We start from the raw sequence: 288,358 nt of genomic DNA, 5'->3' as shown, positions 1-288,358 counted from the left end.
ATGCTACCCAGAGCAATCTACACTTTCAATGCTATCCCGATCAAAATACCTAGGACATTTTTCAAAGAACTGGAACAAATAGTCCTTAAATTTGTATGGAACCAGAAAAGACCCCGAATCTCCAAGGAACTGTTGAAAAGGAAAAACAAAGCTGGGGGCATCACAATGCCGGATTTCGAGCTGTACTACAAAGCTGTGATCACAAAGACAGCATGGTACTGGCACAAAAACAGACACATAGACCAATGGAACAGAATAGAGAGCCCAGAAATGGACCCTCAGCTCTTTGGGCAACTAATATTTGATAAAGCAGGAAAAAACATCTAGTGGAAAAAAAAGACAGTCTCTTCAATAAGTGGTGCTGGGAAAATTGGACAGCCTCATGCAAAAGAATGAAACTTGATCACTATCTCACACCATACACAAAAATAAACTCCAAATGGATGAAAGACCTCGATGTGAGACAGGAATCCATCAAAATCCTAGAGGAGAACATAGGCAGCAACCTCTACGACATCGGCCAAAGCAACCTTTTTCATGATACATCCCCAAAGGCAAGAGAAACAAAAGATAAAATGAATTTATGGGACTTCATCAAGATTAAAAGTTTCTGCACAGCCAAGGAAACAGAAAAACTAAGAGGCAGCCCACGGAATGGGAGAAGATATTTGCAAATGACACTACAGATAAAGGACTGGTATCCAAGATCTACAAAGAACTTCTCAAACTCAATACACGAGAAACAAATAAACAAATCAAAAAATGGGCAGAAGGTATGAACAGACACTTTTCCAATGAAGACATACAAATGGCTAACAGACACATGAAAAAATGTTCAAAATCATTAGCCATCAAGGAAATTCAAATCAAAACCACACTGAGATACCACCTTACGCCAGTTAGAATGGCAAAAATAGACAAGGCAAGAAACAACAATTGTTGGAGAGGATGTGGAGAAAGGGGATCCCTCCTACATTGTTGGTGGGAATGCAAGTTGGTATAGCCACTCTGGAAAACCGTGTGGAGGTCCCTTAAAAAGTTAAAAATTGAGCTACCCTATGATCCAGCCATTGCACTACTGGGTGTTTACCCCAAAGATACAGACGTAGTGAAGAGAAGGGCCATATGCACCCCAATGTTCATAGCAGCAATGTCCACAATAGCTAAATCGTGGAAGGAGCCGAGATGCCCTTCAACAGATGACTGGATTAAGAAGTTGTGGTCCATATATACAATGGAATATTACTCAGCTATCAGAAAGAACAAGTTCTCAACATTTGCTACAACATGGACGGCACTGGAGGAGATAATGCTAAGTGAAATAAGTCAAGCAGAGAAAGACAACTATCATATGATTTCTCTCATCTATGGAACATAAGAACTAGAATGATCAGTAGGGGAAGAAAGGGATAAAGAAAGGGGGGGTAATCAGAAGGGGGAATGAAACATGAGAGACTATGGACTATGAGAAACAAACTGAGGACTACAGAGGGGAGGGGGGGTGGGGGAATGGGATAGGCCGGTGATGGGTAGTAAGGAGGGCACATATTGCATGGTGCACTGGGTGTTATACACAACTAATGAATCATCGAGCCTTACATCGAAAACCGGGGATGTACTGTATGGTGACTAACATAATATAATAAAAAATCATTATAAAAAAAATAAAAAATAAATAAATACCGTCTGTGGTCTATTTTACAAGCATCATTGTGAAGAGAGAAAGAAAGAAAGAAAGAAAGAAAGAAAGAAAGAAAGAAAGAAAGAAAGAAAGAAAGAAAGAAAGAAAGAAAGAAAAAGAAAGAAAGGAAGGAAGGAAGGAAGGAAGGAAGGAAGGAAGAAAGAAAGAAAAAGAAAGAAAGAAAGAAAGAAAGAAAGAAAAAGAAAGAAAGGAAGGAAGGAAGGAAGGAAGGAAGGAAGGAAGAAAGAAAGAAAAAGAAAGAAAGAAAGAAAGAAAGAAAGAAAGAAAGAAAGAAACCATCTTGCTGGCCAGTTTCTTTCCTCATCTGATTAGATGGTTGTTTTGCCCTTTTTTTGTGTGGGTGACATTGTCAATGTTTAGATGTCATTTTTGGGCGGTAGTAAATCAGTAGAACCCTGAGACCTGGAGACTTTTCTTTTACCTGTCTCCTTTCTTTAATCTTTTTCATTCTTTTTTGGAGATTTATTCCCTTTGTACGTACATCAGAGCAGACCTGTTGCAGATGCCTAGAAATGGGGATCACCAGATGGTCATCTGTATTCTAACATCACAGCAAGTCCAAGGTGAATAGACTCTGACTCACTTATTTCCTGATTTGGGGGTGGTGCTTTTTGAGAACTCTGCATAAAGTCCCTAAGATCAGTACTAGCATGTCCTTGAGTTCTAAGGAGAGGCCTGTTCCCAGATATATTTGCAAACAAAGGCCCCAAACTGGGAAGAACCTCATGCAGCAAACCACAGCTATGTGTAAAATTTGTCAGTAAATACAAAGGTGTGACTCTTTAAGGAAATAAGACTTATATTTGACTTAGTCTCTAATCTCTTATTCTCCATGCCAGAGTGCACAGGTTAGTTTCTCTGTAAACAAAACCAATTTATTAGAGCAGCCAGTTGCAGGGTGTTGTTTTTTCTCATGAATTAGGCAATGGTGGGCTTGAGAATAAGAAAGCATAGTGATTAAGAGTCCTGACACCAGAACGGAACTCCTAGGTGTAGAGTCCTAGCACCACCACTTATTAAGTGACCTTGGGCAAGCTATTTCCCCTTTGTGCCTCAGTTTTCCAGGGGTAAAGCGGAAATGACAATAATAGCACCTATCTCATTGTGGGTGTTATGAAGCCAAATGCGTTAATCTTTTAAAGCACTTAGCACAGTTTCTGACACATGGTAAGCCTTATCTAAATGCCTGTCTTTAAAATTGTTAAATCTTGAGGCACCTGGGTGGCTCAGTCATTAAGCGTCTGCCTTTGGCTCAGGGTGTGATTCCAGAGTTCTGGGATCGAGCCCTGCATTGGGCTCCCTGCTCCGCTGGGAGCCTGCTGCTTCCTCTCCCACTCCCCCTGCTTGTGTTCCCTCTCTCACTGGCTGTCTCTCTCTGTCAAATAAATAAAATCTTTTAAAAATAAATAAATAAATAATAAAATAAAATAAAATTGTTAAATCTTGGGGCGCCTGGGTGGCTCAGTAGGTTAAGTGTCCAACTATTGGTTTCGGTTCAGGTCATGATCTTGGCGGGTGAGATCAAGCCCCATATCTGGCTGCCTGCTCAGCATAGAGTCGGGTTGAGATTTTTTTTCCCCCTCCCTCCCCGACCCCTCTGTTCCTCCCCGCCCCCACTCACATGCATGTTCTCTCTCTCTCAAATAAATAAAATCTTTAAAATTGTTAAATCTTAAAGAAAAAAAAAGAGTGAAAGACTTCCTAGAACCAATAATAATGCCTGTCTTCTAGCCAAACACTTCGAAGATACTCTACAAACCTCACAAGAAGGTGGGTATTACTGTCTCCATTTAACAGGTAAGGAAGTATAAGATTAGGGAATTTAATTAAATTGCCTAAGAGCATATAAGTGAGTAGTGGAGTTGGGAATTATAACACGGTGTGTATAATTCGAAAGCATGTGCCCTTCTGTTGTGTGGCATTGTTTCTTAAAACTTACCCATCCCTGCATTTATTTATATCCACTCTATTTTAGAACTGGTCTTCCGAGTTACTTTGCCCATACTCTCTGTCCTTTCACAAATAGGTAAATTGATATTGTAAGAAGTTAAGCGACTTTCCCAAGATTATGTAACTATTTAATGACTGTTAAATAGCCATCGAATGCCAACAAAGCATTTGCTGATGAGAGTGATGTACATTGCTTATCAGGGTGCCTTTTCACATGGTAAGCAGTCGACCTTAGCTATTTTTTTTTGAAGATTTTATTTATTTATTTGACAGAGACAGCCCGCGAGAGAGGGAACACAAGCAGCGGGAGTGGGAGAGGAAGAAGCAGGCTCCTAGCGGAGAAGCCTGATGTGGGGCTCGATCCCAGAACGCTGGGATCATGCGCCGAGCCGAAGGCAGACGCTTAACGACTGCGCCACCCAGGCGCCCTGACCTTAGCTATTTTTATCATCATTAATCTGCTCATTCATTCCTTTAACAAGCATTTATTAGTCATTTCTTACAAATCAAACACCTCGGAATAAATGAACAAGATAGGATCCCTTTTGAAGCTCACACTAGCTGTCCCATCTGGGAGCCACTAGATATATGTGGCTATTGAGCACTTCAAATGTGGCCAGTCTGGATTGCAATATGCTGCAAGTTAAAAAAAACATGCAGGATTTTGAAGATTTAGCATAAAAAAATAAGATAAAATACCTCACTAATAAATTTTATATTGGTTACATGTTGAAATGATAGTATTTGGGGTATATTGGGTAAAATAAAAATATGAAAATTCTTTTCATCTGTTTGTTTTTACACTTTTTAATGTGGCTAGTAAAAAAGTTAAAATTACATGTGGCTTGTGTTAGGTTTCTATTGAACAGCATTGGTTAAGATGGCAAAAAAGATGAACACAATAAAATATAAATGCTATGAGAAGAGTCAATAGAATATTCTATGGGAGCACAGAGAGCAACTGGCTTGGGGATTTGAGAAAGGCTTTACAGAGGAGGTAACATTTGGCTTGAATTCCAAAGGGTGAGTAAGGATTATTGTTAGATGACTATTTTCCAGGCAGCGTATGAGCATGTAGAATGTCACATAAACATGAAAGAGTAACCAACAAGTTGAAATATGATAAATAGCTTGACTTCTCAAGTGTGGGATAGAGGATAAGAGTGCTTGATGAGAAGTAGTAGGAGATGAAGTTGGAAAATAGGTTAAAGAAAGATTATGAAAAGCCTTGCATGCCATGAATTATTAAAAAAATTTTTAAAGATTTTATTTATTTATTTGTTTATTTATTTATTTATTTGACACAGAGAGAGAAAGAGATAGCAAGAGAGAGAGCACACAAGCAGGGGGAGCAGCCGACAGAGGGAGAGGGAGAAGCAGACTCCCTGAGGAGCCGGGAGCCCGATGCAGGACTCGATCCTAGGACCCTGGGGTCATGACCTGAGCCAAAGGCAGATGCTTAACCAACTGAGCCACCCAGGTGCCCCCACTATTGGAACTTTTAATAAAGACGGCTGATGTTATTTTATTTGAGCTTTAGAAAGATAACTCTAGTGGCCACATGGAAATTGGCCTGAAAGTAGGAAAAAGAGCTGAGATAGGAGCATGGGAAATGAAAACAGATTTTGGTGGTGATAATTTGAGCAATGGTAGTAGGAATTTAGAATAGGACAGGGCCACAAAAGATGGACAGGGCCATCTCAGAACTGATGAGACCTGATAACTCATGTCAGGGAAGCAAAGAAGACAGGGGTCATGAGAGGCACCCAGTTGTGTTTGTTCATGGCTATAGAGTGACATTTCCTTCTGTTCATTCAACAAATACTTAACTGAAACCCTACTTATGTGCTAGATAAGAGGTAGTAGTGCCTAATGGGCTCCTGGTGACAATGTCTGAACTTTATGTGATTATATTTAAAATATTTGCTAGGGATCAGAAAAGAATAAATTATTAAATTCATATATATGTATTGCCCCACTAATGAATTTTATTTCTCTGGAACTGTATCTTATTCTCCGTGACCTTAAAACGGTCAAAAGTCTTGTGCTAAGGTGAGAGTCAGGGTTTCTCATCTAGCCAGTTGGAGCAGGAATCTGGTCCCTGAGGGGAAAGGTCAACTCATAGAGTGACAGGTATGAGGTCTGATAATATAAAGTTTAGGAAAGGATGTGAAGAAACAGGAGCTCTTTCATTAACTGCTTATAAGTTAGTACATTGCATTTTGAAAATAATTGGCAGTTTGTAGTAAAATTGAAAATGTATATTTCATAGAACTCAGCCTTTGGATTTCTGTGTCCCTGAACAGTGCTTTGTAAAGCGAAGCTCAAGCGCCCCAGGCATGTACGGGAGGAAAATATGAGAGCTTCTAATTACACGTATTTTTTAATGTATTTATACAGAAATGAAAAAGAAATTGAGCTTCTACTAAAATTTAGTATTGAAGCTGGTGCCTTTATTTAGTGTGTATATCAGATGTCATATGGGTGCTGACAACTTCCAAATTTAAACATCCAGGCTTATCTTCTCCCCTGAACTTTGTCTACTGAGTATCTTTACTTGGAATATATGATTATAGTGAAAAGATGGAGAGTATGAATTTTGTAAATGACAAAATTCAAGCAAATATTTCTCAGTACTATGGGCACAGCACAAAAATGAGGACCAGAGTGCAAGGGGAAACAGAGTTGAGGCATTGAGACTCTGGCTAGGATCAGCTCCCAGAGAACAGGAGAACAAGGAGGACTTAACTGCTCATCCACAGTATAAAGGGAAGGAAATATCCCACTCTCTACCCAATCCCGGGAAAGAATACACACAGTGAGGCATTTCTAAATCCAGGCTTGTCTGGAGTAGTAAGACAAAAATTCTGTCAATCAAAAATTACCCTTCCCAGGAGGCCTGGGCGGTGCAGTCGGTTAAGCACCGACTCTTGGTTTTAACTGAGGTCATGATCTTGGGGTTGTGGGATCAAGTCCTGAGATGGGCTCCCCACTTAGGGTGGAGTCTGCTTAAGGCTCTCTCTCCCTTCCCTACTGCCCACCCTCCCACCGCACTCTCTCTCTCTCTCAAATAAATAAATAAATCCTTAGGGGCACCTGGGTGGCTTAATCAGTTAAGCATCCGACACTTGATTTTGGCTCAGGTCATGATCTTAGTGTCATGATATCAGGGTTGTGAGATGGAGCCTGCATCGGGCTAGCACTCAGAGCAGGGTCTGCTTGAGATTCTCTCTCCCTCTGCCCTTACCCCTGCTCATTCACTCTTTCTCTCTCTCTCTCTTTCAAATAAATAAAATCTTTTTAAAAAATTACCTTTCCCATTTCTTTAAAATCAAGTGTTTATTGACTAGTAATTACATAAAAAATTATGTGTAATAAAGTTTGGACAACAAAGAGGAAACAAATATCTAGCAACCTTGGTTTTCATTCTGGTTAACATAATAAGGTGCTCTTCATTCTTTTGCTTGACTCACTAATACAAAGTTTTCAGTATAGGGTTTGATGAGCTTTGAGTGGTAAAAACAAGCTCTCCATTATAGTAGTTACCAAAAATTATTGACAACCAGGTTAGAGTTATGTTGGCCAGAAGAACTTGGAAGTTCAAGGCAAAGTTTTGGAAATGATAAAAAGTGAGAGAAGGGAAGAACCTTATGTTTGACATAGACAAATGACATATTTCTGTCTTCATTTCTGAAAGGAGAAGTGGCAGTTCATGTTACACAGAACTTCAAACATAGAATGATAAGGAAAAACACCAGGAAGCACACAGATTAAAGGAAAATCAGTTTTATTAGGAGGGAAAGAATCAAGTTCTTTTCTTTCAACATGGTAAAAACCTGGTAGAGATTAGATTTTAGAGTCATTGTTTAATGGTATTATGCCCTTATATTTGCAGAATACGGGCACAACTTTTACTTAATAAAAACATCCAGGGGCCTAAAGGAATCTCACTTTTATTTTTATTTTTTTTGTATTTTTTAATATTTCTTTCTTTCTTTCTTTCTTTCTTTCTTTTTTTAATAATAATTTTTATTATGTTATGTTAGTCATCGTACAGTACATCCTTAGTTTTTGATGTGGTGTTCCATGATTCATTATTTGCGTATAACACCCAGTGCTCCATGCAATATGTGCCCTTCTTAATACCTATCACTGGCCTATCCCAGTCCCCTGCCCCCCTTCCCCTCTGAAGCCCTCAGTTTGTTTCCCAGAATCCATAGTCTCTCATGGTTCATTCCCCCTTCTGTTTACCCCCCATTCATTCTTCCCTTCCTTCTCCTACCGATCTTCCTGCTATTTCTTATGTTCCATAAATGAGTGAAACCATATGATAATTGTCTTTCTCTGCTTGCCTTATTTCACTTAGCATAACACTTTTAAAACTGGCTCAGATTATTTGAGAAAGTAAAAGGGATGCTAAGGTATCAGAAATCGGTTTTATTGTATAAAGCAAGTGTGATGTTACTGGAGGTACTGCTGGGAAAGCTGGCTGCCAGGAAGCCTAATGGATAAAGGGGTGGAAGTGGGTAGGAGTTGGAGAAGGAAACTACCAGATTGTGGGGTCTGAATTTAAGATTTGCTTGTCCAGAAAGTGTACTTTGGACCTGGAGATGAGCAGGTTCTCAGTGAGAGATTCCTAACTAAATTTTCTGAGGTTGGTGCATTTGGCCTGGATGCTGGCAAATTGATTTATAATTAGGGGATATATCTTTCTAGTGACAGCATGCTCAATTGTCTTCTTCAATGCTTTCCTTTTCCCAGGACCACGGACCCCTCTAGGCTGAATTGGCAATTCAAAGTTGTTGGGTAAGCAGAGAATTCCAGCCAAAGGACCCAGACCTGAAACATATTTTAGCCAGATCAGGACTGGGGAAATATTCCTGACCAACAGAAGAACATTTTTCTTGTGTTAGACACTCTGTCGGATTTTGCTTTTCTGAACCTACTTATACTTTTGGAATAATTTTAGGTATACTAAAAAGTTGCAAGGTTAGTATTGAAGGTTACCTTCATCCAGTTCCCCCTAATGTTAACATCTTACATAATTACAGTACAGTTGTCAAAAACTAAGAAATTAACATTAGTATAATACCATTAACCATGGACTTTATTCAGAATTTACCAGTTTTTCCACTAATGTCATTTTTCCATCTGAGGATCCAATCCAGGATCCCATACTGCATTTAGTCACCATGTTTCATTCATCCTCTCCAATCTTAGATGATTTCTCAGACTCTCTTTGTTCTTCATGACATTGACATTTTTGAGGAATAGGTCAGATACTTTGTAGAATGCCCTTCAGTTTGGGTTTTTCTTATGATTACACTAGTTTTAAGTTTTGGGGGAAATTACCACAAAAGTGAAGTGCCTTTTCCTTACAACATATCAGGAGGTATATGATACCAATGTGATTTATCACTGATGATGTTAACCTTACCCACTTGTTTAAAATGGTACCTGCCAGTTTTCTCCACTTTAAAGTTAATATTTTTCTTTCCCATATTCTTTGCTTTGGAAGCAAGTCACTCAGTCCAGCCCACACCCGGGAAAGGGGAATTGAGGTCTACTTCCTAGAGAGGGAGTATGTGCAAATATTGTTCTGAATTCTTCTATAAGGAAAATTTGTTTCTTTTCTGGCACTTACTACCTACCTATTTATTCAGTTATTTATTTGTATCAGTATGAACTCATGGATATTTATTCTTTGGATTATAATAGAATATTATCATTACTTTGTTGTTCAAGTTGTTCCAACTTTGGCCAATTCTTCCAGTTTTGAGAGCTCTTTTAGGTTACTTCCTGTATCCTTTTATTGGAGAATTTTATTTAGAAACCAAGATTTGGGTGTTGGGTGTGCTCATTGCTACTGAGGTGCTACTGCTTCTAGGCCTACTCAGTGAACAGAGCTAGCAAATAAGTGTGTGTGTGCACATGCACACACTCATATGTGCACATGCATATACACATAGATATTAACCCCTCTAAACACATATTTATATTTGCTTCTGTATCTATCAGAATATATATTAAAATAAACATGAGTTCATATAAACCTCTCCAATTCTAATACAGCACTACAGGTTTCATTCTAGCCTTCTCTCCTTGATTAATTTTAACTTCTTTCTCTGAAGTGAGAAATCTGACTCCCATTGTCTGTAATTTATTTATTCTACCCTATACAAATAAATCAGTTTCAGACATGCTGACCCTTACCAACTAGAGTATAGTGTTTATAACATTCTTTTTCTCTTTAGCCTTAAAGCATCCAGTCCAAACATGGTTTTCCAAAGTTACTTAGGTCATCTTCTGTTTTCCCCATTTCCTTCAGTGAGGTTATGTCATGCATTTGTAATACAATCAGATTCATTTTTTGCTGTCTGCATTCCATCCTGAGATTCTTGTATATCCTGGTTAATTCTGGTTGATTTTTTTTATTGCATGCAAAAAAGTTCACAATTTGTGATGTATAATTTTGTGAGTTTTGACAAATGCATAAATCATAGGTCTACAACTACAGTATCACACAGAAGAGTTCTGTCATCCTAGAAATTCCCTTGTGCTGCCCCTTTGTAGTCTGAACTCCTTTAAAATACGAGTTTCCCCTATTCGTTGATTCATTCACTTAAGGGACACAGCTGTCCTTAGGACCTTCAAGACATTTTGCTACCTTCTCATATGTGCTGAGTTGGTAAGTTTAGGGTTCAGAGGGAAGAATTCTTTCTCTAAGAATTTGGGTTTTTTCTTTAAGATTTTATTTATTTTAGCGAGAGAGAGCAAGAGTGAGTGTAGGGTAGGGAGCAGCAGAGAGAGAGAGAGAGAGAGAATCTCAAGCAGACTCCCTGCTGAGTGCAGAGCCCAACACGGGGCTCAGTCTCATGACCCTGAGATCATGGCCTGAGCCAAAATCGAGAGTCGGATGCTCAACTGATGGAGCCACCCAGGTGCCCCTCTTTCTCTAAGAATTTAAAAGGCTCCTTGCTGCTACTCCTCAGCCTTGTATTAACTAAATAACTCACTCATAAAACTATAATGACCAAAAAACTTGCTTCTGAGAGACTCATTTTGGACTGTTTAATCTCTCTTATAATATATCAGAGTAAGATATGAAAAACCGTGTTAGAAAGCAAAGATATATTTAATCTATTATTTGCAGTTAGTGAAGACTTTGTATTTAGGTAACGAGCAACTCCCAGAGCAGTCTGTAAGCATGCTGATTGTTCAAACATCAGAATCCCACCTTCAAATGTCAAAAATGGTTCACTCAGTTTAGATTCTGTCTATAGGGGCTCCATACCATTATTGGCCAGTATCAGACCCTTTTTAGACTTCTGAGGATATGGTAAAATCTCTGGATCTCTACCCCAGGAAAAAAAATGCATGAACACATATCCACTCAAAATGCTGTATATAATTTGAAAACTTTCATGAACACTCTCCCCCATACTGAAGATGGGGGACCCTCTAGGGGTCCATGGATTCCAGGTTAAGAATCTAGATCTGAACACTAAAGAGGCAAGTTGATGAACACAACAAAGGGTTTGTTGATAATGAATGAGCACATTCTACTAGAGAGTTAAAGGTACATATGTACATTGTGATGGTTAATTTTATGTGTCAGCTTGGCTAGGCTATAGTGCATAGTTGTTTGGTCAAAGCACCAGTCTAGATATTCTGTAAGGGTTTTTTTTTAGATGTGATTAACATTTAATTTAGGGGACTTTGGTTAAACCAGATTACCCTCCATAATGTGAGTGGGCCTCATCCAATCAGTTCAAGGTCTTAAGAGTAAAGAGTGGGAGAGGAAGAAGCAGGCTCATACCAGGTTTTCACTAGGTTTCCTAGTGAAAAAGAATTTCTCCTCAAGACTGTAATATAGGAACACTGCCTGAGTTTCTAGCCTGCTGCCCTATAGAATTCTCAAAATTGCAACTCAACTCTTCCCTGAATTTTCAGTCTGCCAGCTTACCCTACAGATTTCAGACTTGCCAACCCACCTGCACTCCCAATTTTATGAGACAGTTCCTTAAACACACACACACACAACACACAGACATAAAACTCCTATGGGTTCTATTCTCTGGAGAACCCTGACTAATACATACATCAAACTATAACAAATACATGTGAATTTCCATAGACATGTCCAGTTCCCTTCTCACTATGAGAAATGATGAAAACTCTTACTTAGTGTTTAGCTACATATTGCTTGTTTTGATCCAGTTCTGATTCCTCTTGTTTTTGCAATAGCCAGAGCCCATAGATTTTCTTTGCTATGTCTCGTGGTGTTCTTATTCCATGTCAATCTGCACTTGGATGTTCTATTGCTGCTGTAAGAAATAATGACAAAGTTAGTGACATTAATAATAAATAAACACAAATTTATTATTTATAGTTCTGGAGATTGAGTCTAAATTGTGTGTCAGAAGGGCTATGATACTTCTGGAGGCCCCAGGGGAGAATCCATTTCCTTGCCTTTTCTGGTTTTGAGAGGCCACTTGCTTCCATTGGTCTCAACAAAAAGTTTTGAGGGATGGGAGAATGTTTAAGAAAAAACATCTGTGACTGTTTAAGATACTATGCATATTCAGTACTAAGGAACAGAATAAAAATGTTCATGATACTTTACACCTAAAAAAAAACGTAATAAGAGGGATGCCTGGGTGGCTCAGCTGGTTAAGTGTCTGCCTTAGGCTCAGGTCATGATCCCAGGGTCCCAGGATCAAACCCCATATCGGGCTCCTTGCTCAGCGAAGAGCCTGTTTCTTCTTCTCTCTCTGCCTGCTGCTCCCCGTGCTTGTGCTCTCTCTCAGTCAAATGAATGAATAAGATCTTTGAAAAAAAGAAAAAGAAAAGAAAAGAAACAAAATTTAATAAGAATATTAACTTAATAAAGCAAGAGCTTGAATTCCAGATAAAATCACAATAGGAGATGGAAAAGGAGATTGCAGAGTTAAGAAAGCAATTCAAAGGCCAAAATATCACCAGCTTTCATCTAACTAATAAGATTAAATAGCAAGAAACAAAACATACACAACTGAAATGAGATTTCTAATACAAAAGAAAGTGTGATTAATCGCTACAACAATAGAGGAAAAGAAAACAAATGTTAAAGGGGTTAGAGGTTAGTCATTGTAGAGGATATTGTCCACCGTAAAACTAATTTATATTCCTAAAACAGTGAGCCTGAAAATGCAGCAGGAAAAAAAAAAAAAGGATTAAAAGGGCTCATCTTGTTTCTGAAAAAGTGATATGAGTGATTGACCTGAGATGAAACTTGTCAAATTAAGTTGAATTTCAAGGATTAAAGAAAGTTCTTCAGGCATCCACACAGAAAAAGAAAGTCATCTTTAACGGGAAAATTGAATTGTGCTCTGATTCTTTCACAGCAATATTCAATGCCAGAAGATAGAGCACTATCTAGAAAATTGAAATGGAAGACAAGAATACTACACAGGAAAGTTGTTTGCATATAAGGAAGCATATTTATATTCCTAAGCATAAAGGAACTTAGGAAGCACAGTACCCAGGAGTCCTAGAACAAAATTACTTTCAATAAAATCCATATATCCATGAAATTTTAGAAAAGGTAAGATAAAAGGACTGGAGGTAAACAATGAGTACATTTAAATATAGAATTAAATAGCTGTGATTTCAAACACAATCTAAAATGGTATTCACCAAATATTCCAATTCCAAGGTGATGGGATTTTATTTTTTTACTTTATTAATGTTGCTCTGTTGCTTGAGCGCTTTTCAAAGAATGTGCTATATTTCCATTTTCCAAAGACAATAATCATTAGTCTAAAAATAAATTTGTGATATAGCTTAAGTAAATTATTTCTAGAAAATTAAGGTGTAGGTAAACTTCATCTGGGACAAAACTTGTTGGCTTGATTTTTGTCTTTTAAATATTTATTACTTTATCCATTAGAGTCCATCTTTGTATGTAATATCTTATATTATAACCCAGAAAGGTAGAATTATTTAGCACAAAGCAGTCTTTCATTTTCTTGGCCTTAGTTGTATCACTAGGGTTTTTCCAAACTCTTTGAAGAAATAGGAGAGGAAGGAACACTTCCCAACTCATTCTGTGAGGCCAGTATTACCCTAATCCCCCAAAAAAAGACATCATAAGGAAATAAAGAAAACAAAAGAACAGACCAATAGCCCTCATGGATATAGTCACAAAAATCCTCAGTAAAATACTAGCTACATATTTGTGGATTTGCAAGCAAATCCAGTAGCATATAAAGAAGATTATATACCATAATCTTCTTATACCAAGAATGCAAGGTTGGTTTAACATACAAAAATCCATGTAATACACCACATTAATAGGATAAAGTTAAAAAGATATTATCATCTCAATATTTCTGATAACACATTCAACAAACTAATTACTCTTTGACCCATAATTATATGCCATACATACCAAATAGAATTAAAAATATGCTCCTAGTTTGAGAAAGTGAAAACCCCAGGGTTGTTTTCATTGCAGGGAAAGTTTCAGTATACTCTCATAAAAGAGGTCATAAGATTTACTGCTTAGAAATCCTGAAAATAGGAGTGAGTGTGCAATGAGCTGTAGGAAGAACTGTCCTCCGTGCCAGGTCATGAATAAGCAGGAGATAGAAAGCAGGGTAGCATGCACCTATTACTCAGTGTGACTGGGGCAGAGGTCAATAACTTTTCTCACCCTTAATTCTAAGTGGTTATTTGACTTGATTTTTTTCTAAGTGGTTATTTTAAAGGGTGCCCTGGGAACAACAAAATGGGAATTTATGGTGGGAATCCTAAACTCAAGTCCTTATCTAAATGTTCAGACTCAGTGTGAGTAAGGTTATCATACTCTAAAATGTCTAGGTGGCAACTTAGAAAAACAAAAGTTGTTTTTCTCATCGCACCTTCCCATGTGGAAAATATCCCAAGAGAAAGCTGACAGAAAATACCAACATATCTAGCAGAACCAAATACCCCCAGAAGAAGGAAGTTTGGAGTCTTTTGAGAGGTTTTAATAATTTCTGTAGGAGATAGACAAGAAGCAGAACAGTACCGTCTTCCTCAGCAATATACCTGAGCTGTTTCGGTTGCCAGGGAGTGAGAATCACTCAAGTAACAGTTATGGGATACCTGGGGTAATGGTAGTCTCAGGAATAAAAAGACCCGAATCTCAGGCACGTGGGGTCTGTGGGAGCTCCTGAAAGGACAAAAGGCCATGTTGCTGGGCAGTGGACAGTTCTTGTTTTGGCATCCCAATATTCATCTTTTCACCTTCGTGCCCCAACTTCCTTTCCCCCCAATTGCCTCTTCCACCTAATTTGATAGAACAATTATGTGGGGCTTGGCTTGTGATGTAAGCTAGGAGGAAGGAGGGCAGGTGCTTGACGCAGCTAAGCTAGGGCATCGCATATTCCCCTCCATCCTGGAATTTGAATCTCTAGCACAGGGGAAAACAGACTGTTTTCCCTGACCAGACCTTTCCTGCCACTGAGACACTGTTGTCTCCAGAGCAGTCTAGGTTCCCACCACTTCTCAGGCATGACTCTGCCACCTCCTGTCAATTTGATGATATCCTTAATGCCTTTTGAATAAATTCCCTTCAGCCTAAGTTAGAGCCTTTTCTGCAGCTTGCCACAGAAAGATTCACTCATGAATGGCAGAAGCCACAGTAGAGCTGGGTTCCATGGGGCTAGGTGGTCATGCAGAATCCAAAAACAGCTCTAGGATCCTCAGCAATAGAAATTCAAGAATTACCTGTCCAATGTGACATGACTGACTATCTGTGCCTCTGTTTCTCTCTCTACTACCCATTGACCTCCTCACCCTTTCTCTTTCTTCCAGCTTGCATTTTCTGTTTACTCGAACTTTCATTGTTCTCTTCGACATACTCGTGGCCCCCTACAAGGAAAGAAAATCCTTTTATCCACCCTCTTAGGCTCTGTATCTGGACCTAAGAATTAAACTGATATAAGATAGATTAACAGGAGAAAAGTGAAAAGAAATTATTTAGTATTTTTACATGCATTTCCTTTATAGGAAAACTGACGACCTCAAGAAGCAGTTTAGGGCCGAGAGCTTATATACATTTTTAATAACAAACAAAGAATGATGAATTTGTGAAGTGACAAGACAAAGGAGAGTTTAAGCTTTTAGGAGTGGTAAATTGTGAGGAAGTGACTGGGATATACGGGGGAACTAATAGAAGCTAAGGGTTATTTTGGTAGGTTTGTTTGTACAGATCCGTTTTGTCCTTGATCCCCTGTCTCTGATGATGAGACTCCTCTTCCCAGTAGAGTACCTTTCTAATGGGAAATTTTATAATCTGCTTTAGGTAGGAAGGGGGAGGTCGGAAAGCCCTTCCTGAATCTTCCATTTCTCAGGTGCCTTCAGCTCAAAATAATCAATATGCAAAAGTGGCATATTTTGGGTTGGCATGTTCTGATCCCCTCGGAGATCAGAATTCTGAGCATCTGCTCTCATCTTTAACTTGCTGAATCTTCCCATATTCCGCCATTAAACCCCTGTAACTATGAATCTGTTTGCCACAGCTCATTACCTAATAATCCAGAATGCCACATGGAGCCGGGACAAGGGTGAAGCAAGCAAAGTGCCAAGGACATAAAATTTCAAAAGGTACTCAACTCTGTGACATCAGCTACATACTTGCACAACCCTGAGAGGGAACGCCTCCCGAAATGTTGCTCCCTGGTTGCCTTGCTTGCTTCACCCTAGTGCTGGCCCTGGACTGCCTTGGCACAGTGTTTAGAAGCTATGCATTAACCTACCCCCACCTAATGGCAGCCTAATTCTTGCTAGAGTACCCTTGAATAAATTTCTCCTCCCTAAGATTCCATTCCTCGCATTCCACCCCACCCCCGGCTCACGGAAGTGGGTTGCTTTTATATTTCCCAAAGAGTCCTCATTCTATGCCCCAGAATTTATTTTTTTCCAGAGTGATTGAAGGTAGATGCACAAATTCTCTTCATCCCTCACCTTTGAGGCTGTCTTCCCCTTACTTAGGCTCTCACCAGAAGGATCCTCTGAAGATAATGGGCAGTATACTTTCCAAAATATAACAATTCAGTTTTTAATAATATTACATATAGGCTTATGACCAAACATTAGAGTTCATTTTGATAATTGTGGTTTGTCTCTAGTTCTAATGTATTTTTAATTACTTGGACAAACTAGCATCTATTTCTTCCAAACAGTGATGTTTAGGTATAGGCTTTTCTAATTCCAGGTGAGGGAGAAAATGTCTTTAATATTGTTTTCAGGGACAGGGTTCTGCTAAAAAATGTACCAATTTACTTCTCTAAATAAGACACTCAGTTTTTCTTTTTCTTTTTTTTTTTCATTTTTCTTTTATTATATTATGTTAGTCACCATACAGTACATCCCTGGTTTCTGATGTTCGATGATTCATTAGTTGCATATAACACCCAGTGCACCATGCAATACGTGCCCTCCCCACTACCCATCACCAGCCTATCCATTCCATCTCCCTCCCCTCTGAAGCCCTCAGTTTGTTTCTCAGAGTCCATAGTGTCTCATGCTTCATTCCCCCTTCTGATTACCCCCCCCCCTTTCTTTATCCCTTTCTTCCCCTACCGATCATCCTAGTTCTTATGTTCCATAGATGAGAGAAATCATATAATTGTCTTTCTCTGCTTGACTTATTTCACTTAACATTATCTCCTCCAGTGCCGTCCATGTTGCAGCAAATGTTGAGAACTCATTCTTTCTGATAGCTGAGTAATATTCCATTGTATATATGGACCACAGTTTCTTAATCCAGTCATCTGTTGAAGATCATCTCGGATCCTTCCACGGTTTAGCTATTGTGGACAATGCTGCTATGAACATTGGGGTGCATATGGCCCTTCTCTTCACTACATCTGTATCTTTGGGGTAAATACCCAGTAGTGCAATAGGGTAGGTCAATTTTTAACTTTTTAAGGGACCTCCACACTGTTTTCCAGAGTGGCTGTACCAACTTGCATTCCCACCAACAATGTAGGAGGGATCCCCTTTCTCCACATCCTCTCCAGCAATTGTTGTTTCTTGCCTTGTCTATTTTTGCCATTCTAACTGGCATAAGGTGGTATCTCAATGTGGTTTTGATGTGAATTTCCCTGATGGCTAATGATTTTGAACATTTTTTCATGTGTCTGTTAGCCATTTGTATGTCTTTGTGGGAAAAGTGTCTGTTCATATCTTCTGCCCGTTTTTTTATTTGTTTATTTGTTTCTCACGTATTGAGTTTGAGAAGTTCTTTGTAGATCTTGGATACCAGTCTTTTATCTGTAGCATCATTTGCAAATATATTCTCCCATTCCGTGGGCTGCCTCTTAGTTTTTTTGACTGTTTCCTTGGCTGTGCAGAAGCTTTTTATCTTGATGAAGTCCCACAAGTTCATTTTATCTTTTGTTTCTCTTACCTTTGGGGATGTGTCATGAAAATGTTGTTTTGGCCGATGTCGTAGAGGTTGCTGCCTATGTTCTCCTCTAGGATTTTGATGGATTCCTGTCTCACATCTAGCTCTTTCATCCATTTGGAGTTTATCTTTGTGTATGGTGTGAGAGAGTGATCAAGTTTCATCCTTTTGCATGTAGCTGTCCAATTTTCCCAGCACCATTTATTGAAGAGACTGTCTTTTTTTTCCACTAGATGTTTTTTCCTGCTTTATCAAAGATTAGTTGCCCAAAGAGCCGAGGGTCCATTTCTGGGTTCTCTATTCTGTTCCATTGGTCTATGTGTCTGTTTTTGTGCCAGTACCATGCTGTCTTTGTGATCACAGCTTTGTAGTACAGCTCGAAATCCGGCATTGTGATGCCCCCAGCTTTGTTTTTCCTTTTCAACAGTTCCTTGGCGATTCGGGGCCTTTTCTGGTTCCATACAAATTTAAGGACTATTTGTTCCAGTTCTTTGAAAAATGTCCTGGGTATTTTGATCGGGATAGCATTGAAAGTGTAGATTGCTCTGGTAGGCATGGACATTTTAACTATGTTAATTCTTCCGATCCATGAGAATGGAATATTTTTCCATCTTTTTGTGTCTTCCTCAATGTCTTTCAAGAGTGATTTATAGTTTCTAGAATATAGGTCCTTTACGTCTCTGGTTAAGTTAATTCCAAGGTAACCTATGGTTTTTGGTGCTATTGTAAATGGGATGGATTCCCTAATTTCTCTTTCTTCAGTCTCATTATTCGTGTATAGAAATGCAACTGATTTCTGAGCATTGATTTTGTATCCCGCCGCATTACTGAGTTGCTCTATAACTTCTAATAGTTTGGGCGTGGATTCTTTTGGGTTTTCCATACAGAGTATCATGTCATCTGCGAAGAGAGACATTTTGACTTCTTCTTTGCCGATTTGGATACCTTTTATCCCTTTTTGTCGTCTGATTGCTGTTGCAAGGACTTCTAGTACTATGTTGAATAATAGTGGCGAGAGTGGGCATCCTTGTCGTGTTCCTGATCTTAAGGGAAAGTTTTCCAGCTTTTCCCCATTGATAATGATATTTGCTGTAGGCTTTTCATAGATGGTTTTTATGAGATTGAGGAATGTGCCCTCTATCCCTACACTCTGAAGGGTTTTAATCAGGAAAGGATGCTGTATTTTGTCAAATGCTTTTTCTGCATCTATTGAGAGAATCATATGATTTCTGAATTTTTCTTTCTGGATAAAATCTAAGACACCGATCGATTTGCGAATGTTGAACCACCCTTGCATCCCAGGGATGAATCCCACTTGGTCACGATGGATAATCCTTTTAATGTACTGTTGGATTTTATTAGCCAGGATCTGGTTGAGGATTTTGGCTTCCATGTTCATTAGGGAAATCGGTCTGTAATTCTCCTTTTTGATGGGGTCTTTGCCTGGTTTGGGGATCAAGGTAATATTGGCCTCATAGAATGAGTTTGGTAGCTTTCCTCCTGTTTCTATTTTTTGAAATAGCTTTAGGAGAATAGGTATTATTTCTTCTTTGAATGTTTGGTAGAATTCCCCAGGAAAACCATCCAGGCCTGGAGTTTTGTTTTTTGGAAGGTTGTTTATCACTGACTCAATCTCTTCATAATTAATTGGCCTGTTTAAGAAATCAATTTCTTCCTGTTTCAGTGTTGGTAGTTTATAGGTTTCCAGGAAGGCCTCCATCTCTTCTAGATTGCTTAGTTTATTGGCATAAAGCTGTTGATAAAAGTTTCTAATAATCCTTCCAATTTCATTGGTGTTGGTTGTGACCTCTCCTTTTTCATTCCTAATTTTATTAATTTGGGTCCTTTCTCTATTCTTTTGGATAAGTCTTGCCAGTGGTCTGTCAATTTTATTGATTCTCTCAGAGAACCAGCTTCTAGTTCTGTTGATCTGCTCTACTGTACTCCTGGTTTCTAATTCATTGATTTCTGCTCTAATCTTGGTCAACTGCTTCCTCGTGCGTGGATTAGGTCTGTCCCTCTGTTGCTGTTCCAGCTTCTTGAGGTGAGAATATAAAAACTGCATTTTAGATTTTTCTATTCTTTTGAGTGAGGCTTGGATGGCTATGTATTTCCCCCTTAGGACTGCCTTTGCAGTATCCCATAGGTTTTGGACTGTTGTATTTTCATTCTCATTGGTCTCCATAAATTGTTTAATTTGATTTTTGATTTCCTGGTTTATCGAGTCATTCCTGAGCAGGATGGTTCTTAGTCTCCAAGTGTTTGAGTTTCTTCCAAATTTTTCCTTGTGGTTGAGTTCCATTTCAGAGCGTTGTGGTCTGAGAATATGCAGGGGATAATTTCAATCTTTTGGTATCGGCTGAGACCTGTTTTGTGTCCCAGAACATGGTCTATTCTTGAGAATGTTCCATGGGCATTAGAATAGAATGAGTATTCTTTGGTTCTGGGGTGTAGTGTTCTATATATATCTAAGAGGTCCAACTCGTCGAGTATGGCATTCAAAGCCTTTGATTCTTTACTTAGTTTTTGCCAGGGTGTTCTGTCTATTTCTGAGAGTGGAGTGTTGAGGTCCCCTACTATTAATGTATTTTTATTTATATGTCTCTTTATTCTGGTTAAGAGTTGGCTTGTGTATCTTGCTGCTCCCCTGTTGGGGGCATATATATTTATAATTGTCATATCCACTTGTTGAATACTTCCTTTAAGAATAATATAGTGCCCTTCTGCGTCTCTAACTATAGTCTGTAGTTTAAAATCCAGTTTATCTGATATGAGAATTGCTACCCCAGCTTTCTTTTGAGGTCCATTTGCGTGAAAGATGGCACTCCATCCCCTTACTCTCAGTCTGAATGTATCTTTGGGTTCGAAATGAGTCTCTTGTAGACAGCAAATGGATGGGTCATTTCTTTTTATCCAATCTGCAACCCTGTGGTGTTTTAAGCAAGAATTTAAACCATTAATGTTAAGACTGAGTACTGAGAGATATGCTTTTAATGCTGCCATGTTGTCAGTAAAGTCTTTGTTTGTATTGGCTGTGACTTTCTGTTCTGTATCACTCTTGGGGCCTTTTTACTTTTATAGAACCCCCTGTAATACCTCCTGTAGGGCTGGTTTCGTGGTTACAAAGTTGGTTAGTGACTGTCGATTCTGAAATGTCTTTATTTCTCCATCAATTCTGAATGACAGCCTTGCTGGATAAAGGATCCTTGGCTGCATGTTTTTCTCTGAAAGAGCTTTAAAAATGCTCCCCCAACCCTTTCTCTCATTCCAGGTCTGTGTAGACAGGTCTGACGTAATTCTGATGCCTTTGCCTTGGTATGTGAGAAATTTCTTTGCCCTGGCCGCTTTCAATACTGTATCCTTGGATCTAATATTTGCGAAATGCACTATGATGTGACGTGGTGTAGGTTTGTTGTGGTTGAGCTTGGGAGGGGTCCTCTCTGCCTCTTGGACACGGATGTTTGTTTCCCTTGCTAGATTAGGGAAGTTTTCAGCTACAATTTGTTCAAATATCTCTTCTAGACCTCTGTTTTTCTCCACCCCCTCGGGGATGTCGATGATTCTGACATTGGAACGTTTCATCGAGTCAGTAATCTCCCGTAACCTACATTCATGAGCGTGGATTTTTTTAAGTCCAGATTCTATTTTAGTTTTCTCTTCTACTAACCCATCCTCCAATTTGCTGATACATTCTTCTGCCTCATTCCCCTGGCCGTCAGAGCCTCTAGTTTTGACTGCATTTGGCTCATAAAATTTTTAATTTCTTCCAGATTCGCTCTCATTTCCACCCTTAGAGATTCTATATTCTCATTAACATTTTCGTTAATACTTTTTTCAAGTCTACACATCATCTTGGCCATTGTTACTCTGAATTCCATTTCTGATAATTTGGTTATATCCATATCCATTAGTTCTGTGGCAGAGGCCACAGACTCATTGTCTTTTCTTTGCTGGGGGGGATTTCTCCTTCTCGTCATTCTGATGAGGAGAGGTTGTGGGGTTGTCCAGAGCCCAAATTATTGACCGGGACCCAGGCAGTGTGCACTTGTTTTATAGGGATCTTAGGGATGTGGGCTTCTTGATTTTTCAGCCTGCCTTCTGGGGGAGGGGCCTGCCATGCTGATACTCAGGCAACCCTGTTTGGGTAGAGTCTCCGTGTCCCCTGCGAGGGGGGATGGGGGTGGGCACACTGTGAGCCGGTCTTTCCAGGCTTTTGTTCTCTGGTGGCTTTCCCTGGTGGTTTGCTGTGCCTCTTCTGAGAGTCAGAGCAGCAGTAGCCAAATCTCAGCCCCTGTCTCAGAACAGAGGGATCACAGACCGTTCTCCACTGATGTTCTGGCCACTTTAGCTCTGTTTCTTTTGGTACTGCTCAACCCTGCAGCATCCCGGGATGTGCGCCCCACACCCGGCGTCCCAGCCCTCGCTTCCAGGTCCCGCGCATCTCTGTCCTTTGTGTTTCTAACACCGCCAGCTGCCAGCCACCAGCCGCCCCCACGTGCTCCCGGAGCTCCTGGTCTCAGTCTGGTTCCAGTGAGCACACCCGAGCTCCGTTTCAGTCTGGTGGTGAGCGTTCCCCGGCTCACAGTCTCAGTCTGCTCTCTTGTGGGTGCCGGTCCTCGAGTCCGCCCGCTCCCAGTGCAGGTGGCTACCGCTTCCCAGCGCCCGAACGTGGCGGCTCCCTCCCCCTTCCATTTATCTTCTGATATCTGTGCGCAGTTTCACGGCTCCCTGCTTTGTACCTCAATACTCAGCGCTGGAGATGTTCATTTGTAGAGATCCAGATGTATTTTCCTGCATCTCAGGCTGATTCCATGGATGTTCAGACTTCAACTCCACTCAGGGGACCGGCTGAAACAGGGGTCCCCTACTCCTCCGCCATCTTAACTCCAACCGACACTCAGTTTTTCAACATACATCCTCCATAGTATTTTCATTGAATTTCCCAAGAAAAGTCAATAGATATTTGACTTCTATCCATAGAACTAAAAAAATTATACAAAAATAATACTTCCCAGCACATCAGGGAGGGTCTGCTTCCTAAAGCAAGCTGTTTTCCCATCCTGGATGGCAGGAAATTCTTGCAATATACAAAATAAACATTTTCGGGAAAAAAAATTTCCTGCACTTATATTTTTTGTAAGATTCAGTCTTTAGTAAGCAAACCCTTACTTCAGTTAAGGCAAAGCATTTCATGCCATTTCACTGCACAGGACATGGGCCAGACTATGTGTTGGTTATTTGTCATTCAGGGGCCCAACTGGTCTCAATTAGCTGTGGCCATTAGAGGATAGGGGGAGGTGGACACAGGATACAAAACAGGGTTACTCCATCAGCATGACCCATTGATAGGGCTGGGAATATGGCAAATATCTCAAATACTCTTTCTTGGATTCAACATCATCTCAAGTAAGTCACAACCACGATAAGGAGCTTGCTGGAGCAGACACAGAGGATGACACGGTATTCCAAGAGTTGCTGTAGGACTCCACCCTGTCTCTCCATAAACAGTGGTGCAAGCAGCAACTCAAGTTCCTCTTTGGTGTTTCTACTTCTACAGTGTAGCACTGTGTGTTTGCCATAGGCTGCACTGGAGAAGAGTGAGCGTCCGAAGAGCAGAACAGAAGAGGTGAAAGAAAGAGTTCACTAAATAGTGAGGGAGCTGTCAAAGTGTTTGGTCATTTGGTGGAAGTGAGGTGACTGATTTTCTAGCACTAGGAATACAGCCCTTTATTTGATTCTTTGAGTTTCCTTTGTGCAGGAAAAGAAGAAAGTGGGACAAATTGCTGTATGGACACCTCTGGCTTAGAACCACATTCAACAGGACATTATTTTACATTTCATTTTACTTTGCTTTGTTTTGTTTTTAAACTTGAACATATGACAATAGACAAGAGCCAGAGGCTGGATTTTGTAGTCCTTTCCTTTCACCTCTACCTTCAGCAGATTTTTTTTTTTTTTTTTTTTTGGTTTGGGGGCTTGTTTTTTTCTCTTTCCTCTCTCTGAAATAGTGTCTTCCTTATCTGTCTCCAACTGTGCTGTGGGGGAAAATTCTCACTTTTTAAAAAGACCTTTATAAATTTTCTAATTTTACCTTGAGGGTAGGGAGGAGGGGGCTTGTGCCTTATATTGCCAGAGATATTGTGAGGCCTTGTGAAGACTGTAGTTTTACTAAATCTGGGGATCTCCTCTACAACTCACTTCACTTCTTTGTATAGAACTTGGTAAACCTGATACTTCTGCTCAACATGTAAGTTCAAAACCAGATCTCCAAGTCGAATGTTATCAAGTTGTCTATATTCAAGCCCTGGATTCCCATGGGAGCATAGAATGGGAAAACCTACCATTTATTGAGTATATACTCAATATACTCAATTTAGGCAAGTATATGTAATACTTGTCATTCGATCCAAACAACAACTCATTGTTGTAAGTACCATTACTTCTACAGATGAGAAAAAATGAAATTCAGAGAAGTTGAGTAACCTATAGCCTGAGGTCACCTATGGATAGGAGGCAGAGGTAAAATTCAAATTCTGATCCGTTTTGTTCCTAACAATATTTTTCTTTTGCATCACTTCAGATGATGACTAGATAACAGTTATACATTGCTTATACAAAAATTTTTTTGCCTTTATGTTCATACTCTTTTGTTAAAAACTTGAAGAACTCCACTTTCGTGTTAAAGCTCTTTGTAATTCTGTCATTTCACAAATATTTGTCTTTCTTTCCTTAAGAAACGACTTTTTCTTGGATGATACCACTATGCCATTTTTGTACTCATTCAAAATTTGAGTGGCAGATTTAACTCAATATTTCCAGCATTACTATGCCTTTGCTTAGACATCTCACTACAAAAATTTCTGACTGTCTTCCAAGATAACTCATATGGAGTTAGGGCTCCATTGTTGATTCCTCTTTCTCACCATTTATTGAAGTCCACAAAGGCTTAATGCCCTCTTTTCTACCTTCCTTCCCTAGATTATCTCAGCCTCATTAGTTTAAATGGCATCTATATGCTGACGACCCCCCAAATTCTTATCTCTAGCCCTAACCTCTACCCCACTCCCAAGTCAATAACGTTTCCAACCCCTTCTTTGTAACTCCACTTGGAGAATATAATGGTTAATTTCCAATGCTGTCTTTCTTCCCCAAACCTGCTTCTCATACAGTTTTTCTTATTTTAATAAATGGAAACTCCAGGGGTTCCTGGTGTAGTCGGTTAAGCAACCAACTCCTGGTTTTGGCTCAGGTCATGATCTCAGGGTTGTGAAATCAAGCCCTGCATTGGGCTCTGCACTCAGGGTGAAGTCTGCTTAAGACTCTCTCTCTCTCCCAGTCCCTCTGTCCCTCCCCCCTCTAAAATAAATAAATAAAATCATTAAAAAATAAAATAAAATAGATGGAAACTCCATTCTATCAGTTGCTCAGACCAAAATTACTGTAATAGTTCCCTATTGCTGCTTAACAACTTACCACAAACAGTGGCTTAAAGGGGTGCCTGGGTGGCTCTGTCAGTTAAGCATCTGCCTTTGGCTCAGGTCATGATCCCAGCATCCTGGGATCGAGCCCCAGGTCAGGCTCCCCACTCAGCAGGGAGTCTGCTTCCTCCTCTGCCCCTCACCCTGTTTGTGCTCTCTCTCTCTCTAACTCTCTCTCTCAAATAAATAAAATCTTAAAAAAACAATAACAACAACTTAGTGGTTTAAAACAACACTTTAATGGGCAATGCTGTTGGGATCCCTCTCACTCCTGAGAGCTTTTTCTGTATCCTTGCTTAATAAACTTCTGCTGCTTTAATCACACACACACACACACAAAAACCCAAAAAACAAAAACAAACAAACAAAAAACCCAACAATTTATTCTCTTATCCTTCTGGAAGTCAAAGAATTCTAAAATCAAAATATCAGCAAAGCTGTGTTCCTTCTGGAGTTTTCAGGGAAGAATTCTTGCTTTTGTAAGCCTCTGAAAGCTGTGTACATTTCTTGCCTCATGGTCCATTTCTTGTAACACACTAACCTCCTGCTTCCACTGTCATATTTCCTCCTCCTACTTACTCTGATCTCCTGCCTCCTCCTTAGAAGGGTCTTGTGATTATATCAGACCCATCCAGATAATAACAGATAATCTCCCCATTTCAGATCTTTAATCACATTTGCTAAGTTCCTTTTGCCGTATAAGGTAACATTCACTGGTTTTGGGGGGACCATTATTCAACTGACTACAGTCTTTTTCTCACGTTGTTCACAGAAATAAATTTTGATGGATTACAGTCCCATGTGTTAAACACACACACACACACACACACACACACACACACACACACACTATCTTTCAAAGAATAAAAGAAAATTTAGGAGAAGATATTTATAACTTTGGAAGTAGAAAGTCTTTAAATGAGTTTCCAAAATCAGAGTGAATCAGTAAAATAGAAAAGTACGGAGATCCAAAGTTCTGTCCCTCCAACAAAAGCAGTAAGTGAATTAGTAAAAATTATCAATACCAACTTTATCAGAACACCCAAAACTAATTAAAATTTCACAGCAACCACACAAATGCTTGCTCAAGAAAAAATAAAAAATAAAAAAAACAGCCAAATCTTAGTAAGAGAGCTTTGTGGCATTTTAACTTACTTGCTCCCCATCCTCCATCCCCTACTACCTGGTTTAGCAGCACCCTGCGAGACAACAGCTTCCATTCTAGGGATGGGTTTCTAGTACAAGAGGGAGCAGAAGAAATTTTATTCTCAGAGAATTGTGGTGGTTTATTTTGACTTGTCTGATGGTTCCCAAAGGGCTTGCCTTTATTTCACGTAACTCAGATCTCTCCTAAGTTTGAGGCTGTTACCTGGAGGGAAGTGTTTATCAAACATATTGAAAGGCAAATGTATTAACTACTGATACCTGGGGTAAAAGATAACAGTTCTGGAAAGCAATAGAAAAATGAAAAGCCTAGGATGAAAGGATGAGAAATGAGTTGCTTTGGAGAATAAAGCCTTTGAAAAGCTTCCACATATTCCTGAGTCTCTAGAAGGCTGGGTACTTGTCCAGGGCTAGTGTATGCTTGGAAAAGACCTGAGAAGACCCTGACTTTCACCTCTAGCTGCCCTTCAGGTTCTGCTCAAGCAGGGAGGAAGACTAAGGCAGAGTTGTTCACTGAGTGTTGAAGGTGTGTCCCAACATACACGAAGAGAACCTTGGCAGATTGGAAGGTTTTCTGTTATTGTTGTTCCGGGCATTTAAGGAAATCTCTGTCAAATCGTTAGCTGACCACTAAACTAATGGAAAAGAGACTTCAGTGACCCTAAACAACAACAACACGAGTTTACAAAATTAGTTGAGAAAACTCAATAAACAAACAAACAACAACTACAACAAATCCTGGGGAGGGAAGAATACAGTTTCTGGAGTTGCTGCATTGTGATGTTCATGTTAGACGCTACAACATGGATGAACCATGAAGACATTATGCCGAGTACAATAAGCCAATCACAAAAGACAAATATTGCATGATTCCACTTACACAAGATATCTAATCAAATTCATAGAAACAAAGTAGTGTAGTGGCTGCCAGGGGCCAGGGGGAGCAGAAAATGGGGAGTTGGTGTTCAATGAGTATAGAGTTTTAGTCATGCAAGATGAAACAGTTCTAGAGAGCTGTTGTACAACAATGTGCATATAGTTAACAATACTATAATGTACACTTAAAAGTTGTTAAGATGGTAAATTTATGTTATGTGGAATTTTTTTGTTTTTGTTTTTGTTTAAGATTTTATTTATTTATTTGAGAGAGGGAGAGACAGAGACAGAGAGCACGAGTGGGAAGGAGAGGGAAAAGCAGGTTCCCCACTGAGCAGGGAGCCCGACGGGGGCTCAATTCCAGGACCCTGGGATCACAACCTGAGCCGAAGGCAGATGCTTAACTGACTGAGCCACCTAGGGGTCCCTGTTAATGTGTTTTTTACCATACAAAACAAACAAACAAACAAACAAACAACCCAACACCCCCCCCAAAAGGAGAAATCAAGACTTTCCCAGATAAAAACTGAAAGCTTGTTTCTAGTAGACCTCCCCCCATAAGAAATGCTAGCAGGAGTCCTTCAGGCCAAAATAAAAGGACATTAGACAGTAACTCAAATCCATACAAAGAAATCAAGAACACTGGTAAGGGTAACTACATAAATAAATATAAAAGTCCATCTTAATATATTTTTTATTGTAGCTTCTCTTTTTAGTCTATTTGATTTAAAAGGCAACTACATAAAACAGTAATTATAAATCTATGTTAATGGGCCCAAATGTATAAAAATGTAATTTGAGACAACAATGTAAGAGGTGGAGAAGCTATATAGAAAAAAAGTTTTTATACTATTGAAACTAACTTGATATTATCTGAACTATTTTGTTATAAATTAAGATGTTAATTGTAATCTCCAGGGCAACCACTAAGAAAATAACTTTAAAATATATGGTAAAACACTTGAGAAAGGGGAAAATGGTATTCTAGAAAATATCAATATAACACAAGAGAAGGCAGTAATGGAGTAATTGAGGAACAAAAAAGATATAACACATAGATAACAAATAGATAAATCACAAGAGTAAATCCTTCTCTATCAGTTACTACATTAAATATAAATGGATTAAACTCATATTTAAGGCAGAGATTGCAGAATGGATAAAAAACTTAATCTAAACATATGCTGTCTATAAGAGATTCACTTAATTTTTTAACATTTTTTATTTAAATTCAATTAATGAATATATAATGTATTATTGGTTTCAGAGGTACAGGTCTATGATCCATCAGTCTTATTTAATACCCAGTGCTCATTACATCATGTGCCCTCCTTAATGTCCATCACCCAGTTACCCCATCCCTCCACTCTTCTCCCCTCCAGGAACCCTCAGTTTGTTTCCTATGATTAAGAGTCTCTTATGGTCTTTTTCCCTCTCTGGTTTCATCTTGTTTTATTTTTTCCTCTCTTCTCCTATATTCCTCTGCTTTGTTTCTTAATTTCCACATATGAGTGAGATCATATGATAATTGTCTTTCTCTGATTGACTTATTTCACTTAGCATAATACTTTGTAGTTCCATCCATGTCATTGCAAATGGCAAGATTTCATTTTTTGATGGCTGCATAATATTCCATTGTAGATATATATACCACCTCTTCTTTATCCATTCATCTGTTGATGGACATCTGGGCTCTTTCCATAGTTTGGCTACTGTGGACATTGCTGCTATAGCATTGGGGTGCAGGTGTCCCTTTGAATCACTACATTTGTATCTTTGGGATAAATACCCAGTAGTGTAATTGCTGGGTTGTAGGGTAGTTCTATTTTCAACTTCTTGAGAAACCTCCATCCTGTTTTCCAGAGTGGCTGCACCAGCTTGCATTCCCACCAACAGTGTGGGAGGGCTCCCCTTTCTCCAAGTCCTTGCCCACATCTGTCATTTCCCAACTTGTTAATCTTAATGATTCTGACTGGTGGAGGTGGTATTGCATTGTGGTTTTGATTTGTATTTCCCTGATGTCAAGTGATAGGGAGCATTTTTTTATGTGTCTGTTGGCCATTTGTATGTCTTCTTTGGAGAAATGTCTGTTCATGTCTTCTGCCCATTTCTTGATTGGATTATTTGTTCTTTGGGTGTTAAGTTTGATAAGTTCCTTACAGATTTTGGATACTGACCCTTTATCTGATATTTCATTTGCAAATATCTTCTCCCATTCTGTCAGTTGTCTTTCAGTTTTGTCGACTGTTTCCTTTGCTTTGCAAAAGCTTTTTATCTTGATGAAGTCCCAATAGTTCATTTTTGCCTTTGTTTCCCTTGCCTTTGGAGATGTATCTAGCAAGAAGTTGCTGTGGCTGAGGTCGAAGAGGTTGCTTCCTTTGTTCTTCTCTAGGATTTTGATGGATTCCTGTCTCACATTTAGGTCTTTCATCCATTTTGATTCTATTTTTGTGTATGATGTAAGAACGTGATCCAGTTTCATTCTTCTGTATGTGGCTGTCCAATTTTCCCAGCACCATTTGTTGAAGATGTTTTCCATTGCGTATTCTTTCCTGCTTTGTTGAAGATTAGTTGACCATAGAGTTGAGGGTCCATTTTTGGGTTTTCTATTCTGTTCCATTGATCTATGTGTCTGTTTCTATGCCAGTGCCATACTCTCTTGATGATGACAGCTTTGTAATAGAGCTTGAAGGAGTCTTACTTTAGATCCAAATCACAAATAGATTGAGAATGAAAGAATGGAAAAAGATATTTCAATAATCAAAAGAGAAAAAAAAAACAGTAACCAAAAGAGAACTGGAATGGCTATTCTAATATCAGATAAAATAGACTTTAAGACAAAAGTTGTTACATGAGACAGAGAGAGACATCACATGATGATAAAATGGTTAATTTATCAATAGGATACAAGCAATTACAAAACAATTAGAAATGCAACTAACAGAGCCCTAAAATGTATAAAGCAAAAACAGAATTGAAGGGAGAAATAGTTAAACAAAATGGATAGAACAACTAGGCAAAAGATAAACAAGAAATATAAGGCTATGAAACAGCTAGACCAAACAGACATATATTAGAACACTTCAGCCAACAATGTCAGAACACACATTCTTTTCTTTTTTAATTTAAATTCCAGTTAGTTAACATACAATGTAATATTATTTTCAGATATACAATATAGTCATTCTACACTTCCATAAAATTCCCAGTGCTCCTCACAAGAAGTGCATTCCTTAATCCCCTCACTTATTTAACCCATCTCCCACCCACCTCCCCTCTGATAACCATCAGTTTAGAACACACATTATTTTCAAATGTGTATAGAGCATTCTTTAGTGTAGAACACATGTTAGACCACTAAACAAATCTTGATAAAGTTAAAAGTATTGAAATCATACAAACGATCTTCTCTGACAACAATGGAGTGGAATTAGAAATCAATAAAAGGAGAACATCTGGTGAATTCACAAATATGTGGAAATTAAAGAGCACACTCTAAAACAACCAATGGGTCAAAGAAGCAATTACAAGGGAAATTAGAGAATACTTTGAAATGAATTAAAACAAAAACACAACGTGCCAAAACTTATGAGATGCAACAAAAGTATGTTCTGAGGGAAACTTATAGATGTAAAAATTTACATTAAAAAATAGAAGATCTCAAATCAACAACCCAATATTCTGCCTTAAGGAACAGAGGGGGGAAAAAAAAGCAAACTAAACCCAAAGCAACTAGAAGGAAGGAGACAATAAAGATTAGAGCAGAAATAGATAAAATAGAGAATGCAAAGAAATAGAAAAAATAACACCAAAAGCTGGTCCTTTGAGAAGATCAAGAAAACTCATAGTTAGATTCTGACTAAGCAAAAAAGAGAGAAGACTAAAAGTAATAAAATCAATATGAAAATGGGGACATTACTTTCAATCTTACATAAATAAGGCTTATGACAGAATATTATGAACAACTGTATGCCAATAAATTAGATAACCCAGATGAAATGGACAAATTTCTAGAAATAGACAAACTACTAAAACTAACTAAAGTATAAATAGAAAATTTGAATAGATCTATAGCAAAGAAAGAAATTGAATCAGTTATCTGAAAACTTCCAACAAAGAAAAGTCCAGAACCAGATGATTCACTACTGAATAAATTAAATAAATTAAATAAAAATGCTCTATATACCAGTAACAGAAGGAAGCTTCCTCAACCTGTTAAAGGAATCTATGAAAAAAAAAAAAAACCCCACAGCTAGTATACTTAAAGTTTTTCCGTTATAATTAGGACAGAACATGGATATCTGCTTTCGTGGTTCCTGTTCAACATTGCACAAGACATTCTAGGCTGGGCAATTAGGCAAGAAAAAATGAACAAAAATTATCCAAACTGGAAAGGAAGAAGTAAACCTATTTCTATTCACAGATGACATAATTTTATGTACAGAAAACACTGAAGAATCTATTAAAAACTATTAAAGCTAATAAAATGAATTCAATAAAGTTGCATGACACAAGATCACACAGAAAAATCAGTCGTATTTCTAATACTCTAGCAATGAACAATCTGAAAACAAAATTAAGAAAACAATTCTTTTTATAATATTAAAAATGATTAAATACTTAGGAATAAATTTAACTGAGAAAATGCAAGACTCATACACTGTCTATAAATTATAAAACTATAAACTATAAAACACTACTGAAGGAAATGAAAGAAAACCTGAATAAATGGAAAGCATTTTGTTTTCATGGATTGGAAGACTTAATATTAAGATGGCAATATTCCCCAGATTTACAGATTCATTGCCATCCTTACAAAAATTTCAATTGTCTGCTTTGCAGAAATGGACAGGCTGATTCTAAAATTCATATGGAATAGCAAGAGACCCAGAAGAGACAACACAATCTTGAAAAAGAACAAAGTTGGAGGATTTATCATCCTAAACTTCAGGACTTATTACAAAGCCACAGTAATCAAAATAATGTGGAATTGACAAAAGGATAGACATACAGATCAATGGAATAGAGTTGAGGATCCAGAAAGAAACCCTCGCATTTATGGTCAATTGATGTTTAACAAGGGTGCCAACACCATTCAATAGGACAAGAACGGTCTTTTCAACAAATAGTGCTAGGACAACTGGTTATCCGTTTGCAAAAGAATGAAGTTGGGGCACCTGGGTGGCTCAGTTAGTTAGGCGTCTGCCTTCAGCTCAGGTCATGATCCCAGGGTCCTGGGATTGAGCCCCACATGGGGCTCCCTGCTCAACGGCGAGCCTGCTTCTCCCTCTCCCTCTGCCTCTCCCCCTACTTGTGCTCTCTCTCTCTCTCTCTCAAATAAATAAATAAAATCTTTAAAAAAAAAAAGAATGAAGTTGGACCCTTACCTCATATCATATTAAAAAAATTAAAATAAATCAATATCCAAATGTAAGAGCTAAAGATATATAACTATTAGAGGAAAACATAAAAGCAAATTCTATTTCTTGGATTTGGCAATGATTCTTAGATATATCAAAATACAAGCAAAAAATATGTAAGAAATAGAAAAGAAAATAAGTGTTAGACTTCATTAAAATAAAGAACTCTTGTTCACTGAAGGACGCTTCAAGAAATCAAGAAAGTTAAAGACAACCCACAAAATGGGAGAAAATGTTTATAATTCATATATCTGATAATGATCTAGTTCCAGAATAAAACAAACAAAAACAGAAACAAACAAAAAAACCTCTTATAACTCAACAACAACAAAAAAACAAACCATAATTTAAAAATGGCCAAAAGATTTGAATTGATATTTCTGCAAAGAAGATATACAAATGACCAATAAGCATATGAAAAGATATTCAACATTAATCATATAGGAAAATGCAATTCAGAACCACAATGAGAGACCACTTTACATTCGTAAGGGTGGGTATAATTTAAAAATAGGAAAATAACAAGTGTTGATAAGGGCATGGAACAATTTGAACGCTCTATAAGTTTCTGATGGGAATGTAAAATGGTACAAGCTGTTTTGGAAAACAGTTTTGCAGTTCCTTGAAATGGTAAAGACAGACTTAGCATAAGACTCGGCAACTTCTGGTATATACACAGAAGAATTGAAAATAGTTGATAAGGCAAAAACTTGTACAGGAATGTTCATAGCAGCATTATTCAGAATAGCCAAAAAATGAAAACAACCCGAAATGGACATTACTTATGAATGAATAAATAAAATGTGATATGGTCATATAATGAAATATTGTTTGGCAAAAAAAAGAAATGCAGTAATGACATATACTACAACACAGATGACTGGTGAAAACATTATGCTAAATGAAAGAAGCCAGATGCAAAAGGCCACATATTATATAATTCCATTTGTATGTAATGTCCAGCACAGGCAAGTCCATAGAGATATAAAGCTGATTAGTGTTTGCCAGGGGCTTGGTGGGGGGCGGGGGGGGGGGGGAATTGTGGAGTGAATCCCTAATGGGTACAGGGTTCTAGAATTAAAGAGTGGTGATGATTGTACCACATTGTGAGTGTACTAAAATCACTGAATTGTATCCTTTAAAATGGTTAAAATAGTGACTTTTCTGCTATGTGTATTTTACCTTAATTAAAAAAAAATCAGAAGTCACAAATTGACTTCATGAACATGCAAAACTTATTTTCACCGAAAATGATATTAGTGGTGAGAAAAAGACCACCTGTATAGAAAAAGCATAAAGGATATAAACAGACAACTCATAAAAGAAAGAAAAACAGCTATAAAGATATGAGAAGACACTGAACCTCACTAGAAAACAAACAAACAAAAAATGCAAATTTTAATGGTGAGCTAGCTTTTTCACTCAATAGATTTGCAAAATTGAAAGAGTTTGAAAATACCCAGGGTGGCTAAGAGTTGGAAAAAGAGATCATCTCATGCACTGCTAAGAGTAGTTTAAATTGCAATTGTTTTGGAAGGCAATTTGGCAATAAGGTATTACAATTTTAAAACATACCCACCCTGTGACTCAGCAATTCTCCTTCTCCATATTTACCGCAAAGAAATATCAGTACAGGTGCACAAGGAAGCAAGGGTATTTGTTGCAGCATGGTTTGTAAATGCAAAAATAAGAAGCCAGTGAGTGTGGAGAAATAAAAAGTTTGGCAAGACAAAAACGAAAAGTGCTATCAGTGGTTACCTATAGTGGAAGGAGACAGATCTAGATTGTTGAAGGCAATAAAAAAAGGATATTTTTCCATGGAGGGATGATATTAATAATAAAACAAGAAAAAAAGTAGACTCGAAGTCCAAGATTTAAGTAGTGAATATATTTTACCTCTGAATAAATATATTTTGAACTCATCAATGTGACTTGGTTGAAAGAAAGCTTTGATTTTGTATCCTTGTCTTCCTAAGGTTAGGGGAGAATATAAGAGGGCAAGGAAAACCTTTAGATTAATTTCTGATTTTACTTTGCCAAAATGAAAGCCAGGTGAATCTTAGATTATATTTTTTAAATGCCTTGAATCAATTGTTTAGTCATACAAAGAAAAGCTTTTTCAAACATCTAAAGCCTGAGAATTCATCAGTAAGGAACCACATCTGCAAATAATCTCTCAAGAAACACTTGAATTGGGTCATCAAGATCTCTTGATAAGACTGACAGGGATACTGAAAAAGGCCTGTTGTTGCCACATGTATTCATTTTAGTGCATTGGACTGTGGGGGGAGGTGGGGGAAGACAGGTGAAAAAGCAAAAAGAAGTGGCAGAAAAAAGGATGGGGAGGTATTCTAGAACACCAATTGTGACCGAATGTAAAGAGCGGTGAATTGGAGACAATAACCTTGGCTAATTTGGACTCTGCCCACTATCTAGTGTGACCATAGGCAAACCACTTAACTGATTTGTAAAATGAGAGTAAGAATACCTACCTGCTTACCTCACTGGGCTGCTGAGAAAGGCATTGTAAAAGGAAAAGTACTAACAAGATCAAAAGAGTTCAAAAGACTTAGGAAGGAGAGACCAACTCAATAATGTGAAATCCTTGGAGAGAAGAGCTGCCGAAAGACTTGGGACAGACTGGCCAGAGAGATTCATTTTTCCCAAGTACATCTTTATTCTTTATCCTGTGCCTGGTAATACACATCTACTTCAGATTATGCCTCTCTTTCCCTCCCCATCATTTCAGGAAAACTACTCTTAAATCACCAGCTAAATAATTTCCATCATTTCTATATCACGGATTTGTTGACTTAACTAAAATATGTATTACTGTCACCTATCCATTCAACCTATGTGTTTTTGAAAATCATGCATTCAAGTGAGGCAGCATTGGAATAACTAAGATGAGGGTTCTGGGGTCGGATTGCCTTGTCTTAAAGCTGAACTCCACACCTTAACAAATACGTGGGCTTGGAAAAATTACTCTATTTCTCTATGTCTCATTAAAATGGATTATGAAAAATACCTAATACATAGAATTGTTACGCAGTAAAATGAAAAAAAAAAGTAAGTTTCTTAGAATAGTGTCTAGCACATGTTAAGCACTCAATATATGACAGGTTTTTACTATTTTTCAGTCTCTTTATCTTCCTGAGTCATGTGGAACATAAATGAGTCCTTCCTGGATCTAGACTAAGGAAATTCCTCATCCCAATTGGATGAAAACACCATACAGGTTTTCAACTCTCTTAAATAAAAGATAAAACCCAAACTCACCATTCTCCCACCCCAGGAGGTCTGATTTTTCAATTTCTATAAATTCACATATTCCATATTCTTAGACCTCCCTCCACCCCCTGCCCTCACTAAAAGTAAGTTGAACCCTAAACAGAATACCCATTTCATCAGCAAAACTACAATCCCAGCACTGATCACACATTCCCAGGCCGTAACTCTGTATTTCCATAAAAATGATGACCATGACTATGATGATAGCCAACATTTATTAAGCACAAATATGTACAGCATCTACTATGTACTGGGCCCAGTTCTCGTACTTTATGTGTATGATATCATGTGGTCATAAAAACCATCCTATGGGGAAAGTGAGATTAAATAATTTATTCAAGACCACCCTGCTACTAAATGGTAGAGCCTAAACTACTATACCCCAACTCCTTTCCAAAAATCTAAGTTACTTTTGCAATAGTGTGGAGTTCTTTACAAATCAAATAAAAATCAGAAATCACAGAAAATACCAAGTCCTTTAACTAGAGCACTCCATTGCTGATGAGATTATAAATTAGTATAACTACCTTGGAAAACAACCTGACATTATCTACTAAATATAAACCATACTCTATATTAAATATAAATCATACCCTATTGCCAGAAATCCCATGCTATTTTTTTAAAGATTTTATTTATTTATTATAGAGAGAGAACACAAGCAGGAAAGAGGGGTAGAGGGTGAGGGAGAAGCAGACTCACAGCTGAGCAGGGAGCCAGATTCGGGGCTTGATCCCAGGACCCAGGGATCATGACCCGAGCCAAAGGCAGACACTTAACCAACTGACCCACCCACCTATTTCTAGATATGATCCTTAGCACAGTGCTTCTCAAACCTTTTGGTCTCAGGATCCTAGTATTGTCTTAAAAATTGTTAAGGACCCCAAAGAACTTTTGTTGATGAAGGTTGTATCTATTAACATTCCCCATGAAAAACCACTCAGAAAAATCACTTGGGGGTGGGGGTGCCTGGGTTAAGCGTCTGCCTTCGGCTCAGGGCGTGATCCTGGCGTTATGGGATCGAGCCGCACATCAGGCTCTTCCACTGGGAGCCTGCTTCTTCCTCTTCTACTCCCCCTGCTTGTGTTCCCTCTCTCTCTGGCTGTCTCTCTCTCTGCCAAATAAATAAATAAAATCTTTAAAAAAAATCACTTGGACACTTGTCCATATTTCCTATGGACATCTATTAAATGTGTTGAAGATGATAGATACTACTAGAAAGCCCAGGTAGAACTTGTCATAGATTCCATTTCAGGCAGCTGATCATTACCCACGGAGCATGTTTCCCATTTGTGTTTAGTTATATTCAGGGAAAAGTTCACTGAATTCTCAATGTTGGTCATGGAGGACTCTATTGTCCTGGGATTATGGCTGTATTCTTGGGGCCTAAATTCCTATAGGCAGCACAATGTAAAAAACAAAAACAAAAACGTGGTGGTCTTGTTCACTGTAATCTTCTCAAGCTCTGGCATGAAGTAGGTGCTTACAAAATGTTGGTTAACATATGAAAAAATGAATGTTAACATTTCTGCTTAAAGTCAGAGACTCATTCCCTCTGAAACATTATAGATATGAATTTATGCAGGAGCTTATCAGATTCGTAAACAATCCAACTAGGAGAGTTCTGTGCTCTTTAGAAAAATGAAATGTTGTAAGCAACAGTTCTTCCAAGATTGTCAGTCCTGATTGTGGCGATAAAATGACCCAAGGGCCCACTCCCACATATCCCTAAAGTAGCAAACTGACTCAGAGGGGTTCACGTTTTCACAAAGATGGAACTTTAAGGTTCAAAAGCAATATCCAAGTCTGAGAGATCACCAAGAGAAGATGATTTTGCAGACATATTTGGATCCTTCAGTCTATGCCACACCCTAGAAGTTTTCAACAATTCATGATAATTATCTTCTAAGGTGGGGATATAGAATGGATTAGTAGTAATTTAACTGCTAAATGACATCCTGATTTCCTTCCTGCACCTAGCCTCAAAGGAGCAACTGATGCTTGTGTTCCTGGGCTATCTACTGAGAGTCACCCCAGGCCAATTTATATTTTCTTTCTTTTTTTTTTTTTTAAGACTTATTTATTTATTTGAGAGAGGAAGTGGAGAGGCAGGGGAGAAGAAGAGGGAATCTTAAGTGGACTCCACACTGAGCATGGAGCTGAACTCAGGGCTCCATCTCACGACCCTGAGGTTACAACCCTGGAATCATGACCTGAGCCGAAACCAAGAGTCGGAGGCTTAACCAACTGCACCACGAAAGTGCCCCCTGATTGTCTTTAAAAGAAACAAATTTATTGGTTGAGGGTAAGGAGAGGGAAGAGGATATTGGATATGTGAAGAGAGAAGAAAGTGGAAGAAAGATTTCTGGAGGGTGAAGGATGGCGATGACTTAGCATAAATACACAGGATAAAACTGAATGCTGGAAAGTCTTTGTATAACGTATACAATGCTTGAGGCTATCTAAGTTAGTAAAACCAGTCTGGAGTTTGGAAGATAAGAGTAATGAGAAGACAATGGTCTTTTTTTTGTTTTGTTTTTTTTGGACTCAATTTTACTTTGGGAAATTGGCCCAAGGCAGTAATTGAAAAAGAAAGTCATAATGCTTGTCAAATGTTGATGTTAAGTTTTAATAGTGTCATTAATAAAAGTTTTACTCTACATTTCACACAACCTAAGTAACCATTTATGTAGTAGCCTCTGGGGAATCAGTCTGAGGGTCCCATTCCTCAAGCATGAGAGGAGGAGAAATATTGGCTTTCTATCATATACTTGCATTTTTGCAAATCATATGAGCCATTCCTGGCCTGGTTCCTGTGGATCTCTCTAGTCTCATCTACTGGTGCCATCTTGTACTTTATGCCCTGAAAACATTGGATGTCTTGTCGTTTGCTGCATATAAGCATTCGGTTCATTCCTAGAATTGCTGCAGGGACTGTGTGCTTATGTATTCAGGACTGGTGTTGTATTCTTACCAAAAAACAGATCCAAAAGAAAGAGTATGGACTGTCATTTTTGTAGCATCTGAGTTTTACACAATTTTGACTAGTTTTTTTTTTTTCTCTATTCACCCCAAGTCAACCACCTAGGATCAGAACAGTGATGCTTTTCAGGCCCCAGATGTGTCTGTTCCTCATTCTGATAACTAATTTAAGGCACATTGTCAAACAAGAAGGGCAGCTTTTGCAGGAGGCCTACAGTAGTGAAGAGAATGCCAGGGATTTGTGTCTTGAGTACGTGGAACGCCCCAACTTCCTCAGGCAACATAATGCTAACATGAGGCTGCCTGGGTTGGGGTCCCAGCTCTGCCACTCACTTATATAATTTTAAGCAAGTTACTAACCCTGAAATTCTCCTTGTTAGAATGGGCATAATAGTAGTAAACACCTTACAGAACGTAAGATTAAATAAGCTTACCTATACAAAATACTTAGAATGGCTCCTATTTCAGTTATACTCATGGGATTTCAATTTATGGAGGTGAGTAAGTGAAGACGTGGAAAGGCTAATGCCATTGAAAGGTTTTTATTACTTATGTATTCCCCAGAGGAGAAGGCACAACACATCACACAGGGCCACATGGGAAACATCAGTGTTGATTAGGAAGCAGAAAGGAGTGAGGGGGAAGCCTGGCCCAGAGCCTTTATTGTTTTCCATGGGAAAGGCAAGGCAGGGCAAGGGGAACTGCTTAGGATTGGCTGGTTTGAATAATTTGGTGGGCTCTGAGCTATCGGGGTGGCCACTAGTTGTCTGGTACCTGACCCTGGGTGATTTAGGGCAGGGAGAATATTGGCTTGATGTGGGGGGTTAGATAACTAGGAGATGGCTGGAGTATGGACTTGGGATTGGTTGGTTTGTACATGAAAAGCATGTTTTCAGGCAAGCTGCTTGTTTTTTAAATCTAAATTTTTATTGAAGACTCATTGACATACAATATTGTATTAGTTTCAGGTTACAACATAGTTGATATTTACATACATTATGAAATATATACATAGATTTGGTATTTGTGTACAGTACAAAATGGTCACCACCATAAGTAGTCACCATCTGTCACCATACAAAGTTGCTATAGTATTATTGACTACATTCCCTATGTTGTACATTGAATCCCTGTGTCTTATTTGTTCTATAACTGGAAGATTATGCTTCTTAATCCCTTTCACCTATTTTGACCATCCTCCCACGCTTCTCCCCTCCAGTAACCATCAGTCTGTTCTCTATATGAGTCTGTTGCTGTTTTGTTTTTTTGTTCATTTGTTTTGTTTTTTAGATTCCAAATGTAAGTGAAGTCATATGGTATTTGTTTTATCTCTGGGAATTAGCTAGCCCTGGGCGGGGCAGTCTCTCCTCAGCCAGCTAATCCCCACAACATGTCAAAACACCATAAAATATTAAAAATATGGTTAACACACTACACCATGGAAAGTGTTGTTTAAGTGTTAGCTACTCTTTGGCAAGAGACACTCATCCTTGTTGGAAGTCAAAGACAAGGAGAGTTCAGATAACACTCATTGTGAATATTTGAGTTGCTTTGATTCTACAGGTGGCAGAGAAGTTCAGGAAGCTTAAAAAACTTTTGCCCAGAATTTTTTGTTGGTTTGTGTTTCCCCTGGTTCTGGAAAGCTCCACTTCAATTCCAGTTCCTGACGCTATTCTGTTGACTTAGTGAACAATGTCTTGAGTTAAGGATTATACCTCTTTGTGTCTGCTCATCTTTTGGTTTTCATGGAAAACAACTTAAATATGTTCTTGATCACATTCTTGCTTTAACCATGGTACTAAAGCCTTTCTGACATACATCAGCAACCTTTAAGTGAGATAATACTAAGCTAGTACCACCAGCCCAGACTAGCCAAATAAATAAAAGTATACAGGTGTGTGTGAGCAAATTATGTAAGTAGCACAGAGTATCCAGGAGACATGGTAGGGAGTTATAGCAATACAATCTTAAGATAATAGTTATATCAGTCCTTCCTGATAACATCTGAAAATGACTCTCTATCTTGATCAATGGCTCATTTTATCTGGCCCAGGCCTTAGGGCCGAACTTGCTTTCTAGGTGGGTACAGGCCTTGCAGATTAAAGCTCCCACAGATTGCTCTTGACCTCATGAAGAAGTTTCGTAAATAATTGATCAAGTGGTAGAAAGAAGTAGAATGGAGATGAACCGATTGGTTTGAGAATTCTTTCAAAAAATACCCGTGGGACTCTATGGCAACTGATTAGATGTAAGGAATGAAGGGGTAGGGAACTGACCTTGAGTAATGGTTGTCACCACTAAGAAATGAAGTTGAAAGGAAGTTGATTTGGAGAGTAAAGTGAGTCCATATCCAGACTTACTGTATTTTAAATGACATGATACCTAATTAGATATGCTACATAGGTAAGAGGAAGCATGAACCTAGGTGAGAAGAAATGGTTATAAAATCAGTAAGCAAGGACTAGGGTAGCTGAGAGAATGTCTATTGGCTACAGTGAGAAGACAGGAGAGAATATTGAAAAAGAAAGAAACCAGATGTTCAGAAGTGGGAGATCCAGGATGGCATAATACCTAGACAGAATTCAAGAACAAAGTTCACGAAGCAGAGAGAAGGCAACTGTGTCTAGAGGTTACCTGAGAGGAAAACTGATCACCAAATGTGGCAACACAGGAGTCCTTGGCAGGAACAGTATGAGTGGTGAGGTAAGGAAGCCACCTTTCAACAATTGAACACTTTATCCATGTCAGATTAAAGGGACTGGTATAGGTCACAAAGAAGTTTCACAAGGAAGAGATGGGCTGAACCCACAGATATTACTCAGTATAATCTTTCTCCTTTAAAAGTGTTAGATTTGATTTGAGGTGATTCACAGATATTCTCTTTTGGGAAAGAAAGTCTGTCTACTGTGAGAGTTCTTTAACTGAACTTCAAGATTAATGTCAAAGTAGTTGAGAAATATAGTGAAGTTATTTTAGAGAATATCTTTATTGAACAATCTTACTCAGAACTCTGTGTTTAAGCAAAAAAAAAGAGAAGAATCTGTCTGCCGTGTTGCTAACATTTATCCTCTACAACAAAAATATCACATGAGAAGGATAAAAAGAATCTTATGTTGCATTACTCTTGTATGTATATTATTATGCTTCATAGAGATAATATAAAAAATTAATAAGCTTTCACAAAGTTAGAAAGTTCTACTATGATTTTCAGCTGCCACCCTCTGGATGGCAACTTCATGGAACTTTATTGAGCAAACGAACGGTAATAATAAATATGTATATAATTCTCAATAGAGAATTTGTGTTATGAGCATTGGTGAGGTGCATTACAAGTAATCTGCTATTAAGAAAAGTTAAAGTGCCAATATTTAATCACAGCTGACTTCTTTGCAGAAATTGACAAGCTGACCCTAAAATTAATAAAGAAATTCAAGGGACTTAGAATAGCCAAACAATTCAAAACAATCTTGAAAAAGAAGAATAAATTTGGAGGATTCAAACTTCTGATTTTCAAAATTTACTACAAAGCTACATTAATCAAGACAGTGTGGTAGTGGGGCAAGGATAGACATATATATCAGTTGAATAGAAATTGAGACCCAGAAATAAACCCTCTCATTTTTTGGCCAGCTGATTTTCAACAAAGGTGCCGAGACAATTCAATTGGAAAGAATAGTTTTTCAACAAGTAGTGCTGAGACAACTGGATATCCATATGCAAGAGTGAATTTGGACCCTATCTCACATCATATACAAAAATTAACTAGGGGCACCTGAGTGTCTCAGTCCGTTAAGCATCTGACTTTGGTTCAGGTCATGATCTCACGGTCCCGGGATCGAGCCCCGTGTCGGGCTCCCCACTCAGGGGGGAGTCTGCTTGTCCCTCTCTCTGCCCTCTCCCCCGCTCATGCTTTCTCTCTCTCAAATAAATAAAGTCTTTTAAAAAACTTATTTAAAAAAATTAACTAAAAATGAATCAAAGGCTTAAATCAGCACTAAAACTATAAAACTCTTAGAAAAAAAACATAGGTGTAAACCTTGGATTAGGCAATTGTTTGGTATGCAGAAGCAACCAAATAAAATATAAATTAGATTTTCAAGAAATTGAAAATGTGCTTCAAAGGACACCACTGAGAGAGTGGTGGTCACCTAATGGGAGACAATATTTGTAAATCATATGTTGTATAAGAGACTAGAATCCAGAATATATAAAGAACACTTCCAAATCAAACATAAAAGGACCAATAACCCAACTAAAATATGGACAAAGATTCTGAATAGACATTTCTCCATTAGAAGATGAAAATTTCAGCAAAATTCGAGAAGATGGAAAGTGAACAAGTGTTACTAGGTGACATAACAAAGGAACCCACAGCCCAGAATAAGTTCCGAGGGGGCTACTCTGTAGCAAAGAGACAGATCTGCCCGGCAAACCCAGAAATGCTTTGGAGTCTGAATCCTATGACTGAGGGCAGGAATGAAATCTGCTACTAAGAACAGGGAATTTATTTGAGGTTTAAACACATGTGTAAAGGCAGAAGGTCAGGTAATACCCACCCTCGTCCCTGACAACCTGGGATGCAGGGTTTGGGAGAAAGATTCTTTTCTAAAAGGTTAAACATCTTCCATTCACTTTCCTGATACAGTATGTAGCATGTGCTTTTGGTTGCCTACGCCACATGCCCTCAGCCCAGCTTCGGCTATAGTAGCAGCTCCGGTGGACAGTTCCCAGGCACAAGCTCTCCCAGCCTAGGAGAGAGGGAGGTCTGCCACCCCTCCACACCAGTAGTCCAGAAACATTCCTAGAAGCAAGCCACAGTGGAGGATGGGAATCAGCAAGAAAATGCTCTAACCTCTCATTCTCAGAGGGACGGTTCTGAGGCCCATCTCGTATGGCTCTTTAGAGGGTCCTGAGAGGGACTGAACCCTAATTGCCCATGCAGAACTAGCTTAATGACACATCCATTACCAGCAATTACTCTTCACCTGTGTCAATCTCTTCATTCACTCACACCAGCTTTCTGATACTACCTCCTTCCCTGAAGTCCTTATTCCAGACTTTGCTTTGTGAGAAATTTAAACTTAAATAGTTGCTTAGAAGTATGTAAGTACACACACGCATATTCCTACTAAGAAGGAACAGAAGACAATGTCACATATTCAGTTAACCAAATTAACTTTCACACATGTGATATAATGTAAAAATCTTTGCGGACCCTGGTAATAGGACTTGTGTTAGAAGGTTGACTCTGCCTTGAAGTACTAACGTAAGGATTCATCTAGGTTGATTCAAGGAAATGGACTCCTCCAGGCCTTCGTATCACCATAGCAGGCACCAGTAATGTGACTTTTTTGTTGGTTTTCTTTGTCAAATTAAATCTTATCCAAGGTGAGTGATATGTTCAATATCAGTCATTCTTCATGGCTCCCTTCTCTTTCTGTGTGTTTTACCAGGATTCCAGAGCTTATTCAGTTCTAGGATAAATAGCAGAGAAACCTCTGGCCTTCAGTCTGTTGTGATCACTACTGAAGATTTGCTCAAGGCCCAGGTTCATTTAGTCCATGAGTTTTGCCACAAGACCATAACTCATTAGACCACATTAGACAGAAGGTAGATGGTTCAGTTGTAACTACTAAGCCACAAGGGCCCTAGCTGCCCATCACTAAAGCATAGCACCCACTACTTTCCCATTTCTCTCCTTGTCTTCTCTCCCTTCTCTTACCAGGCTTTTCATTTCTCCAATCCTTGAAAAATACCCAGGTTTCCTTTCCTACTACTTCTTTAATAAATGGCTTAACAGCTTATTAAGAAGCTCTAGATATTTTAAGCAATGAGAACCCAACCTTAACATCATAAAAGAATACTTTCTGGGTCTTTAGACCCAGGCTTAGTTTAGCTACCAATCTTTAGAAAAGTAGCAGTCAGTCCCTCAGGGATATGCAGCATTCTGCTTCTAAGCAACAGAAAATAAATAATACTGTTAAGTGTTTATATCCAGTCTTGCCCCATTTAATTCTCAATAATTCATCCTGTTGTACACTTGTCTTCGTCGAAGTGGCAATGCTAATGTTTCCTGGTTAATCCAGAGGCTAATTGGCCCTTCTTAGCAGGAGAAAAACAGTACGAAGGGATAATGACCAAATTATCTGAGGATATTTGCATATGTTGCCCGTAGAAGCTTGGTAAGAGAAGCTTAGTGAGACAATCTAGGGAAATTCTCTCACATATATGATAAATGTTTTGGCAGGATAAAATGGCCCCTATTTAGTAGAATGCTTAAGGAAAGATATCATGAATCTGGGCCACACCCTCAGCTTACATGGTAAATTAAGGACAAGGAAAAGTTGAGCACATCTAGTTTATGGATGATGCTAGGTCGGTTACTCTGGTTAAGTCCCAGCAGAGAGGGTTAAAGTAAAACCACAGATTTATCATGGGACCACACCTCATTAGATGGTCCCCCTTAATAGACAACTGGGACATTGAAGAACTTCTTTACATAAGCTTCAGGAGCATTGCTTTTTTTTTAAGATTTTATTTTTAAGTAATCTCTACACCCAACATGGGGCTCAAACTCACAACCCCAAGATCATGACCTGAGCTGAAATCAAGAGCCAAACGCTTAACAGACTGAGCCACTCAAGCACCTCAGGAAGATCTTTTCTATTTTCTTGACTTCATCCTGCTGAATCGTTTCATGGCTCTCTATTAATGTGTTCTATAATTAACTGTTTTATATTTTTATTTCATAAGTTTCATGTTCATTGTCAAAAAAAAGAGAAATTATAGATGAGAATATGTAAATACCTTTAACAGTTCCTTGGAGTTAACTACCATTGGTTATATATGCTATCTAAGGTTTTTTGTATGCAGACACAGACATTTTTGTTGGGTGGGGAGAAGGTGGGCTCAAATGGCGTGTACTATTTGTGACTTGCTATCCTGAACAACTGGCTAAAAAAACCAAACAAATAAACAAAGATGGCTTACTGTGGTTACAGCAAAGACTCTGCAGCTGTTTGAAATATATCAGAGACCAATTTAGGCTGGATTCCTGAAAAGATCCCAAAGAATTGGGTGGGTCTGGAAATTTGTCAGGTCAGTTCTGAGACTGAAACAGGAGGAAGAGAAGCATCTCTTCTCTCTTTCCACAGTCCCCCTCACCTCCAAGATTTTAAGAGTGTCATAAAATTAAGCTCAGAACACAACTCTAGGGCACCTAGGTGGCTCAATCGGTTAAGTGTCCGCCTTCAGCTCAGGTCATGATTCCAGGGTCCTGAAATTGAGCCCCGCATCGGGCTCCCGGCTCAGCAGAGAGTCTGCTTCTCCTTCTGCCTCTTCCCCTGGCTTGTGCTCTTTCCCTCTCTCACTCACTCACTCTCTCTCACATAAATAAATAAGTAAATCTTAAAAAAAAAATGAACACAACTCTAGAATGACTGTGCCTCCCTCAGAGTCCCAAACTAGAGATTAAGAGAATGACAGAGAACAGAGGAGCCATCAGAAAGGCCAATTCCATTCTTTGGTTTCACCTAGAAAACTTCCGTGTTGAACTATAGCTTCCTTTAGCCTGTTTTGGTTTTGGTGAGTTAAACAGTGTGATTCCAATTTAATTCTTCTTTGCACAGTCCAGGATCGATGTGCTTGAGATTTTCTTTGAGGTGTGGTGGGAAAGCTCCAGAACAACAGTGCAGGGAAACCATATCATGTTCAAGGATTCCCAGGGCTGGCTCTGGATATATTCCACAGAAGGTAGTATAATAGAATAATTAAGGTCAAGCCTCCATTCTGGCTCTGCTGTTTACTAATTATGTGACACAACCAGGACAAGTTACTTATCCTCCCTGTACCCGTGTCATCATTTGAAAAATAACAGTGAAATCAAAGAGGGAGACAAACCATGAGAGACAGACTGTTAACTCTAGGAAACAAACTGAGGGTTGCTGGAAGGGAGATGGGTGGGGGGATGGGGTAATAGGGTGATGGGAATTAAGGAGGGCACATGATATAATGAGCACTCAGTGTTATATGCAACTGATGAATCACTAAACTCTCCCTCTGAAACTAATAATACACTATATTCTTGTTAATTGAATCTAAATTTTAGAAAAGAAAAACAGTGATTATGTCCTACTACCCAAAGCAATCTACACATGTAATGTAATCCCAGCATTACATTTTGTATGGAATCACAAAATTTATATGGAACCATAAAAGATCCCAAATAGCCAAAGCAATATTGAAATAGAAAAGCAATGCTGGAAGCATCACAATTCCAGACTTCAAGTTATGTTACAAAGCTGTAGTCATCAAGACAGTAAGTACTGGCACAAAAACAGACACATAGATCAATGGAACAGAATAGAAAATCCAGAAATGAACCCACGATTATATGGTCAACTAATCTTCAAACAAGGCAGGAAAGAATATCCAATGGAAAAATAGACAGTCTCTTCAACAAATGGTGTTGGGAAAACTGGACAGCAACATGCAAAGAAAGGAACTGAACTACTTTCTTACGCCTACACAAAATGGGTAAAAGACCTAAACATGAGACAGGAAACCATTAAAGTCCTAGAGGAAAGTACAGGCAGTAATTTCTCACACGTCGGCTATAGCAACATTTTTCTAGATATGTCTCCTGAGGCAAGGGAAACAAATGCAAGAATTGAGATTTCATCAAAATAAAAGCCTTCTGCAAAGCGAAGGAAACAATCAACAAAACCGAAAGGCAGACTACGGAATGGGAGAAGATATTTGCAAATGACATACCCGATAAAGGGTTAATACCAAAATATATAAAGAACTACAACTCAACACGCAAAAACAAATAATCCAGTTAAAAAAATGGGCAGAAGACATGAATAGACACTTTTCCAAAGAAGACATACCAATGGCCAACAGACACATGAAAAAATGCTCCACATCACTTGACATCAGGGAAATACAAATCAAAACCACAGATATCACCTCACACCAGTCAGAATTGCTAAGATTAACAGGTTGGGAAACAACAGCTGTTGGCGAGGATGAGGAGAAAAGGGAACCCTCCTACACTGTTGGTAGGAATGCAAACTGGTGCAGCCATGTTGGAAAACAGTATTAAGGTTTCTCAAAAAGTTAAAGATAGAATTACCCTATTCGGCAATTGCACTACTAGGCATTTACCCAAAAAACACAAAAATATTAATCCAAAGGGATACATGCACCCCTATGTTTATAGTGGCATTACTTACAATTGCCAAATTATGGCAACAGCCCAAGTGTCCATTGGCTGATGAATGGGTAAAGAAGATGTGGTGCATAAATATGAATATATTTATATTAGTAATATATTTATTTATAATTAATTATAATATAATTATATTTATTATATATTTATAATATTCTATATTATATAATTTTACAATGGAATATTGCATTGCAATGGAATATTACATTACAAATGGAATATTACACAGCCATCAAAAAGAATGAAATCTTGCCATCTAGAACGATATGGATGGAGCAAGAGAGTATTATGCTAAGCGAAATTAGAGAAAAACAAATAGAGTGAAAAACAAATGATTGCACTCATATGTGTAGTTTAAGAAACAAAACAAACAAGCCTGGAGGAAAAACAAATAGTGAGAAGCAAAACAAGAAACAGACTCTTAACTATAGAGAACAAACTGATGGTCACCAGAGGGGAGGTTGGGTTGGTGGATGGGTTAATAGATGATGGGGATTAAGGAGTATGCTTGTGATGAGCACTGGGGGTTGTAAGGAAGTATTGAATATCTAAATTCTACACCAGAAACTAATTTTACACTGTAGTTAACTAACTGGAATTTAAATAAAAACTTAAAAAAAATAGTGAAGGATTCTAAAGAATGAATAGCTAGTGGTTACGTATAGAGGACAAGGTAGGGATGTGGATTATAAAGAAGTATTAGGGCATATGTGAAATTAAGATTTCTCAATGTATAATTTTTTAAAACCTTTGAACCAAGTGAATGTAGCACTTACTAAAAAAATTACTAAATTGAATTTTTAAATATTTTGCCATCTGATCCAGGTAGCTGCTCCCAATGCTAACCTAGTTTCCTTTTCTCTCCTCATTCAAAAATGTCTAGACTTGTTTCATTGCTGTTTTTATTTTCTTACCTTTCACTCATTGGTCTGGTTTCTGCCCCCATTGTGCAAGCAAATTGCTCTTACCTATTGTCTCCAGTGACCCCCCCATATTGCTAAATCTGATAAACTTTGTTCAGTCTTTCTCTTACGTAACCTCTTGGCGACATTTGACAAACTACCTGACATATGCTTTTCCCTTGAATGTAATGTCTCCACGCAACCTGAGTTTTCCTCCTGTCTCTCTGGATCCCCTTCTCTTTCTTCTCCCCTTCTCCCTCCCCTTCTTTTTCCTCCTTTACCCAAACATTAACTATTGGATTTCCTCAAAACTCTCTTGGAAACCTCTGCTCTATCCCTAAGGGACTTCACTCAGAGCTACAGACTCAGTTGATAATCATGACCTCAGTATTCATATTTCCTGGCAGCTCCCTCTGGCCAAGGGCATTGTCTAGAGGCAGACTCACTTGTTGATCTAACTATTAAACTACTGGCAGCTGTGGAACAGAAGTCTGGAGGGAGCACCATAGTATCCATTGTGGATATATGTATTGTGAATATTTTCTCCCAGTATGTGATTTGTCTTTTCATTTTCTTTTCACTGTCTTAAGGAATGGCTGGTTCAACTTTTTATGAGGTATAATTAATTTCTTTTTTTATATTAAACTCTTTTTTCGATAAAGTTTTTTATTACAGTAAAAAAAACACATAACATGAAATTTACCATCTTAACCGTTTTAAAGTGTATAGCTCAATAGTGCTAAGTAATTCACATTGTTATGAAACAGATCTCCAGAACTTTTTCAAATTGCAAATCTAAAGCCCTATACCCATTAAACAATAACCCCCCATTCCTCTTCCCCAGCCCCTGACAACCTCAATTCTACTTTTTATCTCTGTGATTTTGACTACTGTGTATACCTTATATAAGTGAAATCATACAATATTTGCCTTTGTTGACTGGCTTATCTCATTTAGTATAATGTCCCCAAGGTTCATCCATGTTCTAGCATGTGACAGAATTTCTTTCCTTTTTTCATTGTATGTATATACCACACTTTGTTTATCCATTCGTCCATCAATGGACATTTGAATTGCTTCTATCTCTTTTCTATTGTGAATAGTGTTGCTATGAACATGAATGTAGAACTATCTCTTTGAAACCCTGCTTCCAATTTTTATTTGGATATATACCCAGAGGTGGGATTGCTGGATCATTTGGTAGATCTATTTTACAATTTTTGAGGAACCTCCATATTGTTTTCCATAGTGGTTGAACTATTTTTACAATCTTACCAACTGTGTGTAAGGGTTCAAATTCCTCCATATCCTCTCCAACTCTGGATATTTTCTTTCTTTCTTTCTTTCTTTCTTTCTTTCTTTCTTTCTTTCTTTCTTTCTTTCTTTCTTTCTTTCTTTCTTTCTTTCTTTCTTTCTTTCTTTCTTTCTTTCTTTCTTTCTTCTTTCTTCTTGATTTTATTTATTTATTTGACAGAGAGACAGCCAGCGAGAGAGGAAACACAAGCAGGGGGAGCGGGAGAGGAAGAAGCAGGCTCCCAGCAGAGCAGGGAGCCCGATGCCAGGCTCCATCCCAGGACTCCCGGATCACACCCTGAGCCGAAGGCAGATGCTTAACGACTGCGCCACCCAGGGGCCCCTCTGGTTATTTTCTGTTATTTTTTTTATAGCAGCCATCTTCGCAGATGTGAAGTTACTTAGTGCTTTTTGTGTCTTCTTTAAGAAATATTTACCTGTTCCAAGGTTAAAAATATATTCTTCCAAACTTAAAATTTTGGCTTTTACATTTAAGTCTATGATACATCTCAAATTAATTTTAGTGTATGGCATGAGGTATGGGTCAAGGTTCATTTTTTTCACTTTGGATATCCAATTGTTCTGACACTATTTGTTGAAAAAAACCTTTCCATTCTACTTTCTTGGCACCTTGACAAGTTTCTTTTGACATTGGTTTTAAGAAACATTCCAACTTCAGACATGTCAAGCTGTGGAGAAACAAGTACATCTTAGAGCTGAGAAAATAGGAGTTTCGTTTGGATTCCTGCAGCACCTTGCACAGTATATATGGGTCACACACAGCCAGTGGCATTGGAGCTTTGGATTCAGACAAATCTGGATTCAGACCCAATTCCTATTCAGGCTTGAATAATTTACCTAACGTCTTTTCGCCTCTGTTTCCGTATATATGAGGTGAGGATCCAACCTTGTGATGAGAAATTAAACTATGCAAAATGCCTGGTGTTGCTATTTGCTAAGTGTTCTTTTCCCCTGTATTTTCATTTTTCCGATAAATATTTGTTATCTCCATTGGACTCAGTGGTTTGGAGTATGAAGAAAATTTCGGTCTAAATTCCTTTGTAGTTTTTCAAAAAGACTGATAAATTGATTTCAAGTCTCCTCACCTTTAGCAAGGTGCACCACCTAGTACTAATCTCATTTTTCGCTGATTCCCTTTAGGCAAATTCTTGAGAGAGTGGGTTGGATGTAATTATTTGGAAATTTCATCACGTTAAGGAGAAATTTAGTAATGATATTATGTGATCATCAGAAGTCAGGAATCCTTCCGTTTCAGCTAGACGAAAGCTGAGCCTCTCAACTGTAAGGGCTACACGACTCACCTGAGGATCTTGTTACATTCCAGATTCTGATTCAGGAGGGCTGAAGTGGAGTCTGATATCCCGCATTTCTAGCAGGCTCCAAGGAGATGCCAAAGCTTCTGGTGGAAGGACTACATTTTCAGTAGGTAGGGGCTAGAAGCTTCAATTCTCTAGGGGGGGGAAAGAAATGAAATCCTGAAGTTCATGAATAAATAATGTTTCCCTTGGCTGAGGGTGCTTTGGTTGCAGGGAGAGAGGGAACTGATCGTTGAATTTTTACCATACACCTGCAAGCATTTGTGTAAGGTGAAGTATAGGTAGACTGAGCACAAGTATTTTCTGTTTTGGGAACTCTGGATTTAAAGTCAGACAGTGTCTAACACCCAGTGCTCATCACAACACTCATGAATTATTGAACACTGCATCAAAGCTAATGATGTTCTATGTGTTGGCTAATTGGACATAATAAATAAATAAATAAAATCAGACAACGTAGCTTCATGCCCCGGCTTCCCCCCACTTACGATCCATTGTGCCCTTTGGCAAGTTGCTAAACCTCTCCCAAGCCTCTCACAGGATAGCTCTCAACTGCATTTCAAGTTCAGTGTATTTTGCATGTACAAGATTTTTGATGCTAAGTAAACAGAGATTAAAGACCTATGAACAAATTATACCACTGTAACCAAAAAATATATTTTATGTATATATGTCAGTGGGCTAAAATCTTAATATAGATCACCTCCTTTCAATGTAAAAACAATCGAGCCTTAGAAAAGTTAAACAATTTACCCAAAGATCACACAGTTAGCGGGCAGCTATTACTTGAACCAAGGTGGTCTAATTCCTGCTCCCCCTTTGCTAATCATTATACTACATTGCTGTACAGCTCTGTGGAGCTAACTGAGATTCGTCCAGTTTCAAGGTCTTCAGTCCACATTATGCGGGGTTAAATTACTGAGAGAATATGAACTAGAGTCCAAGCTACCTGAACAGCTCAGTGTGAGGTCAGATTATGAGCCGGGCAAAGAAGTACTATCTTAACCTAGTAATGATAGCCTCATGCCCATGGGCATGACAAATCTCATTTAAACTTCAAACTACAGGCATATAGAGATTATTTTAGATGAAGAAACTGAGGCTCAAAGAGGATAAGTAATTTATCCACAGGAAGGATTCATAGCATTTGGGGCTACAAGGAATAGGGTACTTCACTTACATGGTCTTAAACAATAATGAAATATATTATCCCATTCATTTAGTCTAGAGGTAGGGTAGACTTTAGGGTCAGCATGTCAGCACGGATTGGGTGGGCGAACAATGATGGGGAGAACGAAGGCAAGAGCAATGTAGCTTAAATTAAATCTCCTTACAACTTGCAGCCCCGCTGATAAGTATCTGGGACATTCACAGCATGACATTTCGTAAGGAACTCATGGCTGCCCTAATGTTGATGTTTATTAGAGACTAAAAGGAACTTTTTGACAATAACCAGACCACCAACATCCTGAAACCTCACTTTCAGCATAGAAAAATTCCTTAGAAACTTACCTTATCTTCCATCCCCCTTCCCTCCACAAATTTAAGGTATATAATCAGTCACTCCTCACGATCACAAGTGCAGCTCTGTCTGCCCACAGGTCCTGTCCCTGTGCTATAATAACAACACCTTTTTGCATTGAAAACATCTCAAGAATTCTTTCTCAACCATTCACTCTTGGACCTGAACTTCAGATCACATCATTTCACATGCAACATGGGGCTCTAGTCTTCTCATCTGGACTCCGCGCCTCCGTACAAACTTGGTGAGTACTTCCTCTTCTCTCTCTACTTTCATATCAGGGGCTCTTCAAGGAGTACGGTCTTACTGACTCACGTTCATGTCAACTGCTCAGGCTGCAATCCTCTAGCCCATGGCTACTTTATGGAGAGGAGAAAGCCTGCCTTTTGATGGAAGCTAGTACCCTGGCCAGAATGGTAATAAGACCCAGAAACTTGATGCTTTCTTTTGTTCCTGTTCTTATACAGCGTAGTTGTCTTTTTGGGCGTGGGACAGCCACCTGTCACTAGGATGGCTGCCAATCTTAAGACTCCCATGTGAGGTTTCCTCCTCATTGGTCTAATGTGATCCTCTTCATATCTCTGGTCCAGCCGCTTCTGGCCATGAGACCTTCACCCAGAGCCAGCCGAAACCAGTACCCGATTGAATTAAAACCTAACCAGGGACTGTTTCCTAGGGAAGTCAGCTGTAAGGACTACAGGTGTTGGACTGTCGCTTAGATCATGGTGGATATCTATCTCTACTGTTTTCTGTCAGTGTTTCCTACTAACTACTTAAATTACAAAATTGGGTAATTTCCCCCTTGTAAAACTATTTTTAGTGTTTTCCATGGATTAAAAACAGTGGGTTATTCATGGCATGATACAGCACAGCCTTTTGGTCCATTCCCTAGCACCCATTTGTAGCCTAGGATGCAGTGGGGAAGGCGGCGGATGCTGGCATCCCTCTTACAAGGTGAGGCATTGTTTGTAGAGACTCCTTAAAGGGGCGCCTGTGGTCACTTTGACACCAAGAACCCCTGACATATACTGCATGGGATGCCACCTGGGAGTTAGGGGGGATTTTTGCTACCTTCTCTACTTTTCTAGGAACATGGAATCTTATTCTTCAGTTTCCAAGGATTCTTCCTTGGGATACATTTTTACAATAGTTCATTTTTGCCTTTGTTTCCCTTGCCTTTGGAGATGTATCTAGCAAGAAGTTGCTGCGGCTGAGGTCAAAGAGGTTGCTTCCTGTGTTCTTATCTAGGATTTCAATGGATTCCCGTGTCACATTTAGCTCTTTCATCCATTTTGAGCCTATTTTTGTATATGGTGTAGGGATATGGTCTAGTTCCATTCTTCTGCATGTAGCTGTCCAATTTTCCCAGCACCATTTGTTGAAGAAACTGTCTCTTTTCCATTGGGTATTCTTTTCAGCTTTGTTAAAGATTAGTTGATCCTGGAGTTAACGGTCCATTTCTGAGTTCTCTATTCTGTTCCATTGATTTATGTGTCTGTTTTTGTGCCACTACCATACTGTCTTGATGATTATGGCTTTGTAATAGAGCTTGAAGTCCAGAATTGTGATGCCACCAGCTTTGGTTTTCTTTTTCAGCATTCCTTTGGCTATTTGGGGTTTTTTCTGGTTCCATACAAATTTTAGGATTATTTGTTCCAGCTCTGTGAAAAAAAGCTGATGATATTTTGATAGGGATTGCATTGAATGTGTAGATTGCTTTAGGTAGCATAGACATTTTAACAATATTTGTTCTTCCAATCCATAAGCATGGAAACTTTTTCCATTTCTCTGCGTCTCCCTCAATTTCTTTCACGAGTGTTCTATAGTTTTCTGAGTACAGATCCTTTGCCTCTTTGGTTAGGTTTTCCTAGGTATCTTATGGTTTGGGGTGCAATTGTAAATGGGATCGACTCCTTAATTTCTCTTTCTTCTGTCTCATTGTTGGTATATAGAAATGGAACTGATTACTGTGCATTGATTTTATATCTTGCCACTCTGCTGAATTCCTGTATGAGTTCTGGAAATTTTGAGGTGGAGTTTTTTGGGGTTTTCCACATAAAGTATCATATCATCTACAAAGAGTGAGAGTTTGACTACTTCTTTGCTGATTCAGATTCCTTTTATTTCTTTTTGTTGTCTGATTGCTGAGGCTACACATGCATTTTATAAGTCAGTCAGCACCTTGACATCCACCAAAAACTGACTAAAATGGCTCTAGGTCCTCAAACCCCCACCCAGCACCTACTAGAGGTAGCTAGTGGAGTCGTAATAATAGAGATATGGCCTTAAGGTAGAAAAGGACCAAGAGCTAAATTGCAGGGTAAAATATAGGCTCAAATATCGACTGGCACTATTGTGGATTCCCCACAACACCAGACTAACCAGGCACTAAAGAAAATGCCAGTATCAAACAAAGAACCAGGGAAGACCCCATGCAATGGGTGTGGCCAAATTGGACATTGGAGCAAAGAATGTCCAAACAAATGCTCTCCACCACGGCTGTGTCCTGTCTGTAAGGAAAAAGGACATTGGAAGAGAGACTGTCCTCATCTCCAGAGAGAGAGGAAGACAGGAGCTCACTTCCCCACCTGAGAGCAGGAACCAGAGGATCTGACAGGACCCTGAGGCTGGTCCAGTTCCCTTTGACATCAAGATGTCTGAACTGGTTATCCTGAATGTGGAAGGTAGTTTTTTAAATTCTCTTACTGATACAGGAACCACTTACTTTGTTCTTACTTAGCACTCCAGCCCTACTTGTCTTTCTAACCATAAAAATGTTGGCATAGGAGGGGAAGCTAAATCATGTCCCCAGACAAAGCCTTTAACCTGTAAACATAGAAACCAATTGGTTACTCAAGGTTTTCTAGTCCTTCTATCTTGTCCCGCTCCATTACTTGGACAAGACTTAAGGTATAAACTAGGAAGCAATTTTGGTCTTACTAAAGAAGAGGATGGCTTGTTCTCTTTAACATCTGGAGAATTAAAACCTTACCCTGGTATCCTTTCTAATATCTGGAAATAAATCCACAGGTCTGGGATTGCAATGTCCCAGGCCGGACTCTTAAAGCCCAGCCAGTTAAAGTGACCTTAAAGGACCCAACCACTATTCCTCATAAAAAACAATATCCCTTAAAACCTGAGGCAAAAGCTGGGTTACAACCATTTATTGATAAGTTTCTCAAACATAGTTTTTTAAAGCCTTGTCCATCTCCTTATAACTCTCCCATTTTACCAGTAAAAAAGCCAAATGAGACTATCAGGTGGTATAAGATTTAAGAGCTGTAAATGAGGCATAGTGCCTAGTCATCTCATAGTGCCAAATCCATATACTATTCTCACTCAGGTCCCTGGTGATGCCAACTGGTTTACAGTACTTGATTTAAAAGATGCCTCTTTGCATCCCCTAAGTGAAGGAAACACAGTCACTATTTGCTTTTGAATGAGCCTCACCTTCAAGCTCACAGGTTGCTCAATTAACCTGGACAGTCTTGCTGCAGAGATTTAGAGACCATCCTCACCTGTTCAAGGATGCACTTAGTCAAGACCTCGGTGATATCTCCTTGCCTCAAAGGACTATAATTCAACATGTGGATGATATTTTAATCTGTACTCCCACGAAAGAAACGTCTGATGGTAATTCTATAACTTAACTTCTTGGCAGGCAGAGGCTATGGTGTCTCCCCTACAAAGACATAAATATCTTAACAAAAAGTTCAATATTTGGGGTATGAACTAACACCAGGACACTATACCCTGTCTACTGACAGAAAAAAAGCTCTATTAGATCTTGGACCCCCCACCTACAACTTTTGTAGGTGTGGCAGGTTTTGCCACCTGTGGATTCCTGGATTTGGGGCTCTTAGCCAAACCACTGCATGATTCGATTAAAATCCCTGATGAAGAAACTTTACTCTGGACTAAAGCCCAACAGACAGCCTTTCAAACATTAAAACCTAAGCTTTCATCAGCCCTAGCTTTGGCTTTACCAAATCTAGGAAAACCTTTCACTTTATATGTAGTAGAGAAACAGGGACATGCTTTGGGTGTTCTTACCCAGAAATTAGGAAATGAAACAAGACCGATGGGCTATTTTTCAAAGTCACTTAATAATGTAGCACAGGGGTGGCCAGCTTGTCCTCGAGCAGTGCCTATAATAGCCCTCCTGGTAGAAAAAGCTTGAAAACTTACAATCCTTGACAGTGGTGACTCCACATGAGGTCCAAAGTGTCCCAGAGACCAAAGGCCACCAATGGATGATGGGAGGATGACTTACTAAATACCAGGCTGTGCTTTTAGACAACCTGAAATAATACTTAAAACCTGTCAAACTTTAAACCCAGCTATCCTCATGCTGTGCCTGACCATCGTACTTCTATGTTAGAACACGAATGCTCATGCTGAGAGATTATCGATCTTGTTTATTCTAGCAGACCAGATTTAAAAGATTCCCCTATTGAAAATGCCTATAGCAGTTGGTTCACTGATGGCACTAGCCTCATGGATTAGGGAGAAAGAAAAGCCGGATATGCTATAGTTAGTTTAACTAATACCACTGAGGCAAAAGCCTTCCAATAAATACTTCTGCTCAAAAGGCTGAATTAATAGCACTTACGCACGCTCTTCAATTGGCAAAAGGCCTAAAAATTAATTTGATACTGACTCCAAATATGCTTTTCTGGTGCTACATGCCTATGGGGCAATTTGGAAGGAAAGGGGATTATTACTGACCCCTACGTCCCCGATCAAATATGGGCCTGAAATAATTACTCCTCTTGAGGCTGTACACCTATCTAAGGAGGTAGATATTTCAACTTAGGGGACATCAAAAGGATATGACCTTAGAATATAAATGAAACAATTTGGCAGACCATGCAGCCAAGCAGGCAGTGCAAAATAAACAAATATTAAGTTTTATACCGGGCTTGACTCTAATAAAGTCTATAACTCCAGCCTATTCAGACCAAGAAATTCACATAGCCCAGGAATGAGGACATTCCAAAAATGCACAGGACGGTCTTGTTAATGAGGAGGGAAAAATCTCTGTTCCCAAAAACAACCAATGGAAGGTAATACTGGGTTTACATCAGGAAACTCATTTGGGCAAAGGTACTTTGGAACATTTAATTAAAAATATATTTAACGGAGTTAATTTAACAACTATAATAAAAACAGGTCTGCCTGTCCCGTATTGTTTGTGCACAAGTAAATCCAGAAGGCGCAATCTGCACACCCGCCCCACCCCCCACTTTTAAAACGAGTCCAAAGGCACGGAACTTATCCAGGAGAGGACTGGCAGGTTGATTTCACAAATGCCTTTTTGCAAAAGCTCTAAGTTCCTACTAGTGTTTGTTGATACTTTCACTAGATGGCTGGAGGCCTTTCCCTGTAAGGCTGAAAGAGCCAGGGAAGTAACCAAAGCTTTGTGGCAAGAAACCGTTCCTAGATTTGGCCTTCCACGATTCCTTCTGAGCGACAATCGTCCTTCTTTTCCTGCACAAATAACTCAGAAAATAGCACAAGCTTTAAAAAGTAAAGATTTTCTACATTTCAGCATGGCATCCACAATCCTCTGGAAAAGTAGAAAAAGCTAATCATAGCTTTTTGGCACCTAACTAAACTTAGTTTAGAGACCCAGGAAAATTGGGTTACTCTCTTACCAATAGGACTTTTTTTTTTTTTTAGATTTTATTTATTCATTTAGGAGAGAGAGAGGGAGACAGAGAGAGCACAAGCAGGGGGAGAGGCAGAGGGAGAGGGAGAAGCAGGCTCCCTACTGAGCGGGGAACCCGACGAGCCCCAGCACCTGGAGATCGTGCCCCGAGGCGAAGGCAGACACCCAACCATCTGAGCCACCCCCCACCAATAGGACTTCTCAGACTGAGGACTGCTCCAAAACCACCTCGGGGACTCAGCCCTTTTGAGTTATTATACGGAAAACCGTTTCTTACAGTGGACCTGTTATTGGACGAAGATTATAATACTTTATTAAATTATTCATTCAAGGCAGGTTTAATTCAGAAGTCATTTTATAAATATACTGATCACATGCTCCCAAAACCTGACTTAACTATAACTGAAAGTCCACCCTACGTAAGCCCCAGAGACATGGTTTATTTAAAAGATTGGAAGTCAGGGGTGCCTGGGTGGCTCAGTTGGTTAAGTGTCTGCCTTCAACTCAGGTTATGATCTCAGGGTCCTGGGATCAAGCCCCATGTGGGGCTCTCCGATCAGTGGGGTGTCTGCTTCTCCTTCTCCCTCTGCCCTCCCTACCCCCAGGCGTACTCTCTCTCTCTCTCAAATGGATAAATAAAATCTTTAAAATAAATAAATAAATAAATAAATAAATAAATAAATAAATAAAATAAAAGATTGGAAATCAAATACAGCAGGGGACTTAAATCCAAAATGGAAAGGTCCATATCAGGTCATATAATGTACTCCCACTGCACTAAAGTCAGAGGGGTGCTCTTCTTGGACCCATATATCTAGAATAAAACCTGTACCTCCTTCACAGGAAACCAATGAACAAACTAGCGTGCCTTCTTACTCTTATGAACCTGCAGATCTCAAACTCTTCTTCAGACGGTGAAGGTTGTATATTTTCTCTTTGTTCTCTGTTCACCAATTATAGCAGACAATTCCTTTCTACAATGGGCACAACATTACGGTGAACTTCAAAATCAAACAGCTTGTCAGATATGTGAAATTTTGCCCGTGTCAAATACATCCCAGTTACCCCTGTGGGTTTCCCCTTTACGAGGCACTGATTGGCACTCTCTGTATACTTGTATTTCAGAAATAATATATAACCCTAAAGACACCATGTTTTGTGATGTATCTACCTATGATCAGTAGGACATGGAATTTACCAGGACATAACCAGATTTTTCATACACTCAGACTATTAAAATATTAAATGACTTTGCAAGGCCACAAGCAATGCCCATCAATTAGTGCCTAAATCACAAAACCATAGTTATTGTTACACTAAAGATGGTATATATCAAATTTGAGATACATGTTTATGGCTCACGCCTGCCACCAGACAGCTCAGTCCAAAGGCAGTTTTATGCTGGGAACAAAGAAATCATACATAAAACACCTTTGCAAATAACATCCAGCATTTCAGATGGCTATGATTAGAAACATGTTCTCAAACCATTATACTCTAGGCAACTGAGTGGTTTGCTCCTGGTTGGATAAGGCAACCTGGAATCAGATGGCTAGCGCCAGACAGAACCCACCGGTTATGTGGAACTAACCTATGGCCCTGGCTCCCTCCAGGGTGGTAGGTCGTTGCACCTTATGTTTTGCCTGGATTCATGAGCTCATTGTCAAAAGCTTCGCTACCCCAGCTAATCTTCCTAATTGAAAACAAAGATGGACACGATCTGTTTTTCACTGGTATGACCATTTGGCATCCAGTTTTGTACCCACTGTAGGGTTGGAAAGTGTAATTTGGCATATGGAAGCCCTTAATAAATACACTGTAAAGGCACTCGGTGATTCACAAAACAGCATCTTCTCACTTAATGCTGAGGTCACACAAATGTGCAAAGTGGTTCTACATAATAGAATGGCTTTAGATGTCCCAACACAGCACGGAGAAATACATGTGCCATTATTAACACAGAATGCTGTGTATCTATCCCAGATTATCATAAAAATGTCACAGGACTACTAAATGAATATGATATGTGATATGAATACTCAAATCACAGCTCTACAAAATCCTTCCCACTCTTTCGACAATTGGCTAAATTCCTGGTTCAGGAGAAGACTGTGGTCAACTACTAAGGGTCTCTTTGTTGGACTTCTCATTCTTATGGCCATTTTAGTTCTAACATGTTGCTTTTTTCCATGATTTTCCCACTTGGTGCCGAGACTCTGTCACTGTAATAACTTCGCATCAACAGATGGTCCTTCCCACCCACAGAGATGCTTCTTTGCTGTCCAAGTGCCTCTGCCTTTTGTAGCTCCCCTATGCACCCCCTGACTTACATTTAATCCTTACAGGACCTCCATGAGGTAGTTACTAGTACTATCCTCATTTTACCATTGAAACACTAAGGCAGAGAGAGATCAAGATCTGTAAGTTTCTTGAGTCATACAGCTAGAAGTGACAGAGTCAGGACACAAACTTAGGCAGTCAGTTTTTACCTTCTATGTATACTGTGTAAAGAATTTTTATTGGAGTAGGAAGAATAAACTAGTAAAAACCCAAAGAATGTAAATTATGTGCTCAGTAAATTAATTGTTAAATTGTGAGTTACCAAACTTTTGCTAATACATTACTACAGACCTGGGGCAAAGCTAAAAAATGATCACTAATCAGACACTGCTAAATGATAGATCTCCAGATCCTATTCTGTAACTTAAAGCAAGTTACAGTTCTATCGAGATCCACCCGTCTTTTAACTTGGAAAAGTTAAAAGAATGTGTATGAGGGGCGCCTGGGTGGCTCAGTCAGTTAAGTGTCTGCCTTCGGCTCAGGTCACGATCCCAGGGTCCTGGGATCAAGCCCCACGTGGGGCTCCCTCCTCAGTGGGAAGCCTGCTTCTCCCTCTCCCACTCCCCATGCTTGTGTTCCCTCTCTCGCTCTCTCTCTGTCAAATAAATAAAATCTTAAAAAAAAAAAAAAGAATGTGAATGAGTGCATAGTCAATTATGTTTTAAAAGCAAATGTATAGGAGCAGAAAGGTGAAGTAAAAGTTTAGGTCGTGGTGGAGGGAACAAGCGTGGAGCCTGAAGGTGACTTGCAGGTTCTTGACTAGAAGGATCAGGTGTATTCTGATGCCATCAACCAGGATGGAAAACAGAGGAGTGGCAGATTGTGGGGAAAATAATGAACCTGATTTTAGGCATTGAGCTATGAGGCATGAGAAGGATGTCTAGGTGGGGCTGGCTGGCTGAGTGTTGGAGATACAGGTCTGGGACTTGCCGTATTTCGGCTGGAAGTGCCGGTGTGGGAGTGGTTAGCATATATACTTCGAGTTGCTGGACTCTGGACAAGTTACTCAGCCTCTCTGGGCCTTAGGGTCCTCATGGATGAGGTAAGGGTCATAATAGTTCCCTCGTGGAGCCATTAGGAGGATCGAAGCAGCACTGCATGTGGAGTGCCTGGTCTAGGGGCCTGCACCGTGCATGGGGTGAACAAGTGGCATTGAGAGGTGCACTACTGACAGATGGTGACGCGTCTAGTGGCCAGGGGACTTCGGTATCATCAGAATGAGCACATCGGAACTGGAGCAAGTCGACTTCTGTGCCATTACACTTACTATATTTAGACTAGATTGTATAGATGCAAGTTTTCTCTATAAGTTGCTTCTCTAGAAGTGGACGGAAACTTAGCAGAGAATTAGTGACAGAGAGGAAATAGCATAAATACATTAGGGCTTTAAAGGGATATATTCTTGAGAAAATATTTTATAACAGAAGAAGCTATACTAATAATTTGGCTATACTGTAGAATTTGTTTCTGTAAGAATTTTAAATTACTTTCATTTATATTTTTCAGCTACCATTGGCATCGCGAGCCTTTTAGACACTGTACGGTAGGTTACAGAAGGTTTGGAGGCAGAAGGCCTGGGATTGAATTCTGGACCCATCATCTACTGGCCCCAAGTTCTGTGTTCTCTGTGTAGATAATAGCAGCAATACCACCCACGCAGTACTTCAAACTTGGAGTAACCTTCTGCTTCTCCTTTTGCTTTAACTCCCCACGTCCAACTGGTCACCCAAGTGTGACTCCGGTATCTCTTCATTCTGCCTGTTTGTCGTCATTTTTGTTTGTCCTCATTGTCTGAGCCTTGGTTGACGGTGTCATCATCTCCTGTCTGACTCCTCGCACAGCCCCCAACTACTCCACCTCCTCCACTATAGCTTCCACGTTGGCTCTGGAGTTATCTTCTTAAAACATGGCTGATTCTGCAAGGAGTGGAAGGAAGCACAGAGACGTTAAAAATCCTAACTCTTTAGAATGGCATAGAGACCCTGTACAATGTAGTTGCAACTTTGTTTCCCAGATTCGACCTGGTGACTTCACCTGCTGCTCTCTCGAGTCGGTGGGATTTCCACCATCCTCTCCCCGCCTGGGTCTTCTCTACTCCTGTAGTTTTGCATATAACGTATTTTCCTTCCTGCAAACCTCGTCTGCCTCTATGTAGCAAATTGATACACACTTTTTGAGATTCGACTCATTGCTCTTAGGAAATATTTCCCAATGCTTTCTATCACTTCCTCCTCTGGATTATAATTATTTTACATATTTACAATGAACACGGAGGTTCTTAAACTTATGTCTCCTTATATTCCTGGAACCTGGCCAAGGATATGGTACATAATAGAAGGTTTTCAACTTTAAAGTCCTTTCTAAAAAGTCATTGTGGGCAAATCTCTGCTTTTCTGAGCCTCCGTTTCCTCACCTTTGAAGTTAGAATAAAAATACCCACCTCATAGAGCTCTTAATAAATGAAACCCAAAAATTTGCATACAAGCACTTTGTAAGCCATACATCAATGTAACATTTAACTTTTGATTCTAAAGTGATCTGTTTCTGGGCACCTGGGTGGCTCATTCGGTTCATCGTCTGACTTTTGGTCTCAGCTCAAGTCTTGATGTCAAGGTCATGAGTTCAAGCCCTCCTTGGGCTCCATGCTGGACATGGAGCCTACTTAAAAAAAAGTGATCTGTCTCCAAGTGTCATTCTTTTTGCATCAGTCTGACACCTGGAAAATAACAGACTCTTAATAATGCTTATTGATTTACATCCAATTCGAACACATTCTGCCTTAGCCAGGCTGCTCACTGTGGATGACTGATCACAAAGGATTAGGAGCATCTGAATGAACAAGATGTCAAACCAGGCCTGTTTTTAATTAATTAATTAATTTATTTATTCTATTCTATTCTAAGTCCAGTAGAGTTAACATACAGTGTTTTGTTAGTTTCAGGTGTACAATATAGTGATTCAACACTTCTGTACATCACTGGGTGCTCAACGCAAGTGCACTCCTTAATCTCCATCACCTGTTTCACCCAGTCCTGTTCTTGTTTGAGTTACCCCCGCCAGGCAGTTCTTGTCTCTCCACTTGATGGCAGTATCACTCAAGTGCAGTAACGAGAAACTACAGCAGGGGGCTCCCCTGCATTTTCCAAATGAGGTCTGCAAAAACCTCCTTCATCAATACTTCTGAGTTCTCAACTGAAGTATTTGCTTTATTTTGAAACAAAGCAATAGAGAAATACAAAACAAGTTACAAACCTGGAAATAATACCTTTATTTCTATTGAACTACTGTCTGAGACATTCTTAATTTTCCTTAGTCTGTTAAAAAGCTGACAGGGAATTATTAGTCCCCTTTTACTGACAGGATTTAGAAACTGAGAGACAACTTCTCAGTCAATTGAAGACTCCAATACTATTTATTATCAAAAGGTTTGATCCCAGGTTGAGCTAAATAGAAGACAAACCTGACAATACAAACATTTAATTACTGCATTCCCAAGAAGATCCACCAAATAGTGTGGCGGGGCGGGGGCGGGGGGGGGGGGACCTAAATAAATGAAAGTACATTTGATGCTTTTCTTTCTAAAAAGAAGCTACAAGTTAGAATGCATATGGCCCTAGATAAAGAGTCAATGACTCCTTCCAGCGCTGGATGGATTTCTAACTTCCCCTACTTCCTCATCACTTACCTGTAGAGCTCAACTTTTTCATCTTTAAATGAAGTTTTGGGGTGATGGTCTTTTTTAAAATCAGCTTTAATGAGATATTATTTCCATATACAATTCACCATTTTTTTTAAAGATTTTATTTATTTATTTCACAGAGAGAGACAGCCAGCGAGAGAGGGAACACAAGCAGGGGGAGTGGGAGAGGAAGAAGCAGGCTCATAGCGCAGAAGCCTGATGTGGGGCTCGATCCCAGAACGCTGGGATCACGCCCTGAGCCAAAGGCAGACGCTAACGACTGCGCCACCCAGGCGCCCCCACAATTCACCATTTTTAAGTGTAATTTGATGAATTCTGAAAAACGTATGCTGCCCTGTATCATGATACCGAACACTTTATTTCCATCACCACAAGAGTTCCCTCCTGTCTCTTTGTAGGCAATCACCTTCCCTTATTCCTGGCCCTTGGAAAACACAGATCTGATTTGTATCACTACAGTTTTTGCCTTTTCAAAAATTTTATGTCTGGCTTCTTTCATTTAGCATAATGTTTTTGAAATTCACCAACATGTGTGTATCGGTAATTTATTTATTGCTGAACAGTATGTCATTGCATGAATATATGACAATTTTTTTCCTGTTAGTTGAACATTTGGGTTGTTCCCAGGTTTATTTTTAAAATGTTTAATTAATAAGTACTATTGTCAGCAAGGCCTCTTGCTCAGCCACTGACCCCCACAGTTAAAACCAGAAATAGACAAGACAGCTTAACACATGCTCTAACTAAAACCCGTTGTGCTTATTTCTTATTACATTTTTTTGAGGCATTGATGAAGATGTTTTCAAATGACCAGAACATTCCAACCACTAGAGCAGAAAAGCCCTGATAGTAATGGAATGCTGAGAAGACATCCCACACATCCCCTTCCTTGACCATGATCCTGGGCTGAACACCTCCTGACCTTCACCCACAATCACATGCTCTCTGCCTGCTCTCTTGCACACCCCACCCCCACTTCACCTGATAAAACTCGAAATGTCCGTCTTGTCCACAGAGAGGCTGGTTGTTAAGGTTTGAGCTTGCCACCTCTCCCCCGGCTGTTGGCACCTGAAATAAATGTCTCCCTTTTTCTTTTCCAAACCCTCCTTCCTTGAGTTATTGGCTTCCCTCGTAATGAATTTATCTGAGTTTGTTTGGCAACAGTGTTGGCAAACCCAACCAGGAACTATGCTTTCAATTTGTCCTGCTCCCTTGGGATTTCCTGGGACGGAGCAGTTGGCTACGGCAGTGCCAAGGCTTGCTTACCATTGTTTCCTAAGTTAGTGGTTGTGATAGATGAATCAGTGATACTATGAATACTCATCTACAAGTCTTTGAGTGATCGTAGGTTTTCATTCCTCTTGAGTAAATACTTATAAGTGGGATTGTTGGGTTAGATACTAAGTGCATGTTTAATTCTATAAGGTACCACAAACTTCCCTAAAGGGGTGATCCCATTTCTCGCTCCAACTGGCAAAGTAGAGTCCCAATTGTTTCACTTACTTTACAACACCCAGTACTGTCAGTCTTTCATCTCAGCCATTCTAGGGGATATGCAGGAGTACCCGACAGTGCCTTTATCTGCATTTCCCTAACCAAAATGGTGTCGAGCATCTTTTCTTCTCCTTTCTTGCCCTCCGTATATCTTTTTTTAGTCAAAGAAGATATTTTAAAATCTTTCACCCATTTCTAAAATTGAGCTGTTTTTCTTCTTGTTAATGAGTACTTGTATATTCTGGAGAAATGTCCCTATCGGATACATTTTTTCAAATAGTTTCTCCCAGCCTGTGGCTTGCTTTTGTAATTTCAAAATAGTGTCAATTGAAGAGAAAACCCCTGGTACATATGTAAACACTCAAATACTTCAGATCTCAATTTCATCCCATTTAAAATGAGATCTTTAGGTAAATGTTCTTTTCTTTTTAAAATGGCTTGATTGAAATCTATACCACATAACACAAAATTCACCCTTTTAAAGTATACAATTCAGTGGTTTTTAGTAGATTCAGAGTTGTGCAACTATCACCACTGTGTAATATTTTCCTCACCCCAAAAAGAAACCCTCTGCTCGCCGGCAGTCATTCCCCCCTTTCCCAGCACCTGGGAACCACTAATCTTAAAGTTCTGTCTCAGTGGATTTACCTATTCTGGACATTTCACATAAAAGGAACCATACAATATTTGGTATTTTATGTCTAGCTTCTTTCACTGAGCGTAATGTTTTCAAGGGTCATCATGTTACAGTATCTGTACTTTGTTCTTTTTTTATTACTGAGTAACATTCTGTTGTATGAATATACCACAGATTCTTTATCCATTCATCAGTTGATGAATATGCAGGTTATTTCCGGTTTTTAGTTTTTATGAATAACACTGCTATGAACATTTGCGTACAAGGTTTCGTGTGGACATAGCTTCAATTCCCGTAGATATATACCTAAAAGTGGAATTGCTCGGTCAGATGGTAACTCTATATTTAAAAATGGAGGAAATATAAAATGGTTTTCCAAAGTGGCTGCTTTCCTTTTACCATCAACAAGGTATGAGATTCCAGTTTCTCCACATCCTCGCTAACCTTTATTTTTTTCATTTTTGCATATATTTTATTAAATAATTTTCTGTATTATGTTATGCAGTCTTTTCCCCCCACTAACTTGTATTAACATCTGTATTTTTAAAACAGCTATCCTAATGAGTATTAAGTGGTATCTGTGGTTTTGATTTGCATTTCCCTGAGGACTAACGATGTTGAGCATATTTTCATGTGATTGTTGGCCATTCATATATCTCCTTGGAGAAATGACGAATCCTTTGCCCATTTTAAAATTGGGTTGTTTGGGGGCGCCTGGGTGGTGCAGTCGTTAAGCGTCTGCCTTCGGCTCAGAGCGTGATCCCGGCGTTCTGGGATCGAGCCCCACATCAGGCTCTTCTGCTGGGAGCCTGCTTCTTCCTCTCCCACTCCCCCTGCTTGTGTTCCCTCTCTCACTGGCTGTCTCTCTGTCAAATAAATAAATAAATAAAATCTTTAAAAAATAAAAAAATAAAATTGGGTTGTTTGAGTTTTTTGTTACTGAGTTTTATTTAAGACTTCTTTAAATATTCTGGATAGAACCTCCTTATCGAGTATATAATTTGTAAATACTTTCTTCCATTCTCTAAGTTTCCTTTTCACTTTCTTGACTGTCATTTGGCACAAAAGTTTTTAGTTTTGGTGAAGCCCAGTTTATCTTTTCTTCTTTGGTTGCTTGTGCTTTTGGTGTCATATTTAAGAAATCATTGCCTAATACAAGGCCACAAAGATTTATACCTGTGTTGTTTTCTAAGAACCTTGTGGTTTTAGTTGTTACATTTAAGTCTTTGATCCATTTCGAGTTAAATTTTATACATGGTGTGTGTAGGAATGCAATGGCATTCTTTTGTATGTGGATATCCAATTGTCCCAACATCATTTGTCTAAAACATCACTGTCTCTCTACTGGATTGTCTTGGCACCCTCGTCAAAAATCAACTGACTGTAAACAGTGTGGTACTGGCATAAAGACAGACAATTAGACCAATGGAATAAAGCAGAGAGCCCAGAAATAAACTCTTGCTTGTATGGTCAATGATTTTGATAAGGGTACCAAGACAATTCAGTGGGGGAAAGGGCAGTCTTTTCAACAAATGGTGCTGGATAAACTAGATATTCACATGCAAAAGAATGAATGGCTCCTTAACTAACATCATATACAAAAATTAACTCAAAATAGAAAGAAGACTTAAATGTGAGATCTGAAAGTATAAAAGTCTTAGAGGAAAATATACAACAAACACTGCACAGTACTGGATCTGGCTGTGATTTCCTGGTTATGACACCAAAGGCACAGGCAGCAACATAAAAAATAGACAAAGTAGACTTCATGAAAAATTGTTAATGTTGTGCATCAGAGGACATTATCAACAGAGTGAAAAGGCAACCCACAGTGTGGAAGAAAAATCTGCAAGTCATACATATGATAAGGGATTCATATCCACAAAATATAGAGAGCTCCTAAAATTCAGCAACAACAAAAGACAAACAACCTGATTAAAAATCAGACAAGACTTAAGCATTTCTCGAAGAAGATGTACAAATGATCAATAAGCAGATGAAAAGTTGCACAGTCTCACTAACCATTTAGGAAATACAAATCAAAACTACAATGAGACACCACCTCACATCTATTAGGATGGCTACTATCAAAAAAAAAAACCCATAAAATAGCAAGTGTCAGGACCCAGAGAAATTGAAATGCTTGCATAATGTTATTGGGAATGTAAACTGGTACGGCTCCTATGGAAAAGAGATGGTAGTTCCTCAAAAGATCCAGCATTCCACTTCTGGATATATACCCAAAAGAATTGAAAGCAGGGACTCACACATATTTTTACACCCATGTTCTTAGCAATGTTATTCATAATAATTAAAACATGGAAGCAACCCAAGTGTCCATCAGGGGATGAATGGAATAGCAAAATGGGGTATAAACATACAATGGAATATATTATTCAGCCTTAAAAAGAAAGGAGGTTCTGATATATGCTACAATATGGATAGACCTTGAGGACATGAAGCCAAGTGAAATGAGTCAGTCACAAGACAAATACTGTATGTTTTTACTTATATGAGATAGGTATTTAGAGTAGTCAAAATTATAGAGACAGAGAGTCGACTTGTGTTTGCCATGAACTGAGGAGGGGGAATGGGGAGTTATTGTTTAATGAGTATAGGGTTTCAGTTTTACAAGATTAAAAGTTATGAAAGCGAACGGTGAGGATGGTTATACAACATTATGAATGCATTTAACATCACTGACTGCACACTGAAAAATTATTCAGATGATAAATTTTGTATTTTATCTCAATATAAAAAAAATCAACTGGCCGAATATGTAATGGTTTATTTCTGAACTCTCAATCCGGTTCTATTTATCTTATGTCTAGTCTTATGCCAGTATAGCAGTGCCCTGATTACTATAGCTTTTCAGCAAATTTTAAAATCATGAAGTGTGAGTCCTTAGATAATTACTATAATTAATAAAATAATTACAGCAAATAATTGCTGCAAAGAAAAGGAAAATGTGCCATAATTCAGAATATCAGAAATCACTACTATTGATAGGGATTTTATGAAAAACCTCCTCGAAAAGTTAAAGTGTGTTAAGTCGTGAAGAATAGGGAGAACTAGCTTCATCAAGAGCATTCCAAGCAGAAGTGTAACAGCAAAGTCCCTGGGGCCGGAAAGAGCTGGGTGTACCTTAGAAAACGACAGAAAGCCAGTGTGACTAGCCTGTACCAAGCAGCTACTGGAGAAGTAAGCAGGCAATATAAGCACGGCATTGTAGGTTATCTGAGAACCGATTTATCCAAAGGGCAGTTGGAAGCCATTAAATAATTTTAAACCAAAGATTGTTGTTACCTGATTTACATTTTTAAAAGCTCACTCTTGCTGACGTGTGCAGAGTGGATTGAGCGTATAGATTAGAACCAGGAAGTCCAGGGAGGACCCTACTGCAACTGTCAAAGTGAAAGGAACCTGCCGTAGACTAGGACGGTGCTAGTGGAGATCAACGATACTAGTCCCGTACTAGTGACGGCACGAGTGGATGCCTTAGACTAGGACGGTGCTAGTGGAGATCAACGATACTAGTCCCGTACTAGTGACGGCACGAGTGGATGCCGTAGACTAGGACGGTGCTAGTGGAGATAAACAGAGAAGTAAAAAGATTCTAGGTGTAATTTGGAAGTGAAATTAACAGGTTGACACTCAAATTTCTGGCATTCATAACTCATTGGAGGGCTGACATGGGGAAGAGTGGGAGCCAACTGGAGTATATATAAGTTTCCAAAAAATCATCAAGAATTCTGTATTTTAAAAATCTTATTAAGTTTTTAAATTTTAATTCCAGTATCATTAACATACAGTGTTATATTAGTTTCAGCTGTACAAGAAATTCAGTTTTAGACAGGTTAAGTTGGAAATGCCTAGTTGATGTTCAAAAACCATGTAAGATAAGGTCAAGCTCTTCCAGCAACAAAAGCAGCTGAGGAAGAGGGTTTACCCCCCCCGCCCCCCCCCCCCCCACTCCCGGCCCGGGGATGTCTGACTCCCTGGGTACTGGGGAGGTGTCAGACAAAGGCCATTATTCTGAGGAGCACAGAGAAAATCCAAGAACTAACTGTGCTATTTCAGCTCACCTTAGCAAATATTTATTGCGTATCCATAAGGAATCACCTTGAGGCTACTCTTAGGTATTAGAAAGAGGTGTAAACTTGAAGAGAGAAGGCATGGTTTAAAGTCTGGTGACTTTGGCAAAATTTAAACTGTGATCTTTGTTGGATGATTGTGCAGATAACATGGAATAATTCATGTTAAAGCATCTGGCTATATAAATGGAAGTTCATATTAGACGTTGTGAGAGCAGGCATTATTATGAGCAATCAATATGAAATACTACATACTTATTACTATTTATTGCTTTCTGAAAAAAACCCAACAACTTTGATGAGGGTTCAACATGATCAAAATAAATGTATTTATTCTGCCAGCTTTTGCACCACCCAAGTGAAATAAACGAGGACAAAATAACACCAAGGAGACTGATGTGTGTATACTGAGCTCTCAGGTGGGTGAAGAACACACATCAGAATCAATGGGTCTCAGCAGATCTTTACCCTGATTGCACGTGACCATAACTAACAGCCACAGCTTGATTACATTGGCTGCAATCCCTTTGCTGTTACATCCCAAACATATCAGAGTGTTGTTTGTACACCTTGTACCTTCTTCTAGAGCCCACCTGTCAGCATTAGCCCACAGGCTTGGTAATACGCACCAGTGATGACCTGCCTTCCCTCCATAGGATCTCATAGACTTGCTGCTTCAACAAAGTAAGCATTTTTTTTCATTCCTTTGCTCCACCCATGTAGGACAAATCTTTTCCCAAACACCCCTTACTTCCACATTGCTTTGTTCTTACAAAGGTTCCTTAGGCCTCGAATGTCTCCACTACTCACCTTCCTGCTGATTTACTGTTTGTCTTTATAGGCTCAGATAAATGCAAATTCTCGAAACACTCAATGCAATTTATTGCATCTTTATCTATATTTCCATTTTATGCTATTTATAATTCAATATACTTATTCAACAAATATTTATAGAATGTCTGCTGAATGTCAGGACTTTTTAAAATGCAAATGGAAGAAACCTGATCCAAGTAGCTTAAACAAACTAGCTCACACTGTTTTCATCCTCACCTATACTTCCTATTTTACTCTATTTATAAGTCGATATACTGAGTCAACAAACATTTATAGAATGCTGCTAAATGTCAGGACTCTTTTTAGATGCAACTGACAGAAACTCAAATCCAAATAGCTTAAACGAATCAGCTCACCTAACTAAAAAGTACAAGGAAAAACACAGTAAGATCCAGGCATTCAAACACCATTATTAGTCTTCATCTTTCTTTTACACAGGCTGATTAGGTTGGGTTCCCTAGAAATAGAGTCTGAGATAGGATTCTTGTGAAAGGGAATGGTTTCAGGAAAAGGTACGTGATGGAAGCAGGGGAAGAAAGCTAAGCAAGACCACAGTCTCAGCTGGAGACTAGCTTCAGCCTTTTCCCATGCGGAGATCTGAAGCTTAAATCACACCAGAGTTTATATCCCACCTTGAGGCAAGGCGGTCTGATTTGGCACCCCCTTGCCAGTCAGTCAAGGACTGTGGGATAAGGAAGGACTGTATGAGTCTCCCTGGTGAAGAGGATTTGAGTGAACCTCCAACAGCATCCTTGTGGCAGGCATGGTGGCTGCCAAGACTCATTTGCAGTTTGGCTAACCCCAGAAGAGAGTCTCCCCCTTGAATCTCATACTGAAAAGCTTCAGGGAGAACTCTGATGTGTGCAACTCTTTTGCAGTACAGATGGGGTCAGAGTCAAGTAAACCATATGGAATGGAAGCTTCACAGGAAAGAAGGTTCCTTTATTAAAGAAGAGGGAAGACAATGGGTAGGCAAACACAGGCATCCACTCCAGTAGGTACCAGGCACTGGTAAGGGAGGCAATGGTGAAGAAAAAAATACACACGCCTCTGCTCTCATGGAGCACACGAGCCTTGCTTAGGAGAAGACAGACTAACAAAAAACGGCAATGTGGCGAGACACAGGCTTTGGTAGGGGGAGGATAGATTGCACTCACCCTCCGCGAGGGTCTGTATTTTACGCTACTTTGTATACCCAGTGCCCAGAGGGTACCCTAAGTCTTATTCTAAGTGCTCAAGGAGTGAGCACATGCAGCGTGGGGTGTGGATTCAGGGGTCAGAGGAGGAAGTAGATGCTCTCCGGGAGTTGTCGTTTCAGTTTATGAGCCATGCACGAAGATCACCGACACCTTTATGGCCACATCATGCCGTCAAGTAGAGCGATTCTTATATCTGACTCCTAATGACTTTTGCCTATTCCCAAATTCTGATACTGCTTTCAAAAGGTAAACCTGCTAACCTGAAGTATATTGAATTTTTCTGAGTTTAGTTCAACATATAATTCATTGATCATCAGCTCTGTGTTACTAGTGTGCTAAGTGATGCAAAAGATACAGATATTCATGTATTCAAACTTCAGTGCCAGCAAACTAAGAACACAGAACCGCTGCCTGGTAGGATCAATGTAATGCCCTGGAAGGGATGCAGATTTCACTTTGTGCGTTTTTTGGGTATCTGCCAGGGGAATTGCAGGTTTTTAAGTGTGCTCCTGGTCCTATTCAGTGTCACCGAAGATAAGGGCAAGGGCACACACGCTCAAAGACGGAAGACTTTATTTAAGGACCTCAACACGGGAGCAGCAAATAGTCAGTCATCCTTGATTTTTCTCTCTTTCCCACTCGACCACCTCTGTAGGGGACTGCACCTACAGCTCAAATCTCCACGCCACCACCAGTCCGAGTCCCCCTCGTCTCTCCCGGCAAGAGCTCCTCACTGGCCTCTCAGGTCCTGGCCGCTGCATGCTTCCCATCCATTCACCATACAGCAAGCTGAGTAATCGTTTGAAATTGTAAATTTAATCACATCTTCTGCCCAATCCCCATCCCAGCCCTGTTTAAAATCCTGTCTGGCTCCCTCAAGTGCATAAAATCCAGACTCCTTGCAGTGTCCTAATAAGACCTACATAAATTAACACAGCTTTCCCTCTCTCTCTCCCATTGTTAAACCACACCTGAGCCGAAGGCAGATGCTTAGCCAACTGAGCCACTCAGGCGCCCCGAAGTGTTCATTTGTTTATTGCCCGTCTTTTCCACTAGGCTGAAATTCCAGGAAGGCAAGGTGCACCGTTTTATTTTCCAGTGTTGTACTCGTTATCTAGCTAAGTGCTTGCATATAACAGGTTTTCAATAAACATTTAAGTTAGTTCAGTTTAATTCATCTATTTATTCCTTTACTCAAGAATATTTTGAGCCCTAAGACTTTCTAAAAACTCTGCTGAAAAGAAGTCAGTTATGCATAATTTTCAAGTTTTAAGCAGTTCCTTTTTTTTTGCAAAAGTCGAAGACTTGTTTTGCCCTATTTGCCCTTAAGGAAGACCTTATTTGATTTGAGGGAAAGCACTCGAAGTGTTCGATGTATACATATATCCCAAATATTCATTCTTTTTTGAAAAAAATGGAAATGATATGAAATCAGATGTTTTGGGTGAAGGAGCCCAATTTTCTTTTTGATTACGTAACTTTGATGTGTGGCAGTGCCACTCGGCAGAATTTGTACTTATTTGGGGAAAATTATTCTTTTCTTTGAATGAATTGAAACAGCTTTATTGTTTCTTATTGTGGAAGTAAGAGGTTTTTCCTCCAGGAGATCCGGAAATCCGAAAAAACGTACCAAAATGTGAGGTCCCAAACATTATCTGGAGCTGGAGAAAAGAATAGGAAGGAAGGAACTAGACTGTGCTGGATTGGACTGTGAGTGTCTACAGATAATTTGAAGACTTAACCCAACTGTGCCGATATTGACGTATCTTGATCTAACACGACTGGATTTTTGTGGGCCATGCTGTAGTACACCCCCTTGTGTATAGCAGAAGGGGTTCTTCTGAATTAGGTGGGAATTTCTACACCCACTCTTTCTGCTTCATGGTAGGTGGGACTTCAGCTTCATGGGAGGCAAGATGTTCACGGGCTTCTCTTTCGTGAGAGATAAGATGGCACTGGCCAGAAGGTGGTGGACCAGTAGCTAGGCATGCCACATTTTCAGCAACGGGTATACGTTGTTTTCTCTGTTCTGCTTTCTGTCCATTATCTATGAAAGGAAGGGTTTGTTTCCTTCTCTTATGGCCCACACTGGAAGAGTGATGGCAGCATGTGTTCAAGGGCAGATGATAATCCCAAACTGCAGCATGTGATGGGCGGGAAAATGAATGGCCATGCTTGTGGACAGAAAAGCGACGTTCTGAGACCATTAGCTTAACTAGGTAGCATACTCCACCAGGTTGGATTTGCGGAACATGTAGGCTTCTCTGATGTTAAAACCACCAAGGGAAGGGGGCCTTTTAAGTGAGAACACTTTCTTCAGTCAAGTGGGAAGGGGCCACAAAGTCTTCATCATTTCAATATTAAAGAAATCACTTTGTAGGCCCAATCTGGGGAGATGTAGACCTATTAAGTCTGCGACAGCTACTGTGAACAAAGTGAGAAAAGAACTTGGAGCGAGTTATTTCCCCTCTCAGAGCAGCAGTTCATTCGTTAGTATGTTAGTCTGTTTGGGCTGCAGTAACAAGCTACCATAGACTAGATGGCGCGTAAACAACAGAAATGTATTTCCAAACTGGCTTCTGGCTCATAGATGGCTGTCTTCTATGTCCCCACATGTCAGAAAGGGGTAAGAGATAGCTCTGGAGCTTCTTCTAGAAGCCCTAATCTAATTCATGAGGGCTCCACCTTCACACCTAATTTACCTCCCAGAGGCCCCGCCTCCAAATGCCACCACACTGGGGACTAGGTTTCAATATATGAATTTGGAAGGGATGCAGACATTTAGTCTACAGCAGTACCATGAAGATATTGGTTTAAATAATCTCTAACGATCCTTTCAAATCTGAAACTATGATTCTTTCAGGCTACCTTCCATGAATTGCTTTTGATCTAGCCGTAGTCACAAAATATACATGTAAAACACTCAAGTAATAATATAATTCCTTGCTCTAAGACCCTAAGAGAAAATTTTCTTTCCACCCTCTCCACCCCTACCCCTAGATGCTTTGGGTGTCATATTTAAGAAATCATTGCTAAATCCAATGTCCTGAAGATTTTCCCTATGTTTTCTTCTAAGAATTCTAGAAGTTTTAGCTTTAATGTTTAGATATTTGATCCATTTAGAGTTAATGTTTATATATGGTGTAAGGTAAGGATCTAGCTTCCAGTTTTTTGCATGTGGATGTCCAGTTTTCCCAACACCGTTTGTTGAAAAGGCTATCCTTTCCCCCACTGAATTGTCTTGGCACCCTTGTGAAAAGTCATTTGCCCATGTATGCAAGGATTTATTTCTGTGTTCTCTATTCCATTCCATTGGTCTTCATATCTGTCATTACCCCAGTACCACACAGTGTTGATTACCATACCTCTGTAGTAAGTTTTGAAATCAGAAAGTGTTGTTTTCCAACTGCGTTCTTCTTTTTTTTAAATTATTTTGGCTATCCAAGATCCCTTGAGATTCCATATGAATTTTAGAAGGACTTTTCTTTTTCTGCAAAAAAACATCACTGACCTTTTGGTAGGGACTGCATCGAACCTGTAGATTGCTTTGTGTTGTATTGATATCTTAACAATATTAAGTTTTCCAATCCATGACCATGGGATGTCTTGCTATTTATTGGTGTGTTTAATTTCAGCATTGTTTTGTAGTTATCACCACATAAGTCTTTCACCTTCATGGCTAAGTTTATTCTTATGTATTTTATTCTTTTAATGTTACTGTAAATGAAATTGTTTTCTTGATTTCCTTTTCGGATTGTTCACTGTGAGTGTAAATGAGTGCGACTGTTTTTTGTGTGTTGTGTATCCTTCAGTGTTCATGAATTTATTAGTTCTAACTGTATATGGATGTTTTAGTGTGTGTGTGTGTGTGTAATCTTTAGGATTTTCTACAGACATGATTATGTTGTCTGTCTTAATTATGCTGCTTTTATTTCTGTTGCTTGCCTAATAATGGCTCTGACTAGGACTTCCAGTACTATGTTGAATAGAAGTGATGAAAGTCAACATCCTTATCTTTTTTCTGATCTTAGAGGAAAAGCTTTCAGTCTTTCATCATTGACTACGATGTCAGCTGTGTGTTTTCATATGTGGCTTTTATTATGTTGAGGTGGTTTCCTTTCTATTTTTTTTAAAGATTTTTATTTATTTGAGAGAGAGAGCATGAGCCAGAGGGGCAGAGGAAGAGGGAGAGAGAATCCCAAGCAGACTCCGCAACCAGCGTGGAGCTGGACACAGGGCTTGATCCCATGACCCCAAGACCACCACCTGAGCCAAAACCAAGAGTCGGATGCCCAATGGACTGCACCATCCAGGCCCCCTGAGGTAGTTTCCTTTCAATACTGGTTTGTTGAGTGTTTTTTATCATGAAAGGGCATCGAATTTTGTTACAAGCTTTTTCTGCACCACTTGAGATCATCATGTGTTTTTTTTTCTTTTTATTCTGTAAATGTGGTGGAGTACACTGATTTTTGTATGTTGAACCAACTATGCATTCCAGAAATAAATCCCCCTTGCTGATGGTGCATAATTGAACTCATTTTTAAACTAAATGAAATTGAGAATTTTTATGCCCGTGCTAATTAGCTCTTGGGGAGCTTGGGAAGATCAAAATAAGTTTAGAAATTAGAGGAACTAAATTTCCTCACATATAAATTATGGTATAGTAAACACACTTTAATATACTGTTTCAGTGTGTGTGTGTCTGTGTGTTTCTGTGTGTGTTTGTGGGGTGCGTAGGTGAGTTATAATTATTATAAGATGGGTTATGGGGTCATATTCTTCTGTTCAAATTGTGTCTCTGTCACTATAGTTGGTTAACCCTGGACAAGTCTTAAACTTATTTATGTTTCAAATTTCTCAGTTGAAAAATACAGGTTAAAACAGCCCCACTTTAAGATTGTTGTGAAGATTAAAATAATGTGTATAAAGCCCTTAGAATAGTCCCTGCCATCTAGTAAGTGCTCTGTAGCTATTATTATATCACTGCAATCTAATTAATGAAAGACAGGAGTCTTTTGCTGAATCCAAGATTAAAATCAGAATGTCAGCTAAACTATGTAGTGGCAAGGAAAGCATTCACAGCTGAAAAACTATAGGCAGAGACCTTTCTACTAGAGAGAAGATTGTCCTCTTTTATCATTTATGTGCATAATCTTATTTACACCCGAAAAGAAACCAAGATGCCTATCCTTCAATGCTCCCTCAGGTAAAAAGAAATAATCTGCTAATCTGCAGTGATTGCAAAGAAGTGTAGGAGTCTGACCTTGAAACTTCCTAGCACCAGCAGGAATAAGTTCGGGTACATGTTAAACAACCGCACCTGCCTCTCCTCTCCACTTCAGCGGACCAAGTATTATCGCAAATCCTATTTTTCTGTCTCCCCAACTAAAGCGTATATTCCTCAAAGTCGGGATCCATGACTGACCTTCTCTATAATCTCATACCTTCCAACACAGGACCTTGACCTCAGCAGATATGTTTTGGGTTGAATTTCCTGCTTTCATTCTTTTTTTTCCTTTTTAAGTTTTTGTTTAAATTCCAGTTAGTTAACATGCAGTGTAATACTAGTTTCAGGTGTACAATTTAGTGATTCATCACTTCCGTACAACACTCAGGGCTCATCACAACAAATGCACTCCTTATTCCCCATCACCTATCGAACCCATCCCCCCATCTCCCTGCTTTCATTCTTTTGACCTTGATTCTCTGTAGTATGACGTTGACGGAACAGCCATGGATGTAGGAGACACAGATGTAAATCTGGCTATGTCTCCTCATTAGCTGAGTAAACTTGAACCAGTAATTTCATAAGTCTAAGCTTCACTTAAAGACAGGAACAATATTTACCTTAAAGATACCGTGAGAACCAAATAAGACAATGTATAGTATAAAGTGCTGTGGAAAGTGACAATAGATGATTTTAAAAAATCTTTCACTCTGAATTTTGCTGCATTAAGTCACCTTTCTAATTCTCAATTCAATTTGTAAGTTGTTTTTTTTTTTTCCTGACTGTTACACTCATTTATTAATCTTGCCCATTATGTCTCCTGGAATTTTTTTTTAATTGATGGACTTTATTTTTTAGAAGAGTTTTAGATTTACAGAAAATTTAAGCAGATAGCACAGAGAGCTCCAATATTACCCCCCCCACACACACACACACAAACACACATGGTTCCCCCATTATTAATGTCTTACATTAGTATGGTAACTTGTTATAATTAATGAGCCAACATCAATACATTTTAATTAACTAAAGACCACAGTCTAGTATTATTTTCTTAGTTTTTACCTAATGTCCTTTTTTCTGATCCAGGATCCCATCCAGGACACCACATTACATTTAGTCATCATGTCTCCTTAGGCTATGACAGTTTCCTAGACTTTCCTTGTTTTGACAACTTGACAGTTTTGAGGAGTACTAGTCCGGTATATTGTAGGATGCCCCTCAATTAATTAGAATTTGCCTCATGTTTTTCTCATGATGAAACTGGGGATGTGGGTCTTTGGGAACAAAATCACAGAGGTAAAATGCCATTTTCATCACATAATATCAAGGGTGAATTCTATCAACATGACTTACACTGTTGAGTTGACCTTGATCGCAGGTAGTGAGTGTTCTTCAGGTTTCTTTACTATGAAGCTACTCTTCCCACCCCCCTTTCTGTACTGTATTCTTTGCAAGAAGTGACTCTACACTTAAGGAGTGGGGCGTTATGCTCCCTCTCCCAAACATTTTTTAAAGCAAATACTTGGATGCATGAGTTGATTCTATAAGATAGAGAAGCATGTTATTGACTGCCTTGCCCAGAGCTCCTTTTAAGGAAAGTTGCCTCTGTCCACGCCTCTGCTAAACGGACAGCCAGATCCAGGACAATGACTGGGACAGAGATGACCATCTAACCTTCAGTATTTATTCTGTTCAAACTAAATGATTAAACTATTTTTTAATTCTTTTGGCATTCAGTATTATTTAATTCTCTCACATTTAAAAACCCATTGACTCTATTTAACAAAGAGAATCCTCAGTTAATTTGACGCATTGAAATTATACTTTCTGAAGAAAAGTTTCCCCAAATTCTTGACTTTTTAAATACTCCATTGTCAATATTTCTTAAACAGTAATATAATGCAAATTGAAAAAAGAACAAACAGTGTTATTAAAGTGCTCCGTTGTTAAAGGGGACTTATTGAATATATTAAAGAGTTGACGAGACTTATATCCCTTTAAGTGCCTGTTCTTAAAAGGAACAAGGTTGTTTATGAACAGGAAAAGAAATTCCCACTCAAAGTGGACAATGATTATGGATGGCACTTGTCATGGCTATTTTTCAAATGGATTCCCCCCTTGAGGAATGTGATTGTTTTACATGGATATTCCTAAATATTCATCCAGCGTGGGGACAAGTGAAATCAGTATATGTAGTGATGAGGAAGGGATTCACAATTGATGACAATGTGGGGTTTTTTTTTGGTTTTTGCTGTTGTTGTTGTTGTTGTTTTGGTCAGTGGACAACAATTTTAAAAGTCACTGATCAAGAGATGAAATGTAATCCTGAAGAGTGGAAAAGCAGGTCCTGCCAGGAAAGACAGATGGGATTGTATGCTTCAACAAGTCAAATTGAAGAGCAGTTCTCAGAGTTGTTGAGTTTATTTCAGTACATGTGAAGGATACCAGCTCATATGATAATGTTGAGTATGTTTTCTCATTACTGTATGTTCAATGCAGAAAAGAACAAAATAATTTGGATGTAGAAGCCATGTTATAATGTAATTGGAGCATAAACTGTAACTGCAAGAAACCTTATTTAAGAATTCTCCAAAACAGGAAATAGTAAGAAAAAGTCAATATTCAGGGAAATAAAAAGGTATGTACTTTAGATACTTATAATTTATCTTGGAGAAACACAAATAATTTTTTAGTATAAGCATGTCCCATACACTATTTTTCTTTTATCTCAGTGTACATATGCACAGGTAATTAGAAAAAAATTCAAATATAACAAACTAGATGTCCTGTGGCATTTTTAAATTTTTTTTAATTGTATAAAGAACATTTAACATGAGATCTATCCTTTTAATAAAACTTTAAGTATACAATATGTTATTATTGACTGGGGTCTTGTGTTTTTATTTGCTGAATCTGGTGACCCTAGTAATGCCAAGATCTGAACTCAGGTCTTTTGACTCCACATCTACTGCTCTTTCCACTGTGATCTTCCCTCTCATAGATTTCATAAACTAACCAACCACACGAGTATGTTTGGAATTAAGTTTCATAGTGATTTTTTAAATACTTTATTGGTGCCCTAGACATCTGGAGAATTTCCCTGCAGGCAAAATACAGAATCTCATCTTCATGCCTCTCTTTGCACCCATTAGAGCATTCTCCTGGACAGTTTGTTACTGAAGATTCTCTTCATTGTTGGAAGATGAAGCCATTAGCATTCTAGGTGTAGCCTTTAGAGCAGCTCTGTGATGTTTGAAATGCCCTGTATTCAGCTTAGAAAGGACACAGAAAGCTCCAAACTGGAATTACATCACTTTAACAGGATTCACGAAAACAATGTTATTAGTGTTAATTATGGTTTTAATCAAGACTATGTATGCAGTTGACAAAGTTCATGGATATACACTATTCTATTTGATCCCCACAATAATTCTACAGGGAAAATTTATATTTATTTTTGTGTGGAAATTAAGGTTTTGTGATAAAATAACTTATCCTGGGTTGTGCGACTCATAAGTGCCAGAGCTCGGGTCTTTGCCCTCATCTTCCATACTCAGGTCCTGAGCATTTCCACCGCACGGTGCTGCTCAATGGGTGTGAGAAGAACCTACCTTCTGAGAACACCTGTCAGTTTGTTAACTTGAGTAGGAGTCCACTCTGCAATCACATTCAGCACACTTTGTTACCAATAATGCAAATATATGATTAGTCTTAACCTAAACTAATATTAAACTTAATCTTAATCTAAGGTAAATCAATCTTAAACTAAAAATGATTAGTTTAAATTTTACAATTCCTTGTGAAAATAGCAAATTCAGCATGGATTTTATGAACATCCTAGCTGCCCACTGCCTCAGAATTCTTTGTACTTCAGGGGCTGCAGATCTTGGAGGCAGAGAGCAGATTGGGCCCAGCTGCTCAATACTCTCCATGTTTATTACTGGGGACTCCTGGAGTGAGGGAGACCCTCAGGGCAGGGAACACTTTCCCTTCAGATTTAGTTTCAATATGCATTTTTTAATGCCAATTATATGCAAAACACTTTTGCATATGACAGCTCATATCTGAAAGCTCATAACTCAAAGGAGGGAAGGTAGTATTCTACTTTGAGATGTGGACATTAGGATCTAAAAATTAAGATGCTGTAACTTAAAAAAAAAAAAAAGGCCTAAATGTGAGATCTGAAGCCATAAAACTAAAAAGAAAACATGGGTAGTGACCTTAGCAACATATTTCTGGATCTACCTTCTCAGGCAAGGAAAACAAAAGTAGAAATAAACTATTGGAACTGTACCAAAATAAAAAAACTTTTGCATAGGGAAGGAAACCATCAACAAAACAAAAAGGCAACCTACTGAATGGGAGAAGATATTTGCGAATGATATATCTGATAAGGAGTTAATATCCAAAATATATAAAGAACTTATACAGCTGAACACCAGAAAAACCCCCAAATAATCCAATTAAAAATGGGCAAGGGACCTGAATAGACATTTTTCCAAAGAAGACATCTGGATGCCCAAGAGACACATGAAAAGATGCTCAACATCACTCAACATCATGCAAATCAAAACCACGATGAGATATCACCTCCCTCCAGTCAGAATGGCTAAAATCAAAACACGAATAGTAACAAGTGTTGGTGAGGATATGGAGAAAAGGGAACCCTCTTACACTGTTGGTGGGAGCGTAAATTGGTGCAACCATTGTGGAAAACAGTATGGCAGTTCCTCAAAAAATTAAAAACAGAATTACCACATGATCCTGTAATTCCACTACTGGGTATTTAAAGAAATGAAAACAGTAATTCAAAAAGATATTTGCACCCCTATGTTTACTGCAGCATTATTTACAACAGCCATGATATGGAAACAGCCTAATTGTCCATTGATAGATGAATGGATAAAGAAGATGTGGTGTACACACACACACACACACACACATGCCTACATATACACAATGGAATATTATTTGGCCATAAAAGAGAATGATATTTTGCTGTTTAGCACAAAATTAAGAGGACAGTATACTAATTGGAATAAGTCAGAGACAAATACCATATGATTTCACTTATGTATGGAATCTGAAAAACAGAACAAATGAATAAACAAACATAAATTGACTCATAAATACAGAGAACAAACTGGTTGTTGCCAGAGGAAATGGGTAAAATAGGTGAAATTGGATTAAGAAATACAAACTTCTGGGGCGCCTGGGTAGCACGGTCAGTTAAGCGTCCAGCTCTTGGTTTCAGCTCAGGGTCATGAGATTGAGCCCCGTGTCAGACTCAGTGCTCTGTGTGCAGTCTGCTTGAGATTGTCACCCCCCCTCCCTCTGCCCCTCCCCCCTGCACTCGCACTCTCTCTCTCTCAATAAATAAATCTTTAAGAAAAAATACAAACTTCCAATTCTAAAATGAATAGGTCATGTAGATGAAAAGTAAAGCATAGAGAATATAGTCAATAATATTCTAATAATGGTGTATGGTGGCTGTACTTACTGTGGTGAGCATTGCATAATGAATGGAATCATCAAATCTCTATTTTGGGCACCTGAAACTAATATAACCCTGTATGTCCACTTCAATAATAAAAAAATGTTAAAAAGAACTCAGTAGCTCAATATCCCTAGAGGAGCTTAAAGCAAAAGAGTAAGTCAACTGTTTAGATACCATCTAATCTGTCTGGAATCAGGAGAACTATAGCTGGATTTCCTAGCCCTGGAAGTTTCTTCTTGATACTAAGTCCCCCAAACCATACTAATTCCTATGGCACAAACTGAAGGAAAAGGTATCAGTCTAAAATTAAACCTCCCATAATGCAAGAGGAAACACATGGCCCTTTTATCTTTCCCAAATGTGAGGAATACAGTAGGTGGTCTGATCCTGGCTTCAGAGAACTTGAGAGCGCTAAGAAAGGCTGAGCTTTTCAAACCAAAAAGCTGTGTTCAGCTTTTCTGTCAATATGACATCAGCCTCCTGTGCCCACATAGCCCCTAGCCTTCTTATTTCTTAAATGATGTCCTTTTATCTAATGACTGCAGTCCCAGACCCTGATGGTTCAGATAAACAATGTGCCAAGTCTTGGCAGCTTTATCTCTTCTTGGTGGGAAGGTCAGAAAGTCCTTTAAGAAATCTGAGAGACACAAAGATATTACTAACATGCATGAATTTAGAAAGGAGTACAAGATAAAACTTGTCCTCATACACACGAATGCTTTCCACAGCTCGCACCCAAGGACCTTCTATGGGATCATCGCTCATCTCCCCTCTTCTTCTACTAGCGTAGTCTTCACTGCTGCCATGCCTCTGCGCATGCTGTTTCCTCTGCTCTTTTTCACCTCTGGTGGAAAACTCAATCATCCTGGAGAACATTTCAGCTTCTCAGTAAAATAGCTTCCAACGAGTCTGGAAATTTAGTCAGTTCCTCATCTGTGCTTGTAGAAGCCTTTCTTCATATTTCTATTATAAGATCTATCACATAGTGTAATTATGTGTTAAGCTTGAGAGCAGAGATCATGTCTCAATCATCTAGTGCTTAACGTAGCTCTTAGCTGATCATAGATACTCAATGCATTTTTTGAACAAGTGAACATTGTTTGAATTGTTTGCTTTATTTGTCTGAAAAACTAGTATAATCCCGTGGTTGTATTTAATAGGACAATTATTCTTATTTACTTGCAGTAGGAGGAACACAGTAAAAGCACTAATTGCATTACTCCTGGAAGGCTGTCAATTATGTCAAACTTACTCAAAGAAGTGGGAAAAACCTACAAATTAAAATGTTAAACATGGCACTATAATAACAATGAAAATGTGTTTATAAAATCATTTGCATTTCCAATTCTCCTTCCTCTCAACGGTATATAACCAAAAAATGGTACACAAACATCACGTGTAGACTCTGCATCAGAAGAGGTCTTCAAAAAGACCAAAATAATAGGTTAGTTACAGTGGAAAGGGATCTCTTGGTTTCCTAGTTCAGCCCTGTGCTATGTATGAATCTCTATACTGGCAAATGCTCATGTAGCTTCTCCTTGAACCCTTGCAGTGCTGGGGAACTCACTACTTACGAAGGTGTTTGATTCTTTCTTTTCTTTTCTTTTCTTTTCTTTTCTTTTCTTAAGTAGGTGCCACACCCAGCGTGGAGCTCAATGCGGGGCTTGAACTCATGACCCTGAGATCAAGACATGAACCGAGATCAAGAGTCAGATGCTTAACCGATTGAGCCAGCTAGGCACCCCTTGATTCCTTATTTTAATCATTAAAATGTCCGAGTTCACCTCAAATCTGCCTTCTTGTAATCTTTAACCATTAAACTCAGTCCTTCCTTCCTTAAACCTCAGTAAATATTCCTTCCTTGCGATAGCACCATCAAAAATTAAAAGCAGCTATCTATGGTCACCCCAAGTCTTCTCCAGTCTTTTCCAGTTTCATTCAACTGCTTCTCATATGCCAGGTCTTCCAACATTTTCAGCAACCTGGCACATCTCCTCTAGTCACGTTGCAGGTTGTCGGTAGCACTTCTAAAATGGAGTCTGGACATACGCTCCAGGTAAGGTTTGCCCAGCGAAGAGGATTAATACAGAACGCTCATTCTAGACTCTGTACAGGTACTGTCCAAACTTGGACTGGCTTGTGCTCGATGTAGAGTCGAACCTTGGCAATGGTTAGCAGGAAAGGGGATAACATGCAGCCTGGTAGGACCGGAACTAAGAAAACGAATCCAATTCTGGGACTTTAGTCGGAAGGCAAGGTGCCTAAATGAACCCTGGATACACCCAGGGGTGCATTCAAGGGGTTTTGAACTGACAGCTGGGGCTCCAGCTGTAGCAATATTGGAAGTCAGAAAGCTGACAGCACTATGCCTTCGTTAGATTTTGAAGCAGGTCTGTAATCATAACAGCAAAACCTGAGAGTCAAGACCCAATCCCTGGGCAAAGAGGCTGCAAAAGGCTAGGCCAATTAAAGACTGAAATGCAAAGAAGAGCTACGTTTCTAGGGGGAAACTGAGATAGTAAGAATCAGAATGGCTCTAGAGTCACAAAGACCTTTGTTGAATCCCATCTTCTCCACTTTCCAATCCTTAGTTTCCTCATGTGAAAGTTGGGCTAATAAGAGTATTTACTTTAAAGGATGGCTGTGAAGACTTCCCGGGGTAATACATATGAAGTCTGGCAGATAGTTAGTGCTTAGCAAGTGTTTTCCTTGCAACTTAAAATGCATAAATGAAATTTAAGTTAAGTGAATTTTAAAGTAATTTCACGTTTAAAGATTTAAAATTAATTACATACAAAGCATTTTCTCAAAATATTTTTAACGCTTCCTTTAAGAAAAGCACTAGGTCTATTTTTTTTTAATGATGCCCAGGAATAATCTGGATTGCTGGAAAATGGCTTATAAAGTAAGAATAACACAATGTGATTCTTTATAATCCTCACAATAATTATACCAATAGTGTGGTTATAACCAATACACTTATTTTCAGATTTTACTTGCAACCAATAACTTTACCATAAATCTTTGAAATTAGTCTTCCTTATAATATAAATTCATTAATTCAGTCAGAATTATAATTTGATATTTTTTAGAAATCTTTGCATAAACCCTTCTTCCAGGCCCACACTGTTTTCCTTGTAATACCCAGTTATTTAAAATTTAAGAGGAATAGGCACCGCCCAGTGGGGGGGTGTGTGTGATTCTGAACCTATAGTTACAATCCAGAGAATCGGGAGTGACGTCATCTCTGACAATAAAAAAGCTTCTCTTGGTGAGAGGAAGACCTGTATATTAAAGTCACACCTGAGGGTCTATAGTTCAATTCATCAGCTTTCACAAGTTGATTCAACTTCGAGAAAGCCTCAGCTGCCGATACACCTGAAAGATTTGTCACAAGACATAGTGTGGTGAGTAATCTTTAGTTTCTCTTTTAAATTTCATTTGAGATTTTTTTCATAATTGAGCAATTATATAACGTGTACTGTTTTCTATAAATATGCTGTTTGTTCAAGGTAAATTCTTAAGGGAGAGTTTGAATTCTGTTCAATTTAAAGTACCACAACACAAAATAAATGTATGCTGCTAAAATGCTCTTAAATCAGTGATTTTTACAATTCAAGTCTTTCTAGATGCCTTGTTTTTTCTAAATCCATCTGATATCACACAAAAAATAATTAAAATCTGGCATGATATGCGCTAATGGTATCTTACTGAAATTTTGAAATAAAACAGCCTAGTGAGGAATGAGTAATTCTGATTCAAATAACCAATACAAATTTATTAAGTTGTGTTAAAATTCATTTTTCCTGCCAAATATCCTTATCTAGACTGTTTGTTATATGACTCATAGAAAGCTCAAATCTGTGTATTAGAGTTGGAGAAATTCAGTTTTACTGCTGGATAATCCCTTTACATAAAACCTTTCCAAATTTGCTATCTTGAAAACTGTACATGAATTTTAACGGTGTTTTACAACTGCTCTTTTCCTTTTAATGGCATTCTTATGCAAGGCTCTTCTCTCTATGAAGAACTAGGAAGCCAAGGAGAGATGTCTGAAGTTACTAGGTGAATGTGACAAAGGCAGGACTAGATACCAACGCTCCTTGCCTCTAGCTACCGTGCCTCTTGCTAGCATAAACCAACACTGAAGCGTCTTCACTTGTTGCTCCGTCAGTAGCTTTCTCTGGCAGAGTGAAAATAAATGCAATAGATTACAATGTTTCTTATGCGACTTCTAAATGGTGCTCCGTCGCTTTAAAACGAGCACACAGACATCCCGTGTATGTTAAAATGGAGAACATTAAGCATTAAGAGAAAGCACTTCTGTAATAATAGGCTTCGCAATTACTGAAATGCGGATTAAGGTAAGATATTCTATTTTGAGATGAAAAGCTTTATGAGCAAAAGAGGAAAGTGCTAAAAATTATACCCCAACAAGATTGTTAATAAAATAAGCCGAATTAGATAGACGAGCATTCCATATGGAGCCAAGCCTCTAAATCCATAAACAAGTAATTAATTAGGTGATTTAAAAATACTTCGACACATTCTTTTTAATGATAGAAGTGTGCATTAATTCATTAAAAATCTCTACATCAGAGCCTATTAAGTTGGTATTTATGGTTATTACTGTAGTGCCTGAAATGAAGTTGATTTATGAAAAAGGAAATTTGCGAAATAAATTTGTAAATAAACAGTGTTAGCAATTTACCTGGTTAAGAGAATTAGACATTTTCATGAAGCCTGGGTGGCTCAGTCTGTTAAGTGTCTGCCTTCAGCTCAGGTCATGGTCTCAGGGTCCTGGGATCCAGCCCTGCGTCGGACTCTCTGCTCAGCCGGGAGCCTGCTTCTCCCTCTCCCTCTGCAGCTCCCCCTACTTGTACTCTTTCTGTGTCAAATAAATAAATAAATAAATAAATAAATAAAATCTTCAAAAAAGAGAGAGAGCCATTTTCAAGCAGATTATAAGCACTTAATCATAACAACATAAAATGTGGGAGGAAATTCTAAAAAGGAAGATTTTTCATTCCTCATATGGCTTAAAATTCATATATTAAAACTTGCACAAAACTCTCAAAAAGATACTTAAGAAAGTAAAACTAATCTATTGAATTTCATGTATATTACATGAAATTACATGTATATATAATATATACTACATGTATCTGTAAAATAAAAGAGGCTGATTCTAAAGTCTTTCATGAAAACCAATCCAATTAGCTGTTGTAACACTCTCTATGCAGTTGTGTGGTTGTAATGGTAACTACTATAAATTTAATTGTATAGTTTGGCATATTAAAAATATTTTTAAATACTTCCATTTTGCTTTTCCTTTTAGTGAAGATGATGTCTGCAAAAGACATGGTTAAAGTAATGATTGTCATGTTTGCAATTTGTTTTCTTGCAAAATCGGATGGGAAACCTGTTAAGTAAGTATTGTAACCTGTTCTGCACGGTGAGGGCATGGGAATTGGATTTCTAAGGCTGGCTTTATGATGGGGAAGAGGAAAACTAATGGAGTGGTCCTCCCTTTTTCTGTTCCCTCCAGGAAGAGATCTGTGAGCGAGATACAGTTTATGCATAACCTGGGCAAACATCTGAGCTCCATGGAGAGGGTGGAATGGCTGCGGAAGAAGCTGCAGGACGTGCACAACTTTGTTGCCCTTGGAGCTCCAACAGCGCACAGAGATGGTGGTTCCCAGAGGCCCCAGAAAAAGGAAGACAATGTGCTGGTTGAGAACCATCAAAAAAGTCTCGGAGAAGCAGACAAAGCTGATGTGGATGTATTAACTAAAGCTAAATCCCAGTGACGACAGAGATATCAGAGCGCTGCTCTGATACCAGCACAGGGCAACAATATTACATGCTGCTAACACTTTCAAGCTCTTAAGATTAATAAACACCAAAATTTACGTCTAATCCACTGCTAGCCATGATAGCTGAAATTTTAATTGATTATTTTGATTCTACTTTAATTCATTTAAGAGCTCTTTTAATCTATTTCTATTGTTTATTCTTTTTAAAGTATGTTTTTGCATAATTTATAAAAGAATAAAATTGCACTTTTTAACCTCTCTCCCATCTTATGATGCAAAATAAAAATTTAACGATCATAATTTTAAATAAATGAAGTTAAATGTTTCTCATTTGTTATAAGAATGTTTTCCGGGGATATGAGAAATACCAAAATGTTTAAATTGATCTTGAATAGAAAGAATAGTGCAAGATTTTTTTTAATAATGTGTGTCACATTCCCATATTTCGAACATCATCCTTTTAATATTACCAAAGTACTATGTCCCCAAATCCCCACTACCTAGATAGCATTGTTCTCTTCATCTCAGGAAAGGAAAGGAAATGCTCAGCAAGGAAAGGCAGAAAATGGTCTGAAACTTGAAAAAGCATTTGTCTGTACACTAGTCTGGATCCCAAATTGCAAAGGACAGAATTTTTGTATTTATTAGAATATAATTTCATTCACTTGTCATTTAACAAATATTGATTTGTGTCCATTATTTGTCATGTACTGTATTAGACACTAGACACACTGGTAAGCAAAAGGGACACAATTCCTACTTTAATGGGGCCTACAATTTAGTAGGAAAGATGGGCATTAATTCATTATTAAGCACTTTGAAAGAAAAGCACAAGATACTCCAGAAGGGCACAATACAGAGCCCTGTTCTATTGGGACCAACACCGTCCAACAGAACTTTCTGTGATGATGGGAATGTTCTATATTCTGGCCTGTCCAATACAGTGTCTCCATGTGCAATTAAAACGTGCCTTGTGTGGGCCCCTGGCTGTGCCAGTCAGTAGTGACTCTTGACCTCGGGGTTGTGCGTTTGAGCACCACATTGGGTGTACAAATTACTAATAAAAATAAATGAACATACCTTAAAAAGTGTTTTAAAAAAAAATAAAATGTGCCTTGTGTCACTGAGGACTAAAACCCACCCTGGCCTCAAAGTGTTCATGTTCGAATGAAGACAGAGATGTAAGCAAGTATTTACAATATTACATGTGAAATGCAAAACGCAATGATACACGGAGAAGGGGACAGATCTTCTCGACGTAGGGAATAATTGAGATGGGACTGAAATGGCAAGCAAATTTTGCAAAATGTAGAATATTAACAAATGTCAGGCATCCTGGTGGAATCGATAAGACTTTGGTTTAAATGCAGAGAACAAAATCTACTTCAGTTAGTTTAAATAGAAAGAGATTCATTACAAAATCATTGAGAATGCTGACGAAAATAGGCTCTTTGTTAAACTTGGAGGAAAAACTCGCAAAGTCACCAAGAGAGTTGTTCTCTGCTAATATCAGCAGTTGACTGATGCTATCAGAGACTGCCGTGATCAGAAGGCAGCTGCTTCCTACTGCTATTCCAGAAACAAACTGTACCTGCAGAAAGAGATGGCAAGCACTTCCCTTCTTGACGTCTAGTGTGCCTTGTTGCTGGAACCTGCTAGCACTAGCACAACAAAATCAAGCCCCCCCCCCCCCCCCCCCCCCCGCCACCCTCCACAAGAGTACTTGCCAGCAGAAAAGGAGAAGTCACAGAATCACCTTACTTAGGCCTGCCCAATCTCACAGGAGTGCATACGATTGGCTGAAACTACATCTCTTCTAGAACCTTAGCTGCAGAGGTGTCTGGGAAATGTATTTTTTAGCTTTCCAGCCTACTACCTAACACAAGAATAAGCACTAGAAGGTGGTGTGGACAGTGCCTCCAGCTCCTTGGTGGTATCAAGCCTCATCGAATATTCTTTTTTTTTTTTTTAAGTAGGCTCCATGCTGAGTGTGGAGCCCAAAGTGGGGCTCCAACTCACAACCCTGAGATCAAGACCTGAGCTGAGATCAAGAGTCAGTCACTTAACCAACTGAGCTACCCAGGCGCCCCCTCAATGAGTATTCTTGAATTTGTCCCCTGATGGAACTGTGTGAGATTTTCCTTGGGATTTTTACCCAGGGGCGGAATCTTGATACATGAGCTTCTCAAGACTGCTTGTGAATCACATGTATAGTTTCTATTCCCGCCAGAAGAACGAGGCATTTCTGCCTATTTCCACCTACAATTGGAAGTATGTGCATTTATAAAGAGTTCTGTCACATTGACGGTAAGTGGTAACTTGTTGCTTTAATTTGCCTACCTCTGAATACTAGTGAGATTCAACTCTCTACATGTTGGCCGCTTGCGCCCTCCTGTCTGTGAACTTTTTTTTATATCTTTTGCCAATTTTTAATTCATTTTCTGGCCCTGTTAATTTTGAGTTCTTTGCATATTCTAATACAAATGCCTTGTTGGTTTTCAATGTCACAAATATTTTCTTCCAGCGTATCAAGTATTTACTAACTCTGCTTAATTTTGATGGACACAAATACATCAATTTTTCACCTTACTGTTTGTGTCTTGGAGTCTTATTGAAGAAGTCTTTCCCCTGTCCTAGGTCACAAAGTTCTCTCTTACATCTGCTTTAGAGTTTTCCTTTTCACTTTTAAGTATTTACTATTCTGGAGTCTAATTTTGTTTATGACAAAATGTTATGTTGGAACTTAATTATTTTTAAATATGGACAGTCAGTGTCCCAAATACCATCTATCAAGCAATTTTTAGAAAGATTTTATGTATTTATTTGAGAAAGAGAGAGAGCACAAGTGGGCAGAGGGGCAGAGGGAGAAGGAGAAGCGGGCTCCCTGCTGAGGAACCTGATGTGGGACTCAATCGCAGGACCATGGGACCAGGACCTGAGCTGAAGGCAGACACTTAACCGACTGAGCCACCCAGGTGTCCCTATCAAACAATTTTTTATTTCCCCATAGCTTTGTAGATAATTTTAAAAATCATATTTTAAGTTCCCATGTAAACATAGGTTGGTTGGTTGGTTTATTTATTAATTACTTTTAGGGAGTGAAAAATTGCTTTACTGTGCTCTTTGAATCAACTTCCAGTCCCTGAAAGGTCAGTCTCAGATGGGGGCCCACAAGTCACTCTTCCATAACTTTCTCTCATCGTTTAACTTAATCCTTGGATATCGTGTCCTTCTGAATATCTCTAGCCCTATCATTCTCCTCCCCATGTGGCCCACACATAGGAAACCTTCCTTCCCAAGTCTTCAAGGATTGGGCCTGTGAGTATCCAACCCAGACTATACAGAATTCTACAGAAACAAGGGTTCTATTTTGAAGCAGCAGTTCACGGAGGTGGCCCCTCCAAGGACATGCTGGAGGAATAAACAACCTGCCCTTAAACTGGGCCTGTTGGGTCTAGTTCAACTTCACCCCAAGCAAAGCCCAGGATTTAGAATAGTCAGGTTTTAAAATCAGTGATTAATTTTTGCATTTCTTATCCTTCAGCTCAGGTCTTGGTCCCAGGGTCCCGGGATCAAGCCCCACATTAAGTGATTCCTGTCTCACATTTAGGTCTTTCATCCATTTTGAGTATATTTTTGTATATAGTGTAAGGAAATGGTCCAGTTTCATTCTTCTGCACGTGGCTGTCCAATTTTCCCAACACCATTTGTTGAAGAGACTTTTTTCCATTGGGTAGTCTTTCCTACTTTGTTAAAGATTAGTTGACCATAGAGTTGAGGGTCCATTTCTAGGTTCTCTATTCTGTTCCATTGATCAATGGGTCTGCTATTGTGCCAATACCATACTGTCTTGATGATCATAGCTTTGTTATAGATCTTGAAGTCCGGAATTGTGATGCTACCAGTTTTGGTTTTATCTTTCAACATTCCTTTGGCTATTTGGGGTCTTTTCTGGTTCCATAAGCATTATTTGTTCCAGCTCTGTGAAATAAGTTGATGGTATTTTGATAGGGATTGCATTGAATATGTAGATTGCTTTAGGTAGCATAGACATTTTAACAATATTTCATCTTCCAATCCATGTGCATGGAACATTTTTCATTTCTTTGTGTCTTCCTCAATTTCTTCCACAAGTGTTCTATAGTTTTCTGAGTACAGATCCTTTGCCTCTTTGGTTAGGTTTATTCCTAGGTATCCTATGGTTTTGGGTGCAATTGTAAATGGGATAGATTCCTTAATTTCTCTTTCTTCTGTCTCATTGTTGGTGTAGAGAAATGCAACTGATTTCTGTGCACTGATTTTATATCCTGCCACTTTACTGAATTCCCGTGGGTTCTAGCGATTTTGGGATGGGGTATTTTGGGTTTTCCACATAGAGTATCATGTCATCTGCAAAGAGTGAGAGTTTGACTTCTTCTTTGCCAATTCAGATGCCTTGTATTTCTTTTTGTTGTCTGATTGCTGAGGCTAGGACTTCTAGTACTATGTTGAACAACAGTGGTGATGGTGGACATCCCTGCCGTGTTCCCAACCTTAGGGGAAAAGCTCTCAGTTTTTCCCCACTGAGAGTGATATTCGCTGTGGGCTTTTCATAGATCGCTTTTATGATATTGAGGTATGTTCCCTCAATCCTTACACAATGAAGAGTTTTAATCAAGAAAGGATGCTGTACTTCGTCAAATGCTTTTTCTGCAGCTATTGAGAGGATCACATGGTTCTTGTCCTTTCTTTTATTTATGTAGCGTATCACGTTGGTTGATTTGTGGATGTTGAACCACCCCTGCAGCTTAGGAATAAATCCCACTTGGTTGTGGCGAATAATCCTTTTAATGTACTGTTAGATCCTATTGGCTAGTATTTTGGTGAGAATTTCGGCATCCATGTTCATCAGGGATAGTGGTCTTTAATTCTTTTTGGTGGTGTCTTTGTCTGATTTTGGGATCAAGGTAACGCTGGCCTCATAGAAAGAGTTTGGAAGTTTACTTTCCATTTCGATTTTTTGAAACAGCTTCAGAAGAATAGGCATTAATTCTCCTTTAAATGTTTGGTAGAATTCTCCTGGGAAGCCATCTGGCTCTGGGCTCTTGTTTGTTGGGAGATTTTTTATTACTGCTTCAATTTCCTTGCTGGTTATAGTCTCTTCAGGTTCTGTATTTCTTCCTGGTTCAGTTTTGGTAGTTTCTACATCTCTAGGAATGCACCCATTTCTTCCAGATTGCCTAACTTGTTGGCATTACGGTTGCTCATAATATGTTCTTATAATTGTTTGTACTTCTTCAGTGTTGGCTGTGATCTCTCCTCTTTCATTCATGATTTTATTTATTTGGGTCCTTTCTCTTTTCTTTTTGATAAGTCTGGCCAGGGGTTTATCAATCTTTTTAATTCTTTCAAAGAACAAACTCCTAGTTTCATTGATCTGTTCTGCTGTTCTTTTGGTTTCTATTTCATTGATTTCTGCTCTAATCTTTATTATTTCTCTTCTCCTGCTGGGTTTAGGCTGTATTTGTTGTTCTTTCTCCAGCTCCTTTAGGTGTAAGGTTAGGTTGTGTATTTGAGACCTTTCTTGTTTCTTGAAAAAGGCTTGTATTGCTATATACTCCCCTCTTAAGACTGCCTTTGCTGCATCCCAAAGATTTTGAACAGTTGTGTTTTCATTTTCATTTGTTTCCATGAATTTTTAAAATCCTTCTTTAATTTCCTGGTTGACCCATTCATTCTTTAGTAGGATGCTCTTTAACTTCCATGTATTTGAGGTCTTTTCAAATTTCCTCTTGTGATTGAGTTCTAGTTTCAAAGCATTGTGGTCTGAAAATATGCAGGGAATAATCCCAATCTTTTGGTACCAGTTGAGACATGATTTATGACCCAGGATGTGATATATTCTAGAGAATGTTCCATCTGCACTAGAGAAGAATGTGTATTCTGTTGCCTTGGGATGGAATGTTCTGAATATATCTGTGAAGTCCATCCGGTCCAGTGTGACACGCAAAGCCCTTATTTCCTTGTTGATCTTCTGCTTAGATGATCTGTGCATTGCAGTGAGTGGGGTGTTAAATTTCCCTACTATTATTGTATTATTGCCAATGTGTTTCTGTGATTTTGTTATTAATTGGCTTATATAATTGGCTGCTCCCATGTTAGGAGCATAAATATTTACAATTGTTAGATCTTCTTGTTAGATAGACCCTTTGATTATGATATAGTGTCCTTCCTCATTTCTTATTACAGTCTTTGGTTTAAAATCTAATTTGTCTGATACAATGATTGCCACCCCAGCTTTCTTTGGATGTCCATTAGCATGATAAGTGGTTTTCCACCCCCTCACTTTAAATCTGGAGGTGTCTTTGGGTCTAAAATGAGTCTCTTGCAGGCAGCATATTGATGGGTCTTGCTTTTTTATCCAATCTGATATCCTGTGTCTTTTGGTTGGGGATTTAGCTCATTTACATTCAGAGTAACTGTTGAAAGACATGAATTGAGTGCCATTGTATTACCTGTAAAGTGACTGTTATGGTATATTGTCTCTGTTCCTTTCTGGTCTACGTTACTTTTGTACTCTCTTTGCTTAGAGGATTCCTTTTAATATTTCTTGTAGGGCTGGCTTAGTAATCACAAATTCTTTTAGTTTCTGTTCGTCCTGGAAGCTTTTTATCACTCCTTCTATTTTGAATGACATTCTAGCTGGATAAAGTATTCTTGGCTGCATATTTTTCTCATTTAGCACCCTGAATATATCATGCCAGTCCTGCCAGGTCTCTGTGATAGGTTTGCTGCCAATCTAATGTCTCTACCCTTGTAAGTCACAGACCTCTTGTCCCAAGCAGCTTTCACGATTTTCTTTGACTCTGAGATTTGTAAGTTGTACTATTAGATGTTGGGATGTTGACCTATTTTTATTGATTGGGGGGGGGGTTCTGTGCTTCCTGAATTTTGATGCCTGTTTCCTTCCCCAGATTAGGGAAGTTCTCCATTATAATTTGCTCTGATATACCTTCTCCCCCTCTTTTTCCTCTTCTTCTGGGATCCCAATTATTCTTTTTTTTTTTTTTTTTTTTTTTTTTTTTTTTTTTTTAAAGATTTTATTTATTTATTTGACAGAGAGAGACAGCCAGTGAGAGAGGGAACACAAGCAGGGGGAGTGGGAGAGGAAGAAGCAGGCTCATAGCGGAGGAGCCTGATGTGGGGCTCGATCCCAGAACTCCGGGATCACGCCCTGAGCCGAAGGCAAACGCTTAACCGCTGTGCCACCCAGGCGCCCCTGGGATCCCAATTATTCTAATATTGTTTTGTTTTATGGTATTACTTATCTCTCAAATTCTCCCCTCATGATCCAGTAGTTGTTAATCTCTCTTTTCCTCCCCTTCTTTATTCTTCATCGTTTGGTCTTCTCTATCACTAATTCTCTCTTCTGCCTCATTTAGCCTAGCAGTTAGAGCCTCCATTTTTTATTGCACCTCATTAATAGCCTTTTTGATTTCAACTTGGTTACATTTTAGTTATTTTATTTCTCAGAAAAGGATTCTCTAGTGTCTTCTATGGTTTTTTTCAAGCCCACCTAGTACGTATATAATAGTTATTCTGAACTCTAGTTCTGACATCTTACTTATGTCCATACTGATTAGGTCCCTGGCTATCCGTACTGCCTCTTGTTCTCTTTTCTGAGGTGAGTTTTTCTGTCTTGTTATTATGTCCAGAGAAAAATAGATGAACAAGAGAACAAAACACTAAAATGGCAACAATGACCCCAGAGAAATATACACAAATCAGAAGAGATCCAGAACTGGGGGAAAAAAGGAAAAAAAAAAGAGAGATTATACTCAGGTGAGCAGAATAGAACAATACAGTGGATTCTGTGTGTATTTCGGTCTGTTTTTTTGAAAACTAGATCCCAAAATTGTAAAGAAATAAAACTTACATATGTATAAAAATAAAATGAAATATAATGAAAGGATAGAATGTAACTGTAAAAATGGAAATTAAAAGACAAGAAAAAACAGAAGTGAAAAAAATTTAAAAAAATAAAAAAAAAAGGAAGGGATATAAACAGACAGGTGAACAGAACAGAGCAATACACTATCTCCTGAGTGCATTTTGGTCAATTTGTTAGAAGAAACTACATCTCAAAATTGTAAAGAAAGAAAAACAAAAATAAAGTTAAATACATTGAAAGGATAGAATGTAACTGTAAAGATGAAAATTAAGAAAGACTTTAACAAAACAGAAAAAAACCCAAAAAACAAAAAAGAAGAGGAAAAAAAGAGAGAGAATATGATCAGACAGGTAACTAAAACAGAGCCATACACTAGACTTTAGGTGCAGTTTGGTCTGTTAGAAGAAACTGCATTCCAAAATTGTAAAGAAAGAAAAACTTATATAAATACAAAAATAAGATTAAATACAATGAAAGGATAGAATGTAACTGTAAAAATGAAAATTAAAAAAGATTTTAAAAAGGAGTTGATAAAATTAGAAATTGGTTGAAAAAGGAGAGAGAAAAATTAAAAACAAAAGTTAAAGTTGAGGGCGCCTGGGTGGCTCAGTCGGTTAAGCCGCTGCCTTTGGCTCAGGTCATGATCCCGGGGTCCTGGGATCTAGTCCTGCATCAGGCTCCCTGCTCAGCATGGAGTCTGCTTGTCCCTCTCCCTCTGTCCCTCCCCCCGCTCGAGCTCTCTCTCTCAAATAAATAAAATCATTAAAAAAAAAAGTTAAAGTTGAAAGGCTGAGGAATCATGGGGGAAACGCCTTGAATTCTATGCGCTCTATCCCCCTAGTGCTGGAGTTTTGCAGTTCTCATTGATCAGTAAACTTGGTCTTGGCGGGATGTTCCTGCGGATCTTCTGGGGGAGGGGCCTGTTGCTTGATTCTCAAACGTCTTTGCTCCAGGCGGAACTGCACCGCCCTCGCCAGGGGCCAGGCTAAATCATCTGCTCCCTTTCGCTCTCTGCGGCTTTTGTTCCCCGAAGGCTTTCCGTTCACCTTTAGAGACTGGGAATGAAAATGGCGGCCTCCCAATCTCTGGCCCCCTGGAGTGGAAAGCTTGGTGCCCCACTCCTCAGGGAGCCCTCAGAGAAGAGCAGTCAGTCACTCCTGTCTCCCTGGTCTCTGGCCGCACTCCGTGCTCACCTGGCCCTCCACCGAGGGTTTCTATCTCAGGCACACAACCCCGTTTGGAGCCTCCAAACCCCGCAGACTCCGGCGGTGGGCTCCAGCGCTGCTCCTCCCGGTGGAAGAAGGGGGGTCTCCCCGGGTCTGCCGTTTGTTGAAGAGCAGGGGCCCGACTGTGCCACAGATCACAGTTTACGGCAACCCCAAGCTGGGAGGCCACTCCTGGGCTCACTCTTTGCAGCCAGCTCCCCGCTCTGCTGGGAGCTCTGCCGCACTCAGGCACCTGGGTCTTCCTGTGACCCCGAGGCTCCTGAGACCACACTGTCCCAGCGAGGGTTACCCCCCCCCCCCACGCTTAGCCACCAGAGTGACATCCCTCACTGGAGCAGACTTCTACAAGTTCCAATTCTGCACTTTGAGGCTCTATCACTTGCCCGCAGCTGGCTGACCTACACTGCCTCCCCTCTGCCATCTGTCTTCCCACATATCCCCTCAGATTCACTTCTCCACACCTCCTACCTTGCAGAAAGTGGTCTCTTTTCTATTTGTAGAGTTGCAGCTATTCTTTTCTTTGATCTCTAGTTGAGTTCGCAGGTGTTCAGAATGATTTGATAGCTATCTAGCTGAATTCCTTGACGTGACACAATTAAGGTCTACTCCTCTGCCATCTTGGACTCCTATCTATTTCTTATTCATAGAACATGACTGGAATGTTATATTACTAGGCAGGTTAACAGGTCAACAGAGTGGCTAGGGCCTCTATTTCTACCATATGTCCATATAGATACAGATACATAGCCATACAGATATATCCATGTTGTCACAATGGCAGGATTTCCTTCTTTTTAAAGGCTGTATAATATTCCATCATATGTATATGTGTATGTAATATATAACACTTTCTTTTTCTTTTAAGATTTTATTTGACAGAGAGAGACAGCCAGCGAGAGAGGGAACACAAGCAGGGGGAGTGGGAGAGGAAGAAGCAGGCTCCCAGCAGAGGAGCCTGATGTGGGGCTTGATCCCAGAACGCCAGGATCATGCCCTGAGCCGAAGGCAGACGCTTAACGACTGAGCCACCCAGGCACCCCGATACTTTATCTATTATCTGTTGATGGATATTTAGGTTGTTTCTGTATCTTGGCTATTATGAAAATGCTGCACCTAACATGGGAGTGCAGATATCTCTTCAAGATCCCGACTTCGTTTGTTTTGAACATATACCTAGCAGTGGGGATTGTTCTATCATATGGTAGTTCTATTTTTAATTTTTTGAGGAACCTTCGTACCGTTTTCCACAGTGGCTGTACCAGTTTACATTCCTACCAGCAGTGTTCAAGAGTTCCCTTTTCTCCATATCCTCACCAACACTTGTTACCTTTTGCCTTTTTGGTAATAGCCATTCTAACAGGTGTGAGGTGACATCTCGTTGTGGTTTCGATTTTCATTCACTCCCCTGATGATTAATGATGTTGAGCACCTTTTCATATACCTGTGAGCTTATATATACTAAGGTAGGTCACCTTTTTTTTTTTTTTTAAGATTTATTTATTTGAGAGAGTGAGAGAGTGCAAGCAGGGAGAGGGGCAGAGGGAGAGGGAGAGAGAATCTCAAGCAGACTCTGCGCTGAGTGTGGAGCCTAACGCAGGACTCAATCTCACTACCCTGAGATCACGACCTCAGCCAAAACCAAGAGTCGGATGCTTAACCAACTGTGCCACCCAGGTACCCCAGGTAGGTTTCCTTTTGTGAAATGCCTGTTCAGGTCCTTTGCCCATTTTTAAATTGGGTTATATATTTTTTGCCATTAAATTGTATGAGTTTCAGAAGTCTTTTTTAAAGCAAACTAAAACAGGGTGATTACCAAAAAAATGGGATCCGAGGAATTAACTAAGGTATCCAATCCAATAGCATTAAAGTCTTTTTCTTTTTACAGCTTTATTGAGGTATATCCTACATAAAATTTGCCTACTGTATGCAGTGGTATTTAGTATTTATAGAATTGTGCGACTATCACCCATCCCATTCTAGAAGATTACCATCACTTCAGTAGGTTTCCTTGAGCCCACTTGCAGTCAATCCTTGCTCTCACTCCTAATCCCCACAATCATGGATCTGCTTTCTGTCTTTTGTAAATTTGTCTTTTCTAGACATTTCATCCAAATGAAAATATGTAATATGTAGTCTTTTGCATCTGACTTTTCACTTGGCGTACTGTTTTTGAGATTTATCTATGTTGTAGTACATATTGGTACGTCATTCCTTTTTATTGCTGAAGGGTACTCCATTGTATGAATATACCACATTTATCTATTCACCAATTGATTATTTTTAGTTTTTGGCTACTATGGGTAATGCTATGAACAGCACACATAAGTTTTTGTGTGTACAGACTTTTTCATTTCACTTGGGTAGATTCCTAGGAATGAAGATGCTGGATACCATGGTAAGTTTATATTTAATTTTTAAAAACTACTGTTTTCCAAAATGGTTGTAATATTTTATGTTCATATTGGCAATGTATGAAGGTTCAAGTTTATCTCTGTCTTTGTCTACATTTGTCATTGTCTGATTTTTTATTATAGCCATTCTCGTGGGTATGTGGTGATATCTTGAATCACTATGGTTTTAATTTACATTTACTTAATGACTAATGACACTGAGCACCTTTTCCTGTGTGTATTAGCCATTTGTATATCTTCATAGAAATGTCTATGCAAGTCTTTTGCTGTTTTTTAATTGGATTGTCTTATTGAGTTGTAAGAATTCTTTATATATTATGGATACAAGTCCTTTCTATGATTTCAAACATTGCCTTTCAATCTGTGGTTTGTCTTTTTCTTTTAATGCTGCTTTTTGAAGCTCAAGAATTTTTTAATTTTACTGATTAAATTTATCACTTTAAATTTAATAATTAAATTTGTCAATTTTTTAGTGACTTCTCTTTTGGTATCATGTCTAGGGCTTTTTTTTTTCTTTGACGTATTTATTTATTTAGTTAGTAAATAAATACAAGCATGCTCGTATTCATATTCTGAGACTTTTGCATTTCTATGTAAATTTTTGGTTCACTAAGTCAGTCTCTAAAAAAAAAGCTTAATAGGATTTGCCAAAAGCTGTGAAAATTCTAAGATTTTACCCTATTGCAAGCTAATTAGCTACAGAAAGTTTGCAGAACCCTACTTTAACCTAACATCCCTGGCCCTTATGTCCCAATTCCATTCTACTTTTCTTACATTACTTCCTACAATGGCACTTCCAGTCACCCGGCCTTATACATATAAATAACGGAGCATACGGTGAGTACAGCTAGCTGATAAATACAGTTTTTCTCCCCTCTTCCCAAAATGGTAAATCTGATCATCTTCACATAGAACTTAAAATACGGAAAATGTTAAGGGAGCAAATGGTTTGTAACTTTGTAAGTACTTATAATATGGTGTATCTTTTTGCTCATGAATATTGTGTACTATAATCATTGTTTCTGTAGTCTAAAACATTTTCTTGGTGTTAAAAAACAAACAAAAAACAAAAAACAAACTTCCTATTCATTCTTTTGAATGGCTCATTGTTGCCCCTACAAGATACACAGTTTAGCCATTTATATGCCTTTGTTGATCTCTCCATAAGAATGTCCTTTCTTGGGGTACCTGGCTGGCTCAGTAGGTAGAGCATGGGACTCAATCTCTGGGTTATGAATTTGAGCCCCAGGTTGGACAACGAGTTTACTTAAAAAAAAAAAAAAAAAAAGTCCTTTCCTACTATCTCTTCATGCATGGATCCTATCTATTCTTCAAGGCCGCAGATCAAACATCCATCCTCCCCCTTTCCTGCACCTTCTTCATCTCTTCAGTTAGAAGTAATCTTTCCTATCTCTTTCCCACAGCCCATTATCTCTATCTCCTTATGACCTGGCTTGCTTTCCCTTTGTTACTTACACATCTCATTAAAGTCAGTAGAACCTGCATATTAATAATGCCCGTACTTCCCCTAGTATCCTTACACAGGGTCTTAACCTATAAATACGTTCGCTGCATAGGGATAGAATTCTTTTGGAGTTAAAATGAGTTTCCTGTTCCTGCCATTAGGTGACAGTGCTCAAACCTTATAGTACAAAGAAATCCCAGGCTTTAAAGTTAGATAGGGTTCTGGGTCTGTGGCTTATCATTAATTTATTGAGCAAGTATTCAACTAGAAGCTTATCTTCTTTGCTGTGAAACAATCTTGTTTTAGCGTGTTACAAGGTGCAGTAATACAGACAACTACAGGAACTTATTTGTTCATTACTTCTGTATAAAACTTCTCTTTAGGGGCACCTGGGTGGCTCAGTGGTTAAGTGTCTGCCTTCGGCTCAGGTCATGATCTCAGGGTCCTGAGATCAAGCCCTGCATCGGGCTCCCTGCTCCTCAAGGGGTCTGCTTGTCCTTCTCCCTCTGCAGCACCTCCCCCACCCTGCTCAGCCTCTCTCTCTCCTCTCAAATAAACAAAATCTTTAAAAATAAATAAATAAAACTTCTCTTTATTTGTAATCTTTTTGTGCGTATTGTGATTGAGATTGTAGAAGATTTTCATTAGGGGTCTGAACCTTACCTCATTCAGTCAGCTAACATTTACAAATGATTTTGCAGACAGTTTGTGACGATCTGAATCAATGGCATTACCTATTAGCCATATAGATGCTACTGATGCTCCCCAAAGTAATATTTGATAGGTTAACTTAACTTTTTTAAAGCAAACGATGCTCCTCAAAGTAATATTTGATAGGTTAACTTTTTTAAAGCAAATGATGGTGATAGCTTTATTAGATTTTTAGACTTCCTTGCTTCTTTGCTTGCTTGCTTCATTCCTTCCAAAAACAGAATATAATGAACTATAGGCCTCTCAAAACAATGTAAAATGTTTTGATTCCAGAATGGAACAAAGTTTCCATATTTCATCTAAAATCTTTGCTGACAGCAGATTTTCTGGAACTAGGACTAGAACTTGCGAATTATGCTAAGCAGAGCACCTGATTGACCCACAGCAAGATCAGAACTACTTTTTGTTTTCCTATTAAGAGTTGCCCTTATTTGTAGGGAGGATAGAGCGAGCCAAATGAAACTATTGTATATATAAATATATATGATAAATATGAAAATAATGTGTCTAAAGGGAGATTGGTGGAAACTATAGACTACCAGAGCCTTTCTGTAGGAAATCATAGATTCTGTTTTGATATAGGGAAATGATTCCTGTTTGACAGAACTCTCTACACCTAAATTTGGACTGTAGAATTACCTCCTTTGATCTTAGCTTACAGAAGAAAATCTTGACGATAAATGAAGATTGGTGAAGTTTTTGTTGTTGTTTCGTTGCCTGAGGATTCTTCTGAAGTTTCTCCCTGAGAGTTCTTGTATTACAAAAGTTCTGTTAGATCGCTCTTAGAAATCCTCAAAGATTATTGGGAATTTCCAATTTAGCAGACTGTTGGCAATAATAATTTGGCATAGTCTGATAAAAACCTTTGTTTCCCTTACGTCTCTGATACGTGAGTGTACTTAGACGAGGAAGAGGATAGTCACTATCCTGTTTGTGCAGCAAAACTCACCTCGTTAGCATAAACCTGGGTTTGGAAAACACTTCGGTGATCACACGTGAGAGACTAGGAGTTTCCTTCTCTTCCGAAATAAACAATGATTACAAGTTTTTCAACAAAGTTCTTTCCGCAAGATCTGTTTTCATACCATATTACTCAAACCAGGTCCTCTTCCTCTTTGCGTCCTCTGCTTGCAACGCCCCTCCTACTCTTCTCAAAACTGGGGAACTCTTACTCATCCTTCAAGATTCTGCTCCAATGTCACTCCCTGGTGGAGGCTTTCCTCAACATGGCAGGCAGAGCTCCCTCTCTGCTCCCGCAGCTCACTGCGAGCAACCCGGTTTTCATCACAGTACAGTGGGTTTACATTTTCGGGCTGGTCTTGCCCCCGCGGCGTGAGCTTGGAGAGCGGACACCGCCTCTTTTATTACCGCCCCGCCCCCCGCCCGGTGTGGATCGTCCAGCGTTTGACACGCGGTAGGCTCAGTGAAGTTGGATGACTGAAACTCTGTCAATTGGCGACCTTCTGCCCACAGGAGCAACATGCGACCCAGATTCCTCTCGACGTGGGATAGGCGGCCCAACTGCAGGAGTTTCAGCTGGCACCCCGGTTCCCGCCAAGCCAGCTTTTAAAAACAAACAGCCGCGGACACCGGGCCTCCGGACGACCGCCTTTCACGGGCCCAGGTGGGTTAATATCCGCCAGCTGAGCCCGCAGTGGCTATTTCGGAGTTTGCTCAATTGAGGGAAACGTTTTTCCGAAGCATTCGGGGTCCCAGAGCTATTTCTCTAACTCTGGGCAGGAGACGCGGTCCGTTTTTTTCTAACGGTGACAGGAAGTCGAAGGAAAACGTGGGACTCAAAGGTGTGGGGGTAACTATGCTCGCAGCCTCTCAGACTTGAGGCTCGCCTTCAACCCCAGGCTAACGTCTCTGAGGGCAGGCGCCCGGCACTCTGCGACCCCAGCCCCCAGGCACAAAGCCCACCCCAAACTGCCGCTCCCTCAATTGCCCACACCCTCGGCGCCCCGCCCACTCCCGGGCGTTGAGCCGCCATTCTCGCGAGAACACAGCTAGCCTCGCCTCTTCGGACTCCGGGCTCTCGCGAGAAGAGGCTTAAGAGCCGGCCTGTAACCTGCCGGGGCGGCTCTGCTAGCTGCAGCCGCCTGAGTGGCCGCCGCCGCAGACACCTCCGGAGGGATCCAATTGAGGAGGAAGCGGAGGTGTCCCTGGCCCCCGCCTTTGCCTAGGCCCTCCGTGGACACTCAAGAGGGACTGCAGGTTCGAGGGTGACTGGACTCAGCTGGGGAACTCGGTGGGGGCGGTGCCGGAGGCTGGGCTTGGCTGGGTGAAGGAGGAAGGGGGCGGAGGGCGAATCTGGGCTTGAGCGCCCGGCTGCTGTGGCGGTGGTCTGGGCGTCCCAGACCCTGCTAGGAGACTGTGGGTGGGGCTCTGGGCTCCGGCAGCTGGCACCCTATTCGGAGAGGCAAGGATGGGACTTGGGTTTTCGGGGTGCTGTTTTTGGGTTGGGAGTCCCGAGGCCTTTCCCCGGGGAAGAAGGCGATACCCTCCTCATCCCTCCTTCTCAGGGCTGAGCAACCCCGTGCCCCGCCCCTTTTTCTGTCACCGCTGGGCTAACGTAGCGACATCCTCAGGAGGGCGCATCACAATAGGGGATAGAGTAGCAGGTAGTCTCCCTTTGGGTGAAGAGGAGTGAGAGTCCAGCAATGTGCTGCGTGGTTTTATGCTGTTAACAGTATCACGTATGGTAAAGCTTTGTTTTCCCAAAACCTGCATAGAGAAGCTGCCTGTTTTTTTCTTCTTCAGATGCAAGTCCACTAACACCCTTCTTCCTCGTTAACGGGGTGCAGGGAGACCTCATTTGGTAATTTGTTAGTGTGGGGGCAAGGAGACCATCCCTGGGTCTCGTACGTTTGGTACAGTAGTTGTTAGTATTTAGAGTCCATGATGAAAAGTCCCTAGTCCACACTTGCTAAAGCTAGAGCCTCACTTGTCTCTTTGTGCATTTAGCATATAAAAATTATTTTAAAATTTCTTAATCTTTAAGAGTCTTCATGCTTTTTATTTAAATTAATCTCAATGAAGCAGCCCAGTATATTGATTTCATTTGGACAATTAGGCATCCCCCATTCTCCACACACAGATTTGACCAAGAATTTGTAGAGAGGGGATAAATTAGGATAAATTTTGAATGGAATAGACTGTAGAGATTGGAATAAGAGGTCTAATGAGGAATGCAACTGTAAGGGCCAAAAAAGTTTCTGTGCTGGAGAGACCTAGGACTGAAGTCCCCGTCTTGAAAATGAGGACTGCAGTTGTCACTTGAATGTAAAGTGGAAAGCAGTAGAAAATACTTGGGATAGGATTTGATGTGATTAAGACTTAAAAACTGCGTGAGAATTATTTTTGAAGGTGTAAATGTTTGATAAATTTCTCAAAATTTCTCAGAGTTTATGACCTATCTGCTGCTGTTATATATAAAGAAAGTTAAGAGGGGAGAATCTGAAGCATGGAGCGGGGAACCATGGAGTTAACATAGTGCTCAATCAGGAAGGGTTTTAGTGTCTCAGTGTTTTTGAGTTCTTTCACCTTTTTTTTTTTTCTCCCAGAATAGCTTTCAGATGGGCTTTTTACCTTTATGTCACTCTTCACCAGTCTGAATTTTTTTCTTTCTTACCCTTTCTTCTAAGCCTTGTGAAAAATTTTTCTTAACTATTAAGTTGCAAACCAGCAAGATCTGCTTTGTGGTTTTTTTACGTTTAGGTGACTTGGTGAAGTGTGTGAGTGAGCTGGAAAATACGCACCTTTCATAGGAATATGCTTCATCTTAGAGGGACATCCAGTTATCAGATCCACCTATTAGTGCCATACATGAATGTGGGCCCAGTTTTCAGCCTTCTTAATAGAACACAGGAAATCTAGATTTTTACTTTCAGTCTCTTGATTGTTAAAAATATTGACAACTACTTAAAGCAATTAAGAATAACTTAATGTGGCCCAGTCAAACCCACGCCTGTCAGTAGTTGTATCCTGCTTTCCAGTTTTGGACCTCTGTTATAGGTCAGAATGAATAAATTTTACAACTGAAAAAAAAAGATTTAAAGCAAATATGCCAATTAGTTTGGAATTTCAAACCTAGGAAGATTTGAGAAAAATGCCAAATTGAAAACAGTAGATAAGTTTAATAGCCAAATTTAATAGCCTTGAAGTACAGTACGGCAAATGGAATTGGTACTTTTTAAATGTTTTAACTTTGGAAACAATGGAAGAAGAAACTTCAGATTTATGGTTTAATAACTAAGGGTTCTGAGCAAAGCTAATTTATAGGTATCTTGTAAGGAAATTGATTCACCGAGAGGCCCTTTACTATACTTGCAATTAATACATGAAATTAAATTCAGGAGACCCTCTATAACTCATCTATATTTCTGAATGTTTATTGGTTGCTCTGCCATCCCACATTGTCTTCCCAGTCATTGACTTTTACTGGAAGCAGTATTAGTTTCTTGGGTTTTGTTCCTGGCAGATGGGGTGAGGGGAAGGTGTATAGGGATAGAAAGAAATGGGGTGGGGAGAGTGTGATGTGAAGCAGGCACTTATGCTCCTCTTCTTTACATTGTATGTTAAAAAATTGATTTAACTAGTTTTTCTTGTAAGAATAGTTACTTTGACTAAACACAGTGCATTACACATAGCAGAGCTTAGTGATATTTGTAGACTTGAACTCCATGGATTAAAGCACATTTACCCATTAGTGGGAAATACTTTAATCACATAATCTGATTCATATTTAGTTTGAGGGGAATGGAAGTTTAGAGGTCAGACCAAGAAAGAAGTGGACCTTAGGCATATTGAAGGCAAGGTGGGGAGTCTTTGCAGGGGATGAGGGTAAGAGAGGAGGCTAGGTGAGGGAGAGAGTTTTGAAAAGGATGATAAAATGGTGAAGTACCCTTTCATCTACTGTGCAATTTTACAAAGAGCTCTACCTCTTACAGCTAAATTTACCATGACTCATACAAAGACTACAGAGATTATTGGTTTTTCAGTAGTTTGCAGACTTGATTTTCTCCCTTTTAACCCAGTCTTCTCAGGTCAAACTAGTCTGTTATCTCTTCATCCAATCCCTCCTCTTCTCTCTAGTATAGGAAGTGAAACATACGTATTATGTTTGTGAGAGTTTTAAAAACATTCTGAAGAATCTGTTGTATACTTGTGGAGATTGTTTGTTGAAGGGGGAAACATCATTTTTCCCTCCCGATGTTTCTACCATGACTTGTAAAGTAACTCTTTGAAGTAGCTTTCCCTCTTTTTTTACCCCCTAAATTGCCTTCCCAAGAAAGCATTAGGTGAAGTGAGGAGAAGGGATTCAGTGTGTTTTTGCTCAGTGCCTTCTTGTTCTGTTTTTGGAAATCTCAGTTCTTAGGATATACATTCTCTATTTTTCTGTAAGGTAGATTTATCTGAGCAGGCTGGGCTCTATGAGGGAAGAGGAAATGGAATATCTACAAATCTAAGTAAGTTTAATTTACGTTTGAAGTAATAGGAAGCTTTTTTGGGCCCTGGTTTTAGCTGTATTTTTATCTTTATTTGACTCCTGTATTTTGTTTCTTTGTTGGTTATGAACCCACAGTAAAGGAGGAAGGGGTAATTATAGGTGTTCGCTAATGGAGGAAGAATTATTTTAAGATTTTTTTTCTCCTTTTGGATAGAATGTTTGTTAGGGTTCAGGCTCACGTTGCATTTTTCCTCCTATGGCTTGGTCTGGTTTACTTTCCTTGAAACACACTTCCTTGCTAAGCAGGTAGCAATCTAGAGCACGGAGATGGAAGGCAATCAGAATTCAGAGATCTTCCCTGGGAGAGGATTAAGAGGTTAGTAAATGTTAGTCATAGGTAATGGCAATATAGTGAGCTGAGTACTTGAAATAGTATGAACTTGATCATAAAAGAAGAAAGATTTTATGTGGAATACGTGACCTTACGTCACAGTAGATTGCTAAAGATCAGTAAGATGCTGAAAGATATCTTTGCCAATCAATGCATCTTTCTTTGCCCTTAATTACTAGTTTATATTTTCTGTTTGAAAATGTAAAATATCTGGCACTTGCTATGATTTTTGTCTTTATAGTTGAAATGAATTATCTATTAATATTTTTGGTCACAAATTGAAATTAACATTTAGTATTTGGTTGGGGATGAGAGTCAGTGAATCAGTGATTGAAGTATTTGATTAGAAAGTATGAATAACACTTTTCTGAGTTTATTTTGAATTGTAAACATACTTCTCTGCTTGTAATACCTTATTTGGGATCATTTAGATCTGTATTTAAAGCCAGGTGTTAGCTCTATGAGATTACTTAACATCTACGAGCCTTTGTTTCCTTACATGAAAAGTGGAGAGAGCACAATTGTCATGAGTTTGAGAATGAAATAAAATAAAATATGTAAACGTGCTCTGTAAATAGTAAATTGAATATCACTTATTAGCACTTTGCTCTGTGTTTATGCTCAGAAAATAGCCTATGATCTTGAAATACATTCTTTAGGTAAATTGACTTTTACATCCAGTTATCTCTTTTGGAGGGGAAACAAGTTCAAATGGCTATTTACAGCCTTGCCATATGACTCTTCCACTAGGAATTAAAAAGGTTTTTTTCTTTTTCTTTTTCTTTATTCTAGTCAACATTGAACAATAGAAAGCTTTCTTTTTCTGCTTTTCATGTTGGAATCCATTGACTGATAGCTGGTATTCTATGTAATTTGAATGCCAGGTAGAGTAGTAGCAAAAAGGGAAGGGAGAATACATTGGAGAGATGGTTTCACATTTTAAAAATCACCTATTGGGATACTGTTATTTACTTCTAAATATAAAATTATTTTTATTAATTTGGATTGTTTCCCTTTTGTTTTTTGACTGTTACTGCTATAGCAGGTGAGTAGAAAATTATCCTATGTTTTCTATTTGTAGACTACATTAAATCTCACCTTAAAAATAAGCTTTAAAGTTCAGATACCTAAGAATGTGAATCTGAGAGCTCAGGTGCAAAATTGTGCAACAAAGTATTTTTATAATTTTCTTATTCTTGAATGATCATACAAATAGTGCTGTAGTATTTTAAAGGTAATTATTTCATTCAGGGCAGTGTGCTTTATGCAATGCAAGATTGAATTTGATTTTTTTTCACATCTAGAGAGCAAACAACACAGTCTGCTCTGTCCTTTTGGTTCCTCATTTGTTAATTTAGAGTTTTCTTAAAGAAGTTCCTGTAAGATGGTAACTGTGGGGCACTGTTGTTTTCCTTCTTATTGAGTATTCCAAATTGCCTGAATTTCTCTTTTGAGAAAGAATGTCGAGTCATTAGAAAGTAGTGGAATTATAAAACCATAATACGCAAAGTACTTTAAATCATTAATACTCTAATTTTTTGAAGAGCAGATTAAACCCCCTTACCTGATTTTTGATAGAAGTTATTGGCTGGTAGTGGGGAAGCTGAGCATAGAATACAGATCTGCAAGTCTCCTGATTCTGAGTGGTTTATTTCAGTTATCTCCCTAGTGGACTGTATGTAGTTCTGGGAGTGTGTGGAAAACTTATTTGTTTTGCTATTTGAAGGAATAAATAGAACTTCCATTTTATATAAATATATATATATATAATTTATATATATTTAAAGTAATCCCTTTTTCATTTCCATTTTTTGTGTATTTGTGTAGTATATATCTAATACTGGTATGACAGTATATATACATTATTTATATACATGTATATATATGCAGCTGTTAAGTTAGTTGAACACAACATTAAGGGAGAAAGTATCATATCTTAGAAGAAAAGTGGTGTGACATCTTTCATCATTGCTTTCAAATATCAGTGAATGAAATTTAACAGCAGTCTTGAACACTTGTTGGTTTTGAAATTGTTTTACAATGAGTACTTTGAAAATTACTAATAAAAGTATATTTTTTGGAGTAATTTCTTTTTGACTATAAAAGTATAATGCATTGCATGCAATTTGGGACATTTAGCAAAGAGTAAGGAAGAAAATGGCACTGTAATCCCATGGCCCAATGATAATTGCTTCCACCCCCTCCTCTCTCCCTTCCCCCCCCCCCCAAATTGGGATCATTCTGTATATAGTGACCTCAATTTTATTTTGAGAAATTAAAAGAAAATTTGAATGATAGATACATAGATTTAAAATTAACATTTCTTTCCTCTTTTCCCTCCCCTTCTATCATCATAAATGCTTTGATGAACATACTTGTTAGGATAAAGTTAAAAGTAGGGGTTCTTGTGCCAAAGTGTATGATACCCTGCAAGTTTTATGATTTATGTTCCCACAAACATGAGTAGCCGTTTTCTCTATACTTTAGCCATCATTGGTTGTCATTAAAACCAACCAACCAACCAGCCAACCTTTGTGCAATTTGATAGGTTAAACATCTCAGATTTAACTTGGGTTTCTTATATTACTACTGAGGTTGAATATTTCTGCTTTTCCCCTTTTTTGGCCACTCATATTTTTTTTGTAAATTGCTAGTTCATGAACTTTGCCCATAGTGTTGAGGTATTTTAATGTGGATATATAAATATTCTTAAATATTTAAGATTTTAATTCTTTATTTTGTATTGTAAAACTTCTTCTAGTTTTTCATTTATATTTTATTTGAATTTTTATGTAGTCTAACCTAATGCTTCTTGAAGCCTGTGTACAGCCCTAATTCTGATCTCTAATGAAGTTTTCACCAGTTTTTGTTGAGAATGTTAGCGTAAATTGTCTGGCAGCACATTCCTTTTTCTCAAGACTAGCAGTCTTTGTCTTGATGGTGTTTTTCTTTGATTTGAGGCTTAGAAATTCTTTCCTTATTTTGAGAGTTAGGTAATTATTCACTTGTATTTTCTCCTTGATTTTTTTTTTTTTTTAATGGTTTTATGTTGTACTGTGAAATTTTTAGTGTGGAATTTGGGAGAGATAAAACATGAAGGAAAGGATCTGCTCAAATAGTTAGAAGCAGTTAATTTTTTTTAGAACCTATCTAACCTTGAATCTCTCTATAATCCAGCTATCTTTCTCTTAGTGATTTGAAATGCTACCACTAATAGTTTTATTTTCCGGGTATAGCATTTTGATTTGTTATGTATTAAATTTGAGAGACTGTATAGTATGGTGGAAAAAACACTGATTTTGAATACGGAGATGTGTATCGGTGTCTTGGCTTGTTTATTTGCTATATGATGTTAGGCAAATAACATAATCCCTTTAAGCCTAAACCAATTTCTCAATTTTTTTAAAAAGGCACCTCTTATGTCTTACAGGATTGATATGTGGATTAACATAGGTAATATATATGAGAATCCAACTTATTATCCAAGTTTCCCTGAATTAGTTACATCTAGAAGACCTTGTGCCTCAATCCTACTCGAAAAATCTCACTAAATATTTTGCTGGAGTTCACTTAATGCTGAAACATATTTAATCTACCACCGATCTGATAAACTTCCCCAAGGAGGATGGCTTCATCTTTTTCTTCCAAGAACCCATTTTGATCTGTCTTGGTTATTACTTACTATTCTAGACAGAGGTATTTAATAAGAGGTGAATGAATTTGAGTGACATGGCAATCCTTTTTATTGCTACTAAATCTGCAATTACATTTATAATGGACATCTACCGTTTATTTAAATAAAACCAAAGAAGCATTAAATGGTGCATTTTAGAACATGGTAGTAGTAGGCCTTTTAGTTATTTATTTAAAATATATAAATACGTGGTTCAAATATCAAAACTATGTAGAAAGAACACTCAAAAGTTTTGCTTACATCTGTATGCTTTCACCCCATTCCCATCTTGCCCCTTTAGGTAACCATTTCTAGTAGTGTCTTGTTTATCTTTGTAGAATTCTTCTTGCAAAAATAAATATATGTATATTTCTATTTATGACTGTATGTATATTTATATTTATTCAGAAAGGTAACAAACTGTGTACTACTTGTTCTTCACTCGTTTTTTCCCCCCACCTAACAATATATCTTGGATATTAATCCATAATTGTACGTGGGGATCTCCCTTATTCTGTGTTTGTTTTGTTTTGTTAGAGAGAGCGTGCACCAGTAAGGGGGGATGGCCGTGGCAGGGGGAGAGGGGGAGAGAAAGAATCTTACTAAGCAGGCTCCACGCCCAGCTTGGAGCCTGAGGCAGGGCTCACTTTGATGACCCTGAGACCATGACCTAAACTGAAATCAAGAGCCAAATGCTTAGTGGACTGAGCCACCCAGACGCCCCTCCCTTATTCTTTTTTATAGATGCTTAGTGTTTCATTGTGTAGATGTACCACATTTTATTCAGTTAGCCTTTGCTGATACACATTCAGATTGTTTTTAGTCTTTTGCCGTTACAGATAAGGCCACAGTGAATATATTTTGAATATTTTGAATAGTATTTGTGGAGTTGTATCTTCAAGATAGATTCTTACAAGTGGGGCTGGTAAACATTTGTATAATTTAGATATTGCAAAATTACTCTCCTTGGAGGTTATATCATTGTTTTTCATTAGCAGTGTATGAGAATGCAGAGAATATCTGTTTCTCCAGTCTCACCAACAGAGTATGTGGTCAAAATTGGAAGTGTTACCTTGCATTTCTCTTATGAGTTAGGTTAAACGTACTTTTCATAGGTTTAAGGCCATTTGCCTTTATTTTTCTGAGAATTTCCCATGTCTTTTGTGTATCCTCAGTTTTGGAGGGTGGGCGCTATCTTTTTTTTTTTCTCTTTTAAGAGTTCTTTATATAGAAAAAGTATTTAAGTTTTGTTATTTCTGCTGCTTTTTGTAATATTGTGTGATTTCAATTTTTACATTTAGATAGCTGATTTTTTTGGAGCTTATCCTAGTATTTGTGAGGTATGGATTCAATTTTATGTTTTCACAAATGTTTGTTTATCCATTTGTCCCGATACCACTTATTAGTGTCTGTCTTTTCCTCAAGTGATTCAAGAAACTACTTCTTTATGGTATATCAAATTTTCTTATGTTTTAGGGATCTATTTCTGGACCTTTTATTCTCTTCTGTTGGTTTGTCTATTTATATACCAGTACAACTGACTTTTAGTTTTTGAAATAAGCCTTAATTATCTCTGAATATAAGAAAATAATTTTTATATTAAGTTGAACACTACCTGTAATATTAAGACACAAAGATAAATAGTGTGTGTATATGTGTGTGTGCAAGTATTTTGTCTCAGGGCAAATTTCACATTCCTTAAAAATGAAGCATTTAGAGGAAATAACTTTTGGTGGGGGGAGGCGCTGATTTTCTGCCTCTAACTGTGCTGGCATATAAAGTAGTTAACTAGCCACACACTGCTCTTTAAATTTAGATCACGTAAAATGGAAACTTAAAATCAGTTGTGGTACATTCCAAGTGCTTAATAGCCACGTATGGCTAATGGCTACTTTTCTGACAGTGCAAAAATAAAACACTTTCATTGTAACACAAAGTTCTGTTGGATAGCACTGTAGTCTAGAACTTGAATCATACTTAGGGTCTTTTCTAGACTGTTGAATTGATGGCAGATAAGCAAAAATCTGAAAGGAATAGAAGGTTATGGGAATAATGAACAAAGCAAAATGGAACAACATGATAAAGGTTATATGAAGAAAATATGTAACATTTTAAAAGCCTCATAGAGAAAAAAAAAGAAAACATTGTTTAAAATTCTGTGTAAGGGGTCATGGAGGAAAAAAGAAAACATTGTTTAAGAGTCTGACTTTGTTTAGATGCTGGTTCTTAGGAGTTGAATGTAATCTCCTTTGATTTAGGCACTTCATCAGCTTATTGGAGATTTGCCTATATTAAATTTTATGTCAAGGTGATTTATTTCAATTAAGATGCTTCCAGTTTTGAAGGCAAAATTTGGTCATAAAAGAAAAGGAAAAAGGGACATATGCACAGAAAACAAAACTTAAGATTTTTTAGGATATCAAAAAATGATGTCTTTTAGTGAGTTTTAAGAATTCAGTGCATAAACAGCATCTAATTCTTTACAATGCTATCCATGTAATGCAGGTAATTAGAAAATGGGTAAGATAATGGAAAGATTTTCAGACATTTATTGATCTAAATGGGATAAAACAAATAAATGAAACATTTCTTGAAGTGTTAATGCCTTGAATAAGAAGTCAGCAAAGTTTGAATAGAACTTATATAAAGTTAGTTACCTCAGAGATTTTTATCTCCGGGTCACCTCTGGAAGATCAAGAGCTGAATGTGAGTTGACTTTGGAAGTCTTAGATTTTGGTGGGACTAGATAAGGAAGCCCTTTAAATAGACAAAGTTCCCTGCTATTAATGGGAATTCCATGCAATTTTATTAAATCCGTGAGTATCTCTAGCAGTTAGCAAAATGCCTGAAGAGGTGCTAAGTACTTAATAGATTTTGAGTGAAAGCATAAATCAATTAAATTTGATATCATGGAACTAGTTACACAGAATTTAGTCAGATATAATGTAGTATAAAAGTATCCTGAATGAAGTTCTCAACTTTATTTACTTGCCTTACTTTAACCTCCCCTAGTCAGAAAAGGACAAGCCCTGACACTTGAAAGGGCTTCTGTGAAATTGACAGGCAGCTTTGAGGAATATTTTGGGGAAACTTACGGGTCATTTGATAATATTATTTAAAATGTTTTCAAGGATGTTTCTTATACTTTCCCTCCTTTAACCCCACTTTCTTAGTGTGTATTTCCTAAGAGCAAGTATTGGCATTCGAAATTGAATTGTTAGAATTTTTGCACTTTTGAGGGTGGGATTCACATGATTGGTGCTCTTTACCATAATTGAAACATGGATATAATTATATACTATTCTTTTTTTTTAAGACAAGCAACTAAGTTAAAGACTGTCCAAAAATCGTAATCTGTATTTTCCCTCTACTAGTGGAGTGTGTTAAATGCCCTTCAGTTTCTTTCATCTTAATTAAAACATTTTGTAAAACAAATTGTACTAAGCTGTGGGAACACAAATATGAATTATACTTTGTTCTTGTCCTCAAGGATCTTACAGTTTAATGCGAAACATGTAGCAGAAACATTCTACCACTGCATAATGATGGGGTTTAGGACACGCTACCTGAAAATATGGAACCTTGGCATATATGGAATACTTTAAGCTGAAGGAATTTGAGAAACAGCATGGACAGGATGGACTTTCTGACCTGCCCCCAAAGCAGGTCAGAAAACCCTCATGAGAGGTAGCCTCCCTTTACCCTGAGGAAAGGAGCATCCTTAGCTCTGAAGATGAAGAGACAGAGAGGAGTATGAGGAACAGGACTTGCTAGTAAGTTTCCCCCAGTTTGCTGCACTTAGCTGGTACTCTTTGTCCTGTTCCATCTTTCCACAGCTTTCTACTCATCAAATAAAAACAAAAAAGAACACTCAAATTTAATCATTTCTTTGGGTTTTCATTTCCTTATAAAGGCTCCCATGTCTTGTAAAACTTACATTAAATAAATTGTGTGCTTTTCTTCTGTTAATCTGTCTTTTGTTACAAGGGTCCCAGTTGAGAACTTATTTTTCCTCTTCTACAATATGTATTGACCACATTTAAGCAGTAAGAAACAAACAAAACTACGCTTAGTCAGTCAAATTAAACAGGGAAGAAATTTCTGTAACAGTGCTTCCTCCAAACATTTTATTGTAGCTCTCCCCTCCATATTATCATTATGCAAACAGCATGTGTTATATCCAAATAGTATAAGGGATACAATGAAAAGTCTCATTCCAGTCTTTCTGTAGAGGCAACTAGTCATAAGTTTTATGTGGTATTTGTAGCCATTTTAAAAACATGTACACACATGGGTGTTTGCATATCTATTTTAGTTTATTTATTTTTAAAGTAAGTTCTATGCCCAAAATGGGACTTGAACTCACAACCTCAAGATCAAGAGTTGCATGCTTTACCGACTGAGCCAGCCAGGTGTCCTGTTTGTGTATATATTTTTAAAAATATTGGAATACGGGGCGCCTGGGTGGCTTAGTCGTTAAGCATCTGCCTTCAGCTCAGGGCGTGATCCCGGCGTTCTGGGATCGAGCCCCACATCAGGCTCCTCCACTGGAAGCCTGCTTCTTCCTCTCCCACTCCCCCTGCTTGTGTTCTCTCTCTCGCTGGCTGTCTCTATCTCTGTCAAATAAATAAATAATCTTTAAAAAAAAAATATTGGAACACATAATGCACATTTGTACCTTGCTCTTCAGTGTAACAATATATCTTGGAATGTTGTCTTTATTAGTGTACGTACTATCTCATTTTTACTGGTTGCATGATATTGTGCAGATTTTTAACGAATTTTTTTTAAGGAGTTTTTTTTTTTTTTTTGAGAGAGAGTGTGGAAAGGGGCAAAGGGAGAGAATCTTCAAGCAGACTCCCCTCTGAGTGTAGGGCTCGATCTCACCACCCATGAGATCATGACCTGAGCCTAAACCAAGAATTGGACTCTTAACTGATGAGCCACCCAGGTGTCCCTAACCAATTTGTTTTTGATGAACATTTAGATTGATTCTAGGTTTTTGCTGTGACAAATCTGTGAAGTCAAGGAGAGAAAAGAGATGTATGCATCTTGCGTGTATGTGTGTGTTAGTATAGTGGTATGTATAATTAGAACAAGGGCTGAGCAGAATCTTAAGGTTTTAGTGTAATACATGGATAGAATGTATTGGACAATATGGCCGACAGACCCTAAGGTAGTTCCTGTCATCCCTGCCTGCTGGAGTTCATGCCTTTGTGTAATCCCCTGCTCCTGAGCCTGAGCAGAATTTGTGATTTCCTTTTAACTAAAAGAATATATTAAAGGTAATGATATGCTTCCTAATTACATTGCATCAAACTCCATTTTGCTAGCATGTTCACTATCTCTCCATCATTAGTTTTGAATCTTACAACCATGAGGACATGAATTGTGACAATCTCAGTAAGCTTGGAAGTACATCCTTCTCTAGTTGAGCCTCCATATGAAGATCTAGTCATGGTCGGCACCTTCATTGTGGCCTTGCAGAGGACTGAGCTAAACTATGCGAGATTCCTGACCAACAGAAACAGAAAATATGTGTGTTGTTGTAAGCCGTTGGGTTTGTGGTAATTCGTTATGTACCAGGGAGGCTTTTCTCTTCAAAAGAGTAAAATTTAAAAATTTTAAGCTTGGATACAGCAGGAATATTATGATAAAAAATAACTGAAGGAATTTTCGTAGAGGTTAGAAACTAGGATGATTGGTTCTTCCATAAATTAAAATTTACTTTTAAGCTAACAACGAAATAATTGTTTTCATTTAAGGAATTATAGGAATGACATGAGGTTTCGATTTAGCTCTTAAAACTGTTATCAGCAATTGTGTCCAAAGTACATAGCTCTTTGATGACCCTGAATAGTCTAAGGTTTTCTTTTTGTTTGTTTTTTGTTTTTGTTTCGGAGGGAGGGAGGGAGGGCAGAGGGAGAGGGAGAGACAGAATCTTTTTTTTTTTTTTTTTTTAGGATTTTATTTATTTGACAGAGAGACAGCCATCGAGAGAGGGAACACAAGCAGGGTGAGTGGGAGAGGAAGAAGCAGGCTTCCCAGTGGAGCAGGGAGCCTGATGTGGGGCTGGATCCCAGGACTCTGGGATCACACCCTGACCCGAATGCAGACGCTTAACAACTGAGCCACCCAGATGCCCCGGAGAGACAGAATCTTAAGTAGGCTTCACGCCCAGCCTGGAGCCCTACCTGGGGCTCTATCTCATGACCCCAAGATCATGACCTAAGCTGAAACCAGTAGTTGGATGCTGGACTGACTGTACCACTGAGGTGCCCCTGTCTAAGGTATTTTTGATGTTAAGTAGAACAGGGAGGGTCATTTCCCTGGAGAAATTAAGAAAATAAAAAATGAGTAGAAGTACTGTCCCTAGTCATTCATCCCCTGCTCCTGTGTTGTGATTATTTTGAGCTTGCTTGTTTTTTTGGAACCAGGAAATGGATGATACCATATTCATCTTTTTTATTCCAACCATCTAACACATTATAGGTGCTCAGTAAATGTTGAGCAACTATCTAGGAATTCTCATTGTCTTCTGTGATCTCAAAAGGCAAATAGAAAGTTATGAATGAGCTAATGAAATATTATGCAAATTTTGCATTCAGTAGTCTACTAGAGAAAATCAGCAATATGCCCAGCCCTATGTTATTATGTAAGGTTTCCTGACTCATCTATTTTTAAAAACAATTTGATTGGCAGTTATAGGTACAGATAAAATAATGGTAATGAGAATTGTGTTGTTTTCTTCACATTTAAGGAAATTGAGGGCTTGAAAGTTAAGCTTATACAGAGTCATACAACTAGTTGTATCTGATTCCAAAACCTTTTTATCTTAATCACTTAGTATTGTGGCAGAAGTAGAAAAGTTCCCACCAGTTTTCATTATCAAAAGTTTATGTGTATCTTATGGCAGTGGGAAGATAGCTATTGATTAAGTCTCCTTGGGATGGTAATGGGGACCATGTGATTTTCATTTTTTGATTAAAAATTGGTTCAAATATGTTGTGTTAGTATGTTTGATAATTATAAGTATTAACCATCTCTACTGATTTTTTTCTTTTTAAATTTCTTTGTAAATTTACATCCAATAAAATTCTCTGATGTATAGGTCTTACAATTTTTTTTTTTTTAAACTCACAGCCCTGAGATCAAGACCTGAGTTGGTATCAAGAGTTGACCACTGACTGAGCCCCCAGATCTTACAAATTTTGACAAAGGCATACAGTTGGCATAACTACCATCACCACAATCCAGATATAGAACAGTTCCATCAACCCCGCCACCCCAAAATTAAACTGTGCTGTCCTTGGCTGTTCTATTCTATATCCCCATCTTTCTGAGAATGTTACAGAAATGGAATCATCTGTATGCAGCCTTTGAGTCTGGCTTCTTTAGCTTACATTAACGCTTTTGAAATTCCATTTTGTGGAGTATATCAGTAGTAATTCCAATTACTTAAATGTTGTATCATTAGATGCTGTCCTACCTATGTCTACAGATAAGTTCATTTTTTTTCTCAGTCTTTCTGTATTTTATGGATTGGATAATTTCTAATCTATTGTTAAGTTCCCTTATTTTTTTTCCTCATCTTGTCTGATGTTGTGCCCATCTAATTGAAATTTTCATTTTAGTTATTGCTCTTTTCAGCTAGAGCTGAATTTTTCAGTTTTTGATAGTTTTCACTTCTCTATTGAGATTCCCTGTCTGCCACTCATTAAGACCACCTTCTTTTTTTAGTTCTTTGAATATATTCCTTTAATTGTTTATATATAAGGTTTGAAGTCATCATTTGTTAAATCCTAAATCTGGGCCTGCTTGGAGTCACTTTCTGTTGATTGCCCTTTTACTTTATTATTTCTTTGCATCGCATACTGTTTGGCTGAAACCAGGGCATTGTAATGTTCTCATGAGCATTGGTTTTTTTGTTTTTTTGTTTTTTTGTTTTTTTGTTCTAGTGGTCCATTAACTTGCCTGGATTCAATCTGCAAACATTCTTTCCCAAGCAGTGTATACTAGCTGATATCTGTGCTCAGTTCTTAGTTCTTCCAGCTACTTGTTTTTCAATTTGGTGTCTTGGACAGTGGGTGGAGGAAAGTTCTCTTCCACCTGTGTAATTTGGTTGTTAGCCAAAAATTTGAGCTGAGATTACATTCAGATTTTGGAGCTTGCCCTCTCTGTGGTTCCTCTACTTCTGGGTATTCCCTCTTAATTTCTAGCTCCTCTGCCCCTGATGATTTCTGTCCTCTAACATCCTAAGCCAGTAAGGGCTTCAGCGTTCTGCTGCTTGGGCTGTAAGGTTGGGGAATGCACTCAGTTTAAAAAGCATAAAACTCATAGATGCTATGCTCTGTAGCTTTCAAGGGTAAATTCCTCTGTAGTCTACTGCAGAGGCTACCTGGAGTCTCCTTTTCATACATGTGTAATTTAGCTGAGAAGAGCTTATGCTCAGATTTTGGGTCAATACCTTTGTATGGTTCTTTCATTCCCAGTATGTCTGACTTACATTTCCAGCTGCACTTCCAGCTCTGAAGTGTTTTCTCTACTACTTTGAGCTGTATGGCTGTCTGGTTTCCTTCACCATATTTGTAGGGGGTGGGAAGGGCACTCAGCATAAAAACTTCCATCTGGGGGCATCTGGGTGGCTCAGTCATTAAGCGGCTGCCTTCGGCTCAGGGCGTGATCCCAGAGTCCTGGGATCGAGTCCCGCATCAGGCTCCCTGCTCCGCTGGGAGCCTGCTGCTTCCCCTCCCACTCCCCCTGCTTGTGTTCTCTCTCTCGCTGGCTGTCTCTCTCTCTGTGTCAAATAAATGAAATTTTTAAAACAGAAAACTTCCACCTGAACTCAAAATTCTATTCCCTTTCAGAATACGCTCTTCTTTCACTATTTGTGCTTTGGGACATTTGCCAGTGCTTTTAAACTGTAGTTTAAAAAAATTATCCAGGGGCGCCTGGGTGGCACAGCGGTTAAGCGTCTGCCTTCGGCTCAGGGTGTGATCCTGGCGTGATGGGATCGAGCCCCACATCAGGCTCTTCTGCTATGAGCCTGCTTCTTCCTCTCCCACTCCCCCTGCTTGTGTTCCCTCTCTCACTGGCTGTCTCTATCTCTGTCGAATAAATAAATAAAATCTTAAAAAAAAATTAAAAAAAATATTTTATCCAGATATAAATCATTGTTATCTGCAAGGGGCTCACATGATCACTTCACTTGGCTGCCTTTTCAGGAGTTTTCTTTTCACCCCTCTGGTTTACTTTTAAAAGTTGCTTCCACCTCTGCTTTTTCTTTCACAGTTATCTGTAGCAGTATTCACTCTCTCCAGCCTCTCCACTTCTTGATGTAGTTGAAATATCTTCTGTATATTTGGCTTTCTGTGCAGCTGAAGGCAGTCCTTGGCTCCTAGCCCTGGCATCACTATGTGATTTTGTTCTCTTCATTGTTTTCCCTCTTAACTGTCAGGTCTTTCTCTCCAGTAGCCACCACACTTGAATTACTTTGTTTGCAAAGTTTGAGAGAGAAAAACAATTTCATGTTAATAGGGAAGTTCTCGTATAATGACACTATTTAGAGTGAGATCTCAATAGGATGGACAGAGTCAAAGATGGCTTAAATGAGTTCAAAAAAAAAGTTAAAAAAATCTGGCAGTAGGAGCAAACATATGAATTCTGTCTACCTGGCTTGGTACATTGGAAAGAACATGGGCTTTCTGTTAGACTGGGATTCTAATCTTAGCTCTAAAATCTTCTCATCTATGAAACAGGATTATAATATTAGGTTGTTGTAAGCTTTAAATAGGAGAAAATTAAACTTCCTAGCTCATTGATAAATAGTAAAGACAATAAATAATTTCTATATACTATCCTTTAAAAAAAATCCTTTTATGGATCATTGTTGTTAATTAATACTACCTGGAAATAGTATCCCAAAACCACTTATTTATTTATTGTAGTCCTGAAGATTCTGTTCCCTCACTGCCGATTTTTAGATGATAATATCCAAGAGAAGAGAAGTAATCAATTGCCTTTTTCCTAGCTGACTTTTGGCAGTCTTCTGAATGCATGTCCCTAAGCCAGTAGGCCCAGTTGTTCCAGCCTCTGTACAGATTATTTCTAAATTATTTAGAATTTAGATTTCTGTCATGCCTAAAAATAGCAATGAACTTTGACATGTTTTCTAAGAACTTTGTTTCTAGTAGTCCAGTAATAATTTTTTTGATGATTACAAGATCCATACAATAATAAACTTTAGTTTGCCTTATATGAAGTAGACATTGGGGAGCCAAGAGTCATATTTTTTTTTAAAGATTTATTTATTTATTTGAGAGAGTGCTCAAGCACAAGTTGGGGGAAGGTCAGAGGGAGAAGGAGAAGCAGACTCCCCACTGAGCAGGGAGCCTGACACGGGGCTTGATTCCAGGACCCTGGGATCATAACGCGAGCTGAAGGTAGATGCCTAACCAGCTGAGCCACCCAGGCACCCCAAGAGTCATATTTTAAAGGAACTTTATGGTAAGGAGTTTATCAAAGAACAGAGAACCATTAAACTTTTTTAGAAAGAGAATTTTGATTACAGTGGAGAAAGTATGGACTGAATGGTGATAAAGAGGTCAACCAGGAGCCTTATTGATAGATGTTAAGGTTTTGATGAAGGCAGCAGCCTTATGAATGAAAAGGGAGAGGGGTGCCTGGGTGGCTGTCAGTTAAGCATCTGCCTTCCGCTCAGGCCGTGATCCCAGGACCCTGGGATCGAGCCCTGCATCCGGCTCCCTGTTTGGTAAGGAGCCTGCTCCTCTTGCTTCCCCTGCTTGTGCTCTGTCAAATGGGTAAATAAAATCTTAAAAAAAAAAAAAAAAAAAAAAGAAAAGGGGGAGAAGGAATCAAAACAGTTTTGAAGTAGACTTGATGTTGGGAAATAAGGCAAGGATGACTTCAGGATTCTTGGCTTAATAGAGATGACACTAGCTGATGTGGGAGGCCAAGATAGAGCTTGGCATTGTTGAATTTGGGGTGCTTATTGAAGAATTCAGGTAGAGATAATGAAAACAGAGTGTAGATATTGTATAAAACTTGGTGTTCTCAAGGGTTTGTTCCTCGCGGTTTTTGTCTGCTGTCTCCCTGGACCCAGCAAATGATGATGGACTCTTAAAGAACACCCAAAGTTTAGCGGGCACGAAGAGTTGGGGGAATAGTGCAACACTGTGCAGGTAGGAGAGAGACACAGGAGTAAATGGTATATGGAGCCTTTAACTGAGGCTTTTTGCCTTACTGGGGTGAGTTTTGGAGCACAGGAACATTGTCCAACTTATTGGAGCATCTTAAAATAGATTAATATATTGTATTTGGTGTTCTATGAATGAATGTGTATGTATATGGTGTTCTTGAATGAATGAATGAATGAAATAAAATATGTCACCAACTATGGTGCAGAGATTGGTTAAGATAGATTATTACATTTCAGCAGCAGCTCTTTCTACCTATGGGTCCTGTCCCCATGCTTTAATAAAGTGAAGAGTTGGGGGAATAGTGCAACACTGTGCAGGTAGGAGAGAGACACAGGAGTAAATGGTATATGGAGCCTTTAACTGAGGCTTTTTGCCTTACTGGGGTGAGTTTTGGAGCACAGGAACATTGTCCAACTTATTGGAGCATCTTAAAATAGATTAATATGTTGTATTTGGTGTTCTATGAATGAATGAATATGTATATGGTGTTCTTGAATGAATGAATGAAATAAAATATGTCACCAACTATGGTGCAGAGATTGGTTAAGATAGATTATTACATTTCAGCAGCAGCTCTTTCTACCTATGGGTCCTGTCCCCATGCTTTAATAAAACCCCCATTTTGCACCAAAAAAAAAAAATTATTAGACATTTCAAAATAGTATATAATGTGTGTCATTTGCCTTTTTCTATTTGTAGTTTTATCTGTAGCTTATTGATAACATTGAAAATACAGGAGTACATGTAGACAAACACAGGCCTGTTTTTTCCAGATGTCTCAACTTGGAATTTCTCCTGTTTTTAGCATGTTTGTAGCCATGATTATTGGGAGTAAGCTTTGGGGAGAAATCTTTCACATGGTGATACTCATTTTAATGACAAATGAAATGTAAATATGATTTTCCAGGTGACCTTTTTGATAGTTTTCATCTGAAATTCTTTCTTGTGTCTAGCTGTAAAACACATGCTTATTAATTTTAATAGGATTGATTAGTAAGACATACTGGTATTTCCTTTCTGCTGGATACATGCTACCCACTGTAAAATGCTGGAAAAATGTGGATCTGAATTTACCTTATGAATTCTTTGTGGTTATAGTTTTTAGTCACATTCTGCTATGGTTTAGGATCTGTCTTCTCTCAGTGGACATCTTTGGGTATCCATAGGGGGTGTGTCTTATAGAAGGGTTAGGAGGAGATAAAATGCTCTTGTAAAGAAATGCTAATGCCTAAAATAGCTTACTGGTGGAAGACCTAAAGTAAGGAAAAAATGTTCTAAATCTCATTCTACACCTGCTAAGCCTCTCTACATTTTTTTTAATCTTTTTTATCAGTTTTTCTTAATACTCTTTTTACCTTTTGTGTCAAGCTTGCTCTGTGACCACTTTTTTCTGACTTTCTTCCTTGTCTCCTATTTGTTCATTCTCACCCTTCTCTTCTGCCTCATCTCTTCAGTACGCATAACTAGATACAATGTCAAATTGAAGTTTTAAGGAGTTTTTTTAAAACTTTATTAGAGAGAAAGAGAGAGAGCGTACACGAGCACGGGGGGAGGGGGAGAGGGAGAGGGAGAAGCAGACTCCCAGCTGAGCAGGGAGCCTCATGTGGAACTCCATCCCAGGACCCTGAGATCATGATTTGAGCTGAAGGCAGATGCTTAACCGACTGAGCCACCCACGTGCCTCCACTTGGACGTCTAAAGAGTTTCTTTTTTAGTAAATACATTTTAATTTTTATATTAAAAACGGAAGTGAGATTGAGATTTTTTGTTTTCAAAATATTTTTATAGTTTTTATGTTCATCTGATATCTGATTGATTTTTAATTACTCAGTGATTCTTAAACAGGTCTCGTTTTCCAGGAGCATTCGCCAAATAAACTGTGTGGCATTTGCTCAGCAATTTGAGTTAGCCATTGTACAATTATCCCCCTTCCCCTTTTCTGTTATTTTTTTAAAAGTTTATTTATTTAAGTAATTTCTGTACCCGGTGTGGGGCTCGAACTCATGACCCCAAGATCAAGAGTCTTATGCTCTTCCAGTTGAGCCAGCCAGGCGCCCCCCTCTTCTATTATTTTGTTAGATCATTGATCTACTTATATATTTACATATTTATGATATTAAAGTGTTCACTGATTGTAAGACTTTTAATTGTTTTGCAAAGAGTACTAATTATGAAAGAAAATTATAAAATAGCAAAACAGTTTCTCTAAAGCAGAAATATTTATTTTTTATGTTATTCTTTATGGAAGTATTTCTTTTTTATGAACTCTGAGATAAGCTGACAATTTTAATAAGTTTACCTTTGGCATTTTTTGTGAGATTGTACTGGAATTTTTTATGAAACTCAGTAAGGTATAGTGTTTTCCCAGTTCTGGATTCCTTTTGACTTTTATGCATAACTCCCCCTCCCTTCCTTTTATCAAATCCATCTTGGAAAAGTGTATAGAAAGCATACGGGAGTGGGTGTCAGGAAACCTGGGCTCTGGTTCAAATTATAGAACTTTGTTCTAATTGTTTCACCTCATTTGGTTTTTCTTTTGGTGTTTACAGTCTCTAAACATCAAATTTAATCTGTTTCCAAACAGAATATTCCAGCCTGAGCATTTTTCAAGATCAAGACTTCATTTTGTACAAATTCTCATTGTTCTTTATAACCCTGCCATTTACCAACATTGCGATCTTTGGCAAAGTTACTAAACTATTGAGACTGTTTTCTGTTTGTGGGGATTATAAGGTGATTGTGATGATTAAATTGGATAGTGAAATACACTTCAAAATACTTAGTTCAGGTATTCTGTAAAGCTGTTGTTAGTTTTCTTATAATTTTATGACTAATAGAAGTAACAGTCACAAGTTACACATATGAAAAGGCATGAAGTATATGAATCATATTAATACAATATTTTTGTGGTAATTACAATGTAAGGAAATATCGAGATGTTACATTCTTTTATTGTTGAGCCCACCCTAAGTTTCTATTTAGGTTCTTTTAACTTGATTAAAGAAATAACAACTTTGGTTTTACTAGATGCTTTGTTAAGCATCTTAAAACTTTCAGTAATTAAATGTATTCCAGGTGAAATTTTGTCTGATAGAATCATTCTTCGGAATTGTTTTGCCTTTTTTTGGTTCGATATTAATGTTTGGAGACATGAGATACCCAGATGACAGTTAAGGATATTTACTAAATATAAATAGCACTCTTATTAAACTGTTGCCAGGGGGAGCAGATATAATAGAAATATCGAATGAAAAGTACCTAAAAAGACTTCTGGTGTTTATTTTAATCTCATTTGTGGCATTTTGTATGTCTAGTATTTTATAATACTGTTCATTACTTTAAAAATATGTCACAGTAATATCAGAAAGTATGTAAAATTCTTGATTATTTTATTCTGCGTGGAATAGATTTAAAGGTCAACACTACTCTTTTATGTAGGTTATGGGTGCTACATATGTGCTTTCAGAGCAGTAGTGTGAGGAAGCTTGAAGTGGGATGGCAGGACGGCCTCATCCTTATGACAGTAACTCCAGTGACCCAGAGAATTGGGATCGGAAATTGCATAGTAGACCTCGTAAACTTTATAAACATTCAAGGTAGGTAGAAAATATGTATTTCACGTATCAAAGCTCTGATAAAATTGACTTTTATGAAGAATCAAACTGCATTTGGTTGTGGCAAGTCCTGTCAGAGGATGGGGGCTGGTTTACAAATAATAATGACTGTTTGCATTTCTCCTTAAAAAACTTTCACAGAAACATTTCTTTCTTTTTAATCTTCTTATATTCGTATGTATTTGAATTTTTGTTTCTGTTTCTAAATAATGTTAAAACCTCCTTAGTTGACCCCATGAATAATGCTGTAATTAACTTGACTGTGAACTCTGGCAAGACAGGTTAGTTCTTTGTATGTAAAACTCTCTAATCGGAATGTATTTTGTGTTCTAAATACATTGTGTGTGTAGAATATACATAATAATTTATAGGCAGTGTCATATTGTGTCGTTATCCTGATACTCATGGGAAAATCAGTCTTTCTGCAGTGACTCTACTGGTTCATTTAAAGTTTGATGCATTAAATGAAATTCATCTCAAAAATTTCTGCCCATTTGTATATTATATCTAAAGCTTTCATTTTGTACTGCGTGACTTACTGAGGAATACCTCATTTAGAATACTTTATGATTTGATATTTTAAGGTGTTAATTGGCAGCTCATAAACCTCACACATTACAGGTATGTAAGCATGTTTTCATAGAGTATTGTGCTTTGTAAATATTTACTTAGGGGATATTATCAAACATTTAACCTGTTTGAATATAAAATTATCCTAATCACTGACACTGTTACCAGTTTTCTTAAAAAAATTAAAATAAAAACATGCTGTGATACTGAAATCATTTTTGTAATTTTAAAGAAATAATTTAGGTACTTTTAAATTATATACTACAGCTAGAAAGTGTGAGTAACTGGTACTTAATTTTGCTGACAAGATGTCTATCTTTATTGTGGACTTTTAATGTGGTGAGGTCTAGAGTGAAAAGGTTAAGTTGACTTACTAATTTATAAGTGGACACCAGTGATAGTGTTTTTGGTTTATTTGTTCATTTTTTGGGTGTGTGTGTGTGTGTGCTTCAGCTGGTGCTCTAGTACTTTTTCTCCATCCTGCTTATTATATGGATAATTATTTTGTCTTTGAGATTAAAGAGGTATTAGTTTGATCTCACTAAGTGTGGGATATTTTTATCTGCTGTGTTGTATACATTTTTCGAGGTGAATTCTCTGTTATCCTTCCTAGTTCTTAATATTTTTTTGCTAATGTGCAGAACTGCATTATATATGAAGAGATGAAAAGTGAAAATAAGCTATTGTTTGCTTTATAAGAGGTAAATCATCAATGAGGAAAACTAATAGTACTTTTTCATTCCTGTTGTTTCATTTCAGAAATAACAAACGTCATAGCTCTTCTTGATATCTATACCATTAGTAACTTTTTGGTGCTCTTCTTAGGTAGACCACAGCAATATTGGTTGTCTAAGTGAAAAATATTAAAGAGAAATAGAAAATAAATACCAATATATTATTTGTTTTTAATGGAAAGAAATCCTTTGAACTTATTTTTTTTTTTTTTAAGATTTTATTTATTTGACAGAGAAAGCACAAGCAGGGGGAGCGGAAGGCAGAGGGAGAGGGAGAAGCAGGCTCCCCACTGAACAAAGAGCCTGACGTGGGGCCTCATCATTGTCAGGACCCTGGGATCATGACCTGAGCTGAAGGCAGATGCTTAACTGACTGAGCCACCCAGGTGCCCCCTTTGAGCTTATTTTAACCTCAGTCATGGAAATTCTGCCCAAGGGAAAACAACTTATTTTTAGGGACCTCTTGTTCTTATGCACTGAGGATACTTCAAAAATATACGCAATTTGACTTTTTAAAAATGGTATTCTTTGAGTCAGTATTAAAATAATTGGGAAGTTTTAAAAGCTAACAACCAACAAGTATTTGTTGAGATACTACAGTCAGTTCAGGAAAGATTCAGAAGTTTGTCAGGGTACCGTCATGGAATGCTTAAAATCCACATAAGGAACAATTTGAGGACAACAGGGCACCAAAATGTGGTAGTGAGCTGTAGTAAAATTAGAGTTCAAAGAAGGAATCAGTATAAACTGAGTGATAATGAGACTTGAGCTAATCCTTGAATGATTAGGTAGATTGATGGACATTCCTGCCTGGGACTTTCTGGAGATAACCTTGACTAGGTTTGAAGGTGGAGCTCTATGAGTAGTATTACTTTCCCCAATTGACAGATGAAAAGAAAAAAACAAAACACCTTAATAAACTTGTCCAAGACCATCCAATCTCAATGGCAAACTTAAAATTTATAAACAAGTTTCTCATTCTGAATTTTTAACATTTTCAGTAACTTATTGTACATTTTAAATACATATAAGGTAGAGAAAACAGGAATAATAAACCCTTCTGTACCCATCTCTCAGCTTTAGGTTCTATCAACTCATGGCTAGTTGTGTTTCATCTGTGCTTCTACCTACTCTCATCCTTTTTTTGGATCTTGTGTATTTTATTTAGGGATATTTGAGCAAAAGAAAGCCAGACTAAACACTGGCTTAAGTTAGAGGTTTCTTTTTCCTACATGTAAGTTCACAGATAGGCAATGCCTGATGTGAATTTATTGGCTTAAAGTTGTTAGGATCAAGAATTTGATTTTCTTGCTTTTTCCCATGGTCACAAGATGGCTTACTGTAGCTCCAGCCATCATGTCCACCTTCCAGACAAGAATGAGGGAGAAGGGAACAGAGGGAAAGGGGTTTCATTTACATTAGGGAATTAAATTTCCCAGAAATTTCCAGCAGGTATCTGCTTATAAATCATTGGCTAGAACTATGTCATATGGTCTTCTCTGGGTCATAAAGACTAAGAAATATAGGTGGGCACATTGCCACCTCAAACAGAATTGGGGGTTTAAATTTGTAAAAGCAAATGTCTCAATCTGTTTAGGCTGCTATAATAGAATACCATAGATTGGGTGGCTGATAAATTTATTTCACCTGGCTCTGGAGGCTAGAGAGTCCAAGTTCAGGGTGCTGGCACATTTGATATCTGGTAAGGGCTCGCTTCCTCGTTCAGACAACTGTATTTCTTCTGTGTCTTCACATAGTGGAAGGGGCTAGGATCTCTCTGGGGTCTTTTTTATAAAGTAGTAATCCAGTTCATGAGGGCTTTACCCTCAAGACCTAATTACCTCCTTACCTCCAAATACCATCACATCGGGGGAATACATTTCAGTGTATGAATTTTGGGAGGACACAGACATTTCGTCTTTAGCAGTAAAGAAATAAGCACATTTTATTGGTTCAGTTTTTTTTTTTTTAAGATTTTATTTATTTATTTGACACAGAGAGAGGCAGCAAGAGAGGGAACACAAGCAGGGGGAGTGGGAGAGGGAGAAGCTGGGATCACTCCCTGAGCTGAAGGCAGATGCTTGACGACTAAGCCACCCAGGTGCCCCTATTGGTTCAGTTTTTGTGCATAATTTTAAAAAGTTGTCTTGTGTAAATTTGTGTTTTGTTCTGTTCACATTTTGGAATTCTGCATTTTCAGGTTTTTTCTTTCATTTTATTTCTTCCACTTTTCCTTACTGGATTTATTTATCCTTATAAAAATAAATTTCTTGAATTCTAAAAGTGATAATTTCTATATATGCGTGCTTACCATTGAGGTTTGAGGATTTGGTGGGCATTGCCTTATGGTTTCATTTCCATCTAATAAACTTGAAGGTAATTTCTTTTCTGAATTTTCTTTTGAACGTAAATTTGGTATGTATAGCACTGTTGGTATAAAGAACAAGACAAGGAAGCTAATCTCAACATGGATGGACTTCAGGGTGCCTATGTTCCCTGTGGCTTAAGCAAGTGCATACAAATTAATTAGTTAAAAAATTACTGAACTTTGTTTCTTTCTGAGTAGTTGTATAGTTAATACTTGTATAGAGGAGTTTGTAGCTTGCTGAGAGGTTAAATATCATTTCATTTGAAGTGTGTTTGGCCTGAATTGCAACAGCTTTCTTTAAATTATAAATTATAAGAGTTTTTGCTACTTAAAAAGGGAAAAAGAAAGCACGTTTTCTGTACAACTAACATTAAAATGGCTAGGTTGACAATATGCTTAAAAGCCCCTGAATATTTGAATTGGGTTGAATACAACTATTTAAAACTCAGATCTGCAGTCTGCTCAGGTTGCTAAAGATAAACACATCATACGTTCAATATCAGACTTTGCCGCAAGGTTTCATTCCCACATACAAGTACGCATGCTCCTTTCTTCTGAGACTGCGTGAAGATCGAGCTTTACAGTTCCTTTTTAAGTCACTTCATAGTCCCAGCAGTAGTTTAGAAATAGAAAAGTTTGGTTGCTTCAAAGAATAGTTTTTGAGTGGATTCTTTAAGTACAATATTTTTTCTTTGATTTTAAAGAGAAGCTTTACTGTCCAGAATGGGTACACAATAAAATATCGAAAGGAAAAAAGAAAGTTAGCTGCATCCTAGTTTTCTAAAACCTGGCAAGCTGGCACAGCTAGAATTAGCATTACAGATGGCATTTGGCAACATAGCTACATATCACTAAGCCCTCATCTCCTGAGTTTTCTTCAGCCTGTCTATCAATTACAATATCCAATCGCTGCACAGAGATGGAGAAATGGGATGATCACAGCTCACACGATGCTGTTCGGTTAGAAACGTCAGTGCTGCACAACCCACGGCTGAGTCAGTGTCTGTGAGAAAATGAACTGAATTAATATATAGAGGGGGTTGTATCTCTGAACATTTACAGCCTAAATAACTGCAATAGCATTATTACACAGTGGAGGGAGGAAAGCTAGAAGTCGTCTATAGACAGGGGAGGTAGGGGGAGACTGGGAAATTTTCTGATTGTTCAGAGGAATCTTGGAAGATGATGGAAATATCAGATGTGCTAAAGTTTCCTAGTAATGCCCAAGGATGGTGACCTGGCTTTCAGTGCTGCATTGTTTGAAAAAGCAGAGTCCCTTTATACTCTGATTTCAGAATTTTTTTCTTGCTTTTGTGTGTCTACCTTGGCATATACTAAAGTAAGGTGTGTATTCATTTATTACATGATATCACTGGGTTATAATTCTATACATCTATGATTATGAGAGAGATTGAGAAAGATATGTTTGGCCTTTGTTTCATTATGATCATTTACTTTTCTGAATGAAAAAGATCATATGTCTTGATTGTCAGCTTAATGGCAAGTTATTTAAAATAAATGGAGTGTATTTTTATTGCTTTCATGGGTTTGATGCTTTGTTTTTTATTTCATTTAAAGTCTTAGAATCTTCATGTAACTTGAGAATGTATTATGTTTGGTATTGTTTTTTATGAATATCATAAACAGTTCAAGGAAAGACTAATTTAAAATATTTTTAATATATTTGAAAATTAAATTCAAGGTAGACAAATGAAATAGTTGAAATAATTTTCTAAAGAAGAGGGTAAATGTATTTATTTTTGGATGAATGAATGATTAGTTGAACCACTTATATGCAGTAGTATTTTACAGAACTGAATGTATTTGAATGATGAATTTTAACTGGTTAAAATGACTTTTTTTCTAGTCTCTTAGAACCTAGACTCTGAATAGATGATCTAGATGCTGCCACTGAGCTAGAGAGTAAATTAGATAAGTTTTTGGATTATTGCAAAATGATTTTCAACCAGAGAGAATTTCTAAATAAAGATAATTGTTCTTGCTATGAGATTTTAAATCTTAGCAGGTGACATTGCTTACTTTATTTGGAAATTTTAGCTTAATATTAAGCACTTCAACTAATTTTTTTCTTTTGTCTTCATTATTCCTGTCCTACTGACCCTTCATTTTGTAGGGATTTGGGGGGGAATATTCATTTTAAAATTATTTCATTTTTAATGTTTTTAAATAGTTCATAAGAGCCTTTCCTTGAAATAACAGGAAGTTCTTGTGGTTTCCCCCCATTTAATTTCTAGAAGTTCGAATGGTCATCTTCATGGTTGTCACAACTTATTTATATGTTTAGGCTAGCTGGTGGTATCTTGTATTGGCTTTTTTTGTGGTTTGGTATCCAGAAATGTTTTTCTAAGCTTATTTTAGTAATAGAGTTATAAAAGAAATCTCAAGCTAGATCTTATACTTGATAGAGTATTTTTCTCTGGTTTTGATGGTTCTTTTAAAATAATATTGCCTGTTTTATTGTAAAAGTGATACATATTCATTACATGAATTTGATAAATACAGAAAGCACGTAGAAGAAAACAAATATGTTAAAATATTTTTCTTTTGATCATAGCTTATTTTTGCATATAACCTATTTTTTGTGTATGTATAAAAATATAAAATCACACATATTTAAAAGTGGTTTTGAAATATTACTACTGTATGTAGTTATATAACCCATTTTTTATACTTAATCATGAACAACCCTTATGTCATGAAATAATCTTCTGTAACATAATTCTTAAGAACTGTGTAGTGTTTTATATGTATATATTTTGTAATTTGCCAATTTGAGTTTTTCTGATTTTTGATTAGAGAAAAGATCAGCATGATTCCACAGGATAAATTTCTCTAAAAAAGGAAGAATGGCTCAGGGAGTTAAGTAAAAATTGTAATTTTGATATTTTTTGGACAGAGAAAGATCGTTAGTGTGACTACACAATAAACTCTTTAAAGATATGCACTACTTTTAAAACAAAGCAAATAGCTAAGATTGCCATAATAAAATATAGAAAATAAATCTTTATAACAATTAGGAAAACAATGAGCTGAGACTTTTTAAAAAATGCTAAGACCAACCAAAAGGGTATATAAGATATACATTTAAAAGGTTATAAGGTTACAAGATTACATTTAAAAAGGTAATCAAGGGAAGTGTAATAATAATGCCTGTAATAATAATGAAGGAAGAAAAAAAATCCCTTAGCTCTTATTTAGAAGCTTCTTTGTTAAAGAGAAAGAGCAAACCACCACCACCACCAATAATAACAACAAAGCAAGGCATTGCTACAAGGACATAAAAATCAACAGGGGTATAGTGATGAAGAATGCATCTAGTTAAATGAGTTATCTTCTGGGTCAGTTGAAACCTCTTACGTTTATAAAAGGAACTGCCTGTAAAATTTTAAACTTATTGGTATTATTTGTGATTTCTAAGGATTTTAGGAGAATACCAGAAGTACTAAAAGATGGGAGCATTCTAGGTCTGATTTTGAGAAAAGTAAATTTTAGAACAAAAAATGAAAAGGAAGAAACTTGAAGAAAAATAGGTTAAACTTGATCCAGAATGGGTTTGCTAAAAATAGACTGTCAGAGCAATTTTCTGATGCAGTTGGTAGACTAGTAGCAATATAATGTATTTGGACTTAAGCTTAGTTTTTGGTAAAGTCTTTTTTCTATATTCTTGGGTATATGGTGAAGGAAAAAATTAGCTAACTGTAAGTTGTTTCTGTTAATCAACACAGTTTTGATTTTGAATGACCCTACCCAAAAATACTGATCTTGGAAGGTGGCTTTGTTCTTTGTTTTGTCTCATTGCATGTCTGGGGAAGGCAAATTATCAAATTATAGGGGGCAGTGAAGAAAGAAGGATAGGAAATGATAAACTAAATGATTCAAAACGACCTCTGAGTTTGTATTGTTGGACTAAGTTTAAATGAATTTTTTTTGGAGTATACATAAGGCCTGAAAAACATTCATATAAAGTTAGCATGGCTTTGCAACATCACACATGGAAAAGACCTGGGGGTGTTTTTTGGCAGTAAATTTGATATAAAACAAAAGTACAATATGGCTGCCATCATTCCATTTTTCTCACCCACCCTCCCTGCTTAAAAAAGAAAAAATCACAATTAGTGGAAAAGAAGGCTAGAGCCACTCTACTGTACAGCAAAGTATTATTGTCTTTAGTTCTGTGTATATTCAAAGGAAGGATGTGAAGAAGGTGGAAACCTTGTAAGCTTAAGGAACTGAATGGGAGGTCCTGGGAGCAGTTCTGATTGATATTAAGGAATTTCATTGTAAGAGGCATCTTCAAATTGTGAAGAGTTACCCTTTGGAAATGACACTAGACTTGGTTTGAGTCAGACTCGTTTGAGGTGGAAAGCATGAGCTCTGAAATTGAACTGCTTAGTTCACATCTCAGACCTGCCATTTAATTTGCTATCAGATTTTAGGCGAGTTCCTTAGCCTCTAAGCTTCCCTTTTTCTCAACTGGGGATGGTTTTGAGGATTAAATTAAAATATATGTAAAGTGCTCAGAATTGTGCCTGGCATGTATTAAATGCTCAGATCTTAGTGTTGTTAATATAGTTATTTGGCCCTAGCAGTTAGAACTGGGGCAGTGGTTCTCAAGTAGAGGCGTGATTTTGCCCTTCATTGGGCTTTGGCAACGTCTGAGGACATTTTTGGTTAACGACTGGGAGGAGAGAGTACTACTAGTATCTAGTGGGTGGAGGCCAGGGGTGCTACTAAACATCCTACAATGCACAGGACAGCTTCCCACAACAAATAATTAACTGGTCCAAAACCCTGAACTAGGGGCAGAGGACAAGATTTAAGTAAGCTTTAATGTTAAGAAGAATTGTCTAAGAGTCAGAGCTTTCCAAAGATTGAACAGAACTGTTAAAAAGAAAAAACCAAGTTACTCTTCCCTGTCATAAACAGCAGTAGGTCAGCCAATTCATGGGGACTTGATAGATGAGATTCAGAAATTAGATAGGTGTTTGGATTACGTGTTCTAAAAGGGTTTTCCTAAACTTTGATTCTGTGTTTCTATGAGTACTTCTCAGGATACTTAGGTATATTGAATGACCAGTATCAAAGGGCTTCTGATGCAAATGCTTTCATTCTTTACTTTTATCAATCTAATTTAGTTTAGCAGAGTAGTTTAGATTTTTAATTGTTTTATTGCTTAAAATTTTGGTATGAGGATATAAGAGGGAATTTAATGGAATAAGTCAGTTTGTGTTTTCAAAAGGCCATTTGGAAATACAAGTGACTGTTGGATTGCTATTTCTCTCTAGAAACATGTTTTGTGAAACTAATTCATTAAAATATTGACTATTTGTTATGTATTTCTAAAACTAAATCTTGTAGCTCATATCTTTTTTTCCACTGGCTTATTCCCCCCCCCTTTAATAAGTAATAAGTAGGATAGATGCTCCAAAAGTTTTTTAAAAGTAATTACAAATTTTTGAATCACCTTTAAATGTACGTGATTATGTGTGCATTATATTATTCTCAATCATGAACAGCAACTTGCACAAAGTACTTAGTAAATATTTGTTGAATAAATGACTAATCAGTAGATGCAAAATGTATCTGACCATTAATTTAGATCTGTGGAGCTTTTAATAGTAGTTAGCTATATATATATGATCTGTTCATTATTTTAGAGAGAGAGTGCACATGTTGGGGGGTAGAGGGGGAGGGAGAGAGAGAATCCCAAGCAGACTCTGCTGAATGCAGAGCCTGATGTGGGGCTTGATTCCATGACCAACAAGATCATGACCCAAGCCTAAATCAAGAGTCCCAACGCTCAACAGACTGAGCCACCCAGGTGCCCCTGGTGGTTAGCTATATTTTAAAACTACTTTATAATTTTCTATGGTAGGGAGTTGCTTGAGACTGTTAAGTATATAGTGATTTCCAGTTCCCAAATTTTTATCTCTAACCTGGACCTTTCCCCTGAACTTTAGACTTATGCGTCTGACTCCTTATTTGACATCTGCATTTGGATGTTGAATAAACCTCTCACTCTTTACAAATCTCCAGTATACCTACACTTTCCAAACCTAATCTTTCCACTCTCATTCTCATGCAGTAAATGGAACTTCCATTTTTATAGTTGCTCAGACCAAAATAATAGAGTCATCTTTGACTCCTCTCTCTCACCTCCTACATTTAATCTCTGAAATTTCAAAGTCTTATTCTCCAAAATGTATAGTCTAGTCCACTCTGCTACGTGCATTGCTACGACTCTGGTCCAAGTCACTTTTAGCTGTCACCTGAATTATTTGCAGTAGTCCCTGAATTGGTCATTTGATTCTGCATTTGCATCCTTCCTTAAGCATTCTTTTAAGGCCCTTCATAATCTGGTCCTAGTCTTGTTTTTCTGACCTTTTTTTTTTTTTTTTTTTTTTTAAGGTTTGTTTGAGAGGGCTGTGAGCAGGGGGCAGGGGCAAAGGGAGATGGACAAGCAGACTCCACACTGAACACAGAGCCTGATGTGGGGCTCGATCCCATGACCCGAGATCACAACCTGAGCTGAAACTAAGTTGTATGCTTAACTGATAGCACCACCCAGGTGCCCCTGAGCTCATCTTTTAACATTGTCTTGCTTTCTGTGCTTCAGCTATCCTGGCCTTCTTGAATGCCATGAAAAGTCCAAAGATTACTCTTACCGCAGGGTCTTTGTATCCTCACATATTCTCATAGTTCTATTTCTCCCTTCCTTAGATCTTTGCTCAGACATCTTCTCAGACAGTCCCACCTTCACCATTCTATATAAGATAGAACCTCATACCTCAAAATGAGTGTCTGTCCTCTTTACCCTGCTTCATTTTTCCTCATAGCATCTATTACCATATAATATTTAATGTATTTATTTGTATATATTCTGTGTTTTTTTCCCCCCTTGATTGTATTAATTTTGAGGGCACAGACTTTCTTGGTTATATCCATCAGAACTAGAATAGTAAATGGCATATGATTTGTGTTCAGTGATTTTTTTTTGTAGATTGAATGCATGTTAAAACAAATTTTTAGGATAAAGGATAGGAGAGTAAGGGTAATTTTAGTCATTATAGGGTTTAGTTGTCACTGTATGTTGTAAGCACCTGATACCTACTGATGAATTTTAACTATGCTTTTTTTTTTAGAACTGAAAAAATTAACAGTATAACATTTAGATATTATAACTTCAATTCAGAGACTCCTCAGTTTGGAGAGATGCTTGCCTAGCAACATCTTCCTTTATTAAAAAAGGCCAAAAGCTAAAAGCAAAGGAATAGACATTTTGATAGTTAAAGAAACCTTTAGGTCCTTTGCTGTTTGCATGAAATTAGTTTTTATTAGTTGAGAAAACTTTACCCTGGTAATAAAACATTAAATCTTTGCCCTTAAGGGGTACTTTTCTGTCAGAATTTTTAGGATCTAGGTCTTCATTTGACTTCACAGAAAAGATGCTCTTAGAGTGGTCATGCAACAGTATATGAAACTTTTTTTAATTCAAGTATAATTAACATACAGTGTTATATTAGTTTCAGGTTTACAATCTAATGGTTGAACGATGCTGTATATTTCTCACTGCTCATCAAGATCTTCTCCTTTATCTATTTCTCCTATTCCCCCTCCCCACCTTCCCTCTGGCAACCACCAGTTTGTTCTCTGTATTTAAGAGTGGGTTTTTTTGGTCTCTTTTTTGTTTTTGTTTGCTTTGTTTCTTAAATTCCACACATGAGTGAAATCATATGGTATTTGTCTTTTCTGAATAACTTATTTCACTTAGCCTTATACCCTCTAGGTCCATCCATGTTGTTGCAAGTGGCAAAGTGGCAAGGTTTCATTCTTTTTTTATGGCTGAGTAATAGTCCATTTTTTGTATGTGTATACCATATATATACACCACATCTTTACCCTTTCACCTATCAGTGGACACTTGAATTGCTTCCATATCTTGGCTGTTGTAAATAATACTGCAATCAACATAGTATTGCATATATCCTTTTAATTAGTGTTTTCATTTTCTTTGGGTAAATACCCAGCAGTGGAATTACTGGATCATAGGGTAATTCTATTTTTAATTTTTTGAGGAACCTTCATACTGTTTTCCACAGTGGCTGCACCAGTTTACATTCCCACCAACAGTGTACAAGGGTTCTTTTTTCCATGGAACTTTCTTGCTGCTGCGACTGCTTCTGCCTTACTTCAGTTGCTGACATATCTGACGATGGGATTTTTAAGGAGAAGAGAAAGATGTTAGGGTTTAGGACTAGTATTAAGACTATTCTTGGGCTATATTTCTTGCTGTAGTTGTCTTTAGTGGGAAAATCTGGGATTTAAGTATCATTTAAAATATTTCTATGGAAAAAAATTGATCAAACCACATACTTACAGTTGACTTTTGAGAGCATAGCTCAGTCCTCAGTTGAGAACTGCCCTTTTCAGTAATTAGCCTTTGTTCCTTGGAGAACTGATCATGTATTAAGCAGAACAAAAAGCTTGTAGAAAGGCTAGTTGACAAAAAAGGGAAAAGATGAGAGAAATTTCTGTTAAATCTGTCGGAAATAGATTTAGAAGTTTGATAGCATTTCTTAAATCATCATGACACTTAACATAAGAATAGGAAACATTTTCTGTAAAGGGTTGAATAGTAAATATTTTTGGCTCTGTGGACTACACAGTCTGTTGCAGCCACTCAGTTTTGCCATTATAAAGTGAAAACAGCCATAAATAATGTATAAATGAATGGCCATAGTTATGTTTTAATAAAGCTTTATTTACAAAATCAAGTAATGGGTTGCATTTGGTCCTCAAGCCATGGTTTTGCATCTCTTAAAACCTTAAAAATGCTTATAAAAAGCATATGCAAATTAAGTGCTTAACAATATATTAATATGAAATCATTTAAAAGTGTTAAAAAAGCTAAAACATAAGATATGATACTTTTTTTTTTTTTTTTAAGATTTTATTTATTTATTTGACAGAGATAGAGACAGCCAGCGAGAGAGGGAACACAAGCAGGGGGAGCGGGAGAGGAAGAAGCAGGCTCATAGCTGAAGAGCCTGATGTGGGGCTCGATCCCATAACGCCGGGATCACGCCCTGAGCCGAAGGCAGGCGCTTAACTGCTATGCCACCCAGGCGCCCCTGATACTTCTTATACTAATAAAAACAGCTTAATTTTCCCCAAAATAAAAATAGGAATTTAAAATACTGCTTTTTAAAGGACTAATGGATAGGAACATCTAACACAAAATTTACAAGGATACTCATCTCATTTTTAAGAAAAAGTAGGTTATGGGGCACCTGGGTGGCTCTGTTGGTTAAGTGTTTGCCTTCAGCTCAGGTCATGATCCCAGAGTCCTGGGATCAAGCTCCGTGTCAGGCTTCCTGCTCGGTGGAGTCTGCTTCTCCCTCTCCCTCTGTGATCTCTCTCGCTTTTATTCTCTCAAATAAATAATAAAACCTTTAAAAAAAAAAGTAGGTCTTAAAACATTGATTAAATGTTTAAAACAACTAGTAAATTTGTAAAGCTCCATATCTCTCTGTGTGTGCGCACACACACACAGAGTAATGTTTGACAAGGAATAAACAACCAATGAAGGGAAAATGCTTAGATATTATATATACCCTGAAACTTCAGCTAAATTCAACAAATATTAATAAGGTGCACCAGTTATGATGTTAGTTGCTGGAAGTGTTTAAAGATAAGTAATATAATTCCTCAAACTAGGAAAGTGCTACCACGTAAGGTTGTATCATGTGTATTCTACATAAGGGTGTCATATATAAGTGAATATGATTCACTTGGTAGATATTTTGCTTTTGTGTATTTGTTACAACTAGTGTCTGTTTGATAGTAGCAGTGCTTCCTAATATCAGTTACTTCTGGAAATTTTTCATGTATAATTTCTCTCCATTTTCTCTGTTCTCTCTGAACATATGTTGTTTGAATGTTGACCTGATTCATTATTTTTCTAATTTTCTCATCGTTTCTCTTTTACTTTCTGTTCTTTTGTCTTTTATTCCCAATTTTATCTTTCAGTCCTTCTAGTAACTTTAAAAGCTTCTGCTGTTGTGTGTTGAATTTCTAAGAACTCTCAGTCTCTCTCTTTTTTTAAACCGTATCCCTCCTCTTATGGGAATAATATCTTTTCAAATCACTGAGTTTATTAAATATAGTTTTGCTTTTTTTGTCTCTGCATTGTCTTGCCTTTTCTATGTTTATTAAACTTCCTTTTGTGAAATAGTTTTAGATTTTACAAGAAATTGCAAAAATGTGCAGTGAGTTCCTGGGTACTCTTCACCCAGCTTTCCTTAATAATAACATCACATAAGTGTAGTACATTAGCAAACAAGGAGATTGACATCGGTACAATATACAATACTATAACTAAACTGTAGAAATCAGTTTTTATATGAACTTTTTTCTGGCATATATTCTGTGATATTTTATCAAATATATAGATTTGTGTAACTACCTCCACAATCAGGTGCTGTTGCCATCACCACAAGCAAACTCCCTCATGCTGTCTCTTTAGAGCCACACCCTTTTCCCCCACTTTTAACCTCTGGCAACCCTTGATTTGTTCTCCGTCAATCACTATAATTTTGTCGTTTTGAGACTGTTACGTAAATGTAATCAGATAGTGTATAAATTTTTGGGTTTGGGTTTTTATATCATATAATGCCCTCATATCCGTTCACATTGTTGTGCATATCAGTAGTTCTTATTTCTGAGTACTGCTCCATTCTGTGGATGTACCACCGTTTATTTATCCTTTCAGAGAATGGCATGGCTTTTGTTACATATTTTGCAGTACTGTTGGACTTTTAAAGTTCTGTACATATTACTTTACTATTTTTCTCCCCTGCAGGAGTTTTTTAGTTTCACCGAACAAAATGAAAGAGACCCTTAAATTTCTCTTCAGTCCTTAGGAGCTTGCCTGCCATTGGAATCTGTTGCCATAATCGGAAATTTTAAACAAATTAGGTGGCAAGGTCATAAGCAAAAATTCATACAAAATGAATATTCTGAAGTTTGATATAAATACATGTTTGCTTTTGAGAGTGAACATTTTAGTAAGATTTAAGTATTTTTGGTCAATCAACTGCCTCTTGATTGACCGCATGCTTCAAAGCATGATTTTGAAGTTAAGTGAAAAGTTGGTGTAAGATAAATCAGAAGCATTATTAGGTTATGAAGTTCCAAGATTTAAAAATGGAAATGTTTTGTTTTGGCAGGATTTGTGTTTAAGGTTGGTTTATTTATGTAACTAGAGGTGCTGTGAGTGATATTTCTTATTGATGAAAATTGTGATTTTAGAGGAGTCATGATTAAGGATTCTGATCTTGGGTTTCTGCAGTAACTTGGGTAATACTGATCCGTGAGGTTTTCACGTGGTGTTCAGGTGGAGATGGTAGTTGTTTTTAATCTTATTGTAGAAAGGCTTTTGGTTTCATGAGAACGTGAACCATGTTATAAGAGGGAATGCAAAAATCTATGTTGGCTAGTGAAAGAGAATTTAGGATTTATTAGGAGAAGATGGCATGACTTTTATTAAGTGTAATTGAAATGACTGACTAGAAACTTCCTGGGAGGATAGCCTTAACTTAAGCAAACCATGTTTTAGCCAAGAGGCCAGTTCTGGTGTAGAGTTTGATAAGTTTTGATGTAGGTACGCACTCATGAAACTTCACTGAAATCAGGAGGTGTACATACTCATCACACCCAAAAGTTTCATTGAAGTCCCCCCCCTTTTTTTTAATGTTGAAGTGTAATTAACATAAAATGTTATGTTAGTTTCAAGTGTAAACATATTGATTCAACAATTCTATACATTACTCAGCGCTCACCAGGAAAAGTGTAGTCACCAAACATTAATACTACGATATTATTGACTATAATCCTTATGATGTACTTTCCATCTCTATGACTTATTTTATAATTGGAAATTTGTACTTAACGTAATCCCCATTATCTATTCCATTCATCCCCCTTACCCACATCCCCTCTGGCAACCACCGGTTCTTCGTATTTCAGAATCCGTTTTTTTTTTCTTCATTTTTTTTGTTTATTAGATTCTGCATATAAGTGGAATCATATGGTATTTGTCTTTTTCTTTCTGACTTATTTCACTTAGCATTGTACCCCCTAGGTTCATTCATGCTGTTGCAAATGATAAGATCTCATCCTTTTCTATAGCTATATTCTATTATAATATGTATACTACATTTTCTTTTTTCATTCATCTGTCAATGGATACTTGGGGTGCTTCCATATCTTGGCTATTGTAAATAGTGCTGCAATAAACATAGGTGTGTATATTTTGGAATTAGTGTTTTTGTTTTCTTCGGGTAAATATGAGTAGTGAGATTACTGGATCATATGTTGTTTGTATTTTTAATTTTTTTGATGAACTTCCACCACTGTTTTCCACAGTGGCTGCACCAGTTTATATTCCCATCAATTGTGCAGGAGGATTCCTTTTTCTCCACATTTTCACCAACACTTGTTATTTCTTATCTTTTTGGTTTTAACCATTCTGACTGGTGTAAGGTGATACCTCATCATGGTTTTGATTTGCATTTCCCTGATGATTAGTGATTTGAGCATCTTTTCATGTGTCTGTTTACCATCTGTAGTCCTCTCTGGAAAAATGTCTGTTCAGGTCCTCTGCCTATTTTTTAATCAGATTATTTGGTGCTTTTTGGTATTGAGTTGTCTTCATACATTTTGGATATTAATGCCTTATCAGATATATCATTCACAAATATATTTTCCCATTCAGTAGGTTGCCTTTTGTTTTATTGATGGTTTCCTTTGCTGTACAAAAGGTTTTTATTTTGTTGTAGTTTCAGTAGTTTAATTCTGCTTTTGTTTCCCTTTCCTGAGGAGACATATTCATAAATCTGTTGCTAAGGTCGGTGTCCAAGAGATTATTGCCAATGTTTTCTTTTAGGAGTTCTAATCCATCTCACATTTAGGTCTTTAATCCATTTTGAGTTTACTTTTGTGTATGATGTAAGAAAATGGTTCAGTTTTATTCTTCTGCATGTAGCTGTCCAGTTTTCCCAGCACCATTTATTGAAGAGGCTGTCTTTTCCCCATTGTATATTCTTTGTTGTAGGTTAATTGATCACGTAAGCATGAATTTGTTTCTGAACTCTCAGTTCTGTTCCATTGGTCTGTGTGTCTGTCTTTGTGCCAGTACCATACGGTTTTGATTAATATAGCTTTGTAGTATATATCTTGAAGTCTGGGATTGTGATACCTCCACCTTTCTTACTCTTTTTCAAGATTGCTTTGGCTATTCTCAGTCTTTTGTGGTTCCAAACAAATTTTAGTATTATTTGTTCTGGTTCTATGAAAAGTGGTGTTGGTATTTTGATAGGGATTACACTGAATTCATAGATTGTTTTTGGTAGTATGGACATTTTAACGATACTAATTCTTCCAATCCATGAGGATGGAATATCTTTCCATTTGTTTGTGTTGCTTTCAATTTCTCTCATCAGTGTTTTATAGTTCTCAGAGTATAGGTCTTTCACCTCCTTGGTTAAATTTATTCCTAGGTATTTTATTCTTTTTTGTGCAATTGTAAATGGGATTGTTTTCTTAATTTCTCTTTCTGCTACTTTGTTATTAGTGTATAGAAATGGAACAGATTTCTATATATTGATTTTGTGTCCTGCAAGTTTACTGAATTCATTTATTGGTTCTAAGAGTTTTTTGGTGGAGTCTTTAGGGTTTTCTGTATGTAGTATCATGTCATCTACAAATGATGAGTTATACTTCTTCTTTACCAATTTGGATGCCTTTTATATCTTTTTCTTGTCTGACTGTTGCATCTAGGATTTCCAGTACTATGTTGAATAAAAGTGGTAAGAATGGATATCCTTGTTCCTGATCTTAGTGGACAGGCTCTCAGTTTTTTGATCATTGAATATGATGTTAGCTGTGGGTTTTTCACATATGGCTTTTATTATGTTGAAGTTTGTTCCCTCTAAGCCTGCTTTGTTGAGAGCTTGTATCCTGAATGGATGTTGTATTTTGTCAAATTCTTTTTCTGAGATGATCATATGATCTTTATCCCTTCTTTTTTTTTTTTTTTTTAAGATTTTATTTATTTGACGGAGCGAGAGACAGCCAGAGAGAGAGGGAACACAAGCAGGGGGAGTGGGAGAGGAAGAAGCAGGCTCCCAGCAGAGGAGCCTGATGCGGGGCTCGATCCCAGAGACCTGGGATCACGCCCTGAGCCGAAGGCAGACGCTCAACAGCTGAGCCACCCAGGCGCCCCTATCCCTTCTTTTTTTAATGTAATGTGTCACATTGATTTGCGAATTTCAAAAGACCCTTCCATCCCTGGAATAAACTATACTTGATTGTGGTGAATTACTTTTTTAATGTTTTGTTGAATTCAGTTTGTTAATATTTTGTTGAAGATTTTTTTCATCTGTGTTTATCAGAGAAAACCTATAGATTTCTTTTTCTGCAGTGTTTTTGCCTGGTTTTGGTATCAGGGTAATGCTGGTCTCGTAGAATGAATTTGGCAGTTTTTCTTTCTCTTCTATTTTTTGGAATAGTTTGAGAAGAATATATATTAGCTCTTCATGTTTGGTAGAATTCACCTTGGAAGCCATCTGGTCTTGGACTGTTGTTTGTTGGGGGGTTTTTGATTACTGATTCAATTTCATTACTAGTAGTTGATCTGCTTAAGTTTTCTGTTTCTTCCTGGTCTTGGAAGATAATATGTTTCTAGGAATTTATCCATTTCTCTTATGTTGTCCAATTTGTTGGCACACAGTTTTTCATAATATTCTTTTATAATTCTTTATATTTCTGTGGTGTTGTTATTCTTTCATTTCTGATTTTATTTCAGCCTTTCTCTTTTTTTCTTGAGTCTGGCTAAAGGCTTATCATCAACGTTGTTTATCTTTTTGGGGAATCAGCTCCTGGTTTCATTGCTCTTCCCTATTTTTCAATCCTCTATTTTATTTGTTTTTGTTCTAATCTATATTATTTCCTTCCCTCTGCTAGCTTGGGGCTTTGGTTGTTCTTTTTCTAGCTCTTTTAGTTGTAAGGTTGAGTTGTTTATTTGAGATTTTTCTTGTTTCTTGAAGTAGGCCTGTGTTGCTATAAACTTCTCCCTTAGAACTGCTTTTCCTGTGTCCCAAAGATTGTGGACCATTATGTTTTCATTTTCATTTGTCTCCATGTATTTTTTTTTATTTCTTCTTTGTTTTCTTGGTTGACCCATTCATTGTTTAGTAGCATGTGGTTTAGCCTCCATGTATTTGTGTCCTTTTCAGATTCTTTCTTGTGATTGATTTCTAGTTTCATACCATTGTGGTCAGAAAAGATGCTTGATATGATTTCAGTCTTCTTAAATTTATTGTGACTTGTTTTGTGGACTAACATGATCTACCTTATAGAATGTTCCATGTGTTCTTGAAAAGAATGTGTATGTTGCTGTTTTTGGATGGAATGTTCTGTATATAACTATTATGTCCATCTCCATCTGGTCTAATATGTCATTCAGTCACTGTTTCCTTGTTGATTTTCTGTCTGATCTATTATTGATATAAGTGGGGTGTTAAAGTCCCCTATTATTATTGTATTACTTTCAATTTCTCCCTTTATATCTGTTAATAATTGCTTTATGCATTTAGGTGAATCTATGTTGGGTGCATAGATATTATAATTGTTATACCCTCCTGTTGTACTGATCTCTTTATTATTTTGTAGTACCCTTCTTTTTCTCTTGCTACAGTCTGTTTATTTCTTATTATTTTTTGCTACAGTCTGTTTTAAAGTTTTTTTTGTTTGGTGTAAGTATTGCCACCCTGGCTTTTTTTTGTACTTCCATTTGCAGGGTTTATGTTTTTCCAGCCCTTCACTTTTAATCTGTACGTGTGTTTGAAGTGAGTCTCTTGTAGGCAGCATATAATAGGTCTTGTTTTTTTATCCATACAGTTATTGGATTGGAACTGTTAGTCCATTTGTATTTAAAGTAATTATTGATAGGTATGTACTTCCATTTTGTTCATTGTTTTCTGGTTGTTCTGTACTTCTTCTCTGTTCCTTTCTTCTTCTCTTATTCTCTTCCTTCATGATTTGGTGGTTTTCTTTAGTGTTATGCTTAGATTCCTTTCTCTTTATTTTTTGTGCATCTATTATAGTTTTTTGGTTTGTGGTTACCATTAGGTTCATATTATAACATCTTATGTATTTAGGTGTTTATATTAAGTTGATGGTCACTTAAGTTCGAACATACTCTAAAAGCACTACATTTTTACTCTTCCCTCCACATTTTAGGAATGTGATGTCATATTTACATCTTTGTATTTTGCATATCCCTTGACTGATATTTGTGGATATAATTGATTTTACTACTTTTGTGTTTCAGCCTCCTTACTGATTTTATTATATGTTTGCTTTTACTATGAAATTTTCTCCTTTCATCATTTTCTTGTAGTTACGGCCTTTTGAAAGAATTCTCCTTGGGGTCCTTTGTAACTCTTTGCTTCTGCCTCTTTCAGCCCCCATATCCCATGCCCATACAAGCACCAGTGTTTTTTCTGACACTGTACATTAGTTTGTGTTTCCTAGAACCTGATATTACTGTGTTCTTTTTTGGGTGGTATAGGGATCTAGCTTCTTTCACTCAGCATAATTTTGAACTTTATCCATGTTGTAATTTGTGCTAATAGTTCGTTTCTCTTTTTTTGTTGAGTAGTATTCCATTGTATTTGTTCACCACAAATTGTTTATCCAGTTACCTGTTCATAGACATTTAGGTTGTTTCTAGTTTGGAGCTGTTACAAATAAAGCAACTAACAATGTTTGTATCTTTCTATAAACATATACTTTTATTTCTTGGGTAAACAGATAAGATGGAATGGCTGGATCATATGGGTAGCATATATTTAACTTCCTAAGAAACTTTCTTTTTTCTTTCTTTTTTTTTTTTTTTTTTAAGATTTTATTTATTTGACAGAGAGAGACAGCCAGTGAGAGAGGGAACACAAGCAGAGGGAGTGGGAGAGGAAGAAGCAGGCTCCCAGCGGAAGAGCCCGACATGGGGCTCGATCCCAGAACTCCGGGATCACACCCTCAGCCAAAGGCAGACGCTTAACGACTGAGCCACCCAGGCGCCCCCCTAAGAAACTTTCCAACTGTTTTCCAAAACCGTTTTTAAAGTGGTGGTACCATTTTACATTACCATCAGGAGTATGTGACAGTTTCATTTCATACACATATTCATCAACACTTGATACAGCCATTCTTTTTAGTCATTCAGATAGATGTGAGATGGTGTTACATTGTGGTTTTGATTTGCATTTCCTTAATGAGTGATGATGTTCAGCATCTTTTCATGTACTTATTTTTCTCATCTTTTGTATCTCAAATTTTTTGCACATTGAGAGTTCTTTATATTCTAAATACACGTTCTTTATTGGCTATGTGATTTCATTCTCCTAACAATGTCTTTTGAAGAGCAAAAGTTTTTAATTTTTTTAAAGATTTTATTTATTTATTTATTTGACAGAGAGAGAGAGAGCGAGCATACGCACGAACACAAGCAGGGAGAGCCGCAGGTAGAGGAAGCAGATCTCCCTGCTGAGCAGGGAGCCTGATGTGGGGCTCAGTCCCAGGACTCTGGGATCATGACCTGAACCAAAGGCAGACACTTAACAAACTGAGCTACCCAGGCACCCCAAAAAGTTTTTAATTTTGATGTAGCCCCAGTTCATCAGTTTATTTATTTACTTATTTAGTTTTGGAGAAGGGGGGCGGGAGAGAGAGAGAGAATATGACTCTTAAGCATGCTCCACACCCAATGTGGGGCTCAGTTTCACAACCCTGAGATCATGACATGAGCCAAAATCAAGTTGGATGCTTAACTGACTGAGCCACCCAGGTACACCTCATCAATTTATTTTTTAATGAATTCTGCGTTTTTTTCTCCTCAAACTTTATAATTTTAGGTTTTAGATTTCAGGTTGTGATCCATTTTGAGTCCACTTTTGTGCATGACACAAACTCTCCTCCCCTCACCTGCAAATTCCCCTTCCCCAGGTGTTGGAGGTGGAGTGTACATTGTATATCTGTTTGTTTCAGCACTCTTTGATGAGAAGACTCTTGAATTGACTTTGAGTCCTTACTGAAAATGACTTGTATATATGTGTGTGGGCCCTTTTCTGATTCATTGATCTAGTTGTCTGTCATTATGCCAGTAGCACACTGTGTTCTTTCCTATATCTTTATAATAAGCCTTGAAATTAGGTTGTGTTAGTGTTCCATATCTGTTCTTTTTAAAAAGTTATTTAGGCTATTCTAGGTCCTTTGCACTTCTGTATGAATTTTAGAATCAGTTTGAGTAAGAAACCTGCTAAGTTTTTTGGAATTATATTGTGGTTTTTTAAAAGATTTTATTTATTTATGAGAGAGAACCAGAGCATGGGCAGGGGGAAGGGCAGAAGATAAGCCGACTCCACACTGATCGTGGAGCCCCAGGCAGGGCCAACTCCAGAACCCCGAGATCATGACCTGAGCCGAAGTCAGACACTCAACTGACTGAGCCACCCAGGCGCCCCTGGAGTTATATTGTATCTGTAGATCAACTTGGAGAGAATTGCTATTTTAATAATATTGAGTCATTTCACTTGTGAACATGGTAAATTTTTCCATTTATTTAGGTCTTTTTAAATTACTATCAGCAATGTTTTGTAGTTTTTAGCATACCGATCTTCCACATCTTTTGTCAGGTTTATCCTTTCAGTTTTTTGATGCTATTGTAAGTGGTCTTTTAAATTTTTAATTTCTGATTTTTTCTGTTGTTGCTAGTATAGTTGACCCTTAAGCAACATGGGTCTGTACTGCATAGGACTACTTATATGTGGATTTTTTCAATAAATATACATAAATAGTACTGTAGATGTATTTTCTGTTCCTTACGATTTTCTTAACGTTTTCTTTTCTCTAGCTTACTTCATTGTCAGAATACAGTATATAATATAACACATAAAATATGTATTAACTGTTTATAGGTAAGGCTTCTGGTGAACAGTAAGCTATTATAGTTAAGTTTTGGGGGAGTCAAAAGCTATGTGCAGATTTTCAGCTGTGCAGGGGTTGGTTCCTCAACTCTTCCATTATTCAAGGATCAACATATGTATATGGAAATACAGTTGACTTTGAATACTGATCTTGTATTCTGTAACCATGTTAAACTCATTAGTTCTAGTAACTTTTTGTACTAGAGTCTACAATCAATGATTGTATTGTCTGCAGATAAGGATGGTTTTACTTCTTTTCCAATCTGGATGCCTTCTAGATCTTTTTCTTGACATATTGTTCTGGCTAGAATCTATAGTACATTGGTGAATAAAAGTGGTGAGAGTGGACATCCTTGTATTGTTCTTGCTGTTAGCTGGAGAGTGTTTGGTCTTTAACCACTAAGTACGATGCCGGCTGTAGGTTTTCCATAGATATCTTTCATCCAGTTGGTGAAATTTCATTGTATTCCCTCTTTGGTAAGGATTTTTTTTTTTTTAATCAGGAATGGATTTTGTATTTTGCCAAATGTATTTTGTATGTATACTGAGATGCAGGTTTTTTTTGCATATTTTAAACAAAATTTTAATTAGTCAAATAGATATGCATATTCTGAGGGATGTCTATTTGTGGTTATCGTATAAAGTCTTTGGTTTTGGTACGCATAGAATGAGTTAGGAAATATGTATGTTGTCTTCAGTTTTCTGAAGGAGTTTATGTGGAATTGATATTATATCCCTCTGAAGTGTAGAGTTCATCAGTGAAGCCATCTGGGCCTGGAGTTTTCTTAGAGGGGAGGTTCTTAACCACAAATTCAATTTCTTTAATAGAAATAGAGATATTCAGGGGCACCTGGGTGGCTCAGTCAGTTAAGCATCTGACTTCAGTTCCAGTCATGATCTCAGGGTCCTGAAATGGAGCCCCAAATTGGACTCCGAGCTCAGCGGGGAGTCTCCTTGTCCCTTTCCTTCTCCCTCTGCATGTGTTCTCTCTCTCTCTCTCTAATAAATAAATAAAAATCTTAAAAAAAAATAGAGCTATTCACCTTTTCTGTTACTTCTTGAGTGAGTTTTGGTAGCTTGGAATTTGTCTAGTTTTTCTAAGTTGATGAACTTGTTTGCATAAAGTTACTTATAATACTCTTTTATTACTCTTTTAATATAGGCGACCTTTGTAGTGGTGTCAGCTTTCTCATTTCTAATATTGGAATTGGTATCTTCTCAATTTTTCCCCCCAGTCTGGTTAGAGGTTTATAAATTTAATTGGTTTTTTCAAAGGATCTAGGTCTTGTTTTCATTGATTTTTTTTTTCCCTATTTTTTTTCCTGTTTTCTATTATTTTGATTTCCATTCTGATCTTTGTTAGTGATTTTTCCATTTTGGATTTAATTTCGTCTTTGCTTAGTTTCTTAAAGTGGAAACTGAAGTTATTTATCTATTTTTTTTAGAACTTTCTTTTTTTTCTAACATAGGCACTTAATGCTATAAATTTCCTCCCTAACTACTGCTGTAATGTCATGCCATCCTACAAATTTTGATTAATTGGGTTTTTTTACTTGAAAATTTTCCATTTTCCCTTTTGCTTGCTTCTTTGCTCCATGTGTTATTTAAAAGGTGTTAATTTCCAAATATTTGGGAAATTTCCATATATCTTTCTGTTACTGAATCTTAATCTAATTCCATTGTAATCAGAGGACAAATTTTGTATGTTCGAATTCTTTTAAATTCATGGAGACTTGTTGCCAGAATATTGTCTGTTTTGGTAAATGTTTTGCGTGGATGTGAAACAAATGAGTTGGTTGCCCTTACTGGGTTAAATGTTTTATAAATGTCAGGTAAGGCAGTTGATAGTGTTGTTCAAATTTTATTCATCTTTCCTGATTTTCTGTCTATTTGCTCAATTAAGTATTACAAGTATTGAAATCTCAGGATGATTATGGAGTTCTTGTAATTTTATCAGTTTTTGTTTCATGTGTCTCGAAGCTCTGTTATAAAGCAGAAGAACTTTTGGGACACGCTTTTAATGAATATATCCCTTTTTTTCTTATGAAATACCTTGGTAATATTCTTTGCTCTGTGGTCTATTTTGATATTGATATTGCTACTTTTGCTTTCTCTTGACTAGTGTTAGCATAGTTGATCTTTCATTATCTTTTTATATTGAATCTCTTTGTACTTTTATATTTGAAGTGTGTTTCACGTAGGCAACATATATAGTTGGGTCTGACTTTTGTATCTAGTCTGATAATCTCTACCTTTTATGGGTTAGGCCACTTACATTTAATGTGATTATAGATACGGTTAAGGTTAAGTCTGTCGTCTTGCTGTTTATTTTCTATTTGTCCCATTTGTTTTTGTTTCCCCATCCTCTCCCTTTTTCCTTTGCCCTCTTGGATTAATTGTATCTTCTTCTTCTTCTTCTTTTTAATGATTTCATTTTCCCTTCTTTGTTGGCTTTTTCCCTGTAATTCTTTGTTTCCTTAGTTTAGTGATTGCTTTAGGGCTTATAATACACATCTTTATCAGTCTACCTTCAAGTGATATTGACACAAGAAATGATTTAAGAGCCACAATAGTGTACTTTTATGTCTCTAATCCCAAACTATGCTATTATAGTTATATGTGTATAAGTCCCATACTGCATTGTTATAATTATTGTTTAAATCTTTTAAAGAGATTTTTTAAATATTTTAAACAGATTTTTAAAAAATTTTTAAGATCTGTTTAAATCTTTTAATGAGATTTAAACAATTAAAAAAAAAACATAGATCTTCCCACATAATTACTATTTCCAGTGTTCTTCATCCCTTTGTGTAGATTCATATTTTCATCTGGCATTACTTTGTCTTCTCACTAAAGGGCTTCCTATAACTCTTCTTATAATGCTGGTCTGCTCCTGATGAATTTGTTCATTCATCTTTGTGTGTGTGTGTGTGTGTGTGTGTGTGTGTGTGTGTCTGAAAATGCATTTCCCTCTTTATTTTTGAAGGGTGTTTCACCTAGATAAAACATAGGTCACAGGGTTTTTTGTTTTGTGTTTTGATTTTTCTTAAAATGTGGAATTTGTGTGTGTTACATGTAGTTTTTATTATATTTCAAGACATGATTCAAATATTTTTTCTTTTCCTTTATAGACTCCATTTAAACTTGTATTAGGGCATTTGAAATTGACCTGCCCCTCACTCATACTCCATTTATTTTTTTGATAATGAATACTGTATTTATTTTGGATATTTCCTCTTGCTGTGTCTTCAGATTCACAGATCTTTTCTTCTGTTAATGTATAATCTTCCATTAATTCCATTCAGTCTATTTTTTCATCTCAGATAGCATTTTTATCTTTGGAAGTTTGATCTGCATCTTTTTTATCTTCTATATTTCTATATAACCTTTTGGAGGAATATGATTATAATGACTGTTTTAATGCCTTTGTTTCTAATTCTGAGACATGCCAGTTCCAAGTTGATTTTGATTTTTTTCTCTTACTTGTGTATTTTACCTTGTTTGGATGCTGGATATTTTTGTTTTCCTATAAATATTCTTGAGCTTTGTTTTAGGATTCAGTTTAGTTACTTGGAAACAATTAGATTCTTTTCAGGTCTTGCTGTTAAGATTTGTTAGATGTGACTAGCACAGTGCCCCATCTAGGTCTGATTCCCATTTCAGAGCCACGACCCTGTAGATTCTTTCTCCAATGCCCTATGAATTATGAGGTTTTCCAGCCTGCTGGGGGGGAATAAGTCCTATATGAGTCCTGGTCACCATATCTTCTAGTCCTTTGAGTTGGTTCTTTCTCCAGCCTTATGTAGTTTCCTCAAATGTATTTGCTGATTGGTACTCAGCTCCATATTCTAAGAAGACTCTGCAGATCTCTGAAGTTTTCTCTGTGCTGCTTTCTCCTCTCTGGTACTCTTTCCTGAGAACTCTAGGCACCTACTATTCCCAAGCTCTCCAATTCGGTATCCTTACCTGAGTCTATACCAGGTTCTGCCTGGGTTTCACCTCCCTTTTTACTCTGGAAACTCTCTTAAGATAGTGATTTGGAGGAAAAAAAAAAAGTAATTTGGAGCAGTTGTTGGGCTTATCTCATTTGGTTTTCATCTTTCAGGGATCACTTTCTTTGCTGATGTACTGTGTCTTGGAAACCATGTTTCCATTTATAATGTTTTATAAATTTTGTCCATTTTGGGTGTTTTGTTTTCAGATAGGAAAGTAAATTTAGTTCTTGCCATTCTGTCTTGACTAGAAGTAGATGTTGGGGTTGATGTAATCTTCATCTCCTTACCTGTCCTCAGTTCACGGATCTCTGACTCTTTTAAATGTAACATGAAGCAGACTTAGCCCCTCTGAACTTGCATGTCCTCATTTTCTTTTACAAGTATTAATTATTTTTGCCCTTAGAGTGCTTTTCTGGTCTAAAATTATTTAATTAAATAAAGAAGGACATAATTAGTCTTCCATGACATCTGATTTTGAAGGTCTGATTCAGAGTACATTCCATTTGGGAATGAAAAGAAAGAATGGAAGATGACACTTTTTGCATTTATTTAAAATCTAAACAGCTTAGAGGTGAAGCCAGTATTTTAGCAGGATGAATGCTTAGTAGCATTTAATGTTTCAGTTACAGAGGTGTCTGGTAGAATAACGCCATTTCAATTAATCAGTCTCCTTGGCCCTTACTCATACTGAACACTTGTCCTACATTTGCCTTAGTTGTGGTTGTGTTTATACCTTGTCCGTTAGATTAACAGTTAGATTCATATTTAAGCACATTTAAAACTTAACAGCTAGAATAATTTGAGGAGTTACTTTTTCAGTATATAATCCTTTTTCTGTTTGTGTAGATTGCTTTCTTTTTCCTACTTTAGGACACAAACCAGAAATTCCATTGTTTCTACTCTGAGGTTTTTAACATAAATGCAGTAGGATCTTTCCTATAAGAAAAAAATTACATTCCAAGGATGCAATCCTGTTCTGATCTTTTTCACTAGAAAGAAGGTGGGAGTAGAATTTTTTTTTTCTCTGTAAATTTATGAAAGACAAAGAACTGATAAAGGTTAATAGGTTCCCTTTATTTCCCTAGAAGTAATTCTTAGGGTAAATACAAAGTTAGCCGTATCTTTTATCTTTATAGTCTGTTATAATGAGGGTGATGACTGATTTTCATAATGAAAGAAAACATTAAAATAACAAAGAATTGTAGATAATAAGGCAACAGAGGAGATGTCCCAGAAGCACTATGGGATTTAAAATTGAATCAAGAAGATTTAAATTTTAACTAGTGTGGTTTCAGTGGTGGAGTGCAGGATAATATTATGGAGGGGGTACTGGAATTAATCAAAAGGCTTCGGTTACAGCATATCCACTAAATACTGTGTGACTCTGAGCAGTCTTGTAATTGAACTTTAATGTCTTTGTCATAACTAAATAAACTAGTATTTAATGGGTGATTCTCTTGTGCTAGGTACATTGTTGGTTAGCGTACTTACATTTCTTCATTTAATCCTCATATTAACGTTACAAAGTAAATAGAACCTATATTTTACAGATGAGGAAACTAAGGTTCCAAAATGTTAAGTAATACTCAACATGTTGAGCAACTAAGTATTAAAATACAATTTGTATTGTATTTCTGTATTTCTCTAAAGCTGTGAAGTTTCTTCTGTTTCTACTTATAAAAAAAACTAATATTTTTAAACCATGCACCATGGTATATGATAAGATGGTAAATTTCCAGACATATTAGGTCTAGCTCTCTCATTATTGTTCCTGTCAGTTTTCCTACCTACAATGTACTTTGATTATTAAAATCTTATCTGGTTGCCAGCACCTGGTTCACCAGTGATTAACTCAAGTCTACAATGATTTCTTCTTCCCCTGAGATATTAAAGCATTTATTATCTATCTCTCACTTATTAGTTATATATTTGAGATATATTTAACAGTTTTGTATTTGGGATAACTCTTGAATTGTTTAAATTTCTACATCTTCATGTAGTACTGATACATATCTGTTACTGATACTGATACACCTAAGTTCCTTGAGGGAGCTTCTCTACAGCATTGTACACATAGTACATATAACTTTATCAATAATTGCGTGACTTAATTCTATCAGCTAGACTAGATAATCATCATTCTCAGTTACTCACTTCTCACGAGCAAATTTACATAAGATGTTTAAAAATTTTAAATTCTGTAACTTTACACAGCACAATTAAGCTTTTTAGAGAAATGCTTTTCAAAAAAAATTTTTTTTCAAAAATTTTGAAAGGAGTTCAATGAAAGTCAAGTTGATTAAAGTAAGCATGTAGACTTATTTTATACGGCAAGGAGACCATACTTGCCATATAGCCCCATAGCTCATTTTTTAAGAGTTCTGGAAGCTGGTGTTCTCTCTGCCAATCCCCCCCCCCCCCAATCAAAGAGAGCAAAATATTTGAGCAATATTTAGGAAATCTGAGTGGTCTCTAGTACTAATACTATTACTACTACTACTAACTCAAAAGTTAATTAACATTCCTGGGCTTTAGTTTTCTCATTCTTAAAAAAAACTGAGTTGGATTATGTGATCTTTAAAGATACTGTGTTCCAGCATTTACAAAACCTACAAGTTTAAGGTAATTACGTTTCAGAATTGTAAAGTAGCATTTGATTCTTAAACTTCAAAATAGTTTTATGTTACTTGCTTTTTTCTTTAAAAGCATTTGTGATCTCATGTTCCACTTTTATGGTTAATTTTCTTTTCTGACTTACCAGTACTCCCTCACGTGTTGCTAAAGGAGTTGTTGACCACACCAAAATGAGTCTACATGGTGCTAGCGGGGGACATGAACGATCAAGAGACAGACGAAGATCAAGTGACAGATCACGAGATTCATCTCACGAAAGAACAGAATCTCAACTCACTCCTTGTATTAGAAATGTTACTTCTCCAACACGACAGCACCATGCTGGTATGTTAAAATCAACTAATCTTCCTGACAGTTTTTAAAAGCATGCAGTTACCTTTATAAAACAATAATGACAGTGAACTGTGCCTAGTACTAAAGAGTAAAATTAACTCCTTAGTTCCGTTCAGTTGCTTCTATTTTAGCTTAGCTTCATTCTTGCTATAAAAAGTGAACTTATTAAATGAAACTTAAAAGTGAATTTTTTTGAGTCTAGGACAGTTTCATAGAAGAAGTAATTTCAAAAGCCTTTAAAACTGTGATATGAGGTTTTTTAATCTTTTATTTTTTAATTTTTAAAAATATTTTATTTATTTGAGAGAGCCCGCCCGCCCCAATGAATGGCAAATTGGGGGGGGAGGCAGAGGGAGAGGAGCAGGCTCCCCACTGAGCAGAGGCCCGATGTGGGGCTGGATCCTAGAAGCCAGGGGTCATGCATGACCTGAGCTGAAGGCAGACACTTAAATATTTGACTGAGCCACCCAGGTGCCCCTTAATCTTTCAAATTGATATTTAATTTATGTGATATATAAGCAGTGGTTTATTTTTAAAATCTGTAGTAAACTATTGATAGGAATTCTTGGTTAATCATGCTAGAAAAGGAAATGAGAGCTAGAATAACCGTGTAGTAATTTATTTTGAGTTTTGACAATATTTTAAGTTTAATTTAAAAAATAGAAGATGAAAAGGTGTGAAGTGTTTTGTTTTCTTGGCAAAGAAGCAGCTTTCTTGTAGCTTAGGTCTTTTTCTTCTTCCTGCTCATTACTATAAATGAACATTATTACATTTCAGGTAAATAAATAGTGTGATTAAGGAGAGGTGCATTAGCAATGTGAGCTTGCTGATTTTCATTTTCCCTTGGAGAAGGGGCACATTTAATACCTTGACTATTTGACATTGTTTTTGATTGTTATAAATCAAAGTCATTTATCTTAGGGCTTAATTAGGTTGTCAGTATCTAAGTAGGTCCTCAAAGTCAAACTAGTGCTAATAAGTCAAAAATCCATGCAAGTGTAAATAGGAGCTGACCGTTTGTTAATATGCTAAGTTCAGTTCCTGGGAAGAGAATAGGAAGATGTAATAAATGATTTTATTAATTCAGCTAATTTTGCTTTGGGGATGCTACCAGCATTCTGGAAACAGGCAATAAAATGGAGGTGTCAGAATATCTCTGGAGATATAGCAAACCTAATTATATAATCAGTAAAGCTGTACAGAGTGTTCTGAGTAGCCTGAGTCATAGAGGAATTTGGCAGAAGCTGATGAATCTGATGAGATGGAGGCACATTTTTAGGTCACCTTTAAAGTGTAGTTATCTAGGCTCTAAAGGGAACTTATCACAGAATCTTAGTTTTAATTTTCCCTTTATAGGATATTGGAATAGCGAAAGGAAAATCTTCTGAATTTTAACAATATTTCCTACCTAGTTAAAATTATGGATAGTAATTATATGATCCTCTAGAATTTGTGGCATTGCTTTTATTCCAACAAAAGTGAGATTGAAAAAAAGCACTGATCATCAGCTATTGAAGCCATTTTATTTGGTAGACGCTGAAAGTCATTTGAAAGAATAAATACTCTTGTGCCCTTAGTGACCCTTTTTCTTCCTTTGGGACCTTGCTTTTGTGAGATAAATTACTAGTTTGGAGATGGCCTAATTAACATAATGAGAATTCAAACTTTGTACTTTGTGTTCTTAGAGTAGTACTAATACTTTTAGTATTTAGGACAGTTAAAGTTCATATTTTTATTAATCTTTTACTTACTTTCAGTGCTTATTTGACTTGTAAGACTATTCTGTTCCTTGAGTTTCATATATATTTAAAGAGTGTAATAGCATAAAATTTACCTTAATTTTGATCTTAGTCTGGCTGAGCATTATCAGCTATACATCCTTTTAATAAAAATCTATGAAAATTAATTTAGAAAACACTTTGATGCTTTAGGTTTTATTCCTGGGAAATAATATTTAATGGTGTTCTGTGAAAATGTTACTTGAAATCAAAAAGCAGAAATGCTTTGATTTGATTTGATTTGATTTTTTTTTTTTTTTTTTTTGAGAGAGTGCATGTGCGTGCACAAGCAGGGGTGGTGGGGAAGGGCAGAGGGAGAGGGAGAAGCAGACTCTGCTGATCAGGGAGCCCAACTTGGGGCTTGATCCCAGGACCCTGAGATCATGACCTGAGCCGAAGGCAGACACTTAACCATCTACGCCGCCCAGGCACCCAGAAATGCTGTGATTTAAAACAACTTTCTTACATCAGAATTTTAAAAAGATGTATGTGGATCTTGAATTTTTTAAAGGAAAATTTACATAACTTTAACATCTTTATTTCAGAACGAGAAAAAGATCACAGTTCCTCTCGTCCAAGCAGTCCTCGTCCTCAAAAGGCATCTCCAAATGGTTCCAGTAGCAGTGCTGGGAACAGCAGCAGAAACAGTAGTCAGTCAAGTTCAGATGGGAGCTGTAAGACATCTGGGGAGATGGTGTTTGTATATGAAAATGCAAAAGAAGGAGCTCGGAATGTAAGAACGTCAGAACGAGTAACGCTAATAGTGGATAACACTAGATTTGTTGTAGACCCGTCCATTTTTACTGCACAGCCAAATACAATGTTGGGCAGGTTTGTATTATTCCAGTTCTTTGTATTATTTTAAAGCGCTTTCATATTATTTAAGTTTTACAGTAATTCTCTGTTGGAATGTAGTATTCCTCCTGTTTTACAGATGAACTGAGCTTTGGAGGTTAAATATAACTTGCTCAAGTTAATACAACCAGAACATGGTAGAGCCAGATCTTGAACTTGGTTTTATTTCTAACAATCTTTGCTGTATCAGCAGGAAAAACAAACCTATTTAATGAAGATAGGGTCCTAAACGATCTCCACAGGTTGAAACCTTAAATTATATCTAACAAAGTGAATTTAACAGTAATATATGCTTTTTTCACTTGAGGAATCCCAAATTCAACCACCAAACATAGCAGGTATCAGCATTGTTTAAAGAAAAAAAAAAAAAGTTTGGTTAGCTGAAAAGTCAGCAGGAATTGTCAGTTTCATATAGATAGTTAAAAAAAATGTTATTAACAAGTAGTTAGTAGAATGAAGGAGAGATACTTGTAGTCGTCTTCTAATCTGTGCTGGTCTAGAGTAAAGGTTAATGTGAAGTGTGTAGTTGTGGGAACTCCAGTGTTAAAAATGATACAGGCAATATAGACTTGATTTTTCAGTGTGTCCAAAACTAGGATCAAATACCTTCTCATTGTAAAATTAGTATCTTTTTCTGTTCACTCTAATATAAAATGGAGGAGCATAGAAATGAAATAGAAGTTTATATGATTTAAAAAACTTGTGGTTTTTCCTAGGTTGCTTATGAGTAACTATTTAGGATGCCTTTGTGTGTGTACATGTGTTTTCTCAGTTATCTCTGCATACAGAATAAAAGCTAACATATGACATTACACATTTTAAATAGTTAAATATTCCTTTTAACAAAATTGGCAGTTAGACTTTACACCTCTGAGGCAAAAAAACCAAGTATGGCTTTTATGTATTTTTAGTAGCACAAAAGAAGATTATTGATGGAAGGTGTCAGGAGGATGACTTGACACTATTAATACTTTTAATTTTTACCTAAATTTTAAAGAAACACAGTTAAAAAGTAGGTATTGGAAATTTGCTTCATTTGTTAGGTTACATTTTCTTAAAAAAAAAAAAAAAAAAAAAAAACAAAGCCCAAAATACGTGTGTGTGTAGCCATATTGATCTGAAAAGCTTAGCATTCTCCTTTTGTAAAAAAAAAAAAAAAAAAAAAATTCAGGTATTTGAGAAAATTGCATGACATTTGATTCCTGAAAGACTGTCCTTGCTTGCTTGCTTGCTTGCTTTTTTTTTTTTTTTTTTTTTTAATCAGTGAAGTCATCTTTTCATGCCAGTTGAGTAAAGCATATCTTTGGGGATGAAAATTAATATTCATGGGAACTGTAAAAAGCAGTTGGCATTCTTTTGGAAACTTTGAAATAAAAAAGCTTTGTTCTTTATAGATTTCTGTGTTATAACAAAAGAAGAAACTATTGAAATTGGGAAATTGTTGAGTAGAATACTTAGGAATGATGGTATTTAATTTGGAGGTTCAAATTCCTTTAACCACAGTTTTTAAATTTTCTTGGGAATAATGCATTAAAGTTTTGATTTTGAAGAACATACTTTGCAAGTCTCTTCTTTTTCAAAATAGTTACTATTAAAGGGCCAAGAACATTACTTGAAAAAATAGAAATCTGTATTTTCTTATGTAAAAATTAATATTAAGAGCTTTTTACTAATTTGTTTAATTTTTTATTCACCACTTAACTTCCTCATTCCTCTTTACCCGAGCATTTGATTGCTTATTTTTCAGTTCTAGGATGCAGGTGTAAGAATTTTGAGTGATATTTCTTACGTTTATAGTTACCGTTGTGAAAAGTGGAGCAGCCTCCTCTGTCTCTTCCTGCTCTGTTGTAGGTGCTGCACTATAGCGTTAACTTTGCAGTGAGGGCAGCAGTTTAAGAAAAAGGCACATTTAACATGGTTTCCCTTTTCCTTTTTTTTTCTTTCTGGTAAGATTAGTATAAAAATCACCTTTTCCTTAGATTGGTTGATTGATCCCCCCCCCCCCCCCAGAAGAAGGGGCTGAAAAGTTCTTTAGCTTCTGAGTTTTATCAGCTGATTTTGTTTGCTGATACGGAATCTATATTATTATCCCCTCCCATCAGAAAGGAAATATTTTTAATAATCCTTCGTTTATTACATTTATCAGAATAAAGTACTGATAAGAATTTTTTAACTAATTTACTAATAGATTATAATTCCTTTTTACTTTTGTACATGAAATTTTCCCTTTGAAGGAAGTATCCTATTGTTATATTTCTCAATTATTTACTAATATCATAGGATGTTTGGATCTGGCAGAGAACATAACTTTACACGTCCCAATGAGAAGGGAGAGTATGAAGTGGCAGAGGGAATTGGCTCTACCGTGTTTCGAGCTATTCTGGTGAGTGCTTATTTCTTACGTGTATTGACTTAATCATAGAACTCCTTTTGGGTAGGTACTTGTATTGGAAGCAGAGTTCTATTTGGATATCTCTATGTAGAATATTGTCTTTTTAAAAGAAAAAACATTTTTATTTTAGTACATAAAGATAATATGATACAAATATAGGTTGGGGGATGAGTCATTTCTTAAATATAAATAGGTGATTCTTTCAAAGAGTTTAGTGGTAATACTTCCAGAGTCATGTTACTCTTCCATCCCTAATTCTCTTAAATACAATAAGTTGATCATTTTTGCTACCTGAGAATAAATGTTATTACTTGAATTCTAATATTTTATTGCATGTAACTGGCAATGTGGACAGTTAACATTTAAAAGTCATCTGAAATGTAGTAGTTAGCATTTTAGTTTTAAACCTTTTTTTTGAGGTTTTAGCCTTTTATTTTGAGGAATATTTGAATTAGTATTACAGAGTCCCTACTTGTAATTTCAAATCCGTGATAAAGCTTTGATTTACAGTGTGTGATAGTTTATACCACAGTCTGAAAATATGGTTTCCTCAGAGAATTTTGGGGTAAGTGGGCAGAGGGGATCCTGGGGGTACAAGACAGGAATAGAAGTTGATCTTGATTGGGTTGTCAGTACTTGGGCAAGTACCAGAAGACCTCTGCTTGCACTGGTGTAGCAACTTTATTGTGTTATTGTGGCTCTGAACCTTAAGAAGCTTGAGGCAGATCTTAATTTGGCGGGGGGCGGGTAATTTTCAGCTGGCCGTACTTCCTTTAGCCCCCAGTGGAGTTGACAAGTAAAAAAAAATTTACGACTCAGCTGTAATTTGGGGACTAGCCCTTAACAATTTTTTTTTTAAAGATTTTATTTATTTATTCGACAGGGATAGAGACAGCCAGTGAGAGAGGGAACACAAGCAGGGGGAGTGGGAGAGGAAGAAGCAGGCTCATAGCGGAGGAGCCTGATGTGGGGCTCGATCCCATAACGCCGGGATCACACCCTGAGCCGAAGGCAGATGCTTAACCGCTGTGCCACCCAGGCGCCCCTAGCCCTTAACAATTTTTGAAGTAGATTTTGGAATAGTACTATTTAATGTTCATAATATGAGACATACCAAAGAATACTATTTGGAAGAAGAATATCTAATTGTGCATTCTTTTTACATATATTAATACTTGGATATGACTTTGAAGTTCTTTACTAAGAACGATAAACTTTTTTTTTTTTTTAAAGATTTTATTTATTTATTTGACAGAGATAGAGACAGCTAGCGAGAGAGGGAACACAAGCAGGGGGAGTGGGAGAGGAAGAAGCAGGCTCATAGCGGAGGAGCCTGATGTGGGGCTCGATCCCGTAACGCCGGGATCACGCCCTGAGCTGAAGGCAGACACTTAACCGCTGTGCCACCCAGGCGCCCCCTAAGAACGATAAATTTTACTCAATTATTTAAGGTACCTTAAAATATATCACTTAGCTTTCCTTTTTAAAAAATAGTTGTAAAATTTGATGGTAGTTATATAGAAAAATAACTTGTAGAGGGGAAAATATATATGAATTGTCATGATACAGTAGAGAGAAGAAACACATCAGTAACAGGGAGACCTGGGTTCTAATCTTTCCTCTGCTAATAAATAATTGTTTAGGTGAGTCAGTGAACCCATCTGGGCCAACGTTTTCTTATTGGTAAAATGAAAAAGTGGTTAGGTGAGCTGAGGTCGCACCTCACTTTAAAATTCCACAGTTCAGAAATCTCAGAGCTCCACTGTTTTTGAAAACGCTACCAGCTTAACCTTAATAGTAAGGTTTTGGCCACTTTGTGCTCTAGATGTTTTATGCATTCTTTACTTTTTTTTTTTTTTAGGATTACTACAAAACAGGAATAATCCGTTGTCCTGATGGCATATCTATTCCTGAACTGAGAGAAGCATGCGACTACCTTTGTATTTCTTTTGAATATAGTACTATTAAATGTAGAGATCTCAGTAAGTATGATGTTTTGTGTGTGAGTGGTTTGTAGAGTTACAACATATTGGAATGAAAAGCCTGAAACAGTGCTATTTATGTGGACATCAAATATTTGTTTAATTGGATTATAGAGCATTGTTGATACCATGAGGATGATTTATGGAAGTCTTGAGATTTTTATAAGTTCCTTATGCAATTTTCCAAAACTTTAAAAATTAAATTTTATATATATGTATGTTTGTATGTATGCATATATGTATTTTTGATAGACTCTCCTTAATTTCTTCCTTGATGCCATCTCTGTCATTAGTTGCCAGTCTTTATCTCCCAGCTTGGGAGCCCTGGCTTTGGTCAAGTATGGTATTTGGCTTCACTCCTGAAATCACCAAAAATTTATAATTCTTTTGTACTCTCCATGTAAGATAATATCCTAAGCTGCTGTGGAAGATACAAATCTCAAAACAGTATTTGTTATTAAAGATCTTAGATTGAGTACCTAACCCTCATTTACATGAAGGGTTAAGTGACTTTGTCTTCAGAACAGCAAACAGCCTCAGAGCAGAGTCTAGAACTTCGGAAATCCTAACTTTTTAATCAGTATTTTCCCCTCACCACCTCACCAGCACCCTTCCGTCTCACTGTTTTGCCAAGCCTGAGGGGGGGGGGGAAGTGATTATACACAGAAAAGTCAGAATAGGAGAATTTTCAGATGTTGAATTGGATGCTAAGTGGTTGGAGAAGTTCAGAAGGAGAGGTCATTGTGGGTTAGAGGGATTGGGGAAGAGTTCAGAGGAGGCAGGTAGTAAAGAATAAATAGGAGTGATTAGAAAGAGTAGAATAAGGAGGTGATTGTAACAGCTGAGATTTTTGGAATAAAGATGCAAAAGATATACTTCGGAAAGAATCTAGTTGGGGCAGAGACTTTATGTCAGGACCAGAAGGAGATGAGAATAAATAAATGGGGCCACATTATGGAAGGTCTTTGATCCAAACTCATGTTCTTATATTTTATCTTCTATATGGTGGGAAGTCATTTTAAAAGCTTCCTACACGTGGTTATAGCCTTATGTTAATCCCGGACTTATGGTTATCTTTACTTCATTAACCTGAACTCACCGGTAGCTTGGCATACCTTCTCAAAGATTGGTGTGTTAGAAACTGTGAATGGGAAATTTTAAATGATTTTTTAAAAAGATTTTATTTATTTATTTGAGAAGGGACAGCAGGAGGAGTGGCAGAGGGAGAGGGAGAAGAAGGCTTCCCACTGAGCAGGGAGCCTGATGTGGGGCTCTGTCTCAGGACCCCAGGATCATGACCTGAGCTGAAGGCAGACGCTTAACTGCTAAGCCACCCAAGTGCACCGTGACTGGGAAATTTTATTTAAAGTTTTAAGGCACCTACTGTATACTTAAATATAGCTGTTTTCTTCATGCTTGTTTAAGAGCTAATTCATTGAAAATGTGTGGTCTTATTAAGTCTTCCCCTAAGTACCACTTTATTATTGCCAAACATTCTTGAAAGTCTTCATGAAAACATCAGTAGGTAGGATAAAGTGGCTGGTCCACCTCTGAGTCTGTTTCTCTATAGATGATATTTAAAAGTTTAAAGTCAAATAGTTAGAGCATAAATGTGTAAACTTGAACAAAGTTTCCGTTTTTTCACATCTTAAAAAATGTTTTTACTAAACCATGGCATTAATTATTCTAATTGTAGATCCTTGAGTTCAAGTTTTATGTTTTTTTAATTCATGGGACCATTTTAATTTCATTTCATATAAACAGATAGTTTTGGGGACTGTCAGATAAAAAAAACAACAACATGGATTTGGTTTTTTAATCCTTTGGACATAGACCCTGTCATCACTGTTAAGTCTCATTTGTTTGTTATGGAATTAAAGGTAAGAGGCTTTATGTAAAATATGTATAATGTTTTTCTAGACTTTTGACTTTTAAATAATTGTAACTGTTTCTAGAATACTTGTACATATTTTTAAAAATACAGAGATTCTCATAGACTTTATTAAAGCACTGTGTAGAATTTGAAGAGACAAAATGGCCTTGTAAAAACATAAAAGGATACTGTAGGTGTAGACTGGAGTCCAAAACTGAATTGTTTCCTGTTAATATGTGCCTTTACTGAATATTGGAATGGCACATTACACTAAGCTGTCTGTGTCTTAAAATTATACAAGGAACTATCTATACCTTTTCAACTTTGTGTCCATAGTGCCTGCCTGCCACATAGTAAGGACTCAGTAAACATTTGCTGAATGAATAAATTATTTTATTCCCTCATGAATTTTTTAGGACCCTATTCTAATTGTTGTCTTCTTCTCTAGTATCATTAGTCTTTTCCTCTTTATATAAAGTAATCCTCCGCCTCACACAGACTCAAATCTGACCTATGTCTGTTGTAGATAGTAAAAAAATTATTTAAAATATTTTAAAGCTTTCATTGGAATTCTTTGAAGTTAATGTTTTAGAAAAATTAACATATTTTCTGTCTCCTCCAACTGCTGTCTTCCCATTTACTAAGTTTTCTTTTATGTCTTTTATTTCTGCTCTGATCTTGTTTATTTTTTGATACTATGTATTTTTGTTATGTGTAGAATATGTTTAAATTTTCTAACTGCTAACATATAAGAAAATTTTTGAATTTTGTACATTTGTATTTAGCCACCTAACAGAACTCTCTTTATTTCTAATAGTTTTTTAGTTGGTTCTCCTATATTCTTTGTGGGTAACTGGCTCTGTTGTAAATAACACTTCATATATATATATTTTTTTTATCTTAGTGAATTGGCTAGAATATTTTGAACAATGTTTAAAAATTTGGTGGTAATTCTGGCATCCCTGTCTTTGAAGGCATTTTCTTTAGATGTCACTGTTAAGTCACTCCTTTCTTCTTGACTCTTTCTTCCTTTGGCTCTTTAACATCCTTCTTTTAGGCCTTCTGTTTATCCTTCTCTCACTTGCTCTCTGATCTTGATCTCTTGAATATGCTCATTCCTAAGTGTTTTGTCTTAAGCTCCCTTCTCTCTCACAGAATCTATGCATTTATTCTAAGTGATGCCATTCATCATTATGGCTTCAAACACTCCCTATACACTGTGGATTTCCAATACTTTATCTCTAATTCTTACGTATCAGCTGTGTGTTTCTAGTTTACTACTTAACTTGTAATCCCCCCTCCCCCGCCTCTTACTCATGCTTTTTGTGAGTTCCATGTAAATGTAGTGATGAACAAGACAGACCTTGTCCCTGCCTTTATGGAGTTTATAGTCTAGTGGGGAAGATAGGCATTTGACAAGTAATGAAAAGCTGTGAAAAAAATATGGTGAAGAAATGAGATGCTATGAGAAGTGTATGGTAAAGAGGTTGTGGGAAGTTATTATCTAAATGACATTAAAGTTGAGACCTAAAGGAGTGGCAAATGGATAAGATGCTGACTGTACCAGATAGCAGAAAATGTATTTGCGGAGGTTGGAGGGAATATGACATGCTTAAGGAACTGAAAGAAGGGGGAAGTATGGCTAGAGAAGAGGGATGGAGTGTGAGTGCTGAGAAGTAAGGCTAGAGAAGTAGGGAGAAAACAAAATTTATTAACTGAATAAACATCTGATGACTGTTCATTCTCTACCAGTCTGTTGTAAGTTCTGGGGATGCAGCATGAACAGACCAGGCAAAACTTCCTTTTTAGTGGAATTTACACTCTTTTGGGGAAGACAGACAAACCAGGTGAACAAATAACATACAGTATGTTAGTGATCAGTGCTGAGGAGGGGGGAAAGTAAGGAAGGGACATAGAGCAGCCAGAGAAGCCTTAACTGGAGAGGAAAACGTAATTTCAATAGAGGTTAACAGTGAGTGCAAGGGTTGAGGCAGCTTGCCTGACATGTCTGAAAGCAGCAAAGAGTTGGAGAGAAGTAAGTGAGAGTGTCCGCAGTAGGAGATGAGGGTAGGAGGGGACTTAGGTCATGTAGGACTTTTATCTTTTGGCTTTTACTCTGAGTGACGTGGGAAGCCGTTGGAGTGTTTTGAACAGAGGAGTGGTATGATCCACGAGGTTGTACCATTTCGTGGGAGCACTGTTCACACAGAATTCAGTATAGAGTTGTGCAGTGCTGTAGTCCTGATCTGACTGCGGTTTAAAAGAATTACTCTAGACTGTTATGTTGGAAATGGATTGCGAGGGGAATTAAGATAAAAAGTAAAGCTATCTTTAGGAAGCTATTGCCATAATTCAAGTAAGAGATGGTGGTGGCTTAAATCAGGGTGGAAGCAGTGGGAGGTGTCAAATTCTGGATATATTGGTCAGGATTTGCTTGTTGATTGAGTTATGAGATGGGGAAGAGAGAAGAGGACTTTAATTGGAAATGTGGAGTTGCCATTAAGTGAGATGGGGGAAGACTTCATGGGGAGCAGAAATTTAGAAGCTTGATTTGGGACATGTTAAATTTGAAATACTTATTAGACATCCAAGTGGAAATGGTTTGTTGGGCATTGGGTATACATGTTCAAAGTGTAGGAGAGAAATATGGGCCAGGCTAAATTTAGGTGCGAGATACATACACACACATACACATATATAGGATTTATGTAGGATATATATCTATATGTAGTGTTTAAAGAAAATATTTTTTAAATGACTCTACACACTGGTCTGTAATCTCCATTTTTATGTAATAGGTCTTTATGGACCAAGTTGAGGATTTGGGACTTTTATTCTAAGGATAGTATAACCCATGAAAGATTTAAAGTAGAGGAGATGCATAATTTGACTGCTGGGGGAAAGATAAATTACACAGGGGCAAAAGTAGATGTTGGGGAAATGTAATTAGGTTTTATTGTAGTTTGGGTGAGAGTTAAAGATGACTTGGACTTGGTGGGGGCATTGGGGATGGAGTGTGTTCTGGTTAAGTATTGCTATGTAACAAACCATTAGCATAGAGTATAATTTTTATTCTGTGGGTCAAGAATTCAGACAAGGTACAGCAGAGGTGGTTTGTGTCTGCTTCACTCTGTCTGAGGTCTCATCTTATGAATAATTGAAGGGCTGAGGTGACGCAGAAGGCTGCAGGCTTCTTCACTCACAAGTCTGCTGCTTGCACTGGGATGACTCAAAGGCCGGGTTCAGCTAGGACTGTCAAACAGAGAACCTGCATGTGGCCTCTGCGTGCATCTTGGGCTTCTCCAAGTCTGAGACTGGGCTCAGCAGGGAAGCACTCGGAGAGTGAGCATTACCCAGGACCAAGGCAAAACCGCAAGTCATGCGCTGTCACCTCTGCCATGCTGCTCTGGTTACAAGCAAGTCAGTATGACCAGCCTAGGTTAAAGGGGAGGGGAATTAGACTCCCCCTCCAGGAAGGAGATGTCAAGGTCCCATTGCAGAACAGCATGTGGCATAAGAGATTCTACAGTTATCTTTGGTCAGCGTCTTCCCAGAAAAGAAAATGACACAATTCAAGGTGCATTTAAGAGGCGGACTTGATAGGGATTGGGAAATGGTTGAATTAAGAGATGAAAGAGGAATCAAGGGTTCGTTTATTTATTCTACAAGTATTTAAGTTCCTCCTATATGCCTGGCATTCTTCTGAGATGATTCTGAGAAATGATTGGAGGATGATGCCATTTACTGATTTGGAAAACACTGCAGGGAGAGGCAGATATGATTAAATTCACTTTTGAATATATTGAGTTTGAGGTACCTGTGAAGTAGCATCCCAGTGGAGATTTCCAGAAGGTAGTTGAGTATAATACATCTAGAATATAGAAGACAAGAATTAGTCAAATAAATTTGGGAATTACCAGCATAAGGTAAGAGAGGAAAGGAAAATTGTTTTGAGAAACATCAGTATTTAATGAACAGCTAGAGGAGAAAGGGTTGGCAAAGATGATCAAAGAAGAACATCCAGAGGAGAAAGAAAACCAGGGATAATGGCATCAGAGATTCTTAGGGGAAGAGGGTGTTTTAAAAAGAGGTGGTGGTCCCTTTAAGAGATTCAACCGTGAAGTCAGATAAGAACAGGATCAAAACGTGTTCATTATTTTTAACAATCTAAAGGTCATTTGGAGACTATATTGAGAGCTGTTTTGAGGAATACTGAGTGTGGAAGCCAGATTGGAATTGGTTCAAAAGTTAAAGGAAAACGAATGTGTTGATTTATCTAGGAGTTTGGCAATCGAGGGAATTTAAAAAGAAGTCATAATGGAAAGTAGCCGGCCTAGAGAGAGGCATGGCTAAATAATAACACATGTTATTTATTCACTTATTATATCACTGTATATTATTAATAATTATTATGTAATTAGCAACCTGTTCTAGGGGGAAAAGCTCTACCCTGGGAGACTGTAGATTAGATGGAATTCTAGTTCCTGCTCTGACCCTCCCGGTAGTTCCTGAACTAGTAGTACCTTAAATAGGAGATAGGACACTGCCAATGTCATAGGGGGGAAAAAAATTAGGTCAATGCAGGTGATTTTGTGGCCATGTATTTGGGAAATTGAAGTTATTCATTATGTCCATACTTAATGAGGGTGAAGTGAAATTATCTTTTACCCCTCTGACTTCTAGGGTCAGGTCTGCTACGTAAGTCCTGTACTATGCTGCATTCTGCTTGACATTTTGCCTTCCTTATCCCAAAGCCAGTTTACTTCTTTTCCTACGCCAAAATATCAATGTTGTTTGCAAATAATTTTCTGAGAAAGCAAGCATGGGAGATGGAATTATGGGAGCTATTTTAGTTCATAGGGACAATCTGAAAACATCCTTAAGATATACTTTTAAGATATAATTGCATATATTGATGGAAGACAACACGATACAGTAAAAAACTCCCTGGGCTAGGGTGAGGTTGGGGAATTTAATTTTGATTTTGTAAATTAGTTTTACAACCTTAGGTAGATCATTTCCTGAAGTATGAAATGAAGGCACTTGTGTTAGATGCTTTTAATTGGTCCTTCTTGCTGTAGGCTCTACAGTTTGTAAAATCTCTTCTTAGGAGAGGTTTTGTTGACTAAAGAATAACCACTGTATTTTGTCTCTAGGGTTGCACAGTAGATGCTGAAATAACCTGATGTTTTCTGTGTGTGTTGATTCTGCTCTTTTACTGATCAGTCATCAAAAAGAAATGAAGGTATTTTTGTGGGTTTCATTTCAGGTGCCCTAATGCATGAGTTATCAAATGATGGTGCTCGTAGACAGTTTGAATTTTATCTGGAAGAAATGATCCTGCCTCTCATGGTAGCTAGTGCCCAGAGTGGGGAAAGAGAATGCCACATAGTAGTCCTTACAGATGACGATGTGGTTGACTGGGATGAAGAGTACCCACCGCAGATGGGAGAGGAGTACTCACAAAGTAAGTGCTGTGGCGTGTTTTCTCTCTTAAATCATCACAGATTGTGTCTTCTAGAATACTGATCAAAGGACAGTTTTTATAAAGAAATTGAACGCTTACCTGTGTCAGGAGTCAGCAAACTATGGCCTGTGGGTCAAAATCCAGCCTATTGCCTGTTTTTAGAAATAAACTTTTATGTCTCGTCTATGGCTGCTTTTGCGCTACAATGGCAGAGTTGAGTAGTTGCAACACAGACCGCATGGCTCGCAAAGCCCGAAGTATTTACTCTCTGGCACTTCACAGAAGAACTATGCCCACCCCTGTCATGCACAGAAATGGTTTGTGCTTTGTTGAGGGTCTGGATCTTGATGGATTTTTTTTTTTCTTTGCATTTAGAAAGAAGCCTTCTAGGGAAGTAGATCCGGGAGTAAATAGATTATAAAAAATCAGCTGGTTTTTTTAGATGAATTGTTATTAGTATATAAAATGAGAAGCTTCAACGCATTGATTTCTAGGGTGACTTTAAGTTCTAAGATATTCCCTTTTTAGTATCCTGTGCGTTCTTGGAGGATATAGGGACCCTTCAGAAAGCTTTGTGGAACTATAGTTAGGTATTTCTGACCAAAACAGCTTATCTTGAGCAACAATGACTTTTTCCTTACTACACTTTCAAACCTTTTCTGATTAGAGCCTTTTGATCTTTTGGTTGTCAGAAAATTTATATTTTTTTCTTGATGAACCCAGTATAGTATTTTTGAGCTGTTTTATAGATTCGAGAAGATAGAGTTAAAAGAATGATTTGAGGAAGTAGGTAAAATAGCCCAGTGTCTTGTTCTGTAGTCCAGTCTGTGTTGACTTGATAAAGATTAGGGATTAAGTAAAAAATACAGAAATGTAGAAAGTTACCAGAATACTTTAATCTCTCATTTTTTCATTTTACTTATCCTTGTCTAAAATCAAAACAAAGCAGACTCCGAGGGGTATCCTTGTCTAAAATCAAAGCAGACTCTGAGGGTTTTCTTTTTGACTTCTAAAGAGTTTTGAAAGATTATTTTAACATAAGTTATGTTCGCACTTTTCAGAATTTACATCCACATGTTCCCTTTGCATGATATACTTAATGAGCGTTGTGATTCTTCTCTGGACAGTTGTAGTAACGGGCATTTTTGTTGTATTTCTTCATTCCTAGCTTCTTTGCTGATAGTAGTTTTCTGTAACAATATGTGGAATAAAAAGTTGAAACAAAACACAGGAAAAATGAAAGGCTAACAAAAATTAAAAATAAATATACTAAATTATTTTCCATTAAGAAAGAGGAATGAACAAACCAAAATAAATTGTATTTTAGTTTTCAAAAAGTTTGCCTCCAGGAGAGGAGAACCAGCTGTACAACACAGCAGTGACATTATAGTGATAGAGGGATTATGGTAAACCTGGCTTTTCCTTTTCAGTTGTTGCACTTCCCATGTCCGTGTTCTTTGGTTTGTTTTGTTTTTCATCTTAAGCTTTGAAGCTTAAAAAGGACTGAAAACATTTTTACTTAATTTGTCTAAATATATTTCATTTCGTGCCAAGATGTTTCAACCTAAAGAAGATCATTTAAGGAAACACAGCCTCTTCAGCCTGATTTTCCTAATTGTGACATTATGACAGCATCCATTCTGAGATGTCAGCAAATCTCTATCTTAAAATATCAGTAATCTTAAGGATGTAAATCACAAATTTACCCCATGAGTAGCATCTGTATTCGTATTTTCCTTTTATTGGCTCTTAAACCAGCATGTTTGGTTTGTGAGTGTGTTTTTCTTTTTTTGAAAAAACCTTTGCAGTTCACCTTTTAAGGGAGATAACTCCACCTGAAAGAGAGAAGGCGAGGAGGGTCCATCAGTCTAACTCCCTGAAGTTCCCAGCACATTTGGAAGACTCAACATGTTGTCAGTGGAATGTCTGTCCTTTGCAAAGCCAGTTTGCTCTAAACAGACTAACCGAGGCAGAACATGCTCGAATCTGCCATTTTTAACATCAGTATTAAATGGGGCTGTTCGCCTGAATTGAAAACAGTTTGTGGGGAGGGTCTTTGTCTTTTGGGGGAATTATTAATAGTTGCTCAATCCATGAAATATAAGATGTATCCATTTTATCCTCTCTGACAAGGCAGTTGTTTCCCTTCCAGACGAGGCCTTGTAGGCATCACGGCAAAGTCCTTTACTTTGCCTGCTTGATAATGATGTGATATTGCCATCGTCTTTTGGTTCTCTTATTTGAAGAAAGTGGGGCGGATCCTATTGCAATAAGTTTGTATATGATATATCTTTCAGAAGGAGATTCTTCCTATGGATTGGGTTACCTGATTGATTATTAAAGCTTTTTTTGGTTTCAACTTAAGTAGACATTTGCTTATACATTAACTGTACTGAATTATCCTGTCATGTTGGCTAGTCATCCTTTCGCATCACTGCATCCATTATTTGGGCTTTTAGGGCTGTCAGGCCCCTTTGATGATCAAGATAATTTTAAGTTCATCTCCAAGTACTTTGATTTTAATAAGAAAATATTTCTGTCTTTTTGTTTCCAGTTATTTATAGCACAAAATTATATAGATTTTTCAAGTACATTGAAAACAGAGATGTGGCCAAATCGGTTTTGAAGGAGAGGGGTCTTAAGAAGATTAGATTGGGAATAGAAGGTAAGACATTTTCATTATTTTCTATTCATTTTCTTTTGAAAAAAAGAAAAGTTAAAAATCCCATTTAGAATATAATTTGAGAAATACATACTTTGTGAAAATTCAAATGATGACTGAATGAATTCTCATGCAGTAGACCTATAAATAACAAAAAATTAGCTTCTTTAATCTGAAAAGATAGAAAGCCATTAGAAATTATTTATTCCATAAGATCCCCTAACAATAGGGAGAGGTTCTATGCCCATTAGTGATCATTGGTGTTCCTTAAAGCCCAACAGAGCTAAAAAGGACGATCTGAAAATGCATGTGAAAGCATGTTAGTAGCTTACAGGTTCTTAAAGATACAATAATAGTTAACTTATTTTCAGATTAAATACAGATTTCAAACTTAATTTCATCTTATTAAATGCATACATTTTTAAATTGCTTTTACTTTGTGACTTAAATGAATTTTTCCAGATGCTATGTCAGATACTTCTTTTATTTTAAAGTGCCCTTACTAAGAACAAAGTATCTTCCTTGGCATAACGTGGCATAGTGTAAAGAGTAAAGGTTCTGGGGCCACATTGCTTGTGTTCAAATCCTATGTATGACTGAATAATTATGTGACCTTGGCCAGGGCACTTAACTTCTCTGTGCCTCAGTTTCATCTAAAATGGGAGCATTAATAAGTACTTTATAGGGTTATTTTGATGACAGAATGAACTAATCCATGAAAAACACTTAAAACAGGGCCTGGCACATAGTGATTTCTCAGTATATGTTTGTGATGCTGCTGATGAAGATAATGGTGTTGATCAGTGACCAGTTGAGGTGTTGGAGATCACAGTGGTGGGCTGCTGAGACATAGGAGGAAGAATGACCAGAAATAGGATCTTGACAGAAAGGGGAGGAGACTTCGGGCTTAAAAACATAGTGAAATTGCTGACACGTTAGCTTCACCAGTGTGTGTTGTCTTCTGTCATTTTGTAAATAGTGGGATTTAGCTGTTTGATTTCAGAGCTAGAGGGAAGGCTCCTGGAAGCTACTGCAGATTCGGAGGATGAGGAAGGCCTCTCTCAGGCAGAGATACTTGAATTGAAGCTTGATGACAAGTAGGTTGGAACCAGGTTGTAAAAAAGCCTTATATACTTCGTGAAGAACTTTGGACTTTCCCTTGAAGCATGAGGAAATCATTGGTAGTTTTTAAGCAAGGATGTAATACGATTGATTACACTTGTATCAGAGTGGTGATTCTATGTGGAGGACAAATTGTACTATGATGAGATGGGAATTTTAAAGACTAATAGTCCAAGAGGAATCAAGGACAAGGGAATAGAGCTGGAGACCTTTCTGAATTCTGGTGCTGCCCTGCACATGGTAATTGACTGGAAGTGTGAAACAAGACATTCTACAGAGGGTCTTTAAAATGTGAGCCCCCTTATCTGAGCCACATACATACAGGCTTTTACTTTGTGATTTAAATGAATTTTTCCAGATGCTATGTCAGATACTTCTTTTATTTTAAAGTGCCCTTACTAAGAACAAAGTATCTTCCTTGGCATAACGTGGCATAGTGTAAAGATTAAAGGTTCTGGGGCCACATTGCTTGTGTTCAAATCCTATGTATGACTGAATAATTACGTGACCTTGGCCTTTTTTTCTGATTCTAATACAGTCTGTGGCCCATGAGCCAAATCTAGCCCATTGCCTATTTCTGACCCCCCACGTTGCCTGTTTTTTATAAATAGGTTTATCGGAACATAGACATGCTCATTCATTTACATATTTCTGTGGCTGGTTTCACTTTACAGTGGCATAGTTGAGTAGTTGCAAGAGAAGCTGAAAATGAGCCTGAAATATTTACTGTCTGGCCCTTTACAGAAAATGTTTGCCAATCCCTGGTCTAAACTAGCAATTCTTGGTAGTAGGAGGGAGGGAAGGGACTTATAATAGTTTCTAAGGGGTATCTGTCTTTGGAAAAATTGCCTTACTGGTAAATGACTGAAACTTTTTCCAAACTAGAATTGTCTTCACTAATTGTTACTTTTCAGTATTTATGCAAGAAGAGGAAGATATAATTAATCGGAAGAAGCAGCTTTGGAATCACCAACCTGGATGAACTGCTTGGTTGTTGGGAGTACTGTTAAAATGATAAGGGGCTTAAAATATTGGCTTTGCTGACCTAGGCGCAGAAGTACGCCTAGAGGGGCGCCTGGGTGGCACAGCGGTTGAGCGTCTGCCTTCGGCTCAGGGCGTGATCCTGGCGTTATGGGATCGAGCCCCACATCAGGCTCCTCTGCTGTGAGCCTGCTTCTTCCTCTCCCACTCCCCCTGCTTGTGTTCCCTCTCTCGCTGGCTGTCTCTATCTCTGTCGAATAAATAAATAAAATCTTTAACAAAAAAAAAAAAAAAAGTACGCCTAGAACCGGTGAAGCTGGAGAACTCTATAGCTTTTTATCTTTTAACAAAAAAAAAAAAAGAAAGAAAAAACCCAAGGCAATGTAAAGATGAGATTTAGGTTTAAGGAAATTAGAAGGCTAATGTGGCAATAACTTGCAGGCCTCGAGGCCAGATAACCCTGTGAAGGGAAGGGTTCAGGGATCGTAAGGATACACAGGTAGAGCCCAAGATGCACCAAACTACATACCACCATATTCAGGACCTATCCCCTCCATATTTTTACTTCAAGAATATTTTTCTGGTGGTTAGTGTATTGAGTGGCTGAGAGGATGGTGGAAACTTGTGTGAATTGCATCAGCAGGATTTCTGTTTCTGGCTGTTGAACTGATGACTAAGGAGATGGAATACTGGTTTCCTTTCTTTGTTTTAATTTGTTCAGGAACTACAGCAGAAAAGCCCTCTTTAGACTAACTTGGGTGAGAAGTGTGTGGGACCGTTGTGTGCACGCTTGTGTATGTGTGTATCCACAGTTTTTTTAAAACTTTTCTCTCCTCCAGGTTATCCTACCTACAAAGAAAAAGTAAAGAAAAGGCCTGGGGGCCGCCCGGAAGTGATTTACAACTATGTCCAAAGACCCTTTATTCGAATGTCTTGGGAGAAGGAAGAAGGAAAGAGTCGGCATGTAGACTTTCAGTGTGTAAAGAGTAAATCTATCACCAATCTTGCAGCAGCTGCCGCAGACATTCCCCAGGACCAGCTGGTAGTCATGCACCCAACCCCGCAAGTGGATGAGCTGGATATTCTCCCTATCCACCCCCCTTCTGGCAACAACGACCTCGATCCTGATGCACAGAATCCGATGCTGTGATGCTGATGTTTCTTGAAACCATAGCATGCTACTCTTCACGGTGACGCTGCGCTCTCCTCACTCTGCACTGCAAGGCCGCTCTCTTCATCGTGAGATGCACATGACAATGTTTAGGATATTGCAGTGTAGGCTTTTTTAAAGACCAAAGGTAGCTGAATGGTTTTTTAAATGAGTACAACTCTAGCATCCTGAGGTTCCAGTTATATAAATGTATTTGTTTACCAGTAGGTTTGTGAAATTGGTTCTTTGTGTGGGGGACAGTCCTTTTTCACACATCTAGATATTTTCAGAAGTGGTGAAAATTGGCAGCTGGGGTATTTTGGAGCTTAGGTTGATATTCATCACACCCCGGATAAAATGTAGAATATTATATAGTTGCACTTTATAAATGGTGGTTAAATGGAACTGTTCAAGCCATTTTTATAGTTGTGATGCACAATATAACTGAAATAAGTGCTTCTATCAAAGTATTCCTTCAGTAAAATGTGTATAGCTTGCGGCCCATGATGGGCAAAAGAGTATTTATCATTGGGCTTATCGGAGTGATTTGGAGGAGATCCAATGCCCATATCTTATTTCTCTCCAGTGCCGTTTTCGCCCTTTTAGAGTGAGTCACATGCGGGAAGTGTGAACATCAGAGGTGGTTTATTATCCAGTCTGCCTTACCCTTAATCTGTTCAGATATTTATTTACTAATTTTTTTTCTTAAGAGTTATGGGATAGGAAGATGAAGTGTTGGCTCTTCATTTACTAAGTGATTGTAAACTCAAGTTTTTCATCAAAATAAAATTCCATTGTTTTAATGTTTCTGATTAACTTTATAACCATCTTGACCAGATGCTTTGTCTCATAATTAGCAGATTTCCTGTCTTGTTGGTATTAACATAACTAGAAACTACCTAGTAGCTCATGGAACTCCTGATTTGTGTGTGAGGAAGCACTTAGATTGATTCCCTACGAATCCACAGTAGTGTTTGACTGAAAAAACATTTTCTAGTCAAACCTAAGAAGATGGGTGAAATAACTTTATGAGATTATCCTATAACCTCAAGTTTCAGTGTTTTGTCCATTATACTGTGTTGCTCTTCTTAGCAAACTATTTGTGCAAGTGCTTTTTAAAAAGATACTCTGGGAGGAAGTGGAAGTACTTAATGTGTGAAGCCACACCGTGAGCAGAGAGGAGACGAGTTGTAGGAAAGAAGCCCATTGAATTTGTATTCACAGGATTTGAAATTTGTGTTTAAGCAGTAACATCACCATACTAACATAAAATTGCAGTAATTGGGAGATTATTTTAGCAGTACGGCTAGGCTACTAACAGGAAAATTATGTAAGTCCTGGAGCTGTTACTGAAGGCCAGAAAGGCACTGTAAATGTTATTGGCATGGATTGTCCTGAAACAGCCACAGTAGAAAACTGATCCAGCCCTGCAGCACATAGGATTTTTTTCTATTATTTGAAATGTGAACAGTATTTATAGAACAAGGGAAACATTTATTAAAAATATTTAACTGTCTAATACATTATACTTTAACCCATATTTATAGTAAAGGATTCTTACAAGGAAGAATAAACGGCTTTATGATACAATTAGTATAAGAAATATCCACATGGGGGACTTCTCTGTAGTGTAAAAACACCATACATCTGAAATGACCATTTGCATATAAAAGCTACCAATGATGCTTCTGTGCACGATGATTAAAAAATTCAACACAAACAGAATCCAAAATATACAATTAATGCAAGCTATCCACAGCTAGCCCAATAATCGATGATGAGGAAACACTGGAGCAGGCTTAGTTCCACTTTGTCTGAAGTTACACATAGTAAGATTGACTTGTATCAATGGCTCTGAGATGGCTTTTATGAAGACAGTACATAAAAGCTGTTCTCTCCTTATCCAGTAAGCTTCACAGACTGTAAAACTCCACCAGTAATGCACTTTGATACTGCAGCTGTTGCCAAAGCAACATGTAGTGTTTACAGCGGCCAAGGCAAGTCGCTAAAGTCAACAGGACCACCCAGTCCAGCATCTGCTTCCAAGAGACTCATTATGACGGCCATTGCTGCTTCGTCATTACTGGGACTACTTGAGCCTTGGTCGTTTTCTATCATGTCTATGCCTATGTGAGGGTTCTCACCTGTAGGAGGAGATAAAGACCGGTCATAATACCAAAACATGTTAAACTTGAGTAAGCAGTTCCTAAACACACTTTTGTTAAGAAATGTACTTAACAAGAAGGTGGGAAGGGCGGAGGAGACTGCTTTTGGGGCTGCATTGCCATAATTTATTTTCTTAACTTTAGTGTGTTTCAGAGAGAAGAACCAACTTTCTAGAAACAAAGCACTTAAAATGCAATAACGATTAAAGCATTTGAGTTTACCTCATTTTAATATTCTGACATAACCAGTTACAAGGAGGAGCATACAGAAGGAAAGACAAACAGGAAGGTAGGGATTAGGGGAAAAAAAAATCCAGAAAGACAAATAGAGAAAAAGATGGCTGAGATGGGAGAAGCAAACTCTTTACCACTTTTAATACCCACTGAAATACTTATTGATCATCCTTCCAGGCTTTATATCTGAACCTTCATTAGCTCTCCCAATGAAGGGCTGATGGCCCACACGGGAAAAGCCTGTAGCCAGGCTGCTGGAGTCTCCTTTCGAGTTCCAGGGACAAATCTGGAGCCCCCCCCCCACCAGAACTCAACCATTAAATTCAACTTTGAGGTAAAGTTTTAAACACATTTTAAACAAATTTTAAACCTTTAAACTTAGTTCTTAAAAAATTTATCTGGAACTAGCTTGTTTTATTCATTCAGTTCTTAAAACAGACTTTATGCCAGATGTTATACAAGCCCATTGTAGTGGAAAGGAGTAATAATGCTACTTACCAAGAATAGAGGAACTATCAGAATATGGATAACCTGGGTTTTCCTGAGCCTGCCCTGGTAGTAGGCCACTGGAAGGAATGTCAGGAGTCCCTCCATTTAAAATCTACAAACAGAGGAAGTTTTTCATACCATCAACAGTTCCAGCCAGTACTGTACTCAAGATCATCAAGAAACTGAGGCACGTTGAAAAGAGAAAGATAGGTGGAAAGTGTTCAGTTTCCCGTTGGAGGATTTCAAACAAGAAACTGTTACAAATGGTCACAGTAAGAAAAACCTCTTCCCAAAATATTTTCTCTGTATGATTCAGCCCACACGGGCACTTTAAAGTCTGTGGATCACCTTATTCGCAGGACTGAGGCCAAGGACTCAATTACCTTGGTGACTGGTTAGAGTTTAGGAGAGGCAGTGATTCAGGTCTTGCCAGGAGGTGGCATTACAAATTTATTTCCGCACGCCAGCTTTTTGGTAGGGAAACCTTTAAGAATTGAGAACTCCAAAGAATTTTTGTTTATATATACTATATCAATAGTCACTATATTTGAAGTTAAAATAAATTTTTTAAATCTAATAAACCTATTAGATGTTCATGAATAGCATTTTAATGAAAAATAGCTTTTCTAAAAAAGCAAAAAGAAATGTCATCATTTTACCTTTTTTTTTTTCCAAATCAAATGTCTGCCTTAATAGAATTTAACAGGATTATCATTTTCTTCAGTCTGTTTAGATGTTTGATTGACGTATATGAAGGAAATCAGGTATGTAGCTGGGAAAGGGAGGTTCCTTTTAACAGCCTTTTCAAACAACTCTGGTATTCTTTGATATTACATCAAAACTCAATAAGTGGAAGTTTCTTAAACATTAGGTGCAGTGTGGAATCTGAAACCATATCAATGAAATTCTATACTCGGTTATATAAAAATCCACTGGTATACCTTTGCATGATTTTGAAGTATCTTGCATTGGTCATTTGGAAAACACTGGCTGATTTAGGCAGATCTAAATGTTGACCCATTTCATTACACCTCAGAACATTTCATTATACCTCACTGTTGAAAGGTATTTCTGATGATGAGGTAATAGTAAGTTTTGGGAAGCTGTTGAGTTCAAAGCAGCAGATACAAGTTTTCCAAAAATTTTAATTTTTGCTTGAAAGCTAAAGTTTTATCATGGGCAACAATTACTGTCACCTGTCCTCCTTGAACTCACCAGTTCATTTGTTTTCAAGAAAATGTATGCTAAATACCCAAGTCTGAACAACCACAGTTTGCAATAGTAAAAATGGTGTCCTTTGACAGAAGCAGTTCATTGAGCTCCTAACTTGGCTCTGTGAGTGCTTTTCCTTGAGACAGCCATTGTACTTCGGTGTGCGGCACAAGTGCTTTACGCATAATTTCCGTTTTGTGACAGTGTTAAAAAGATTTACTCAACGGTTTTATAAACTATTTTTACTGCTTATTAAGGACATCCTTAAATGAAACTGGCTTGAATTTTTTTTTTTTTATCGTGAGTATACAGTGGTGAAGAACACACTGACTACTAGGGCAGGTTGGTGCCACTGCCATGATTTTTGCAAAAGCACCAGCGCTTTTGCTCAGCGCTACTTTTAGCACTCTCAGTTCATGTATCAACACAGTGAGGAAAAAAATGCTTTAGATTATGAAAATAATTTTGCCCTTGCAGATCCCTGAAAGGATCTCGACCCCCTCAACACCAGGTAACTGCTGCTTTAACTGAACCTGCCTTAGTGCCTCTGGTTGTCCAGACTCCCAGAACCTAGGAGGTTCATTTAGAGCCTCGCTTTTTTAGCTTGACGCTGAATGAACTGCCCACTTTAAAAGTGACTGGAAAGGGCTGGAAGCATGGGGCCACCTTTACTGTCGTGGCTTTGGTACAATGCTGCCGTCATTTCTAACTCCCATCTTGTTTAAGCTACTCTTACAAGTCCTGTTTCTGAAGTCAGAATGTATTCAGAATTCCTTCCCTCAGACCCGTTTTTATAAGCCCAAAGAAGAAAATTTTTTCCTTAAATGCCTCAAAAATACTTGGGGCTTTGTGATGTAGAGTATAGTATTAGATCTCTGAAGCTGTTGGCGTAGAAAGAATCAAAAGTCAAGGGACCTAAGTTTGGGGCTATACTTGTTGAATGATTGGCCCAGCATTTAATATTTGGGACCTTAGATTTTTGTCACCTATAAAGTTGGGAGGCTGAGAAAATGTATATAGAAGTTCCCTGAGTAATATTTAAGCACCATACTGGAGTGATAACCTTTCAAAACAGTGGTGGGATTCTTGGTAATACCAGGAAGTCAAGTGTCTAAAAGCTGAACTGTGAAGCAGCGAAGGGGGAACCACCCCAAGGAGATGATGGATCCAATATGGAGGAAGGACCTAGGGATGTAACAAGAGAACAGGCCTAAGAGAAAAACCTGTAAACGGACTGGGGATGTACCAAGCCTAGGCTTTAACTGTTGATGCTATCTTCTGAGTCATTACCAAAAGCCAGGCACTTTCACATATATCACCTCATAACAGGACTTAATATACAAAGATGCTGAGTGTCCTAACCTACAGTAGCCCTGTTATAAAACAAAACTAGGGCTAAATAATTATATAGGGTCGCAGCTAGCACATGGCAAGGCCAGGCTTCAAGCCCAGGTCTATCTTTCATTGATCACTCTTACCCATTAATTTATTGACTTTGAAACCTTTGGTGGGGGGGTAGAGTCAAAACGTATTTTCAAATAGAAATTTTTACAGAAGATTCATATATAAAATAGAGCCACCCTGGTAGAAGCAGGAGTCCTGACCTTACCCTCTTTACTCACCAACCACCGTTGCCCCATCCTACCTGGCAGCACCACAGTCCTGGTAACCTGAGCCTCAGAAGAATGCAGTTCTGAAAACCCGTATCCTGCTTTTGATACACTCTGTGTTCTAGGAGTCCTGTTTATGTAAATTACAATATTCTTTCGCTCTGTATGTTTTGGGAGGTAGGGGAAGGAAGACCATGTCCAAAGATGCTGGGTCATCCTAACCTGTATTAACATCAGGCACTACAATTTGCGATTTACAATTAACATGGCACTACCCTTGTAAATTCTCTGGCAAAGATGAACACAGATGAGTGGTTTCTAAGCTTACAGATGGTGTAATCTTCTAGCCAACTCTTCATGAGGGCTGGCGACTGATACAGTACTTGTACCCAGTGCTGTCCTAGCTCAGGAGACCCAGGCAGCAGACCCCCCATGTATTCTGCAGCTGCAAAGGCATGGCTTGCCTTCCAAAGCACCAAAGTGCTCCTGCCAGTATTACTGTTTCCCATTCCTGCACTAGAGACTAATGATATTTTCTCCCTTGAAATTTCTTGGCAGAGAACTAGATAGTTTTTTTGTGTGAGGTACTCACTAACCCTTCCTTCATGGGAGCTCTTGAATTGCTCCCTCAATGCAATGGCCTCCCCATTCCTTAGAACATGCTTTCTGCCTTGCCCTATTCACATGAAATAAATCCAATAAGGATATCAGCAAGCCTCTCTAGCCCCACCCGTATGCTTTATACCTAAACTCACACAGATGCATTTACTTAAAAGAGGGTCCAACTTGTTTCAGCAACCACAATGGTAATTACATACTCCCATCCCCAACATTTTAGAACTTGGGCAAGAGGCTCTCCGGATTAAGAAGTCTTAGAGTCTTCAGCCTTACCTTCTTGCCTCCTGGAGAAGAGGCATCAGGGGGAGGTGTACTTGTGATATTTAATGGGCTGGAGCCACAACTGGAAGGGGATGACCCTCTTATTCTGTCAGAGAAAAGAGGAGTTCGTTATATTGTGTTTCCTTTTCTTCAGTGGGATGTGAGGGGTGGGGACTAAGGAGGAGGAAGAACTAGAAGAGGGATCGGCAAACTTTTTCTGTAAAGGGCCAAACAGTAAAACTACCCAGGCTCTGCAGGCCATATGGTCTTGATCCCAACTACTCAAGTCTGCCGTTGTAGCTTGAAAGCAGCCACAGACCATATGGAAATGAACAGGTGTAGTTGTAGTCCAATCAAATTATGTTTATAAAAACAGGCGAGAAGCTGTATTTCTCCCACAGGCGCCTGATCTAGAATGTAGTCCCTGGAGTCCAGCATCTCACTGACAAAGCCCTTGGTTTAGGGTTTGGATTTCGTGTTGCTGCGTTTCAAGTAAGTGGCCAGCTTCATTTCTTATAGAACCCAGATCACAGAGCTGGAAATTCAGAAGTTCAGCCTCTATCTAGAACTAGAAACCACAGCAAGTGAGATTTATCCTCTTCCCTACAAATACTTTTTAGCTAGTGAATACTCTTAGGAAACGGAAGGTGCTGGGGTGACTCAGCTACACCTAGGAAGTAGCCTTGCACTAGTAGTAGTAATAGGAGTAGTAGGGCAGCTGTTCCCGCGGTCTTCGAAAGCAACAGGTGACGAAAAATGGGTTCAGACCCTCTCAGCTAGTAGGTTTCTCAGTATAGGAGATGAAAGGAGAGAAAGCCTTAGAACTGTAAACACACACACACAGTCACACTCGTCAGGCTGAAGGAGCTCAGGAAACGAAGCCACAGCCTGGTGATGAAGCCGGAGTAAGGTGGCAGCTGTGTGACCCCCAGGCCCGTAGCTTCTACAGGGATGAATGCGGCTGCTGGGTTACCCAGGCAGCCCGCTCAACCACTCAGCAGTCCTCTGGCCATTGGCCTGTGTTACCTAGTTCTGTAGACTTGGGAGTGAATAAGCTTTCTCTCTCCTGGATCATAAGCTCCTCCAAGGCCGGGTGCAACTGTATTCCATGCACTCAGCATACACGGTTGGGTACTAATCACTTACTAAAAAAATTGCTGAATGTATCCCATCTTCCTTTACTTATGTCTATGAAATGACTATTGTCCCAGGTTCCCCATCTTGGGATTGCCTTTTCCTTGTTATTTCATCTTCTAGTCGTTAAATTACTGATTTTTCTTTGGAACAGTATCATCACTGAGGGATGGGCCTCGTTCCTGGGTTAGTAAGCACACTCACCTTCATCTCTTCCTATTCCAATCCAACTTCCATAATGCTTATTAGCACAACATTTTGGACATCTGCTCAGCATCCTACAATGAATGGGGTCTTATTTTTTTTTTTTCTTGTCTAAACTTTTCAGCATTATTTATTAGGATTCTTAGCAATCTCCCTTCCTTGCTTCAGCTCACGCATGCTCCCTTTCTTCTATTATCGTAAAGAAAATAGACTTCTCACAGATTGTAAGGTCCTTGAGGTCAACACTGTTCTTGGATGGTTTCAAGCAAAGCACAGCACGTGTAGTGGCCGGTAAGAATCTGATTATCACTGCACACTGCCCTGACGTCGTCCTGAAGTAGACCCGAGGGGTCATATTTATCATTCCCATAGTGTTGGAACAGAACTGTCCTGCCCACTGGGATAAAAGCCCCTCTATGGCCGACTAGAAAATAAGACCACCTTTCAATTCTCCTGAGAGAATCCAGTGGCGGCAGGGAATAATTTTTCCCTTTTCTTATTAAGTTCCATGAAGTATGCATTCCTAAGGACCCAGTTACTACCCTCTCCATTCCCCAAATTCAGATGAGCGTGTAACTGCTTCCCTTAGTCACTACTCTTAAAGACTCAGATGTAATAATTTTTGAGCACTTACCATATGTCAGTTTCTGTTCTAGGAACATTCCTAAGACTTCTTACACTCCTAAAGCAATCTTTGGGAGATAGCTATCACCCGCCTTTTATGGCTTAATTAACAGAGACCAGGAAGTTAAGTGAACCCTTAAGCACAGCCAAGTAGAGGCCCAGAACTCAAACCCAAGTAAGCTACTTCCCCTCTTTCGTATGGGAAAGCAGCCCTCTCAGGAGGGCTTCTGCTTGGTTTCTATTACTAAAGCTAGGCAGCTATTCGACTAGAAGCAGCTAATGTTTTGTCAAGGCCCAGATCACGGACTGTCGCCACTCCTGTAGTCCTATAATGTTAGTGTTCATCCATCCTCATTAGCCCCTTGTCATAATACAAAGTAATAAGAAAGTTGAGTCTCCCAAAGAATTCCCTTTAACTCTGGCCTGTTTGGGTTTCACTCTTTCTTTCAGGCAAGATTCCTCAATCTTGGCACCACTGGCATTTTGGACTGGAAAATTCTTTGTTGGGGGTGGGGGGAGATGGGAGGGAGGCTGCCCTGGGTACTACAGGATGATTATCAAGCAGCGTCCCTGGTCTCTATCCACTGGGTTTTTAGCAGCAACATCCTACCCAGTATGGCAACCAAAAATGTCTCTAGGATTACAAAACACCCCTTGGGGGGCAAAATGCCCTGGGTGGAGAACCACTGGGTTAAGGGAGCAACTGGAAGGTGTTACTTGCCTGTGGATCTCCATGATTTCTTCAGCAATCATTCGACCTATTTTGCCTGCCCCAGCCCTGGTTCCCCCTGGAATCCCTGGAACAGTGGGGTGGGTCCTCTTTGGGCCACCTACAACAAAGGAATCTGAGAGTGGGAAAGGGGAACCGAGGAAGAAACGCTATTATGAGTTAAAACCAGTTCATCTTGTGGTCCATTTGAAGTTCAGCCTCAGGGTTATGCCCTAAGGGACAGCAGAGCCGCCGCTTGTCGGGAAAAGGCATTTCAGCAGAAGGCTCAAGTCTGCGTCCAGGATCAGAGACCAAAGCAAAGCATCTAATTCCCCTCCCGCACGCCACGTCTGTTTACTGACGACCACGGTACTGCAAGCCAGGGCCACAGAGGCAAGTCAGCAGCTCTGCCCTCAAGGAGCTCACAGTCTAACAGGGAGACAAAAAGACGAACAATGGCTGGAACGAAGTGTGGCAAGTTTGACAGATAAGCACAAGGCACCGAACTCCTCCAGGGCCAGGTGCAGCTTCCTGGGAAAGTTTAACTCAGAGCTGAGTCTTGAGAGAGGAGGAGAAATTAGCTTCGCAGAGATCAGGTGAGGAGGGGAAGACATTCCACGCACAGCCACCAATATACGCAAGAGCACTGAGGGAGGACGAAGCTTGGGAGACTACTCCGAGAAATTCCTCATGAATGACGATGGAGGAATGACAGATGAAACTGGAGGAGCTACCAATCAGATCATGAAAGGTCTTGGATGCCACATTAACGGATCTGGACGGGATCCAGAGGATACGGAGTGCCAAAGCACTTCCCACAGAAAAGGCACTTAGACTAGGTTACTGGAAAGTCCACTGCATGGAGAATGAACAACAGTGGAGGAAGGGGGTTGGGTGGGGGAGTGACAATGGCGTTAGAAAATTCTCTGCAATGATCCACGTAACAGAGGGGAGGGAGATGGAGAAGTCTAAGAGGTAGAAGGGACAGGATTTCGTGTTCGGATAGAACGGGTGAGAAGGAAGAGTCAAGGTTTCTGCAACCAGAGGAGGGAATGCAGAAAATCGGTTTGGAGATGCTGAATTTCAGGTGCTTTTGAGACTCCCGGTGCCTCTGTCCAGGAGGCAGTTGGAGAGACAGACCTAGAGCTCCAGAGACAGACCAGATGTAGCAGTCACTGGTGGAGAGGTGGGGACTGAAGGAAGCCATGCAAGCATTGGTAGTCCCATGGAAGGATAAGTCAAGTGCAGAGAGCAGGGGCTGGAGCCAAACCCGGGAGGGAGCCCCGCTTGGTATGGTACATACCCTGGTGCTGACAGACACCCTCCTCCCACCACAGGAGCCAGTGACAGTCACCAAAAGGCACCATATCCCAGTCACTGGGCAACATGGAGGAAAGCCCAAAAGGAGCAGGGAGTTTGCTGTTTCAAGGGCTTCCAGGGTCCAGGCAGCCTCAGGAAAAGCAAAAATGAGCTCCCAGTATCCAGGCTCAACAGAGAATGTGAGAGGACAACGTCCTTACTGCTCATCCCTTATAAGGCCTCCTTTCTTCCATAAGAGATGGGGGTGGAGAACACCAGCTACTTGGGGAGAGGGTACACTGGCCACAAGCAGCTTCTTACGGGCAAGCCCCGATGTCCCTGCAGTCCATAGTTACCTTCTCCAGAGGGCAGCATGCTGTCCATGCTGTGGGGGGACGCTGTGAGCTGCGGGAAGGTTGGGTCCCCGCCTTCCAGGACGTTGGCTCTGTGAACATCCCAGCAATAAGGAAACATGAGTCAGGCCTGCTCAGAACCGCGCACCTTTCACCTTGGCCAAGGTGTCCGGTGTCCACTCTGGACCTGGACAGGCCAGGAAAGGAAGTGTCTGTCTGAGTGGCTCAGCAGGTCTCCTCGCTGCTTGAGAACATGACGGACAGCATCCCGGCCTGTGGCCTCACTGCCTGCCCGGGCCTTCCTGGTCTGTACGGGACACAGTCCAGCAGAGAAGGTGACTGTGGCCGCCCATGATCATCGCTACGAGGCCTCCTCTCCCGCCAGTCTGCAGGGGCACCTCGCCCCAGCCCCTCGGCTCTAGCCACAGGTGGGGGTCTGGACACCATGGGAAAGGAGACGTGCGGAGCAGTTCTTGCCAAAGAGCAGGTCCTTCCCTTCTCACCTAGCAGGTGGCAGCCTCTGAGGCAGGCTTCCGGCTGACAGCACTGGGGCTGCCAGCCTGGTGGGCACGGACACCCGGCCATCCTTGGCCAAGGCTAGTCTGAATGGGCACCTGCGTGAGCCTTGCACGACGGTCAACCCTTCCCTGCACGGCAGTACCAGGGGCGCCCAGGGTGCAGGCCCCCAGAATTCAAAAGCTAACTGCTGCATTGGGAAGGGAACGGTGCTGTCTCCTGGAGCAATGCCACAAGCCGGGGCCTGCACGGGATACGTATGGAAACATGTTCTTTGTTAGCAGCCCCTTTGGCCTCTGCCAGTCCTGAGGCTTCACAGGGCATTAGCAAGGTAGCATTAAAGGCTGTGACACTGGCTGCTGCCTGTACCCGCCTTCCCAGGTCAAGAGCCCCAGGCGTTTCTCTTTGAAGCAAGGGAGCTTCTGATACAGGGAAAACACTTACAAAACGACGGTGTTGGTTGAGACAATGTATTCTACTTCCTTGGTCCAAGGGTTCATGAAACTGAACCACCGACTCCGCAGTGTGATGAAAGAACCATCTTTGATTTTAAACTTATAGCAATTAGTCGTAATCTTTTCTCTTGTCTGTAAAACTGAAAATGCAAAGAAGCCATGAGTAGGATTCCCTCAGACCAACATACTAAACTAACCAAATCCTGCCTCGTGCTCGGGCCCGGGGCCATCACCGTGTAGTAAGCCAGGGGAGCGGGCACTTGGAGAACACACAGTGTCTGAGGGTTTGATTCGGGGCCTTTGAACTCAGACTCTCCTGCTATTGTTCCCTGCATGAAATGAAGGCTCCAGGGAATAACTGACTGCATTATCGACCTCTGACTGGGATCAGCTTTGAAGGGAGCAACAAACCTCCCAAGGGCCCAGGTTCTTTTCCCATCACAAAGCCTGACGGCCGACAGCACTTTTAGGACATCTGAATCCAGGGAGGCCACTCACCTATTCAAACTTCATTCTTTTATGTCACAAACACCTAACAAGCACCTTTCATGTGCCAGGCACTGGAGATAGAGGGGAGACAGCATGGGACCCCTGCCCTCAGGAGAGGAACGAGAGGCAGCTACGCAGGGGAAGAGATCAGAGCCTCGAGGAAGGAGGGAAGAACCCAGCAGTGCCCGGCGAGTGGCAGGGCCTGGTGGGGGCAGGAAATGAGAGGTCTCTGATGCCCCTGCAGGCAGGGATGGGGTGGGGGTGAAGCTGAAGAAGTGGGTTAGGGTCACGAGGTGGAAGGTCTTGAATGCTGGTCAAAGGTATTTGGCCTTGAGTCTAAAGGCAGGAGGTGTAAGCAAGGATGTGACATTATCAAGCTTCATCTGTTGGGGCATAGACAGGACAATGCTGGAATGTGGAAGGTGGGGCAGAAGGGAGCAAGGAGCCTGACAGGAGTCTCCCACAACTACAGGCTGGGCACAAGGGCCTGAGCTAGGGCTGGGGTAGCGGAGGTGCAGAAAGGGGCCTCTTTGGAAACGCACGTCTGAGGGCAATGAACAGGACAATGAGGGAAGGAGTCAATACTGGCTCCTCTCTCGAGAGGCTGGTATGTTCCGGTGCCATAAGTCAAGAGGAAAATACAGGAAACACAGCAGGATTTTATGGAAAAGAGAATCAGCTCTGTTTGAGCCAGACTAAATCTGTATAGGGTCCGTGTAACAAGAACAAGAGATGCTTTCCAGAAACTGCACTGTCCTATGTACAGGAAAGTGCTAGGCAGTCCAAGGTGGGTTCACTGTAAGGGGATAAACAGGGCCCGGGAACATCAGCCTCTTCTCCTCAGACATGTTTTGGCCTGAAGAGTCCTGGGCTGGCTGACTCCCACATCACTGGGGGCAGATTTCTCAGGAACCTTTACGTGGACTAGTCTCGAAGCTGGGGGACACTTAATCTTAAGACCTTTTGTACAGCCTAGCTTACCTTGCCTGTGACATTCTGCAAGATGTCCTATGTCATCTTGGTGAAAATATTCGTAACATGATGTGCCTAGAAGTTCTTGTGGTAAATATGCCAAAATAGCTGTTGCCCTAGAATTTTTTAAAAAAAGAAACAGTTATTCAGACAATTAACAGCATCTCTGCCGTGGATGAACCCCGCTGCGCTGACGAGGACAAGGTCCAAGCTGGGTGGGTGTATTTTTTTCATGCAATTGAACTTACCACCACCATAAAAACAGAGGGAAGAGAGAAAAGAAGCCTTTCAAAGGGGCCGTTATCCCAAGAAAGGAAACTTAAAAATGGTAACTCTATTAGTCAGATAAAAATGTGATAGAAACCCAAACCCCAGGGCGAAGCTTCTCCATTTTACTACATTTTTTTTAAAAGATTTTATTTATTTATTCGACAAAGATAGAGACAGCCAGCAAGAGAGGGAACACAGCAGGGGAGTGAGAGAGGAAGAAGCAGGCTCATAGCGGAGGAGCCTGATGTGGGGCTCGATCCCATAACGCCGGGATCACGCCCTGAGCCGAAGACAGACGCTTAACCGCTGTGCCACCCAGGCACCCCCATTTTTTTTTTTTTAATCAGAATGACCAAATATTAGAATCTCCAGTGGCAGGGGCTACAAGGGCCTTGAAAAGTGGCGGTGTCCTTTTCCTGCATGTAGTGACTGGTTCTAACAGCCAGAAAACTTCTCAGCCTGTGAATATTCTCAAGGAGGCTGCAGAGGGCAGCGGGGAACTGGGCACATCTGGGTGCTCAGCTCAGGCCAACTACCACTCAGCTGTGAAGGGGAGGCGGCCAGTCCTCAGGCGGGGCCCCAGTTCCCCACCCAGAAAAAGGAGACTGGACTAGATGAGTGTTGCCGCAGATCTTTCTGCAGTGGCGTCGCTCTCGGCCTTGGCCATCAGCCTCACGCAGCTCCCGAGCACCTACAGTACGGTTACTGAGCCCGAGGAACTTTTAACAGTTTTAATCAAAACTTCAACAGCCTTATGAGATTACCATAGCCAACGACCCCTGCATCCAAGAGCTCAGGACTAGATCATTTTTTCCAAGTCCTACGTTCCAGAATTCCAATCACAGCCGTGGTCCTGAACATTCCACACGTGTTCAGACAACATCCTATGCCTACCATTTCTCTCCTGGCCACGGACACTGAACCCTGGCGTCGTCTACTTAACTGTCTCTACATTCCGAAGAGTGTTAAGGTGAAAATCTCTGTATTTATAATGATATTCTAAAGGGTCTCTCTCTCTTTTTTTTTTTTTTTTTTTTAGCAGAAATCCTCATCACTTCCTTCTTTCTTTACTCTGAGGAAAGCCAGCTGAGGGCCCAGGCTGCTCTGCTGTACTCAGAGGTGAAAATCTTGTACCATTATTGTTTGAGGGTCATACGAAGACTCTTACCTCTGGTCTACAAAAACAAACTTCCCATCTATTGCGTGCCGAGACACGTACTCCATAGATTTCACCCTGATTTCCCCGTTCACCGGCTGCGGAACCACGTGAGAATGCAGGCGTCCGATGGCGACAAGGCAGCTGAGGTTACAGCCCTCGTTGTCTGGCTCGCTGTCCTCGTCCAGCCCCATCTTTGTGGGCGGCCAGCTCTTCAGGTACCCTGTGCTATGGATGGTGCAGAAGCTCTTTCGATCTGCTAGAAAGCAAAGTCCGCGGTCAGTGTCAGGACGGCTCTGGGCAAGCAGGCACGGCCGCCTGTGGAGGGCTGGGATGCGGGAAGGGAAGCAAACAATAAACACAGCTTTACTCTCCGGAACGGAGAATCCAGGGAGCGAGGAAGACACAGAAGTGGACGGCTATCATCCAGCATCATCCGTGCGGAGCAGGGCTGGTTATGCCCAGGGCACCACATACACCAAGGAAGGAGTATCTCTACCCGGGGAGAGGAGGGCTGCCCAGGAAAAGTGGGTAGGAGGTGGATCAAGAAGGAGGAGAGCTGGCTCAGGGACTAGAACATGAGAACGTCGAGAAGGTACAAAGCTCAGAGGCTTGTCCCGCACAAGAAACAACCGAGAGCCCCAGAGCCCCGCGTGGTGGAAGTGGAAAGGGAGAGGCGGGAGGGGCTGGAGACAGAGCTGGAAAGGCAAGTCAGGGCAGATTACTGGGGTCTTAGACTGCTTGCTAACAAATGTGTGTTTATCAGACAGGGAATGGAGAGCTTCTAAAGGTATTTAAGTGGGGAAACAGCAAAAGCAAATCGGGGTTTGGACACTCCAGGAGCAGAGCGATAGGGAAACTGGAAGAGTAAGGAGCAGGAGGAAAGACAAGCAGGAGCTGAGACAGCAGGACAGGAGGAGGGCTGGCCTCTGTACCGCAGGGAGGGTGACGAGGCGGGGAAGCACCCAGGAGAAGTTCCTGGGAACTCTTGAGATTCAGTACGAACATCAAAACATTTGGTGTGAAAGAAAGACAATGGAGGGGACTCCAACTTTTTTGGATTGAATATTTGCTGCTGCTCACGGACTCAGGGAAGGGAGAACAGAGAGCATGCTGTAGAGAAGAGGGAGAAGGATTTCGCCTCGGGGCACGCTCAGTGTAGACCGCCTGTGGATCTCAACAACAAACATATCCTTAGGGAGTGTTGACGAAGCCGCAGGGCGTACTCGTTACTGGGAAACTGCAGAACCCATGCGAAGCGCCCGCAGGGAGTCTCCAGTCCGTGGGGGAGACAGACGTCAAACAAGTGACCGCACGAGTAAGGCACAGGCAACTGCGGGAACGCGCTGGCGCAGCGAGCGCGGACACGGACGCCCAGCTCTCGAGGACCAGGCCAGCGAGCCGGCTGCAGGGAGCCGGGGGGGGCCGGCGTTCCGTCACTGGGCAGCGTGGCCCAGCTCTCGAGGACCAGGCCAGCGAGCCGGCTGCAGGGAGCCGGGGGGGCCGGCGTTCCGTCACTGGGCAGCGTGGACGGAGACCTGGGGCGGAAAGGGGCCGAGGCATCGACGGGAAGTCGGCCCAGCTGAGCGCACGGACTGGCAGGGGGTGGAGGGTGCACGGTCACGGACTCTCAGCTTCTCTCCGAGAGCCACGGGGAACACTGCAGGGTTTTCAACAGGCAACCGACAGAAGGATGTGCTTCAAAAAGATCATTGTGGCTGTCGTGTGGAGAGATGGCAAGTGTGAGGAGCGTACTTCACCAGGGGGTGAGCGCGGAGGGGAGCCTGGATCCGAGGGATACGGTCAACAGGGCGGTGGATACACGCAGTGAGGTGACTTCATGGTGGCAGGACTTTGTCACCGACCGTATGGGGAGAGGGGGCGAACTGGGCCCCAGGCGCCTCCCCAGCTTCCAGTACGTGCAACTAGATGCCGGCGGGGCCACTGACGCGGGGAGAAGCTCGGTGGTCGCACTTACACAGATCATGTTTGAGATGCCCTTGGGAAGAGCGGAGCGGGCAGATTTAGGAAGAAGTGGGTTTAAGGATCCAGAGTGTGAAAGAAAAGTCTGTGCTAGAAATACAGACTTGGGCGTAATTGGCATACACGTGGCACGGCAAGCTAAGGGAGTAGATGACATTACCCGTGCGTCAAGTGTAGACAAAGGTGGCTCAGGACAGACGAGGAGCCAGCAAAAGGAAGTCGGAAGAGGGCCTAGCATGGCAGAGGATGGGGGAGACGAGAAGAAGGAGGTTTCGTGGAATCCTAGGGGAAAGAATACTTGAAGATGGAAGAAAAATGAAGCGGCCATTGTGTCCAGCAACAAGAAAGACCTTGGTGAATTGAGCAAGAGTCCTGTCGGTGGACCGGCGGGATGCTCAGGGAGCAGGTGGCATCTTTCTCAACCACATTAAAACGAACCGACTTTACATGGAGGAAGCTTTCCCATGAATCTGCCGTCACTGTGACACCACCAGCGCTTTCCTGTCTCTCCTCCCTTGCGGCCCTACCCTCTGGGGGAGAATGGCACTGGCCGCAGTCCTGCGATCTGCAAGCAACTGTGGAACCAATGCCCTGCTGAGCACCCCAGTGCACAAAGCCAGCCTCCCTGGATTAGGATATTATTATTATTATTATTAAGATTTTATTTATTGGAGAGAGAAAGCACAGGAAGGGCAGGGAGAGAGAATCTGAAGCAGACTCCACGCTGAGTGCCAGAGGCCAGCATGGGACTCGATCCCACGACCTTGAGATCATGACCTCGGCCGAAACCAAGAGTCAGACGCTTCACCGACTGCGCCCCCCAGGCACCCCCCCTGCCTCACTGTATTAAGATTTGAAAGAAGTGACATGGTTACCTTTTTTCTTTGAGCAGGTAGAGGGGAAATCCTTGTCTTCCACCTTTACTGAAGGCCTGTTACACTTCATCCTACAGAAGAAAGAACGTCGTGCTCCAGAACATAATCGAGATGGCCCAGGGGTTATATCTGTTTTAACTGGAAGTCCAGCTGCAAATCAACACACAAAATGTGATAAACTGAGAGTAGTATTGTCTGTCAGGAGGGGGAGTGTGACCTTGAAGAAAGCCTCTTCTTTCCTGCCTCACTGTTTTACAATGGCCACACCATTCCTCCTCAGTTTAGGCTGTAAAAGGTGCCATGTGGGGAAATGGGTCGTCAATCTGGAAATGTTTCCAGATCACCTAAACGCGGCTACCGGGAGCAGGACCAGGACCACGATCCCGCTAGGAGCACGGGCTACTGGTCTACAGACCGTGTCAGGGACAACGCGCGCCCACCATGGGGGCGACCATCAGAGGAGGGGACCCTGCCCCGGGCTCCTGCTTGGTGTCACCCCTCCAGCCTCCCCCCCCCCATCTTCTCCGGAATGCTCACGGCCCCGCCCCGCCCTGCCCCGCCCCTGCTCGGCTTCCTCCAGCCGCACAGCGGGCTGTATGCACCCAGAAATCGTTTTCCCTGCTCGGTCACACAGTAATTCATCCCTTCAAACCCACCTCAGCTGTCAGCTACTCGCTGATGCCTGTCGGCGCGCCCACATGAGAACGACTCCCCTGTTCTCTACACCTGGTACTATTTCTACGGTGGTACCTAGTACGCAGGGTGCTGTCTCCCTGACTATATGGTGAGAGCCTTAAAGGCAAGGACCAAACATCACCTTTTTTTCCTCACGCCACTACCAAAAATCGCCAGGGCCAGACTATAAAAGGTAACAGTCACCAGGGGCCGCGCTGAACTTTTAGGACGAGGGGTGCCTTGAACTATCAGGACACTGACCCTGTGCCTACTGTGTGCCAGGAACTGCCCCACGGGCTTCATGTATGTGAATACATGTCATCCTCACAACAGCCCCATGAAAGAGGTACTATTTTGCAGATAAGGAAACGGAGGCACAGAGAGGTTAAGTAACTTGCTCAAGGTCACAGAGCTGGAAAATGGTGGAAGCAAGACACGGGCCTGGCAATCTGAGTCCAGACTCCACCGCATTCTTTTTTTTTTTTTTTTTAAAGATTTTATGTATTTATTCAACAGAGATAGAGACAGCCAGCGAGAGAGGGAACACAGCAGGGGGAGTGGGAGATAAAGAAGCAGGCTCATAGCGGAGGAGCCTGATGTGGGGCTCGATCCCAGAACGCTGGGATCACGCCCTGAGCCGAAGGCAGACGCTTAACCGCTGTGCCACCCAGGCGCCCCAAGACTCCACCGCATTCTTAACTGCTGGAGGCCACAGCTGCCACAGGACTGACGGGAGGAGGGCTACAGGGCCTCGCGCAGGAGGCAGAGGAGCGGACCGACAGCAGGAAGCGGAAGGATGTGAACGGTGGTTCCACGGCTAAAGGAGGAAGCCAGGAGGGGGAGCGACTAACGAGGAACCACTTTGTCCAAAGAAACGTGTACATTTCATGTTTTCTTACTTTTATCTTAGGAAGCCTCCGGTGTGTAACTCACGTAAATTGAAGGGATTTTTTTTCGGGGGGAACAAATCAAACTGGTTTGAGCCCCCGAAATGCAGGAGCATCCAACTGGGAATTTCTAGATTCTGGGGGGAAAACAAACACTAAAAACCAGAAAGAATCAAAGTAGCTGTTTTTCCTCTCAGTAGATTTGGACACTGAGTTGTTGCTTCTTATGTGAAACAAAACAAAGACGAAGGAAGGTGGATGACTGCCGCGACCCAGATGAAGGGCAGAGGGCAGGGGCCGGAGGCTGAGCGCGGGGCACGAGGGGCTGTCTCCGCTCAGCGGTCTGAGCCGGCCCGAGGTAGAAGCCGCAGCTTCTCCTGGACTCACTTTTTGCATCTATGAGCCGCTCCCGGGGCGCCGTGTCCGAGGAGGAGAGCTGCTCCTTCACTTTGGCGATATCTTTAGGGTGCAGGTAGTCGAACAAACTCTGACCGATCAGATCGTTCTGCAGGGATGAAGCATGGACACGAGTCAACAGCACGTGGAACAGAACTCACCCCGCAGGTGCTTAGACTTTGTCTTCCTAAGCATGAGAATTTCAGAGCTGTCCAATGAGAACATACACCGTCCAATCACTCTGCCTAGATAGAGACACGGGGAACGAGGCATCGGGAGTTTGGTTTTGGTAACATGTGAGGGGAAAAGGGCTTAACTATACGGCTACTACTATAAACAGTCCACGCTCCTCGAAGGCCAGAATCTTTCAGCTGTACACGTTCCCTTTGATTGATTTCCGATGCCCACGAATGCCCTTCTAGGGACACGGGGCGTGGGTGCAGACTCTAGCCCGAGTCTTCAAGCTCTTCGGCCACGACTGCCTTCATAACTTTGCTCGAAGACCAAGAAGAACAAGACACTCGGGACACATCCAACTTACATCCCTTTGAATGTGTACGTACACGTGTTCTTTTGAGTCTTCAGTTCTGCTACCTTACCAACTTCCCGTGCAAACACCGGCAGGTGAAGGAGTGAGTGAATGAATGAGTGGGTGAGTAAAAACGTTAGGGAGTAAGTGAAAAACTCTGCTCTAGAAGCTTTTGGGAATGTTTATCTTACTTGATCCTATGAACAATCACAAAAGGTAGGGGTTATTAGGATTTTTTTTTAAGAGGAAGCCAAGGTTCAACAGAAATAAAAAGGGATACGTCATCGCAAACACAGTATCGGTGGATCCCCAATTGTTTTATCCTCTGGTATTCTATTATCTGCCCTTCCTTGTCAGATAGCCCCTTGCCTCCCACCCCCCCGTGAGTTGTGGGATATTCATTGTGTAGTAATAAAAGCATAAAGCTGCTGCTGAGATCACAGTCAACCCTTCCAGGAAGGGAAGCATGGAACACATCAAAACATTTTTTTCTAGGTGCGCCTTCGCGGCTTAGTCGGTTGAGCGTCCGACTCTCGATTTCAGCTCAGGTCATGATCTCAGGGTTGTGGGATTGAACCCTGTGTCAGGCTCCGCATTGAGTGCAGAATCTGCTTAGATTCTCTTTCCCTCTTTCCCTGCCCCCACCACTCTCTCTCTCTTTCTCTCTCTCTAAAAAATAAATGAATCTTAAAAAAAAAAAAGATTTTTTTTTTTAGGTTTAAATTCATTTCTCTGTTAAGAAATGATGAATTTTCTGGAAGAAGCACTGGGTGTGTGTGGGAGGACCATACGAGCGTTTTACATGTGACTTGTATATTATAATTATTCTAAAAAGTGGGGTGACCTTTCTGGCGGCTGGAAGGCTGCCCACCACCAACGGAAACAGGAGCGATACCTGGCTGTAGTTGAGGATCTTGAAGACAGACTCGGAGACAAAGAGTATCTTCCCTCGGTCACATCCTACGACAAACAAAAATCCATCTGCTGCCTAATCAGGAGAAATGGATAGTCAATTTATCACACTTTAGGAAACACAATTTGTAATCACTCTGATAGCAAATAAGGACTTGTCTGCTAAGCAGCCAAAGCACAGAACTGTAGTCCTGACAGTCACAGGGTGCTCACGGCTAATGCCTCAGGAGAGGAGGAAGATGCTCTCCAAGGCAGGTCCGGACACACAGATCATCCCATGGCTACAGGGGACGGTCCAAGTGAAGTCATTTTTGTTACAACATTGAGTTCACTTTAAGACTTTTCCACTGAGTGTATCAAGGTCTGGAGAAGTCTTATTTTATTGCTTTAACTATACAGAATCATAGAATCTGAGATTGAAGGAAGCTGTAAGATCAAAACCCCCTCTCCTGTCTCCTGACCACCGTCTGTCCTCCATCCAAACACTTCCATTTACAGAGCCCGCTCTTGAACGGTGTGTCTCTCCGTGGGGAGCGGTGTGTGTTGTTTTTGTGCTGATGGCCTGGGGTGGGGCTGATGACGAGTACTGTTCTCACCCCTACCCCAAACGATTCTCACGTACAAGGACTGAGGACTACTGTTCTTGAATAGCATTTCTTGATCCAGGGATGGGCTGCTTATACCCTAAGTGACACAAGAAGACCAAAGCAAAGATTTCCCCTATATTCTTTTCCCCTCCTCTTCACCTTAGGTACAGGTAAAATCTAAAGTCCCAAGACAGGCAGCTACGGAGACAGGACGCTATTCGGGAGGCGGAAGCAGAGGAATACCGCAGCTACGGGGTCTGAGAGCTTGGGCTCCCGGTCTCTGTGTGAGTCCCACCCACGGCTCTGCGGACGGACGAGCACTCGGCTCCTGCCAGGGGCCTCCCAGCGACGGCGAGGGGCCTCCATGCTCAGTCGAACTTGCCTTTATGCTCCACTCCCACGGTTCTAATTCAACATCTTGCTTTATTCACGAGTCCTCAGTCTGTTCTTGGGAAAAATCTAGAGAAACTCTATTTCCCTTCCCACAAAAGGGCCTTTGGGGACGTAATTTAATTCACAGGACTAGGAAATGAATTCGTGTGCTGGAGGCATGATAATGGCGCCGGCACCGGTGCGGCCACGAAAGCAGGAGGATGGGACCCCACCACGGCCAAGGCACGGCGCCAGGCCCCTCGGCCGGCAGGGAGCTGGGGCTGAGCTCGCCCGGCGCTGGCACGGGGCAGGGGAGGGCAGGGGAGAGGAAGAGGCTTTGCGAGCACCATCTGGAAGCCTCGATCGGTCAAAAACTGGGGTATTAATAACCTCCGCACTGCCTTGCGGACAATCTCACGTCTCCCCAGAGAAGGGTGTCGAGGCTTTTCACGGGTTTAGTGAAGTGGCACAGACGGTGCCTCGAAGAAGGTGCCTGTGACATCCTGGAGGGAACGACAGGCAGAGTCAGGCCTGAACTCGTGACACGAACAAAGTGGGTCTCAACACACCCAGGGAGAGCGAGAGGGCTCCAAAGGCCAGGGACTCGTCAGTGAGGAGAGGCTCAACACACTCGGACTCTGTTTCCCTCGGGCAGATAAACGCCACCGGGCGCCCAGGGGACAGCGGATGAGCAGAGGCGAGGAGAACGCCCCCAGGACTACGGGGCCACAGGGAGACAGGGCAGCCTCCCTCTCGCGGTAGGACAGGCTGAGTTAGTAAGGGACACAGAAGCCCTGGCGGGGTCTGCCCCCTTTTCAGAAGGGGGGGACGTGGAGCATCCGGACATCACACACGATCAGGCTGCCTGCTCCCTGACACGCCACCTATGGACGCCATTTTGAAAGCTCCCAGTGGGGAAAGCAGTCCGTCAGATGTGCACCGGGAAGGAAAAGCAGAAGTCCGGTTCCCGCGGCCGAACCGTCCAAGCACCATCTGAGCGGACCCTGCCTTCCGCTGAAGCAAATTCCCGGGAACTGGGCACCGGGAAGTGGCGAGGGACTGGATGGTGCTTCGTCACCACGGACATGCACCAGGGAGGGCAGAAGAGTTTCATCAGGGAGACATGTCACCACGGTGTCCTACAGATGCTGGAGGACACGGAAGTGCAGGAAAGGCAAGCCCAAGATGAAGTATTTGGCTTCAGTGGCATGAAAATCCTTGTTCCATCCCCTGACAAGTGTGGGCATCGGACAGGAAATTTAGAAGAGGAGAAAGTTATTGAACATTTGCCCTTACAAAAGGAGTTTATATATATGTAAATATATACAGACATATAAATCTATGTTTGTACATTTAAACCTATATATGTAACAGGAACTTCATATACTTCATATATAGGTGTTCAAAATAAAACACATTTGTATCTATACACACATATTTTCCTTAAAAACATCAAATTAGCAGTAGGGCAATCAGGACCAGCCACACGACTTGTGGGACCCAGGACAGAATGGAAACGTAGGGACCCTTGTTCAAACATTATGCCCTTCCAGATGGCAAGAGCAGAGTGTTAAACCGAGCGCCAGGCCCCGTGTGGCTGCAGAGGCTGCTGCCCGTGAAGCCAGCTCTGGTGGTTTCTCCAGAGACGCTGCACAGTTTGTATCTTAACTGCAGCAAGTCCTCCCTGAGCACGGGGACTGCTTTACGAGGAAGGATGGAGAGAGGAGTGCAGAGCTGCGTCTGAGGAACTGTGCCCCGAGGGAGGGAGCCAAAGGACCATCACAAACTTGCCGGGATGCCTGGCCCCCCCACAACGTGCTTACTGTTGACCTGGATTTACTTCGAACAGTGCCACGCACATAGAACTAAGTCTCAGAAATATTCGTGGTATTAGTGAACGAAAGACAAGAAGGCATGCTTATCAGATCTACCAGTCGCAAGAAGCTTTGAAGGATCGCTAACGACAAACTGGAATGTAGGACCATCCAATAAACAGATTTTGACAGAAACAGAAGTTCAAAAAAACTAACCACACCTATTATAGGATGGAAAAAACTTGGCCTAACAATAATCCCTAAGAGAGTGGGAGGAACAGTATTTCAGCGGCCCAAAACATGGCACTAATATGATGGCTTCTGCGGCAAGGAAGGCACCTGGCCCTTTCAACCCCAAGCCAACCAGACCACAGCTGAAGCCCCGTACTGGGTCATGAGAGCCACTTCCGGAGGAAAATCTAGCTAACGGACATGGCTCTGGAGTGTGTGTGGCCAGCGCTGATGGGGGACTCTTGCCTGCCTCTACTGTGGTGGCTGGAAAAATCTAAATCTTTGCTGTGAGGCTAGGGGTCATCAAGTAATATCTTCTGGAGAAGCTGACGTCTACTACAGGGCTTTCAGGAAGGCATATTCTTTCTTGAGGAAAGGGACAGCTGGTCTAGACACTCCCCTGGCCCCTTGTTTCTGGCTGGTGTGGCTACACTGAGGAAGCAGGCTGCACACCAGCTCAGCATGACTGTTTGTGAAGACAGCCAGAGACTGGCTCCACCCTCGCTGAGCCAGTACACCAACCCCTCCTGGCCTACCGCGGGACCGGCTATATTTGGGAAACAAAACCCTATCTGTTCATCAGGTCATCTGTTCCTTGCAGCCAAAAGCTTTCCAATTGAGAGAACATGTCAGGAGGGGATGGAGAGAGAACGCTGCAGTAAGCACACGGGCCAGACTTACAGAGGACTAGAAGCCAGGCAGAATGGAAAGTCAGGGTGATGACGGAGTACCCTGGAGCCCAAGGCCCGGCAACCGTCTGCCCAAAGAAAGGTGCCCAGACGCTGTAGGCGCTTAGCAGGCGAGGTCCACCCTGGCTGTGGGGGGATGGAGGTGGGTTATATTTTTCTCTTTTTCTGTTTACAATCTGCAAGAGGACAGGCTTCTGAATCCGGTTTCTTTCCCTTCAGTTTCGAAGTTGCTCTCGCTCTACCCAGAGGCAGACCTGACTCCACATGGAAGCCAAGTTCACGTGGCGTCACCTCTACCGGGCCTCTCTGCAGAGACGAGCAAGACAAGCGAGTGCCTCACCTTCCCCATTTCTTTTCGTCCTTGGGCAGGGAGTCTTTGGAAGCTTTCTTGCTTTGATGGGATCTTGGTGTCAAGATGTACACGGATGTTTTTCTGCTAGCGGTCAGGTGAGGGACAAGATAAATTCTCAGTTGTTATCAGTGTCTGTCGCTTTCTAAAAACGTCATGCAGGAATGGGGTTCTTAGCTACCTAGTGTAACAAAATCTTGCCTCCTTCGATTTAAAAAATCACAGCAGCCTGGGCCTTCAATTTTTGTCTAAGCAAGGATGGAAGGGGAGGAGGACAACCTCCGGGAAGGACTGTGGAGACTGTCCAGACAGACAGACAGACGTGGAGACCCGAAAAGACAAAGTTGGGCTCAAAAGGTCCAATGTTTAGACACCAAATTCCCACACTCTGGTACCTCACTCTGAAAGTTTAAGTGTGTATAAAACAAGCTCATAATTGTGACATACCCTGAGAATGAGGTGTTTCAATTCATCATCTGACAGAAAAGTCGGTTTGTAGTTTGCTTCTGTGTATGGATTGCTGGCACCTTAGGGAGGGAAGGAAAGAAGACAGTTGGTACACTTTCTATTCGGGGAATGGCTCATTCCACTCCACCGCCTCCCGCCTTCCAGATGCGGCCTAGTCCCTACCACCCTGGACTCCAATGTTCTCTTCTTTTTCCTTAACAGACACAGGGCTAGATGGCGCTTCGGACAGAACCCACTGAAAACACACCACCGCTGCCCTCAGGGGACCTAACAGGCTCGCTCTGGTCACTGTAGGGGAGCCACGGGGTAATAGACGGAAGTAAAAATCTGCTTCAAAGAGAGAAGGCAGCTTTGGAAGCCAACCACAGAGGCTCCCGGGAGGGTTCCGTCCTCCCAGGACCGACATTAAATGCGTTGTCTAGCAGTCCCTCAAATGACCACGCTGGGCCTTCCTGGGAGATCACCCCGTCTGCGAGGCCCTGAGTAAATAAATACACCGTAGATGGCGCTTGGGGTGTCTCTTCATCGGGGTGAGGTAAATGAGCTTGGCAACTGGAGAAGTGCGTTACTTCAGTGAATACAACTCTGGCTCCTTGGGCTGAAAGGGGACAAAATGCCTCAAAGGCCATCACTGTGGCATCGTATATGGGAACATCACATAGGCATCATATAGGAGGAATCGTAGAGTAACAGACAAAAATGCCAGCAGCAAATGACCTGGAATCTGCAAAAATGGTTAGAACAGTGAAGAAATAAAATGGGGGGGGGGGTGCTTGGGTGCCTCAGTCGGTTAACTGTCTGCCTTCGGCCCAGGTCATGATCCCAGGATCACGGGATCGAGCACCGAGTCAGGCTCCCTGCTCAGCGGGGAGTCTGCTTCTTCCTCTGCACCCTCACACTTGTGCTCGCAATCTCATTTTCTTAAGATTTTATTTATTTGACAGAGAGAGACAGCCAGCGAGAGAGGGAACACAAGCAGGGGGAGTGGGAGAGGAAGAAGCAGGCTCCTAGTGGAGAAGCCTGATGTGGGGCTCGATCCCAGGACCCTGGGATCACGCTGTGAGCCGAAGGCAGACGCTTAACGACTGAGCCACCCAGGCGCTCCTCAATCTCACTTTCAAATAAACCAATAAAATCTAAGAAAGGAAAGGAGAAAGGAAAGGAAGAAGAAAGGAAGAAGAGAGGAAAGGAAGAAGAGAGGAAAGGAAGTAGAAAAGATCTGTAACAATCCCCAGTACCACGGTGAAGGAGATGGACAGAACATGTCCGGGACTTTTATATCAACTAACAAGGCACACACTGAGCCACATCCCTGCTTTTTGTAACTCGAGATTTGTCCCTTATTTCCTTCCAATTTAGTAAAAACGAGCTCACGACAATCTCTCTGACCTTCCCTAACAGGAATGTTTAGGTGCCACGCTCACAGCACAGGACGCGACGCTGACAGGTCTCAGTAGTGATCAAAGGTCAGACGAAACCGGCTACTTGTTCCTGGTGGCTTTGTGGAAACAAAGACGCAATTCTTCTACCACGCAGGTCAGAGGTCTGACTGAGCGCCACTTTCCAGTTTCCTCACAGGTCCAAGACGGGCCACGGAACACGCCGGGCACAGTGTCACTAAGGTGCCTGTGACACTGCAGATTTCTCCTGCGGTTTGGAGAAGTCACTTCCACGTTTCTGCCTCTGTGTTCTCACCCACCCCGCGCTCAGAAAAGACGGAAACTACTGCCTCCCTCGTGCAGAGTCTATCTGGTTTGGGAAAATTCCAGGAACATGAAAATATCATCAGTGTTCATCCCTGACAGGAAAACGCGGCAAGAACCATCAACCAGTGACTCACTCTTTAAAGGAGCCGTGGGCGAATTTTCCTCCTATAAAGAGCCACGGCCTTCCCTGCGTCACCAAGGGCACCTGTATTTCTGACGGGGATCACTGGGCGGGTGGGGCCCAGGCGCACGCACACCTGCAAGATGTGGGGCCTCGCTGATATGCACGTAGCCTGCTTATCACAGCCGCGTGCACACACGTGCCCAGACCACAGCCTCTACCCCCGGGCTGCACGATGGCAAAATCCCAACTGGTTACCCACGTAAGCTCAGTAATCACTTCATCCGGCATCAGGTCTAGTGCTGGCAAGGTCAGGCCTGTCACTCAAGGCTACACACCGGCAAATGGCAAACACGGTCTTGGGGACCCAGGCGCACCCCAGGCAAGGGAGGGAACATCTGCGGGCAAGGGCATCGAGGACAGCGGCCCCGAGGTCTTACCTCGCAGTGTTTTCATGTGCTGAACGGCCATCCTCAGCACAGTAAGTTTGTCTAATTTCCTGGACATGGCGTTGCACGTGGGCACCAAAGAAGCCAGTTCGTCGATGAAACTGTTCATTTTATCCCGACGCCTCTTTTCAATCTGACTGTGAGCCTCCCTGCACAACAGGAGACATGATTTCTAGAAAATGAAGCCAAGCCTCAAGGACACAATGATAAAAATAAGTCATCACTGTCTCGGACCTTCCCCTACAGGGCACACTGAGAATTTGCACAAGGCTTTGAGCTTGACTTTTCTACTCACGTCACCAAAAAAGTGGCCTCACTACCCAGGATCGGTGTTACTTGTTTGTATGCTTATCTCATGCTTAGAATTAAGAAGAAATATTACAAAAATTGTCTGCTCAGAGTAAACTGGATTGTTAAGGTCTCGTTTCTTTTCCTCTCAGCCCCTGTAAAGTCGGATTTTAAGATGGGTGTGGAAGGAAAGAGAAGGGAGGTGGAGTGATCTCTGAGGTTTGTGAGGAGCCCGCTGTGTGGCCTGTCAGAGCCTCACTGACTGAGTCACTCGGTAACTAGCGCTGCCATCTTTGGATCAACCACAACTCCACCGAGATACGGCAGATGCTACATCTGACCCAAGGGCTTCCTGTCCCTCCCAGGAGTGGCCGCCCGTCAAGGCAGGAGGATGCCTCCTCAGGTGCACACGCTCTCCCTGACTGGTTGGTACCTGCCATTTGTAACTGTCCCCTATGGAGGTGCATTGCCAGTGGAAATGTAGTTTGCTGCCATAGCAACAAAGCCACCAAGAGGGACCTCCCACCAAGGCTAGGCTGTGCGGGGGAAGCTACAAGTCTCGGGCCAGTTGAATTCTGCAGCCCTGGTTCTGTGGCATGACAGCCTCAGATGGCCCCGGAGCCACAGGCAGGAGAGCAGAAGACCCACGTGGATGGAATCAGCAAGTGTGGCTGGAGGCAGGAGGGACCAAGTTAGACAATCTACTCAAGGGAGCAGGCAGCCCCATGTCTGGTCTTGCGGTGCAAGAAGGGCCGCTTTGAGAGGCAAGGCCCAGCCCAAGAATGGAGTCACTGAGCCAGGTCACCTCTGGAGGGCCCTCGAGTCAGGAAGGGGCAACCTGCTGGAGACGGCCAGGGAAGAGCTTCAGCCTTGAAGGGCTTTCTGCTCCTTCCAAAGTCCCCTTCAGGTTAAATGTGCTTAGATAGCCAAGAGTGAAGGCCAGCTCAGTGTGGAGAGGACACGCGGCCCACGGCCACATCAAGCCAAGGCTCCCACCCCCACCCCCGAAAGGACGCTTAGACTGACAGGAACCAGACCCATGGGGCTGCCTCAGCTGCACCCTGAGCACCCAGAACCAGGACCGTTTATAGACAGGTCCATGCTTACCTTGCATTTTTGATCCTTCCTGGGTGCTCTGTGTATTCTAACCTGGAAGGGAAGGGGGTAAATAAAGCATAAAGATCAAACACAATCCCTGGGAGACTAACGGCAAAGTTACACATCTCTCTTTTCTTCCCAGCTTCACTCATTTCCCTACTTAATCCCTGTCATCTCCCTCAATACACATAAGCGCTCTCGTTAGCCACACTGGGGGCCGGGGGCCGGGCAGAGCATTTTGAGCCCCAGGCTCACAGCCTCCTTGCTTATCCCCAGTCAAGGGCACAGGCGGGACCTGCACCAAGTACCAGAACACGTAACTACGCAAGGCAAATAGCTAGCAGGGTGAAGGTCATGACTAGGTTCGTGGTACCTTCCATGAGGGTCGTCTTTGTCTGTGTCCATGCTTTCTCTGAAAAAACAAGACAGAATGTGAGTATTTGTTACTAAAGACATACAAAGCAGCTTCTTACAACATGGAAGGCTCTCATTTATCCAGAAAGCAAATAATCAGGAAGTTCAAATATCCACAGTATTGATGATTGACGTAGACTAGTCAAACACACACAGCTTGCCCCTACTGTGCAACTAGGACCGGTTTTCCAGATGATCGAACAAAAGTTACATATGGTCACCAATAGAGTTTGCTGTTAACATATTTTATGCCGTATTTTGAAAACTGGAAATACACAGCATTTATGGAAATTCTTAATCAGAGGATCCAAATAACTATAATACCTGATTCCCCTCATCATTCTGGATAAATGGAGCCTATTCTTTTGCAAAACATACGAAGCCTCCAATATACATGTACATACATATATATTTGGTGTGGGGGATGAAGTGAGGAGGGGAGACCAAAGAACCCACAAAGCAGCTTTGAGCAGAGTCCCGAGGCAGCTTTTTAAAGACACAGATACACAATGTGCCGGTTCTCAGCCAGGTGGGAACACCCGAGGCCCGAGGAACTGGGGGAGAGGGCATGAGCGGGGCTGAGGGGCATGGAGCCTTGTTTGACCCCTCCTGGGGTCACAGCAGGGAACTACCTCCCTTTTACAGACTCCAGAGACTCGAGTTTCACAGCACCTCATGGTTCAGTAGAAAACAGACTAAAATCCTCCAAGGAAGGAGTTCCAAATCCCCCTGGGGTCAGCTCACACCCTTCTCCAGCCCCTAAGTTTATCACCAGGAGGACACGGCCTGGCACCTGGACCTCTCTTTCTCTTTTATCCTGTAAGAACAGAGGAGTATGGCCCTTCACACAATGTAGTCTCAAGGGCAAAAACAACCTTCCTCAGGAGCACTGAATCATAGCGTGGGCATTCTAGAATAGTGGTTCCCAACTGGAAGCCCTTGGTTGCCTCCCCGGAAGAGAGTTTCTCTAGTTAGTCCTAAAGAGCAGAAGGCAGGACTCAGGCCACAGGGGAAAACCAAAACTCTCTCCCCCCTTTTGTCTTGGCTTGTATCTGGTCACGGAGGCCAGGATGGTCATCCCAGGGGAAGAGAGCTCCGCCTGACCGATCAGACACATTTAGCATATTGAAATGACAGGGAAAGGGATGAGGGGTGTGTAACAGGGTCTCCACGAATCACAGGAGATTTGTAAATGGGGTCCATGAGGGAAACCTGGAGGTCTTGGGTGGGGACAAGATTGGAAACCACAGGTTTAGATAGCAAAGGTCTTAGAAGGCACCAGTGAATCCATCCACCCAAGACAAGTGGTACGTGGAAAACATCTCCTGGCCTCCCTATTGGGGAGGGACTGCTCCAGAAGAACCCGCTCGGTCCTCACACCCACTCTCCATCCCCTGGGCGTTGGCTTGCTCAACCATCTGGGATCACTTACACATGAATCATAGCACCCCCTAGTGGGCAGCGGGCCTTCAGCCCTTGTGCTCCCCAAATCTGACCTGTGAACTTCAGCAGAAAGGACATCTGCTGTGGGGGAGGTTGTTCCTTGGAGATTTTTCCCTCATTAAACAAAAGAAAACCTCTTAAGTGGACATCGGGGTAAGATTCCACGCAGTTGCCTCAACAAAACAAACGTGCCTTTGAATGTTCTAGGCGGCAGTCTATTCCCTGGGCGTTTGTACAGATATACAAGAGTTGACTGTAAGTGTGAAAATTTCTTACTCAAAAGAAAAGTCATCACGTCTAAAAAGAAACAAAAATACTATTTAATAAAACAGGTACAGACTAATTTGAATAATGTTTCAGGGCAATACCCATGTTCCTACAGTACTCTCCGAGACGGCCTGCACGCGCTCCTTCCACAAGCAACTGAGGGCGTCCTCAGAGCCTCAGGCCAATCACGGAGACTGCATCCAGAGCCTTAGCCATCTTGCTCAAAGGAACCGAGGAGGCCAAAGGAAAAGGGTGAAAGGTAGACCCTGGCTTTAAGGCTCTTCCTTTTCCCTTGACGTGGAACAATTTGGGGACAGGAGGGGGGATGGGAGGGTCTCAGCAGTGCTGGAGGCTTCCTCCTGCTCACAATCCGGGGGGAAGAGAAAAGCAAAACAGAACAAAACAAAAACAAAACCCACTGTGGGGCCACCTATTGTTGGATCTGTCGGTTCCATCCCTTTCCACAAAGAGGACCCCTTCTTCCAGGAGGAGCAGCAGTTGGCCCCTCGATGTGCCGGGAATGGACACCAAGGTTAGCCAGAGGAAGAGGAGCCCAGAAGGCCTTACTGGTAGTCGGTAGAGCTGCCTTTCCGTTTGCGGTTGCAGTCCATGGCACTGGTGCCGAGGGGGCTGGACAGCAGGTCGGTGGAGCCCGGGGACATGAAGTCACTGATTGTCGAAGAAATGTCCATTCTCTGGTCAGCCATTGGAGGTCTGGAACTGGTACAAGGAGGCACAAAGCTGAATTCTACAGGCTCTTCTACTGTGGTGGGGGGCCAGGGTGGTTCCACGGAGGGTCGGGGTACTGCTCTACTGCACTAATACACCGCCCCCCCCCGGCCAACTGGAATAGGGACCTGGAGGGATGGAGAGAGGAGCGAACATGTTTTTTTCTTTTTTTTTTTTTTTTTACTTCATTTCTCTGAGAGAGAGAGAGAGCGTGCACAAGTAGGGGGAGCAGTAGAGGGAGAGGGAGAAACAGGCTCCCCGCTGAGAAGGGAACCCAACATGGGGCTCGATCCCAGGACCCGGAGATCATGACCTGAGCTGAAGGCAGACGCTAAACTGACTGAGCCGCCCAGGCACCCGCCCCCCCCCCGCCCCCCGGCTCATCTTTCTGATGAAGACCCAAGTTCAGAGCAACTGGGTAGCTTCTCCTGGGTCCCCTTGCCAGGGCATGCAAGAATAATTCCAGAACCCAAGGGTCTAGGAGTTAGAGCCCAGTGCCCCTCCCACAGAGGGGACCAGATATTCTCTGACAGTTCTAATTTTATTTTCTTACTGTCCATAAAATAAATAGGATTTACTGCTTATCTTTGTGTTTTTGTTACTACTTTTGTAAAAGTCATAGGAAAGCAGAAAAGATCCTTTCTCAGACTGTGAGCCCCTCTCCAGAGCCAGGAAAATATGGTCCCTGTCTGTCACCAGACCAGGCAAAGTCTGTCCTGTCTTCCCTGACTAGCCTTTGTGCCCAGCATCCCCTGCCAGGAAAACCTGCATCAGGACATAAAGACACCGTAGACCAATTTGCAGCACATTCTGAGAATTCACGTTGTATAAGCGTGGCGTCAGCCGGCCCAAAAAAGGGGCTGCCGAGTACCTTGCAAGGGACTCCGACTCCAAACCAAGTTGAAGAGGGCCACTCACTGCCCACAGACGGGGTCCCAGCTCCACACCACGGGACTGGGACGGTCACTCCCGCTCTCTGGGCTCAAGTTCCTTCATCTGCAAAGCAAGTGGGGACGGTGAGCTCAGTTCCCCGACTGCAGTGCCGCCCACGGATGGGTGCACCAGGGCTAGGTGTGGGCCCACTTTCCACTTTCACCACCCCTGCCGGAGGGGGCATCTTTGTGCTCTAACCACAGGCACTAGAGCTATTATCTCTCACTCTAAACGTCTAAAAGCAGGACAAAAGGGAACACACATGGTATGTCTCCGTACATTCTGGAACACGGCTGCCAAAAAGCTCCGATAATTTATACTCCCAACAAGAGCTCCTGTCAATCTGAAGGAAAGCACAAAACCCCATTGGTTTTTACTTGCATTTTTAAATGATTACGGATGGTGTCCCTATGTTTATAGGCATTGCTCTGGTTTCCTTTGTGCCCACTCATGTCCTGTTTTTCTACCATATTTTCTTCAGTACGGATGGGCCTCCTAACTCATGTTCACCTGCGCACCTGAACCTGGGGGGAGAAAAGCACACAATGAACTGGCTGCTCTCACTTTCTACCCACGACCTCTCACACCTCCGATGCCAGCGCTGCCCCGTGATCCTTGACTCACCTGCTCCGTTTATTCCCCCCTCTGCGACCAAGAACGCCATACCCTCTCTTTTCCCCTCAAGCCTCCAACAGCTCCCCATCCTTACTCTCAGCAGCTACTTGGCTTTCTACTCCACTGAGAAAAGGGAGCGTGTCCATTGGCGCACCTAGTGCTGCTGGTTAGAACAGCCCCCCACCCCCATGGTGGGGACCCCATCGTCTCTCACCCCTGAAAACCATCACCCTGGAATCCTCTCCGTGCCACTCATCGTGCACCCTCCACCTTCTCCACCCTACTGGATCACTCTCGTTTAGATACAAACAGCTCTCGTTTGGGGGAAAAACCACACATTTTTTGAACTCCATTCCCTTCTAGTCAGTACCCCAGTTCTCTGTTTCTAATTCTTTCCCTCTTACTCACTATAAACCAACTCAAATTGGGCTTTTGTCCTCATCATTCCGACAGAACAGCCCCCGTCATGCTCCCCGGTGAGCTCGTCGTTGCTAAATCCAGTGACTGGTTCTCCACTCCCTCCCTACTTGCCCCATCCCGACATCTGCTAGAGCTGATCTCTCCCTCCTTGTGGTCTCTTGGCTTTGAAGAGGCCACCTCCTCATTGTCCCCTTCTATCTCAGTGGCCACCCATTCCCTGACAGTCTCTTTAGCAGGTTCCTCCCCTGCCCCCACTGCTACACGAGAGTCCTGCAGATGTCCTCAGACCTCCTGTCTATACCTACTCCCTAAGAGATCAGTCTAGATTCGCTGCTTCCAATATGACCTAGGCTCTGAGAACTCCCAAACTTATACCTCTAGCCTGACTGCTCTTGAATTCCAAACTTAAAGGACCATTTCCCTGATGCCTCCCTTTGAATATACAACAGAGACCTCCAACTGAAACATCCAAACCAAACCCCTGGTTCTCAAGCCAAGTGCCTTCGTGATGCTCATATCAGTAAGTGGGACTTCTGAACGCTCAGGCCCCAAACCTAGAAGTGATCCTCCTTGCTTCCTTTTACAACCTGTACCCAATCATCAGAAAATCCCATCAGCTCAACATTTACAAAGACATCCAAGTTTAACCACTCCTCTCCTTTCTCCTCCATATTCTGCTCAAAAGTCACTTTGGCAGTGAAGCTTACCTACAACCCCTCCCCCAATCCTCCCTAACTATCCCCACCCTGCTTAATTTTTTTCCCATGGCCCCTATCAATAATCGACTGCTTTATTTACTAGCTTCCTCTCCATTAGACTATGAGCATCAGAAGAGCAGGGATTTTGTTTAGTTCACGACTCGCACCCTAGTAGCCTGGAACACTTTCTAGCATGTAGTAAGTACTCATTAAATAGATGTTGAATGAATAAGTTTGTACATTAGGAATATTCATTCCTTGTCACAGGTCATAAATATCCTCCCCCTTTTTGCCTTTTAACTTGGCTTACAGTATTTGTATGAGATACTAAAAGTGACATCTTTAAAAAAAAAAAAAAGCCCTTTTCTCACCCCAAATATAAATACCCTCTTTACTCATATTTTGTAATTTATTTAGCTCTTAATCCCTTTGGAAATTACTTTTGGTATACTACCTAAGGTTGGAGACTTCTTTCCCTCCAGTGGATAGGTGACAGTGCCACCATTTACTAGACCGGACATTCTGTTACCCACCATTTGAAACGCCACCTTTACTGGTTTATTGTCTATTTCTGGACTTCCTATTCTGTTCCTTTGATCTAGTTACTTCCAATCCAGGACTACACTATTTATTATTGTGGCCTCATAATATATTTTACTATTAGGTAGAACAAACCTTTTTTCTCTTATGACTTTTCATTTTCAGAAATTTCCTGGTTATTCCAATTTATTCTTTGAGAAGCATTTTATAATCATTTAGTCACATCAAAGGCCCTAACGGGCGGCTGCTAGAAGTTATCATTATCACGGACGGGAAGAGAAGTAGGTCAGGGAGGAGTGCAGAGTCCTCCCCTCAGGCTCTCAGGAGGCTTTGGGCCACCTGTCAGACACGGGATGCCACCTCAGGCCCCCATGCCCTCTGCAGGAGGTAGGCTGGAACAGCCAGACTGCTGCAGGAGGTAGGCTCTCCCGAGTCTCAGGGCCGTGGGCAGAAGCCACACTTCCTTAAAGGACTACCGTGGAAGCCGTCAATGATAGCAGGTGGGGGCTGGGGGTGCGATTTTGTTACCTGAAGCGACAGTTCTCAGAGCTCAGATCCACCTTGGGAGGAGTAAGGGGCCACTGGACGTATGGGTCACCTCAAAGCGATTTTCATGTTTTGTAGTTTCCTTTCAGGCAGTCAGCTTCTTCCAGAAACCTACAGGGGGGCCCACAAGAGAAGAAAACCCACACAGGTCACTTGGGGGAGAAACACGGAACCACCCCCCGTCCCAGCCTCCAGCCGCCTGCTCAACTGCACTGCGAGCACGAGCAAGGAGTCTGGCAGGAGAGCCTTGCTATGAAAACAGCGCCTCTGCAATGATTAAACATGGATTCTCGGACGCGGCCTTAAGAGAAAGAAGGTAATCGGACTTTTCATTTCTCCGACCAGTCGAGCAATAGAATAGCGAACATTTCTAGAGTGCGCGCTTGGCGTCAGGCACCGTAGATCCGCTGGTTTTCTTCACTGTCTGGATGAGAAGACGGAGGCAGAGAGACTCAAGGAGGACGCTCGGGAGGTCCCACGGTAGGAGGGCGCAGGGGCTCCGCAAGCCGCACCACGGTCAAGGCCAGCCGCACGCTCTCCCAGGCGAGCCGCCTGAATGCAGACAACAAGCAACCACGGAAAACGGGCCCCAGGACACGTGAAGTCAAGCCCCACGTGCCCGGGCCCACGTCCGAGGGCGCTGGGAGCAAGGTAAGACGCCCGAGCACCGTGCGGGCGCACAGTCAGGGCACAGTCAGGGGCGAGGGGACGCCAGGTAGCAGAATGGCCTGCCGCCCTGCCTCCTGCCGCGGGCGGGACGGGGCTCTCTGCGTGGCCCTGTGGCCGCTGCGTCCGGAAGAACTGGCTCTACGGGAAGAGGGCAGTGCCGCCCTCCTACTCCCTCCCGGCGCTGCCTTGAGGAGGCAACACTCAGGCTGTGAATGGGCCTTTCCTGACCTTTCTGCAGCAGAAGTCCTAGCGTGACACCTTCCACTGGCTACGTCTTACAGCCCTTGGGCTACCTGGGGCTTGTGTCCAGGACTAGGGCTGCTCTTGTCCTCCCAACTCACTCCTCTCCACAGTCCGATTCAGACACCCTCGCTGCCTCGGGAGCCAGCCAGTCTGCACACGTGCAAACCGCGTGACAGGATCTTGGCCTTCCAGTCCCAGGGAGCAGCCTACGGACCCCAAGTCCCCAGGGCAGTGGGGCCCGAGCACTTGCCATATGCCCCCCCCCGCCTCGGTCTGATGCCCCACACAGGTCCCACGCTCTTCTCCAGCCCCCAGATGAGCACTCTAGGACCCACGTGGGCGCCCTCTCCTTCCCTCACCCCACTAGCCCTCTGACAAATGGACCCAGCCGCTCCCCTCTGTCCCCTGGCCACTGCCTCCATCCAGGCTGCTCTCCTCCCTACACTTGCCCCTCTATGCTCTGGTCCCAGATAGGACACCCCCTTGTTTAAAACACTTCAGTGGCTTTACTGCGCTTCCAGAAGTGCCCTACCAGGAAACAGCAAACCTCCACAATGTGCTTGCTCGCTTGCGTCCTGTCCCGTCTTGCCCTGGCCTGCCCATCTGACACCCAAAGCGCTCGGCCGCCGGAACACTTAAGTTCTCAAGAGCACGTGGCCTCAACTGCGCTCACTGCAGGCGTGGCTCCCTTGACCCTCTGGTCACCTGGTGAACTGCTGCTTTCCATTCAATTGCCCTCAGGTGGCACCTCCTCAGAGAGGCCTCCTGGCTCTGCTCGTGCTGCTCTGACCCTTCTCGTCACACCTGTGGCCTCTCCGCCTCTGCCCCATGATCTCACTGTTAGGGGGCTCCCAATACCACACCCGCTCTTTCCCCCACTTCTCCGAAACGTAGATGAAGGTTCTCAGTACCAAACTCCATGTGAAATTTCTGCTTCGGACCAATTGTTCCAAGACTTAAAATTTACTTTATAGAAATAATGAACGCTAACATAAATTTTGGCACTATATTTTGCAAAACCAAAATCAGAAGGCCTTGCCTGGCTTTGGGCTCCCTGCTCGTGGGGAGTCTGCTTGCCCTCTTCCCCTCCCCCCACTTGTGCTCTCTCTCTTGTTCACTTTCTCTCAAATAAATAAATAAAATCTTAAAAAAAAATCAGCAGGCCTTTCTTATATGCTTGGACCAAGTAAGGAAGCTGAATCGGCTGTGACAAGTATTTCTGGAAAACTGTTTTCTCTCCAAGAAGGTGTTCTTTGATGTAAGACAATGAATGAAACAACACAAGGAAAAAACCTCTGTGCTATTTCCAAAAGAGAACTGAGCCCAGGGAGAGGGCTCCAAGAGACCACAGGTAACCGGGAAAGAGGTCCTTGCCACGAGGAGCTCAGGGCCAGCCCTGGTGCTGCCATCCAAGTGACACATAGGGAAGACACTCTCGGGAGAGCCTGGCCTGTGGTCCCGGAATCGGGAGCCACGTGTGTGCCCACTTCTCAGCTGGAGACTTCCAAACAAGGGGGGCTCACCAGATGTCAGAGGAAGCAAGGCACCAAGGGACTTGTGCAGTGTGCTTGGGGATAACTTGCTGGTGCCTCTGGTCCCCCCTCTGTCCCCTCATTCTCCTTGGAGCTCAGGGAGAAGACTCTCGGGGGCCCCACACAGAGGAGCAAGGGGGCTAGAAGAGAAGCCCCAGCCCCAGCTGCCCCTGCAGAGACATCTCGGCAGCTGAGCAGCGTGAGGCCACTATTAGGCACCAAAAGCAGACCGAGCTACTCCTCTGAGCAGAGCGGGGTGAGGCTGAGCATCCCCTGAGAAAGCCATGTCATCTACAGCTGACGTATGTCATCTACAGCAGGGTGACCGCAGTGAAGACCAGCGATGGCAGCCGGGCATCTCTCTCTCTTTCCCTCCTCCCTGACCCAGCACCCCAAAGTGCACAAGAAGGGGTGGGGGCGTGTAGACTGCGTTACGGTTCACACTGTTAGCTGCCCCTCCCCGCACGGACGGTCTGCAGGACACCCCAGTGTCAGGCCCGGCCATGGGACTGGCTTTGGCTGATGAATGTGAGCAGAAGGGACAGCCTCGACTTTCGAACAGAACTTTTACCATGAGTTCCTTTGTGCCGAGACTGGCAATTTCCTGGAGAGAGGCTCCTCCTTTTGGCGAGGTCCCAGATAGACAGCAGCACGAGGAAGAAATAAACCTTTGCTCCTCTCAGCCACTGAGATGGCGACGGTGTGTGTTCTAGGGTGACCGACTCTTCTGTGTGCCTCAGACCTTCCCACTTTAGCACTGGAAGTCCTGCCTCCCAGAAAACCCCTTTGTCCCAGACAAACCAGGACAGGCGGTCACCTAGTTCCTCTGCTGTGTCTATCCCTCAGCCTAAGGGGACCGACAGACACAGGCAGGACAAAGGAAGCACAGACGGAGCCCCTGATCTGGGAGGAGGGAAAGGGTCCAGAGGTGCTCCCGCTGGACTCGTTTTAGCTTCACAATAACCTATTACGCTCATCATCCCGACTTTCCAGGTAAGGACTGAGGAGGCGAAGCTCTCTTGCTCAAGATGGCCCAGCTAGCAAGTGGGGACGGCAACCCACCTGCATCTGGCCCCATGCTGGCTCTTCTGACGACCGCACCACTGCCAGGCCTGCCTCCAGGACCACCCCCACGAAGTACAATACCCCCCCCCCCCAAAACAAGCATTCCTGGGGAAGGCCTGCGGGGAAATACGAAAAAGCAGTCCTAAGTTCTGGAGAGCCACAGAACCTGAACCAACACGCAGTCTCTGGGCTTCCTGACAGGCGGGGCGGAGAAGGAAACGTTCAACCCTCACACTGGCTGGGAAGCACTTCCTGTCAGTTCACGGGGACAGACCAAGTAGTCAGGGCTGTCGTGTTGGTCGGGGAGGCTCTCTCAACGGGACCAGAGCCATGCGCTGCCGAATGGCTCTGAGGAAACCAGCCCTGTGAAAGAATAGAGTGCTTCCCCTTTTAACGGGACCTCAGTGAAAGGCTGCCCCCCTCTTGCCCCTTCCCTCAGGTGTGAGAGCTGATGGTGTTCTGTTACCACCACCTGTGAAGCCCCAGGCTGTCACTGGGGCAGTGGCTTTTGATGATGTGGCTTAATAAGAGGGCACGGCTTGGAAAATACGGAGGCTCGTGAGTGGGCACCCTTGGTGACCCTGTCTACTAGCTGTCTGCTTCCTGATCTGCTTCCCCTCAACCCCACACTTGCCCGTAAGGGCTCCTGCGTGGCCATTCCTGCTATCCTACAGCCTTCACGGGCTGGCCCTGGGCACAGACGTGTTCCAGAAGTCCTTTCCCTCCCCGGCCCCGAGAGCCATGGCAGGTGGCCCTTGGCCCCCTCCGCCACATTCTCCGCTGTGTGCTGCTGGTGCCCAGCTCCAGGTTTACTGAGGGGATGCATGAGGAGTTGCTCTGGTCCGTTCAGTGGTGGTGGTCTTTGAGCAGGGGCGAGAGGCTAGAGGGGCTCTGTCTCCACCGCAAGTCCCCCCGGGCCCTCCATGGTTACCCTGACTGCCTGTGCGGATTCAGCTGCCTTGCTTCGCTACAGATGCACTTAGAGAATGTTCACCAGGGAGACCAGATACCCTGCGCCTAAGGTAACAGGTGTTTGCCTCGGGATCATTCAGCAAGCGTTTCTCTAGCCTCTGGGGCCTTGGGGACACAGAGAGGAATCCACAGTCCTAATCCACAGTCTAATCAAGAGTCCCTCAACCTAGTTGGAGAAACAGGGTCTAGATAAAGATGTGACAGCATGCTCAGCGCGCGAGGCAAGGCCATGCTTAGAGCTGCTCGAGCCGCCTTGCACGAGTGGGGGGGGGGGCGCCTCTGCTCTTGCCCAAGGGGCAGAGATTTGTGGAGCCATTCTGACAAATTCCCAGCAGGTGGCAGTCAAGTGTCTCGAGGAAGGAGAGCCCTCCTTGGCTGTGAAGCATAGGAAAGGCACAGGAGCTGAGTGGGAGAGAAAATAATTAGCTTATCGGTAAACTGGTGTGTGCGTGGTGGGGTAAGGGGAGGAGAAAGAACGAGGGAGGCGGTGAGGCTTGAACCAGGTGCTGCAGAAGTGTGCCTGGGGGCCTGGGGGGTGGGAAGTCCGTTCTGAGCCAGGGAGAGCAGCTGTGCCGTGGCTGGCAGGGGCCCGGGGAGCCCTGTTTGTGGTACTTGTGTACCAGTCCTCCTGGCAGCTCTAGAGGCTTGGGAATCTTGAAATCAAACACGAAGCAAGGAGGATGCATTTGGAAGCACGCGGCTTGGAGGGCCAGCTCAGACAGTCTCGTGGGGGCAGGATCGGTAAATCCTGTGATATTTCGTGGATGAAACCAAGGCTGGTTCTCGTGGAAAAGATCTCCAATACCATCGATGGGAGGAGAGCCTACAGCGTTCTGGTCTCCTGAGGGGCTGCTGAGGGCGGTGAGAGGGATTCAGAGACATCTGTAGACGTCACGGCACAGAGCATGCACCTAGCCCAGCGCGGTGCTTAGTAAATGTTTGTGGAACGAACGTAAAAGAGACGCCATCTTAGCCCTCTGCCAAGTCTATCACTGAAGTATAGGAAGGAGAACCTTTCTTCTTCTTTTTTAAATGTAGAGAATAAGAGAGCCTGGCCCTAAAGACTTAAGGGAAGAACACTGGCCACCAAGAAACTTACTGCCTGAAGTTGAAGAAAGATCTGGAAAACATCTGCATCTTGTTCTAAAGGAAACGAAAGGATGCACTGCTGTTATTTCATAGTCAAACCCCCTCTGTGAGGGAGAGCAGAGTCAAAGATGGGGTGCCCTAGAAGGAGCTTTGAGTCTCAGGTTAGGGCTGTGTGGATGGAAGCAGGCTAGGACAGGCAGCAGGGGTGGCCCCAAGGAGGGCTAAGACTCAGAGAAGAAAAGGGATATATGCCTTCTTTGAGAATGGGGGCAAGGCTGAGATACCATGGGAAGAAGATCGAGCGGGCGCTTATCCAGAGTCGGTGGACCAGGCTGTGAGGGCCCCAGGACCTCCATCAGCAGGAGCAGGGCAAGGGCTGCTATTCTCCCCCTGGCAAGGGGCAGGCAGGGTGTGGACGAAAGGGTGAGATGATGGGCACATGGAAAGGGAGGACAGGGCACTGGTGAGTATAGTGCCTCTGGAGCCAGACAACCTGGGTTCAAATCCCAGTTGTGCCACCTACGAGCTGTGTGTCGTGGGCCAGTTCCCTGACCTCTGGGAGCTGCAGCTTCTCACCTGTAAGAGGAGGACGGGGCCCCCTCACAGACTGAATGAGCTCCATATCTGAAAAACACTGAGAATGCTCATCAGGTTAACTGCTCATTGAGAGGGATGCCTCACGCTGGTGGGAAGAGGAGGGGTAGAAGGCTGTGGAAAGGTAAGCTTTGAGATCAAAGAAAACAAACTCAGAAGAGAAATTTTGAAATGAAGGAGCTCAGAAATGGTAAGAGCCGAGGATGTGGGCTTGGCAGAGGAGTGCTGGCAGTGGGACATAAAGGCACTGAACACCGAAGGGATCCAGGACGGCGGGCTCTGGGGACCTCGAGGGAGTCCACGAGGGGCCTGGGGAAAGGCTGGAGAAAGGGACCTGGGGCTGGGGCGGGGAGGGGGGCCGGAGAACAGCCCAGAGGCCGGCGTTTTGCAGCAGGAAGCACTGAGGACTCCTAACAAGTGGAAGGCTGAGCAGTATTTTGAGTCCAACCCCTTCGTTTTACTTGAATGAAACCAAAATACAGAGAAATAGCTCCTCCTACAGAAAGCTGGGAATAGGATCATGAGAAACGGAAGTCACTGGGATAATAACAGAACCTTGAAGCTGCCCAGGAAGTTGAGACGGAGAGGGCACAGTCCAGTGATTTCCCTACAGAGATGGGCACCACAGCTGACAGCTGCCGCCCCGGGGGCTCTGGGGTGAGACAGCGACACCCCAGAGGTGTTGGGGTACAGGGAGGTCGATGTCCCCCTTACGGCCCACCTACCGTAGGTTTGGCTGACAGGGACGGAGGCCTCAGATGGCTACCACGGGCCCAAGGCCCTAAAGCAATCCATCCAAGGCCGTTTCCTGAGTACCCACATATGCCAGGTCATTTGTACGGGGAGAGAGTAGAGAATTTGGGTAAATTTCCACCGCAAATTGCATGTGGCAGTCAAATTTCAATTGAGGACAATGTTGTAATAATGAAGACACTGTTAGTGTGTGCGTCCACATTCATTCATTACTCTTTCAACAAATATTTGCTGAGGGCATCCAAGTGCCAGGTACCGGTCCCCACAACAGGACTGCGGGTGAAGACACAAAGATCCTTGTCCTCATCTGGTATACGTTCTGGTGAGGGAGGCAAGCAAAGGAGACGAGTACGTAAACGACGCTGGGAGGTGGTGAGTGCTAGGGAGAGAGGTCAGAGTCAGGGCAGGAGGAGCTCCGGAGATGGAGGCAGTCAGGATCTGAGGAGGTGAGGCGTGGAGGGAGGAGCACTCCAGGCCAGGAAGAGCCGGCACAGAGGCAGAGAGGGAGCCGCGGGGCGTCAGGGGACCAGCCCTGGACCAGAGTGGGCCCAGACCACATGGTACCTCGCAGCCCCCTGTAATGGCCTTGGCTTTGACTCTGAGCGCAATGGGGGGTGACAGGCTCCCACTTGGGGTTGAGCCTGGCTGCAGGGTTGAGAAGAGATTGTGGGGAGGGGGACCTGTGTGTGGAGGCACATGTGGGGGCAGTGGGGCTGTGTGTGTGTGCAGAGGCCCGTGTTGAGTGTGCATACCTGCCTGCATGTGAGCTTGCACATGCGTGTGTGGGAGTGAGTGTGCGCACGCGTGCGTGAGAGCGTGCACATATATGCATGTGAGCTGCTGGCAACTCCTGGCATATTCTGGGGGAACAGTGAACCGGGCTTCCTGATTTTTTCTGGCATGAGGGGCAACAGCTGGTCCATGAACTGCACAAAGGCCCCTGGATATGGGGCCGCAGGGAGTGGAAGTCCAATCTGAGCTCCACCTGCCAGGCTGCATGCCCGGTGTGATAACTCTTGCTGCCCACCTAGCAGCCAGCAGCTGCTGTTGGGGAGCTGCTAAGTGAGCGGCCCGCGAGACGTCTAGGTTACAGCACAGACTGCACGGCCACCCGCCCATCTGGAGCGGAGACCACCTCCCAGTTACTGAGTGTCAGTCATGCTGAGGATGGTGCTAGCCCGGAGGGGGCTGATTCGGTCTTTATCCCGACCTTTCAGGAAAGGTGTTATTGTCAACATCCTGTATAAGACGGCACTGAGGCTCAGAGAGGTACAACCATTTGTCTGAGATCACACAGCCAGGAGGGGGAACAGGGAACCAACCCTGATGCACCCAACTCGAGAGCTGGGCCCCCACACATGCTCTGTGTCTTCAGGGACTCCACGGAGAAAAGCAAAAGCTCTGTTCCAAGTAGGAGAAGTAGGGCAGGGCCAGGGTGTGCCCCTCCCACCTCCCTTCTACAAGGCCGGGACGTCCAAACACACAGCAACGACCCAAATCAACCAGAGCACTGGGGGAATGGCCTGTGTGTTTAACAGATGGTCCTTTCTGTTTCAACTCACAACAACTGGAAACCTTTCTGAAGTGCACTTGCCTGTCCTGGCGAGCACAGTTTGAGGAAGACGATTTAATCTTGCAATGAAGCGCAAGGCCTTCCTCCAGTGCCCCAGATCTCAGATGTTGTTCTGAGCGTGTCCTGACCCCAGGAATGACCCAGCAAGTTCCTCTTTTAGGTCAGACGGAATCAACTTGTTTTCTTTCATTCCTATGCGAGGAATTAAACAATTATTTCAGTGATTTCAGTTTCATTTCTCTGATCTTTGCTTACAGCAAGGGAGTGTTACGTGTCCAAGGATGTGAAAAAGCGTGAGTTCTGGAGGTAGTTTTTTTGAGAAAATATTCAGTGCAAGGATCACAAGAAAAGTAACAATGCAAAAGCTGTGGCAGCAGAAACTGCACACTGGGCTGGGATTTTGTGCCAGTGTTGTTTCATGTAGTTTTCAAAGCAGTAACTCATTCTCAGAGACTTAAGTAAATTGCCTGAAATTCTTAGCTCATGAGCCAAAAAGCCAGGATTCAAACCCAGGTCAGTCTGACTCAAAAGCTCTGTACAGGGGAAGGACTATTATCCTTTCCTAATTAAACAAAACACCAAAAATAAAACCTCCTATGAATCAATAAAAAGACAATACCTCAGTGGAAAACTAAAGAATAGGAAGAGGTAATTCACAAAATTCACACAATTAATTCGTGCAGGCTGAGGCCACAGAACATGGTAAAGACCAGGGAGGCTGGCTGGTTCTCCTTTCTCTAAAAATCTACACATGGATGTTAAAAGAAAAAAAAGTATGTGCAGGTGGGAGTGGTAGAAAAAAACCCAGGAATGGCAAGATGAAGAGAGATGATGAAAATCATGTTTCAGACTCTTTAAGATGACATATTTTCTAAAAGGGACAGGGGAAACATCAAAACACCTTATTTCTCTGACAAAGGATGCTATTAAAAATTCTGACTTCCATTACATATTCTTATGTAAAAGGACATTTTAAGAAAAATGAAACCATATTTTTAAATTTAATTTTTATTTTTTATTAAAGTTTTCCCCCCCTAGGGCCTGGTTTAAAGACTCATAAAGTTCTACAAGGCTATTGGAAAAATATCTGTCCCCAGGTTCTCCTGCCCGTTCCCCGCTCATTTCCAGAGGTAACATGTTACAGGAAGCACCTCCACATTTCCGAACAACAGCTTATGGTATCACTCCACGATATTCCAGTTTCAACCAGGATCTACTCACTTCTCACCATGGAAGAGGAAAAGGCACCTCTTTTCCATTATGTCTGTCATTATAGGCACACAGAGGAACCTACCCTCCCATTCAGCCAACAAAGTTACATAATTATTTGGGGTAGATGAATATTGGCTTTTATATTTACTATGATCACATAAATCCTAGGCTCAGTGGAGCCACGGAGGATATTCTGACCCCGTTCCTTTGTTGCATACCTCTCTGGTTCCTTTTAGTTGTTAGTCCTTTCCAAAAATTAAAAAAATATATATGTATGTATATATATATTTAAGCAATCTTCCTACATTTGTCTAAGTCTCCCTTCAACTTGTTCAAAGAACCCATTTCTTTTCATTTCAGGTCTATTCTAAGGTTTCTCCAGCTAATTTCTAAGCTAACTCACACACATGCATGTGGGCACACATACTCCCTCTCTCATACTTTCAAAGATTCAATACAAATATTTTTAACATTCTTTTCACCCTCTTGAAACCTGTAAATAATATAACCTACCCACACTTATCATTTCAAAAACAATCAACATAACATCCATAACTATAATACAGAGAAGGAAAGGTAGATAAAATCAGATACTGCATACAGAGACAATAGGCAAATGTTGGGTACAGCTACTCTAAAAGACATGATGAGAGATACGATGAGGTGCTTGGGCCTATTTATAACGAACAGGTAAACCTCCTATGCTTGGTAGTTGTGTTCCTGGAAAATTCAGTATATATTTAAAACACGCAAAAATTGCACGTGTTTATGTTTAAAGTGGAGTCAGATTCCAGGCTCGGATAATTGTAAACAGAGTTCCACCTACATGAATGCCCACTGAACTTCAGGAGGTGTGTAGGAAGTTGGACAATTCTTTGTTCTCCATGGGTTACATCTAGCAAATCTGCTTCTCCCCAGACAGCCCTGTCCTCCGTCACTGTTGACAGCCAAATCACTCTGCTCATTCCCAAGATGTCCTATAGGGGGCGCTACGTTACCTATTCAGAAACTGCAGTTGGTTCAACTCTTATCTTTTCTATAAAGGGGCAAAGAGAGGTTAAGATATTTACCCAAAGCCATATAGGAAACCAACAGCAGTCAGGACTAGAAAAGGAGAAGGGGTAGAGAGGGGAGGAGAAAGGAAATTATTCTAATATTCATATTGATTAATTGCTAGACATGGTGCCAGCTGCCTTTTGCTAGGCTCCCACAGTATCTCGTCTAATCCTCCTAACCTCAGGGATTAGTTCGATTACCATCCCCAATTTTCAGATACAGACACCACATTTCAGGGAGGTTAGGTCCTTGCTCAAGGCCCCATTTTTGGTAACAACAGAATTAGATTTTATCCAGTCCTTTCTCTATTGCTTTAAGCTGCTCTCCCTCCAGGTCTCTGGGCCCACACCTCGGGGACCAGGTCCCTCATTTTGCTACTTAAATCTCTAGGAAATAGAACTGGGGTGCAGGCTGTCTGAAAAGCAATGAGCAAAAAGAAAGATGGTCTAATCCCAGCTTCTCGGCCCTTCGGGTTCAGCCAGTGTGTGGCCTGTGCCCAGGGGTTCCTGGGCACAGGAAGCAGAGTCTTGATGAAGTCATAGACTCCTGCGGGAGCCCAGCCTGACCTGCCAGGGGTCAGGCCGGGACAACCAACGTGACCGCAGGGACTTTTCCTGCCCCGGAAGGCCCATGCCTCCACAGTCCACACTCCACAAGGTGGCAGGCAGCCAAGGGGCTGGAGCCCACACCACAAATGCAGAAAAGGCCAGACAGTGAGCGAGGGCTTGGTCACCAAACCTTGAGGTGTCAGGTGTGGGGAACATTCCAAAACAGTCACTACAGCTTCATGGCATGTCTGCCTCTGCTTAATTAACCTCCAGATCATTCCTCTGAGAAGACAGTGTTATTTCCACCTTCCAGAAAAGGAAACCGAGACCACAAGTGACCGGCTGCTCGTTACACAGCTGGTGAGGGGCAGGGCCAGCCCTCCAGCCCAGGCCAGACAGGCCCCGACCTCCTACCTCTCCTGCACCTCTAAAAACTCTTCCTGATTTCTGCATTTCAGGAAAATGTGGATGTGGCACTTACCATCCAGCCTTGCCGGGCAGGTGGGCATCAGCCCATAGGTGGGCCCTCCACCCCACAACTGCCGGGGCTGTCCTGCGAGACCGAACACTGGGCCAGGTGCTCGAAGAAGGGGTTCCGTCGGACAGTCCTTAGGCACCTTTCTCCCTCTGCTTTCTGGCCACAAAACCGTGACTAAGCACTTTCAAAAAGGAACCCATTGCATCAGACTTCATGTTCAGGAAAAGAAAATACACATAGCTCGTATTTGTCACCCTGATCTAAATGGACCCCACGGAGCCTGGCAGAGCCCAGATGAACCCATTTGTTGATGACAGTGCTCAGGTCTCTGCCCCGCAGTCCGCTGTGTGCAAGCAATCTCTGAGGAGTGTCCATAGAAAAGGGTTGGACTCGGGCTCCGCTCAAACGATTTCTCGCAAACTAAGTCAAAGTAGGGCCAGCCCCAGCCTCAGGCACCACGAGCTTACTGTGAGCGCTCGGGGTGCGAGACAGAACAGCCCTGCAGCTAAGAGCGCAAGCCAGACCACCTGGGTCCGCAGCTGTGCCCTGCTGCGTACGGGTGTGGCTCTGGACAAGAGCGCACCTCCGTTCCTCAGTTTCCCCGTGAGTAAAATGAGGACATTGACAGTACCCACAGAGTGGCTGCAGGCAGTAACAGAGACACTCACGTAAGAGCTCAGAACCGCGCGCGACACAAGGTAAGCACTCAGTGTTGCCTGTCGCTAAAATGAGTATTGACTGTCCTGTCACAGAAGGAATGGCTGACAGCCCTGGAGAACAGAAACCCTAGCAAGGGAGATCAAGGGGGTAAGGAAGGGGAGGGGAAGGGGTCCATGAGCACTACTTCTAGACTTCAAAAGCGGAAGCTTGCCACACCCGCGGACCTTTGTTCTGTATTGCTACAAAGGGCTGGCCTAGGTCAACGAGGAAACCGAGCCAAAGGCAGATTTCGATTAGAATAAAGTAGGATTTTCAAACAGGCAGACACGTCCACAAAGAGGGAGCAGGACACCTGGTGTGCCAGTTCCTGAGGGGGCTAGGGGCCTGCCTGCCTGTCATGAACAGCCCATGGGGTTTACCTGCACAGGAGAGCGTGGCCAGGGGCAGTGACCTCGGGGCCCCTTCCCACAGGACCACTCTATCGCTCTGATAACGAGCAAGTGAGTGCTGATAGCCAGGGCGCGGCCGATCGCCCGAAGGAAGCAGGAGGGACTTTGGACTGTCTTAATGTACACAGTCTTCAGGACTTACACTTCATTGTCTCAGAACGCCATGGGGGGGGGGGTGGCAGGGGTGGTTATGAACAGCAAAGGCTCCCCGAAACTCTGAAGTGTTTCCTGAACACCTGCTGGGTGCCTAGCAAAGTAATTTCGAGAAAGCGTGAGATGAGAGAGCTGTGGCAACAAACTAGCAACATTTTCTTACTTGGGAGAATTTAAAGACAGCATCAATTACTAAAGCCACCGATATATGGGGCACATGATACGAAGCCGTCAGGTTGGCCAGCTCCACAGGCAGTGCCTTGGGGAGTGGTGTCGGTCCAGTTCACAGGCCGCTTCCCAGCCATCTCTCTGGCAAGGTTTCCATGTTCTTTACCTCCGAAACTTCTACTGACACAACCCCCTGACCCAGTCCTTGGTGTCCTGGGCTGAGCCGCACACGGGAGGAGATGCTGGGACACAGGGAGATGGCCAGGAGCTGGGAACGAGAGAGAGGAAGGGGCTAATCTGCTCCCTGAAAACTGATTTGGGAAGTATCTTCCATCATGAAATACTATCTTATAAACTACAAAAACGGAAAATATTTTAAAAAGTAGAAAACACTTTGTCAATGAAAAATGATCCGACTGTATAAAAACTATGACACAAATCCAAGAAAAAATATAAGATTCCGAGACTAAGGCTCATCAGCTATTTCCCAGGTTTTCCTGTACAATCATTCCTGCTAATGCCTCTGTTCCCAGCTCCGAGGACTCAAGAGCAGATCAGCAGCTGGAGGTACCAAAAGATTAAGGGAAAACAATTTATGGAGATGACACCAAGAGACCCTATGTACTGACTTCCGATTTTTTGCGCCTCCTGGAAACGCCTGCGAGTATTTTTGAGAACCACTGTCTGGAGTGGTTAGGCCCTTACTCGGCAGGAACACAGAACATGTCCTCTTAGAGGAAGGTGCTCAATACTCCACAGGCCCCAGCCCGAGCACATTGGGGCCCCAAGCTGCTGGGTCTGCCAGAGCAGCCTCATTCCTCTCTGCCCACCGCGGACCTCCTCTGCCTAGGGGTTCCCGTCCCAGCCCGGCGCTGTCCTTCAACCTCTGGTTGGGGGGCTGCAGCTAACCCCACTGCTGCTTCCTCCCTGCAAGTGCTCCTCACCACTTGACCCTCTCTGTGCTGACTGCTACGGCCTTAATTAGGCCACGGGCACCCCCCCTTCCTGGCCTACTCACATCCTCTAAAACCACTGGCCTGCAGCACTGCCAAGAGGTGACTCTTCCAGAAGCTTCCACAGTCAGGTTTCTCTCACTCCCTCTGCCTCCTCCCAGCCGCAGGAGGAGACCTAACCCCCAGAGCGCACTCTGGCCAGGCACCCTGCGGGGCCATTAGCCCAGGGCAAGACAGAGACAGGGCGCAGCTCCCAGGCCAGCTCTAGCCCCAGGATCCTGGCTGCCCAGAGCGCGCCGCACGAAGGATTCCGAGGGTCGGAAAGAAGCCCCCGTGAGGAGTAGCTGGGAGCCTGAGGGGGACTGGGAACGGCCATGCCGGCACCACCCGCACGCCATCCCAGCGCGGGCCAGCACGCCGCAGCACCCGGCCCATCTGTCCCCGGCCCCTGCTCCAGCCTTGCGCTCCCTCAGGTACTCCCACGAGATCTCCACGATCCGCTTTCAGGGCTCCTCCCAAAGCGCCATATCCGCCTTCCCCGGCACCGCCACGCCGCCGTACTTTACCTCCCCCAACACTCAGCAAACTCGCGGCTCCTTCTGCCTGTAGAAACTTCCCGGCATCCATAGAGCTTTTCCAAGTGGGTCAGAGAGCCGCTGACTTCACCTCTGCCTCAGTGTCCGAAGACACAGCTTCCCAAGTCCCCCTCTCCTCATCTCCCCCACTCGTCTAGCCAGCTGTTGGACTCACACAGCCCTGTGGACTTAAGCAGATGGTGACTACTGGACTGTCCTGACGTCTGAGACTGCGAACGCTGCAGGACGGAAATCAGACCTGTTTAGTTCACTGGCTCCGAGCTTGGCACGGGAGGGCTCCGTTAGGGAAGAGCCCAGAGCCCAGAGCCCGGCCTCGCTCTGCCCCGACTCGCTGGAGGGCCCTGGGAAAGCCACTCTCCTCTCTGGGCCTCAACTTCCCCACGTACACTAAGATGTACTTGACCTCGGGGCCCCTGAAGTCTGGTCCAGCTCTCAGACACTACGAGAACGCAGGCCACAAAGCACTGGGTTCGTGTCTTTTATGCTTATGTGGGTAATCATCACTCAGCGAGCACAGGACAGCTCCTTTGAGCGGCGCAGATCCGCCATTGCGACGAGTGGACTCCCTCACGCGGGTATCGAGTGCTATGGGATGTGTGCTTGTATAGCTAAATATAATGGACAATGAGGAGTGGTTTTATCTGCCTTTGAGAACATAAGTACACTCTTCTATATTTATACATTCCATCTCCTAATTTAGACAGTGTAGAACTTTTTCTGATCAGCACTCACTTGCCAATAATTTCGCTCTACATCTAAATGAAGAATAGGAGTCATATAAGTTCGCAGATTGAATGGATGGCTGATTTACAAAGCCCTTAAAATGTGGCTGCAGGCCGACGCTGGCAACCCCAGAATTAGATATGGCATGCTCTGCGATGATGTATTTTTTACTGTTTTTTAATAACTCAGTTCTCCTTCTGGGATGAGGGGAAAAATGGAATTTGTTAAAAATAAATCGAGATTTAGTGGCTTTTCAGCCTTCTGCTGCTTGTTGCTCACAATATTCTATAAATAAAAGAAGCCCTGCCCTATAGTGCACTGTAAACACCCACAGACACTCAGAGCCAAATTCTTCCAATTATGACCCTGTGCCAGTTGCCAAGCTACTGCAAGGACCCACTTGAAAGGCGGCCATCTAGGCCATCTCCTGATTAAGCCGCTCGGCAGCGAGGAGGAAGGCCTGCTGCTTTGGCATTGTATCTAGTCTGAAATAATTGTTCCATTTTCTTGAAATTAAGCCCTTTCCTTGTGATCGAATTACAATTCCGAGGTAAATGAGAAACGAACCACCTGTCCATCCGTCCATCTGCCTGGGTCATGTGCGCGCAGGAGATCCTGGGCCGTCACATGCTGGGCTTAAATCAAGCGGCAGAAGGGCGTTCACGACAGTGTCTCTAACTGCACTGAGCAAATCAAGGTCAAATAAAAGTAGGTCAGCTGGGAACATGACAGGTGAGTCACAGGCAGCCTGCCCTTCTGCTCAGCACCTTTCCTCACTAATCAGTTTGGGTCCCTCGTGTTCAATGCAGCAGACTGAGCCGGTCACTTAAAAATCCATATTCTAACCCGGGAGGGACAGTATCGCGTGTCAGGCTGACGGCTCTGTGGTTCAAATGCCAAGGCGTGAGCTGGGACGGCGCGGCTGCCCGGCTTCCCTGGGGCCCCGACCAGCCTTACACCTCGGCAGGCAGAGAAGCAGGAGACTGCAGTGTGCCACGGGCTCACTGAGACAGAAATTACTTCCAGTTCCTTAGAAACCGGAATGCTCGAAGCAGCACTGGAGCAAAATGGGCTCCAGCGAGAAACTCAGCACCCGCCCTCCTCCCTTCAGTGTCAGCTCGCTGGGTGAGCACTCCTCTCAGAGCAAGAGGCCCTGAGCTGCAGTTCCAGCCCCAGACGCTCACACTCTGAATGCCGAGCCAGTGAGTGAACAAAGGCCACCCCAAGGGGAACGGATGTGTGCTCTGTGGTCAGATTTTCCAAACTCAAAACTGGGACCTATACTTCAAGGGTTAGAGCCGTTCGAAGCCGGAAAGCCTGGGACTTGGGGGGTCACAAAGCATGCAGCCTCGTCAGACAGGTCTCCTCTGGCTGTGCAGCCCAAAGTGGTCTTTCCTGGGGCTCCTGGGTGGCTCAGTCGGTTAAGCGTCTGACTCGATTTCGGTTCAGGTCATGATCTCTGGGTTGTGAGAACGAGTCCCCGCGGTGGGCTCTGTAATCAGTGGGGAGCCTGCTCAAGATTCTCTCGCTCCCTCTCCCTCTGCCTCTCCCCCCTACTCTAAAATAAATAAATAAATCTTTAAAACTAAAAATAAATAAAAATAAAAATAAAGTAGCCCTTCCTGTGACTCACCTACCGCCTGTGGGTTTTCATTTCTTAATTTCTGAAATGGTCTCATTTCTTTGCGTCTCCTCAGATTAGAATGTGAGCATCATGAGAGCAGAGACCCCCCCCCCCCGCCTGTTCTCGAGGATTTCCAGAGCAGCTAGAATGGTGACTGGCTCATAGGTGCTCAACAGATAATCACTGAGGAAAGGAATCCATGCCAAAGCTCCAGAAGAGCATTCTGTGGACCAGTCTCCCTCAGCGCTCACGGCAACGTGATGAGGTGAAATCATTACCTCTTCCGGAACAATGAGAAAACCAAGGCCCAGAGAGGGTATGTGTTTTTCCCAGGGCCGCACATCTAACGAGTTCACGGAGCTGGAATGCCAAACCAGGCGTGAGAAGTTCTAATCCTGGCTTCGAAGTGAGCGTCTGTTGCTTTTATAATTTAGAAAAAGCAAAGGAGAAAAACTTCAGAGGAAAAACTACGTCTCAGAAAGAGCTTCACATCGAATGATCTAATACATGACAGATTTGGTTCCTGTGTCCCCAAACCTCAGCCCCACCTCTAGCTGCAGAGGGCATCAGCACCACAGCCCCCCAGCCAGAGTGGAGGAAGCCCCCAAGGTTCATTCCTGCCTTTCTGGGGAGCTCTGAAGACCAGGCAGGGAGGGGAGAAGCCACTGGCAGTGACACCCATGGCTCCTATCGCTGTTAGAAACAGGAGGCTTGTTCCATAATCTGCTGGAAAGGTTCCAAGGAGAGGGCTATGAGCAAGTTGGAAGACTGTAAAGTGCTTGCCATGTGCCTTCCCCCATACCATACCTTGAAAACTAGAATAAAAACAACAACAACAAAAATGGAAGCTTACTTTTTAAGATTGAAATACCAAAAATCTTAAAATTGAAAGTAGGGATTTTCATTTACCCGAATTTAGAACACCGAACCCACTGGAGCTAAGCATATGCACCTTTACAAGCTGTACATCACAGTAAAATTCCTATTAGTCTGATATTTTGGGCCAAAACTGCTCCCCGGGCTGTCTGATAGATGCAGGCTATGGCTTGAATTGATGTGCAAGTCAGCAGGTCAGTCTCATCAAAACAGCCAGCCGTTCCAGTGTGTAGATACACTTCTCAAATACGGGAAGAAATGAAAATGGCAAATAGCAACAATAAAACAGGTTTTTCCAAATGCTACCAGGATGGCCTAACTACCTCTGAATACAGACATCCTACAGACACAGAGAGCCCTTCCTGATTGTGAATGAGAGGGGGTAAGATGACAGACGAGCACGTAAGCTAACCTTTTGATTCCGAATTTCTGAGCTAGAATTCCTGGGTGGGCTTCAGGGCAAATGTCTCATGAACAATGTGGGTCTTATGAAAATCTGTCATGTGCATTTTTTGGAGAAAGCCTCCATAAATGTCACCGGATTCACAAAGTGATCTGTGACCCCGAAAGGCAGGGACACCCACCAGCCCTTTCTGCTGCCACTGCTGTTTTCTTTGGACAATCCTGTGACATAAACAATGACATGGGGAGCCCCCCTGGCTGGCAGAGTAGACAAGATGACATTGACCTTCAGGGAAAATTGTCCAAGCTCTTGCCTGAACAGCCTAGCCACTGGGACTGCTCAGGTCAATGACTGAAATGAGGTCACTGGCTGGAAGGGACCGAGGGCCCAGGCACAATCAGAGAAGACCAAGAGAGCAACCTCAGAGACAGAAAGTCTTAGGCAACATGAACTTGGGAGCAACAGCCTGGGACAGGAGACAGAACAAGGGCTCGGCAGCCAGGTAGGGCTACATTCGATCCTGAGTCCACCCACGCACTAGTCATGTTGCCTTGAGACTTGGGCCTTGAGGGATGATGACGATAACGATGACAATGATGGCGATGATGACGACAATGGCGATGACCGTGACCATGAGACAATAATATCTACGATGAGCTATTACTTACTGACAGCGCAAAGTCTGGTGTGTAGCAGGCAAGTGCTTCTATGCTTATGCAATACCGTATGTTGTTTATTTTCCACAGTGACACATGACCCCTCTCTAGATTCTCTCTATCTTCTGGAGTGGAAAAAGAAGGTTAAAGAGATTCAGTAGCATGCCCAAGGTCCACAGTTAGTGGAGATTCAAACCTGGGTCTGTTGGACTCTAAGCCCTGCTCTTAACTACTAAGCCCCGCTGCACTGCCAAGTCTCAGTTTCCTCATCTGTAAAAAGGTTAACCACACTCACCCTGGCAGGGTGGGAAGGGGAGACAGAATGCATGTGAAGCGTTTAACACAGTACCTGGCAGCCAGGAGCTCTCCGGCGTAGCCTGTAATGTAATGTAATATAATGTAATGTAATGGCATCTGGACCTTCGGAAGAGAGAAGGAGGGTGGGAGGTGGGCAGCTGGCTGTACAGACGGTGTGGCATTTCACTTCACGGGGCTCGACAAACAGGACGAGGAACTTTGGACCGAGGCTTAAGAGTCTGGGCTGGCATAGACTCAGTGAGGAACAGAGAGGGGACACCTCAGCAGGATGGGTGGGAACGTATTTACTCAGAGATGAAAGGCTTTTCACTGCGAGTTGGAAAGGATCGGGGACTTCTGGAAGAAGGAATAATTCAAGCTCCAAAGGAAAGTGCACAAGAGCCAGTACCAAACAGCATGGCTCTTCCTGGGCTACGAATATATGCCCACCGACAACCTAACTCGGTGGCACCCGAGCAGGAAGAGTCCCTGTGTCTGTTTGTGGTGAGGGAGATGCCGAACCCCCATGTTCCTGGCAAACCCCGTCCGGAACATGGGCAGAGCAGAGGCATTCTAAACAAGAAGAGAATTTGTTAGGGCAAGTCCCCTTGGGAGTGAAATATGAGGAAAAGTACCCATTGCAAGAAAGAACCAAAGACTTAGTGTGGCTTGTAGTGTGGACGAGCAAAGGGCCCGTCTGCAGGTCTCCCCGATACCGCCATCTTGACTACACTCTGACTGAATGTCGGAACGGGGGAGTCGCCCAGGGTCGCTCCTCAGAGAGCCAACGGCACTGCAGAGAACGTGCCTCCTAGAGCTGACATTTGCTTGGGGAGGAAAAAACCTCACAGAGGATTGCCAGCCTCTCCCCCGACCAGCATATCCCCTGTATTTCAGATAGAGGAATTGCTAGACCAAGTTATCCCAACAGGAACCAAAGATCCTCAAAGGCCTTCACGCCCTGTCATCGGTCCCCTCTCCTCCATGCCCACAGCCCAACACAGGACTCAGCATCAATTTCCTGGACCATTTTAACTGCCTCTAACTAGTTCTGCCGCCTCCTCCTACAGTCCAGCCCCCACACTGCCACCAGCTGGCTTTCTAAAATAAAAGTGCTGACCACGTCACTCACCTCCTGAAAGATGTCTACTAGATTTGCACTGCCTACAGAATAAACGCCAGAGTCTTAACTTGCATTAATTCATTCATTTTTTTCCTCGCCAGTCTAATGTGTGATGCTCACTTCCCGGGTGCCTGGCTCTGTTTTATGTCCTGGAGATGGAGTGGTGAATGAGACAGGTGCGACAAGCACCCAGCCTCACGGATTTACATTCCAGTAGGGTAAGACAAACAGTAAAGAAGACAAATAAATCTATCATATAAAGGCAGGTAGCGATGAGTGCTAATGACGAGAAATAAAGCAAGGTAAGAGGGCCAAGAGTTGGGGTCCAGGGCGGGGTAGGACAATGCATTTTTAGTCCTTGAACTCAGTGCCTGTAAGTATATTTCTCTCTGCCCCCCACCTCACTTGAACAGAGCCCAGAATGGAATGAAGGTCAGCCATGCAGGGCTGTTGGGGAAGACTGATTCAGGCGGAGAAAAGTAAGTGCAAAGGCCCTGAGGCAAGAAAGAGGAACAGCGAAGGCGACACAGTGGCTGGGATGGAGTGAGCAGAGCAAAGAATGCTACGAGATGAGACCAGAGAAGCAGGAGGGGCTGGCCGGCCATGGCAAGGAGTTCAGATTCTATTCCAGGGATGCCAGGAAGCCACTGGAGAGTTCTGACAGGGAAATGACATGATCCGATTTACTTTTGGAAAGGTCACTCTGTCTGATTCTGTGGGAGACTGATAGCAGCGGGGCCAGAGCAGAAATAGGGAGACTGGTTGTGCGATGGGGGACATGTGGAAGAGGGTAGGGAGATGTGGTGGCCTTGAGGGTACTCTGACGGAGCAGGTGTCAAGCCCCGCAAGCAGGGAGACACCAGGGAAGAAGCAGGAGCCACAGCAATGCCGACATGCCAGGCCTGTGTAACCAGGGAGATGTCCTGCCTGCAAGATGACGAAGACGATATAGCTTTGCCTTTTTTTTTTCTTTTTAAGAAAAAAATATCAAGCCTTGTATTTAGCGATGTTGGGTCTGGGATGCCCATTAAACCTCAAAGTGTGGATGCTGAGTAGGCAGCGGGTGTATGGGTTGGGGCTCAGGACAAAGGTCCGAGGTCATCACTGAAGGGATGACCAGCAGGTCCTCCACCTCTTGGCCTCAGCTCCAGACACGCAGCCAGGCGTCGCCTCCTCCAGGCTCTGGCCTCTGCCCTGCAGCTGCTCCTGCCTGGAATGCGCTGTCTGCACTTCTGCACGGTAGCTTTCTACTCATCTGTTAAGACTTGCTCAAAAGTCACCTCTGGTCTAAAGGCCCCTCCTGACTGCCCAGGAGAGAGCCCCTCAGCCCTCCCTTCTCCTGCGGTGCCCCGTCGCATGCCTCGATGGCCTTGGGTCACCCCTATTTGCACCTTTCCTCTTTGTGAGCTCCTTGAGGGCAGTGACCATGAGACTATTCCTCTCTGCACCCCACCTCCTAACGTAAGGCCCGGGCATGGCAAACATTTGCTACACGAACGCAGTTCTCCTCTCTGGCAAGGGGCGCCCAAGAAGCCACACGCATGCGCAGTGACGCCCACTGCGGCCCGGTCTGCAAGGGGAAAGGGGGAAGAAGCAGGCGCTGCCCCAGCGGCACCAGCACAGCTCAGTGGGGTAGAACGGTGCCTGCCTTCCAGCAGTTTCTTAACAGCACAAAAGAGCCTCAAGAAATCGAAGAGCTGAGCATCTCAGGGTGCTGCGAGGTGTAAAGAACACTGCACCTGAGAAGCGGGTCTCGGGTCTCACTGCAGAAACCCCCAGCGCGTCCCGCGAAGCCCTCAGAAGTCAGACAGAGGGAAGGAAACTGCCCTTGTTTGCATGGCCTCCCGTACTCATGAAAGGGAGCCTCAAAGCAGGTCCGACTTGTGCTCTTTTACTGACAGAAACAGTGACTATCAGAGGTTAGGTGATTTGCCCAAGGTCACACGGCTGGAAAGTACCTGAGTCAGGATTCACAGTCAGATGTTCCCAAAACCACAGCCTGCGTTCCTTCCAGCACACTCCACAGCCTCTCCCATCACACCAGCTCACAGAGCAGCCAGGAGCCTCAGGGACCCACGAAGCCCCAGAGTGTGCCGAGGAAATGGAACTCCGGAGAGGGCTGTGATGTGCCCGCTGTTGCTGGGGAGTCACCAGAGAACGGAAGCTGGAATCCAAGCCCCCAACTCCCGGGCTGGGCTCTGGGGCGCTGCACCTGCACTCTGCCAGATATCTCTTACAGGGCAGACACAAAGCCAAACACAAAGCTTTAACAGTCTAACCTATCTGCTTCCAAGTGCCCTAGACACAGGGGCAAGGGGAATGATGACTGCTGCGTGATTCTGGGACCCCACTCATAGGTGGGGCGCTGTCACCACCCCAGGAGGGTTACAGGACCAGCTGCGTGAAATGAACTGACCGGCGTGGGTAGCAGCTCTCTCATTCCTTTGGACGAATGTTTGCTGCCCACCTACTGTGTGCCAGATGCTGAACAAGGCGGCGGAGGCCAGGGGAAAGAAGCCCAGGGAGGAACTGTGGCTCCACGACTTGTGTAATAATCGGTATATTAGCCTCTCTAAGCCTCCGTTTCTTCATCTGTAAAGAAGAGTCCCTGTTTGACAAAGTTGTTTGGCCGCTCAATGGGATGACACATGCCCCTGGTATATGGGACCGACGCAGCGAGCATCAAATGGCTGGTAGTTTGTTCACTGCTGAGAAAGCAAAAGAGCTTACTCATACTGTAGAAAAAAGGGGGATGGAAAGCAGGTAGCTACACCAGCACTCTTGTAAAAATTCAGCAGAGTAAAGGAGCATTGATCCTCTGAGAATTTACTGAAGCATAAAGACATTCTTCGAGAAATTCTGAGTGGCTGAGTATCTTAAGCAGGGTGGGGAGAAGGTGAGGCAGAATGAGAGGAAAAAGGAAAAGAGAGAGGATGAATTTGAATATATCAGTGTATTGGTAAGAGTCAATGGAGTTAAGATATATAGTACAAAATAATGTAACTTGATTGCTAATGAATGGAGTTGGCTACTCGTTATCTGCAGCCTTATCTTCTCCATCAAGCTCCTATTCAATCTTCAACACCCTACTTGCTTGACAACTTCTTCTACCTCAATCCAGGTTGGTTAAACTCTGCTCTATCAATTGATTCTTACCAATGTACACATCACATCGTCTCTGCGTATTGGGTTCCCCTACCTAACAGTGAGTTCCTGAGAGTACACACTGCGTATGAGTCATCTTGGTGGCCCTCCTCTGGCTGGAGGATCCCCAGCCAGCAGCCAGCAGTTTGGAGCATCCCCAGAGGAGAACCTTCTCTCTATAGCAGGAAAATGAGCCAGGACTCACATTTATAAGTATCCATTCTGTGCTGAACATTTGAGAGGTGCCTTTTAAATCTTAATTTGTGTATTCCTCAAAATATCCCATGAGAGAATTATTATCCCTATTTTGTAGAAGGGGACACTGAGGGGCACCTGGGTGGCACAGCGGTTAAAGCGTCTGCCTTCGGCTCAGGGCGTGATCCTGGAGTTCCGGGATCGAGCCCCACATCAGGCTCCTCTGCTGTGAGCCTGCTTCTTCCTCTCCCACTCCCCCTGCTTGTGTTCCCTCTCTCACTGGCTGTCTCTATCTCTGTCAAATAAATAAATAAAATCTTTAAAAAAAAAAAAAAAGAAGGGGACACTGAGGCTCAGGGAGGTGAGGTCAACAGCCAAAGTTTCATAATGCTAGTAAAAGTGATGAGACCAGGATTTGATCCTGGGTCGATCAGACTCCAGATCCCTGTTTTCACTAGACCAGCCCCCCTGCCTGGGTAAGCTGAGGGCATCCTGGAAGGATGGAATGTTCTGGGCATCAAATGTCCCTGCAGGCTCCTCAGTGAGGCGAGTGCTAAGGAGCTTTGGCCAACCCACGGTAATCTGTTAGCAAAAGCCAGACACCGGGTCAGAGAGTCAGAGAGGAGGCCTCTGGAGAAGACCGAAATCAAAGTTTCACATGCAGTTAGCACGTGGTAAGTCGACCATCTCCCCAGATCCATCCTGTCTAAGGAGAAGAAGATACATTCTGGGTCAGCAGCTCTCAACCATGTGTGATCAGCTAAGTCCCCTGGCTGAAAATTTACAGAGCTTTCCCAGTTGCTGGGGAAGCATTCAAGAACATGCCCGTGAGTGTTAGCACTGCTAGGAGAAAGCTGTGGACATAAGGGACCCCGGGAAGGCTGGGGATGTTCCTTCCTTTTCCTTTCTCCAGCTCAGTAAAGGAAACGTCCATGATGTGCTGCAGGCAAAAAGCTACATACGTCTCGACCTCGCAGGGGTCTCGCTCCACCACATCTGGAGTCAGAAGACCTGTGCCTACGGCATTGCTCCTGACCAGCTGTGCGACACTCCATATGGCAGATCTTCTTTGGGCCCGAGTGTCCCCAGATATAAAGACGGGGAAGAGGGGAGCATCTGCTTCCTAGAGAGGTCACAGGGAGGGACGCTATGAGATAATACATGTGGGAAGAATCGGTCCATGCAAAGGGTGTTGAGATGTAAAGAAGGGGTGCTGGGAGCCTCAGGTACCTCACCTGCTGCCTTCCCCTCCTCAAGTCTCCTGGGCCGAAGGCCTGGCACTCCCTGCTGCAGCCCATGTAAATGCCGACCCAGCCTCTGTCCTGCGGGCTCCAGGGAGAGCCCAAGCTGCCCTGGGAGAGCCCTGGAAAAGGAAGCTATGATCTGGCTGTTACTCTCCCAAAGGCTACCTGGCACAACTACAATCCTTAAATATATATTTATTATTTTTTGAAGATTATTTATTTATTTGAGAGAAAAAGAGAGAGAGAGAATGAGTAGGGGGAGGGGCAGAGGGAGAGGGAGAAGCAGACTCCCCCGCTGAGCAGGGAGTCTGATGTGAGGCTCCATCCCAGGACCCTGAGATCACAACCTGAGCAGAAGGCAGCCGCTTAACCAACTGAGCCCCCCAGGTCCCTCCTTAAGTAAGTATTTAATAATTAACTTGGCTACAACGGTTCAGGAACATTTTTGTCAGCATGTAGGATAACCGTCACCAAAATCAAAATATGAAACTCATTTCATTAAACTACAGATGAAGACAAATGTGTCATTTTGATGGCATATGTGTGACTTTTTAAAGTTTACTTTTCTTATATGTGTTCAAGCAAAAAAAGCTAGATTATTAAAGCCATAACTGGATACTCCTGGGAGGGGCATGAATGGAAGGGCAATGAGGGCAATATTAGTTCAAACTTTAAATGCAAACTATTTAAGCCAGAAGTTCCCCTTCTTGGGATCTATACCACAGACAATCTCAGGCAGAAGTTCACAAGAGGGCGCAGTCGACGCAACGGCCAAAGATCGGAACCTGGGTGCCCGCCAGTACAGGAATGATGATATCAACTTGAAATGTATCCATACCATGGAGGACAGCTGTCAGAATGAGTACGGTATATTTACCTGTACATACCGACTTCAAAAGATGACCATAATAATCGGCAGTTGGCCACTGAAAGAACAGTCACAGAAAAGTACGAATAGAAAAAGTCCATTTTTACAAAAGTAAAAATGCGTACTGGGGATAAGGGCAAAGGAGGGAGGCAGAACACCAAGCAAATGAAAAACTCCACGACTATACCCGGCAAAGTCTCAAAAGTACCTATTTTTGGAGAAGGTTGGGGGTGAGGAAGTCGTGAAGACCTTCTTCCTTTACGTGAATGCATGTCAGTGTTGTCTGAATTGGTTACATCTTTCATGACGACAGACACAAACACTAGATCTACAAGGTCACAGAATAATAATAATTTTGAAAATTTCAGTGTTTGCAAGGAGTCCCCTAAAGTAACCACCACGGGATGCAGCACTTCCTCTCCCGTCTCCGCCTGCGGCCACCAGTCCCATGCACACTCCTGCGCTTGCGCAAGAAAAGACCGCAGGTGGGGACAGCCTCCAGGACTGAGAATCTCAAACCCCTCCCCTATTTCAATAAGAATTCTGCCAAATTACAACTATTTCAACAAGATGGCTAATAAAAAGGATTAAGTGTCTTGTTCAAATTTACAACATCATAAATTACGGAACTAAAGTTCACTTGTTTTCAACCTCTCTTAAACAGGGGCAATCAAAATTAATATCCTGCATTATCCAATATTTTATGCTGACCTATTAAGTCTTGCTGAAGAGTTCTTAAAAACTGCTAACAAGGAAATCCCACGGGGAGGAGAGAAGGTGACTCTCTTAAATCCAAAAGGGCCTCAATGAAACTTGGGTTCTCATAAAAATGTCAACTTATGGGGTGAAATAACCTTCCTACCTATGGGCAAAGTTGCTCATGAAAATAACTCTAAATTGATGCAGTGTCCAAGAGGGTTGGTTCGTTTAGCAGAGACCGCCAGCTCAATGACCTGCAGGCCCCGTAAGGATGCAGGGCGGGACCAACTGGAGAGACAAGTCCCTGGAGGAGGGACCACCACTCCGAGCACTGCCATGAAGGAGGGTGGACCGCATACTGTCAGACCTGCAGGTTTTCATGCAGAACTAGAAACCCAGATTTCTAGACAACATCTACCAAGTTTCAAGTGCTAGTCTCTAATTGTAAGGTTTTAAAATAGTGTGAGCACTGAACCAAATACACTTGCAGGCCAGATATGGCCCACGAGTCGAGTTTCCAACCTCTGCCCGAAAGTATCTACATTTTTGTTAAGGGGTAATTTTTGTTCCATTTTATTTTCAGAAGGATGGGAGGAGGCAGGGAAATAATACGGAATGAGAGTCAAGCAGTTGATACTAGGAATATATTTCTAACGTACTTGAGAAAACAAGGGTAGCTGTCCACACCAAATTGCGAAAAAACTGTTTAAATTTATTTGACTATCTTACGCATAAAACACTTAAGAGTGAGAACTTCCCAGGTCCAGAGCACACGTCCACAGTTTGCCGTCAGTGAATCTACAAGAACTTACTCTACTACTATGCATCGGCTGTTTGTCCTAAGACATCTCAAATAACAACAGCGAGCACGGAAACGCTCCCGGTGCCAGGTGCTACTCAGGCGTTTGGCACCCGGGAGCAAAAGTGTGGGTCACACAGCCTCCAGGCAAGATTCCAGGAAAGGCCTAACAAATCTTCCTCCAAAATGAAAACCAAAAACAACCAAGAATTTAGACTTAACATCATCAAATTATGCTCAGTCATTTTTTCAAAGGCCAGACAGTAAGTTATATATATATTTTTTTAAAGATTTTATTTATTTATTTGACAGAGATAGAGACAGCCAGTGAGAGAGGGAACACAAGCAGGGGGAGTGGGAGAGGAAGAAGCAGGCTCATAGAGGAGGAGCCTGATGTGGGGCTCGATCCCATAACGCCGGGATCACGCCCTGAGCCGAAGGCAGACGCCTAACGACTGCGCCACCCAGGCGCCCCTAGTAAGTTATATTTCTGCTAATAACAATATCTGCGTGTAATTTGCAATTCACAGAGTGCCTTTCCTATACCTTATCTCACTCCTCAGGGCCTTAGCTGCATTTTAGACTTTGTACCTTGTCTGAAGTTGTCCTACAGTTGTTATTAACGATACGACTTTTAAAGAACACCAGTAACAGATCCTTGGCATTTTCGACATGCCGGGGCTCAGCAATTGTCATCTCACCCTCACAAGAACCTCATCACGATGATTACTATTATCACCATCCAATTTTACAGGTGAGGAAACTGAGGCCTACAGAACTTGGGTGGGTTGTCCGAATCACATCACTCGCAGGCATGGAGCTGACATTCCAGGGCCAGAGCCTGAGACCAGCATGTGGGTCCCCTTTAAAGGTGGAGTCTGTGCTTTAAGCCAATCTCGGTTTGCTGCTGGCAAACGTACCCAAGGCGTGGCCAACGTCCTCCTGCCGCTCCTCCCCCATGCCCACTTTCCCCATTTGGTCAGAAGCCACTTTTTTTATTTTTATTTTTCCCACTCAAAACCAGGGTGAGTCACGCAGAGCTCAGCCAGCCTGGCCCCAGAGGGCCCTGGAGGCCCGGTGAGTGCCCCCCGGGGGACCAGCTTCCCTGCCTCCAGCCTAAGCAGGGTAGCCCAGCCTGCTGGGGTCCAGACGGGGCTTTTGCGGCACTGCTATCTGAAGGGGGTCTGGGAAGTGGGTGCTGACAGTCATAACAACCCTGTGAAATGGTCACTGAGGTACCGAAGAGGGGGGTTGGGGGGAAGGGGAGGCTCCTGCAGCTTGGGAGAGGAGAAAATACTTAGCCCGTGGCTATGAAATATCTCTTCCTCAAGGCCCCGCATCAGACCCGGGAGAGAGGGAGACACAGTCTTTAATGTGCGCCAGGATAAATTATGCAAAGACAAACACGGAGCGAGAAGCACGCACACCCCTTCACTCACACACACTCACCGACACAGGCACACTCACACACAAGCCGCACCAGCAGCTGCTCGTAAGGTAGTGAGTTCTGTCCCCCTCACCGGCTTCTGCAGATCGCCCCCCCGCCGACCCTACAAGGTGCTGCCCGGCTGCAGACACCACACCACGGCTGGCCCCTGGGGCTCTAGAAGGACGAGGAGCGCAGGCACACAGGTCATGATGACCCTCGGTGGTCAGAGCCATCCCCACAGTGTGTGCGGGCCCAGAGGAGCAGAGGAAGGTGCTGGCTCCATCCTAGGGGGACAATGGGGTCCACTTCCTCAGGAGGACGAGGGGCTCACAAGTTGGAGAAAAGGACAAAGGGAGTGGGCCTAAGGGTCTGAGAGGAAGGGACTCTGCCGAGGCACAGACGATTCCCCAGCAGAGCGGCTCTGACGTGGAAACAGGTGAGGGTACAGGCTCACACATGCGGGGCCCCCCAGGGATCCCCTCTTCGGTCCCCGGGCCAGATGCCTGTGGCACGGGCGGCACAGAGAAAGAGCGGGCGTCAGGCAGGCTGCGGGTCAAGTGTGTGCGGTGCACCTACCTAGAGGGCAGGCCGCTGCAGTCCTGGGCTCGCCGGGCTGCCCAGGGTTGGGGGGCAGGGGAGCAAACATTCGCTCACCTACAACCACACAAATAAACGGAGACCGGCCTCTGTGGCGAGCACTGCAAACGAGCAGGAGGGCAGGCTGCGCACATGCGTGGCCGAGGGACGGTGGCACAGGAAGAACGGCTCAGAGCCCAGCCCAGCCAGGCACCTGCAGCAAACCCGCGCTCGCCTGTCCTGTGTTATCTGGGCCTCAGTGCCTTCTAAAGGGGTCTGTGGGATGATAAGTGACCCTGACCGCAGCCAACACCTACCAAGGCCCTGGTACCAAGTGCTTGCCCACCAAGCACTCTGCCAGCACTTGGCCCATGGCCAGCAATCAACAGGCAGTATACAACGGTAACGGTGATGGTGACGACAGGACCCAGGTCTCTTAGCAGGGAGGTCAGGGGAGGCTTCCTAGGAGGAGGCGAATCAGGGAGAATGGGCACGGACAAGGCAAGCCAGAAGGAAAATGCATCCATGCAGTGGAAACAGCTTCTGGAAAGTTCCTGAAAGGGAAAGCAGCATCCTAAGTCTTTCCAGGAGAGGACAGCAGCTCCAAGTGCCTGCTGAAGCACCCTGGTCAGCAGGACACCTCTGTGGTAAGAATGGCTCCTTCCTCTAGGAAACCTTCCCAGATTACTGTGAGTCCCCACGCAAAAGCCGCATTTCTCGGTACAATTTCCCAGTTCTGCAGCGGAACTAGGAAATGGAGAAGGTGTAATGAGCTTCTTAAAGAGGGAACAGGAGCACATATGCTGGCGACTGGCCAGGTGTATGGTGCCAGCTCCCATGGGGGATAGAGACCCTGCCCTGCATCTCAGGTCAGAGCCCCTGGCTGTTCGCAGCTCCTCAGTGCTCACCCAGGACTTGACAAGGTTCCAAATGCAGATGAAGAAGCCCTGGGATATCGCCACAAAGGACCACTAGCTGTCCCTCATCCCCTAGCCAGAAAAGCGTTCTCAGCTAGACAATGGGGAGGAAAGCTGTCGGTGGTTAGCAAGAATCATTATTTTGGCTAATTTAGGAAGTGTGGGACTTACCCAGCTGAAGCTGGGTAGACCTCATTCCTGAGCTTTCCTTGGCGGATTCTTTTCCATTCTGAATTGCTATTACTATTCCATCAACAACAGGAGTTTTTTTTTTAAATCCGGGGCAAAGATTATAGAGAATTTATATCCCTCAGGCCTCAGGATGCCGGGAGACACAACAGGAAGCCCCGACCCCAAACCCAGAGCAATGCCTCCTGTACTCAAAGCTGAGGGGAGGGGTGGCCCCGCCCAATGCAATGGCCCATGAACCTCGAATTCCAAATACATTCGATCCCATTATAAATCTGTTGTTTGGCTGCCCAAACAGACTTTGCTATCCCTGCTCCTTCAACAAACACTTCCCGAGCCAGGCGTACTGTGCTGTGGCACCGAGAACCCAGAGATAGTGTGTATGCACATGTGCATACGTGTGTGTGTGTGTGTGTGTGCACGCATGTGTCGTCCCCGTCCTTAAGGAGCGCAGTTTACTGAGCATGACGAATAGGAAATCAACAGTTATGCTGGTAAGTGCTTTGGGAGAGAAAAAGGCAGTGTTCTGGGAGCCAGAAGGAAGGTCATGTCCAGGTCACAGAGAGGGGCAGGGTGGGAAGGAAGGTGTCCGAAAGAGTAGAAGCCTGTCTGAGCTGCTGAAATGGGGAGCAGGGGGAGGGCATTCCCAGGAGGGCCCAGTGGGGATGGCTGGCGAGAGGCTGGGCTGAGGTTAGAAATCCGGGGTAGGGAAGGAGTGAAATGAGGAACGTGGCCAAAGACCCGATCAGGAAAGACCACAGGCCCACCGAAGGGGCCCCCGTGTTATTCCATGAGCAATGAGGAGCCCTCGGAGAGTCTGCAGCAGGAGAAAGCCATGAGCAGATGAGTGAGTTAGAAACATCAGCCTGATAAGGAGTGTGGGGGTGGGACGAGGGAGAACAAACATGGACACAGGAAGACCAGTTAGGAGGCTGCTGAAAGAAATCCAAATGATGAGTCCTGAGTGAAGGAGCAGGGAAGGAGGAGAAGGGAGTGGACCGATCAGAAGGTGCCCTCTTCAGCAGGCCACAGTAACAAATAGAGCATGACCGCTGAGGAAAGGCCAAAGCTAGGGACGGCCCGTGCAGGAGACACACATTGGGGCTGCCGCCGAAGGCCAGGCCGGCAGCACAGGGAGACGGCCGCACCGGCAGCAAGGGCCGGAGTGAGCTCCAGGTACCTGCGGGCAGCAGTCAGTGGTGTGGCCTGGGAGGAGGTTCTGGGCTGGCTCTGCAGTCCTGGGGGACTGCAGGGTGGAGGTGAGCAGCACAGGGCCTCACCCGGGGACCATCCCTGTGGCAATGAGAAAGGGACCAAGCAGAGCCTTATGAAGAGTAAGGACAAAGGAAAGAGAAGTGGCAAAGCAGGCTTGCGGAGGCAAGGTCTCTGAGGCTGGAGGAGAACCAGGAGAGGCAGGCCAGGTGAACAGACTGGGCACCTACCACGGAGGGGAAGGGAGCACTCAGCGGGCCGCAGACATGGGGCCCCAACAGGGGGTCCACATTGCTGGGAGCAGCTGGTTAGCTGTTAGCCACTGTGGTCCAGCAAAAGAATTAAGAAGTGTTGACAGTTCAGCTGACGTCTGTAGAACCCTCAAAGAGAATCATTATGACTTTGCCCCCAAAAGCCACTCTGTGTTGCTTCATTTCTTGGTCTCGGGGCCTTCCTGATGACCCTGACTAAACTAGTGGCCCCATCACCCTCCACCCCCTCCTCTCACTTTATTTTACTTCAGAGCATTATCATGCCATTACACATCTCACACGTTTATTCTGTCTCCCCTACTAGAAACATTCTCATGAGTAGCCTCACGAGGACAGAGAACTTGTCCTTTGTCACCTCCAGAACCACAGTGCCAAGAGCAGTGCCAGGCACACAGAGGTTAAACACCATGTCCCAAGCCTCCTCACTCTTTAGAAACAACAAATATTTACTGAGTTCATCCTACATGACAAAACCATGCTAGATGCTGGGGGAGTTGGGGTAAATAAGACAAACAGGACCCTGCTCTCAGAGCTGAAAGTCGGAGGTGAGCAGAGAGAAATACCAAATATTTAAATAAAAAGTAGATGACAATTGCCATTGAGCGAGGCCTGGGTTCTGACTGTCATGCCTTCCAGTGCTATTTCCTTTCCAAACCCAAGACTGTCGCCTTCTCCAACTAAAGGAAAATTTTACCTGGGGAAACAGTTAAAGTATCTGAGGTTAGGTCTTGGTTTCTTTCAGAGATCCCACGCTTCCTCCACCCTCTCCACAGACCCCTAAGAGGGGGAAACACCCACTCTAGGCTCTGAATAGCGAACCTGTACGGCTCGATCTGTCTCTAGTCCTTCTACGTAAGTAGGAGGAGAAATCCCAGACTCAGGCGAGAGAAAACAGGGAGCAGCGTAGACCAGGGGTCAGATATGAGTTCAAATCTCTTGTGACTTTGGGTAGGTACTCAACCTCTTTATGATCTGATCTCCTCACTGCTGAAGTGTCAATCCTCATTCCCCTTGTTGGGGGCCATTGCAGAGATGACATAAAATGACGAGTACAGAGCCCCCGGCACCGAGCCCGGTACGTGGTGGGAGTTCAATAAATGGTGGCTCTAAGCCAGTCACACTTGTTGCTGTTATGACCAGATCTGCAACTGCTATATTCACACCAACCCAGCTCGAAACACCCAGAGCACAAGTTGACATCTGGGGTTGGATGGCTTGAGCAATTATCTCTAAGTCCCCCACGTGGGCAGACTCGGCAGTAAGAAGTCTCGTTTCGGTTCCTTGGTCCACCCTCTTTTCTCCCTCAATTGAGGCAAATGCCACGATCTCCCCAACAGATCACATCTTGTCTTATGGCAACCGTCCAGATGTGGGCTGGATTCCATGGTGCAAGTTGTGGCAGAGCCATGAGTGCCACACCTCAAAGGGAGCAGAAGAACACAATCACAAAGCCCAATGTACACACAACCCCCCACACAAAGCTTGGCTCCAGAGAAGGAAATGAGAACTGGTTGCGGCATGCTGTGCCTGCCCAGAGCTAAAGAAAAGCCGGCTGGGACACGCAAGTGTCCAAATCGTACGTGTGTCTCCCTTCTTTCACCAGACTCCCTCTGAGTGGCCTCTTCCGCTAATCTCTCTGAGTCTTTGCCCTGCATTTACGTGCGGCCCTGGGCAGCCTGGAGCCCTCGGCCCCCACTCTCCTCCGTGGCACCGTGTTCCGCAAGGCCATCTGTAACCGACTTGTCACGAACTCAGCAGCCTTGCTTCAAGTCCTTCTCCAGAGTCTCTGCTACCCCCTCCTCCTCCCTTCATGGGACTCTCTCCTCCTCAGCCTCTGGTTCTCTTCCACCACCATCCGGAGTTCCGCACACTCCCCCAGGCTCAGCTCTCTGCTCGCCACGGGGGGATCTCACTTAATCCCACGGCTTCCCTCCTCCATCTCTGGACCAAGCCTCGGTCCAGCTTCAGCCCCGCATCTCCAATTGTCTACTGGACATTTCCTGTGGATGAAGCACTGTCGTCGCAAGCTCAGTGTATCTGAAACCAGGTACATCAGGCACCCCTGTCCGTCTCCAGGCTCTACATTTGTCAATGGTACCCCTGTGAACTACCACACCTCATTCTCTTCGGCTCCTGTGTTTAAAGCCTAAGAAGACTGTAACTCCTCCAGTTCTCCCTTTGCAATCTGTCTTCTATGGGTACTTTGCTCCCATTTGAACCACTGTTAATCACACGATGTCACATGTGGATTACTGCTGCCCCTTGGAACAGGTCGCACGCCTCTGATCCAGCTATCAGATGAAAGGTCTTAGCATGTCACTTCTGCCATTTCACTTCTTTGCCCCAAATAACCTCAATGGCTGCCCAGTGCCTCCAGGACAAAGTCCAAGTGCCTCAGCCTGGCATTCAGGGTCTAGAGAAGGAGACTGTGAACTGGAGCCCACAGGCAAATCCTACCTACCATCTATTCTTGTAAGCAGAGCTTTCCTGGGACCCAGCCACACCCATTCATTCGGGGATTAGCTGTGGCTGCTGTCATGTTCCACCAGCGGGGCTGGGTCTCTGTGACAGAGACCCCATGGCCTGCAAAGCCAAAAATATCTACCATCTGACCCTTTGCAGAAGACGTTTGCTGACCTTGGTCTGGAGTGATCGTATCCTGCCCAAATTCTTGCCCGTGACCCCTCTGGATGAGGGTCTCCTGTGATGAGTGTGCTGCTGTGAGCCCACTTTCTTTATATCTTACACCAACTTCTCAAACCCAAAAAGCTTATTTCACTCCTTTCTCGATTTTTCCTTCAAAACACAGCTAAAATCCCACCCCTCCATGAGGCCAGCTGTGTCCATCCCCTTCTCCCTGGATGCCCCTCCTCTGGCTCCCCTCTCTGCATCTATCACAGAAGCAGTGAAATTTCGCTTCTCCTGTGGGCCTCCTTTCTGCCCGTACTACAGGCTTCTCTCGAGTCCAGGCTCGGTAACCTCCACAGAGCCGCCTCAATGATAACTGCCTTGCCCTTGATTCCAAATACCGACCCTCAATAGCATAATTCGGTAAGAAGGCATCAGACAAACTTACCGGTGAAGGCCCAGGATTCCACATTTGAAAACTGAAGTGTGGGTCTGAAAGTGTGCGCTCTAGCCAGCACCACCTACAAGCCAACGAGAGAAGAGTTTAGCCTTAAGAGAGAATACTGACACATTGTCTTTAAATTTCCAGCCCCCAATAAGTTTTGATTTACCATCCTCTCAGGATGCCCATTTCTGTTACTTTGACTAGAAAACCCCGCTCATCTTTCCAATCCACTGGACAGGCTTTCCCCCAGCAAGCCAGGCACCTCCTCCTCTCAGTTCCCATGGAACTCTGGTGAGACATTTATGGTAACACATGACATATGGGAGCATAATTTCTTATTTAGGAATGGGGGTCTCTAGAGTACAGGCTTTTCAAGAGAAGAGACCTATTAAATGTACGCCTTCTCTCACCCCACTGCCTAGGATGCCATGGGCATTTAGGTAGTCCTCAAGAAGTGTCTGTAAAGCGGGTGGAAAAATAACTCACTCAACACATGAACACGTACCTGGGTGCTGAAAATTCTGCTAGGCCACAATTTTCCCTAGAGAAATGCATGCCTCAATCCCACTGCTTTTAATAAGCAATGGTTTAACAGGAAGGATTAATGACATTAATCTTCTAAATGCACACCTTCGGAATGGCACTCCCCTGGGCAGAGAGCCTTCAGAGGCTCCCAGAATCTAAGAAGGCAAGCCCAGCTCCGCAAGCAGCCTGCCAGGCCTGCACCGACCGGCCCGGCCTGAGTCCCCAGCCTCCGCTCACACGGCCTCCGCTCCTGACCCCACAATCCAGACAAACACAGCTGACAGCAGGTCCCGTCCCTCTCTGTACTCCCTCCGGCTGGATGTGTTTCTCCCCTTCTCTCCATATCATCTCCTATTGAAATGCCATCCATTCCCAACATTATATCCCAGACCAAGGTCATGATGGGGCCAATATGCTTTTTTTCTTCTCTGATGTGTGTGTGTGTGTGTGTGTGTGTGTGTGTGTGTGGTAAAGTACGCATGACATAAAATTTATAATTGTAACCATTTTCGGGTGTACAGCTCCGTGGTATTAAGTACATTCATGCTGTTGTATAACCATCACCACCATCCATCTCCAGAACTCCTTTCCCACAAAACTGAAACTCTATACCCATTAAACAATTAACTCCACTTTCTCCCTTCCCCACCATAAGTCTCTGAAACCCAATAAAATTTTTTGTGGAATGAATAAATGATGAATGAAGACATGAATGAATCTGACCCCAACCCTCCCCACCAAAGCCGGAAATACTGTCCCCTTCTACTAGACTCCCAGGGCACTGTCTTCTTTCTTGGATTTATTTCAATCAATCTTATATGATCTGTTTTGCACCACTGTATTCTTCTTCAATGGGGAAACTGTGACTTATTTGAAAGGTTAAGCTGGGGTCTAAAAGCAGGCATTGGGCCTGTCCTCCATGTTGCTGGATCCAGTGAGCAAGTCTCAGACCTTGTCTTATGGCTTTGGATACCATTAAACCATTCCCTCTTGTTGGATGACCCTTTGCACTTGGCTTCCAGGATAGTACCCTTGGTTTTCCACCCACCTCACTAGCTACTCTTTCCCTTGCTGGGTCTTCCTTATCTCCCCACCTCTTAATGTTGGAGTGCCCTAGGGCTCAGGCCTTGTTCTCATATCTTCTCTGTAATACCTTCCTGTTACACCCCCACCCAAGTTGGTCTCACCTAGTGTCTGGGATTCAGACATCATTTGTATGCTAAGGATGCCCAGATTCCTCTCCAAGCCTAGACCTCTCCTCTCAACTCCTGGCTAGTAGGATATATCCGACTGCCTACCTCCAGTAAGATATCACATAGATAGGAGCTCTGTGTAAGTCACGTTCAATGTGTCAAACTTAACATATCCAATGCAGAACCCTGGCCTTCCTGCAGGCCTGCTCCTCCAAGCCTTCCCCATCTCAATTTAAGACAACATTCTTCCAGTTGCCCTGGCCAAAAGGTTTAGAGCCATTCTTGTCTCCTTTCTCTTACGTCATAGTCCAGTCCTCACCAACATTGGTTTGTATTTCAAAATATATTCAGAATATGACCATTTCCCACTCCTACCACCATTACCAAGGCAGATGATGGCGAGAGCCTCTCAACAGGTGTGCCTGCTTCCCTGCTTTAGCTCTTGGTGTCACTCCTCCCTCCATCCACAGTCAATTCCCAGTTCAGGAGGGAACTGGTCACAACATCAGTCAGATCAGGTCGTTTCTTTGCTTAAAATCCTGAAAAGCCTTGGTAGCAGGACAATGCCAAAGGGATGAACGTTTCTAAAGTAGACCTGCAGGCCCAGGGACAGGCTTGGGGGGACCAAGAGTCTTCAGGCCAGGGTCCTCCTCCCATCTATCTCTCAACTGGCAGTCCCAGCTGCAGCTCCTACTATCTGAGTTCATAAAGAAAGGAAACTTTTTAAAGGGAGAAAAGTACAATCAATCAGTTTTCTTTTCCAGTTAAGGCACCACAAAACGCCAACAACATTCACATTTCTCAAGGAGCGAATAAGATATATCAAGTCTGCCACCACTTAATAACTAGTTTCCAAAGATAAATCCAGCCTTCCAGAGAATAATTATTACCCCCTTGGTGGCGGTGTTGGGGGGGGGTGATCCTCCTTAAGCCCCTCTTCCTCCTGCATCCTCCAGCTGGTCACCAAGTCCCGGTTGCCTGATTGTCTCTAGACTTTATCCTACTCCTCCTCTTCACCGGTGCTGTGGCTGGAGGTGAGGTCCAAATGAAACAACTAAGGACTTTAATTAGTTCAGGTCTCGTCAGCTCTCCTTGGAGCTCTAGCAACAACCTCCTACCCAGTCTCCCCACCTCTAGTCACTTATTCCCGACTGCAACCCCAGACACAGTGTCTGAAATGATTTTAATAAAACCTAAATTTGATCAAGTCCCCCGCTTAAAATTCTCCAAAGAGTTCCTACACTGATGTACTATAAGTTCTTCAAAACACATTACGGGAAGCCACGGTAAATATTCTTTTTTTATCTTCCATAGACACTTTTCTTCCACCTTCCTAAAAAGACCATGAATGCCCCAGTACGGGTGGGCAAGTGATCCAGCCCACACTGCAGTACTCCACCCCCTGGCAACAGCGATTGGCTCCAAGGGATAAGCACACCCCCGACCTAAGCCAATCAGAGACTTGGTCTAGATTTGAGCTACAGATGCAGCCACTTCCCCGCAGCCGCTAAACCGGGGCTGTCAGCAGTGGTGCCCCCACAAGGAGGGTGGTCTGTCTGCAGGAGGAAAGACGGATGCCAACATACAAAGAACAGAAGACAAGTGGCCAGACGGACCCCTGGCGGCACCGACTCCCTTTCTGGAACCTCTTTCTTTTGTGAACTCCTAGAGCATCCTGCCCAGTTATGGAACCAGTAACTGCCCACTTACGTGTCAGCCAGCGGGGGGTCCCAACAGGCCCACCATGCCACTACCCGTACCAGCGTCCTTTCCCACAGCGTTTCCTCTGCCCAGAGCGCAGGCTCCTTGCATTCTTACATAGCAGCCAGACTTGTAGCTCTATGGAGCCTTCGCTGAAGGGCAGCACCGTTAGTCCGGTTTCCCAGATGTGCTCTCAAATGCCTGGCGTATTTCCGCTCTACTGCACTCGGGCGCCTCATGATTGTCCCAATCTTAGCTGGTTCCCCAAGCTAGAAACCTCATCCATAACCTATCACCTCGCACTTCCTTGTTGCCATGTGCACTTTCCTCTCCTTCCTTTCTGAGCCATGTCTGCTGTGACAGCACGGACCCCATTATCTACTACCTGGACCCTGGCAACAGCCTCCCGGTCTCTCTGCCCCTCCCTCACCCACCCATCCCTCCTCACCGCTCTATAGCTCTCAGAATCAACCACCGACAGAATCAAGCCCCTGGGACCTTAAGCCGCCCCACAAACTGGCCCCAACCTATACTCTCTGGCTGCTCCCAACCACTGCCACTTCCAGGAACACGGAGTGCAAAGAAAACTCCTGGACAGTACAGGAAATGTCTGAAAGCCAGAGTGAAGAAGGCAGACCAGTTAGTGATCTCAGGACCTCAGGAATGAATGACACCATGGTGAGTTCCCTGCACTTTCTTTCTTTCTTTTTACATTGTGTGTGTGTGTGTGTGTGTGTGTGTGTGTGTGTGTGTGCGCGCGCGCCTCATATATCCCAGACTTGGAATTAAAGAAGCCAGCAATCTAGAAATGCAGAAGGCATGTGTGCGTGCACACACACACACACACACACACACACACAAAATGCCTGAACAAAAGCGTGCGCCCCCTAGCAAGACAGAAAACTTTTAGATGGTAACCACTCTGTTGCAACCAAGCACCACAGAAAACCCTATTCGACCCCCAACCATACCAGCAAAGGGCAAAGGACATCTGCAAAAATCCCTACAGTTAACAATCTACCTGATGTTGGAAGACTGCCTTCCCCCCAAGACTAGGGACAGACAATCACGTCCACTCTTCCCAATCTTATTCAGCATGGTACTAGAGGTCCTAGTCAGCACAAAGGACAGCAAAGAGAAATAAAAAACATACAGATGGGCACAGAAGAAATAAAACAAATCTCCATTTGCAGGCGATATGATTGCCTATGTACAAAATCCTGAGGAATACACAAAAGACATTCCTAGAACTAATTAGTGAGTTTAGCAAGGATGCAGGATATAAGATAAAACAATTTTTAAAAATCAGTTTTATTTCTATACACTAGCAATGAACACATGGACACCAAAATTAAAAATACAATGCCATTCACAATTGCTAAAAATAAATACTTAGGCGTAAATAAAATGTCTTCCAACGAATCATTCTACGGTCTATCCACATGGGTTTACCTCTGCCACGAGGACAGAAACAGTATTGTGTTGCTCTCCGGTGAAAACAAAATACTTACCTAGCCAGTGCCCAGCACCTAGTTGGCATGCCACGTTTGTTGCCATGACTCACGCCCTGCTCTGTTTGAGATGGACTTTCTCCCCCTTTATGCTCCCACTGAGATCACTGCCTATTAAAGAGTTCCACTTCTAGTTTCTGCCTGGACAGGTCATGATGGCCAAGGAAGGACCAGGGAAGCTGTTTCCATTCCCATTCCCAAACACACATGTGCTCTTACATTACAGACAGCAGGGATTGGAAGTGGTTTCTAGAGGCATCTCTCAGCCCCCCACAGGGAACATCAGGCCCTTCCACATCCGGGGGCCCCAAGGCTTGGCCCAAAGATTCCAGATGATGATGTGGGACCACTGCTTACATTGTCTCATCCACACCCTGTGCTGGGAGGAGCCGCGGGTGCTGTCCCTCTGTCTGAAAGCTCCGTTAGAATGTGGGTGGGGGCGCCTGGGTGGCTCGGTCCGTTAAGCAGTGAACTCAGTTTCGGCTCAGGTCATGATCTCAGGGTGGTGGGATCGAGCTGCGTGTTGGGCTCTGTGCTCACTGAGGAATCTGCTGGAGATTCTCTCTCTCCCTCTCCTTCTGTCCCTCCCCCATGCTTGTGTGCACTCTCTCTCTAAAATAAATAAATAAATCTTAAAAAAAAAAAGACTATGAATTGCTTGGCTGTGCTAGAGAAAGTACTGTGCAGGAAGAGAGCCTACTGTGAGATAGGTCAGGGCCCAGAGGGCATTCAAATATCTTCTCCTCAAAACATTCCCCTCTTCTGCAGGGAGAAAGTGAGGCTAACAGTCATTAGGCGAAAGCCAAAACCTCAGAACAAGCCCGACTCCTCTCTCTGTCTCACACCCCCCACCAAGCCCACAGCAAGCCCTGTGGTTCCACCTCCAGGACAGATCTCAAATCCCGCCCCCACCACCATCCGTCGGGAGCTGGCTACTCTCGTCACTCAGCGGGGCAACTCCAATGGACTCGAACTTCTCTTCCCTCAGTCAATCAACACATCAGGCAGAGTGATCTTTTCAAGATGTAACTCAAACCATGTCAGTCCTCTTTCAAAAACCCTGCCATGTTCCTGGCCCGCCTGGTCATTCCCAGTGCAACCAAGTCCAGACAATGACCCAATGGCTCCGCCCCCATGACGTCCCTGCCCTCACTTTCTGCCACTCTCCTCCCCGTCCCCCAGCCACGCTGGCCACCTTGACCCTGCGGTTCCCACTCCCTGATGCTCTTTCCCGAGTGACACGTATGACTCACTTCACTTCATTCGCTATGGCATGCACTCCAAGTTCACAAAAACCCATTTCCTTTTTCTTGGGGGCACATGGCTCGACCCTAGTTCCCAACAGCCTCCTTTGCAGGTAGGAGCAAACATATGACTGAGTTCTGACCAACGGGTGGGAGAGACGCAAGCTTCTTCCAGACGGGCCCATAAAAACTCCCCCACAAGACCTCTCTTTTTACTCATCGTCCAGCTGAATGGGAAGCACCGGAAGGCCTTGAAGAAGGCAGAGCCATAAGATATAAGGGGGGGTCCCCTCAATAACCACAAGAAAGGAGCAGCCACACTGGAATCTTTCTGTACGAAGAAATACAGTTTTATTGTAAACCAAGAAAATTTCCTTGAGCTGATGCACTGAGATGTGGGCCTTTTTTGCTACTTCTCCTAACAGTTTGGTCTCCTTCCCCATGAGACCTACGTTGACTACTCTAAAATTCTCCCAACGCTTCTTAGCCAACCTCCTCGCCATAGTCCTCATTATCATACTGGATAACGGACTTTCTTTTCCCCTCCGTGTCCCCGATGTTGCATGTGAGCCGAAGGCAGGAAATTTTTGCTTTTTCCCCTTGGCTGGACCCCCTGGGCCTAGCACAGTGCTTGCCACGTTGTAGACAATCACTTGTTGTTGAATGAATGAATACATGAATGTATGAATGCAATACCTGGGCTCCAAGGTCAGAAAGGCCTCCAGTGAGGCCTAGATCTGCCATTTATTAGCTGTGGGACCTGAGGCAAGCTATTCTACCTCTTTAATATGCATTTTCTTCATCTGTAAAATGGGGGAAGTAATAGTACTTTCTTTATAGAGACTGGGAATAATTGAGATCATGAACATAAATCCCTTAGTACAGGGCCTGCTAACAGCTCAGGTTCCACAAATGCTAATTGCTATTGTTATCAACTCAAGAGGACAGGATGGGGTGTCAGGCCTCAGCAAGGTCATTGGTAGGAGTTGAATGGATATGTACACGCACAAACTCTCCTGGGAGAAATCGTGACAAACACCTAAGCAGTGCGATTTAAAAGCTGCCTAAAAGTTCTCAGTAAATTGCCAACGATCAGAAAAATATGACAACTGGTGTCAGGGGTGATGAAAAGTGTGTGCAGTGTCTGCAGAAAAGTGCTACTATGGAAAGAACACCACCCAAATGATGAGAGATCGCTTTGTGCCTTTTAAGAAACAATTTTCACAGCAAAGCTCGAGAAAAGAGCGGCCTCTTGCATCATGGGGACAAGGTAATAAGGTTATAAAAATGGAACTCAAATAAACCACACACAGGGCCCACATGGGCCCAATTTTCCAGGAAAAACAGCGATTGCTACAGCATTCAGATAAGGGAATCACACTTGGGCCTCAGCATTGCCAACAGCTTTCAAAAATCATTAGGCTGCAGAAAAGCCACTGGGTTTGCCAAATTAGCAGTGCCAGCTCTCACCTGCCCCTCTCTGTCATGCTCCCCTCTTTCTACTGAGACGAGGACACAGACAATGATACCCAATACCTGTGCCTGCTTCCCCACCTTCAAAACACAGAATCATCCAGAATGAACAGCACTGCACCATCTGCAGCCTGGCTGCCTTCTCCAGAGGCCCGCCCGGCTCTCTCCTTGGCTCAGAACTGCTCTTAAATCTCACCTCCTGGAACTCTGCTGGCCCTTGTGCTGGGCCTTATTGACAAACCCCTCCCTGAAACTCTTTCTTCCTGTGGCCCCTCTTGGCTCTCAGCAAACTCCCCCACCCCCACCCCTGCAATCCCTCTCATCCCCACCTTGACCCCTCTTCCACCTACATACCCCGAATCACCGGTACTCCAAGCCTCTGGTTCTAGTGCCTGCTCTTCCCCGACATCACAGGCAGGACAGCTTTGTGCTTAGAAGCAGAGATGCTGGCGCCAGACCACCTGGGTCTGATCTTCGCTTTACGGCAGGATGCTCTTGGGCAGCTAATGAATTCCTTTATGTCTATTTCTTCATCTGCAAAATGGGGGCAGTGATAGCGCCTCCCTCGGGTCACCGTAGAGATGAGATGAGCTACTATAGAGGAAGTGCTTCGAACCGTGCCTGCCATCTGACACACACCCAAAAACACAGCCAAACCCCAAACATATCCCCATGTCCTCCCATCTCCATCTCCCCTATCAGCGTGTCAGCTCTGCTGGCAACGTCCAGTCCCCATCTCAGCCAGTCCTTTAAGGTGCTGACCAAAGCAATTCCTCCATAACATCTTCCTTGACCACCCCCCATCCCCGCCCTAGCCTCCCAGGGAAACGGAATTCGGCCCTTCTATAACAGGGTGGGGCTCACTGCCCCCGCCCCTCTTCTTAGTCGCCCTTGAAGGAGCATCGGTTTTAGACTTGTTGTATCCTTCCCACTCCCAGTTCATGAGCTCCTCAGAAACAAGGGTGGTGCCTTAGGTTTTTTCTTTCCCAATTTTTCTTCCCCGCAACCTTATGCACTGTGAAGACTCAGCTGACATTTGCTCGATTAGGTTGAAACGGTCCACGTACTCATCAACCAGAGACTGAAACGGCAACAACAGATCAGCGGGGCACCCGAAGCCGTCCCCACTACCCCAAAGCCACGTGGGTTCCAGGCTAAAAAGAGCACTGGGAACCCCATCAGTGACGCTCGTTTGTCAGTTTCATTCTGGTTGTTTCCTTACGACCAACAAAAAGCCAAACCCTTTCAGCAACTTCGCAACCTGCTTTCACGGCTGAAAGCCCTTCCTGACAGGCTCACTCTGGCTTAAGGAGACATGTTTGTTTCTAAAAAAATCCCATTTACTTTCTCTTGTTTTAGGGCCTTTCTTAAAAACATCGTTAAGAAGGGATCACTGTTTATTTTATTCTATTGTTTTAACACAGCATCAAAGCTATAGGGATACCGAATTCCTCAATTTGAGCAGAGAAATTATTCCTTAAGAGAACGTACTGGCTCGCCTCCACACTGAAGAACAAACGAGTCACGTATTGCTTGTAAATATCCAGCCTTTCACGTACGTCTCGTTTCATGTTGCTGTTACCCTGTTCTTTGTTCAATGGAAAATCCAACAAAAACATTCCTAGCATTTAAAGTAAATTTTAAATATATCTTCACGACGTTTTTCTTGAAAAAAGAAATTCTGATTCTCTGTCTGATCTTGGGCCATTGCCATTAGCTAGATAAATGCCAACCTAATAAAATGATTCTGGAATACGCCAAGATGGCTAATGTAGCATTAGCTGAAAGAACAAAAATTAAAAGCAATCTAAACGCCCCATAACAAACTCATGGCTTATTGAAGGCACTCCCCTGATAGAATATTATGCAGCCATCTTAAATGAGCATGATAAAAATGACAGAGCCCCATGGAACAGGCTGAGGATTAATCTTCAGAGTAAAGGGAGTGCAAACATGTAGGCATATATGTTCATGCCATCAAGGTTGCCCCAGCGGGGCAGATCAAGCCCAGAGCTTGAAGTCAGATGCAAAGGAAGACAGGAAAGAGGTAAGAGGAAATCTCACGCAATAAGGTCAGAGAGAAAGGTGGTAGCCGTATGAGAATGAGGCCCTGGGCATAGGGCAGGGGCCATGTTTAGGAGAGCAGAACAGGAAATGGGAAAAGCCAAGGTCACTTCAGGAATTCCGTCCCAAAGCAGGCAAGGGGAATGGGAAGAGAACCCTCCCTCATTTTGCAGAATGAATCAATCCCTGGGTGAGAGAACAATGTTCAAACCCTTAAGACGATGTCAAGCCTAGTCCCCTCCACAGTGTGGCCACCAGGACTCCCACCTGAAGGCTGAGCCCCGCCCAGGCCTCCAGGGCTAATGCTGACCCAAGGCAGGCGGGATTTAAGAGGTTCCAGTTTAGCACGCAGGGATTTAGCGTGGTGCTAACCTGGCAGATAAAGAAGGCGAACCCCCAAGAGAATGAGCATCTTGCCCAAGGCCCCCCAGAGAGTTATGGGCTGTGCTGACACTTGAACCTGAGTTCGCCGGTGTCCGGGTTTAAGGCTGTTCTGAAGAGCGCGCTGGTCCAAAGCTGACGGATGAGCCGGGCTGACCGGCCCAGCACGACCTGTACACGCCAGTGCTTAGGAATTGGTGAGTCCACGCAGAGCAGGGCAGGAAAATGCCAGTGACCCGGGGATACCAACAGGTCCGCTGAAGGACAACACCCCGTGCATGCTGAACCCCCACGTCTAACTCCTCAGTCGCCTGCCCTTTGTGGCTTCCACTCAAGCTCTGCCACCCTGCGGGTCCAGTGCTTGTCTCTGATGGCACTCGCAGGCCGCCTGTGCCTCTCACGAGACACCTCTCTCTGGACACGAGCCAAATGACTCCAAAGCTCTTCCCCACCTCCCCTGACCCCCTTCATTCTTACACCTAGCCCCTCAGAATCCTGCATCTGGACCCCTCCTGCCAAGTACAAGAGGCCAAACTCATTGCCCTGGCATTTACCGCCCTCCCTCATAGGGCCCAAATCACCTACCTGCTCATGCCTCCCAGGGCACCCACCCTTGTCCCCGGACTGGCCAGGGGCTACGCTCCAGAAGCATGATCTCCTCTCCCACCCCAAATTCCCTAGGGGCCAGCTCAAGCTCTCTCTGCTTCTCCCCTGCCTCCTCCAAAGCCTCCGGTGTTGCTCACATGGTCCCCACTGAAGGAGCGTAAATGGAATCACACTGTCTCCTTGAGGCCGGAACAGCCAAAGGGCCAGACTCTCACATGTGGAACTGGCAAGTCACCCAGACACCGTCATCCAAAGGGCTAGGCACAGGAGGCCCTCTGCTCCCCCAACTTTGTTCTAAACATACTATTAGAGATTTCATCATGTAAGTGGTGGTCAAACTCTCTCTTGGCGCCCCTTGCGGGGGGGGGGGGGTGCACACAGGAGGCAGTGATGCTGCAGCCAGGCCCACCAGTTAGGGACTGCAGAGCCCCTTCCGCCTGTCATGGCTGCCAGCAATAGACACTGCCTGAGCGCCTACTCCACGTTGCCCCACAGGTGCAGGGTCCTAAGGATACAAATCCCAACAAGCCTGTCTTTGCCCCACAGGACTTTGGGCTCATACAGGGAAAAGAGTGAGGCAAGTCCCACTAATGTAGTGTGATAAATGCCAGAGAGGGAAGGGCAGCGAGGAGCAGAGGTGGCCATGATGCAATTCAACCTGCGGACGAGCTGGTCCCCGAAGGATAATCGACACCAACCATGAAAACAAAGGTGGTCGGCACTCTCTGGGTGCTTCCTACGTGCTAAGCAAACACACCAAACCCTTCACTTGCTTTAGTGCAAACTCAGTCACGCGTTCATTAGCGAGCCCCTGCTACCTGCCAGGCACCGTTTGAGGCACTGGGGAGACAGCAGTGAATGAGCTAAACACTAGTCTCTGCTCTCGCAGCTTATCTTCTATCGAGAAAAGAGACAATAAACCAAATAAGTAAGTCAAATGTAGACTATGTTAGATGATAGTAAGAGCCAAGATGAAAAATAAATCAAAGTGGAAAGAGGGAAACATCTGGGAGGCAGTGGGCTGAATGGTACACGTTAAACAGGGTGACATTTAAGAAAGGACCTGAAGAAGGTGAGTGATCATGCCACACGGATAATCTGGAGGAAGAAAATTCAAGGCAGAGGGAGCCGTCAGAGGAAAGAGCCTGAGCCCCAAACAGGCCTGGCATGTTTGCAGAACAGCGAGGTCCCTGATGTGGCCAGAGTGGAACAAGAGAGGGGCAGCCGGGATCCATGCATCCGGCCACATGAGTCGTGCACTGCATAACTCAGGGGGGTGCCACCCCCCAGGCACCATAGCGAGTTCGGCCCGACTCAGCCTGCTCGGCTACCCGCCAGGCCCCGGGATAGGAGATGAGGTCAGGGGAGCACCAGGCAGCCTTGCGTACCATGCTGAGGATTTAGTTTTTACTTTGAGCAAGACGGGAAGCTACTGTCGAGAGGGTTCTGAGCGAGGGTACAACTTGAGTGGACCCCACCTCACTGGGTCACTGGACAGAGAGCACACAGAGCAGGGCAAGGTGGGAAGCAGGAGACCAAAGCAGAGGCCTGCAGTGATCACACTCAAGTGCATATCGTGTTTCCCTCCCAATCCCATGAGGTGGCTCTATGATCACCTTTCAGAGATGAAGAAATTGAGGCTCAAGAGAGATCTGGTAACTTTTCCAAGGTCACTGGGTGAGGCAGTGGCAGAACCACCAAGATTGGGAAGCAGGGGAAAAGAATATTCCAGGTGGACCGAACATCACCAGCCACGAAGCAGGAGCTCAGCAGGGCCTGGCACACTTAGGGCAGGCAGGCTGATGGTGCGGGGAATCTAGAGCCCGAGGGCAAATGGCAAGGGCAGCCAGTGAGGGCCTGCCTGTGCCCCGTCTGCTCACACAGGTGCCTCCTAGCAGCGTGCGAGCCAGCCTGGCTGCCTGGACTGGAACCAGCTCCTAACCCATGCCTCTGCTCCATGCTTATCCTTCCCACTTCAGCCCACAGGCAGCCAGGAGAACCTTTAAAACATGTAAATCATGGATTACTTTCTTGCTCTCAAGCCTCCAGTGGCTTCCCATATACCAGACACACAGGAGACCCTCAATTAACAGTGATGAAGAGACGGCCTCCTCATCCCTGCAGCCTCGCGCAGCCTGGTCCTGTTTCAGACCAAGGGAAAGCACCCCTTCTCCGCGCCCTCCTTACAGGGGGAGGCAAAGCCATGTGGAGGGGCCCGAGGGGGGTGCCTGCCAGCCACAAGTTGCCAGGCAGACGAAGCCAGGCTGCTGAATTACCCAGCTGAAACACACGAGCAGAGGGGATTGCCATTCAGACCACCTCAGAGGCAACTTTTGGATTAAACTTGTTTTAAATAAAACTGCTTATTTCAAAGCAACCTGGGTGCTCTCCACCACGCTAGGGCCAAGTAAAGGAGGTCTGCCGACGGCCCGGGCCATCCTGACTGTAACAGGCGCACTCCAAACAGGAGCCTTGGCCCTGAGGCCTCAAAGCTCCGGACGACGTCCTCAGACACCGGAGGTCTGAAAGCCACAGGCACGAGGCAGGCAACGGAAGGCTCTCCTCCCAGAGCCTGTGTCTTTAAGGGAAGGATCCAATGACTGCATTCTTCTCTGGATGCTGCAAACAGTGAACCCCAAAGCTGTTCCAGAAACTGGGGGAAACTATGAAATGAAGATTGAAACAAAACTGTACAAATTTCAGCCAGTAGATATTTGGGACAAGAGGATATTTGCCCAAAGGATCACGAGTGCTCCCAGGGCTTAAATCCAGGCCCTGTGAGGGCCCCTTCATTCCAAAGCCCTTTGCTATATGTAGAACTGTCTAAACACACACACACACACACACACACACACACACACACACACACACGCATTTACGCAGATATATTTTTAAAGGAATGGTAACAACATCAAAAGGATGAGAATAGTAACAAGCTACCCCACTCCCCAAGAAAATTAATTTAGTAACAAAAGCCTTCCTGTGGGCCCTGGTAGGAGTGTTAAATGAACACAGCATGAATGACTTCTTCTCTGGTTAAACATCACGGCTCATGGGTGGGAGAGCAGTGAGAGCAAGGAGGGGAGCTCTGGAAGCCAAGTGAGTCCCAGACCCCTTTGGGAGGCAGGTAACTGGAAGTTCCCCACACGGCATCAAACCAGGGTGAGGCAAGCTTCAAAAGCGTTGTTCTTTGAAGAGGAAGATGGAAGGAGAAGGGTCAGAAAACACAGTCTCTAAGGCCTGTAGGAGGAAGGGTACTGCTGAGTTTCCACAGGAGCGAGGGTCCTGTTTGTCCTGGTTTTTCAGAAAGATGGGGCACAAAGAGCAGGACAAATGGCCCATCTGACAGTGAAGTATAATAGAAAAGAAGACTCCACAAGGAAGCTCAGGAAAATCACTCACAACTACCCAACTCCCAGCTTTTCTGGGCAGTCGAAAGCCAAGCAGACAGTGATGCCCAAAGGTCCTGGAAGCGCGGGTGATCAAGAGCTCACAGCAAAACGGCCCAAGTCCACACAAGGCCAGACTCTGGCCACCAGGAAAAGGACCAGCGGTGGGCGAAGGATGGGGCAGCAGGGAGGAGCGCATTAAAACTAAAACAACCACCACCACCACAAAACAGAAAATCCTGTCCCGGAAAGGAACAGCGGTCCAGTGTCCTGTCGGAGGGACACGGAGAGGCTGGTCCTCATCAGAAGTTGCAAATCAGGGAGAAAACTCGGGCTCGGGCTTGGCCTCAGCCAGAGCTGCAACATGGACAGACTGGGACTCTGTGCAGACTGGCTCATTGCTCTGCAGAAAAGAAGGATGTGTGCCTGCAGCCCAGAGATGGGCAAGTGGAATGACCAAGAGGGCCCGTCCCGGGCTCATGCGTCAGCTTTCGCTCTCTCTGCAAGTCTGCCAGCCCAGACATGGCCCCGGCAGACTGAATGGGAGAAGCTGCTCAGCTTTCCCGGGAGACCTTCCCGATCTCGTCCCTCCCCACCAGAAAGCACCAGGGGCATAGAAGGAGCCAGGCCTTGGAATCATCCCAACCCGGCCCTTCTGCTCCACTACGGAAGGGCCCACGTAACCAACTCTGATGCCATTCTTGCAATCCATGATGAGCTTCATTTGCTTCCCTGCTAACCATTTCTCTCTCCCACGAGAATGAAAGCTCCGTGACAGCAGAGGGCAGGTCTGCCTTGCTCATCACTGTGCCCCCTGACAGCATCTAGAACAGTGACGGCCACATCACAGGACAGCAACAGATCAGTGCATGGCTTCAAACACCAAGCAGCCATCTGCAGGAGCTGTGCCAGAGAGGGCCCTGCCAGGCACGGGCCAAGCGCTTGGTGGATGGCCCCGTGGCTTCTCCAAGGTTCCGCAGCCAGCTCGGTATCCCCACCCTTTCCCTACAGTCCTGAACCCTCCTCTTCATTCTGTCCCAGGAGCACAGCTCAGGCTACTCACCTGAGCAATGACAAGGGTAAGGGACAGCTGTAACAGAGAAGAGAACAACAACTATTTCTCTTCAGTCTACAAACACGGCGGTGGGAAGAAACCACGACCAAATCTACAGTCACAAACAGATGGAGGGTCACATGCACAGAGGGCACTGGAAGTGGCAGGACCTGAGAGAACAAAGGACAGGGTCCTCCAGTCCCAGGAAGATGGCATCGGGGGTCCCTAAGGAACACACGAGTGTAAGAGAAAGGAAAACGAGCTCATGGCAAGTGTGAAAGCTGCAAAGTACATTTCCGTAAGGGACTGTAATACAGGCTGGTCAAATTCCAGGAGCAGAGTTCCTCAGGACCTCTTTCCTGACATATTACAAAACAATTGCATTCTGTGTTGACTTCCACAAGGAAAACATCTTCCTTCTAACAAATCCCTTAACTTGTCTGAAAATAACCTGGCTAGGTCTGAGTTAACATGAGAGCTTATAGCCCAGGCCAGGTTGCCAAAAATAAAAATTCTTGATTTGGCTGGAGAGTATTAATTCGTAAGACTCATTTTCTTTTAATATTTTGTTTATTTACTTGACACAGAGAGAGAGAGACAGCCAGCGAGAGAGGGAACACAAACAGGGGGAGTGGGAGAGGAAGAAGCAGGCTTCCAGCAGAGAAGCCTGATGCGGGGCTCGATCCCACAACGCCAGGATCACGCCCTGAGCCGAAAGCAGACGCTTAACGACTGAGCCACCCAGGCACCCCTGTAAGACTCATTTTTAACTAGCCGTTTATGATATAAAAGTAACACATGCTCACTGCTGAAAAATAGAAAACCACAGAGAAGGAGATGAGAATAAAAATCACCTTGAATTTATAAGATGAGAACCACTGTTAACATTTTGGTGCTTTTCCCTCCTTCCATGCATAAGCCTTTAACAGAGTCAGGAGCATACTGTGAATGTAAGTTCAACTCCTGCTTTTTTCCAATAAAGTCCATTTAAAAATACTCCACTGTGTTCCAAGAAAGAAGGTCACCCTTAGTGAATAAACAAATTAAATAACAAAATGAATGAAAGTTAAAAATTTTTGTTGATTATCCACTGAGCCCCCATTTCTCCAGCAAGAGAAAGAAAAAATCACTCTGGCCAGGACAGAAATGCCCATAGGATAGAAATCATAAGCTTATCTTTGTAATCTCTTATCTCTATCATATTTTCAGTAAACATTTATTATTTTGAACAAGCCACATAATTTTTTTTTCAAATTGACAAGGGAATTTTATAACCACATCTTAGTTTTTGAAGCAAGAAGTCCTTCCTTAGGAAGGCTTCATCTTCCAATCTGCAGGTAGAAGAGACCATTTAAAAATGATCAGTTCACATTCATGGACCATGATATCCAACTGGAAGTCCTAGCTCCTCTTTTGTTGGATTCTGTCACCTACTCAATGGAATAAGCAAATGGCCTTGACAAAGACATATTATGTGTCCTGCGCTACCTGGTTGAGAGCTGCCCTGCCATCTGGCCACGTCCGGGTGGGGTACCTGGTTATACACGTAGGCTCAAGACCGTGGCCAGTAGGGAGCAGAAGAACCACTCTGCCCAGCAGAGAAGACCTTCCAGGATCAAGATCTCTGCACAATGCATTTTCTTTCCCACCTCTCACATTTCACACTCCATTCAATGAATATGTCCATGCCAGCCCTTATAGCAGGTGCTGGGGACACAGGTGAGTAACACAGACGCTATGCCAGTTCCCATGGAGCTGCAGTTTGCAGAGCACTTCCCCTTCCATTACTCTCACACTAAGCCTGGGAGACAGGAAAGGCCATCACTGTTATTCCCATATTGTAGATGATAAAGCAAACATTCTTCAAAGTATTCTGCCCATGTTATGAAGCAGAAGGAGCTGGACTCAAACCTAGGTCTTCTGACTCCTAGCTCAGTGCTCTTTTTACTGTACCACTTACACTGATGAATTTCCTCTAATAGACAACTGAAGTCTTTTGGATTATTCATATTCCCCCTGGCACCTTGGTTCTACCTGGCTGCCTACTTTCTGAGCCCTGAGTCGCCCTGACTTCCAGATGGCTGCATATTCCCTGATTTTTGTGTGCCTGCCTAGATTCTGGCCCTGTGCTCACACATCTTCGCAGCTCTCAGGAGAGCTTCATAACTCTATTGAAGCCTTCCCATTGGTACCACGACTCAGCACACTGAAAGCTTCTCCTAATGTTCGATCTCTTCACCACTCTTAAAAACAGATTTTGCTGGACTCATGACCTCCCACCTAAAGATATTTCTCAGCCTCTTTTGCAGTTAAATGTAGCCATATAACTTAAGTTCTGGCCCCTAGGATAAAAGAACGTGCTTCTGCCAGATCTTGACCTTAAAATGACTACATGTGACTGCCCCGCACCCCAACCCTTTCCCCCAGGAGATGGTAAAATTAGAAGCTTCCCCCTTCAACCATCAAGCAGAAGCCACATGATGAAGACAGAAGGCCTGGACCACTACCTACTATGGACTAGTTTCAGCCATTGTGATGGTGGATCTCTTTAGTACAGGAACTTGCCTGGTGTCCCAACCAAAAAGGCTTGAGTGACAACAGTTCTACATTCTCTGAGTAAAGCCCCTTGCTGCCAATTAAACACTTTAAAGAGGAGGTTCAAAACTATATAAGAAAGTGTTCCATTCAGGTTTATTTCAGGGAAAACTGCCCCCCCCCAAAAAACAAAACAAAACAAAAACCAATCACCAGGACCTCAAAGATGATTTATGTTCAGATCACAGGACAAACTGAGAGAGCCCAGAAAAGCAAATCAGCCCCCTTCAATAACAGGAGGGGAGAGAGCTCTAAGTGACAAGCACGACCAGTCCTCTCTCCTGCAGCGGCTCACTCCATTCCTGGAAAAGGCACCAAGAGCTGAAATGATGTGAGCCAAGGCTAATTTCTCCATGGAAACAATGTGATAACAGGAGCTTGTGTTCCTAACCAAGATCTTGATGGTCAACTTTTAAAAGACATTACATAAACTCCATGTTTGATCATCTATTAAAGCCTTTGGACTTCTTTTTTTTTTTTTTTTAAGATTTTATTTATCCATTTGACAGAGAGAGAGACAGCCAGAGAGAGAGGGAACACAAGCAGGGCGAGTAGGAGAGGAAGAGGCAGGCTCCCAGCATAGAAGCCTGATGTGGGGCTCGATCCCAGAACGCTGGGATCACTCCCTGAGCCGAAGGCAGACGCTTAACGACTGAGCCACCCAGGCGCCCCTGGACTTCTTTTTTTTAAAGATTTTATTTGTTTATTTGAGAGAGAGACAGCTTATGGGCGGGGGGGGGGGGGAGGAGGCAGAGGGCGAGGGAGAAGCTGACTTCCTACTGAGCAGGGAGCCTGACATGGGGCTCGATTCCAGGACCTTGAGATCATGACCTGAGCCGAAGGCAGATGCTTAATCAACTGAGTCAGCCTGGCGCCCCGAAGCCTTGGGGCTTTTAAAGCTAGAAGGGCTTTTGGTCCAATAATATGCCACAAAAGATAGAGGTGTATTCTCTGCCATACAAAGCAGGTGCAAATCAATTAAACCTAACACAACAACCAATTACATGACCTTTTATTTATTCTGATTCGCTAACAGTGTGTAGCACAAAACACCTCACTTTAATAATTCCTGTTGACTTCTGAATACAGTAAGTCAGATCACTTAATGACATCCTTAATAGAGAAAGCAAAGAGAAACTTGGGAACAGAGTAAAAGTTAAAGTCAGGAAAGCAGTGTGTAGGTCCTGGCTGTGCCACCGACTAGCTTTGGGGCCTGGGGCAATAGCTGAAACTCTCCAGGTACTTCATAGCTTGCAAAATGAGTCTTTGTAACTCTCCTCTCCTCACGGGGCCAGGGCTGTGGTGAAGACTAAACAAGACAATGCATGTAAAAACTACTTTGTAAATCATACAGAGGTAAATGGTATTATCAGAATCATGACATTTGCAAAGACTTTTGTGGGGAGATTTTGACAAGCATCATCATGAATGCTGAGCAGACTACAAGCTACATGGCCACTTTTTGAAAAACTGACCCAGAGCAATCCCTTTCCCTGTCTTCTGCTCTCCTTAAAATTCCCACATGCATTAGTTGGCAAGAGTTAGTCAATCTGATGCATACAGTGCTGGCATCCATTTGCTCATGAGCTGTAAGCAGCCAGGGAGAGCTGCTCGATGTCAGCCATGGGCTATGAAGAAGAGAGAGACACAGTGAGCTGAGGCCACTGTGTGATGTGTCATTTATCAACCAAAAATGCCTTCTGAAGATCTGTGCTGTCAGAAACTTCAAAACCAGGGGCAGGAAGCATGTGGAGTGCCAGGTGAAGGGAGAAAGAAGATGGTAGCGGTTGAGAGTGTAGGCTCAGGAGACTGTCCTGGGTTTGAATCACAGCTTTTCCACCCACTGTGTGTTATCTGAAGCATCTCTGGGTCTCAGTCTCCCTAATTACAAAGTGAAACTGACAGTGTCCACCCCACAGGGCTACTGTATTAAATGGGAAAAGGCAAATAAGCACTTTGCACAGTTCTTGGCAGACGGTAAATGCTCAAAGGTTAGGTATTAATAATTAATAATTAATAATAATAATAATAAATAAACCATGCAAAACTAACAAAAATTAAGATTTGACACATCTCCAATCAAGACTTTGTTACAGGCTTTAGAATCAGGTATTACCTGGACAGCATGCTGGCTCACCCCTTAGCTCCTGGGTTAATCAAGGTTCTTCTGGATTTCTGCCTCATGCCCTAGGATAGGCGAAACATCCAAGCATACCCAACTGGCTGGCCAGCTAGATCCTGACACTTGTTTTTCTGGTTCACAGCTGCCCATCACTGTACTGAGAGGTGTGTGCAGAGAAGAACAGATTAACTTGAGTATCTGTGCCTACCCTTTCCAGCCATGCCCAGGCTGTGGCTTCCCATCTCTAAGGGTGAAATATGTCATCACCTTTCAAATACGGCCCTACCCAGCAAAGTGAGGCCCGTCAGCACCCACGCAGTGGACAGCGCCGCATCTCTAAACATGCCCCAGAGGCGGGAGAACTTCCTTCATTGCCCTCCAGGCTATCCCTGCAAGGCCTGTACACCTTCACTATGAAAACTACAACTGCGGCTCCCTCCAACCCGGGAGCAATTTTACAGCTTTCAAAACCCTTATTCTTTCCTTATCTCATTCCAGCATCAGAACCACACTGTAAGTTGGGGCTGGGCAAGAATTGTTACACCTGTTCCACAGATAAGAAATCAGCCACAGTTTGAGACATTTAAGTAATTTGGCTCAGGCTATCTGGTGCTTAAGTAGCAGAAGCAGCCCAGAATGCAAGTTATCTGGTTCCTCATCTGGTTCTTTTTCCAGAAAATGTGGGTATTTGTTTTTAAACATTCAACTTTCATAATGGTGCTTTGCTTCTGGAGAATTCATTAACCAAGGCAGCTCGGTCACAGTACAGTGCAGATTCACATACTTGAAAGACACTCACACAGGCAGATGTTCTCTGCACTCTAGAAATCTAAAGGGTGACGGAAAACAGCCTTGCCAATTAACATAATTGACAATTCCCAGCTCTGGCTCCCTCTAAGTCTCTGTCTGGATTCAGCTAGCAGCCTCCTATTAGGTCTCTACTGCAGCTCGTCCCTCGCTGCTCCGATATGACTGAAACATTCACACTGGACTGATGCTTTAGGGATAATTATTTCACATCACTGAAATAGTAATCATAACCACAGTAAAACCAACTTTAGCGGTTCTCCCTCCACTGCTGTCCAGTCTCTACCTCACCAGGTAAACTGTGACCCGCCACTTAACCTCACAGAGTTTCCTAATATACAGAATGAAGGAGTGGGCTAAATAGAGCCTTGTTTACTTCTAGCTCATGACTCTAACACCCCAACCAAATCCAAATCCTGCATGTGGAGGACACTGGGAGACAGGAGAGTCCAATGGCCAAGAGCTTCCATCGCCTGGTTTTAAAGCTTGGATCCTTTGCTTCTTAGCTATATTGACCTTAGGGAGGTCACTGGATCACTCTGTGCTTCAAGATCCTCATCTCTAAAACGATGCTAATAATAATACCCCTTCATGGGGTTTCATTGGCATTAAATCAGATAATACATGTGAAATGCTGGGGACATCATAAGAACTCTCCATATACTAGTAATTACTATCATCTGAAATGATGTGCTTCATGTTTAGGCACTGACTGATCTTCTAAACTTAAATTCCCACCACTATCTGAGAACCCGCCATTCTAGGCAAGTCTCTGTTCCTGAATACAAGTTGGTCATTCCTACCTCTGTGCTTTTAATTGTGCTATGTTCCCACCCATCCACTCCCTGGAAACACCTGCGCTACCCCTTGTCTGTGAATCTAAATCCTACCCATTCTTAAAGGTCTGGATTAAACCTGATCATTTCCATGAGGCCTCCTCCCTGCCATGACAACTCACAAAGATCTCTCTGGTCTCTGAATTCCTTCAGTACCTACAAACAGTCTAGACCACTTTGTTGGCATTATACATGGCCTTGGATTATCTTCCATCAACAGATGAAACTGCAGGCTCCTTGGCTACAACAACTCTCTCTTTTTTTAAAAGATTTTATTTTGTAAGTAATCTCTACACCCAACATAGGGCTCGAACCTGCAACCCTGAGATCAAGAGTCACATGCTCCACCACTGAGCCAGCCAGGCGCCCCTACATTGACTCTTTCTGCCCTCCCTCTGGGTCTAGCCTGAGTGCCTGGCTCAGATATGTGTTGACTGAATAAATCAATGTGTAGTACTTCTGCCCAAAGAAACACAGTCAGTTTTCTTCCAGTTGATGAGGCTCAGCTACTGATTTGCTGTACTTTGAGGCCAATTAAAAAGAACATAAAGATGAACCATCAGCCAGGCAGGGACAACCATGGCCAGTTAAGTCCTGATTATCAATAAAAGATACTGATACCTGACCAGCCTGAAGAATAAGATAAACACAGACCTCAAAAGGAAGTGGTCACCTTGAGAGACCAAGCTCATGAGGCTTAGAAAGGGAAGGAAAGCTGGGCTTTCCGAGGCTGAATTCATTCATTTGATAAGTATTTATTAAGTGACTACTCTGTGCAGACACTGTCTTAGTTGCTGGGGATACAGCCAAGAACAAAACAGACACAATTCCTGTTCAGAGTCTGGCATCTAAGGAGGAAGGCTAGGTATCATGCCACCTTCCAGCTCCAAAGTGAAATCCAGCAGAAGCTTCTTGCCCCAACTCCTTGCTGTGCCTTTATGTAAGGAAAAAAGGAAAATCTCATTCACAACTGACCACACCGAGGCCATGCTGAAAGTGCCGTTTAAATCCCAAGGAGGCGCCCCTTGCTCGAATCTGGTGGGGAAGTCTGCAGCAAAGCACCCTGCGCCCTGGGCCATGTGAGCTCTAACTCCCTAACACCCTGTGTCCCACAGTCCTTTAAACAGCAAACTTGTCAAATGGCAAATGTGGCTCATGACGCCAAAGCAGAACAGAGAGGGGAAACGAGGAAGGGAGGGGTGGTCGTTCGCTAGTCTGCACCACTGAAAACCTGAGGCTCCTTTCTCCTTTGGAGCAGAAACCTCTTCTATCATCGAAAGCCTTAAAAAAAATTTTTTTTTCCTCCAGCAGGATACTGAAAATAGCTTTGCATTTAACATTTAAAATTGTTTTTGATCCCACACTCTTTCAGCTCTGCTCTCTCCTGCAAATTCATTCCATTCCCTAAGGGCACTTAGAAGTATAATTCATAAGTAACAAACCATAGTCACCATTTTTATCCCTAAGAGTTAAAAAGAAAAACCAGTTTACATAATTATATGGAAGATAAGTTGGCCAAGAACACAGGAATCTTATCGGGACCAAAAGTTCTAGGACGAAATTTCTTTCCACTCATTAAGAAAGATAGCAGGTCGAGATGAGGATGCCAACAGAGCGCCTACCTGGTGAGCACCACACACGGGAACTTCTTGAGTTGCTCGTTATTTGAGTACATCTACTTCTTCAAGAAGAAACTGGAGGCAGCCATTTGAGGGTAGGCTGGAACAATGAAATATATATATGTTTTCCCACTGTGGTGAGAAAACAAGCTTTTATATCCAAGAAGGACCTGAGAAATCAAAGCTCAGTGAAGGCAGCTTACTCGAAGTTTTTCAGCAAGTCAGTAGCAGGGCCAAGACCGGGCCCCAGGCTCTCCCAGCTCCCAGTGCAGGGCTCTCCCCACTCGGCACACCACGGGCCCGTTTATAACATGGGGAGCTAAATCTTAAAGGCACTAGGGCAAGAATTCCTTTCATAAAACTTTTTTGGCAGACTGGAAAAATAGGAGGAGATGGGGTCCCATTGATGCTAACAGTAAATGACCTAGAATGCCATCTAGGGGTCCAGCGGCAAAAGGCTTAATTGATGCTGAGGATACTTTAGCACTAAACAGTGTGGCTTCAACCACAGTCAGCCCGAAATGACGTTTGTGGGCTCGCCTGGGAACTAAACCACCAGTTGGTTCATCTTTTTCTATAGGAAAATCCATCCCAGGTTTCAAGTGCCTTACAAATGAGCTTTTGGAACGGACCTGCTTTTAAGCTGGCCGCACATGTAAAACAGAATTCTGAGGACTGAAACTCTGCACTAAACAACAATGAACACAGCAATAGCTGATGATACATGCTAGGTGTACATTTATGAGAAAACCCTTTGAACCATCAACTTCCGTGCAATATAAAGTTTTATTAAAAGCCTTCTGTGCAGAGTCTTGTTAACTGTTATTTATACAATGTATCACTAAGGGCCAATGCTCCAGTCCTGTATGCGAGTATTTAACGGGCTTTCTGGCACTGAGCTAGGTTATAGGGAGGATAAATATCTGCACACAAGGAGTGCATAATCCAGTTACCAGGCCTTCACCTTCCTCAAAAACAAGTTACTTCCAACCTCAGGGCCTTTGCACTTGTTGTTTCTACTTCCTGGGACACTTTCCCCCGGATCTTCCTGCAGCTAAGCTTAAATGTCACCTCTTCAGAAAGGCCTCCCCAAGGGACCCATCTAAAGCAACCTCCCTGCCACCATTCATCGTCACTATTGCTTTACTCTACGCCATTGCCTTCCTCACATCTATCACTACCGGAAGTGAACGTCTTCAACTGTTCACGACCTGTGTCTGGCTGGGACTCTGCTTTGTTCACTGCTGTATCTCCAGTGCCTGTAATAGTGCTGTGCACACAGTAGGCATCCAGTCCACTGCACTGGAGGGGTAAATGAGTAGAGCTGGAGAATAGGAAGTGAGGACAAGGTATTTACTAGCGAAATGATTAAAGAATGAGAGAACTGGCCATCCCGATTACCTACAAGGTGATAACTTGCTAATCATGAAGTACCACTGCTTCTGAATGCACGGCTGGCAATCAAAAGTCACAAAGAGAGACAGAGTGTGTATGTAAAGGAGGCAAATGTCACCAGAGGAGGTTTCACAAAGAAGTGCTAAGACAAAGAGGACAGGCCCCTCAGGTCAAGGGGGAGAGGGGGAGTCAGACAGACAGCAGGGAGGAGTACGGCCTGGGGGCGGTCCAGGCAGGGGAGGGCAAAGCCGAGCAGCACCCAACCTGGGGCGCCCGGCTCAGTCTGGGAATGGGGGTTTGGGTGGAGAGGCAGGGCCACCGAGGGGGAACAGGGTCTGACTCTGGACAGCCTGAAGCACTGAACACAGGAGTGTGAACCATAGGCCACCGGCAATAGGGTTGTTTCTGGAAGGCAAAGTTGGCTGCATTATAGGGAAAGAACTGAAGGAAGGAGAGGGTAGAACACAAAACTGGTTAGAAGATGACCTCACTGGTCTAAGTATGAGGGACAAAAAGAGCTTCTTCCCTCTGCTTGGATATGAGAAAAACGTAAGTAAGTAAGATGTCAAGGAATTTCGCCCCCTCTGAAAAAGACAATTTCCAGAGTATTTCACAGTAGCATTCCATGGCAGATTCAGGTCAACTTCCCATACATCCTATACTTGGAGCACTCGAGGAGGATAACAGAGGTTCCAAACAATAGCTCTGAGGGCAGAGCATGTCTTTCCATGCTTTCCAAATCCAAGATTAATTACATTCACTATAGCCTGTGTTTATTATCTGTCTATTCTTTGGGGGAAAAAAAGTGGTATCTAATTCCACTGTGCAGTATATATTTGAACATTATATAACACATTTTTATGTAACAGGTTCCTGACATAAGACAATGTTTCTCTTACTATCTAAATGTATTCGGGAAACAACTGGCATTAAAAATATATATATATACACCAAGGCTGTTGATGCCTGTCTTTGGGTTAAGAAGCTGGGGAGAGGAGGAAGATGGTGAGAGACTCTTAAAAAGGTCTCCTCCCCAGTGAGGAGCTCTGCAGACGGCTACAGGGGGGCAAGGGGTACCGAGCTCCATTCAGAGGTTCATCTGATGCCTGGAGCTACCTGGGGAGGGGCTGGCTGAGCCACGCCAGGCCCCTGTCAGAACAATGCTGCAGAAAGGCATGAGGAAGCAAGAGAGACAGAAGTGCACAACAGGATGTGAGAAGAATGCTCATGAGCCCTTGGAAGTGCTACTCGGTGAGATCTAAATGGGCATGGTGTCCTGCCGCAGATCAGTCCCGCTGAAGAGAAGGTGCACGACCACATCTGTCAACAGCAAGACTGGTTAGCCATCACCGCAGGCCTGCCTGCCTCCCAGCACGGTGCTGGGCACTGCGCACACAGCATTTCGGGTGGTGGCTCCCCCCGCAGCAGGCCCGGACAACCATGCTTTGAGAACAGACTCTGGAATCCTCTGGCCATAAATCCTGCCCTGCCCCACACCAGCTGAGTGACCTTGGGCAGTTTCCAAAACTGCTTCACTTGAGAAAAAAAAAAAAGGATAATCACGGTGCCTACCTCACGGGGTTGTGATGAAGGTTAAACATGTTAATAAACATAAGGTGACTAACCTCTTTGCTGACACATAGAAAGTGTCCAATAAATGTTAGCCACTAATGCCATCAGTACTATTATTTCTGTTTTGCAAATGAGGTAAGTCAGACTCAGAGAAGCTAACTAATTGGCCCAAGTCACACATTTCAAACAGCAGTCGAAGGCATAAATATATGTAAATGTTTTACTTGGTATACGTACAAAATCCAATGGGTAGAGTATTAACCAGAATAGGAAATCAGGCAGACCTCCATCACCTTCTTTAACCAGGCTGGAGGAACATGAGTTCATACTATTTAAAAGGACAGCACGTACTAACGTAAAAATCATTTCTCATCCTATGCCGGCACTCAACGTTTCCCTAAAGCAAAGATGACTAAAGCTTGTTCAATCTCATCCTCCCTACCACGTTAAGTCCCAAACTCAAACCTCTCTTCCCTGTAGACCTAGCTACTCACAGCCATGTCCCACGTGTGTCCCTGATGCATCCCATCCCATCTCCTCCTCCTCAAAGATCACTACGTGAGTTTGGATGAGCACATCAAGTCTCCCTATGCCTGGGATTTGGGAAAACCAAGATGAATTCCCCCCAAAATGCTTGGCGTGAGCAAGCAGGGACATAGTCCCAGAGATAGCCCAACACAATTCAGATGCAGCAGTACCTATGAATTCAAGCTAAACCAAGGGCTGGGGGACACTGCTGCCAGGTGTGGGGAGGAAAAAAAATACACAATGAAGGAACAGCTCCTGGAGGACCAAGCAGTTGAGCTGGGTCTTAGAGAGGAGTAAGATTTTGACATGAGAAAGTTGGAACATGGAATGGGCCAAGGGCTGGCCCAGGCAACAGACAGCCCTTCAGTTTGACTAGACAGTCCCGTGCACATAGACAGGCAGGCGGGATGTGGAGGGGCAAGGCGGAGCAGAAGTACCAAGAGCTGACATTCACAGAACGCTCACGATGTGCCATGAACAGCTTCATGTATATTTTAATAGTTTTAACTCATTTAATCTACACCACAACTCTTTGAGGTAAGGACTCCAGAGATCCCAGTCTTATAATTGAGGATACCAAGACATAGCGAGCAAAGCGACTTGACCACAAATCATAAAGCTGGGAAGGAACAGTTAGGATGCACGATCTGCCCCAAAGTCTGTACTTTTAGCCACTCAAACAAACTGCCTCTCAGCTTGGCTTGGTGGTGAAGGGGTACAGGCACCCGTGTGTTACAAGGATGAAATAAGAGTGCTTGCAAGCAGTTTACAACCTATAACTCCAAGGTCATGAATGCTAGCTCCAGCCTGTCACTAATGTCTCCAATGAACCCACTGGCAGCTGAAGCAGGAGAGACCGATCAGGACTGAAAATGGGCCAAGACCAAAACCTACCATTAGGGGGTGCAGGAAGAGAACCAAGAGAGCACTGTGACCCAAAGGCTGAAGAAGGAGGGAATTCCAAGAAGGTTGGAAAGAAAGGCAGGGGAACAGCTGGACAGGGGCCAAGAACAACAACTCTGGACTAAGGACAGGCCCCTGGAATTCAAGACTTAAAGTGTTTGGAGATCTTTGAGAACTATAGAGAAGGGTGGTAGAGAGAGCACCAGAGGGTGGGAGCTAGGGACAGCACACAGGAGAGCGTCGAAAAGGGGAACAGTCATAGCCCTGTGAGAGGCTGCCCTGCAGGAAGGGGAGAGAGACATTCAAGTTCAGGGGTACCACGTACAGACAAGGGAAAGCTGGCTGCGGCATCGCAGGCCCACAGAAGGGCTCTGTCTTCCCCTTCCATCCTTCCTCTACTAGATTAAGATGAAGGCTTTTCTGGGGTTGGTGAGGAGGCCAAGGACACAGAGCTCAGAGGATATTCAGGGGGCAGGACCCTGGCAGCACTGGGAGGGAGTGGCAGCAGGCACTGAGGGAGGGCTTTCTGTGTGCCAGGCATTTTACATGCACCATCTCCCTGGATTCCCACACAGACTCTGTGAGGCAGGCACTACACCGCAGAGAAAGAGCCTGCGGTCAGAGGGATCTAACACTTGTCTAACCAGAACCCAAGTTCCAGGTCCTGCCACCAGAGTCCAGGCTCCCGCCCAAAGTGGACGTCCAAGGAAAAGAAACAGAGGAGAGATCCAGTTGCTTTTTCTGAACTGGAAAGAGAAGAGGAGACATAGGGGTGTTGGTGGAGGGGTGGGGGGAGAAGACAGGACATTCTGAGCAGGAAGGAAGAGGTGCTGAGGGGGCTCCAGTCCGAGCAGGTCTTGTTTTGAGAGAGAAAGAGGAGAAAAGCCAGGGCGGGTGTCTGGGGTAAGTCCGGGTGTTGTGACAAAGTGGCGCAGTGGCAATGAGGAGAGAAAAGACTGCAGAAGGGTGACATGCCTGTGTTTCTGGGCTCCTCACTAAGCCTCAAGGTCTAGAGAGGATTTTTTACTTCCCTGCAAGCATCTACCAAGCTGCTAACTAAAATCACTCTGTAACTGTAACCTGGTAAGAGGCAGAAATGGTTTCTTTGATACTGACTTTCTCTCACCGCCCTCAGAGCTGATGTTGCAATCACACACAGAAAAGAGCTCACAGAAGGAAAGCAACTCTACACCGAAGAGACATATGAAATATTTAGTTGTTATAGATTCTCATGCAGTTTTGTTAACATAGCCAAGTCTTTCCACAGTGCTTGTTCACTGTTTGGTATATAAATTGCACAGAGATGGTTGGCGTGGAAGGCAAAATCTGAAAACACGGCCACTTCCTTTTCTCCTGTGTGGTATGCAAACCTCTTCGGCAGAAGGCGGACACTCCTGAGTCGTCGTCATTTTATAATCATTTGAAATGGAGTCTTTAAAGCCCCATCTGTCGTTCTGTTTAAGTTTCCTATGAAAATAGGACTTCAGCTCAGATGTTCTGGAGGTAAATACCAACCTGAACTCAAAGTATTAAATATTTAGAGATGCAGAGAACTCTAGGGCACCTAGTTCAACTGCTTTACTTTCCATCTGAGGCAAATAGAAGCCAGAGAGGCTCAGTGACTCACCCCAGGTGGCACAGCCATGAATACCCAAGTCTGGGCCAGAACCAGTGAGTTCTAACTCTCAGACTAATACTCTTCCACCACCTGTTCCTTTCCCTCCCCCTTTTTAAACTTTAGGGGTTGGAATACGGCACAAATTTAACTATCGTTTAAATTATTATTATTACTCACTGGCTACATCCACCATCAAAACCAAAATACCTCCACAGATTCCAGCTTCAGGCAATACAGGCAATTTCAAAGCCTTCTAAATAGGTTCCACAAGCTGCTTTAAAGACATATCGGTAAAGTGAACTCAGTAACAGATCATGGACCAAAAGATTCAATTTTGTGTTTTAAAAAATATTTTGGAGTTTCATTGATATGGAAATTTAATTTAACAGCAGTGACTCCCCCCCCCCCTTGCAAGCACGAAGAGCATGAGATTATTCAAAACTGCTCAGGAGCAGCGATGATTATTTTAAGCTCATGATTCAACCAGTACATTAATTAAAAACTCCACCAACCCAAATTGACAGATCCTGATATCAATGGGACCAGAAGAATTCAAATAATAGTTGTCATGTAAAACTAGATTAAAGCGGGAACTGCAGCAGAGGTCAGAAGGACAAGCGCTGTGGGAAATGAGATGCATCTAATGGCCAGCTTCTGTGCATTTTTGTTTTTTAACAAAGACCCTGGAAACACAGGTACACTCAAGAAATGCTTCCTCACAAAAACCGAATCTTATTTCTGGAAGCTGGGTGAGAAAACTTGGCTAATAATCCCATGCTGAGGAGTAGCTCTGTAAGCAAGGAGAAGAGACTAGCAAGAGCCAAAGTGCCCAGACAACGCTATTGGACCGGGAAAGGGCCAGGGGGCTGAAGCGGAGGAGGGAAAAGGGGATAGGGAATGTGGGCTGAGGAGTGTCAGCCTGGTCCCTCATCGCCCAGCACCGACAGTGACAACCGACGACGCCAATGTCCAGTGCAACACGTCCTTCCCCTGCGCCTACCCTCCAACACCTGCCTGCGCTCCGCAGCCGACTCTCGAGACCCCTCGGGGGTCGTTGACTCAAGCCCCACAAGGTCGGCATTAATTTCTGCTCTTCCACTTCTATCTCCGAGCAAACGAGAGTTCTCTTGGCTGTCAACGCCCGGCAATCGCGAGCGGGAACCCTTCTTTTCTGACATCTGTCAAACCCGGTGCTAGAGCCAGCCTCGCTGCGCCCTCCGCGGGGCTCCAGGGCTTCTAGGGCGGGCGGCGGGCCCACACCTGGACGCCGGGCGACAACCCCGTGCCGTCGGGCACCTGCTCAAAGACCCACGGGGGATGCTCCCGGGGCCGCCGGGACCCAGACGGCGCAGGCCGGACGAAAGTTCGCAGGCTGAGGTCTGCCCCATTATGGTCCCCGGATTCCCGGGTGCAGCGCCAAGGCCCCGCGACAGGGCCGAAGGGGCGAGCAGACTCGCACTCCGCAAGCCCGACGGAGACGCCCTCCCTCCTCCTCCCAGCCCCGTAGGCTCCCGAAAGGGAAGTGGAGGAGATGGGAGAGGAAGGGCAGAAGAGGCATTCCTTGCCCAATGCCCTTGGGGTGCAGCCGTCAAGAATGGTCCTCTCGAGGGTCCCCCCATCTCCCAGGGATACATCCTACGACTCGCCCTGAGCCGGATCGTTGCTCCCAAAGGGCGGAGCTGTCCCTTTAAGAGGCAGCTGGCTCCTTCCTCACCCCCGCCAGGTAGCGATACCCGCGGAGGGGAGGTGGGTACTCCCGCGGACACTTTCCCGGTCCCTTTAAGGGCGCCTGCGGCACCTCTGCCCGCCTTACCCTGCAGCGCCAGCCCCCGCGAGAGAGGATGGGGGCGGCCGGGCGCGGCGCCTTTAAGGGGCGCAGCCTCCCCGAGGCTCGGGTGGGGGCAGGGAGCGGGCACGGGCCCTTTAAGGCCGGCAGCGGGCACGTCGGGCAGGGTTCCCCGGCGGCCGGGCTGCGCCCCGGGCGGCGGCAGGGGCGCCGCGCCTGCCAGGGTGCTAACGGCCCCCGACGGGGTGCCCGGGGCCGTGCCGCTGGCCGCGGCCAGCCCGACACTCACCGTGGCTCGCGGGAGCGCCCGCGTCCGCGCCCCCACTCGGATCCCGCGGCGGCGGCGGCGGTGAGTCCGGCGCGGGTAAACAGGCACCTCCGTCCCTGACCTACTTTCTGCCTTCCCTAAATGTCGCACCACTAACCTACTTTCCGACCAATCCGCTCCCCGCCGGCCCAGGCCCGGCCCCCCGCCCACCAATCGCTGTGCCCAACCCCCCTTCCCCGCCCACCAATGGAGGAGCCCCAGAGCCCGGATACCTGCCTCTTTCCGCCAGCCAATCCGAGCGCCCGAAGGGAGCCGGTCTCGGCGGTCGTCCCCGACCAATCCGCGCGCGGCTCGCCGGCCCGCTGGCCAGTGGTGTAGCAGCTAGAGAGGCTGCTAACCAATGGTGGGGCGGCGGGGGCCGGTTAACCAGCTACTTTCCCGCCACCAATCGCTGGGCGTACAGAAGCACACGCCCCGAGGAGAGGACCAATCGGCGCGCTTTCCCTGGATTTCCTCGCCCCTGCCCTCTCCCTTCCCCTCAGGTCTCCCGTTTGCGTTGGCCCCTGCGGGTGCAGACGCCGCACTCCTTGCAGTCGCCTGGGATGTCCCTCTTCTCCAGGTCCCTGGCTTGCTTCTGGCTCACCGGTCTCACCCCTCCTCCTTCCCCTTCTTGCCTCGGGCACCCTGACAAAAAGCAGCGTTTCCACGCTCGCCTCCCTCCAACTCCATCTAGGAAACCAATTTTAGGAACACAGAGTGCCAGACCCTTCCTAAAACAGCCTGGCTTGCCAAAGTCCAAACGGGAGAACGAATACTTAGTATTTCTAGAAGGCTTCCCCATTCAAGTTTCTTACGTTCCTTTCGTTCGTCTTGACCTCCAAGCGTCCGGTTGCAGCTGTCATTCTCGCTGTTCAGGAGACAGAACTCAAGCCCGCAGCGATTCCATTGCATTTCCTTCCAGCGGCCGGGTTTTGACCACCTACTGTGTGAAAGACACCCTCCCCACCCCCGGCGGCCGCGGTCTCTGCCTCGAAAAGCTGCCGGGCGAGTGAGACGGAAGGAAACAAATCGTTACAAAAAATAAATATGTCATAACAGAACACATCTTAAGTACTGAGAAGACAACGAATCTGTCTTATTTTTGCATCCCAAGCACTAAGCAGAGGGCCTTTAGCACAAAGATCTCTCAACCTTCTAGACGTTAAACTCCCTGAATACGAGGGCGGTGTCTTCTTTTTTCTCATACTCACCCCGCTACCCTCGGTCGCCTAATGGGAATGAGATGGAGGGGTGGGGACAGGAGCCTGACACCTAGCAAGTGCTCGATAAGTGTTTGTTGACTGGATATATGAACAAATGGAATGAAATCACTTCACTCAATTCTGTGAACAAGACTAGCCCCTAAGATTCTAGAATTCTAGTCTCTTTCCTTGAACACAGACACTGCATTTTAATCGTGGTAAAGCCCTTGCTGTCCCCAACTCATTGCCAGGCACAGAGCAGTTGCCCAATATGCGCTTCTGGCCTGAGTATTGACTGTTCTCAAGGTCGACGAACTTCATTTATAGCTTACTATTTTTCTGAAATTTATATGCCAGTGGAATCATTGCTGTTTACTTTGTCTCTGCCCTGATTTCATAAGGAAACCACCCTATATAAGTGGCATTTTAGCAATGCCCTTCACAAGATATCGTGGATAAGATAAAGAAATCTAGGCCTGGGTTCCAGTATAATTCATTGGACCAATAACTGATTAACAAACCATAACCTACAGATGCTGATTAATGAATTTATGTAGACCTGAAGAAACGGTAGGGGGGGATCAATATTTGTGCTTCATCATTAATGTGCTAAATGCTTTCTCTGCATCTTCTCCCTTAATCCTCACAACCCCATGTTACAGATGAGGAAAGTGAAACTCAAAAGTTTAACCAGCTAGTCCAATGTCATAAAGTAGGTGGCAGAGCCATAATTCAAACCAGGTTTATTTGACTTCAAAACCTTCATACCATACTAGTTATCATCAGAATGATAGATGGCTCTCTCCAGGGCTTAGACTTCAAGACTTTTATCAGTGCTCTGAATGAAAACCCAGAGGATTTGCATCACATTTCTAGATGACACAAAACCAGGAGCGGAAGACGTGCCATTATACAACATAAGCCAAATGCAATGTGGGAGCAGTGGGCTAGCTCTTACAGGGATAAAGGTGGGGGTCCCACCCTGGGAAACTAACTGCTGATAAGTATCTTAACAGATGCAGATAAGAGCAAACCTAAACTTGATCCTCAGTATGGCTGCCCAAATAAATGAATGCTGTCTTAGGCTGCATCGATAAAAGTCTGACATATAAAGCAAGTTGTGTGTTACAGTACCACCCAGTGTTGGTCATTACACACAGAGTATTGTCCCCAATTAAGGCTTGGCAAAAGCAAAGTAAACACATGCACAAGGAGAGGGACCAGGATATCAAGAGGCTTGGAACTACGTCATATGAGGAACGATTAAAGGAGGCAGAAGGTTTGGCCCTAGGAGGTACAAGGTAACTGTCTCCATATATTTGAAAGGCTGTCAGATAGAAGAGAAATTAGACTTGTGCTTCAGGGCCCTAAACAGTGGAAGGGGACCTGCGGGTAGAACATCTAGACTGAAACAATATGAAGAGTTTTCTAACAACTAGAACCTCTTCTGACTTGCTAAGTTGAATTTCCTGTCACAGAAAGTGTCTACATAACAATTAGATGACCAGGGGCTCTGGGGTGGCTCAGTCAGTTAAGTGTCTGCCTTCAGCACAGGTCATGATCCCTGGGTCCTGGGATCGAGCCCCTCATTGGGCTCCCTGCTTAGCAAGGAGCCTGCTTCTCCCTTTCCCTGCCCCCTGCTTGTGCTCTCTTTAAAATAAATAAATAAATAAAATTTTGAAAAAAAAAAAAGAAAGAATTGGATGATCATGTGGTGGGAAGGAGCCTGGAACAGGTGTCCTTTTAGGAATCTACCTCTGAGATGATGTGGTTTTACCTTCATACCTTGGTTCTCCTCTTTTAAAGTTCATCACCCTGACTTTTCCTACCCTCAGTGGCCAAGATACTGTTTCTCCTCATGTGAGCCTGGTCTTCCATATGCAATTATACTTGTGTTTCTCTCTATTGGTGATCCCAAGCAACCTCCATCTTCCACTGGTATCCACCACCCTTTTATGTTTTATCTTCCAGAATACTGGTTTTTAATTCTCTGGGCACTGTTAAGGTCAAAGTATTGTCCTCAATCCAAGATTCACTGGGCATGAATAAAATCACATAGATAAAAGGAAGGGAAGGGGGACATTTATTGAACACCTACTGTGTACCAGAGGCTTTAAATACATTAGCTAATATACTACTCTCATTCACTCCAGCAGTTGATATACTCACTCCCCACACTTGGTAGCTGAATGACTTTTATCAAGCAAAACTACAGTTTCCTCATCTGCAATATGGGGTTAATCTAGTATTTACTTCACAAGATTGCTGTGAGAGTTAAGTGAGACAAGAGCTAGAAAGCCCTTGGCACAGTCCCTGGCACATGGTAAAGATACACACTAGGTTAGCAATTCTATGAAAGAGGTATTCACTGCACTGACTTTACAGATAAAGTCAGTGAGGATAAAGTAGTGTAATCCACAGTAGTTCCCCAAACTCTGATCCAATGGTCAGGTCCATTAGAATTCACTGAGGAGTTTTTTTGTCTTATTTTGTTTTAATACAGATTCCCAAGTCCTAATTTGGAAGATTCTGATTCAAAATCTTTGGTATCTGAGAGGCAGTTCAATTTGGGAACTGCTAGTCTAATGGAATCGGCCTAGGCCCGAAAGTCAAACAGATATGAAGTCAAAGGACTGCTGGATTGAATGGAGGAGCCAATGACAGGACCTGGAAGTTAGGTAGTTGTGTTCTCTTTGGAGGGAAGCTGGGAGGTCCTGGGACGGACATGTTGAAGTTCTTGCAGAAAGCCAGTGGGAATGTATTGCTATAGATAACAGCAATAACAACAATATTTACTACAGGTTTACAATGTGTCAGGTGCTATTCTAAGAGCTTTATTTGCATCAACTCTTCAATTCTCACAAATCCCTAGAAGGTAGACACTTCTATTATTCCAATTTTATAGATGGGAAAATGGAGGCAGAGAGGTCCTGAGATCTCAAGCTAATTAGGCAATCTGAACCCAGTGCTCACACTCTTCACTACTTCAGTAAATCGCCTCTTCCTTCAGACAATTCCTTTGGAAAACGAAGAAACTTCACATTTTAGGGAGACAGATTTAAGCTCGGGGGCATCACCTCACATTTAGGGAATGCAAGAAACAGAAGCCTCTTCAACAAACCTAAGCCCAGAGAGGGAGGTTTATTGGGAGGGGACAAGAATATTTCATGGTAAGAAGCACAGCTAGCCCTCTGAAAGGACCAGAACTGAGGTGCCATTGGCACAAAGCAGTTCCCATCTCCTCCTCTCTCCAGGGTCATGTGTCCTCTGGACTTGTCATCCCTCTGCCATGTGCTTTATGATTCTCTTTCTCTGGAGCTTTCCACCCGCCACGCCATTTGTACATGGCCCTTCCTGAATGCTTTCAACCACGAGGTGAGAAAGAGACAACAGGAGAGGCTCAGACAGGTCATTCTTGAAGTGGGGTGAGGGGCATGGGCTGAGCAAGAGTCCCCAAAGTACCTACTACTTTGAACAAAGAAGCAGAACAGGAGAATAGTAAAAAGAGCAAAAGAAGTGAGAAGTGAACAGCTGGGTTTGGGAGACTTCAGATGAAAATCTCAGCACACAAGTTTAGAAGGGAAACTGACACTTGGGACAAAGGTTTTGGTTAGAACACCAAAGAGGTTGACTGTAAGAAAGCTGTTTTACTAAAACTGCTTCTAGAGCCAGAAGATCTGCCATAAGAAATTAGGGAAATCATGGACAGAAACGAGTGAAGACAACATCGTGCCAGAGAGTACAGATCACTTTTTGAAGACGTTTGTTATTTAAAGGGAAATTAGAAAAAAAAAATCATAGCTATCTCTTAGGGGCTGACCCAGCTAAAAGTGGTTTATGTTTATATGTGTATGTGTAGTTTTATTTATTTATTTATTTATTTATTTATTTATTTATTTTACCAAGGTTGACTCTCTGGGCATACAAAAATGGAACTTCTAAAAGTCAGGCATCAGTTGGCTGTCCTGTGTTTATAACTCTTTCAGTAGCTTTTGAAATGACCCTCCCTGGCTCTTTTTTTTAATGGAATGGTCATAGCAGCCCGGAACGGGAGAGCAATAATATTTGGAATGTGTCCTAAACCGTGTAATTAGGCTTTAGGCTAGATCTTGCTTGCGGACACGGACAAGATTCTGGAGATCTTGGTGCTCAAATGTCAAAGGAGCTTTTCCATCTGGCTGAGGAAATGTGACCATATCACTTCTCAACAGAAACCCTGAAGAACAAATAGACACTGTCTTAAAAAAAAAAAACTGGTATAATTTTTGCCCTGCTTTGCTAGAATGAGCAGCACTAAAATTCAATTTCTGGGTAATATATATGCACGTATATTCTATATTATTGTTATTAAATAATATATATATGCGTGTATATATGAATGTCTATGTGTATGTATATGTATCTCCATTTGCATTAGTAAAGCAAAGTGAAGTGTTAAGTCATTTAAGAAACGCATTTAAAAAAATTACAATATGCTTTTGAAAAAGAAAATGAGATGGATTGGGGGATTTGACCTAACATATTATCAAAGCACACTACAAGACTGTGGTAATTAAAATAGTCTGGTATTGGTTTAGAAATAGATCAAGAGGGGCGCCTGGGTGGCTCAGTTGGTTAAGCGGCTGCCGTAGGCTCAGGGCACAATCTCAGGGTGTCGGGACTCCCTGCTCAGTGGGGAGTCTGTCTTTCCCTCTCCCGCTGCCCCTCCCCCCCTTATGCACTGGGGGGGGGGTGTGCTCGCTCCCTCTCCCTTTCTCAAATAAATAAACAAAATCTTAAAAAAAAAAGAAGAAACAGATCAAGAGATGAATAAAAAAGCATAGCATCTAGAAACAGACACAAAAGTCACAAAAATTGAGTGTAATATAAAGGTGACTCAAATTATTGAGAAAAAAACGTGGAGTTTTCCATAAATGCTATTAAAACAACCAGCTAGCCATATGGAAACACATAAAGGTTGCTCTCTACCCTAATCCTTACACTAAAATGTCACCCACCATTATTTAGGATTTAAATGTAAAGAGTGAAATCTATAAAAACACTGGAAGAAAATATGTATAAATTTTTACAAACTTGAAAGGTCTTTCTCAGCATAACACAAAATTCAGAGACGGCAAGAGGAAAGGTGGCTTGCACAAATACACACACACTCACCACAAACAAAAGACAGGGGCAGCCAGCAAGCTGGTCCACAGCACACCATTCAAGAGTGCGCCATGCACATCTCCGTTAAAAGGTCAGAAGTTGGGTAATGAGATACAACGATGCAGCTAAGGGCATTATTTAAACCTGTCATTTGTAGTAGAACTATTCTCTCTCTCTCTCTCTCTTTTTAGAGAGGAAGGGGGTTTCTGGAGAGACAGAGAGAGAGGGAGAGAGAGAATCTTAAGCAGACTCCACACCCAGTGTGGAGCCCTACTCGGGGCTCAGTCTCAAAACCCTGAGATCATGACCTGAGCCGAAAATCAAGAGTCAGTCGCTTAACTGACTTAGCCACCCAGGCACCCAAGAATTACTCTTTTTAAAGCATTACTCCTTGTGAAGTTTTATTTCCTTGGCCCTCTCCTTGGTTTTTTGGTTGTTGTTGTTGGCTTTTTTTTTTTTTAATAAAAGCCAGTAATCCCCCAGCACTATCCCAAGCAACAAAGCCTGTTTCTGAGTCCTTTACTTCACTTATGTAAAAGCTACTGATTCAAAACCTACCTGAGGATAACTCCCATTTGTACAAGGATGTATGTACATTATAAGGATGATTATTACTTAAATCCTTCCTTTCTCTTTGCAATTAAAAAAGGAAAGACAAAGCATGCATTGCTTTTTTTTTCAGATTATAAAACTAATACACGTTTGTGACAAAAAATTTGGAAAATGCATGAAGAAAAAAACGTGAAGAAAATAATCTCTAATCTCATTAAGCAGATGTAACTCCTATTAAAATATTGATATATTTTCTTTGCCACATGTTCTTTGTAATTATATTGTGACCTAATTTTTATCACATGGTAATTTTTGTTGTCATCCTGCTTTCTAAAATTGATCTATTGTGAACATTCCCCCATGCCATTCGGACTTCCACAACATGATGTCCTAACGGCTATGGTATATTCCATTGAATGGAGGAATCATACGCCATTATACAAAACTCTCATTTCTAATTGTTCTTCATCATTAACAGTTTCGGGTAGATTATAGGCTTATGAGATGGGTACACAGCTTTCCTACCCTACATCATTATCATACTGGATTTCAAAGAATCAAACAGTATAGAAAACGAAAAAAACTTACCTATTTTTTCTTGATGGTTTTCGTGTTTTCTCCTTCTGCTGCTGCTTCTTTCTCTCTCTGCCATAAATCTAACGTTAAAGACACAAGAAAATTTATATGCAGCCAATTAAAAACAAAACTGGAAATGACTATAGCTTGATAAGTGGTCTTTGTGAAATTTATTACTCCAATTCTGCGTTTCAAAGGGCACTCCAGCTATCAAAAAGATTGATTTGCAATAAAACTTACGATAAATAAAGATATCCAAATCTTGGGTACAAATAGAGTCATTGAGTTTTGATTGTATGATTATTTTTTCCCTTGTGCTGTGTCTTTCCCCTTACTCCTCTACTGCTAAATAATTTCCCGGTGCATTTGTACATCAGCCAGAGAGGCAAGGAAATATAATCAAGTGCTGTTTCTTCTTAGCCCTTGGGAAATGGGATAGGTGGCAAAGTTGAAAGTCATCAGCAAAACAAAGTTGTACAGTGACCCTGTGCTTATAAATCTCCCTCGCTCTCAATGCCTTTGTCCACATTAAGCTGGCTTACACCTGCTTCTCTGCTTAAAGGTCACTTCCACAGGGAAGCCTTCCCTGACCTCCCAGCCATAAAAAGCACCCTG

The 288,358-nt window shown here is 42.2% G+C and overlaps 3 protein-coding genes across 18 annotated transcripts; 2 read left to right on the top strand and 1 right to left on the bottom strand.

Annotated features, from left to right (window-relative positions):
* The first annotated feature begins 87,492 nt into the window (after positions 1–87,492).
* On the top strand, positions 87,493–90,092 carry PTH (parathyroid hormone). Its single transcript, XM_026486809.2, has 3 exons — positions 87,493–87,553; positions 89,621–89,711; positions 89,831–90,092. The coding sequence occupies exons 2-3, from the start codon at positions 89,626–89,628 to the stop codon at positions 90,090–90,092; spliced, it is 348 nt and encodes a 115-aa protein (XP_026342594.1). The 5' UTR covers positions 87,493–87,553; positions 89,621–89,625.
* A 14,977-nt stretch (positions 90,093–105,069) lies between these two features.
* On the top strand, positions 105,070–178,956 carry BTBD10 (BTB domain containing 10). 4 transcript variants are annotated; one of them, XM_048214149.2, is made up of 10 exons: positions 105,481–106,058; positions 128,015–128,172; positions 157,686–157,882; positions 160,215–160,500; positions 162,805–162,907; positions 164,778–164,898; positions 172,041–172,238; positions 174,047–174,151; positions 174,793–174,903; positions 177,843–178,956. In XM_048214149.2, the coding sequence occupies exons 2-10, from the start codon at positions 128,072–128,074 to the stop codon at positions 178,151–178,153; spliced, it is 1,533 nt and encodes a 510-aa protein (XP_048070106.1). In that variant the 5' UTR covers positions 105,481–106,058; positions 128,015–128,071; the 3' UTR covers positions 178,154–178,956. The 4 variants fall into 4 exon arrangements, with proteins under 4 accessions (XP_026342603.1, XP_048070106.1, XP_026342604.1 ...); XM_026486819.4 differs by lacking the exon at positions 174,047–174,151 and having other exon boundaries at positions 105,484–106,058; XM_026486818.4 differs by lacking the exons at positions 105,481–106,058; positions 128,015–128,172; positions 174,047–174,151 and adding an exon at positions 105,070–105,465.
* A 670-nt stretch (positions 178,957–179,626) lies between these two features.
* BMAL1 (basic helix-loop-helix ARNT like 1) lies at positions 179,627–280,425 on the bottom strand. 13 transcript variants are annotated; one of them, XM_057317144.1, is made up of 22 exons: positions 280,251–280,383; positions 249,043–249,115; positions 213,940–214,068; positions 211,520–211,662; positions 211,077–211,201; positions 210,044–210,196; positions 207,726–207,764; positions 207,362–207,403; positions 205,958–206,115; positions 203,670–203,749; positions 203,214–203,306; positions 199,164–199,256; positions 197,731–197,848; positions 195,782–195,931; positions 192,936–193,182; positions 191,507–191,613; positions 190,026–190,176; positions 189,069–189,157; positions 187,426–187,549; positions 184,755–184,848; positions 181,051–181,153; positions 179,627–180,297 (listed from the first exon to the last, which is right to left on the bottom strand). In XM_057317144.1, the coding sequence occupies exons 6-22, from the start codon at positions 210,181–210,183 to the stop codon at positions 180,137–180,139; spliced, it is 1,989 nt and encodes a 662-aa protein (XP_057173127.1). In that variant the 5' UTR covers positions 210,184–210,196; positions 211,077–211,201; positions 211,520–211,662; positions 213,940–214,068; positions 249,043–249,115; positions 280,251–280,383; the 3' UTR covers positions 179,627–180,136. The 13 variants fall into 13 exon arrangements, with proteins under 13 accessions (XP_057173127.1, XP_057173131.1, XP_048070052.1 ...); XM_057317148.1 differs by lacking the exon at positions 203,214–203,306 and having other exon boundaries at positions 187,426–187,534; positions 280,251–280,425; XM_048214095.2 differs by lacking the exon at positions 211,520–211,662 and having other exon boundaries at positions 280,251–280,388.
* Between the last annotated feature and the right edge of the window lie 7,933 nt (positions 280,426–288,358).

This window comes from Ursus arctos, unplaced genomic scaffold, assembly GCF_023065955.2.
Source record: "Ursus arctos isolate Adak ecotype North America unplaced genomic scaffold, UrsArc2.0 scaffold_23, whole genome shotgun sequence".
NCBI classification, from domain to species: Eukaryota; Metazoa; Chordata; class Mammalia; order Carnivora; family Ursidae; genus Ursus; species Ursus arctos.
Note: the sequence above shows the minus strand (reverse complement) of the source record. Positions and strands in the feature narration are given on the sequence as shown.

Excerpts from the sequence above, each read along its gene's own strand:
- PTH (XM_026486809.2), top strand. The coding sequence starts at position 89,626 with ATGATGTCTGCAAAAGACATGGTTAAAGTAATGATTGTCATGTTTGCA. Across the intron at positions 89,712-89,830 it reads TCGGATGGGAAACCTGTTAA|GAAGAGATCTGTGAGCGAGA; the intron begins GTAAGTATTGTA and ends TGTTCCCTCCAG.
- BTBD10 (XM_048214149.2), top strand. The coding sequence starts at position 128,072 with ATGGCAGGACGGCCTCATCCTTATGACAGTAACTCCAGTGACCCAGAG. Across the intron at positions 164,899-172,040 it reads TATTAAATGTAGAGATCTCA|GTGCCCTAATGCATGAGTTA; the intron begins GTAAGTATGATG and ends GTTTCATTTCAG. Across the intron at positions 172,239-174,046 it reads GGGAGAGGAGTACTCACAAA|TTCACCTTTTAAGGGAGATA; the intron begins GTAAGTGCTGTG and ends AAACCTTTGCAG.
- BMAL1 (XM_048214095.2), bottom strand. The coding sequence starts at position 210,183 with ATGGCTGACCAGAGAATGGACATTTCTTCGACAATCAGTGACTTCATG. Across the intron at positions 206,116-207,361 it reads GGAAGGATCAAAAATGCAAG|GGAGGCTCACAGTCAGATTG; the intron begins GTAAGCATGGAC and ends CCTGTTGTGCAG. Across the intron at positions 195,932-197,730 it reads GCGGCTCATAGATGCAAAAA|CTGGACTTCCAGTTAAAACA; the intron begins GTGAGTCCAGGA and ends GTTGATTTGCAG.